This window comes from Sparus aurata, chromosome 9, assembly GCF_900880675.1.
Source record: "Sparus aurata chromosome 9, fSpaAur1.1, whole genome shotgun sequence".
Classification (NCBI taxonomy): Eukaryota; Metazoa; Chordata; class Actinopteri; order Spariformes; family Sparidae; genus Sparus; species Sparus aurata.
This window is the reverse complement of record NC_044195.1, coordinates 25,110,095-25,398,452: the sequence shown is the minus strand read 5'-3', so window position 1 is coordinate 25,398,452 and position 288,358 is coordinate 25,110,095. Positions and strand designations below refer to the sequence as shown.

At 40.7% G+C, this 288,358-nt stretch overlaps 10 protein-coding genes and 1 long non-coding RNA gene across 16 annotated transcripts; 4 read left to right on the top strand and 7 right to left on the bottom strand.

Annotated features, from left to right (window-relative positions):
• The first annotated feature begins 72,320 nt into the window (after positions 1 to 72,320).
• On the top strand, positions 72,321 to 171,979 carry asic4a (acid-sensing (proton-gated) ion channel family member 4a). Its single transcript, XM_030428278.1, has 10 exons — positions 72,321 to 73,325; positions 148,354 to 148,498; positions 148,897 to 149,024; positions 149,170 to 149,323; positions 157,577 to 157,630; positions 161,035 to 161,188; positions 163,487 to 163,578; positions 163,691 to 163,770; positions 164,375 to 164,485; positions 166,904 to 171,979. Exons 1-10 carry the CDS (start codon positions 72,750 to 72,752, stop codon positions 167,063 to 167,065), a joined length of 1,656 nt encoding a protein of 551 aa, XP_030284138.1. The 5' UTR covers positions 72,321 to 72,749; the 3' UTR covers positions 167,066 to 171,979.
• LOC115588035 (uncharacterized) lies at positions 171,169 to 174,029 on the bottom strand. 3 transcript variants are annotated; one of them, XR_003985268.1, is made up of 3 exons: positions 173,940 to 174,029; positions 172,311 to 173,054; positions 171,169 to 171,253 (listed from the first exon to the last, which is right to left on the bottom strand). It is a non-coding gene; the product is annotated as an uncharacterized LOC115588035 (long non-coding RNA). The 3 variants fall into 3 exon arrangements; XR_003985267.1 differs by lacking the exon at positions 171,169 to 171,253 and adding an exon at positions 171,865 to 171,944; XR_003985269.1 differs by lacking the exon at positions 171,169 to 171,253 and adding an exon at positions 171,865 to 171,944 and having other exon boundaries at positions 173,667 to 173,985.
• Positions 174,030 to 174,103: 74 nt separating this feature from the next.
• chpfa (chondroitin polymerizing factor a) lies at positions 174,104 to 184,635 on the bottom strand. The gene is made up of 4 exons (XM_030428277.1): positions 184,084 to 184,635; positions 181,415 to 181,979; positions 178,186 to 178,368; positions 174,104 to 178,015 (listed from the first exon to the last, which is right to left on the bottom strand). The coding sequence occupies exons 1-4, from the start codon at positions 184,554 to 184,556 to the stop codon at positions 176,753 to 176,755; spliced, it is 2,484 nt and encodes an 827-aa protein (XP_030284137.1). The 5' UTR covers positions 184,557 to 184,635; the 3' UTR covers positions 174,104 to 176,752.
• Positions 184,636 to 189,533: 4,898 nt separating this feature from the next.
• On the top strand, positions 189,534 to 199,157 carry LOC115588512 (pyridoxal kinase-like). Its single transcript, XM_030429160.1, has 11 exons — positions 189,534 to 189,827; positions 191,187 to 191,241; positions 193,391 to 193,495; positions 194,375 to 194,458; positions 194,832 to 194,866; positions 195,100 to 195,185; positions 195,445 to 195,490; positions 195,583 to 195,694; positions 196,587 to 196,723; positions 196,815 to 196,881; positions 197,789 to 199,157. The coding sequence occupies exons 1-11, from the start codon at positions 189,747 to 189,749 to the stop codon at positions 197,914 to 197,916; spliced, it is 936 nt and encodes a 311-aa protein (XP_030285020.1). The 5' UTR covers positions 189,534 to 189,746; the 3' UTR covers positions 197,917 to 199,157.
• Positions 199,158 to 202,404: 3,247 nt separating this feature from the next.
• Positions 202,405 to 228,062, top strand: agpat3 (1-acylglycerol-3-phosphate O-acyltransferase 3). 3 transcript variants are annotated; one of them, XM_030428092.1, is made up of 10 exons: positions 202,405 to 202,654; positions 216,443 to 216,499; positions 216,609 to 216,839; positions 216,954 to 217,123; positions 217,253 to 217,414; positions 219,454 to 219,607; positions 219,706 to 219,808; positions 222,090 to 222,165; positions 222,970 to 223,168; positions 223,269 to 228,062. In XM_030428092.1, the coding sequence occupies exons 3-10, from the start codon at positions 216,662 to 216,664 to the stop codon at positions 223,358 to 223,360; spliced, it is 1,134 nt and encodes a 377-aa protein (XP_030283952.1). In that variant the 5' UTR covers positions 202,405 to 202,654; positions 216,443 to 216,499; positions 216,609 to 216,661; the 3' UTR covers positions 223,361 to 228,062. The 3 variants fall into 3 exon arrangements, with proteins under 3 accessions (XP_030283952.1, XP_030283953.1, XP_030283954.1); XM_030428093.1 differs by lacking the exon at positions 202,405 to 202,654 and adding an exon at positions 203,432 to 203,524; XM_030428094.1 differs by lacking the exon at positions 202,405 to 202,654 and adding an exon at positions 208,572 to 208,975.
• A 2,673-nt stretch (positions 228,063 to 230,735) lies between these two features.
• On the top strand, positions 230,736 to 237,515 carry LOC115587583 (GTPase IMAP family member 8-like). 2 transcript variants are annotated; one of them, XM_030427496.1, is made up of 5 exons: positions 230,736 to 230,867; positions 231,990 to 232,703; positions 233,446 to 234,729; positions 234,845 to 234,900; positions 236,398 to 237,515. In XM_030427496.1, the coding sequence occupies exons 1-5, from the start codon at positions 230,789 to 230,791 to the stop codon at positions 236,542 to 236,544; spliced, it is 2,280 nt and encodes a 759-aa protein (XP_030283356.1). In that variant the 5' UTR covers positions 230,736 to 230,788; the 3' UTR covers positions 236,545 to 237,515. The 2 variants fall into 2 exon arrangements, with proteins under 2 accessions (XP_030283356.1, XP_030283355.1); XM_030427495.1 differs by having other exon boundaries at positions 234,839 to 234,900.
• A 1,051-nt stretch (positions 237,516 to 238,566) lies between these two features.
• Positions 238,567 to 239,502, bottom strand: LOC115588568 (olfactory receptor 4Q2-like). Its single transcript, XM_030429239.1, has one exon. The coding sequence runs from the start codon at positions 239,494 to 239,496 to the stop codon at positions 238,567 to 238,569; it is 930 nt and encodes a 309-aa protein (XP_030285099.1). The 5' UTR covers positions 239,497 to 239,502.
• Positions 239,503 to 241,253: 1,751 nt separating this feature from the next.
• On the bottom strand, positions 241,254 to 242,192 carry LOC115588501 (olfactory receptor 4Q2-like). Its single transcript, XM_030429141.1, has one exon. It carries the CDS (start codon positions 242,181 to 242,183, stop codon positions 241,254 to 241,256), a length of 930 nt encoding a protein of 309 aa, XP_030285001.1. The 5' UTR covers positions 242,184 to 242,192.
• A 12,334-nt stretch (positions 242,193 to 254,526) lies between these two features.
• LOC115588694 (olfactory receptor 4Q2-like) lies at positions 254,527 to 255,456 on the bottom strand. The gene has a single exon (XM_030429451.1). The coding sequence runs from the start codon at positions 255,454 to 255,456 to the stop codon at positions 254,527 to 254,529; it is 930 nt and encodes a 309-aa protein (XP_030285311.1).
• Positions 255,457 to 265,935: 10,479 nt separating this feature from the next.
• Positions 265,936 to 266,865, bottom strand: LOC115587531 (olfactory receptor 4Q2-like). The gene has a single exon (XM_030427410.1). The coding sequence runs from the start codon at positions 266,863 to 266,865 to the stop codon at positions 265,936 to 265,938; it is 930 nt and encodes a 309-aa protein (XP_030283270.1).
• Positions 266,866 to 276,879: 10,014 nt separating this feature from the next.
• LOC115588647 (olfactory receptor 4S2-like) lies at positions 276,880 to 277,984 on the bottom strand. Its single transcript, XM_030429368.1, has one exon. It carries the CDS (start codon positions 277,807 to 277,809, stop codon positions 276,880 to 276,882), a length of 930 nt encoding a protein of 309 aa, XP_030285228.1. The 5' UTR covers positions 277,810 to 277,984.
• Positions 277,985 to 288,358: the final 10,374 nt, after the last annotated feature.

Sequence of the window (288,358 nt, the reverse complement as noted above, 5' to 3'; positions counted from 1 at the left end):
TGTCAAGCTCTTTTACAGTTTAGCTCACCAATATACATTTCGCTCCTAATGATTGTAGCAGGTTAGGACAAGAGCAGCAGGGCCGCACCGGGCCCCTGAGCCGACTGGAGTGATGACATCAGATAATCAATAACACGAGTTAATTAAATAGCATAGTGGCTGAGTTGTGTAATAATGCCCGGTCATCGCTTGTACAGGGAGAACGACTGATAACGAAACTGTTCATTTGCGTTGTCTTTCAATATAATGCAAAAAGATATTTGTCCCTCAAGGGCCAATTCAAGGCAAGTGTGCAAACAGAAGCACACACGACCGATTCAGTTCATTAAACGCAACTTAAAAATCCAATGAAAACAGAAATTTGACATACGCTGGAAGACATGCGCACATAGTGTATTTTGTCGCAAATAAAAGGCTCGAAAAATAAGAAGCTCCTTCAAATTTAAGTCTCATTCCGAGCTTTTGTCTCAACACCTGCACTGAAACAATACTTTCATATTTCAATCAGTGCAGCTCTGCAGAACAGGTTGAGAGGACCGGCACTGACAGGAAGATATCTGCCATTGGGTGATGAATGAGCCTGTCAGATTAGGAACAATTTGATCATGTCTATTGACTCTGGGTTTAATTTCACTGATCGCATCATGAGCGGCGGTGCATGTACAGACATATGCTCACTCATTACAACCTGGACCGGCATGTCCCTCCTCGTGATTTCCATTCTGAGTTGTACTTTTTTATTGACGTGATAAAGGAGAGTGCTGAGCTTAAGTACGAATTCCAAAAAAAGTTAGTACGAAATGTATATAAAAAAAAAACAACATTATCAAGGAATTGTTCCTGAGCCCAATGTAGAAAAATCCTTTGTTAAATCATGTGTTTCACAAACACAAGGTGGTGAAACTCGCCACATCCTTGCTTGTGAACGACTGAGATGCCTCTTTCACACCCGATCATGAGACCATCACCTGTTACCAATAAACCTTGATGTTCCCAACATCATCAAACATCATGATGATGTTGCATTTTACATTTAGCAGATGCTTTTGTCCAATACGACTTACAGTAATTCATACATACATTCATTCACTGACGGCGGTGGCTGCCATGCGAGGTGCCGACCAGCACACCAGGAGCAGTTTGGGGTTCAGTATCTTGCCCGAGGACACTTCGACATGCAGACCAGGGGAATCAAACCAGCGACCTTCTGATGACACGACACTGGCTCTACCTCAGAGCCACAACCGCCCACTTATTATAAACCCACTTGTTATAAATGTGTCATCAATTTCAGATTGAGCAGACATTTACAAAAGTAGTTTTAAAACAATTAAATATATTGTCTGTGTACTGTTTTAATTGGATATATATATATGAAATGGATTTGCAAATGAACACATTCTCTGTTGTTTTCATCTTCTTTGCAAACGTGGTTGTACAATATTAAGGTGTTTTTAAAGCTTCCCTGTGGAGTTTTTCTTGTAAAACAGACTTTCTGTTTATATTCAGCGTCTCTCACCACAGCGCCACATGTATCTCCGAGGTCTGAGTAATGTGTTGAATGCGTTCCCCGCCTGGCAAAGCGACATGCTAAAACCTGCATCAGTGCTTACTTCCCACCAGTCTTCTTCTTCTTCCCTGCCTTTGTTGTGAAACTGATGTCTTTGTTGGCGCTTACCGCCACCGGTACATCAGTGGGATTGTGTGAAATCATTGGCAGACATGTGTATCCCACCATCTGCATGCATGAGCGTCCTCATGCGCCAGAACCAAATGAGGACCCGCATCTCAAAACACTTCTCAGAATAGCTCCATTTTAAACTTCTCACTTCTGCTGCACCCCCTGATTTACTTTAGTTACTTAGTTATTTTTTCAGATTCAGAAGTTTGGGAGAATTTCTAAAATAAGTTGAGGGTTAAGTTGATCAAGATTAAGATGTTCCTTTATTGTTCCCCAATGGGAGAAATGTGCAGGTAACACAGCGGTACAGAGGGAAATCAGCGGCAGCACAACAGAAAGTCCCAAAAAAATAATAATGAAGAGATATTGGAAAGAATAAGGTAACTATTTAAATTAAAATATCAGAGTAAAGATAAACATACTATAAGCAGTAACCGTCCTTTGTTGAACCACTGAAAAGTAATGTATATTAATAAAAAAATTAGCTCTACCTTTACCAGCTACAGCATTAATATTACAGTAATTACAATCAGAAAATATAAGATATGATACTGTAGTGACAGGGACCATCTGCCTAATGTGTAATCTGACAGCAGACAGAAGAAGAAGGTGGGCCCAGATGTAAGAGGCGGCAGGCCGGCTCATCAGTCGCGGAACGTTTATGAGAAATTAACTCCAGGAGCAGGATCAGGCAAATGCACCGGAACATCAAGAATGGCAAAACACAACAGCTGACGCGAAAGAGATTAGACTAATGACTGGACAGCAATGCACATACCGAAGACAAACTAACTGATGAGGTGATGAGGTGCAGGTGGAGAAAGGCGGAGAAAAACACAGGTGAAGGGGATCGAGCGGATGAACCAAGAGAGCGGAGGGACGGCGCCGAACACCGGGAGGGCCGGGCTAATGACGGAGATGCGGCGCAGGTGTGGAGGTGTGGAAGGAGAGCATCCCGGTGGGGGAGGCACAGGAGGAGAAACTAATCACCATTTTGATCCTGTCCAAAATAACAAACAACAACTGCTAAATTCGTCCACGTGCGCGTTGTGCTCCAACACCGTGACTCCCGGCTCAGTCTGGAGATATGTGTGAAACCCATTTCGTTAAAAAGTGGAGGGTTTGTTTCCATCAGACTTTAAAAATTAGTGGAACCTCATCAAAATCTGCCTCTCATTTTGTAATGTGTCACGCTAGGCTTGAATGTGCTGCCAACCTGATTCAATGCAATCTTCTTTTTTAAATAACTGAAAAAAGAATTAAATTTCAATCATTTATCCAGGTCCAACTTCCTGTAACTTTGGCAACATAAAAACCTCCAGGGAGAGATCGTAATGCATCCTTAAAAAAACCCCAAAACATTAAAATCACATCACAACACTATAGAAGCTTAAATAAATCACTTGAATGCAATAACAACAAAAAATAGACACGGTAGGGCTTAAATGAAGTCAAATGAAACCGTTTGATACCTAAAATATAAAATTAAAAGAGAGAAGTGGCGCCATTAAACTGTGATCCTCAACAGCAGCGGTTGTTTCAGCTTGGCAGTTAGTCAAGTGGTCACTTAGTGCTGCTAGACTTTATCACAGCTTAAAAAACTCCTCTGAGCGGCTGTAGCTCACTGTATCCGGCACACTTTTGGTGCTCCGGCGTTTTTTTGAATGAGCTCTTTACCCCACAGAAGAGTCGTCTCGTCACACTACACCATTTTTATCCTTTGATTATACGACGTGCAGATAATTGGAAACAGAGAAAACGATAAGATACTTCCAGTAATCTCATAATTGAGGGCTGTGCTGTGAACATTTTATAGAACGGATGCTACAGGAAGCCGTGTGTACTCTGCTTTGTTTCCACTCATTTAAGTCCTTACTCTCCAGCCAACAACAATTTGCCTAATTCTATCTTATTAACTGTAATTAAAGATAAGAGGATCAATAAAAAGCAATACAACTGCACTGGCACTTTGCCGCTCTCGCTCTCACCAAATTCAAAGTTGCGCCGTCAGAGACGCCTGAGGTCAGCCTCCTTGTTTGTGTTTTTTGAAGATCGGCACAGGCTGCTTTTGGATTGCCAACGTAAAAAGCCAATCTGAGAAGTACTCAGCTGAATGTCACATGCTACACTGCAGCACAGAGCCTCCCTGCTTGGAAAGAGGGTGTTATAATGTTGCGCCACGTAAGTTCTTGTTTCCCTGTGTTCACACGGGTAACCTCTGCAAGCTCTCTTCTCTTTCCTGTGCACGTTTAGGTTAAGGATTTTTATCACTGCTGTTGTGACCTTTTTTCTTTTTTTACACTGACACACTTCAGAGGTTTTGTTGCTTCTTCCCTGTTTCACGATGTCAACTGAAAAACATCACCTTGGGCTCCAGGGACTTGTTATCAGCATTTGTCATATGTTTGGAGATTTTGTAGACCAATTATGGTGCCAAATATAGTGCAAAGCAATTCAAACACTTTTTCATTTGGGCCTTTTTTTTCTCAATAACTTGTCGTGTAAAACAAAACACACCATGACAAGAAGCCAACCGCCAGAATAAATGCTGGGAATCTACGGTTCTGCAAAACATAGATTTCTCGAATCATTTCTTTAAATTACAACTTTACATTTCTGCAGATTCAATTTTATGATGTGTCAACGCTTCGCTTCTGTTCTGGTTAAGTTTTAACACTGAAGATACTTGGTTAAATTTAGGAAAAGATCATGTTTTGGCTTAAAATACCTGTTTTGTTCAGCACATACATGGCTGCAGATGTCCTGACTTCCCATTAAAAAGATCCAGTTTTAGTAGCCATGAACACAGCTGGAAATTGTCTTTAGATCTCATTGAAACTATCCAGTGGTTCCACACTTACAAATGTGGAAACACAGCCCTGAACTGAGGTCATGGGCTTGGCAGCCTCCACCACTACTATTGAAAGCGAGGTCAGAAATGTGATGGGACCAATATTGAAGACATTTGACACTAATTTTATCATTTATTATACAACGCGCTGATTTGAATATGATACGTAGCCACTTGCACTTATAAATATAAACAGATCAGCAGATTGCAGAAATGAGAGCTGCATACATTTTTATCCTGGCTGAAAATGGCTGTGAATGCAAGCAGCTTATTACGACCCATATTCATGTTTGTTGTTAGGCAGTGACCTCTATTGGCTCTGCTAATTATGACAAGAGCAAAGGTGTAACTGACAACTATATTTGCTCGAACTGGTCGTATGTGTAGTTTTGGAGAACCTTTTCAGTTGTGTAGGTATGAGGACATGATAAATTGGCAAGGAATGGACTGGGTTAATATTTTGTTGAAGAGAGTCTTTCAAACGCTCAAAGATAGCACGCAAAAAGCCATTGTTTGGATAGTGGTGGCTCCTGCAGGGTCTACTAGCCCAGGCGTTGTCTGTGAAGATGTTGAAAGGGCTGCTAACTGTTTAGATAACCAAATGATCTTCGTTATTGATTGATTACATTAATTCATTATCAGCACTCAAAACAGTGACTGGAGAGTTGCTGCTCATCAACAAAGGGCAAAGTAGGAATAGAAGAAATCAAGCTTTCTTGTCTGAAAAGTTACTTTCATTTCTTTTTTGACTTTGACTTTGAGATTGTTTTTGCTATTCTTTAACAATATTTCCGGTGTGCAGATATAGATTTTCCTGATGTTCTCACAAGTATACTAGCCATATCTCTTTGTACATTGGTAATCACATTGCCTTGCACTTGCATTGATACCCCGGTAAAATGTGTATCACCATGTGTCACTGAACATTAATTCTTACAAAGCTTTCCTCAAAATAAATGAATACAAATGACAGCCTTCCCAGGGTCTGCCTAAAGTGTTTTTCTGCCCCAATTTAAAATAGTGTAATATAATATTGTAGAAATATTTTTTTCTTCAATAGATCAGGATCTGCATTTTGATGGAAATGTTTGTCAGAGGGAAGGCCAAATAAATATGTATATATCGGCACTCAAGTATTTTTGTGTAATTTCCACCTTCTTCAGGATGCATTAGTACAACCTCTAAACTATTAACAGGCGAAGAGCACACAAATAGGCTTTTACCATAAAGAGATGAGCAAACTGTGAGACAGACAGCACTTAAAGGACGGAAACTGAAGGAAAACATGTTGATGGGTAAAAAGCTGGATTAGACTCCTGTTTGCATGAACAGTTTCACCTGCGGTTTCCTGTGCAGGAAAGCGTTTGTCCTGCTCCGTGTTCTCTGATCGGTTGTTGACCCGACAGCTCGTCTGCGTTATTGCTCAAAGGCCGCGTTCCGCAGATCCTCTGGTGCACATCCTCCTCGGTCCACCGCAATTAGTGACTTTCCTAGTGACAACAGTAGGTTGTTGCTGACTGTTTATACACTTCCACGCTGAAACTCGTGTGCATCTGCTCCTCACAAAAATAAGCACATTACAATCCCCAGCTGCCGGAAAGGCGGCAATCACAGCCAAGGCGATGGAAACGTGCCACCGGGAGCAGCCCAGAGGAAAACACATCCTGTGCCCTCGAAATTCAGAATAGCCGTGTATGATTTCAGAAAATACAGCTCAGGGACAGTCATATTCTATTAGCCTCATGCAAAGCAGTTATTTCTGTTTGGAGTGGCAGTCTGGCGCGGTGTAATATGATGAAATACTATGAAGTGGCTTTTATCTGGTTACTCAGCTTTTGTCACACTTGCAAAAACAGTACACACGGGGAAAATTAATACAGACATGGGGTTAATGGAAAACCTGCCCAAGCTCACACACTAAAGTAAATTTTTCGTCCAAGGTTTATGTCCGTCAGCTCAACCTTCACCCTCCTCCAGACCGTCCAGACAACGCAGCAAGCCTCGTCGCTTCAATCTGCGTACACATAACACAACGCCAAAGTACAACTTAAAGAATAAGTTCAACAAAAAAATGTAAATTCTGACATTATCTACTAACCCTCACCCCATGCAGATGAAAAAGACGGTAGTAGTTCACAAAACAGAGTTGCAGCATTGTTCTTAATGGCTGTGGTAGCCAGGAACTCATTTGTCCTGTAGTAAAATCTCCCATTGACTCACAAAAAATAAAAATGAACATTGGATATCTGATCAAATTGTTGCTCTTTTTAATTTACCGGCCTCCAAACCAGTGGGCAATGCTTTTTTCCTCTATATTTATGCAATCCCAGTGAGTCTAAATGATTAAATATTAACAGAGTCTCCCCAAACGCTATCCCGAGCTGCAGTGATGGAAGAGAGTGTAAAAAGCCTTCACTGAAGTAACGGCTGATCAGCAGTCCTGTCAGCAATCAAACAAATAAGGCGAAAAATATATCGCTCTTTCTCAACACGATCAACTTTCTTCCCAAAGTCAGAACTCTTGTTTTTGTCTAAAAGTTCGTGCCACAAGTGTTTCTTAAACCATTCACATGATAATTAAATCATTATACTACAAAAAACTCACCTGAATAGGAAAAACAAAACAAGTAATTAAGTGTATCTTAAGTGTACATGCGCCGCCCACATGGTTCCTTCTTCCGGGGCCCACAATCTCCCACTCAGCTCCCATCACCTTCTCGTTTTCATCTCCCTCCCTGGTCCTTAAAATCCGTACCTTCACCTTATTACTCCTCAACATTATTATTTTGGCTGTCTGGCTTCTTCAGAAAAAAAAAAAAAAAAAAGGTTAAAATTTTCTACACCCACTCATTACAGGCACTCTTAACAGAGGGGAAACATTCTCTTAGGCAATTAGCGCCGAGGGATGGGCTCACACGTGAGGCAGCAGGGTTAACCTGGGTGAAGCCGGTTCATCTTTTTTCGCACTGCGATGCTGTTTGATAATCAGCTGATGATTTCAGAGCTCAACTCGACGAAGGGGCAGATCTCTGTGGAAAATGCTCCAATTTAAACGAAAGAACAAAGTACTGGCATAAGCAGGAGGAAAGAGCTACTCGACTGTGCAGTAAATTGGGACAGAGGAAGACTTTGCCTTTTTTTTTCCTGTGACACTGTATATAAACTGAACATTACAGTCTCTTTAAATCTGAGAATTGATAATCAAAAAAAAAACTGAGCCTTGAATTTAAACGGCACACTTACTTTCAAGTATGTCAAGTTTCCTCCGTTTTTAGTGTGCGAGGTGGGGATTCTCTGTTTACTCTGCAGCCTGCCTCCTGACAAGCACCATCATTTGACGTTCTTAAATAGCAAAGGATAAAACGCTGGAGTGGTAATATGGATTGATGTCGAACTCTTCCATGAAGCACTTAGGTGGAGACTGGTTAAGCGATCACGTTTAGGGGTGTTCAAGGTCCAGAGCGTGGGGATTTGGAAGGATTTAGGCAGAAATTGAATATAACACTCATAATTTTGGATTCCTTGGGGCATTACTACCTGAAACTAAGAATCCTTCATTACCCTTAGAATAAGCCCTTTTTATCTACAATGGGAGGGGTCCTCTATAACGGGGAGTCCGCCATGTTGTGCCGTCTCGTTTTTTCTACAGTAGCCCTGAAAGGACAAACCAAGCAATTGTTCTAGAGAGGACTGTTCAGGGTTTTCATGTCTTCAGCTGCCACCGTAAGGGAAGAAGGTGAGAAGAGGTGTGTCCAGTTGTTTGCGAGCTGAAATCTCTCCCACTAAAATACTACGCAAGGACGCACAGGACATCTTAAGGGCGAGAAAGGCCCCTTGTAGAAATGACATCATCACTGGAAATAAGATGAGGTCAGTATAAAATGCACAGCAAATTTTTAAAAGTTGATATTACTTTAGAAAAAGTCAGGAAACCAATTCAAATAACCAAATAACCAGTAGTTATAACACTCCACTGCAGCATCAACTGATCAGCAAGTCCCTGTAAGATAATATTCCCAATTGAAGTGATCATGTGCCCTCAGTAGTCACATTGGCCTCGTCTATATTGGCAAAATGAGACATAAAGCACTGTAATAAGTGTAAATGTTATGATTGTGACATATTTTGGCCGGGTTCTCGCCATATACAGTGAGTTGAGGTGTAATGACAGGCTTGGGAAGGGACAAAATGAAATGACAACATGCATTGTGGAGCTGAAAACTGCAATCAGCCAGATTGTTGTAATTGAACTGTCACTGGACTGAGTGCTACTCCTTTCTCTCGGCCAAAAATCAGTTTCCCTTTTGTGGTGAATATATTTGTCTAATCAAGTTGAGCCATTTGCTCTTTTTTTTGTTTGTTTTTTTGTTTTTTTGCTGTATTGGGCAGAGATGGTGAAGAGCTCAACAGGAAATAGGGGAGAAAGCAACATGTACAGGCCTGTACCGAATTGAACACAGACATGTGGCCGTGCGTTATGGCCTGTAACCACGTAAGTTCTTCTCTTTGCTACGTCAAGGCTATTACGTAATTATTAGAGAAGAGTGAATACACTATTATCTGCATTTGCATCTGTCTAACCAACCAAATTATCTGTATCATATCTGGCATAACAACCCAATCATCCAGAATAAATGTTTGCAACATTCATGGATGAAGATGGTTTGACTACCAGTGAAAAAAAGGCGGTTGTGGTTGCCACACAAATTGCTGGAAACATCCCCAGATGTCCTTAAGAAAATATCCAGTGGTGTGACTCAAACTGTGATCAGTCATTTGGCAGCGTTGTCGTCTCGTAATAACGCAACCACCATCACACATATAATGTTAACATGATATGCCACGTTCGGTCCAAATGTCAACCTTGCATGCATCTGTGGTTTGCAGAAACGTTAACTGCTAACATTATATCCCGGCAGCTGGGTTACATGTAAACACAGGCATGTCAAAACAATTCAGTGCTTGGAAAAAATAAATACGAATCAAATGAAGACGGAATAAAAAAAAATAAATGAACTAAATAGGATGTTTACATGAGGTGCAAAGTAGCATTGAGGGAAGTTGGGTTGTGCATAAAGAAGCGGCAGAAAATTTGTGCAAATGTGCGAATGTGAAAAATGCAGTAGAAATGGCAGTTAGATGGGAAATGCAATGACCATCAGCAGGTTACTTATTGTCTGTTTGTTGTGGATGAGAGTTTAGGAACTGAACAGCCTTGCGAACAAAGGTTGCTCTGCAGCCCGGGCAGCTGAGCCGGCGTCCTGAAGGGAGCTACTCAAACGCTGGGAACAGGGCGTGGGAGGGGTCCTGAATGATCCCGAGCGCTGTCCTCAGTGCTCTGACCGGCAGTCCAATGATTTTAGAGCAGACTTTGATTTGCTCTGCAGGCGTGTCCTGTTTTGCAGACTTATGGAACCAGCAGGTGATGGAGAATGTGGTGACAGAATGAACTTAAATCATTTAATTCTTGTTTTTTTTTTTTTTTGCAGTAAATGATACAAATGCTGAAATGCGTTGGCGCCATCAAGTTTTTGAATGAAATCTTTCATACGGTGACATTGATCACATTTTGTATCCTCTCAGCATCATACTACATAACACAGCTTGTCCATTTCAATTTTTTTCACTTATAATGACATTTTGAACCCCGCTCCCCCTCCCCCGAAACCGATTAGCACCGTACAATAGCAGCTGCTGTGTTCGAATCAATGATTCCAGAAAACACAGTGAGGAAACAAATCAATTATTGTTTAAACACAAGGCTCTGATGTCCAGGAATCAATAGATGAGATGTATTACATGGCTGATGCTCTTTGGAGCCGCGAGACACATTTTTATTTATTTTTCCACTGGACAGCGAAATCGCATGCGGCTCTTTGTCATTTGTGACCCAGTTAGAATCCCTGACATTATTTTTTACTGCTATTATCCAATGAATGGTGGACTTCAGAAATCAAAAGTTGCATTTAGTGGAAGTGAAAATCTTTCAGTGCCACGTACTGCTAGATCTCCGGGGTATGACCGCCTGCTGAATAGGCAAATTTGATCTCTTTTGTTTGTGTGTTTACGCCTCAGAGTTTGATTTCAGTCCACTCAGAGCTGTAAAACACATATTTCTCATTTCAGACACAAGCTTTGTATTGTCCCAAAATGCACTGCAGCATTGTGCTGTTATCACTGTGACAGTAATCACTGATATCTGTCAGAACGTGTCCAGAACTGTATTTAAGATATCCTCGTGTCTTCGCTGCTACATTCAGCTTCTGAGCTTCCTTCTCCGTCAGCAAACCTAAAGTCATCACTTATGTTGTCTAGTATGACTACATAAGCAGTCACACACTCTTTATGCTGGGGTAAGTGGAGTCGACTCCAGATATTTTAATTCCTTCAGCAGTTTATACACGGACTGTTGTTCCATGATTTAATCGGAAATGCGGTTTCTTAAGTGCAAATTGCATTTAAGCAGTTTTACGGCCAAAATGTCTGATTGCAGTTATTCGCCTGTAAATTGCGTGTTGTTGTGCATTTTCTACATATTAAAGTGTCTCGCAGAAGAAAATGCACTGGAGACGTTCACATTACGGGTCTCATTTGGTTGTAAGACAATCTTCTGAAGCCATCAGCTCAGGTTGATTCAGGGCCGATTTGACGAGGGATTGATTGCATGATTAAGGCATTAACAAGAATAGGATATTGATTTTTTTTTATAGCAGAATAACAAGACTGCTGGTTTAAATATCTGATTTCTAACACAAATGCTCTTTGGTTCCATTGCTGAAATCTCAACGCTTTGCCACATGGACAAATGAGTCTGATGTATATTTGTACATGATGGTATGCTTGGTGTGCAGAGAAAGCAGTATTTTTCTGAAAAATAACTGCTTTTTAAATTACTTTAAATACATGCTGACAGACACACAGCCCTGTCTCCCAGAAATTAAATTTCTTTAGTGTACGATTTGCACCAGCAAATGTATTTGCAGGGAAACAACATTCCCGACCAAATTATTTCTTTTAACATAATGAGCAAGTGATGTGAATTAACTTACCCAGCAAGTCGCAAAAATTTCGACACTGAGCGTATCAGTTAAGTGTTCGCTGACAAAGTATTTCATTTGTTTTCTTGCAGTACACCGTCCATTCACGTGAATATTTTATGGCTATGTTCAGGTACCAGCAGCACTTTGTGGAAGTAAGGGAAAGAGCTCGGTCTGTTGTAATACAGAAAGAGTCAGCAGTTGTCTGAAACGTATGATATTTCGTTAAAATTAATCACCTTACCTTAACCGTTCGCTTCTGTTGCCTGAACTCACCCACGGGCAGGAGCTGAATTCTGGGTTAATAGTCCTGCACGTTGTATGGCCGCCATCCAGCCCAGCTTCCTCCCTGCGACTCCAGCACGGTACATAAATGTTTCATTCATTCAAAGAAAAATAGTCTCTGGACATAATCCAGGCAGTGATTTCATTTCAACATAATTTTGAAAACAATTTAGCAGCACACAAACATAAAGACAGGGTTGCGACATACTAAATCCCGAGATGAAAAGATTTGATTTATACCTTTTTCTGAGGAACTATTTACCCATTTTCCACGTATTGTGCTGTGATGCACTACCGGTTGAATGGAAACCGACATCGATGGGAGGGAGGTACAGCAGAATGTGTTTTGTCAGCTCTTACTGAAGGTCAGCTGCTCGACTGAAGGTGACTCAAAAAGATGTTGTATGCCAGATATGAAATTTGGAGTAACGTACAAATAGTTAGGGATATGAATTGAGAAATCAATTTTGCTGTTTGAGTACTCTGGATTGGATTGACTTGAAAACACACAATCAAACTCTTCAGGTTTGTCCAGATGTGGAAATGTTACCCATTGGTTTTGAAGTTTGGCTTAGGGCCGTCGCCATCTTAGGTTTTTTTGGAATGAACATATTTGGACCAGAGGATGGAGCTGGGGAGAAAATCCTGATGGGATCTGACTGAGAACTCCAGGACATGCCGTGTTGGTGACTCAATCACAAGGTAGCCACGCCCCTAAAGCATACCCTGCTTTATTGTGTAGTTTGTAAAATATGGTTCCATTCAGAGTGAACCAAACTTCAGGCTGTATTGAAGAAGACTCAACACTTGCGATCGAGACCATTAACACATTAGAAAACTGTTTACTAAGGGAATACATCAAGTGAGAAGTAGGGTCATTTCCTCATAAGCTTACATGCAGTTAGACTTCTTTTTGCAACCAGTAGAGTCACCCACTGCTGGTCGTTTGATAAAAAGGCAGAATTAAGACACTTCAGGATTGGTTCCAAGCATTGGATCTTGAAGCTTGTCCACATTTTAAACAGTCAGCGGATTTGAGAGACAGGCAAACTAAAACAATGGTCTGAAAACAACAAATTAAAGGTTGAAGATTTAAATTGTGACTCTTAAATTGGCAATACAAACAACCTCCTTTAAATGTATTGAACTATTCATCCATCAAACTGCTCAGAAAACAAACAAACAAACAAAATATATAACCAAAATTTCCACATTCTGGATTTCTAGACTGCATCACAAATTTGGGAATATGGCGACATGATGAGCTGTTTTTTTTTTTTTTTAACTCCACCATCACGCTGTCACTCAAATAAATTGCGGCAGAATTATCCATGATTGCATTTGAAATGCAAAACAAGGAAAGCATTTCTAAGGCAGGAGGGCTGTTGTTGTGCAAACTCCATCACAAAAGGTCTGGATATTCCCGAATGTACATCTGTATTACCAAATGACAGCACACAACAGGCCCCTCCTATTAGGGCTCCTCCAGTAGCCTCATTAATTACTTCTCCAAATCACAGAGTTTACGCAGGGGGTCCGAGGTTCATACTTGATGAATTACACGGAATGAAGGAAGACACTCTGGGTGATTTTCTTTTTTTTTGCCTTCAGCTCAAGTTATTTTCTTGCTGTGGTTTTTCTTTTACTTCAGCCAGGACGCACATGGCGTTATTTATCAGAAGTCTGCTACCTGTGATGTCTAGTTCCAAGCAGAACAGCAGGTGATGCGGTTGACACCCTGGAAACTGGGTTGAATCATGCAATGGAGCAGCTGCCCTTCAGCAATTACGGTTATGAAGCCATAAATCAGATCTTAATAGAGGGAGAGAGCAGAGTGAAGCTAAAAGACATGTGCTACCTCAGTGGAATTGTCTCCTCATGTATATTGCTGGTTAATTTATTAAAAAGAATTTCCTCAGACTTATATCTTCAAAGCGCATTTTCATTTGACCAGAATTTGTTCCGATTTTCGATGGTAGACGTCGACTCTGAACCTATATAACTGTCAGAACAGCCCATGGTAACATGGTAACATCTACACCGGCAAACACTGTGGGTTTTCATATTTGTAATGCTTGACATATTCCTTCAAATTGATTAAAACTCACCGCATAATTTCACATCAAACCAGAACATTTCTTAATTTCACATGTTTTCATCAGCACACTTGCCCACACAGCATTTTCAGTCGTGGTTCTTCATCCTCGTTGGAACACACTTCGAAATTAAATGAGCGAAAAAATATGCCGGAGAATTACAGTAATGATTTACTGTTTTATAGCCTCAGTACTGTGGCCCTACTAGCGCTTTCCCTTTAGAGAGTATTTATGGTATAGTTTGTTTATTTATTTTTTAACATTATGACCTGTAACATTAGTAAAATACAAATGAAGCAGGGAATGAAGTAAGACTCCCAGGTGGGTGTATTCATGGTCTTTGTAGCTTTTTGCATCTCTTTGTAGAATTTTGCTTGTCTTTTGTGGTTGTTTTGTGTGGCTTTGTTGTAATTTTGCACATCTTTTTGGTTGTTTTGTACGTCATTGTAAGCATTCTACGTGTCTTTGTAGTTGTTTTGTATCTCTTTGTTGTAATATGGGTGTCTTTGTAGTTGTTTTGTATCTCTTTGGTTGTTTTGTATGTCATTGTAGTCATTCTGCGTGTTTCTGTAGCTGTTTTGTATGTCTTTGTTGTAATTTTGTGTGTCTTTGTGGATGTTTTGTATCTCCTTGTAATATTTTTGTTGTAGTTATGCACCTTTGTGTTCGCTATTGTTTTGCATTCTGTATGGCTGTTTTGCATTCCCTTACAATTGTGTTTTTTGGGACTAGTTTTCTGTCAGATCTTTTGTGTCTACTTTCAAGTTTTTCTCATTTTGTGATTGTTTTGTATCCCTTTGCTGTCTTTTCTGTTCTCTTTCTACTTTTCTGGCCTGTCTTTGTACTCATTTGACATCTATTTATTGTTGTTTTTGCATCTTTTTAAAGAAATCCTCTGTCTATTAGTAGTCACTTTACATCTCTGTGGTAGTTGTTTTGAATGTCGTTGTGGTGGTTTGCATGTTCTTGTTGTCATGTACTAGTTTTTGTCTTTCCTTGTGTGAATTGTCTGTATTCGCGAGCAACACTTTGTCTCTTCTCACCATTTATGTGTCTCTTTGTAATCGTTCTGCATGTATTTGTGGTTGCTTTGCTTCTCTTTGTATTAATTTGCATCCTCGTAGTGATTTTATGTTTCCTCACTGTCATTTAGCATGTCTGTGGTCATTTTGTGGCAATTTTGATTGACTTCACAACAATCACGTCTAACAGAGTCTCTAATCACGTGGGCGTGTTCCTGGTTGGTCCGTTCAATTAACCATCATAATTTTTTGTGACATCCTTCAAAGAAATTACAAGATTTTGTTGCACAAATTTAAAGTAACTGTATATTATACATAATGTTCATAACATATACAATCCACATTGAATCCACTTTTAATAATAGTGACAATGAACCAGATCTACAAAACAACGCTTGCAGAGGATGTGCGGTAGGTAGAGGCCTGAGGAGGGGATGCTGGTGCTCCCAGCGCTCTAAGGGACCCGGCTGGCTACGGAAGCCCTCTGAGTGAAGGTAGGGATAAACAAAGGTTAATCCTCTCAGACAGGCAGAGGAGAACAGCTCCGGTGTGACAGGTCTCCTGTTCATTCACCAATGCCTCTGATACCTGGAGGCAAAATCCTCCCTGTCTCTCCGTAAAGGCTATTTGCTTAAACATGGATAGACACTTGCTTTCCCTGAGTGAACGGAAAGCCAGACTGGAATTCTGACCCAGAATTCAGACATCTTTATTATTGTGTCCTCCTTAAGCACTCGTCGCTAAGTCCCTCAAGATCTATAAAGTCACATTTAAAACGAAAAAATACTTAAACCTTTAACATGAAGAAGAACTCTTGAAGAAGAGCAAATCTGTTATGTTTGGAATGTCATTCATTTTTTTTAAAAAACAAAGTACTTTTTAAATTGTTTTTGGTTTGTGGTGATGCATGTATGCTCTGTAGCTACTATGAGGGATTGTTGTCCCCCAGTAATGAAATTTGGAAGGGTCTGTGGTTCATCTCTCTGCGTCTGTATTTGTCCATCTGCCATGTACAATATTTTTGGATGCTACTGATTTTATTCCCACAAATTGATGTGTCCTCTGTGGCATTTCAAAAAATTGCACCATGGGGACCGGGGTGTGCTAGTGTACGTTCACTTATCTGTATTGCCGACACAGTCCTGATCTTTGTTTAATTGCCTGTATAAACCCATTTGAACCTGGTGTGTCCTATATCAGAAATCAGAATAATCACATCTGATCACAGGACTTTGCATTTACACCCGGCATTACTATAGATTCTTGTTATCTCAGCTGAAAGCAATGTGAGCCAACCCTCATCTGCACATACTTAATTTTCTTCTGCTTGCGAAGGGCGAGTCTGTAGCCCCCCAGATGTGATCTAATCGATCTGATAACGCTCCGAATTAAGTGCTTGCTACATGCGTTGATGCCTCGTGTTCATGTGTGTTTCCCTGTTCAGAAAAGATATCCGGTAACAGTACACGTCACATGTTATTACCAGGTGTAATCCAGATCTTCACTGTATGCCTGACTTTGGTGAACTGATTTTGACAAATAAAAGGGAAGAACACATCATTATTCATAACAGGACGTCAAAGCATCAGAGGGCTTTGTTTGTGCTTTGTTCAATTGTTTAAATCAAGACACAAGATTACATTGCAAGCATATTAAGGGGAGTACGTTTGAGTTAAAAACAGTGGTGGCATACAAAAAAAGCTCAGGGTTTTCTTCAGCAGCAAAGGCATATACAAGTAGAATACATGCATGCCATCAAGTAAGTATTAGATTTATGAAAATAACTTCTATTGCTGTAAATATACCAAACAAAAACCTTTCACAAATTGCTTCATTATACACGAACACAAGAACATGAACAACAACAACAATAATAATAGTGATAATAATGATAAACTTTAAAAACAGTGATAGGATCCTAAAAAGAAAAGAATAAAAGAGGATGTTTTTTAAGTAAAAGGTGCACTGTGTAACTTTTTTCCGTAACAGTTTTGGTCATACAGTCCTTTATTCTTTAACACTTTTTGTTCTTACCTCATTCTAACTCAAAATACCCGCCTGTTTGATCATGTTAGCTATTGCAAACTGCTAATCCTTGTATAAAGACCTAAGAAAAGCACCTTTATTTTAATTTAAAAAATTTTTCTTTTTCCTTTCTTGAGAGGACAGCTCTGTAAATGACAAAACACATTTTTCCACTGAAAATGCAGAGGAGTTGCAGGACAGTTTTTTTGTGCCTTGAGTTATGTCTGCCTCCTTACAAGCTACATACATTCCCAGCCACCTCCTCCTGCAGGTGGGGCAGCTTGTGTGCTGCGTGAGCGGCATATTCCAGTGCAAAATCCCTTGCGACTGCTTGTGAAAGCTCAAACGCTGTGGGAGCACAGTAATAACTAAAGGCGACTCTGATGAGCATTTTTAACATTTTGATCGACTCAGAGCATCTCCCATCTGGATTTGTGGTGGTTAGACTGCAAGAGGACACGGTTAAGTGTTCTTTTAGTGAATTAACCAAATCGAAAACTGTCAAAGGGAGACTTAAATAGGATTCTGAAAAGTAGAAATTATGCCCTTGTGGCTCCGTGCTTGCATATTTATTTTTTTCACTACGCGCATAGAGCCATGGCTGGTGTTTTTTGGTGTTATGATGAGTCACACACAGCTGAACACTTACTGTGACTCTTCAGTCCAGTGTGGGCCTGTGCTTTTGCTGCTGTGTCGTGTCTTAATGTTTGTCAATCTTACCAAATGATGATGATTAACATACATCTCTGCAAATGATTGGTTATCAGAGGACACCGGAGAATTTGTTGGTCATTCATCTCATCAGAATGTAAAGAAGCTGTAAGCTAAACCCTTCACAGCAACGTATAGATAGGCTACGTCGGGGGAATAGGGAGGCTCTGCTCCCTCACCCCTCCAGGGTGGCAGGGGCAGGTCAAGGGCTCTGATTGTCAGTGTTTATTAATGGGCCCTGCACTCAGGAGTGACAGCAGGGTGATCTCTGTGATGATGATGTCTTATTGCTTTCCATGAGCGCCTCAGGTACATACATATTTATGATGTGCTGCCACCTTGACGCCGGCTAGAAATATCTGTTTAACACCCGGCCCGGTCGGATGCTTACCAAAGCAGAGCCGGAACATAAACGAGCCTTTAGCACTAATAGCGCCCGTGCGACGTTAACCTCAACAAACCAAGGGGGTGACTTTTTACCGATATCATTTACATTTAAGGTGGTGCAAAAATATATATAAAAAAAAAAACACACACACACACACAACAAAAAAAAAAGGTTTGACATTGCGGTTTGGAGAGAAAAATTAAAATGCCATCACGCTACTCCGGAGAAGCCACGGAGACAACATCAACCAGACTATAAATCTCCTAAGCACCAATGTCAGCACTTCATGTTAATCAGATGACTTTTTGACCACCAATTGAATTAATTCTAACTAATTTGTTCGACAGATTGATTTGCGACACTACACGTGTATGTATTAAATATTAACAGGCAGCACTTCCCGAGGGACAGCTGGGATTTTAAAGGGCAACTCATACGCAGTCATTTAGTTGATTAATATGGGCCACTCATTTTGAGCAGACAGATTTGTTTTACTTACTTATTCATGTCTTCAAAGCGCACAGCTCCCCTCCATCTTATTTCTGCTGTGTGTGTGTTTTCTCTCCCTCTCTCTCTGCAACTTGGCTTTGTAGTCGTCGGGATTCGTTCAGCGAAACAGGATGGTGTCACACTGTAGTTCAGCTCTGTTTAGTGCCCAGACTGTGACATTCATTTTGTCACAAAAGCAGCAGCATATTAATGAAATCAAAGTACTTTACACGAGACAGACACAACAAAGAGGCGAGGAGCAAGACAACGGTGACTTTCAGTGAACTGTTGCTCACAGGCTTCCCCGTTTAGAGAACATGGTGAGCACATCTTGTGGGTTTTGCTGAATGATATTTGAGTTTGTAAGGGTCTTTTTCTTACTTTAGGCTCTTTGCTGTACAGGGAATTTACTTTGATACATGACCTCGGAACAGAAACAGTTTAGTCGAACGGATTAGTCGATTGACAGAAAAAAGTACTTGGAAACATTGTAATAGTTGGGTAATCGCTTCAGTTGTTCGTCAGTCAAAAACTTCAGCCATTCTCCGTTTTGAACTTCTCCACTGTGGAGGCTTTGCTGCTTTTCTGTTGCACATATAACACGACCCAGACTATTGGATATTGGGATGAACATTCTTTTGTTGACCAAATTGTTAAAGCTTCCCTTCACACAGAAGTACATACCATTTGCATGATGTATTGCAAAGAAAAGTATAAAAAGTATAATAAAAACGGCACCTTGCATGAAATATTCCAGAAGATAGAACAGCCCATCTCGTGCCAATGCATGTAATGCACCCAGGCAACCGAGGTCCCAGCCCCGCCTGAAACCAATCAATAGTGACTGTTTTATGGAAAAGCAGTTATTTGAAGCAAAACCGTGATCTTTTCCTTGAGCTAGCCTCGCTGGAGAAAAAAGGTCTGGCTGTGCCAATTCTCATTCTGGCAGAGGAGAAAAAGCTTCAACATCAATCACTGGCTTGTTTGCATTTCTTTTAACTAGTCACACTGGTCTGGGGTTTTTGTTAGAGTCACTTGAGGATTTCAGCATGGAGGTTAGTAGGTTGGAGGTTGCTGTTTGATATAGCGATGGGGATTTGACTGAAAATAGTAACACACATAGTGGAAGGAAGAGGGGGAATGTCACTTTAAATAGGCGACCAATGACAGAGAGTACCTCTGACTAGTTAGACTATTTAAATCTAACCATATAGTTTCCATGCCTTTATTTTGAAAGTGTAACCAGGAATTATCTTTGTTATTGCTAACTATACCATAAAATAAGACTGGGTTGTTTTCAACACTGACATATCTATTTAATGGTTTGGTTTGATACCTGGTATATATACACAAGTTTAACTGCTGATCACAAGATGTCTTCTACTTCACTGTAAAATCCATGATCAGCGTACGTGCATCGGCAACCAAGCCGCCAGAATAAAGTGATGGCAGTCAACGTTCCTGCAATCCACTAACGCCCTCACATTTATACATATCCATACCGTAATGTACAATACGTGTCATATCACATTCACAGTACATGTTTCTGACCTGACCTTAATATTGGGAGGTGGAGGTGATTGAGATGGAGTTAAGCGAGAAGGCTGCCAAGTCAGTGACCACAGTAAAAGACTGCGTTTCAACATTTGTAGGTGTGAAACCACTGGATATTTGCGAGAAAACCTTGCGACATCTCCAGTCATATTTGTTTCCACCGAAACAGGTATGTTAAGTCAAAACATGGTCTCTTCCCAACCGTAACTAAGTGGTATATTGTGCCTAAGCCCTCACGTGACCATAAGCACAGTGATGTCACAACATAATATTGTAAATCTAACCTCAGGGAATGTAAAGTTGTAATGTGAAGAAATGTCAAGTTTCAGTGTATCCCCAGTCAGCACCTGGCAACTGGGTAAGTACCAAAGGCTTCAAGTGTCCACATCACATTTGTGTATGTTGAATATTGGACCTAAATTGGCTTCTGGACTATTTGTGATGTCACAAATCAGCTCAAAACAGCTGATGAATGGAGAAGAAAAGCCTATTCTGGACTGGAAGGGGAACTTTGATCAGTTAATCAAGGAAATAATCAATGATAATGATATATATATTATATTCAGCACTGTATGACTCTAGATACACAAACAGCAGCCAGTTGTCAGTGAGGATGATGCTGCACGCTTGTTGTTTTTCTGGCCGCTGTTTTTGTTTTTGTGCGTAGGATAAATGCACCAGAGCTCATGTGGATAAATCTTTGGTCAAACAGCTCTTGAAGTGAGCTGAGACTCAGAGCGGTGTCTCTGCTCTGATGGCCCACAAATCATTCGCCACTTGATCTCATACTCTGGTTTTTGCCATTGGTGGCACAAAGATTTGAGCTTGGCTTTTGAATCAAATGGCCTTTATCAGGCCTTCCCCCTGCCTTTAAACAAACAGAGAATATCTCGCCCCTGCAAATAAGTTGCAGGATTTATCCAGTGTGCAGTACGCTGTGATTTGTGATGACAGGAGTTGAATATTACGCTGATACTGTATGGCACTGTAAATCCACCGCCTCATCTCTGCTCCCGCTGTCAAATGGAGTTTGAAGTTGTATTTCAGCCATGTCCCCTCAGCACTGAGCTCACTGAATAGAGGAATAATGAGTGCTGTCTAGAGACAATGTCAGTATTATTTTAAATCTCCCAAACCTCTCTTTCGCTCCGTGTCCATTTTCTTGGAGGTTTTTCTCCTCCACCTCGTGCCTTCCCCACGTTCCCTCTCTGCATTCTCCGGCTCTTTCCCCCTCAGGAGCAGAGTCACACCACCCACTCTCGGAGTCGATCCGCGCGTCTGTCCTCCCCTTTCACAACCCGCACCGTTAACGTCCTGTCATTTGTGAAAACATGGGAAACGTGCATCTTGGGAGAAGGGTTGCGGTCAGGCCATGTGATGGGTGAAAACTAGGGGGCTCAACGCAAAGCCAAGAGCATGCTCACAGACTGGATACATCATGCCATCTGTTTCAATGTCATCCACTTGTCTGCAGTGTTGTCACACAGTATGTCACATATGGATGAGTAATCACAGTTACACCATGAAGATAAGAATGTTATATATCTGTCTGTTTGCACATTTCAAGGCCCGATCGATCGCCACGTCAGGTCCTATTTATCTGGAGCACAACGTCCAAATAGCAGCGATCCGTTTATAAGGACAGGATGAGACCTTTGATCCGCTGTTTGGACTCAAACATTACCAAAATTATGTTAACCCTTTTCACCTTATATACTTAGCTGCGCTCTCCACTGCAGGAACTATAACCCGTGACTCAGTCGCCAGGATAAAACGTTGGTAGTTAACTATTCTGCAAACCACTGACAATGCTCATATTTGTACATGTCATAGGCTTCATATCATGTTAACATAATGTGGCACCAATGTATTGTATATTTTTTAAGGAGACCTCGGGACAGCTACTAGCTATGTTAGTGGTGACAAAAACAGATATGTTAAGCCCAAACATCATCTTTTCCTGACCCTAACCAAATGTATTTTTGTGCCTAAACTTAACCACAGTGTCGTCACAATATGAAACAGAAATCTGAGCCCAAACAAACAACATATCTGCAGTTTGCAGAAATGCACATTGCCTGATCTAAATTCTGAAGACATTATTTCAGCCCCAGAAAAGTCCCTGCTACAGTAAATCTGGGGGTCGGGCCTGCAGCCGGGAACTTTTCTGGGCGATCGCAGCATTTTATTTCAGCCATTGTTTTGAAAATATCTACATTCAGAAACCTGTTTGTTCTTCTGTTCACTGTGCTCTGACACATCAACATGTAGTTACAGAAGAAAAGACAGACGGACTGAGGCCCAACAGTACTAGTGCCAAAATGACAAGTCAAAACGGCCGCTTCGGTCTTTGGACCACAGTTCAAACACAAACAACAATGGACTGAAAGAACCTTTTAGTTCCTTGAAAATCAGGTCCTAGACTATTTAGGAAAACACTTGAATGTTGAATTGTGTTTAAAGGGGCAACCCAGTGACTGAGTATCGCACTTCCATGCATTTTTAAAAGATTTGGCATAGGATGGTGAAATTGAATGCAGTACAGGCTAAGATATTCCACATGGGTACAAAAACACAAGATCCTACAGTGTCGATAGTGCAACTCAGAGTTGTCTTTCATTGGCCCCTCCCTTTTTCTAAAGAATTTCATGTCACAAGTCCAATCAGAGACTTTGGACAGCTGTTCTTTATAGATTCTTATGTGATTTTGTCTACAGTTGTTTTTCAGTTACTCAGATGGCATAACATTCAGGGTCATCAAACATTGTTTTCTCCTACTGGGTTGTTTTTGATACACGCTGTAGGAGGTAAGAGACATTTTTAAGACATTTTCAAGGGAGGCATATTTATTTATATAGCACTGTTCAGACACAAGGCAATGCAAAGTGCTTTTCAGGGGCATAGAAAATACTTTAAAGAAAAGACATTAAGAGAAAATTAAGACTGCATTTAACAGACAATCACCCAAAACAAGCAAAACAGTAGTTAAATATCAAAAAGGGCTCATTAATATGTGAATTATCCTACGGATTTCAAAGTGTGTAAGTGAAAAATTCCCATGGCATATACAGTATATCTCTTTCCAACGCTGATGGCTTAAAAGTCAGGGGACTTTGACAAGGTCGCATTAAAAGTAGGGCAAAATGCAAACAGCAAATGCCTTACTGCCACCCTTTCCCCACCACGTATCAGTTTCAGAAAAGAATGCAATTTGTTAAATACATTAACACTTCAGTGGAGGATCCAATGAGGAAATTCATCATTCTGCCAGATGCTGAAGGAGCACCTGATTACTTCTCTGCTACTTGGAAAGGAGATATTATTTAATCATGCATCCGGGAAATACAGCCAAATATTCTGTCACCGAGGACTCATTTCTCTTTCTCTCCCGCATGACCGTTTATTCACCCTCTGTTTTATCAGATACCAGGGTTAGATAAGATGGTGTAGCTTTTTACAATTTTTCCTCTTTAAATCACCATAATATAATACCAAATCATTTACCAGCAGCACCATAGTGAGCTGTACATTCCCACTCACTTTGCAGGGATGCAGCCGCTCCCAAATGTCACCTTTAAATGGCGATGCTGAGAGCCAAAAACAAAAAAAGCCAATAACGGATTCCTCAGAAGTGGCTTCTTGTGGAGACCTAAGAAAATCCATGTCCTCGTTCAGATCTCAATGAATATTCAAAATGTTTGTTCTGCTTGGGGAGCTGTGGCAGTTTGTATGTTACACATTATCGGTTTTAATTGAATATCATTAGGACAGATCGGTGACTGAGAACGCTAAAAAAGCTAAATACACATTTTTCTCGGTTGATCCACAACCCAAACGACGACATCATTCTCCCTCGCTGTCTCGCTCTCATTGTCTCACTAAGCACTCCCTCAAACAATCAGGAGGATTCCCCCCCCCCCCCCCCCCCCCCCTCCACTACACTATATCAAAGTGACTTTGAGTGATATCATTCACAGGCACAAACAAAGGTAATTTAGTTCCTGCCTTATTTTGCTTGTTTTAGTGTAACCCAAGGCTATTTAGAATGGATCTATCCAAGTCCCCTAACTTAATCTGCCATTTATAGGCCGAATGGTGGGGAGGGGAGAGGACGGGCGTCGAGCTCTGCGATTGGACCAAAAAGTAACCAAGGAAACCATACTGCTTTAAGTGTCTTAAATTGGTTAAAACTCATTTATCTGTAATGCGAGTTGCGAGACGGGTGAGGTAAACATGATCAATCAGCAACCGTGTCAAAACTCAATTTGTTTAGACAGCGAGCTCTGTTCCTACGATTGCCGCGTTGGGCGGTGTGTGTGTCTTTCAAGGCGTTTTTCGAAGCGGCCTTGCGTGAGTACTGTATGGAAATTTGGAACATAATTAAGGAAAGCATTTCAAAGGTAGCCTCATAAATAATGCAAATTCCGTGTTAAATGTCCCTGACAGCCGATGCTGGCGCTGCAGAACGTGAACCTCAAGAAAAAGGGCTGAGCTGGTCTATCTGGTCATCAGGTGCCTCCCTTGGAGTGCTATAAATTGACAGAAATGGGAGACAGTGCAGAATAAATGAGACCGCTCAAACGAGTAACACTGCCTATTAATAAGATTCTTAATGTGACGCCGCGAGACTCCTAATTGGGACGTAAATAGTTAGTGAAATGCAGAACATATGAGGCTTAGCCAAAACTCCACACGCGGTGACAGTTTGCATCGTGCTTGTCATATTTCACGTCTTGGCTGTATCGATAAACCAAACACCAATTATTGATATAGAATTAGCTGCAAAGCATTAAAATCACTGATGCCCTCAGTGATTGATGTTGTTTCCACAGTGCCATCGGTGTTCATGTGCTTCAGGACTAAAAAAACGAAGAACAGAAAGTGATTTGTTTGACGGCATCATCGATGATAGAGCAAACCCGATGTACAGACGTTGGTCACACTGCTTTGATCTGTTTGCATTCATTCATTCATACATTATCTGCAACCGCTTATCCTTATTTACAAGTAAGAGTAAATATTTGATGTGCAATAACCCATATTTCAGCTGTAGCATTATTTATTTTACAGTATATATAGAGTTCTTTCTAGTAAAAGGCACATTTCTTATATATTTTATTCTATTTTTATTATTCTTGCTTAAATATAGTTTTTTTTTTCTGCATTTTTCCAAGATTTTTGAATGGGAGCAGCTGTAAGGCAAGCGATTTCCCCCTCGGCGATCAATAAAGTGTTTCTGATTATTATATTTTGGGCAAACATTATGTAGAAACATCAGCTTATCCTTCTTAATCTGTGCTCTGATAAAATTCGTGAATGAAAACCATGTTTATAATTGAATCTCAATGATAATTTTCAATCGAGACTACATTTCATCCATGCAATGAGCGCCTCACGAGATGGAATAAGCAGGGTGCACCTGAAGTTTTTCGAAGGGCACCTGTGTGTGATCGCCATAAAGACCCAGCAGACATAATAGATTTCCCAGCGTTGACAAACATCATATATCTCTGTCAGTTCTGATTTAGCATGAATCATGAACTCCAGGATTACAATTCGGCGTTTTCACACCCATGTAAAAAAAAATAGCCTCGGAAGCTGGTTGACTTTAATTTTCTGTTCTGAATGGCATCTTTTAAATGTTCCTCCGCTCACATAAAGCACACGGTCGAGAGATCCAGCCACTGATTACATAATTGCCTTCTGCCTTTCTTAATCAGACTCTAATTTTATGCAGGCGGTGAGCACAAGTTGAATGAAAAGGTACAGCACAGTTTAGGGTTTTTTTTTTCTCCCTGCGTTCTTGTGTGTGTTCCGGCCGGATGTACTGACGCATGGTCTGCAAATTCTATTATTGTTTTTCACGCCCTTGCTTTTTTAATCGACAATTTTTGTGATGTTTGGAGGTTCGTTGTTCGTGCTCCGTAGTGCTCCTGTATGGTTTTGTCTATTCTCTAGACTACGGCGGCCCAGAAGATCAAAGCGCGAGAACACGAAATTTCATAAAACACAACTGCATTTCAGAAAACCCTTCACGGAAAACACGGAAACATATTTCAGATCAAATAAAATGTCTTAAATGGCTAATATATTTTTACATGCAACTGTGAGAACGTTTAAGCAAACTACACCCTGGTTCTGCCTGCACTAAACAAACTCCATCCTGATTGGCTTCGGCTTGATTAGCTGAATTATAAAAAAAACAAAAAACAAAAACAAGAACCACAGTAATCAGAAACGTTTGATTAATTAGGACTTCCTTAATTAAGGAAATGGTGACGCTGCCTTCAGATTATTTTTATTGCTCGGCTGTAATTACTTCCATCTGACTTTGCTGACACACACCGCTGCAGCCTCCCAGGATTATTTGGCCAAAAAAAAACCTTAAGTTTGGAAGCTGGGTAAAAAAGTCTGATATTTTTTTTTTTACCCAGAGTGTGGTTCAGCCTCTCCAAGTGTGCTGGCTTAGCCCAGAGGTCTGTGACGGATGCGGGTGATGTCTATGCCCCAGATCTCCAGGACTGTGTCCCCTTTGATATTCCTTGACTCCGGGGCTCGCATAAGCACATTGAGAGAGAAGTCAAGGTCACTCCCACTCTGTCGCTGGAGCCTCATGAATATTATGATTAATCAGAGTCTTTTGGCTCGAATTAATAACAAACCCATTGTTGTGCACGGCCCGTAGATTCAAGGCTAGCTTTATTGGAACTGTTTGTGTTGCCCTCCCCCCACCCACACCCATTCAGTTTTTCACCCATACGCCTACCCGACACTCCCTGATGACTGACTCAAAACAAAACAAAACAAAAAAAACATGTGCAGCATCGCCCTTTGGCTATAGGAAGGATGTTAGACGTCACACGGCGAGTAAAGTAGGATGCATCAGTTCTTTAAGCGTCATTAAAAAGTACATAGTGTTTGAAATGCGCTCTTCTAATGAGAGAAACAAACCGATGAACAGAACCATCACCCCACCTCCACCCTGATTCTGATAGGCCAGTCAGTGTTATGTTCAGTGTTAACGTAGAACTCCAATATCAAATATGACACGCAAAAAACCAGACTGATCATGATGGAAACTGTCTTATTGCCTTTGTTTTTTTCTAACTATATAATGTAATGAACCAGTCGGCCCTTTAGACTCAATCACTAAAATAAATGTTTGCAATGTATGTTTCTGTGAACCGTGAATATGTTGCAACTTCACATCTCTTTAAGTTCAATGTTCCACGTTATCTTGAGAAAACACTGTCCTAATGCTCTGGTTTGTTTTATGACCAAAAGTCACTTGGTTAGGATTGATAAAGGATACTTTTTGGCTTAAAATACCTGTTTTGGTCTCCAATAACACAGGACTTGTGAGGTCTCCTTGAAACTATACAGTGGTGAAAAAAAAAAAACAACAAAAAAAAACCTGCTGTGGGTCCTTCATCAAAAATATTCAGAGCTCTTGAACAATCCAGACACGCTGTCTCGAGTTGCAGTCGCCAACTCGGCAGCCATCCCGCCTATAACACCACCACCAACCCCTCCATCTCCCAATAACGTGAACTTGATATACATTTTGTAAAAATGTCAATTTGGCCAAGGACAGGTGAGCAAATGTGAGCGTATCATTGGTCTGCAGAACTGTGAGATGCCCACGTTCTGCCCTGGCTGACCGGACTAGGGCTCTTCAAACTTGACTGACATTGGTAAACATCGGTATTAAGTGTAACCGTACCTTTGTCATAATTACCATTATTACCTGCGTGGGAGTGCATGTTTGCGTCATACTATGTGTTTTCATTCCTTGTTGTTGTTTTTTTTTCTCCCAACAGGGTGATGCGACTATGAATAAACTCGAGTTGAAGTCGTCAATCTTAATGACATGTTTTCTGACAGACGTGATAATGTTGCAGGTTGGCATTGAGTTTTTCCATTAGTGCGCTCGGGATAAACTTACTTGTCTCTTCGTAAACGCCTCAGAGAAATGAATGATAATCAGTGTAGTGGCTCGCCCATGGCACATTCGATGCATTGACGGGTTGGTGCAACAAATGGGGGGGATCGTCTTACAGAGAATCTGGAACTCGGACACAAAAGATAAGACACAAATAGCTTTTAACTCGGGCTTGATTTGATTTATCTCCTGCATAATCAGGTGTCATAGCCATGTAACACGCAGAAAATGTTTTGTTTCAGCAGTTACACCACTGCTGGGATTAATTATACGGGATGAATTTGTATCCGTTTCATGTTTAACATTCTGTAATCTGTCACAATGTCGGCCGGTCGAGAAGGTCCTGCTCTGTGGAGAGGGGCCGCTCTCTTTATCTGTCATCATGTTACCAGAGTGGAAACAGGTGTCTCATTTCATGTTCTCCAGGCCCTTTTTTTCATTTATTTATTTATTTGCTTCAATTCGGTCCTCTCAAATTGAGTTGTTCCTCCCACCGGTGGCCTCTGCTGAGTGGCTGACAGCTCCCGGGGACGCCGAGGGGGGAAAAAAGCTCGGCGGCGCGGCGGACAGACGCACATACATAGTACGATGGCATTCGTCTGCTCAGAAGGTCACCGTTGCAAGTTGTTCAAAAGCAGGTTTTACGCCGTTACGTAAGACGGGGAATTGAGGAGAAATAATGACACCGTGTGAGGTTTGAAATGTCCAAGATATATCGTGAGATTGGTGCATTCTCATTCTTAGCTTTGCCTTCCATTAGCATTAATTTTCTCTGCTCTGTCGCCTGCGTTCGGTATCGCACCTCAAGAATATATAGCTTAATTTGTATAATTAGCGTCGGTTGCAACCCCCACTTACACCTTCTCCCGTCGTGCTCGAATGCAGACCTTTGCCTCTAATCTTGGATTGTTTTTAGTCCCTTCTCCCTCAGTGTGAGAAAACGAAAATGGAAAAGTAGAATAGTTTGAAGAAAAAAACAAAAAACAACAGCTTTATCACAAATGCTGACCTTTAATTACAAAACCTCTGCAGTGGGAGACCTTAGCTTTTACTTAAGTTGACATTTATAAATACCGAAATGTCCCAGTGAATTGCTTTTTGTTGAAGTCAATGTATTGTTGAGCGAGATAGCATCGGTCCATTTGTCAAAAACTGTAACCGGGGGCTCGCGGGTGGCGGTGGGTGTGCGCGGAGGACAATGTATAGCTGCTCCGAACTGTCCACGTATGTAGAGGACAGGACCTGTTAGCGAAAAAAAAAGGGGGGGAGGGGGGGCTCTCCTATCAGTCACGGCAGCGATGGAAAGTCGAGATAGAGATGGTGCTCTAACCTGCTACTGTGTTTGTGTGCCCGGGACAAGAAATCGATACGGCCGGTTTCAGAGACTGTTTTACAGTCAGGGCAGCTCTCAGCTTAAATGTTTGTCTGTTTTATTCAATGACACTTCTCTGCAAACTATCACCCACTGGGAGTGGGGAACAAACGTGAAACAAATAAGCTAGCCGTCGACCCACCGCTGCATTGTTGGCGCTTACAGATGGAAACTGGATAGTGTGGGAAATTTTCTTTACACAGTGTCAAAGCAAAAAGAAAATCTATCACAGCTTAGATCCGAGCCATTATATTACAGCCTCGGAGGAAATATTACTTCTCCGCGCCGGCTTGTTTTATCCCTGATCTTTCCGTCCACCCATCATCGCGGGGATATGGAGGCATCTGTGGGGACATGCGCCTTCCATTGCCTCTCTCCCCCCCCTGATGAAAGAGGATTTCCCGTCTGATATGCGGTAAAGGTTATCTGGATCGCAGTCATGTTTCTGTATAACATGCACTGCCAAGCAAAAACAGGAAAAACATTTTCTACCCCCACCTCCCCAAAACTCATTTCAGCTATGCTTTTCATTATTACCACCGCCAACATACTGCACTTATGTGACCATAATTCTCCTCTCAGTGAGCAACAACACAACTCTGATGCCTTTTGGTCTGAAATGAAAACAAAATCTCTTGGTGATTCCAAGAAACCTTTAGGGCACTGTTGGAGTTCTGTTTGGAAGGAATATTAGCCTGGGAAAAAAGAGGAAATGCTGATAATTGGAAGGCTTGCACGAACCCCTCAGATTACTGCCTTCACACAGCAGAATACTTTCACAGATTTACCGAGGCGGGAGTGGGAGCAGATGAGGAAAAAAAGAAAAAAAAAAAAAGAAAATCAAATAGGATAATGTTGCGCCCTGTAATCTGGTCTTCTACTTTGCAAGACGTCGGTGTGTTTTTTGCAATCTTATGCAGATTATTTTGGGGGAAAAAGCTTTTTTTTTTTTTTTTTGCCTCCAATTCAGTGTAAAAAAAAAAAAAGAAGGAAAGAGACGGAAAGAAAAGGAGAAAATGGTGCCCGAGGCTGAGTAGAGCAGACAAGCAACAGCTTCACATCCCTCACCTGGATTCAAAAAGGACAGAAATAGCACTAAAAGCACCCACTCTCACTTTGTAACTGTTCCTTTGTTTCCCTGTCTCTTGCGTTAGGCTACCTTCATGGCAGCCCCGTGGACTCTGCGCCTCTTTTACCAAAGGGCTACTCGCCATCACATTACAGGCGGAGGGCATTTCACTGTGACGAACACAGACAGAATTAGCATGAATTCACATTAAAAACATTACATTTTAGATACATATTTTTTAAGGTGGTGAGGCAAAGTTTAAGACTATGTACAGTATGTGTTAACTTCCTCTTCGGGTGGGGTTTTTTTTAACAGTCGGTGTGAGTGCACATACGACTGAACGTCTCCACCTCGTCGTGACAGTTCACAAAAAAAAAAGGACTGATGAGCTGACAGGCAGTTTCCTTACTCAATTGGAAGTACAGATTCATGTGTAAAAAGAAAAAAAAGACTCAGCAGAAGTACTGCTTCAACTTCTTTACTCGAGTAAAGGTAATAAAGTACAGGTTCTGAAATGTACTAAACTTAGAAAGTATCCTTCTGAAGGACATATCTACCAGCCCTTTCTGTACAAAGCTCACTGACCCTCACGTCATATTAATATAATTCAAAGACTGTAAAACTTAAAGGTTGAATCGGTACGATTTATCCGAGATATTTGTAAAATACTGACATTTTGGGTCGGTGAAGCTTCCTGAGCAACGCAAAAAAAAATACAGAAAATAAGAAAATCAGGGGGCTGCTGTGTGTCTGACCAGGTTTATTGAAATTTTGGGGGGGAGTCTAGCACTAAGGAGATACTGGCTGGATGTGTTCAACACTTTAAATTTTTTAAGCAGATATTGGTATTCATATGTCATGTTGTATTTTGGGAATAAAATGGATTTATAAGCCATTCAATGTAATAGACCAATGTGGATGGCATTTTCATGGCATCCTCCATTTAGATTGGCTCCAGCCAACTCAGCACGTCCAGATAAAAGACATCTGTCCTCGGAGTGGCTCAGCCATGAAAATGAAAGGTAGGAATAGGCTGTCCATTGTACAGTTACTTGAATAGCCGTCCTTGAACAGACTCCTGCATTATATCTGACCTTAGGATGATATTCAGCAAGGTCATTTTAATTGGGATTTGAATTTGTTTTGTTTTGTTATATCCAGCGTAAATTTACAAGAATTGCCGAAAAAGGTTTCAGGGTGATATAAATAAAGTGTCTGATTTTAACCATTTCCAGCTCTGAAGCTACTGTAAAGCAGTTTGTAGTTGCTTTTGTACATTTTTCTTTTTGCCATTCATTTGTAATATTGTTATGAATATTTGGGCATCTTCTTCTTGACCAGTTTTCAGGCAAAAGCATTTTTAATTTCCTCCAGCAAGTTATAGACCATGGTCTATAACATGAATGTGAAATGACTTTACGCTTAACCGTCAGTTAAATCCTGTATTTAGCAAACCTTCTTGGACTTTCAAGCTTTCAATTTGCGGGCTTTTGAAAGGAAGCTCGTTGGAAAATCAGGGGACTCGCTGCCAACACAGAAATAGATACACTGTCTGTTAGGTAAAACATTCAAGATCGAAAAAAACGGGTTGAATGCAGACCGATACTGATGATAATAGCAAATAGGCGTCACTGTGCAAGGTTAATAGAAGGTCGAAGGACAATAAAACCAAACACGATGCTCACTGCGATACATTTTCCCTCAACAAGTTCCAAGTTTCTCTCAGTTGATGCCGCTTTTAATGTGCTAAAACGCGGAAAATGTGAGAAACCGCCAGCCTTTTCAACGCAGCCGAATTCATACATCGAAAGTGAAAAATCTGGTGATGGTATCTTTTTTCATTCGACACCAGCATCGGCATCTGCTGAGACCGTTTTTGTCAGGTAAGGGCGATTATGAGCTGCATAGAGCTTGACGCTCTGCTAGTATTGCAGCCAAGGCAATCACTTGTTGTGACAGGGACAAGGAAGCTCCCACTCCCTGCAGGAGGCTGATTGATTGGGCAGTCAAGAAGGGGGAAATGTCCTTCACAATGGGCAGGGAAGGACGGCGGGCCCAGTGATACTCTCACTCTCCTCCAAGAACTTTGCGTTTTGCTAAACTAATCCTCCCTATTGACATCAAAGAGCCACAGCTGACGTTGGGAATGAGCTCCACCGGAAATGTTAGATGAGATGGATGCAAGTGGTCCAGATTCATAAAGTACTGCCTCCTACTTTTTGACTGAACCCTTTTTTTTTTTTTCCTTCACACTCATCAAAAAACAGCCAAAATGCACAAGCCTTAGCATCAGAGTGTGTTTTCTGCAAATTCAAACGGAGAGGAAGCCGCAGAGCGAGTGCTGGATGTGCACCGCACCGTGGGGTGGATCAGCAAGATTATGTCAGTCCATATATCTTATCCATCTTATAATTTGTCACCCTCTGATTTAGCAGAAAATGTATTGCTTTGCAGATTCCCAGAGCTGCCCTTCATTTTCATGACAGCAGGAGGACAGTCATTGTGCAGCTTGAAGAAAGAAAAAAGAAAAAAAATCACAAAAGCAAATGGCATCTCAAATTAGCAAGAATAGAGTTCCAAGTTATTTGATTTTGAACATTTTTTCAGTAAGACAGCAGATTGTTGGCCTGTGTGATATGACCAGGGGCACAAGTCCAAGTGTAGATCATTTTATATCAAGATAACGATGACTATATGATGATACAGAACATTTTCTCTAAATTTCAAAACATCCTCATACACGAAAAAACGGAATATAGGTTGATTGCCAGTGACATATATCAGGGTCTTCCTCATACAGTCTCATTTTGTTCAGAAAACTACTTGGTAAGGTATGAGAACACCTTGTGGTTTAAAAATAATGAGCTTTTGAGCAACTTCCGTTATTAAATGTACCTACATTGCGTAAAAAAAACTGTTACGTCATGTACATGATGTAACTTCACTACACTAAAATAGCTCACTGTTGACTTTTAGTTTGACAGCGACCTTCCAGCCCCGGTGTCCTCCAGATGTGTCTCTTTCACTCTTTGTTTGACATTTCCTGACTTCCTCCTTTGCTGCCGCAATAATTACTACAGCAGCTAGAGGTCGCCACCTCAGAAGTAATAAGCTCCTTTCACAGTCGACCTATATGGTTGCTTTTCTGAGGCTGTTGTTGAAAAGGCCTGTTTCTAATTACAAGTTGGACTCTTTACTTAACAATTTAAAGGTACATCCTCATATTTGATTTTTTTTTTCTTTTTGTTTAAAACAACACTGTCACACAAATTTGAATTAAGCATTTAACATTGATTCTGATCGGTCTGCTGAACAATTCTCTCTGGGTACTCTTCGTACCCAGACCAGAAGCCGACATAATCATCCCCTCTTTCTCATTTTGTGTCTCTCTGACTCTCCTCCATGTTTGTTTATGTCCCCTACTTGCTTCATGAAGCATCTGGCCACATTTCATGTGATATACATTTATATCTACCAGCTCTGTGTATATCTGAAGCAGGAACTCCAAGTCCGTCCTCATCGCTGCTGTTATGAGTGAGCAATTCAAAATTCTGTCTAATACTGCAAATCAAAAACAGTGCACATCTTCCACACCAGCAGAGAATCTTAAATACGGTGCTTCTACGACTGCGTTTTTATTCTCTTCACACTGATTGATCATTAGACCCTTTTGAATGTGTCTGCTTCATTTTGTAACATGTTCAGTGTCTTAACAGCAGCGCATTACTGGATCATTGAACGAAGCCCCCAGTTTTCACAATTCATTTCTCCAAACCCAGTCACATGACCGTTCATTAATTTACTTTTCTGAAGGTTAAAGTTAAGTGATAATTTGCACATACGTAGGTGCAAGACTTTTGGAAAATGGAATGAGATTGAACGCTTTGTCTCAAAAAAACAAAGGAGACAAATATTGGTATTGTCAAGATGACTCCCTGTTCTCTACTCCCATGTCACACATGCTAGTGAATAAAGAATTTAATGAAATTGTGTGTGTGTTTTTTTACTGTTCCCAGCTATCTTTAGAGGTGTTTGGGCCCAAATTCTTTACATGATTTTAAGATTTCTTTTCTTTCTCATCTAACCTCAATACAGAATATTTGTGAGTGTATAACACGCATCCTGATTCATAAATATTGTTTTTTCTTTCAAACATTCTTATCTGACAAAGATCTAAGCGGAATTCAAATGTGCAGGCGCTCCCTTTTTTATTCACTTTTTCTTAAGAATTATGCCGTAGCAAACATCTTTATCAAAACTGTAGCACCTCTCCAAACATAAAGCTCGACAGTATTTCTCTCAGCTTTTTTACATCTAAGATTTGAACTACAAGAGCAGGATGCTGAGCCACTTTTCCCTCTCAGACATGAAATCCTATCACCTCCTTTACATTCATCCAGTTCAGCGAGGACCTTGTTAAATATTTGCACTGAGCCAAGTCATACAGCGCCACGCAACCGTGGCCATTACCAATGAGGAAGGCTCGGCTTTTAAATGTTAATTGCCGTTCCTTACACTTTCTCATTACGCTCATTCTAAATGATGTGCCGTGAGCTCCACTGAAAGTGTTCCCATTTATTCTCAGAATGGGTTTAGAGATCCACGGCGTTCACATATGTATGATGGAGTAAAAAAAGAACTGAGAAAAGAAAAGAATTGTTTCTGCATGGTTTTGTGTGTAATGCAGATGGAGATACTGGGAGTGTATTGTGAGGGGGGAAAAAAAAAAAACGTTAAGTCTTTATTATTACTCAGTAGAGTGTGTTAACGGAGTCAAGAATGGCAGCATGCATGAGTGTGAATGTGGCATGATCTTGTTAGGTTTCCCCCCCATTTTGTCCTTTTACCCAGCCTGTGCAAAGAGCAATAGAGCACATCATTAAATATATAGATGTGATTTTACCACAGAATAAAATTAACCATCATTCACTGTTACAGCTGAACATAAAACATTCAGAGACATTCAGAGATTTTTTCTTTTATGTTTGATTTTGTCATCGACTTCTAACTCATTCAGTACCAGGATTTTTTGAAACTTTAAAGTCTTATAAAATGTCTTAACACTCAGTTTTAAAATCTCATGCCAGCTAACCAGCGACAAAAACGTATCATCAGTTTAAATGTCACAAGGGAACAGTGGGCATACGGAACGGTCTTTACTTATCTACAGTGTGACAGCATGAGATTTGTGTTGAAGGCATGCAGCACCATGTTACTGATGATGCTGTATGTTGAGTTTGAAACAGGACATTTGTGCAATTATCCCATTTTGTCTCTGCCACCTGTCTCACCATCAGACTGGCCAGCACAAATTTGCTAAAAGCAAAAAAAAGATAGCTCCACATGAAAGTGCTTAAGTGCAGAACTGATAGAGAATGTACGACCCGAATAAGTGATGGTGGTAAAATGGGCTTTAAACAGAGAGAAAAAAAACAACCTGTTTTTTTCAGATGTTCACTTTATAAGTATGCTTCACCACCAGCCACCTTCTGTCTTTCATTAATGATCAGTATCTTCAACATTTCCAAAACGGCGAGTTACATTTAGATTAATTCAGTTGTGAGGCTCCTTTTTCAACTTCAAGGTCAACTTCGACAAAACATCTAATTATCCGTGCATTTATGTGGAACTAAGCTTCGGGAGCGATCCCCCTTAACTCTCCTCCATGTTAAGTCGCATTTGGAAATCGACACTTCTCGGCTGGCAGGACGGCGGCTAGCGGAGCAAGCTACTACTGATGTGAGTTGTTCAAAAACGTTCTTTTTAGTAAACTCTGTGCACACAAACAATGTTCTCAATGCTCGCGTTCATGTGTAGGGACCCCAGTGATACTACGAGCAAAGTTTCATGTTGTGTCGAGCCTTCTTACTGTTTTAAAAATAGCGATTTTCAATGCCTGTAGCACTCCCATTGAAAATTAGTTTGACCGGAAAACAAAAATACTGTAAATCTTAAAAGTGCCTCTTTCGTCGTAATTGTGCTTTTACACGAAGGTTTGACTCGGGTACATTCACAAAAAAAGCTTAGGTTGCATTTTGGTGAGAGTTTTGCGTTCATGGAGAATGGAGAGATTCTAGGTCTGTAAGTAAAGCCATGCAAAGTACCTTAACCCTTCATTCTTTCTAATGGGTAGAAGGAGGTTAGGGTTAGGTATGTAAGCTTATCAGAAAGTTACCCTACCCTTAGTGTATGGTCTCAATTGCATGTCTTGAGTCTTCTCCAGTACAGAATGATGTTAATTTGTAAGTTATGGTCCCACTTACTGTAAAATAGACAACAAAGGAGGCCATCCTTTAGGCTGTGGCTACCTTGTGGCTAGCTACGACATCCACCAGACATTCCAGCGCTTTGCCCTCGTAGTTGAAAACCATTATCCCTGAGCAACATTTAACTCTTACACTTGTTTCACATGTTGCTGTTTACAGCAAGACAGGCGTTCTCGTGTAGTAGACAGTTGGTCTACAACACCAGGATATATCCCCCCCCCCCGCGCTCCTCCCTCTCATCCACGTATGGTCAAATTTGGCTCCAAAAAAAAAACCAAAACGGCGACACTGTAATGCTAGACTCAAGGCTTCCAGATTGCAAATGCAAAGGCATGCATCGAATCGCTGATGTGATTTACATTAACTGTGCATAATGCAGTACATTTACATGATAGATTAATTAAAGCTATGCAGCTTCATGTATGGTCCGTGTCAGAACATTTAGATATGCAAATTGAATGGAAAATGTCTTTTTACTCTTTGAGAGCAAATAACTACACAATGAGGATGCATTCATGGCTTAATTTGACGCATCCTGTACCCCTGCCAAGCTATGTGCAATGCTAAAGCTTTTAATGATGTCTCCTTATGAATACGTGTTAATGAAGTGGCTTTTATTTCTGCCATCGCGTAACCTAAGTGCACGGATAGTTAGACCAGGAAAGGTATCCATGTGCAATTCCGTCTGGGCAGAATGCCCCGTGTCAAAGTATTTCCAGGGACGAAGATTAGTGTGTCAGTCACCAGGGACCGAGGTTGTGCACCCTCGTCGTTCGGCGTGCTTGTACCTCCAAGTACAGTAACACCAACTGGCAGAAAGGTCATACCAACTTGATCTTCAATTTAAGATGCTGTTCACGCTTTGGCTCTCTCTCTCTCTCTCTCTCTCTCTCTCTCTCTCTGCCTCTCTGTTTTATGTGATGGGTACAGACAGTGTCGCGCTTTGTGTATGTATTTCCTGGAAATTCACATTTGACAAGGACTTTGAAAAAGGAAGTTGAGGCTTTTGAATTATTAGCGGAGAGCAGAAACAGCATTAAAAGGGTCGGACACTGAGGAGGGGTTGTCTGCACGCCTGCCACTTAGTTAAACCGGCTCGCATCATCTCCAGAGCATCGCATATCATCTGTGAATGAGCTAGCCGAAGATCCCTTTGCCTGAGGGAGATCGCCACGGCATCACCCGAGTCAGCAGCACAGAAACTGTCATGCGCTGACACCTCCTGTGATCTCTCAGATATGGCGTGAAGATGGCTTTGATTGGACTTGCTGCCTACCAGGTAGTACAGTCAAACGTTCAGCACATGCATATTTAAAGGGTGAACCCCCAGCTCTGGCTTTGTATCAGGGCGTGGAGTGCAAGGTAAGAATAATGAGGTTCATTACAGGAATCCACCCACCTCTCACTTCATGTCTTGACCGTGGCCTGTGTGCTCTTTTTAAATCTTTAATAATTAATTAACCTGGCTGAAATGCTAGGGTTGAAATGGCCTAAAAATGGCAAAAAAAAAAAACCTGCAGCATCTTCGCTCGATGCCTTGTTGCCTTGGAAACATTTGGATTGGAAACGACCGAGCAGCGGAGAAGATAATGTTGGAAGCAGCATCAGCTCAGTGAGGAGAGAAAAGAAAAGTTAATTGGTTTTTTGCGATCCAACCATAACTGACCAACAGCGGCTTTTGTAAACACAGGACGGGGAACGGGAATATTGAAAAAAAGTTTTATAATCTGAATTCACTGGAAATAAGGATTGGTTCGTGCCGAGGACAGGAATATGCTGCCTTAGCCTGTGAAGGCTATTTGGAGCGGGAGCTTAAGCTTGACACAATGTGCCCGTACAATGGTTGGATCTGAGGTCTCGGGGATCTGCGGAGGGAAGCGCAGTCATAACAGAAATCCCCCACTACAAAGAGAAGAGGTGAAAAGGCAGTTATTTAACCAGATGCCCCACTCAGCAGAGAGAGGATTAAAATGCACTACTGCTTATCTGGCATAAAGACTTTGACTTTAAAACTGCAGGTTCCCTCAAAAACATGGTGTGAAGGTCAGCCTTTTATTAGATGCCTTTTGTGTGCTAATGAGAATGCGGGGGGATTTATGTGTCGTTGCTCTGTTCTTCTACTCACTCAGAGCTTTAATGTGGAAGAGGGAGAATAACAAGGCTGCGAACAAGTGCTTTTTTGTTTTCGAACCATTTTGAGGGGTAAAGTGGGCTCTGATTGCAAAGCAAACACGCTGAAAGCCAAGGTAACTGTACAGGGCTCAAGCGAATGGTTAAGTGTCTTTTAACCAAGGTGCCTTCACTTCAGATATTACATAGTTCTTCTGTAAAGCCACATTTGTATTTTTCTTCCCAGAAAAAAAAGTTTTTTGGGTCATTTTTTCCTGTTGCAGATAAACTGGAACGTGGGGTATCTTTTAAATAACACTGCCATGAAATGGTATTTGACTCTTTGTTATCACAGACCCAGAGCTGCTGGTGTTTTACCCGGGGCGGCGGCTTGGCTCACATCAGTTTCCGACAATAAATCAGCTGATCCGTGCTGTAACATTGATTTTCACGTGTTTAGCTACACCTGGTGCAGGTGTGTCCTGGTTGTGAAAAAAATAAAAAAAAAATACGATGAACTACAAAACACGCTCCACGTTAGACGGCAGCTGAAAGAAGACCTGTTTACTTTATTAACATTTGACTAAAACTGCGGTCTTTTCCCCAACCATAACCAGGTGAAGTCAGTTAGTCAGTCGTTCATATTATCTAAAGATCCTTCTTACATGACTTTATCTCACTGTATTCCTGTCTCACTCGATATAACCTCTCCAAACTTCAGCTAGTTCAGAATGCTGCAGTAAGAGTGCTTACAAAACACCACATAACACCTTTTCCAGCAGCTCTACACTGGTTACATGTTAGAATGGATTTTACTATTTTTAATGACTACTTTAAAAGCACGTTTGGGTTTTGTCGCAGATTACAAACACCACTGACTCACTAACCCCTTACTGGCCTGATTAGATCCCTTGGCAGAGGTCTGTTTTTCTTATGTCCAGCTTAGCAGGTTAGCTCTGGTTCATTTTAAATCTCTCTAAAATACACACCTCTTTAGATTTTCTTTCTCTGGAATTGGTCACCCCTGCTTTTTTACTTCTCATTTTAATTCATTTTTACTTTTTATTATAAATTATTATAAATTATTATTATTGTGATGATGAAGATGATGACAGTTATTATCATTAAAAACCTAAGTCTTTTATATGTATCAAAGGAGGACCCACATGCAAAACAATAAAGTAAGCTGTAATATAAAGAATAAAACTGGGAGGTAAACCCCCCCCCCCCAAAAAAAAAAAAACCCAGTAGAAGCAGGTTTGGGCAAATTCGAGAACTAGCGAAGCACAGATATACAAAAACTTAACAAAGTACAGACCTATGAAGCACACGGAACACAGGCAAGAACACAGAGTGAACAAAAGGCGCAAAACAGGACCAGGTTATGGACAAAGAAACACTTGAAACACATTGAGGGGAAAAACACAGGCTTATAGACACGAGTGATTAAGTAATGGGACACAGGTTAGCAGGAGAAAGGTGGCGGGAAAACAGAAAAAGACAGGAAGTGGAAAGTAAAACAGCACTCAAGGATTAACTTTCAACATAAAACAGGAAACGACAAAACAAATAATCAGGACCGTGAAAAAAAATGCTTTTGTTGTCTGAGCCAACCAAAAACTCAGATGCTGATTTTTGTCTAGTTCTAAGATGGCACTACACCAGTCCTTTGAGAGTGGTACAAAAAAAAAAAGAAGAAAGAATATGACCAAGCATACAGTATTTGTATAAACGCAAATTACCTGACAAATAAAGCTGATAAATGTTCTCCTCATCTCAACAACAACCTTCGAGCAAGGAACTCAACCCGAGGTGCACCAGTGACTCCTCTGTGGTTGTAGGTTGTAGGATATACCGGGAAGCTCTCTGTGGACAAACAGCAACACAGCAGATAAATTTGTAATCAGTTATTTTCCACTGGCTGAATAAATCTTTTATTATTTTTTACACTCCGAGCAACCCGCCACATCTGCTTTTCACCTCTCATACCTCTCGTCACACAACAAGTCACAGCTATTGTTGAACCCGGTGACAGTTGGAACGATGCAGTATAAAACCTGCAGCAGCTCTCCACAGACGTAGCCCCCAGCTCTCATGTCACTGAGGTGTAGCGGGCTCTTGATCCCGTGGATCCGTGTGTCAGCCATCGCACTCATCACCTGCATTAGATATGATCCTATTATTCCGAGTACCACTTTTCGGAATAAAATAAGCAGGTGACTTATCAAAAAGCACCAAAACGTGTCCCTAAAAATGGTAATGACACATTCAAGGATTTTTTTTAATAACAATTCTTAATTAATGTGTTGTAAGTATGGCTGTTTTAAAACACTGTATATGTTCAACAACTGAATTAGTTCTATATACTTTATCTATTACATCATAATTTGATACATCCAATTCAGGGAGGAGTAGGTAATAATAATATATATGATGATAAAGACGGAAATCTGAATAATCTATTCATCTACTGAATAACAGGGAAAACATCAAAAATTATGTCACAATTTTGCAGTTAAATTCAAAATAAATTTAGGTTTGATCCATTTGACAGCAAGCCAGAACGTCAGTGTAAAGGTTGTGTTTAATATGACACGTATCGTAAAAAGATAGTTAATGTATTTAAAAGAGAATCACGACATCGGTTTCAGTCTTCATGAAGCCTCTTTTGCACTTGATCCTCTGCACACTTCAAAGCCATCAGGTCCTTGGAGTGACATTAGTATTCTGCTCACACGCACAATAGCCTGTAAGCATTGGACATTGAATTAGGCGAGAGGGTTTACGCTGAAGGTATGGCCACATAACGCATTAATCTTTTATTTTCCGTCGATAATGTGGCATATCTAATGATGGCGGGGAGATTAAACCTCGGTAAACACAGCGTGTCGTACAGTGTATAACAGTTCAAGGCTGACAGGGCCACAAAACTGTGTCGGTGGAATTATGTTAGTGCAGGTGAGGGCTATTTACACACAATTTGCAACACATACTGTATTCTGTTACGGCGCTTAAGAAATCTGGATGTAATGTGTAAACGATATATTTTTTTGCAGTCTCTACTTAAATACTATATTTGAGCTGCGCAGTATTCACAAATCATCGCACCCCGCTTTAACCAAGCGGTGGATGTTCTGCATGACAATAAAGACACTCAACCAATAAACACCATTAAATTATGTTTTGTCACATATCTGCGGTGTCTCTGGACTCTCTAAGGGGCAGGGGTGAAACTGAAAATAAAAAAGCCCAGGGTTGGGGTCACTTAGCTAGCCAAGTTCTCTTCTGCTGTGACGCTGGGGTAAAAATGAAGTATGGAGGTGTTCCATAAGGGCGCTGGCATATGCTAGCCGGATAAAAGTTTTAAACAAAGCCCTTTGGCATGCACAGCTCAAAGGGCAGGACCAATTGCCTTCATGCCAGTGATGGCATAATTCTTTGAATGAAAATCAGCTTCTTGGCACAGGACACCTTTTTTGTTCAAGCATGAGTGTGAGCCCTTGAAAATAATCAGAGTCCAGTAGAACGTATCTTGCAGAGGGCTGTGTTGAGTGGAAATCTACTTAATGTGCTCTTGTTTGCTACTAAATAGCAGATTAACCCCAGAGGCTTAGACCAGCCTGCAGCTGGTGCAGAGTATTCGAACAAGGCGTCTGAAGGGGCCCTTCTTTCCATCCCCGTCTTGGATTTTTTGATCCGACCTGAGTTACCAGAAAGTGGGATTTTACACGAAAAGGTCAGCAATGCACAAGTCATCAAGGGGAAAAACAGATGAAGGCGCATGAGGCCTCAGAGAAGGCCTAGGTTATCAAGATGATAAAGGTTATCACGCAGACTGTCGAAAAATAAGACTGTACAGGTTGTGCGAGCAGCTTATTACAGCCCACATTTGTGTTTATTGCTTAGCAGCAACCTTGAGTGGTTTTAGAAAATCATGATGGGAGCAAAGGAGGAAAGAGTGACTGAGGGGCTGATCACACAGAGACGAGACGCTACAGGTGCCATTGCTTTTAAAAATGCCTCGGAAAAGCATGTTTTTGACAGCGTGGAGTGCCTGTGGAGCCGGGCTGCATGCTCTACTGGCCATCATATGTAATTAATGGAAAATGCAGTGCGACTCCCGCGCCCGGCGCTGCAAAGTTCAACATATTTCAACCTCCAAAAATCGCTCAAAAAAACATGATGCGCATTGCAGGAGAGGAGCGCCCACCAGACACGGCATACCATAGGAAAACAGTGGTTATGCCGGCGATGCGGTCATATCCATCTGTGATTGGCCTCTGAGTGTGCAAAGGAAGGAGGTTAGGCTTTCTCTCAGGAAACAGGCTCTGCGTTCCATGTGAAACCAAAACTGACAAGTAACTTTAACTCATGTCCATAGATAAAGGAGTCCGTGTTTTTTCTTGTCAAGATGAGAAGATTGATTCCACTGTCATGTCTGCACAGCAAATGTAAAGCTGCAGCCAGAAGCCGGTCAGCCTATCTTAGCATAAGGCTGCACATGCTGACGCAGTAAAACAACACGTTGTGGTGTTACAGGGGATTATGTGCTGCACTATTTCTTGGATTTCTTGGTCACTGCTTCTGGCAGAACTAGAGCTAGAGCTGCACATCACCTCTCATAAAACCACTAAGTGTCGTTTTTACACTTGTTGTTGTGGGTAGTTGTTTCCCCCTGTACGTTCACAGCTTATCTGACTGGGCTTCATATATTCCTTAGCATGTTATCAATCTTCTCATCTGACTCTGCAATTGTCTAAAAGATTGAACTCTTGATACTAAATACGGTTGAATTTACAGTGACACTAAAGCTTCTACCGATGCAAAAGCCACTTCAAGGTGTTCCTCATAACAGACAATATGGTTGCTATGCCATGTCATTGCCGTTAATGATAACAGCAGTGGTCGTTTTTTAATTACACAGCGATGTGTTTGAAAGAGTCAAAACCGGCCTTATGTTGCCCTAAAAACCTAATTGAGATTCATTAGGATCTGCGCGCTGACTGCTGTCAATGTCAGCCTCGGGGCAAGTCATTTATTTATAGACGTGTTTACAGTAGGTGGTATATGCTTTGTTGTACAGTTCGATGCCGAAATGCCCCGAGGTTACTGTAGAGTTCGCCTCAGCACATCGGGAAAGGTCCCTGAAAAACATCGTTGGGGTAATTGTCTGTATTTGACAAGGCTTTGGTGCAAACATCTGAAACGGGGGACGGGGGACGGGGGACGGTGGACTGGGGACGGTGGACGGTTCAACAACAATTTATTCATCTTCTTTTCATTCTTCATGGTGTCTCTTTTCTTTTTTTCCTTCAATCATTTCTCATGTGTTATTCCTCTGATAGATCTTCCTTCATACAGTCCTTTTTTTTTTTACATTTTTTATTTTTTTTACTAGAAATGTGCTGCCTAAAAATGAAAGCGCCAAAGTCCCGCAATGTGTCTTATGAGAGCACAAAGCATATGGGGGAGTATTAGAGGCCCTCTGAGGTTGGGGAGAAAATTGGCCATTTGTCTGTCACATTTGGCCCATTCTCCCATTACCTGTACAGACCCATTACAAGCTGCAACCGTAATAACTCCCCGTGATCTATGACTGTGATGTGGCGAACCGGCGAGACACACGAACCCCCCGAGCAGGAAGCCCCGTTTATGCCTATGTATATATCCCCGGTGTGAATTTTAAAGGCTTTGTTTGTATTCTTTAAAAAAACAAAAAAAGCACAGTTTGTAGAGGGTGTTTTTTTTTTCCCTACTTGATCCCCAAATGACTCAAATTTTAATGTCTGTGTTTTCGACTGTACTGTAGTTATACCCCCTGAGATTACAACACCAATGACATATTCAAAACCCCAGAACTCATTCCCTTCTGCTCAACAGTTTCCATCCCCCTTTCAAGTCCTTGCCACAGAAGGGGAGCTCATGCAGAAAGGATTTGCCCTATCCAAGCATTGTACCTGCTGTAAATGATAGATTTAGAGAGAGGCAGGGGAAAAAAAAAAACGGCAAAAAAGAAAAAATAATAATCTCTTTGACGTGAGACATGACAAGTGAATAGACATAAAAAAGAAACCAAGCACACAGAAAATTGGATTTTCAAGAGTGCCTTGTCTCGCAAAAAATGACCAGTCAGAGGGTGTTAGTGATGCAGACTGGCTTTCATTAGCCTAGTCATTTGGCATCACTGAACCATGAAGATGGTTAAGTGATATTATGTTAACCTCCTGTTTTACATCTTGGGTTGAGATTAAATGTAATTAGATGGCTTTTGTACTTCCCACATAGTCTTCTGGGTAATTGATGACTGACTGAAGTCATTTACTGACCGTCCGCGCTATTGTTCTGATCTCACCACTGCCGGCTGCCATTTGGAACAATGATTGACCAAGACTACAGTCATCAGCTAGTTCGCCACGGCTTTGACTTTCACCGTGGTCACATGAAAAGGGGAAACGGCGTGTCCCGTTTAGCAATTTACGGTATCTCTGCCCTATTTTTAGCCCCGGCGTCGGCTGAAAAGATGTGATGAACGTTGAATTTCTTTTATACTGGTTCAAATCATCAAACGCCGACAGAGGAAAAAGGGGGAACCAGACATTAAAGCACTGTACCATATGTATGGGTATGTTTGACCTTTAAAATATAATTGATGGTTCTGATTCAGGTGGCCTTTTATCAGAAACATTTACTCTGGCAGTAGGGAGTATTTTTATAAGAAAGCGCACGTTATAGTAGGCGTTCGCTGCAGTTTTGTCACAGATCTCAAAAAAGGCTTCACATTATAAGAATCGGATTATAAGTGGGTGGTTTTTGTGTGCACTCACAAAGGAATTTTGCCTATTTTCAACCTGCTTTGTACAATTTTGGTAGTAAACTGTATGTAAAAGAACAATGGTGAATTTTACCAGCATCCAGAGCCACTCCAAAGAGAGCTGGAGTGTTTACTTGGAATAAAAACAGCGCCTTTCCATGTTTTCTCTCGTCATGTACTGTTAAGCACCAGTTGTGTTTGTGTCTTTCGACAAGGGATGTGTCCTGATTTTCAAATAGTCGTACATTTAGAATACTGCCAATTTAAAAACTATGGTTTTGTCTGAAAAAAATTATTTTATATTGTTTTTGACCTTGTGTTTTTCTGGAGTGTGGAAATAATTCGATACTTCCCGACACTGCACGATTGTCGCGGCTGTGGCTCAGAGGTAGAGCCAGTGTCTTGTTATCAGAAGTTTGCCGGTTCGATTCCCCCAAAACTGCTCCTGATGTGGTGGTCAGCACCTTGCATGGCAGCCACTGCCACCAGTGTATGTATGAATTACTGTAAGTCACTTTGGACAAAAGCCTCTGCTAAATGCCCTAAAAAAATTGATTAGAGGCCTTATCATTATCAGGCTCCGGTAGAACGTGCGTTGAACAATCTCTTCCACAACAAGTCGGTATAAGGCTCTGCCGCTATATACGACAATCACAAACAAACAGCAGATATTCAAATGATCCTTCTAAAGTTCCCTGTAATTATCAAAAGCGAAGTTTGCTTGAAATGCCCAGATCGTCATTTCTAATCTTCTAAGATAATCTACCTAATGGATAAACACTCACTAGGCTGGACTGAAAAACTGTGAACGGTTCAGTAACAGTTCAGCTGAATTGCCTGATTAATTTGTTTTTGCACTGTTTCCAACCATTTTGAAGCCTCAGCTTGGCATTACGGTTGTCAGCATTTTGTGTTTTTTTTTATAGCCTGAAGTGATCATAATTTGAAAAGAGAGGGTGGGTTGTATTTGGATCTGACTGAGAACCCAAGGACACACCGTGTTGGCAGCTTTTCAATCAAGGTAGCCCTGTCCTAAAGCATACCCTGCATTATCATCTATTTTACTCGGAATGGGACCATCATTTAGTAAACGAACATCATGCTGTGAAGAGGATTTGAATCGAGCGGTTGAGACCATAAACTCACCGGGAAACCATTTAGTGAGGTGCTAAATTGATGACGTAATGGGTTTATTTTCTTATAAGCTTCAATACCAATGGACTTCTTTTTATAAACCAGTGAAGTCTGATAATTAGACAGAATGCAGGTTTAAGGCACTTTGGCGGCAGCTTCACTTTTGAGACCCAGAAAGCTCTATCCATATTCTGTACAGTCACTGGAGAAGACACGCTGTAGGTCAAGAGTTTTAAAACCTGAAGAGACACACATTTGAGGATGTGGAGACTTCAAGTCATCCAGCCGCGTCCCACCTCATAATACCAAGACGAATGTCTTGGTTTGGCTTTTCTGTATAAAAATCTTACAGATAGGGAATACAGACAGTCCCGTACACTCACCCACAGCCCACACGGACAACACGCAGAGAGCTACTGTAACTGATTGTGTTTCACTATGAGACAAGTCAAATAGATACACTGGTGAATTATATTTGTGCAGCTCCCAAATTAAATCTTAATGCTATAAAACTATACTTTACACAAGAGACTTATAATCACATTCGCACAATATAACCAGAGGTGTGTCTGGCCTATTTAGACCACAGGTGTCAGACTGGGACCAGTTGTTCTTAGATAGGGGCCAGTAGAATTAACCCTGAAATTAGTGTGAGGAGCCAAGGGTTTGATTTCCACTGGGGGTGGGGATTGTCTTCTCACTGTCCAACAGCCACGTCCAGATAAAAGAGAGGACGAGCTGATAAAAATGTGGAAAAGCACATCTGAGTCACCCTCAGTTAGACATCTTACATCATACTCAAAGCAACTGAGTGTAGAATGGGCAGAATTGGCGTTGCGTCGATTTCATACTTAAACCAAATACGGGGCAGAACATCACCAGAATAACCACTAACTGCTGGTTACTGTAGCACCCCATAGTAAGCTAGTAAGCTTGGTTTGTTGTCCTCCCAGACTGGGAGCTCCGAGCACCGGAGAAGTGTTCGATGTCTACCACAGTGGCTTTGGACCGTGGCCGGGCTGGGGCTAGCTGGTTAGCATGCTAACTTCACTATATAACAATCGATAATTATAATCTCTGCAACACAATACATTGACATCAAAACATCAAAACTGTTTTTTTTTTTTTTATTCTGTCACCATACTTGCACAACACCTTTCTTTTTTCCGAGGCAGCTCTCTTTGTCTCTTCCTTTTCTTCAAGCGTTTTCATCTTTTGGCCTGATTTGTAGTGTAAGCAAGTAACATGATCACTGGAATTCGTAGCATTCTCCGTGTGGGTACCAGAGAAGGAGGATCCTACTCTGTGTATTTTCCTCAAGCAGACAGGAGCGCTCTCCGTCCTCTGTCCTGACTGGATAAAGTGGGCAAGGATACCAGATAATGTAATCTCTCTTTTAACGCATGAGCAGTGTGAGGAGAGACATGGGTTACTGACCAAACTCTCTATAACAGTGATTACTGTTGGAATATAGAGCTATTTAACACTTATTTTAATAAGTAAATAACACTTGCAGCAGCTTTAAATATTTGTTGTTATAACTTTTAAGTTTTACTGATAAATGTACTGCAAATACGTTTTTATTATTTTACAACCAATGAAGGGAAACAATAAAAGTAGATGAATAAAAAGCAAAACACCCATGAAGTAAATAGAAATAAGACAGTGATGTGGTGTGTCCTAAAACAGTGATTAGGTCTGCCCATTCCTCACACTTTTAATTGTGAACAATGTGAAAGGAATTCTCAAAGCTCATGCAAAGTTCACCACAGGCTTACACAAATAAGAGACTTACACACATCCCCTATTTGCGAATGCAATAATATGCATCATGTACCGACAGATGTGATTTTAAAGGTTCAGTTCCCAGGAAAATGAATCAATCTGTGCGCGTAACCTCCCGTATTTCCCTATAACCTTCAGTGCGATTACTCGCTAAACAGCACGGCCAATAAACAAAATGAGGATGAAAAAAAATCTCCAAGAAGTGATAATTCACACTGAATACAGAAACTATTGTTCTGATAAAAAATGATAATTGCATTTTGAATAACAGACCTGGTTCTTGAGCAACATCATACAAGGACCCACACTTATATAACAGAAATGCTGCTTTTGGTCAATGGGATGTCATGGTTGTTATTGGCTCATGTTCAAGTGTCTTTCTGGTTTATGTTTCTTTGTATCCTCAAATTAATGTGAGACAAAGTCCTGTGTTACCGTCTACTCTTCAGACGTGTCAGGCAGCCGGCTGCTTTACTCATAGTTGGACCCTTTGGTATCCAGGCTTTGAGATGTAAGAGACAGCAAACAACACGTGAACAAGAAGGCATGAGGAGATCAGTGATGGAATTTTGTTGATCAAAAAAACGTCTTATGCTGGAAGGAGCGTTATCTTTTTTTAATGTTAAGGCAGGATGGAAGAATGTGTGTCGGTGTGGGTTTGGATGTTGCTGTGAGGGAGGTCATTAGCCAATCGGTGAGGGTGATGCTAGCTCACCAGAGAGTGAATTAAAGTTAGTCACGTTTGTTAAAGTGTGAAGAGGCAAAATCTGTAACAGCTCTTGGTGCCTGCTGCCGTATTCAGGTCGGGTCGAATCGTGATTACAAACCTCCAGCTGAGAAAGTCTGTCAGCCTACTATCATAATTACTGCTCAAGTTAGATATGAGGGAATTTTCCAGTATTTGCTTCCAGGCAGTGCAATATGGTTGTTGTGGGTTTTTCTACTTTACGAGCAAACGGGGAATACCACAACCGTAGTGATTAAATACTTCTTTAATGGATAAATACTCACCAGGCTGGACTGAAAGACTGAAAATGGTTCAGTAACATTTTAGTTGAATTGCCTGAGATATCTATCCATCTATCCATCCATCCATCCATCCATCCATCCATCCATCGATATAGGTTTTTGTAACCAAATGTGATCATATTTGAATTAGATGGTAAAGCAGATCCAGTCAGGTGGCCTTGGTGGCGACTTGTCAATCAAAAGGTAAAAGTGGACCATAATTTGCAAAATCAACATCATGCTGTGTTGAAGAGGACACTCATTAGGAGGCGTTTTTTCTGACATAAACCAAGAGAGAAGTACTGCAGGGTCATTTTCTCATAGACTTCTATACAGTTGGAAGATGGAGTCACCCCCTGTTGGCTGTTGGAAAGAATGCAGGTTTAAGGCGCTTCTACAGTTCATTCTTCAGACCAGGAAGCACTTGTACACTATTTACACAGTCTATGATGCAAACGTTAGCTTTTAGCTCCAAAGAAAGCCCAAGTACAGCCCTCAGCGCCACTAACCGTTGAGTCTTGTTGAATCTTTTTAGTGGGTCTTTAGTTGGAACAGGTTCTTGAATGTGACCTCAGAATCAACGCAGCGTGTAGGAGTATGCATGTATGCAGCATTTTTAGTGACTGCTGGCGACTCTTTCCTCCAATGTTTCTGCCCTGCTGGATGATGGTGATGATGATGATGATGACGACGATGATGAGAGTAGCTTTGGGGCGAGAGAGGCAGATGGACCCCTCATCCTCCCTACCGCCTGCCACTGGACTGACCTTCATGTCCCTTGAAAGCATGATACCTGTGAATACTCTGATTATGGCCAGGCCAGGCTGCGAAGGCCCCGCGACCCCTCGCTGTGCCGCTGAGTGTTGAGGCAGTAGAGTGGACATGATTGACTCTTACCGCATACCCTGTCGGAGAGCCGCATTCCAACAGGGAAAGACAAAGAGACTGAGCAAAAAAGGGAGATGAGGGGGAAAAAAGAGAGCGAGCCCGCCCTGCATTCTCTGGCTAATTAAGTCTTATTATCCTGCACAACAGGAGGTACCTGAGAAATAATTGGCCACAGCGACAGCTAAATGTTCCAATCTGGAGGTGAAGCCAAAAGCACTGTAAAAGGTCACATGCCATTGTGCATTTCGCTGATCTTATTAGCGCTAGAGTCTGTCAAAGGACCCATCATTAATTCATAGGCAAAATACTTGCTAGATTAGGAAAATACCCCCCCCCCCCAACACTGTTTTTAAAGCCAATAAATTAATTATAATACATTTGTCTTTGTGTAATTTTTGACCTGTTAGCCAAAGAGACAGTCACCTCCAATATCGGCTTTTGTACCCACTCACTTAGTAAGGATTATGTCTCTTACTGTAGTGCTGATGCAACATTGAATCATAGTAGGGGAAGTGTAGGAAAAATATACCAAATCATGAAATGTATATCGGCACTAACGTGATGTCTGACGACTCTTCGAAGAACTACCTCAGCAGGGAGAGCTTACAATATGTCACGATGGATGCACAGTGCATATATTTTCAATCCGAACAACATTTCTTGGTGATTTCACAGATGAACACCTTTAACCAGAGAGGAGGAACTAATCAGTTTAAACAGCTGCTATCTTTGGCACTTAAGGCAAGACTGACTGACTTTTCTTAAAATATCTATTTTCCCTCCTTTCAGTAGTATTTAGCTCAGAATTTAATACGTTTATCTTAAATTAGTAAAGAGAGCTTTGAAGAAAAAGGTTATCTTGACATTAATAACCCTCCAGATTACAAAGCTCCTCGACTGAACATACAGTGTGGCTCCATTTGTAAGCCCGCAGCTGTTTTTTTATTTAGTTTTCATGCTACAATGACCGCTTACAGTCCAGCTGTGTGGCAACATTTTGTTGGGATAAATGTCAACAAAGCAGAGCGCACAAACCAGCCCAACAACTGCAACCACATCCCTCCACTGGCGCTTAACTCAGTAACAACTTCAGATTAGTGATCAATACGTGCCATTAAGAATGAGTTGTTTTATTGGTTCATGAATAAAAGTTCCAGTTCAATGTCATAACTGGTAACTACAAACTACAGTAAAAGAGAGAGAAAAATCAGACTTTGTCATTTAATGAAACAGCTTATAATGATCAGTGTGTATGTTACACTGTATGCAATCAAGCTGCCTCTTAAATTGGCTCCTCGACACGTTTCTAGTGCATTGAAAAGTGGGACTGAATGAAGACCTCAACAATGGTTAAATTTCTGTTTGAATTATCGAGAACTTAATGCACTGGATCGCACGCGGACATCATGTCCCAGGGAGCCCCGGGGGCCTATGAAGGTAATTTGGGAATGGTTGCTACCAGTAAAAACTACTTCAGAGGAGCAAATTGTAATTGCATTGAATGACTGCACTTCAACTGTACAATAGGCCGCTCAAAATTTCACAAAAAATAATGAGTAGATAAGATCAATAGATCTTGTGGTTGCGCTTTTTTTTTTTCCCCCCTCTGACTGTCAGGAGTGTTTTGAAGATTCTGTCTACTGATGCATTAAGGCAGGGTTTTTTCTTTGCCACCCATATACAATTTGCAAATGCACTTCTCTCTCGCTTTCTCTCTCAGCCGTGCAGACGCATCCTTATAAGAAATAAAAAAAAATAAGAAAAAAACTGTCTAAAGTGGATATTTCAAAGAAATAAATCTGAGTGTGAGAGCTGTGAGGCGAAAGAAAAAAAAAAAAAAACACTTTGATGATGAAGCTCAATAAAATGTAAGATTGGTCAGTGATCTGCCATGTTTGTGTTGACGTTTACATGGTTTTACTGTCGCGGGGGGAGCTTTAAGCAGCACCAAAGCAATATTTCTAGTGTTTCACCCAAACTCCGATCAGTGTCGACGATAATACATCACAACTTCCATAGGGTCTCTTGTACAGTAGAGTCAGAATACTATTTACTAATAAACGCACGCTGCTTGTTATTCATAGCTTGTTTTCCTTCACTGATGAACGGTTGCTGTAATTCGAGATTGCCGTTTCTTCATTGCTCCGAGTTGTAAAAGTTATTATGCTTTCTGGCTCGTTAACTAACATTTATATGGATTGTGGAATAACACTCATACCCGAGTTTAACAATCACAGTGGCTTACTCTTCTTATCATGGGATACGAAGGTGAGGAGGTGTCGGGGTCGTGATCCACCCGAACCAAGACTGGTCGCCTGTGTTCAGAAAATGACGGTAAGCCCATCGGCATGCAAAAACAAAAAAAAAAGGAAAATGTCGTCCTTGCAAGCAGTTTATCATGAACAATATTTGTATCTGTTGTTAGGCAGCAACCTCTAGTGGATGTAGTAATTATGATAAAAGCAAAGGAGGAACTTCGTGTGACATCGAGTGCCCGGGACGAGCAGCAGGCTTTGAAGGCAATTTAATATAATGGCAAAAACAATCTTTTAAGTCACGTGAAGTTAGAGCGCCTGGCTGGGGACAGTCACTAGCGTGCACACTCTGTGGGCCCCGCAGTGTTGAAGACCCGGCTCATTTTATAACCAGCAAGTCTAACTTTTTTTGGGCTACTGCTGCTGGTACCCTCCAGTGGTCACCAGCGGTTGGCTGTGTCATTTTGGGAGCAGTCATGTATGCATTTTTAGGAGTCAATCGACCACAGTCAGGAAATTATTACTTTGGTTGACTTTACACCTAAACTTACTTTCTACATACAAAAGTCTTAGTCATTTTTCATTACAGACATTTAATTTGTCTTGTTAAAGATTCAGTATTTGTTTGTTCCGATATGTCAGGAATGCAAAAAATATGTATATCTTAATTAATTTATTCTTTTTATTTGTAGGCAAAGCACAGTAATGAACAGCAAATGCAAGAGTTAAAAATGCTGGATTTTATAAAAGAATGCAAAGTTACATCCGTCGTGACTGGGCAGCAAACAAAACAGTAAAATAACAAGTAAGACTATAAAAATACAAATAATGTAACGCAACCTTCTATAAATTAGAGAGTGTTGGGTTTGCAAGCTAATAGCAGTAATTCACCAAGGAACAATTGGAGAGATTAACAAACGCCAAGTACGTCAAGTGAGTAAAATACACCGTTTATATACAGCAAAAACTAAACAAGGCTCCGTCGAGTTGAAATGTCCACTGATGAGGAAAACAAGGAAATAAGCCCCCGTGAGATTGTACAGTGAGACTCTTTGTTCCTGCTGTGAGCGAGTGTAACACAAATTAATCAGCAACTAGTAGCATAGTGTGTTGTTATTTCACAAACAGCGCTTTGATGAACTGAAGGAGGCCACGGCAATACTTTTAATACAAAAGGATTATTGCTTTTCTTTATCTTTCCCCCGCAGAACAAAATAAGAATCGACGTGAGTTCATAAACCGACTGAACAATATGAGGTGTTGTCAGATAGCCGAGCGCCACGCTGTGAATAGCCAGATTTCTGTTTATGAACGACTGACCTAGAGAAGAGTGTTATCCAATGGAAAATAATAAGTAGCGCCCATCTCCAGAGTTTGCACGGAGCAGATGGCTGATGAGAAAAGCTTAACAAACGGTGTGAAATTGATCCGTCCCTATTTGCGATTGCAAGAATTCCATTATTGGGGGACCGTTTTGCAATATTTATGCTTTTCACCCTGTGCTGCCTCCGCTATGATTGCCCCCCCCCACCCCCGCTGAGCCTTTTTGTCAGCCAATCATTCACCTAATGCTAATGACCAGGTGCTAGCTCTACTGTCCCTCAGATATCATGCTCGAAGACGGATGTATTGATCGGCCGAGATTGATCAGGGCAGGGATGATACAGCAACATTACATGATTTATTCAGGTTCTAATATCTTGCGTCAGGAATTCCCCTCTGGGACTCGGCTGTCTGGGCCCCGTGTACTTTCATCATCCATCCCCAGCATCAGACTCTCCTTTACAGATTCCAGCCGCAACTGCTGGAGGCAGTGACGGTCTCTATTTAGTAGCGAGGCTGACTACTTAAAACAAATCCAACACAGTTTGGAAACTGCTGCTTTTTATATTTATTAGGTTGTCAATAGAAAGGCTGCATTTCCTTTCCCGTCTCCCACTTTACGGAACAGCTACATGATTTGCATTCCGTGGACGGGAACATTTTTAAAGCAATCGAATAAGCAGTTTTCCATTTCACAAACACAAGACAATCTCGCCTCTCGCCCTAAAAAAAAAACATAACGAATCAGTATTCATCAGTCGGGAAAACTAATTTGCGATGCATTAGACATACTCACGACATGCGCTCGCTGAACTTATGCTGCTTGTTTACAAAATCTCACAAACCTAAAGTACACAAAATCAAACTGTCTCCCAGTGGCAAGCGGAGAATTTGTTCAGGCTTCAGCTGGGCAATGAGGCGGGCTGCTCCGTGCAGCTGACAGTGAATAGTTTCACGTTCCCACTCAAAAAACAAAACAAAGAGAAAGAAGACAACCATACGATGCCAAAGGCTCCTCAGTCGATTTAATGAGCGGCTGACACAAGTAGAAATGTTTTAAGTCTGTGACCTTCATCAGTGTACCGGGATTCACCTTTTTTATTCCGCCTCTAAATCACCACACACATGACCGCATACAAATACACTTCACGTACTTTATGCACGTACAGTTACACCGACACTACTGTATATGAAAGGCTGGAATATGCATGAATATATACTAACAAGATTTTAAAGTTTAAAGTTTAAAGTTTTAAAGGGACAGTTTACTGTGGCAGCAGTTGTATAATCATGGACTGTACAGAACATGAACATGTGACATCTCTGTGATGTCATCCAGGCGTCGCCATCTTAACAGTGCCTGACATCGCTTTACTTCAACTTTCCCAGCTGATCCAAAAACGGGCAGAGGTGGCTCCCTGTCACTCAATGTGGCCACGCCCTCAAATTATGAATAATTTTAAGTCTTAATATCTTTTGAACAAGTGAGTTATATGAAAATTCACCCCTCCGTGAAATTAGCTATCGAGATCATAGCAATTCTTTTGAATACGCTTGTAAACACTTTAATTTATGCTGTAAAGTTGGGGATCGATGGGGGTCTTTGGAGACTGACTCGCTTTTGGAGCCAGCCTCAAGTGGTCATTCAGGGAACTTTCTAATATCGGCTCCACTGTGTATTTGTAAGTATATACTGTGTAATATATTCTGCAATCTGTTCCGAGTTTGTATTCCTGACTTCCAGTCTAAATACGTCCCAGTTGCGTCTGCTCAGGAAAAAACATGGACAGCAAACGGGTGTTTGTATGGCAAATCGGTGAACTTCACAAAGCGGCGACAGCAGCTGATTTAACAAATTGGCTCACTTAAGAAGAGACAGAAGGAGCTGGCTCGTACTGCGCGCTATAGCAAAGTCTTCTATCAAGTTCAAATCAGTTGAATGGAAACGAAAATGTCACAACACAAACGCTAGATACATGAAGAAGTGATGAAACAGTAGTTGTTCACTTTGTGTGCCAACGTCGGTGTCTGGGTGTGGCGGTGGCTGTCTTCCGTAGCTATGGAGGAGCTTTCCAATGTTTATCCATTTATTTTTATCTAATTTAGGTTAGTTTTTGTGTTACAAACAGGCTATCTGGAGTTTGAACTATGTGGTATGTTACCAGGCAGGGAGAGTCTGATGAGCATTGCATTATGGGAAATAATGCAAGGCTCTAGTGTTTTTTTCAGAGTTCGCTCGAGACTGAAAGTCCAGACGGTTGCTTCAATTTTTACTATTTTAGGTTTTAATCTCTCTCTTTTGAGTCTCCCAATTCTATTTGAATGCAATTCACCTCGTAGGCCACCAGGGACCTTAATACATAATTGGCCTTGAACTGTTTGTTTACCTCACCAGACAAGATAGAGGAGTATTAAAAGGGGGATTAAGGTCCTCATTTAAACCTGTTCAAAACAATGTGCCTGATTTATAAATACACTTTGTCTCCAGTTTAAAGCAGTGTCAGTTGTTAACATTATTTTTCAATTTACTAGAATTATTATTGTTATTAGACTGCACTTTTGACTTGTAAATTCTTCTTCTGGGCCTGGGCAGATGTCGAAATGCAACCAAAAAGTAGAATAAAATGATTGTAATATTGTGATGAAGTCTGTTAACAAGGATCATCTCAGTGCTCTCTCAGACTTTTGATAACATGTTCCTCACAGTCTTCTGAACATCTATCTGGAACAATAGTTATTTATGCCGTTGTTTGTAAAATGTCACAGCCCTAATGAAGAGAAGTCTCTCCCATTGGCTGGACGGGAATTTGTTCAGGCCTCAGCGAGCCAGTTGTGCAGGCTGTTTCGACACAGCTGGCAGCGGGATGCGCCCTGTTGTTCTGGGGGGCTTGAGGGCAGGTGAGCTCCTGTCAGAGTAGAGGATGGGTCGGGCCCATGATGCGTGTGGCATGTTGTTGGTGCAGCTGATGGGGAGGGGAAGAGGGTCAGCGGTACCTCCCAGGCTTCCCATTGCATCCCGCCGCCCCCCCCCCCGCCATCCCATCTGTCCTGCACTGACAGGATGTGAGCAGAATAACAAGTCCGCATCTGTCCAGTAATGAGATCCCCGCTCAGCATCAAGATATCAGATGTTAACAGGTAGATGATGATAGTAGTATAACCTCATCAGTACTCATCACCGTAATCACATGTTCGTCTTCCAAGTACACTAAACTGTAATTACTGGACCGGTCTGCAGTACATTACTTTAAGGAAAACAGAGTGACAGGCTGATATGTGCGGAAGCAGAGACCGGCTGTGCTTGCAAATTTCTTTTTAAATGTCACTGTCAAGAGGCACACGTTTAATATATTGTCATCTTGAGATAACACAGCTAATTTTCTCATGTTATCTTTATCTTGTTGCGATTAGACAACAGATTCACTCACACACTTCTTCTGTGGGCTCGGTTTGGGAAGTTTCAAAGCAACACAGATCGAAATGTGTACGACCCTTTGCCATTTGCAGAAAGAATGTTGAGGGTATTTAAATTATGGTTAATTATTGTGAGTGATAGGCCAACATACAGTGGTCAGCTTAAAGCAGAGATGTTTTTGTAAAGTGGGCTGCAAACAAAAGGATTCTTGTTGGTATGGGGGAACTGGAAAAGTAATCACCCGACTGCTAGGTGTCTCAATGGTATGTAATGTATATAATGGAGTATGTTTTTTAAATACATTAGGACCCCTTGATGTAACATTTTCAGCATAATTCCCCAGCTATGCTGTTGCATGGCACTCATTATCCTTCATAAACATTTTAAGTAATTAGTGAAATAACCTTTTTTGTTTTTCTTGTGATAAGGGATTGATTATATCTTTATCTCAGGATAACAACGCTTGTTTTCGTAAAATATTGAAATAATTAAAGTGTAATTAATTTGCAGGCATGGCTGTCCTCAGAAAATGTGAGCAATAGGATGAATTTTGCGCAGGTGTACCGGACAATGAAATCCATTGGCGCGTAGCTGAAGTTTTATTCTTGCAAAGTTTCAGTAAAGCATTTCAGAAATTTAGTATCAAGTTATTTGTCTCCCCCCCCCCCACGAGTGAGACAAGAGAATTGAAACAACTCTTATTTCTGTGTAAGCACAGAAATAATTTTTTTAGCTTAGCTTAGCACAAGACTGGAAGCAGGCAGAATCAACTCACAAATGAATCTCTTTTTGGTGGCAGATTTAGGGGGAGTGGTGCCATTATTTCTCGATGAACAACATCTCTATCTGTATCCGCTAATGTTGGCAGCTACACTGTGGCCCGCCAGATGTGGCCGTTGAGCGCTGGTTTTCATCTTTGAACAGGCACAGTTGGTTCCAAACCTGGAAACCTCACACAGTAGCTGTGTCTGGCTGCTTAGCAGAAAATAGTAACTGTCCACAACTCTTTTGTCAGTGCCCTTCCCCACCTCCTATAAACCTTCACAAAAAAGGTGTTGTCATACCGTGATTGGCTGGGAGGGAAGTGCCCAAAGCTCCTTCCACTCCTCAATCAGGAGTCAGTCTCCAGCACCCTGCCCACAGGTGATCTGAATCCCCTGCAATTAGACCAGAGGGATTTTGAAAATCAGCCCTAAACAAAGAAAGATAGAAAGTCTTAAACAATTGGACTGCTACAGAGTGAACAACCTAGAAATGACATGTTAATTACTAAGCTAAGCAGGTGTTTTTTTTTTCCATTTGGAGTTTACATTTCCCTTCACACTTTATGCTGAGTTACGGAAATAACAATTTGCCACCGGGTCTGTATTTAACGCACAAACATGAGATCATAGCAAGCTTCTCATCAGGCTCTCAAAAAAGGTTATTTTATAAATATTCGTACACAAAAAAAAAAATCTGTGTATTTTGTAGAAGTCTAGTTTATGTGTGGTGTCACTCTTCAGGTCTGTTCACAGATTCTGTTGACACTTTAATAGATATCAGTCGTTTCCCCTCCTCCTCCTCGTCCTCCTCCTCCTCATCCTGCTGCAGCCTGCTCAGAAAACCTGCCAACATGAACCCTGAAAAGAGGAGCAAGAGAGTGTTTTTTTTTTTTTTTATTAAGAGGCTGTTAGAAAAGTAAGCTCATGTATTATTTACAATAAAACAACATATATTGTAGATGTTTTCGCATGAATGGATTCCTGTTCGGAAGAGATTCAACTGGTGACATTTAGCTTTTGTTCCACTCGCTTATGGGGAAGAGGGAATTTCTTTCATTTTTCATGCAGGGGTCAGTTTGGAGGACTAAAAAAATGCACTTTAGAAAACGAGGAAGCGAAAAGGCTCGCCTCAGTTACCTGCTTGGGCTGCTGTGACCTTCAGCTACAAAGGCAGATCCCTGCTATTTTGCAAGTCGATTATTGGGTGCCCTTTGTCAACAGCCAACTTTTTTTCAATTCAGCATTTCTCGATCGATAATTTTACATTTGCTTCCATTTATATTTGTTCTCCTGGGAGTATAGTTCTGGAGAAATCATTGGCATTCATCTGGCGACAGGAGTGAGACAAGTTAATGCCAAACCCCTGCTCTCAAACATATTTCAAGCCTCTGAAGAAGTTATGCATTATGCACAAATGTTTCCCCCCCCCAGCAAATGACACAGTTCATTGTTTAATTTTTTTTTCTCTGTTTTGCATACAAATATTAAGGGTGCGTATGAGTAATATGTTGCAGCGCCGTGTAAAGCGGAGTTCTGTGTGTGGACTTGAAGAGAAGTGATCCTCGGGGCTATGAAAAAATCACTGAACCCTGCTCTTTGCACTCATGTGCAAAGCATGGCAATTCTTCAGTCCACTGCACAAGCTCCCCATATTTCTCTCTCCTTTGAGCAGTGTGTTCTTACATATACAGAAAAATGAAACCCATATGGTCCTTCAGAAGATAGTACAACCTTAATAATGAGAGCTCTCATTGGGCGGCGGAACCTCTGACTTTCATCTACTATTATAACATGGTGGCAGAATTTGTGCCTCGCGAAGGCTGAACTAAGCTACTGAACCACACCATGTCCAATCTCAGCATTAATGCAGGCTGATATGTTACTTAGCAAGCCACACCAGTCATTTCGGCGTTTTCAACACTGTTTTCAGTGATGAAAGCCCCACTAAAACTCAAGTGTTCTGCATTTGCAATGAAGTGGTGAGTGAATGCCCTTCCGAGTTCCCCCTCCGCAGTCTCGAGCTAATCCGAAATCATAAACGAACAGACATTTAGGCCGCGCAGGTTCACATGAGCGCGGCTGTGCTCCACTTTGATCATTCTGTCTCACTGCGTGGAGTCGGGCCACTTCAACGGGCCTTTTCACTTGACAGAAACTGAATTTCAAGCTTTCCTCTCCCACTTTCTATAAGTTTAGAGACTGCAGATTATTGTTACTCTGCTTATTTCTGCAGCACAATTCTAGTGAGAAGTGCACAGATCACGAAGGCCGCCCTAACAGGTCACACTTTATAACAGCCATCCTTAACAAACATTGAAGTTGTAGTTAATTAAACTTCAGTTAATAGTTATTTCATGGATAACAAACAACAAAATGCTTTATAAACCTTTCTTTGGAACATCGGTTGCAACTGCATATCAGACATGCAATTAATGTTTTTAGACCAGCTTCACAGTAATTGCAATCATCAGTTACAACCTAACAATTAACAATTTCTTAATAAATGGTCTTTAAGTAATTTCTTCACTTGTATATAGTATAAATGTAGCAATTATCTATGATTAAGATGATTATGTGTTTCCTGAAGAAGAACGACGTTTGGCCTTTTGCATCTTTTGTTCATGAGTCAATCCGATTGTCCTTTCACTAGTAACTGATTGTAACCTTTCTTGCCGTACACGTTTTCTTTTAAAAGTTATTGTTACAGACTCTCCCCAACCTCCCTGCACTCATATTTTGAGGGCCAACAAAAGAGACAAAACACAGAACAAAGTTCAAGAGCATCTTCTTATTTTTCAAATTTGTCTGGTAACATCTTTTATAATATCGTAAGTGTGAATTCATTTGGCCGTGATAATGTAACGACAATCTAATAGCGTGACAGCCCTAGTTGTAGCGATACTTGCAAGAATTGTGTGACTGTCTCTCTATCTGATTGGCAGATGTATTTAGATTTGTGATGAGCACATTTGTTGGAAATACAGACCAGTCATCAGTAGCAGCTCAGACAGGCCTCTCAGTCGGCTGTCTTTTTATGCCTATTTGTAGGTAGTTAGATCCCGTAACGGTGGATATGCTGTTTGACGTATACATTTTCACTTCCCTGTGTTTTAAAACCTCAAAAATGAGAGCTCTGATTCTGAACTTATGGTGCAAACTGTTGGAACACATGAAAAAAAACAAAAACAAACAACACTGAGGTAAAAAAAAATTCAGTTAAGCAGATAAATTGACGTTATTCCTCTTTCGTTGCGTAAAGTGTGAGGCTGCTTTGCCCTCTGACAGTTTCTTTTTGATATTCCTGAACCAGTCTTAAACCTCTACTCCACTCCGAAGAGTGCAGTTAATTGTATTTTCACTCGAAAAACAGTAAACCGGTAATTATATGCACTTAGGTTTGTATGAAGTGTACTGTGTCATCATCATTACCTGAAAAGAAAGAAAATCATGCCATATCAATAAAAAAATAATTTATCTCAAACATTTGATTTTCTTTTATGATAAGGGTTATGCTTTATCAAACTACTATCAATTATTCCAGTGTGTTTATGTACAGATATGTTGCAGCAGTGCATGGAGTGTGTTTGTACACCAACACCATGCACACAAACAACACCCAGTGCAAGGGACGGAGAGTATAGGTAGTGGTTTCAGTTATTTACAGTGATTGTACAAAGGGGAAAAGATGGAAAGCTTTTGTTGGAGTCAGCGCTCTGTTACCTGACTGTCCCGTATATTCGTCCGAGAGGAAGGAGAGTAAAGCGACAGTGGAGTAGGTTGTCGAAGTCTGTTACAGCTCTACAGGCTCTCTGTGTTAGAGCAATGGGTTGCATACGGGAGTGGGGGAGACCAACGTTGCAGTGTTTCCCACACATAGACTTTACTTGGTTGGGCCACTGAGGTACATTTAGCAACATTTTCGCATTTTTTACTTGTACGTTCTCCCCTTGCCCTATACCTTCTATCCACTGACATTCACACAATGCTCTGCAGAGACTGTAGAGAGATCGTTTATAATTCCTCCTGGTGACGCACTGGTTGGGATATTTGATGTCGCCCTTCTTATGCCGTCATTTTCGTAAAAGCTTGTAAGTGCACTTGGTTGTTGCATTGTCGTTCAGGACCACGTTGGTTTCAATTGTTTGGATAACCAACGAGCCTCCTCCACACTTAGCTCACCTGCTCTCGAGGAAATGAAATCACCAAACGTAACTAAATGGATTACATGGTGTAATGCATGCGTACAAGTCAAACTCCAGACTCGGGCAGACTAGGGCACCTTTTAGGATAACTAGCCTAAAAATGTAATAAGTAATATCACATCATGAATTACTTCATCAATGTGATGTTATTACATTTGATTACTTTGATCAACAGTTTTGAACTGGATAAAACGCTGAAAAGTTCAATTTATCTGTTGATGTTTATTTAGGTTTTACATCTAGCATTTCAGTGCTTGTGCAACATGTTTTACTGATGGTAAACAAGCTTCACTTTGTACAGTAATGCCAGAAAAGATGACTGAATTTCAGGATATGTCTTATTCAGGTTGTCTAGCGCAGTATGCATTGGTTTGACTCGCAGACGAGAGTAATCTAAACAAGAGAACCAATCAAAATCAACACCCAGATGTGCCCAAACTGCCCAGTTGATGGAGCCTGTCTTAAATGTGGAGAGGACTTCTGTTCCTACGCTTCATGATGTTGCACTCAAATTATTAGTCCTGATGGCTTTTCAAACCTGCTTTAGCAAAAAGACACTAAGCAGCAAAATCAAAGTTATATTCTGAATATAAGCTTATTACTGAAAAGAACAAATTCATACGCAACCCCTTTCTAATCACCAACATTATGATGAAAGATTTGAATTTGATGGCTGTAACTACATGATCACAATCAATTCATTTTGTAATTTAACCACGTGATGCTGTTACATGTGACTTACAACACGGGTTATGTAAACCATGACCTGCTTGAAATGGCTGTTACGTGGCCGTGACTTATCAACCTGTCATGGACAGATGAGGAAGTCATCACCATTGAGAGTCTGATCTTTTTGTGATTTTGCATGGGTCAGATATGAATACCAGACGGACTGGTGAGGGCAGCAGGAGGGTGTTGGGGGGGGCACAACATCATTCATGCATATCAGAAAAGCCTGATATCATAAATGTGCTTCAGGGGTGCATGGATGCCGTCCTTTGTGAATTCATTTTACAGCTTACATGGTGACGAAGATGGCTCTTTTTCCCATGTGCGCCGCCTATTATCATGGCTTGTTTACGCACATCTTGGAGCGCACACATTTCTTGCTTTTAGCACAGGAAACTGAGGCTGAGGAACTGCAGAAATTACCATCAAAACACAATTATACTGAGTAGCCCTCAGTGTTCAACGCTCTGTTCATGAAACAGACTGAGCAGGTACAACCCAGAAAAAGCTCTGATGTTGATTCAAGTGAAACTATTATTTTAATTACAGCGATGAAAGAAGGGCTGCTTAAAAATAAATCTTACTCTTAGAACAGGCAAAAGCGGGCACATGACATGCAGCAAAAGGCCATGTGAACGCAGACTTTGACTTAATTCAATCAAGTACCCTTCAGTTCATTTCCTCATTAGATCGTAACAGTTCAATCTAAATTTCCCTCTCATTGAGCCCAGATCTCTGCTGTTTGCTCGGGGAATAAAAGAGCAAATATCAGCCCGCCGTCTGCAGCCGCCACAATCCCAAACCTTCAAATATGAAACATGGAGAAAAACAAGTATTACAATATTTTGTGGCTTTTATGCAAATATGACATTTCCCCTGCCGGTTCCACAGAGCCAGGTCCTCTGTTGACCACAGATACCTGCCCGTGTTACTGCTGAGGCAGCAGCAGCCTCTGTTGCATCGAGTCTTCATTATTTGTTATCAACACATTAATACCTGTCAAATAGAATTTACACACAAGCCAGACGAAAAGTTGAGCCGCTCGTGTGCGGGGTGGGTGTAGTGCGTGTCAAACCTCTCCGTGTGCGGGCCTATCTTACTGCTGCACTCTCACGTTTCAATAGCGGCGCAGTGCTGGCATTTTTATTTACATTCGGGCTTATTTAAGAGAGATTGAAGCAGAGATACAACACAGACCTATACGTGAAATAACAGTTCCAGTGTTTCTTAATGCTGACATTTACATCACTGTAAATGCGTGTCGTGCATTTCCCCGTTTCTCGTTGCCGTGTTATTGATACGGGCCGATCAATGAAATTCATTAATTGACCGATAATCGACTGCTGACAGTTTTAATTTCATTTGTTATTTACATTCAGAGCAGGAACTGCAGCGTTCGGCCAACTGGTGAATTAAAACATCTTTCTCAGCAGCTTTTTCAAGGACGTTTGCAAGAATTTGACAAAACTGCATGTAAACAGTCAATCTTGACCCCATGCAGCTTTAATTCCATCCTGATAATTGTTTTAAATATTGCAGTAACACGTGTCGATCATCACTAAATAATTTGTCTATAAAGCTGTATTTGTGTCATCTCTGTTGTGTTAATGACAGCGTTCTATCTGTGTTTAATTATTGATCCAATAAATGTATAAAGCTGCCCTCAGCAGCAGAACCGTCACGATTATTCACTTTAGAACAGTTCATTAAGTGGGTTGCTACTGACCGGTGTGCAGTACCGGCATTTTTAGATCTTATTCTTTGGCGTACTGTGAGCTTTCATACATACCGGCACTTCTTACAACCTGCAGGTACTCTTTTCCGCCCTCTTCATATCACGTCGGAGAGTTGGAAGCACCACAAATGGATCATAGTGCTGCCTGCTTCTTTTCGGTGGCCATGTAAACCTATTGGGCTGCTCAGACAGGGCTGCATGTGGAGCTCAGTGGGCGGTGATCTCTTCGGCATCCGTTATATTTTTTCCCGCCTGCCGTGGGTGAAGCTGGCCAGAAAAAAACACTGATAATCTATCAGAAATAGTCTCACTGCTGTTTTTCATTGTGTTTTTACATATTTATTCCTTGGAGAGGAGCAGACCTGAGCCGTCCTCCCTGCACACATCACAGCGCTTCTTTGGTGCTTTTAACTTCATTGTCATTAAAGTAAAAGTGTCCTACTTATCCAGGAACACGCAAAAGGCTCTGCAATATAAAATCATGAGATTATTATGAAAATCAGCCGTATGTGTCTTCATTTATATTTGCACTTTCTAATGATTAAATACGTATGTGTTAACGAAGCTACAACAGAGGTTCAATCAATCAAGTTAATCTTTTTCTTTTTTTTAATGGATTTTTTTATATTTTATATATATTTTAATGCACTTATTTTTTATAATATGTGCTAACAATCAATTTACATTATGAGTGACACAGATTGTTCTAATCCCCTCATAGATCATACCTTAAAAAGCCGCTGATCCAATTTCCCTTATGGAATTGGTTTCTTGCAAAGATTTCATGATGCAACTGGTTGGCAACAGCAGGTCGCATTGTAGGAGATGTAGACCATAGGTTAACGGTGTGTTGCTGATGGTGAGTAGAGCATCAATCCCTTTTTTCAAACATGTTCAAATTAAGATACAATTAGTTATACACACTTGATTGCCTTTGAAAAATACAGGCATAGTTCGTGGTGCGATATGTTTGGCTAGTACAAGCTAAAGTAGGCGGCTATCCCTGAATTCAGTAGTTTAGCCTCACCGTTGCCAGATGGGGAATTCATGTATTTTAAAGGTATGTTAAAGGTAATTTCATTATATTTTTTCAATTCACGAGGATTCCTGCTAGATCTAATTTGGGAAATGGAGTGTTGATGATGAGTTAAGGAGTCTCACAGTCTGGGGAAAGAAGCATTTCTGTTGTCCTGTGGTACGGCAGCGGATACTTTCAATGGGTGGTTGTCATCTTTCAGCATCCTTTGGGCTCTGTGCACACGTCTCACTTTAACCAATGTTGTTGATGCTCCGTAGATCAGTACCAGTGGTGTTCTTGGCAGCTTTAATCACCCGTTGTAAAGCCTTCTTGTCCAGGGCTGTGCGCAAACCATGCCAGTTAGTGATGTTTCCAGTCGGGATGCTGGTGGTGATGTGTGATGACCAAGATCCCTATGTGGACTTGCAGCTCTTCATACTACATCACCCGACTTCCTCCATTACTGCCATAGATATTACTACAGCCACTGGATGTCGCCACCTAACAAGAAACGTAAATATGGGTCATAATAAACTGCTTTCAAAGCTGACCTGCTGTATATGGTTGTTTTCTGATGGGGACGGGCTGTGGAGAGAGTTGGGGGAGTCTTGCATTCAAATTGAACGCTATAAATGCCCCTAACTCTGTCTACAATGTGCTTAAGATGGTGGCGATGATGGAATCTTTCAAGGAGGCTGAATAGTTTGCAAAACACTTTAACGTTGCTCAGTGGGGGCTTTTATTTGGCAGTGGAGCAGACACTGCTATGAGATGTAGGGACAGTCTGAACTGACATTAAAATTATTATACACGCTTTACCCTGATGTAAAGTGGGAGATTATAGAGGAAAAAATAAAACTGATTCAGTGACATTTTAAAGTAAATCCCCCCCAAAGTCTTTGATTATACTGTGTGCTGTATGTCAAATTGCAGAAAATTACGTCATTATGTTCTTCTTTTTTTTCCTCGGCAAGGATCCCCATGCCCCCCGCTCTAATTGTGCGCAGGGGGCATGAGGAAGTATCCACGGGGAGCATCGTGAAGTTAATTCAGGTTTAATTAAAATGTGTCGGGTCCGCTTACCATCTTTTTCCAGTGCTTCCTCTCATGAACCAGCTATTTCTTCGTGGGTGGACTATGTTCAGACGCCTTTTTAAGCTGTTTGCTTTTGCCTTTTCTCACAATATCGTATCTTAAAAGATAGCGATAGAATCTGTCTAAGTAATGTGTTTTATTTCTTTGTTTTATACATGCAGTATAACTCAGAATGAGGACAAAACTTAAGGCACAGTATTAAATGTGAAGCCATAACAAGCTCAAGTTTTGAACGTTAATTCAAAGCTCAATGACCGGAACAAAAACGTATTAAGAAAATAAAGGAACAGAGGAATGAAGACACTTGGGGTCAGCTAGTTCGCAGACGTTGAAATAATACCATTTTATATCCCTGCATTTTAGCTGCATTTTCTCTTGTCTCTTCAGATTCAATGTCAATTTTATCCCTCTTAATCTATACTTCTTTAAATGCAACTGTAAGAGGACAGTTGAAGGGAGATCCGCAAATGTGCACATGAAAATAAAGAACTTGAACTCGAACTCGAACTCAGGCCCTCGTCACTCAAATTCTATATTCACAGGCTTTTAATTTGTACTCAAGCATGAAAAAAAATCCAATGTAAAATGAATAAACAAGATAGCAGGCATTCATTCTCTCAAGGGTATAAACCCTTTTGAGCCTTACAAGTGTTTAATGAACATGGTGGCCTCCAGGGGCCGCTTGGGTCTTGAAAAATAACTATTCGATTATTAGTCTGGGGCTCGAAGGCTAAAAAGTTTTGGAGACTGTTCTCAGACCTGCAGTTTTCTCACTCACAAACATATATCAAAAGGTTGCCACAAGCCTCCTTTCTCTCAAAATGTAAAAAAAAAATCAAACCTGCGGGAAACACAGCTTTGACTCTTAATTGACGTGGAGAGTCATCAGACTGCCATTCATCGCCATAGAAACTGAAGAATAAAAAAAAACTTCACTATTCCTCTTTGGACGTGAGGTTTCTCACTTAATTCAATACAAATTAGTTATGCTTAATTGCTTCCAGTCTGCCTCACAGCGTACGAATCTCAAAGTAATAGATTACACAACTAACGATGTTTGATTACTTCCCGGCGTGTGTCATTGGTCAGATGCATCTTGCATTACAGCTTCCTAGAGGTGAAAGCGCTGCAGTTGCATTTTTAGCCGTTAGGAATGATAGTTTGCAAAGATTATATGACCTTGACCCGTCGCTAAGATACTGGTCCAGAACTGAAGCTGGTTATTCAAAGATGTTTCTTTTTAGAAAGTTTTACCTTTTCTGGTTTACTACTGTAAATTACTTTTTTGCTCACCAATGGAGGCAAACAAAAGCTGTATTGATTTTGATTAATGTTTCAGCATGTACTGTATGCTTTCTAAGGTAACCCTGTTAAAAAAATAAACTTGTTGGCAAGAGACCAGAATAAAAGTGGAGCATTTTCAGGAACATTGACTGTGTTCTGTTTGGAGTTCTGGACCCTAGAAAGTTTCTGCTCCCGAAGGTAGAACTCTCTGATACAGCTATCAAGGCAGAGTAACTCTTTATTGCCAAATATCTTATCTTCAGCTCTACACTGTGGTGTTTCTCATCAATCATATTTCTCAGAATCAGGCTTGAATGATAGAAACTCAGTAAAAATCCCATTTAATTTGATGAAACCTAATTCAATATTAATTAATATTATACCATGGTCTGGGGGAATACTCGATTCTGATTGGCTGCAGGGTGTCCATTAACCCCTGATATATGGACACCTACTAAGTAGTTCCAGTCAAATTGACTGTTCACCACTGTAAATTAGTGCGCTAGCTGGCGTATCAAATCTTAATATGTTATTTCCAGCAATGAGTACAGTCCGTCAGTCCTTCAGTGTCTTATCCTCTGAGCACCACAGGGTGGCGACTGTAACACACAAGCTGCAGAAAGTTCACTTCCCCTCTAAACTTACTGCTACGCGAATACGCTGTTCAACTCTCTACTTCAGGCTGCGGCCACAGTAACGTTACACACGGCCGGTCATTTGTTCGTGAAAATCTTGCTATTGATTTGGGGACAATGACATGACTGGTTAGTTAGCTAATCATGTTAGCTAGCATACTGTCAAATTATATTTACTGTTTGTCAACCGTATGCAATGTTATTGACTTTGAATCTTGCTAGCATAGCGTTAGCTTTCTGGCTCATCGCTGAGCGGACTAGAATATTTCCAGTTGCCAAGTCATATCTATGGTCCATCCTATTTACTGGAGGAGTGAACAACGCTTCCGTTGCATAAGAATCTTACGGGAGAGTAATGATTGTTCCAGGTATTAGTCAAACCCTCAGGCGTTACCAGGGAAACTAAGTTATGGCTTGTGAAAAACTTTATATTTTGATTGTAAAACGCATGAAAATGTAAATTAATGGTCCGAATCTTTTCTTTGGCAAGTGACCATGGTATAAGCAGGATAATGCCCTTCGAGGTGTCCATAAACAGAAGTTATAGGCCTCCGCGTCGTCCATTAACTTCTGTTTATGGACACCTCGTCAAGCATTATCCCTTACTTAATTTACTTAGCTAAGTACATTTATGCAAAAATACAGATGGGTCAAAATGTTACTATTGTTGTTACTCTAAGTTTGCTTAAATATTCTTTTTCTCTCCCGTCATAATGCTGTGCTTATGCAGAAAATCTGCCTGGTTAGGGTTAGGAAGACATTATGGTTTGGCTTAAAATGGCCTACCTGTTTTGGTTGCCACAAAAAGGATGAGGATGGTCCGCCTTCTTGTAAATATAGCCGGCTTTGGTCGCCACAGAAACGGAAATTCTCCCGACACAGATGAACTGCAGGCGTCTGCTTCCCAGCCTTGTGGCTTGTAACAACGTTAATCCTAACCCTAACCCTTACCCCATAACCACGTTTGGTGTGGTGAACCTTACTGCTCACATTATATCCGGGCAACTGGGCTGTGAAAAATGTCCGATCTTACAACATTAAAGAAAATTTGAAAAAAATCCTGGATCCGTCCCTTTAACCTGCTGCGCACCAAAGGTTAACGGGGTCTATTCTGGTTTCAGGTTTCATGGAAATCAGTTGTGTAATCTTGTTGAGAAACCAATCAACCAACAAATGGCTAACAGGAAAAAGATAACCTCCTTAAAGGGATTTTAAAACTGTACGAGACAACTTTTCCCGCCTAGCGTTTCCAAGTGGTATACCTAATTGCACAAACAACTGTATTGTTTCTGTTTCTGAGTCACAAATATCAACAACACAGGACTTTTATTTAATCATTTATTCAATAATAGAAATATATGGCCAGTTCTCCTTTTCTTTTCTTGAGGCACCACGTGCTGGGTGGCAGACAAAACCGTATAGTGACAGCGAGGTTTATAGGAAACTACTGCTTATGGTTTCATTATCCTATATCCGTTACATTGTGCAATCAACATTTACTTCACGATAGTACGTTAAAGCACAAAACGTGGCCGTTGCCAGTTTAAATGTCCACGGAGAGGATTACCTCTCTAGTGTCCAATAGATGGAGCCTTTGGATGAGATGATAAAACTGTCAGACTTCTCTCTCAGAGGGGATATCTTCAGTCCACATCTTTCTAGTTCTACAAACTGCTTTTACTTCTCAATAAACAGACCAAACAGACCATTCCAGCCCCCCTCAAACAATTTCATTCACAGCTGAACCTTGTATTTGAAAATGAGAGGAGCACTGCAGTCACTGTGTTTGCAAGCTGGATAAAAATAAGTGATTCAAACTATTTATTGTTGCATTGGAAGTGCCCTCAAAAAGCCCTTTAAAATCCCCCTACTAATGTTTTTTTTTAATGTTTCCTCAGAATGACACATTATTGACAGTGGCAAAAAAAATTAAACCTGAAGGTCAGCGGCATTTAATCCATTGTATCTCATTTTTAGGGCATCAAGCAGAAAGCAGGCCGGGGGTTTTGGAGTGTTATTGGCTCTGACAAACAAACATAATGCCATCCACTCCTTGAACGGTTTTCATGTGCCAGATGTGCCTGCGTGTTTTTTATTCACATTTGGTATTTAGTCATGGCGTGGACTGTGAGCTTTCATTTCCTCTGTGAGACTGTAAATAAGCCCAGCATCCTTTGGGAGTGACTACATAAAACACTCTGTGGTTAGCAGACCTCAGTGCCTGCCAGAGGCATAGCTGAACAGTGGACGCTTCACTTCTATCAAGTAAAGGCAATATCCAAGATATCTCTGTTTATCTAGCGGGGAGAACACGCCATCAAAACAGAATCCTACCATAAAATAGAAGTGTAAAAAAGCAAATGTCTGGGAGACACAAAGGAACTGTTTTGGCCAAAAGGAGGCTGTGTTTTTTCAGACAGCCAAAGCATTTCATCTGATTTAGATTACTCTGAACATTTAGTGTTTAATTATGCCACAAATTTCCCTTTCAAGAACAGGTTAACATCGTCAACGCAGAGGTTTTAGGAGGGTACGATTCACTGTGTTCTCCCATTCCTGCAGTTTTGAGTAATCTCTCCTTTCTGATGCTCCCTCAGACCCGACTTGGCACGTGTGGTTCGGTGCGGTTGAATTCACTTTTAAATATGCCTTTTCTCTGGAGGTCTCAGCCCCTTGTGATGTGACCCGCATGACTAATTCCATTTAAAGGGGAATAACATGCATTAGGGCTCTCACTTTTCTGCCTCGCATTTGCATAATTTTGTTTGGCAACTTGGAAAAGGGCCATTAACAGCACCAAGACACACACTGTAAAGGATAGGGGACGCGAGGCGGATCAATACTTCATTTCAACATCTTTAGCAGCATCGGGGTCCAGATCAGGAGGCATTCACTAATTCAAATTCGTGCAGGAGTCTTGTGATGCTACCATTAGTTGCTGATAAGAAAACACCGTTGTACTGCCTCTCTTAATCTCTGACAGACACGTTCACTCGATCAATAGTCTTTTACTTTTTTTGTTGCGAACACAAGATTGATTGCCAGGAGTTGCCTGTGCTCAATTCCACTTCTCGCACTCCTCATTATTGTTTCAATTAGGCATTCTCCGGAGACCTCGTTGGGGGGGTAGCATTAAGGAGCGGTGACCCCGTGATTCACATCAAACGCCGGATGCTTGCCGGAAAACAACCTTTGACACCAACTTCATTCAGGTCAAGAAGCGACAGAGCGGTCCAAACAAGTGGATTAGAACAGGCGGGCGGGGGGGCTGTCGGCGGGAAGCTCAGGGATGACCGGGGGAAGTTGCGACTCGCGCCAGTGAGGAGGAAATAATCACAATGTTACCTACTCATGAATTATTAAGTACCCTGTGCCTATTTTAGTCCGACTCAAAATGCTGCATTTTCATCAGTGGGTCTGAGGCAGTGTGCAAGGGTGTTTTTTTTTTTTTTTTTGACAGCTGTATTACTGCTGATAAGCGAGACTGTGTGAGCTGATCAAGTAGTGAGACAAGCGTTCGGAGCAGGAGCAGCACAGCAGCAGCAGCGCTCTAGTCACTAGGAGCCGTGGCGGCAGAAGCAGCAGCAGCACTATCAGTCACAGCAGAGGCAGCAGCGGCAGCAGCAGCAACAAACTCTCTCCTGTCTTTTCCTCTTCTTTCTGGAGTTGTTTCCTGCTCAGAGGACGAAAGCCGAGGAAGTGGGAGGGAAGTGATCCAGGGCTGATAGCTGCCATCAAAAACAAAACCAAAACGCAGACCTGGCTGCCCCCATGCCTATCGAATTTGTTTGCAAAATCAAATTTGCAGAGGAGGATGAGAAGCAGAAAAGCAAGCAGGATGGGGACAAGGAGAGCCTGATCGAGGAGAGCTGCACACCTCCGGCTAAGGACTTGGCTGGGTTTGCTAACTCCTGCTCCCTCCATGGGATTAACCACATCTTTGTCTCTGGTCGCCTGGGCATCCGGCAGACTCTCTGGGCTCTTGCCTTTTTGACATCACTGGCTCTGTTTCTGTACCAGGCGGCTAAGTGTGCCATCTCTTACCTGGAGCACCCTCATGTCACGGCTCTGAACGAGGAGGCAACCCCGGAGATGGTTTTCCCCGCTGTGACCATCTGCAACATAAACCGCTTTCGCTTCTCCGCGCTCACCGATGCCGATATCTACCACCTGGCTAACTTGACGGGTCTGCCCCCCAAAAACAAGGATGGGCACAAACCTACAGATTTAATGTATCCTGCGCCTGACATGCAGGACATCTTCAACAGGACGGGACATCAGCTGGAAGAGATGCTCATGAGCTGCAATTTCAGTGGACAGAACTGTTCAGCCGATGACTTCTCTGTGGTGAGTGGAAAACTTTCTCAAAGTTCTGTCCTAGCCAGACTCTGTTGCAATCATATAACATGGCTTCATCCTGCTTTGTTTTCTTTATATAAACTTTTTTTTTGCATAAAAATCCTAAAAAAAAAAAAAGACATCTATTCGTAATAAGTAGAACATGTTGTGCACATTTAACTCTCACTCGTGTTGTCTTGTTCACACTAAACTACCAATAAGCATGAAAGCAGACTGAACACTTTAAGGCAAGAGGAATTGAAATTCTCTTTGTGCTTGTACTCATCTCCAGGGGCCATGTGGTTCCCGCGACACATTCCTTGCATGCAAGATTCATGGCTTTGGCTCAGTCATTGAGCTGTATCTCTTCTCGCTAAGTTCCAAGAGCAGCAACAGTGTTTTTCTCTCCAGCCGTGTGTCTCTGCCGTTACCCGAATCTATTACGTCAAAGAACAAAGGCTGCTCCTGAGGAAGAGAAACAGAGAGCTGTCGTATGTGGTTGTATACTTTTTTTTTTTTTCGTAGGCAAACTGTGCTTTAATGCTGCCTCCGACTCCAGCGAGCCGAGAGTGCATGGCAACAAAATTGTCATCGAAAATAGCCGAGTCTCTTCTTCCTCTCTTTTCCATCACTCCCCGTCGCTCCCCCTCTCCCTCTCTCTTTCTGACATTGCAGAACAGCTGCCCCCCCTCTCTCTATCTCTCTCTCCCTCTCCCTCTCTCTTTCTCCATCTCTCTCTCTCTCTCTCTCTCCCCCTCTCTCTCAGCTCTTGCACCTTTCAGGAGGAGAAGGAGTAATGCTTCTTCAACGTTGTATTTCAATCTTGCTGCTGTTAAGATTAAATATTTAAAGACAGACATACATGATTTTTGCATTAGCCAGATTGACTAAAAGGAATGAAACAATTTCCATGAGGGAAGGAAAGTGTGTGTTTGTGTGCGTCTGTGTGTGTGTGTGTGTGTGTGTGTGTGTGTGTTTGAGAGAGAGAGAGAGAGAGAGAGAGAGAGAGAGAGAGGGGGGAAGGAAGGTAGGATCAGGTGAAAGGGGGAGTTTGTGCCTGTGTTCTGTGCACTATTTATTAAAGGCACTGTCCTTGCAGGAGATGGATTTCCCCATCTCTCCTGCAGGAATAGGAATATGCAATTGCTTTAGTGATGATAAAGTGCGGGTGTCAAGTCTTAATAGGGTATGTTGAACATTGATATGCTCACCTTCCTGAGACCTAAAGATTCTGTCTTATCACGGCAATGGCACTACATTACCTCTGATGTGCCAAATTACACCAAAGAAATAATGACATCTCCCCCTCTCCTCATTTGGTTTCTCAGACAGCGTGTGCAGGTATTTATCCCTCTCTGTTGTTGTCAAATCACCTGTGACATTAGAAATGGATCCCCCTCAAAGACATTTTTTCCAAGTTGTTTCACCAACTTGGAGCGAGAAAGTGTCACGCTCCTCCGAGGGCGCCGAAAAAGTTTGACGAAATTCAGTCTGAAGCGGCAACATGACTGTAAAAGTTTGTAACGTGCTCCGAGCGCGCTTGACGTCGATGCCCTGTGACACTTTGACACGCAGTCCTCCCTGAGTACATTAATTAGCAGACAACTCTGACATCCAGGAAATGTCTGTCCCGTGTCAGTCGATGAGTCGTCCTGTAGCTCTTGTTGGACACCCGGCGACTTCATCACAGATTAAGATCCTGTTGAAAGTTCCCTAAGCTGCTGTTTCCTCTCTGTCGGCTATGTGATCTGCATTTTCTGGGGGCTGTCAGTTAGATTTGTCACAGGCTACTTGCTTCTTCCACGCATGACAAATCACTTACTCCCAAGTCCGGGCGGAGTGCACGGGGAGGAAGCACTGGGAGCTGTGGGACCAGGCAGGAGAGCAGAATGTGAAAGAGTAACACGCAGTCGCTCCTCTGCTCCCGTTTGCGTGAGTGTGTGTTTTGTAGCTACAAATCGCACATCATTTGTTACAGCAGAGGAGTCATTATTACAGGTGATGTGCTATTAATCACATGCAAGCATGTACAAACCCACATACACACACATACAAAAGCCTGCACTCACAGCGGTCATTACTCTCGCTCTCGCGGGGCCCTCCTTCAGGATCGAATCCCTGTAATGTGTTTTCTTTCGATTGATCATCGTGAGGAGCTCCAGATGTTTTACTTTGACAATGGCTGCATGGATGTGGGGCTCTCCGGGGAAAATTACATGATGAAATATAATTGCAATGTTTTCTGACATCTCTAGCTCCTCTGCAAACACGCCATGCTCCGTGCAGCAGACCTCTCTTTAGCATTTTTTGTTGTCTTACGCAAAGAGCTCCTAATTTGAGTTCATTATTATACTGAAAGGTCAAAACTCACCGTACCAAACGTGTCCTTTAAAAATACTTGAATCACAGAAACAATCCTGTGTGGAAATTCATTTTTTTTTTCTTGTAATTTGGAGTCAGCTACAACCAAAAAACATGAAGTGGCTTCCATGCTTCCACTGTTCAAAACAGTTAAATAAGTAAAAATATAATTGTCTGGCTGTGGTAATTTATGGTAGGAAAACACATAATCACATGGCAGAGAAATGTGTTTTCCCCTCTCTGGCGTCTTGGACCGGCGTGATTATTTGACGTAGGTAATAAGGCCATTCTTTATAATTAAAGATTACATTATTGACTTGGATTAATCACAGAAGATAAAGCTGATTCAACAAGCCATGAATAAATAGATTATTTTTTTTTTCTTCCAGTCTAACTCTGAATAATTGTTCATCTATTGTGTGGCGCTGTCGCAGAGATGAGCAGCGAGCCCTTTGGCTTTTTTTTAAACAGAGCTCTGAATTGGTTTGCTCTGACTCTCAGCTGTGTTTGCCACTGCATTATCAGATTTTGCTCTCAGCAAGGACAGATCCCTTCTGCATATATTCATGGAGAAAACTAAACAGCTATAGGGTGGCATGCGAGGTGATCTATAAAAACCTGGGTTAACGGGGACAGCGCCGAAGAGCTCTCTACCTACAATCTGTCATTACACCGACTGAAGCCCCTATTGTGTGTTTTATGGATAATTGAATGTTTAATGGTATAAGCCACAGAAGATGCTCATCCCCCCTCCTCTGTCCTATCATTCATACAGAGATCGAATCTTAAACCGTATTCATGTAAGAAATTGCACAAAAGACGTATTGTGGTGCTTTTATGTCAATAAATGTACAGCCTCAGATAGTGTGAGAACAGAAAAAAAAACAACATATTTAATTAAAAGGACGTCTTTATAACGAGTCGGGGGTAAAGCGTGCGCATAAACCCACAAGACTGCGCACATAAATTAGTCCAGCATTTGAGTGTGTGGCGTTTGAATTGTGCCTACAGCATTAGAGTGCAATGTACATATAACTCGACGTCATTTTCAAGTCACAACATAATCATCAATTTATTTAAACTAAAATTTCTCTAAGAACATACTGGAATCACTTTAACGTTCCATTTTGTGTTGAAACAAATGTGTTTATTGCTTCGCAGGGAGGACACACAGGCAATCATGAATAATGAATGCGCAAATAAAGAATACATAAATGGTGGTTAACCTTGTCTTCTTGTTGTTTCTTTTAGTTTGGAGCCTGTAGTATTCACACACGTCTGGTTAAACGTGTTTTTGTTGGGGGACACAATGTGCGAGTCATGGCTTCAGACATGGGTACAGGCTTGGGCAACTCAAAATAAACCAGGAAATCAATTTATGACTGCACGTCAGTGAGCAAGACATCTTTTTACATTGACTGATGTGAGGATATTCCTGATTATCTTGATAATGAAAATTCACCACGATCACCTGATCGACCATCCCTAAGAATAAGACTCTTATGATAGAGATGAGATGTCCACAAATCTGGTACAGCAGCTTCACTTCCACTGTGTGCAAAAGTTGTACATTTTCCTGCCATGCACGGATTTCATTTTCATCTCCCATGTGCAAGGTCACACAGCTAGTCAGTCCCCCTGGCCTGATGTGGGGTGTAAGATGTGTTCGTCGAGCCGATGCATCTAAAGGAAAGACCCACAATGTGTGTGACGGTCTCTGTTACTGCGAAAGAGAAAAACCTTTGGTGTTGTCTGTGAGTCCTGCGAAGAAAATCTCCCATGCACAGGCTTTCAATCTTACTTTGATATGTATGTTTGTGTGCATGTGTGAAACTGTGCTGTCTCCATGTACACATGACTCCGAGAGTGACATCCACTTCCCTGGGTCCAATGTCTGCACACCCCCTTAACAGCATACCCAACCACCCATCCACCCACACACACACACACACACACACTAACGTCTCGCCGAGCCACCCACCTTCCCCCTGGTGGAGAGCGAGGAGTGTGGGAGCGTGAAAGTGACTGGCTATCTGGACTGGCTTTCGTCTCCAACAGCCTGTCAATTAGCCGTCTACAGTTCCACTGCTGTGGGCGTCCCTGCAGCTTAGCATGCTGTCTGATATCTGATCCACACACCCCACCCGGGAGGCCGGCACGTAGCGTTACTACATCCACATCTCCACGACACATAAACAAGCAAATTCATGCATTTCCTTGTCTTTTTTTCTTCGTAGCAAAATGCAAGAAAATAGAAGAGGAAAAAATGACACTGATCCCATATCTCCCTTCTGATGCTAAAGGAGGGACTGCTGCTTTTGCATCCCACTTTAGTCCCACTGCACTCCTTCCCCACCTTCTCCTCCTCCAGCATATGAGGGGAAGATGAATTACAGTGCAATTGGTCTGCTGCTCCTCCCGATATGCATCACCACTGTCTAATCAGATGAAGCCCACCTGTGACCAGCCAGCAGATAACACCAATATGCAAACTGTTTATACTTTGGAAGATTTACCTTTTCCATCACTCCCTGAGCCAGTTTTAAAACCTCTCACTGTGCCACGGTTTGGAGCGCTCGGTTTGATGAGGAGAATCTGCGGCTCAGGGACGGCTTTTAACTCACCGATAAAGGCTTCCGATGTTGTGGTACCGCTAAACCCCCACCCCCTTCCCTCCAACCCCTGGGACTCTTTTACTCACAGAGACATTTGTCTCTTTCTGACAAGTCATACAGCAAGCTGTTGGTAGTGTTAATGTGGCTGCACAGGCACACACACACACACACACACAAACACGTGTATGGAGCAGATAGAATGCTTCCCCGTACAAACGCACATGGGTTTCGTCACAGATTGAGAGAGTTGGCTCGCAAGATTGATCATGACTCCTGACTGGGTGCCCCTCCCTCTCTGGAGGATCAATACATCCTTCAGTCAGATTGCTTCCCTGCCCTTCCTACTCCGAGCCTGGTGTGACTAATTATCTTGTGCCTGTGTTTTGGGCCCAGTCTCAGCTGCATTTGTTAATGCCGCCAGAGTTGGTGAAGAATTTGATCTTTAGAACAAGATATCTGTTTGTTTTAGCGTATATCCAGCCCAAATCAATCAATATACACTGTCTACCTTTTCCCTAAAGGGCGCTGAAATGATCGAGCAGTACGAGATGACTCACAGCTCGGACTGTGTGGAGATGGGAAGGAATGAGCTTTTTAAATAAAGTGAAATGAAATTCAAAGTCGAATCCAAAAGTCCAAACAGAAGTTCTTTATATGTAGCTGATAAAAAGAAAAATAAATGTATGTTCTACAATCACAGTGCTTTTAAAACATAGCCCAGCTGCCAGGATAAAGTGACGGCAGTTAATGTTTCTGCAAAACACTGTTCCCTTTACATTTTCTCCATACGGTATCCCATGTCCCATATTGACATTTCTACAAAACATGGCATAACACGTTCACATAACATCTTCATGACCTCACTGTCAAATTGGAAGGTAGAGGGGATGGTGATGGAGTTACAGATGAGAAGGCTGCCAAAACAGTGACCACAGTTCAAGACTGTGTTTCAACATTCGTAAACGTGACACTGCTGGATATTTTTTAAGGAGACCTTGGGAACATTTTCAGCCATGTTTGGGGTAACCAAAACAACTATTTTAACTCAAAACGTGATCTTTTCCTAACCCTTCCAAACAGTTTTTATGGGGCTAAACCTAACCACAATGTAACTAAAGTGCTGTCAGAACATAAAGTATGAAACTGAACCTACTGATTCTGATGTATAAAGTTTCAGATGTCCTTGGTTTGCAGAAATGTACAACGCCAACATTTGAAAGCTTCAAGAGATTTCAAATGTGGCTACCTCCAGCACTGCCCACAATACCGCGATCATTCCCCATATCACAAAGAATTAAACCAGTGTATTTAGCTAAACACTTAAATCGCTGAAATTCTTTATTTCTTAATAATGTACACCAAGCTTATGGGACAATACGCTATGATAGAAAATGCTGAATAATTCAAGCTAATGCCTTCCTAAGGCGTAGTTCCTAATGACCTTCACTGGGCCATTTGCCGTAGAGGAACGCTGTTTATGTTACAATAATGTTTCTTAAGCTAACAGGAATCAATGGCAGATTCAACATAAAGACAAGTTTCAGATGTCCTTGGTTTGCAGAAATGTACATTGCCAACATTTAAATGCTTCAAAGGAATTCAAATGCAGGTACGTCCAGCACTCCCCACAATACCGCTATCATTCCTCATAGAAAAAGATTTAAACCAGTGTATTTAGCAAAAGACTTAAATCTCACAGCTTGAATAAAGCTACTAAATGAATTTAGCAGTGAGTGTGCATTTTTCTTAAAAAATATAGTTGGCTTCAACACCATTTTGGCTAATGAAGTATTCTAGCACATCCGTCATAATAAGGCTTCTTCTTCTTTTCTTTCTTTTTTTTTTGCAGTTTACAGTGATGATGAATGGCATTCACAGCGCAGATAACTATGATTATGAAAGCCTTTGGCCAGGCACACTTTAAATGCACACTTTTCCTCTTAGCTGCCAATGTGAGCTTTTTATTTTGTCATGTCTCAGAGTCTCTGAATACATTAGGGGAAATTCCTCTGAAAAATTAACCAAGCTTGCTTTTAGGCCACCGCCACATAATGGGTTTGTGCTTCTTCATTTCCCTCGCTCGTGCTGTTTAATTACTTTGCGAGAGATAGCACATGCTGGAGGTGGACGAAAAAATAGAGACACCTTATGATGTGATTGAGGTCGATGTGATAGGGGTATTTTCATCAAGGAAAGCTAAACTAGCACTTCAGAATCCAAGAATTAATCAAAATATGAAGCATTTGCAACATCTGAAAACATCATGAAAACTGCATTGCTACAGTGGTAAAATAGACTGATACAGGACAAAATCTTTGTTTAATTCTCGTTATTTCCATGTCCAACTGCGCTGAAGATATAAGTATCACATATGGAATAGTTTACTTTACTCACAGAAGGACTGCACATTGAGATCATGGACATGTGCCACCAAATTAGAGGTTTCAAATGAGAGAGAGCAGTGTGTGGGATCATTTTGAATACACACCAGAAAGTATCAAACGGAAGTGCTTAACGTCTTCTGGCAGCCGTCGAGAATTTGAACCAAAAGTGGAAACCAAAAGAAATCCCAAAACACACCTCAACTGTCGCAATAAAAAAATTTTAAGGGGGAGAAATGCCCAAAAACAATACCAGAGCTAGCATGAAAGATTAAAAAGCGGTTAGCGAACACGGATATGTCATGCTTTAATAAAGCTGCTGTGGTTTGAGCAGTCTGCAGGATGCAAGTGAGAGAAGTGGCTGTGGTGACTTTCTATTTTGAATGAGAGATAACTACAAGATTCTGTGAAGCACTTGCATTCAAAAGGCTGACTGAGCAGAGCTGGAACCAAAGCTTTTGATGCCCATGGTGTTCCAGTTTAGTGTTATTTATTCATTAGTAAATTGCACTAAAACTACGGTGGCTCAGAGGGTCAAAACACAACCCCTTTTTTTTCACAAACCAAAACAACATCATACAAAACACAACGTTTTACAAAAGACATGGCATAAAACACATTTCACTAAAACCAACAACATTTCACAAAGCTCAACATTTCACAAAACCCAGAATTTTCACACTTTCTAACAACATTTTAAAAAACACTTGGAAATAAACATTTAACAAAGGCCACAATTAACACAACACAGCTTTTCATGAAACACTTCACAAAACACATTTCACAAAAGCCAACAACATTTCACCAAACACAACATTTGACAAAACACGAAATTTCACAAAAGACAACAATGTTCCACAAAACACAACAGCATTTCATAGAAGAAAACTGTATTTCACAAAACTAAACTATTTTTTTAATTTAAAGGGCATTCAGCTAAAAACTAGAACAGATTTGGTCAAAGGCTCAAACAACAAAACCGACTGTGAGACTGTCAGAGAGGTGTTACATCACCTCTGTGGGTGTTTTCTGCTCATCATGACCACCTCACAATCTATTGTTCTGTGTTTCGACTCACATCATGTAGTCGGGATATTTTAAATAGATTTGAAATGTAGAAATCATGGCCAGTGCGACTTGGATGAAAATGTCAGTCGGCTACAATTCAGCCGATGGAAATAGCATACAGCACAAATGTCACAGTGAATATTTACCCCTGGCATAGTCTGAACATGAGGGCCTCGTCTGTCCGCTTGGCTGGACACTTGGCCCTTATTCTGAATTATGTCTAATGTCACACACTTGCCTGTGCCCCTTGCTGCTTTTTCGACTTTGTTACCACAACATTGGCTCGGCGAACATGCCTCGCAACATCCCTTTTCTGTCTCATTCTCCCTCTCTGGATACATTACTGTTCGCTTCAGATATGCAAACATGTTTTGAACTACAGTACATAAACGCTAAGTTGTCATGACAGGTGTGATAATTTGTCTGAATCTATACGACTTGGTGGTGTAAACCTCCTGAGCAGACCTTCCTGTATGATGGTACTTGGCATACCTTGTAGCATGCTCTTGGGAATGATTTGTCAGATGGCTTTGAGTTTGGGTCAGCAGTGAATGCACCAAATGCGTTTTTTTTCCCTTTCTCTGGTGTAATGTTCACACTGACTGAAATTCCCTGACATTCTCTATTACTTAATAATGTACACCAAGCTTATGGAACAATACGCTATGATAGAAAATGCTGAATAATTCAAGCTAATGCCTTCCTAATGTGTGGCTCCGACTGGCCTTCGCTTGGGCCATTTGCCGTAGAGGGACCCTGTTTATGTTTCAATATTTTTTTTCTAAAGCTAAGAGGAATCCATTGCAGATTAAACAGTTTCATCAAATTCATATTTAAGTTGTGTTCTTTACTATTGCAGCTCAAGAACAATTGCAGATGAAGCACAATAACCAACAAAAGTAGAAGATTTTTTCCAGCCGGCGAATTGCGGTTAGGGCGGAACAATTTAGAGAAAATATTTAATTGTGATTTATAAGACCAATATTGTGATTAATATTGCAATTATGTTGATAAACTAAACTGTAGTATCTGTAAAATGCAGTCTGCTCACACTATCAATGCAGTTTGTGAAAGAGATATTACGACCCATATTTATGTTTCTTGCTAGGCAGCAAACTCCAGTGGCCTGAATAGTAATTACGGAAGCAAAAGAGGGAATCAGTTGAGGTAGTGTAAAGGCTGGCAAAGTCTGCGGAGGGAGGAGATAGGTGACGGATGGTTGGGTCAAACAAATACAGTCCTTTCACCAGGAAGACCATTGTTCGTGTTCTGTGTAAAAACAAAAAGTCAGTCACTTATTTTAACGTAAGTGGTAAAATCACTGTACTAAAATGACGTCACATACATATCCTAACTAAAGTTATTTATGTAACGTAGCTATATTTTAACTGTTTTTTTAACCAAAACCAAATTTTTTAACAATACAAGTTTTCTGTTTTCTTGTCTAAACATAACCAAACTTTGATGGAACTGGCAGTCGACCTATTCAGTTCTTTAGGTTTAAGGATGTGTTTGACTTGTGTACATGGACACACATTTTAAATCCTTCTTGGGTGGTGGTAGCGTAGATGGCAAGTTTACTCAGCCCAGGTCTGTCACATCAGGAATCAGGGTTCACATCTTGTCCTTGATTAGGTTTAGCAATACAAGCATCTTGGTTAGGGAGATATATTTTCAGATTTAGCGAGAGTCATGAAATTCAATCTACAGGATTCACATAATATGGTGACATTTGTTTATATGTTAAAAAATCAGATTATGAAATACTGACAAAATGTAATCTTTAGTGTCGTGTACATGGACACAAAATATCCATTTTAAACTTGTTCTGAGTGTCATGAAAACATGGAGAATCCATGCCCATGTACATGATTCCTGTAAAGGCCATCAGTATTTAACAAACTGCCATGAGAGTGTGTTGGTGGTTTAGATTGTACTCTAAAAAATATGTTTTTCACCAAAGTTGTTCAGACAAAACCACTGAGCTCACATTTATGAGGACATTGCACTATTTAACATTAATAAATAAAAAACTTAAGATATTCAGCTATACAAGCTGTCAAACTGTTGGTTAGTTACGTCTGACAGTGTTTTGATGTGGCTGGCAATATAACATTTACAACTCTGCTGTGCTGTAGCTTCCTAAGCTAACATTGATGTTAGCATCATAGGCTGACAGAAGAAGGTACTTCACAGATCTAAATCCAGAAGGTCCTAAATCAAAGCTTCTCTGTTGATACGTTTACAATGATGATACAAAGGGCTCATAAGATTCCCTCTGAGTTTCTGACAGCTCTGTTTGTTTACCAGCTACCTGCTTTACCCGACAACTGAAGTTAGCAACTAGCTACTCGCCTACATTAAACAATGTAAGTGTTTCAGTATATTTTTTTGGACTGCAGGAAGAGCCCACTAACGTTTAATAAAAGATGCTGTTTGACTAAGCTGGCAAGTGTTAATAAAACAGACCCTTGAGTACAGAGAGTTTGAATTAACCATGGGCAAAATTTATTTTTAAATGTTCTGCTAACTCACAGAATTAATGTTAATTAGTTACAGCTCAGTGGGATTTTTCCAGGGAAATCAGTGGTCGCCGGTTTAACTTCCAGCTTGCTACAACTTGTTTCAACACCTAATTATATCAGTTGTAATTAAAAGTGCAATTTGAAAAATGTCACTTTAGAATTTCAATGTAAAAATGATTGATTGTTATTGTGTCATATCCCCTCATGTGCATCTACCTTTTCTCTCCACCTTATTATTCCGTCTTTACAATAATGAATTTGTTGAAGCTTCTCTGCTTTATAAACTTAAATTCATCTCATAATTTCCAGACATCTGTATGATTTTACATGCGCACCTTCAGTACAACAATGTTAATGTCGGGCCCTCGACGTGCAAAATCCTCCCACTCGTCTTTTTGGTTCCACTCAGAGGCGTCATCTCTAAGTCTTTTGGTAACACATTGACTGTAAATCCGTCACCTGATGTTGGCAGCTTTGTCGTCAGCCTCCGTCCATGTTGACAAAACACTTGACCTTCAGGTGCACAAAATGTCATCTGATTTAGCACATCGACTTTGAATTGCCACCACTCATTATGTCATCCAAGCGCTGCGTTTTGTTTAGGAATTGAGCATAATGAGCTCTCTTAAAGCTGGGGAATCAGTCCTAATAGCATTTGCATAGCTGTTTTGCATGCATGCATGTGTGTGTGTGTGTGTGTGTGGGTTTGCTTCAATGTAATTGTAAAGAATATGAGGATAGATAAACAGGTTTAACATCCATAACATGTTATTCTTTAGCCTATCCTGACCTCTTTTGCCCTACACAGAGATTTATGGACTACAAATCTTTGAAGTGGCATTCATGCTGAAAAACATGATTTTATCCTAAATGACAGCGAGCGAAGCCATGACGCACCGAGGCCCTGATACATTAGAGGGGATATCGTGGACTGCTGTATCATTCTACATGTATAAAGAAATGTTTCTTTTATATTTAGAAAAACATACTGTAGCCACTTATTTCCTCTTCTCAGTTTCTCACGTCCGTCAATTTGCATTACCTACGTCCCTCATGTCCACTTCTCACGTGACGCTGAGCCACCGTAAGGCATGTTTGTTTAAACAAGCGTGTAACTGTAGTCGTGTTCCCCAGTGGTGTTGTCAGGATTAATTCTGTGTTTTCCTAATGCATGCTAATGAGAAAGTTGTGTGCATTTGATTGTCAATAACGTGAAATACGGCTCTGCTCCCTAAATGCTGTCTCCGTTCAATAACCTATTAAAGTTGAATCACAGATAACTTGGCGCGCATCAGGAAAGCAATCTGAAATTTGTGCTGACATTGATCCAAGAGGAAGGAGACCTATTGCTCCGATTAACACTGTTGCCCCAGGAGAGGAGTCCCTTGGCCATTAATAGCCCACTGTCCCAGATTTTACTTAGACCATATAAAATGCTTTTATTTATGAGACGCACAGGGGCAAAGCATCATGGACAAAGAACAGTAGCAACCTCTCTGACTATCTCTGGGAGCTGTAGCTGCACTATGAGATGAGCGTTTATGCTGATAAATCTGTTCTCTTATTGAGAATATTCAAGTAAAGCAAAAACAAAACGATTGGAGAGTTCCATGGTGTGCTAAGAACAACAAAAGTAAGTATGCACTCTGTGGCACAGACAGCATCGTCTCGAACCAGTAAGATTTAGACGTCTCTCAACCGCCTCACAACTAATACAACCCCCGTCTCCTAGGAAGTTTGTTCATATACTGATGATGTGCAAACAGGTATTGAGAGAAACATAATCCCTCCCCGAATTACATTTTTAATCAACGTATCTGCCAAGATTAAAGGCTTCACCGACATTTTTCACTTCATATTCTCCCTTCTACTGTTGTACAATATCAACTCGCTGCAGCGTAAGTGTGATTTAAGCGTTTGTGCTTGAGGTTATGCAACAAAAACCCAGAGACTGTAGTGTTTCTGAGATTTTAATTCAACAAACACACTGTGCCCTGTGCTTCGAGTCACTTTTGACTTAGTAATGATATTTACCAAAACTTACCAAACAATGTTTTCCCACTTCATTACATTTGATCTTAACAGATCACATCAGGAGAGCAGCATGTACGTGTAGTCACATTAAATACCTTTCTTATACTGATGCGACAGCATGAACACGTACACAAAACAGAAACAGATAAACAATCAAAACGAAAGACAAGTTTTGACACATGAATTAAATGAAGCGAAACCTGGTCTCCACTGTCAAAGGTCCTGCATTTGCCATTCACCCCACCTGAAACTAGCATGCTGCACGAAACAATAGCCACTGGACATAACATAGGCAGGCTTTAAAGATCCAGAGTGTAGAATTTAGTGGGATCTATTGGCAGTATTGGAATATAACATTCATGATTACATCTCTATTAGTGTATAATGATTAAATATTTACATTTAAAACGTAATCAGAAATGATAAAGCGTGGGAGTTAAATTACATGTTATTCTTCATTTATATGATGTGTTTTGTGATGTGTTGAAGTCTAAGATTCTAAGAGGAGGGCGGTACTAACAGGAGAATTACAGACTTCAACGAAGCATCAACACGTATTTTATATATATGTCAATGTCGTGATCAGACTTGTGATTAAAAATCTGGTTGGGCCCCAGGAGATTTTCCAGTTTCAAAACTGGGCCACGTTAGTCCTGGTAGCTTGGTAGCTTGGTTTTGCTGTCAGACTGTACAACCAGCACTTCTCCCAATAGACCTAGCATGTGCACTATGTCATAAAAGAAGCCATTTCTCTGTTTTTTGCTCCAACTGGACAATTTCATATTTATCATTTTTCAACAACACACTGCCATACTGCTTTCAATTACACTGTTAACAGTGTAAAACATTATATATATATATATATATATATATATATATATATATATATTCTTTTACTATTATCATTGTTTATTACATTACCACTGTCCTTTGGCTGCTGTGATGACAAAATGTCCCCATTTGCAGGACAAATTAAGGAAATTCTGTTTCAGATTCTGATTCCACCACCATCACCTCCACAGAAACATGTAATGTGAAGTGGTTTACAGAAAGTACCAACATTTTATTCTGGCGAGTGGGCTGTGAGACAACCACTAGGTTCATTGACACCGCACCTTCTACATATTCTATAAATTCTACATATTTGTATAATACAAATGTAAATGTGAGTTCTCGCTCAGAGACAGGGTTAAATGATGTGGGAGTAACTTTTTGTCTTTATTCGTCTCTTTTTGAAGATATTGTAAAAAAGTATCCTCTGATTTTATTCTTCAGCCGATTACATTATATATATGATATTATATCATGGCTTCCAGATTAATTGTGTTCTCCGACACGTTCAACAATGAGTAAGCTCTTTTTCTTACGTTATTTTTTTGTAGCTCTGGTTTTTAAGCTCTTGACGATTTGGCATTTGAGGTGCCCTTAACACCAGACTGAGCACTTGAAGTTAGGAGCAGGTTTGAATTCCTAGTTACAGTTCTTTTGCACTTTGGGTGTCATCTCAGAACCAGCTAATGGGTGTTTTGACACATTTTAAACAGTGCACAAGAACATCTGTAAAATGCCATGGACCCTTTCTAAGTGTGCCAATTATTTCAATACCAGATGTCTGCGCGCCACTGTAGTTTAATGCCAACTCATGGGAGGCTGCTATAATTAGACCCACTCACAATGTGATTGTCTGATCTTACAACGGGATGAAAAAGCATATAACATGCATCATGGCTGAGAAAAGACAAATAGCTCATCCATTAAACAGCCCCCCCAGGAGCCTCGGGAAGAAAATGACAGATCTTTTCAAAATTGCGGTCTCATCCATTTAATTATAAAACACTGTGATAAGGGCATCTCCTTAGAATAAATATGACCAGTAATGAGGTATGGCATCGCTGTTTACGCGTGTCCTTGACATTCACTTTGAGAATAAGGGAAAGGGGGTTACGGCATCCTTCTAAACAGATCTTGAAAGTCCACGGGAAAGGGGATAAATGTCAGTGGGCTTCACTCACAAATCATTGTGCTTTTTTCCTCTTCCCTGACCTTCACTGTGTCTACTCTGACAAGAATTAGCGGGATATTAATAAATAATCTGTATGTATCCTACGATGAAAGTGATCCCCTGAGACAGATTTAATGTCTTCCATAAAAGTATGCCCTTAAACTGACAATTAATTAGTGCATTTAGGTAATGATAAATAATTAATTAGCATGACATTGAGGGACTTCTGGGACAGTGCGACAACAGGATAAATTACCAAGCCAAATAAGACCAAGACCGTAGACAAAGGCGCATTAAAAACCTTTGTGTATTTTGAATATCAGTATAATCTAATTGGTATCATCATATCTGTCTTGGCAAGAGCTTCGCCTAAGGACGACATTTGGCCGCTCCAGTGGAAGTGTACTGTGAAGAGATCAATAGATGTAGTGGGTATGATTATGTTATGATTATACACCGGAGAGAGCCTTGTAAAGCCCAGGGAAAGGTGATTTGAAGAGAGGCGCCACACCTCTTGGCACAGTTCCTCGGGCTGAAAAAAGCTCAGTGGGAAACAGAGCGGTCAGTGAGATTGGCTGCAGCCCCGCTTCAGGACCAGCTGGCTCGAGAGCCGAATTAGAGCCTCCCCCCTTGTTTCCACCTGCCGTATGCTGCTCAAGTGTTCCAAATCAAGCCATTATCTGCTTCATTTCCTTGCTGAGTGACTCAGCTTGCAAGTAAGTCAGCTGCTCTGCCTTATAGCCTGACATGTCCTTCTTCTGGAAAAAAAGAACTGAGAGAGAAATCTGAGAGCTCAAGGAACACTGATATTACTTCAAGCAGTACACTCCAGATGATCACTATAAGAATGAATTTTTTGGCCAGAGCAACATGAATTTTACTCCATTCGAACACAACCACTAAAAAGCCAGTGTTCATTCGCAAGCCTTTGAATAATTGAACTTACCGCACTTAGAATTCTGTTCTGATGTGGAAAAACAAATCAGAACTGACCCTCACAGAGCTGATGATGATACTCAGATGAGGTCACCTTTAACCACGCTTCCATAAGGCAGGTTATGCGGGGCCTTTGGCCCGATCTCACCAGACATCTCCTGTATACAGAGTAGATGCCACTGAATAAATAAAACCCCTCACCCCTCCAAACACCAGTGTAAGATTCCCGGATTAGCATCTCATTAGTTAGTACTTGTGCTGGTGGTTTGAGGACAAAGGAGTGAGAAAACGAGCAAAAGAGGCTCTGTTTGAGGTCCTTCGCCTGTGTGTGGAGGAGACTTGGGTTTTTTTGCTTTCCCTGGGGAGTTAATTTTATAAATGTTGAGAGTGCAGCCTCACTTATAATGAGAAAGATCCTCCTTTTTTTGTGTGGATACTGTGAGCTTGTTATGAGACATGATCACCTGCTCCGTTACCAGCTGCATCATTACAGAGTACTGAGGGACAGACTAGCTTAGAGAGGCAAAATTCACTCATTTTATCTTTTTTTTTTTTTTTAAAAGCACAAGATTATCCCTGAGAAAACGCTCACCCAGGAAGAGGAAGTGTAATCTAGAGAGCACTCGCACTGAAAAAACTTGGTGACAGTTTGCATCCGAGATAAATTGGCCTCAGCAAAAGTGTCTCCTGCTGGTGGCCGGTCTGTGTTATCTGTGCCATGAACATGCAATTTCCCCTTGATTGTGCTCCCCACGGATAAGTAAACACATTCGGCCGAGCAGTAAACTACGAAAGACAAGAGCCCAAAAGACAGTAGCAATAGTCTGCCCGAAGAGACAAATTCAAACCCTAATTCACAGCTATTCTGAAGATTTTTAGATATTCAGATTGTCAGCCAGCAGTAAACATCGAGGTCTCTTTTTCGGAGTATCCATTTATTAAGATAAAACTTGGGTGTCAGCTTGTTCTTCCCGCATCGCTCTGAAACGCCGAGCAAAACAAACCTTTATATACCACTGTGATTTCCTAGATGTCTCCGGGAGATGCACTATAACTGACAGGTATGAATGAAATATGAAATGTCTTGGATTGCCTCCACACCAGCACCACCTCAGTTTAGCCGTGCAAACAGCATTTTGCTAGCTAGGTTAATGGACTTGTATGGAATAAAGACGCTTGACATTGGCATGTCAGTTGCATTCCCAAGCGTGCTGTATGGCCGGTCAAACTGGAGTTTTTCATTCCCATATGGATTGTGAAACACACATTTCCATATCTGAGGGGAGAGCATACAGTATGTGCTCTAAACGGAGGCCGACTGTTGATTGAAATGGCAGCAGCGTGTTTACTTCTGGCTGTCGATAGCGACGTAATCTCTTTCCAACTCTTGAGGACTGCTCCTCGTTAGTGTGCAACGCTATCTTAACAATCTGCATGTCGCTACAAGCGGAGCAAGAAATCTCACTGTGAATTTTTACTTAAGTCAAACTGCCTGGCTTTGCCTTGTCATCGTGACATTTACAAAAGCGCCTGAAATGAATGTTTTAGCGCATTGCCAAGATCGGTAAACTAAAAAATTACCTGCCGAGAGTACCAGCCCTTATCAGCCAAAATAATTAATATGTTTTTCACAGAGATATGTCACACTGAAGAGAGTCAGGCACTGCATGCCAATGAGTCTTCATACTCTGACTTACTCACTTGCTTATTTTTCAGACCTTGTGCGTACGGTACAATCACAGTCAAGTGGAGTTAAGATATAGATTATATTAATTTAATGAACCGTCCAGAGAGAAGTGCTCAAAAGGTTAACTGAACAGTTGGCTTTCAGATGATCTGCTGAAATGTTTCACAGGTTGATTTCACTGCAAGAAGTATTGAGCTTCTCTTCCCGCTGATAGGTTAAAAAGGCTTTTGTTCGGGCACATTGTGAGCAGTCCATTAGAGGTTTTCAATGCAGATACCAAAGGGCAAACTGTAACAGCAGTGAACTCCAACATGTACACATGGTGTGTTATTTAAAAATGAAGTGGGATGTATTGTATATTTACTGTTTACTGTGAAAACTTTAGTAGACTTTGAGACATTTAAGTCAAAAAACATATTTTCGACAATGATCATTTTCATTTTGCCTTTCTGGTTTATCATAAACAGAGCTCCACAAACTGAGCAAATCCGTGATAAAAGTGTTCAAGATTGCGTTTTCTCTACAACTTTTGACATTGTAGTGATGTCATTACTAGCCTTTACTGTGTGTTGTTAGGTGGCGCTCTCTACAGGCTGTAATAGTATTACAGCTAACATAGTTAAGATACATCAGGCACATAATGTAAGTTGTGAAGGTAACATAGGTTTGTTTGTAATGGAAGTTCCAAAGTAAAGTATTTCTAAACCCAACCAAATATTGGTCTTGCTCACCCTCACCAGGTACTTTCCTTGGCAAAACCTAAATTGTGAGCCTATGAGGTCCAGTAGGTGTTTGGCTTTTATGCTGCAGTGGCCATGAAGCCATGTTGTTATGGGAACAGTGATATACGTCATTCTGGGAAATGCTGACAATCAGTCATTCAGTCATTTAGATATGAGGATAGGTTGGCCCAAAACCATGTATCCAGGTCCATTTGCTAAATTTTTTCAGCATTTGTTCATCTTTATACTATACTACATTTGTGAGCAATACACACATTGTAGAAAGACATGGTGCCCTTAGCACGGGCTTAGACAGTCATGGTACGCCCTGAAGTGTGCACCGCTACGTCCATCCAGGTTAAATACTACGTTTTTAGTGTAACCTAGGGACACATCTCCCACGACGAATACGATGAAAATACAGTTATCAGTCAGCAGCGAAAGTACAGATATGGAACTATGACAAGCAAAACCTTAACAATTGGTTCTATTAGGGAAATGGACCTAAACACTCACCAGATTCTAAAACTTTATCTACTCTGTCTACCACACAGGAAGTGTGTCTCACACTTGTCGAGTTCATTTAGGCTAGAACGATTCCCCCCCCCACCCCCGAAGAAAAGGGTTATTGTTTTCCTTGGGTCTTGTCCATTTTGCGGCCACTGTGACTTATTTGAAACCAAGTTAGGTGAAGTGGCACGGACCGGCAGGTGACTCATTCGTTGGACGGTTTTGTTGCCCTGCACCATCAGCAGCACATAGACCTGCAGGGGCGAATCAAAACAAGGTTTATTTTGGTGACTGATAGAAGGTTATGCTGCACTTCACCGAGCTCTGTGGCTTTGTTCATCTTCTAGGGTGTCACAGCAGAGCTCACAAAGAAAATAGTTGTTCATAGGCGCTATTAAAGGAGACTGCGGCTGGGCCTCGGCTGCCCTGTGTTCTGACAAATACGCATCCTACGACTAATGTGATTTATGCTTTCAGTGACCAGCTCTAATTAACAATTGTGTCATCCTGCTACACTGTCTCGGAGCCCACCGTTACATCATCCTAAAAAGGTTGCACTCTTGTTTTGTTTTTTTTTTTTCTTTTTCTTTTACAGTTGACAGTGATGCATTTAAAGTGATGCTCTTGGGAGAGGTTTTATCACTGTCAACACGGTCTGGTTTCGGCACAAAGTGGCAGAGAATCTTAACATTGTCTAATCCTTGAAAAACCCTGAGGAGGACCAAGGTTTTATTGTTTGCTTTTGTGGTGGGGATACTCATGAAGGAGAAGAACCGTCACTTTGCAGAAATGGATAGAGTAATTGCCGTCTCAGATAAAAAGATCTAGGAAGTCGCCAGCCTCGTAAATCTAACTATGCCACTTTCTCAGCTTAAATGTTCCATAATCAGAGATGTGGAGGCGATGATGGGGCTTGTTTACGCTGTCAGCATTAGTAAAGGCCATGTTAAGCAGGGAAATCGAATATTGTTATAATTTAAACGGAAAGAGAAAGGGCATGGACGTATGATGGAAAAATGGTGGGAGGCACTATCCTCCTCTCCCGAGGCCAGTCTTGTAATTTCTTCTTTAGATTCACAGACACAGAGGGAAATGATCAAACAGAGCAGGACTGAAACCAAAGAGCTGCAGTAGCTCAGCGTCACCAGGCAGTGCAGAAAAACAGAAGTTTAAATGTGACGGCTTTGTGTAGACTGAATAATGGAAAAGCTACTCAGAGCTCTTCTTTTGTTTGATGTAACTGATGGACAGTGTGCGCAGACAGCGGGGATAAAGTGTGAGAGCCAAGGTGTTAAAATGTTACTGCCGTGTTCTTATTCAGTAATCCATAGACCGATTATGGTTTTAAAGGCCGTAACGGTCATAATTACCCATTTCTGTTAAAAAAAGACAGTAGGCATTTTTATTTTAAATCGACTTCTGAGATATTTCAAGATATTTGAAAGTGTCATGTCAAAAGATTTAACTGTTCATATCTTCTGTATTTGAAAAAGTGTTTTGTGTTGCCAGATTGATCCATCAGAGATATATCGTTTTTTATCAGTATCGGTGTATATGTTCTTTGATATGCCCTGATATAATTACATGATGCAAAGAAAGATGCTTTCTGTAATTTATAATTATTTTCAGAAAAAACTTTGGCAAACCACAGATATGTTTGTATCTATAACTTTTCAATTTCCTTGTGTGAAATGCTCTATTTTTATGTTGTGACCATGCGGTGCTAAAGATCTTGTAAGTTTTAAGGAGGGAAAAAATGTTCGGTTACGGTCAGGAAAATACGTTCTTAGTTGCCACAAACACAGCTGAAGATGTCCTTAACTATCTGCTTTTGTTGGCGCGAACACGGCTTGAAGTTTGTTCCAGTGATTTCACGTTTGCAAATGTTGAAACACAAATGTCTTGAACGTCGTCACTGGCTTTGCAGCCTCCTCACCTGTAACTCCACCACCTCCTACCTACCTGTATGAAAGTCAGGTCGTAAACGCGTGACGCGAACGTGATATGACACATTGATGAGCATGTTAATATCTGGATCCACCTGAACAACCGTGCATTCTAACAAGTTTTGCTATTATTTCTTGTAAGGTGGGAACTTTAAATGTTTTTTTTTTTTTTTCCCGCGTTATTATCATTATTATTGTTTATTGCAGAATTTGGCTGAAACAGTGATTTTACGTATTTTAATTACAGCTACATTTTCCATAAAATGTGATTAAATAAGTTAAATGTAAAGCGACACATTTAATGAAAAGTTTTTCTATCACGTTGAATCAGTGGGAATAAATTAAATAACTTGGTTGGTTTAAATGACATTGAGCATTGTGTTCATTGAATTATTATATATAGAGTTAATGGCTTCTACATAAACACGTATTCATTATTCAACTGTTATACATTGGTTTCAAGTTTCTCCTTTAATAGATCACACTTAACTTGTTTATATATGTAACATGATAGTAACACACACTGCATTAAATCTGACACTTGTAATCTAATAGATTAAGATGAAATGTGTAAAATACTTCACTGTTTTATGCAAATTGTTCTTGTGTAGTTCACCTGTTTCATCATGATGCATATGTGATAATGTTCGTACGTGTGCGTCACTGTAGATGGAGGGATTCTGGTTGCTGCAGCTGATGTGAGATCTGACTCAAAACGCTCTTAACCGAGAACTAACTCCTCCTGTGAAATATTGAGAAGCGTGTCTGGGAACTACCCCTCCGACAGTCTCCCCGTGCTGGAAAGTTAAGATCATTTGATCACCCACCTCAGAGACATCCGCAGCGGTGATTTACTCCCTGTATTTTATTTTATATTTTATCCAGCCGATCATCTATCTTGGCCCCGGCGCACGGGAGCCCGGATTTGCCCTCCGTATTCTGTCTTCCAGATTACAACCCAGTTCAGCAGCCTGTCCGCCGCCCACCACTCAGCTGAAGCCTTTTGTGGGGCCTGTGGGACGTGGCTCGCTGCCGATGATCCTGAGATGTTGCTGGAAGTTTAATCCCCATACTGTGAGAAATGAGGTTCTCCTGCTCTCCCTCTTGCTCTTGCAACTTTGATCAAGCCCTAATGTGATTAGGCAGTGACCCTGACATGACTGGCACAGGAACTGGTAAAAGAAGCCCGTGGAGGGGTGGAGGGGTGGAGGGATGGAGGGGGGAGGGGGAGCGTCTTGATCTGACCAGTAAACCAGGAGAAGAAAGGAATTATTCTGAAGGTGTCTTTCCTCTGTTGCTGCTCTGCCTTGTGGGTAATAAAGGTTTCATGTATTCGTTTTACCCCGGCAAAAATTGCGATCTATAATGACCTGACATTTCTTTTTTAAAACTAGCCAAGAGGCTCATGATTTGAATGTTAACCAGGGCTCCACTTGATGTAAGGTGCAGTCCACCGGGAGGAAGCTTTTTCTTGAATTTCTACAGGATCTCGGCTCCTCTCAGTTGAGAGTTCATGGTAAATTAATGTAAATCTTCCGCTGCCTGTATTACGGAGCAAAATGACTGTGTACACATCCTGCCGGCGCGGTTCAGCTGCGTAAATAACAAATACGACATATTTTCCGTCGTTCACACGAGACTGTGGCGGCACTGCACCGTCTCTTGTTCCCGATCGTGCACTGAGCCTGTTTGCTGTGTCGTGTGCTGGACTGCTCCCATATGTGCCTCGCATTATTCTTGCCGTCAGCTCGCTGATGATGTGTGGGGGGAAAAAACGCAGCGCTTTAACTTCAGAGGCCAAATGTGTCAAGTTGCGATATATTAACTTCACTCTAATGGACTTTATCAGCCATAGTGCAGAGAGTCATGGAGATTAGAGCATGAGGGAGTGGATGTTTGATTATTTTTGCATTCTGTTTGGTTCCCCGCACCATGCCAGCAGCTGCAAGAGGATACTTAAAATGCCCTTTGGAATCTGGTGAATGTGGCATTTGACTTTATTTTTCAGCTACCTGCATTTCCTCTGCTCGTATAAGCCGGCTACAGCGTCATAATCCTCACTTGTAATGAGTTTACACCAATTCGAGGCTGTGTTTTTCTCCATCTGGTTTCCCCGAGATTTCATGTATGTCATCCAGCATTGCATGCGCACACAAGGAACACAAATGTTCGCCATGACAATAAGAGGAAACACATGTGATGCCATGTTTGTGAAGTATTTCAGTCTGATTCTTGCTTGAAGATCCACCTACGTATTGTGTATTCCTCGCTGGCTTTGGCAACCCAAAAGGGACAATGTCAAAGAAGAGACAGAATGTGAAAGATGTCCTGTACAATTGGCAGTGAGATGGAAAAAGATGCAGCACCACCGGGGATCCTTTGCCATTAGTCTAGAATGAGGGAGCTGGTGTAGAATGGAAATAGGCTGATTTACAGACATGATGGCGCTTGGGATGAGAAAAAAATAAATAAAATAAAACGTGTCGAATCGCTCACATTGTTGATTGCAGAGAACATTTTTTTTTTTTTTGTACACATATCGAGAAAAGTAAGCAGACACGTATGTTTTGTTACAGACATTTTCCAAAAGTGGAGATGGATCAAACAAAGCTGTGGAATTTGCATAATTTGCTTACAAAACACAACCATTATGATGTTTGATTGAGTTCGAGTTAAAACAGCCGGCAACAGTCTCATTCGCTCCAACATCAGAGTTTTGAATTTTAAATCTTACAATGGCATATCTATGATTTCTATTGACACAGAACATCATCCATTTTACCGAGACTAGCTACGGTGACAATTTTCCACTAATAATCAGAATTTAAAAAAAAAGACTCATATGACCTTCTCAACTGGAAAAGACTGATCCAAGAGGAGAGGGCCTAATAACCATGTGAACACTTACTCTCATCATTTGTCATCTGGTTAAAATAAATGTATTCTTTCTGCACATGTTCACCTCACTGGGGCTAACATCGGGCGACGCTGCATCAGGGAGAGACAGAAACATGGCGGTAATGAAACACAACTATCTTTTTGTTGGAGCCCTTAAAAGATTTCGGAAAGGTGTTTGTAAAGAAGAGCAAAGTCAGAATCCATCGAAACCCGAAACACATATTGATATTGTGTTAGTGACACACGTACAATAACAACCTGTAAACAATCCAGTGCCTCTTCAGTCATTTCCGTTTCTTTCTGTTGTTGCGTTGCCATGTTAGATGCCAACAATGCACCTCGAGGCTGGTTGACACCTGCCGTGAGACCGAAAAATGAAGGCGACGCAGTTACTAGCGAGCTAGTTATTACCTCAGCTGGTTGTTAACACGGTGTGCGGCGGCTGCTGCTGCACGAGATCAATGGACGAGATGACAGCCGAGAGCAAGACGCTCTACCCACAGTGCAGGTAGATGTTGTGATAATATTGTTATTGTGAATTATTTTGGTATTGATCATCGCGGAGTGAAAATCTGATATACACAGCCCCGTGTTATTTCCCAGGACACGATGTGTAGGTCTATCTTGAAAACTGGATTAACAGGCAGACAGAATAAATTACTAAAATATCTCTTTCTTCTTCTTCTTCTTCTTCTTCTGTTAAACATCCTGCAGATTTGACGCTTCACAGCAAGCAGAACCACTCGGCTCATGTCAAAATGTTACATATTTAAATTATTTAAAGGAACGTAAAGGCACATCTTATTGAATCACCTTATTTAACATCCACGTTAACAGTTGAACCTCTAGTCAGAGTGACTGCCCATGTTACTGCAGAAGCTGATAGGTATCTGGCACAACAACTGCATCCTTCACATCCATTGAGGTAAAGTCGCCTCAAATCGCCACTAGCTTCAAAACAGGGATAAGCAAGCTACCTAATAAAAGAGACAGATAAATCGCTCATTTTAATTGATCACCTTCTTTGTAACCTCTGCAGAAATGGAATGTTATAGCGGTGGAAAATAGCTGTGAAATCGATATATATTTAATGAGAGATATCCTCAAAAAGAAGTTTACAAACCTCAATTAGCAAGTGGAGGCTAAGATGTAGTGCGGCTTTCTGTTTTCTGTGAATGAGAAAAGATGAAAACGTCCACACACTTATCTTGATAGCCATTAATTTATATTTTACTGCACAGCAGATATGTTTGTGGATGTTTTGAACTTTATATATTTCCTTTTTTTTTTTTTTCTTGTATGGTGGTAGTTTTTGTAAATATGACACACGTTCTTTGCAAAACAATTTTAGCAGGTAAGAAACGACTTTTTCAGACATTGATTTACCTTCAAAATCAGCTCCCCTTTTGACGAACACTAAGAAAATTCCCCATTTGCTCGATTAGGTCTTACCGTGCAACAACAAAACACCAGTTCTCTGGAGGCGCTACCGCCTGACTATATTTTCACATTCAGCAGCATCATTCAAGGCTGTGTGCGGCTGGACAGGAGCATAAACTAACACAGGTTCGTGCGCGGTGGCCTTGATGTATTGGGTAATAAATATAACATTTGAGCAAGGCTCATTTATTCGCTTCGCCTATCTTACAATTGTTTTTTGGCTGGCCGGCAAATGTTAGGATCACAGGTTGAAACAATGATAATGAATAACACGGTTCATTCCAAGTATCCATATCACTATGAGCTCATTGTGCCGAGTGGTTTATGCAATGCACTTCTCAGCTTTCACTCGTCAACTGTTTGGGCCAGCGTTGTGTGCAGGGGCTATTTATGTAGCATTTTTCTATAGTGCCCGCTTCTAGATCAAAACAGCTGTCCCAACAGCCCATAAACAGCAGGTTGTGGGGCGTAATGGCCAGTTTTCAAACTTGCTTCGAAGTACTAAAACACACTACCAGAGGGTCACATGCCAGACATTAAGATATGGTGACGATAACTTGAACATTTCATACAATACAAATGTGTTCGATGTGCAGACGCTGGAGGGAGAAGAGGGTCTCTGTAGACTGACTGTAGATGTTCATTAGTCTGAATCATGTCGAGGATGTTGATCAAGATGTGAGTATGGAAGATGCCCAAAAAATATTGGTGGCCTGTTGTAAGGTGGATGTGTTATGCATGCGTGGATACATTGCTGGTGAGTGATTCAGACTCTTTATCGAACCAAATGGTAAAGAGCAGAAGCGAGCAGTTATTTTTAAGATACAGTAGCAGATAGTTATACTGAAAGAACCTTTCCCTCCATATGTTAATTGGGCTGAGTGCTGATGCGGTGCTTACTTTAAGAGGCCCTGATTTCACATGTGAAAGATCAAGGCCACACCTTACATTAGCAGGGGGTTTTCAAAGTCAGACACTGTGGCCCCCCCTCAGGCAAACCCCCTCGAACACAAATCCAAGCCAAATTAGATATTAGTGCTTCATGTTTGCAATGAATCCACAGATGAACAGACAACTTTCCCTTAATTAATTGGATACTGAAGAAAGCTTAAAAAACAGGATGCTTCTCAGGCAGTTTCTAAGGTTGCGAGGAGCATCTTTTTTCCATGATTTCTACACCGGATTTCTGAAAATGTATACATAATGGACATATGGAATAATGATATCCTTGGATAAATCACACAGAAGATCAAAAACCCAGACAAAAACCTTAAGTCAAGGTAACAGTGCATTTTATTTGGTTACCTGGTGCTACTTCCAGGATCAGGAAGTCGGTGAACGAGGCTAAGCGTTACGTGAACAACTGCCTCACCTTTGAACATTTGTGCCCGAGTCAAATCATACAATTTTTTTTATCAGCAATGGTGGCTGTTTAATAGTGTTAACCAGCTAGCAAAGCGAGTTTGACCACGGAGCTCATTTGTGTTAACTTGTTATGTTTATTGTTAGCTTTTATTTGCCTCAGACAGCTGGGTTAATTTACCCAACATTAGCCGTAAGCTAATGGAGCAACGACGCACAATGACTCAGCGCTCACCAGAGACTCCAGTTCTCTCTCTTCTTATTCCCTTCGTCTCTTTGTAACTTTATGTTCATGAGACAAAGTGCATTTCCCCTCCAGCTCCAGTCAGCGGTCGACATTACAGAATGTAAACACTCCACAATGGAGGTCACCTCTGTGGATCGCTGCTGCAGTCAGGTTAATAAATAGGAGTGAAGATAAACCGACTCCTTTTTCCAAATAGTTAAACAGTAATCTCTGAGCGTTCCTCCCGGCGATAAACAGCTCCAGATCAGAGCAGAATCTTATGTGACTTCTTATGTTAGAGAGTGATAAGATATTGTTAGTTTAAGGCGTCCTAGTTAGTGAGTAGAAATAATACCGTGGCTCAGACAAATACTGTGTCTCACACTTGAGTTGCACGACCTGGATCACCAGAAATCTCAAGCTTGGTTATACGGTGTCAGTTATCTCTTAACCCTGTGCCCACTTCTACATCTACACATTTCCTTTACTGCAACGTTTGTACTTTTCACGTTGGAGCCCTGGCCTCAAAAATGAAACACAAAGCTTCTTTCCACTCCACCCAAAATAGAAAACACACAAGTAGTTTTGCATCCCACATGGAGTGGGCCAGACATCCCACCTTCTCCTGTTGGCCCTTTGTTACTCCTGTTCTCCAACATTGCACAAACACATAGCTGCTGTCCTTTCTGCTGCATTGAGTATATCAACAGAGACCTCGAAGTAGATCTTCCCCCAAGGGAAGTCAATCAAAGCCTCCCAGCGGTGAGCCATTTTCTTCAGGCCTAGCTGATCATTTTCCCTCTAATATCCCCAGTCCTGGCAGCTCAGAGGCTGATCAATGTTGTTGAAAACAGAAAACTGTCCATTCGGTCTGCGAGCGGCAGTGGAAGTGAAAAACACACTGAATTGATGACTTTGTAAATGGAAGCCGGGGTAGACTTTGTGACACCCATGGCTTCCCCCCCTCAAAATACGCTCCCCGTCGTCCTCATCACAAACGAATTAGCAATTCAGAGCGTGGCCCTGGGGTTGCCGAGTGTTTATGTCGATGCCCAGTGTGATGAAGGCTCACATTTGTTTCCTGTCACTGACCTGTCACTCATTCGGCCATTAGAGCCAAAGGCAGCGTTGATTTTAACCTCAGCAGCAGCAAAGACGTTAGCTGTGACCGGGGAGGGGAGGGACGGAAAGAAAGAAACGAGGCGAGAGGAGAAATATTTCCTGACCAAGGCGCCCTTCTCTCAGTCACTCACACACACACACACGTCAAACAAAGCAGACGTTATACCATCAAAGCTTTCGGGAAGAAATGCCCTTCACAAAAGTGGTGAGCTGGCAGTCTCACAGTAGATTACATGTTGAGAGACAGGCTGTCTGTTTTAAAACAATATAATATGGGATCAATGCTCCTAATTAGCACTTCTAATGCAGCCTTAAGTATTTGTCAGATTTCCAGATTATATTTTCCAATAGGTGGATCAATTAGCTTGTTTGAAGTGTCATCTTGCTTGTGCTACAGTATTCTCAGTCTGGAGTCAATAAATTAAGCCCCCTCGGCCTCCTTGGGACACGGGCGGTGCACCACAGTCTCTTAAAAGGCAATTTACAGTAACTTTACACCGAGTTCGACCTTAAATACGTGTCTTAGCCCCAAAGCACACACGCCTCACATTGTGTAATGTAAATTAGCGGCAAAGCGCGTTTCCTTTCAATGGCATTTAATGCTGTACAGCACGCTGATCCAAAATACCAACAGCAGGTGTTAAATTAGATTCAGTGCGAGCAACGCAAGTGCTCAGGGGTTATTTTATATTCAGTACTCAGATACTGTATGTCTTCAGTCTTACAGTGCTGGTTGGCCAGCAGCCAGTTGTGTAGATTCAAAAGAGAGGCTTTAGATTATATGGCAGCCAAATGTTTGGGCTTATTTTCCTTTGGTTTTGTGATACCAAATAGGTCCTCTGGGAAAGGCTCTTCTTCAGTTTTACGTTCTTCAGGTTTTTTTTTTTTCTCTAACAGATATTTTGCGCATCCTTGAGGCTTAAAAATGATGTTAGAAAGTTTATCCTCCTAATTCAATGCGGTGAGGAGTTTTGAAATCTGCACTGGTGATGCCCATGTTGGCTTGCTGGCAAACTGCTGTAATGCTGCATTTCTCAGCCTGTTTACCGCCACCAGCTGTCAATCAGCAAAACAGCATGGAACCATCAACCGGAGTGTGCGTAACCTACTTCTCACTTGTTTTATTACCTCAGAGCTTATCTCAAATGCTAGTTTCAAGTCTTATTCAGCACAGCATGGTGTTCATTTTGTAAATTACCTTCCCATCTAGAGTAAAATAGATGATAAAGCGGGTTATGCTTTCCCAGCTCCACCTATTTCTCCAAATGTGGTCACTTCTGGCTCCAAACAACCAAGATGGTCGCAGATAGACATAATACCAATCTTGAAGCTTCAACATTAGATACAAACAAAACACAGCTCCAGAGGTACTGGTAGTCTGGTATCATTGAAATTTGCAGAACATCAAACACAACACTGACATATTTTTACTTTACAAATGTCATTTGTTAGCTAACGGTTGCTCAGCGTAGAACATTAGCAGTCATTTTGAATGCTAATGTTCAACCTCTTTCCCTCTCTACCTACCCTCTGAGGGAAACAATCTGGTTCCTCAGCTGCTTAATGCTCCTCTGTTTTCACCAACTAGTTGCTAAATGTGTCTGCCTCCCGTGTTGTACCAGACAGACTGTTTTGAGAGCTTTCTTCACTGACAACAGCTGCCTGCTGTGTGTGTATCTGTAATTGCACAAGACCAGCCTCGGTATTTCTGAAAGATGGTCAATAGATCAACAAACTGTTGTCTACAAAACTATGTACCCAGCCCACATTTTGATGTTGAAAGGTTTCGAGCTATGGATATCAATGCTTTTATTTGTGCTTCATCTCTTGTCTAATAAAGGAAAACCACTACACGTAGAATTATGATGCACACCAAATGCTGACTTTAAAACTGTCCTTTTGACATGCATTTGTATCTGACTTTCATTAAGTACATGCAGATTGTAATAAACAGAACAGCTTGCTGCACAAAATAGACTAATCAACCGCATTTTTATCCACCGCTTCCATATAGGATGACAGCTCATTGTAGCTGCACAATCTTATTAAATTCAATAGCGGTCATGTCAGCTCAGGTTTTATATATGTGGTGTTTGTCCACCGCTGACCCTAATTATTTAAATGTAGCATTAATCCTCAGAATCCAGGGGATTGTGAAGCTGAATTAGGGTCAACCAGAGGTTAATGATGGTCTGAATTATCTGGGTGGTTCTCAACAGTCTTTTCAAAAACCTGCATTTAATGTGGCCGCTGTGCAATTATAGCTTGTGGACTCCATTTTGCCCCCACCTTGCCGATGTCGTGTTTTGTTCGCTTTTCTGTCCGCCACCAAGTGTTTTTTCTTTTTTATGTTTTTTTGACAAATGTTATCAGCTATAAAAGTAGCCCATCACGCAGAGCTGCTTAATAGTCCAGATCCCAGTGGGTTATGTGTCAAGGTTTCAAAAGATTGCGAGGGTCTGTTCTTTCAGTGTGCTGCAGCCTGATCAATAAGAACTTGGGTGGCCACTTACATGTTCTGCATGAAAACATTCACTCGAGTACTGTTTCCTCACAAACAAAGCACCAGGGAAACTGAGTCAAATGAAAATGGAAAATCAGTTGAGCTACTGTAGGTGAAGTCTGATCACAAATAAACGATCTTGTTGCTTCTTCTTCATCATCACTTAACCCTCTATGGAGGAGGGCATACACGTTGGACCAATTGTGACAAGATATAGTGATCAAAATGGAGACTTTATATATTTTATGCGTATAAATACAAACTTGATCTGATAAATCACTCATTGATAAAAAAAACAAACAGTTTAGACTGACTTCCGCATACTACAGAAAACAGTTTAAATTGAATTTAATTATGCTATTGCGCATATTTATACTTTATATACAACCTTCAGGTACAGTGAACACTAATCTATGTAAAGTCAACTATCTACACTTGTGAGACAAAAACTTTGCCATGAACTTTTGAATTTGGGTGAATTTACAAGCAGTTTTATCATCAAAGGTTCGGTTCATCTTTTAAATACTGAAATCCAAAGTCGTGCCAGAAGTTGGATGATTTCTAGTGCTGCAGGAAGTTGAATTTCCATTCATTATCTTTCAAGGCAATATATTTGTGTAATTCATTTATTCTAATTGTTTTGTGACCTGCTTGGAATGCAATAAAACAGTAAATATATGGAGCACGTCTGCAGGCAAAAGCATAGATTGTGGAATACGTGAAAATATCCACAACTGAATAAATGTGTTTTGAAAACCCTGAACTTGTTAGCTCATTGCATACTCATCACGCCCAGAATGGCTGAAGGAGCCTGAAGCGTCACCTGTTTGTGATCCTAATAAGGAGATCAGGCTGCCTGACAAGAAAGGCTTTAACTTAATTAATAACATGTCATGGCTTAGCTGGCATACATGTAGTATTACATCCCCGGCAGCTCTCATCAGGTCTAACATGCAGCACTGGTAGCCCGTGACTTGGCATAAGCAGTATCTAAGGAGGGGTGCACGGGGCCCAGGGGTGCACTTGATTTGGTCATCAACATAATGAGGTAATTTTAAACAGATTGCCACTGAGACAGATAATAGGCACATCATCAATGTGCCGGCCTGACCTTTACTAACAAAGCATAAAACTGCCATGCGCTGGCTTCAGTTTCATGTTCTCAGGGCACTATTGTATTAAGCCTTCGAATCAAGTGATGAAGTTTTTCAGACTTTCAGCTTGTTATTTCTCTGATCTGTTTGACTGTTTATGTAAATGCCTACTGATATATTGATAAATGCATCCTCGTGGAGATTATGAGGGCATTGTTCTATGTCCAAATCACTATTTAAAAGCATCATGAGTTAAAAATGCTTGCACAAAGAATAGGTGACTAACAAATGAGATGATGTGAGTTTTGATTTATTCTGTTGGGAGGTAATTAGCTTGAATTACACCAGACGGTGATATATTTTAACATTTTTATAATCTAGTTGTCAGACCCTTCAGTTATATTAGGAAATATTATACCTGACATTTTTATTCTGACATATCTTTCCATGAATGTTTTCCAATCACATGACAGCCAAAAAAACAAGGTTTAGGTGAGGGATGATGCTCATCGAGGTGTCCATTATTAGGGATTATTAGATGACATGGCGGCCAGTAGCTTACTGTCCACCAAAAAACATGAATTCATATTTCAATGCCCTTTGAGATCAAGACATTTTGAACAAGAAGTAACACCGTTTTCCCCACAACACCTGAGGGTTTGACTAATACCTGAGACAATCATTACAATCCCATAAGGTTCTTATGCAATGGAAATAATGTTCGCTACTTAGACAAACCTCAGATACGACTTAGCAACAGGAGATAAACAAGTCCGCTCAACTCACGGAACCCTTTGGCTGACCTATTACATAAAAAGCTAACATGCTATGCTAGTAAGACTCAAGGTCAATAACACTGTGTACAGCTCACAGATAGTAAATTTAATTTGACAGTGTGTCTACCAACAAGACTAGCTAGCCGGCCTTGTCACAGCATAATGATAGGCCAAGTGTAGTGCCAGCCGCAGTCTGAAGTGGTGAGTTGTGTCTCTGATGGGATGTGAGGTGATCGCTGGAGTTCAGGGACAGAGAGCAAGCGACCTCCTGCAGCTGTTGTGTTCAGAGGACGACGCACCGACCAATGACATTTAAATTAGATACAGAGAACACACAGTCTCGCTGGAACCGTATGAGTAGTTTCATAGGTGTCAGTGTATCAGGAGTTAATTGACACCCTGCAGCCAATCAGAATCAAGTATCCACCCAGACCATGCTATAAAGAGATAATTGTATAGCAGCAAGGTTATAAATTATCTTTAGTGCAGTTAAAGTGAAAACCATAACAATATGCAGGAAATGCTCAGAATACCAGCCTATAGACAGAACCAGCACCTCTTAACTCAAACTCAGAATTTCATTCATCCATTCAATACTTTTCAAGATATTAAATTACTTTTTCTTCCATGAATATATGTCTTCATTTCGTCCATGTTCGATACGTGGAAGGATTCGCGTTGCATTGAAACGGCGGCACATTAAATGGAGGAACTGGCAGCGCGAGCCTGTTATTTACTTCGTACAAATTGACAACCTCGAATAGCGACTGTGTTCTGACTGATGTTCTCATCTGACTTCGCTGCTCAATGAGAGAGGCACACTCCATCTCTGGTCAGTGAAATATTGTGTGAGTGCTTTTGGGTAGATATGCCAACTCGTATGCACTGTCAAGTCTCAACAGGGCTTAGAGACTGATCTGGTGGAGCTGGGGCTTTCATTTTGAGGCGCGTGTGTGTATGTGTGTGTGATTTCATCTATTTTATAATGTTTTTGTTTTTTTTGTTACCTCATCTGCACTGTGTTTCCTCTGCTGGTGACAGCACAAGGCTTTCTACAACCTCTACATCTGTTTAAATAAGAGAAATGTCAGCCAGATGCAACAAGGCAACATTGACGAAGTTCGGTTGGAAATTAATCTGCCTGCGGTTAATCACAGCGTTAGACCTCTGAGAAATAACAATCAGCGTTACATCATCTCGCTAAATAATTTCTCGAACGCTTGGCATAACAAGTACAACTGCAGAAAGGACAAATGTTATAATACTGCATAATAGTCCACATGCATCACAGGTTGTTATTATGCCTGTTATCAACGGCGCTCTCATTAGTCATCACAGACAAATGCTCCGTCGCTGGCAACAGACATTAGTGAGATGGAGGACGGCAGTGTGTTGAAGAATTTATTATCCATATTTTTTTCTCCCGACCACATCAGAGTGTTTTGTTGTGTCTTTCTTTGCCTAATTAAACCTTTTGATATGTAAATTCTGTGGAGATGTGAACAGATGACTTCCATTATAGACATTTCTGCATATGAATATGATTTGACGTGCGTTTGGCATATCAAATCTAAAATGTTTTTTAAACATTGCATTACCTTTGACATGTAATTTACCTGCCGTCTTTCCCCCGTAGTCGCTGTAGTAGATTATCTCGTATTTGTGATCGGTTTTCATAAACTGTGTGTTTTTTTCCAAAAAGTAAATGTGTTTCTTAGATAAATGCTTCCCCCCCTCCTCCTCTAGGTCTGTGTCGACAGCGCAGCAGATAACATCATGAGGGGAAGTCACACCTTGCTCCTCGATATATACAGCCTGGGGGGGATGGGAACGCACACGGGAATCTGGAGGAGGACTCGCCACTCGATTGTCACAGAGAAAACACCTGCTAGAGCCACATTAATGTGCGCACACACACACACATGCACACACACAAGAGGACATGACGGTCTTGACTCGTCCTGACACGGCGATACACTCTAATCTCCGTTAGGGTTCACCCGGCGTCCTACGTGCTTCAGTCTGATGTTCCTCCAATCCTTCTGCCTCCTAAGCCACGCTGGCCTTTGACTTGTTTACACAGATTAAAGATGCGATGGTGGAACATGTGCTGAAACAAACGGCGCCTCCGCCGAGACGAATGTCAGCATGATGAAGGTGAGGACTCTAATGCTGCATTATCTCCGCCACACTGTTTAGCGGATACAAAAGGGGGGGGGAAGCAGGTGTGATGAATGTCCAACAGAGACAGACACACATTCCTACCTGTCTCCACCTGTGTGTGTTGGAGCGAGGGGGGTGGGGGAGGCAATCTATTTAGCCGCGAGGGCGGGGGCCGAGTCAGGCAATCCAATCTGAAGATGTTTGCTGGTTGACGGGGTGGAAGCAGTGAATGGACATGGCACAGTTTGGCCCTGGGAGATTTCTGTCTGACACTGTCAGGAAGGACACACTGGAGCGGGTCGAGGACGAAATGGGAAGGTCATCACAGGACAGACAGGTGTCACCTGATGTATCGTGGGTTAACAGCCTCCGAATGATGTTGCCGTCGGCTCAGCCCGCAACAGAGGCATCTGTGAAACAAGGCTGGATTCCTCTCTGCTTTACTCTGGTGTTACGCAACCGATTCTGTCAAGTCTCGTCTTAAATCCCTCTATTCCGTTCGCTGTATGTTAAATCTAAGATGCAATGCCGTGATAGCAAGTCAGTCATGTAAAACTATGTAAAAATTCATCTGGAAATCACGAACACAATGTGGTTAACAGAAAGCCCCCAGTTATGTAAATCAAATTCTCCAAGCAAAGCCAGAAAAACATGTCTGCCAGCCTTCAAAAATGACCTTAATTTAACATTAATTAAATTTTAACTTTATCCTCAGTGTCTTCCAAAAGTGTCAAATAAATTATTTATAAGATCACTCTCAGATCTGTGACATATGCATGTTGACATTATGTTGCACGTAATTTATATGGATGCCAAAAATAACATCAGTAATGTGTGTTCCTGTACTCACTGTTTGTTTCACATTTTCCCTCCATCAACCAGTTGCGGTCTCTTTGAACAATCTTATCACACATAACTTTATAACTTTTCTTTATTTTATTTTAAGGCTTCCGTTTTTGTTCAGATTAAACAAACAACATATGAACTGTCAGTTTGTGAGAGTTACAGGTGCAGGTAGGTCGATTTTGTTACCTTAGGACAGAGCCAGGCTTGCTGTTTCCCCCGTGCTTTAGGTATTCGTGCTAAGCCAAGCTAACTGTTAGCTGTAGCCTCATAATGAACATCAAGACACAAAAAGTGGTGCTGATTGTATTTTTTGCAATGGAACCACAAAATTATCATAGTTGGTTTGGCCATAACCACAATTTTCCCCTCATTTTAACTACGATGCAGTAGAATCAAGTAGAAACTTGATAATTGGATGTCAGCGTTGCGTATGGTGACAGATTTGGTCTCCGCTTGAACATACAAGGTTTTGCAGCTCTATAAGTGAGTCACACTGCCACCAATTTGGCTCCAAACAGCAGCCAGCCCTCACCAGGAAAACAGCACCACTGGTCATTTTGTAAAAGGGGGTTAAAACGGTCTACAATGGCAATGACCTCTAGTGGCAGTGGCTGTCATGACATGAGGGAGGGGAACAAGTATCAAGAGCCACGTAGGGGAGGAGGAGAGGGTCAGTGGATTTGTGCAACACGCAGGATTTTCGCCCAACAGACGGGGGTTGGTGTCAGAACTTACATTACTAAACTAACATACTGTACGTAACATGACATACTTATTTAACTCAAACAATGATCATTTCCTAATCTAAACAAAGTAAAAGGAAGTTCCGGTCCTTTTAAACCTGGGCCCTGGAACCACATGGTTTGTTGTGTGTAAATAATTCACACCTGTAAAAGGTTTTAGAACTGAACCATTAGATTACCTCAAGCGGTTCCCGGTAACAAAATGGACATTATTATTTAACAAAAAGGAATTGTTTCCATAGTGTTGTCAGGCACTTAAAACAACAACATCAGCCTGTCTGTGGCAAAAACAAGCGCATTAAGTGGATGCAACTCTGACAGTTGGAGTTGCCCCAAAGGAATAAGTAGCAGCCATTGCAGCCGTTACTCAGTATGAAAGATAAATCATTTACGCCACAACACATGTAAAATATAGGTGTAAAAACACTCAAATTTCCAGTTACGGCACTACATAACTTACGTCATGTAATTTTGGGAACGGTCGTATATGTCATACTGGGAGTCACTGAATAAAGACTTATTTTGTTGTTTAAGAGTGAGGATGTGTTCAGATGGCAGCCAGAGGTCGTATCAGGACGTCGAGAAAATGACAAATGCTGTAATTCTTCTTGCGCGGACAGTCAGACAGTATAACAAATAAAGAATTCCCATCTCTGAAATAAAAAGAAAGATAAATCCCATCACTATCAGAACAAAACTAACATTTAACTTTTTTTTTTAAAAGGTCCCCCATCACAAAGGCTGTGTGAGTCAGCCAGCCAGTCCACTGTTTTTTAGACTTCTCAGCTTTAGATAATGGTTCAAACAGCTTCATCTACAGTGGATGTGGGTGAAGCTCCTTTTCTGTTATATAGACAGACAAATACCACTCCGGAAAAAAAAAAAGAAGATCATTAGATCATGTTGGTGTCAGAGAGAAACAGGCTCTGGTTTAAACATGTAAAATAATTAGAATATAGCACACTGACCTTTTCTCTGACCCTTTTTTAAAGGCTGCTCTGCTGACAGGCTCTAATTAACATTAGCCTCCAGCAGCCGACTGGTGTCTTCTGGGAAGGAGAGAACAATCCTGGCCAGGCTGTAGTCCTGTAAAACACAGCAAAAGGCCATCAGTTCATCTGTTCGCCCTCCCCCCTACTCATCTCCCACTCGTCCTCACCCCCCGCCTTTCACCACCCACCTCCTTCTCATCTTCCACCAGAAAAAAAAAAAAAAGCTGGAAAATGTTCATAGATGCTGCCATAGCGATGCTAGCTCTCTGTTTTTACGTTTTAATCTCTTGGCTCCATACTCGCAGTTGTGTAGAGTGGACCGAGGGCGTGCAGCAAGCACTTAGACATGTAGGAGGTGGGTAAGTTCAAACAGGTTTCGATGGAAGGAACATGGTGCCGACGATTTTGAGATGATCTTGGCACCTGTTGTTTCCTGCGGATATATACACCCCTGCAGCGGTGTGTGTTATTGTGGGATGCCACGCATCATCACGTCAGGACGGGCCATTTTCACAGCGTCAGCGCTCGAGGAACAATTTGATCACATTCACTTCCCACGTTGACGAATTCTGGATGTTTAGACAGGCACTCCGCCGATCTTTTCAAATGAAGTGCGGTTTTCGCGTCACAACCAATCTACTACTTAGCCTGTGAGAGCGGTGGTTTAATGTCCTCTTTGGCTCTGGAGGGAGCTTTCCAAAGTTTAAGGGCTGTGCGGGAAAAAGAATAGGTTTGAGCGACATATTTTTTTACTGAGTCAAAAGTGTTCAGACTTTATCTGGAAAGTCGGGTAGAATGCAGGCCCGCATAGTAAAGTGCTGGACGTCATAGAGAAGCGATTCTGTTTAAATATCCCCTCCTGTACAGAGGAATAAAGACCAAGAAAGGTCCCTGTCTGGCGGAGGTTGGGGTTGTTGGATGTTCGCACTCAAAGCGAGTGCAAGAGTCGAGAGTAATTTGCCTACAAATTGATACCTAAGTATGTTAATGTATGTAAATAACATGAATGCTCAACGCTAACCAAACTGCAAACGCGTCAGAGCGTTGTACAAGTCCAGCAGTCATTATATATTATAATATGTAAACAGCATTTATTCGTATAGCATCGCATTTTGAAGCTGACAGCTTCTGACCAAGCTGCCTTATTTGACAAGTTGGGAGTGAGAACAAGTTGTTTGAATATGGTGCAATCGGTGCACATTTTCAGATGGCCTATTCAGCACGACATTAGTGTTGTACTCCTGAGCTCATAAGAAAGGTGCTACAAATAGATGTGTAACAAGTAAAAGCAGAGAGCCGGAGAGAGCAGTTCGAACCCCCAGCTCATTCTGACCTGTGCACAGCTGGCTGATCGCGGTATGAAGGGAGTGTGATGGTACGATCGTTGGTTTCGGAAAGATACTAACAACTTCCTGTATTTCTTATATGGTGTGGTTAGTGTGCAGATGTGAAATGCAACAACACGCCACGTGTCCAGTCCACATGTCAGTGTCCTCTGGGCCCCGCTTCTTGGCAGAGATTTAATCTCAAACACAATTTTTTTTTTTTTCACTAAAATCTTTTTTTTCTGCCTTTGTGCATTTGAGTGGGTTGAAGACACTTGAGTAAAGTCAAAAATCTGGTCTTAAAGGCTGCAAATCAATAACAGTGCTCCAGTCCTTTTTTTCTCTCTGAAGCTGGCTGTCCTTGATCTGAAAAGCACCTGATTCAGCTCCTTATTTCTGGAAGATGCAAAGGTTTATTCGGTCCACGATATGACAGCATCATTCAGGTGACAGTTTTGGATGACTAATCCTTCATCTCGCGGCTGTTTTCGGTTGCCGTATTTACTCAGGCTTCTGTTAGCCCCTCACACAGGTTGTAGCATCAATATCGATTCGGTGTCTAAATATTTGCGGGGCTCCGAGGCTGCCGGCTGAAGCACTCTGAGCTCCCCCGGATCGTTTTGCCCTTAAATACACCTTCTCATACATCTTTTTCTTTTTCTTTTTTTTTTTCCAGGAAAAAAATCTACAAAAATAAACCCAGAGTGAGTCTGCTGATTTAAGTACAGGTCAAAACACTTCAAAATCAAGGCATGCGATACAGAATCCGCTCGCCCTCGGAAGATAAATTCGGGTAGTGTGAGAGCACCTTGTGAAAACGATCCCCGTACCCTTTTTTTTTTTTTTACCTGCGATTTGTGTAGTGCCGACAAGTACTCCCTACGCACCTGCTATTTTTCACTGAGAAAAAAAAATCAATCAGCTGCATCGGGGAGGCTCATTTTCATCATCACTTCATTGACTTTCTCCCGGGCTAAATTTCCCTTACAACTACCCAGTGATACAGCTTGAGGCCAGGGAGATCATAGTACGTCTTAATGAGCTACAGAGTGCATGCACTCCCTTTTCCTTCAGCCTTGCTACCTGACATTTGGTGAAGGTGCTCGCGTGTTGCTGACTAAAGCACTCCCGGTATGCTCCCGCTGGGCTGGGCGAGGCTCGGCGAGACCACGTGCAGCTGTGCGCGCGATCCGAGGCGCGACGATCACACGGGAGGCCGGCGAGACAAACCAGGTGACACAGAGCAAGATTTTTAATGTAACACTTTTATGGGTGACTTTAATCGTCCTGCTCATGGGAGGATGGATGAAGCTGCAAAAAAGAGTCTCGCTTGCTTTATATTCAGTGTGTATGACAGTGTTACGGTCACTGCCTTTACCGGGGTACGTGCTGTTATGAGGTGATTCGTGTGGTCCGGAACTTTTCGCGTGTTGATTGCATCCGTTCCTCTTGGGATTGTTCTGCTTCACCGGGGATTCCTCTGGAGCCATTGGGCTGTCATCCCAGTTTGCCTCGAATCAGGTCTCATCATCTTCCTTCTTCTCTCGTCAATTTAAGTTTAGTTGGAAAGTTAATTCAATTTGCTTTATCCAGCTACATTATTGATCAGTGATAGTCTGCGGCACTTCATCGCGACACCAGGTTATCTTGTGATTATACTTTTCCAATTTTAACCTCCGTACTGAATTGATAATACAGTCCTGTTTGGCTGTTGCCATGGTGAGAACTGGTAGAGGGGGGAAAAAAATGTCCATTATCTGCATGTGATGAGGCATTTAACTGTTGGTCTGTCCACTTTTAAGTAATCATAACATATCCAGGGTCTTCGCAAGAGAAAATATTTCGTTTTTAGGTTTGATTATCTGTCCTTGAGAGGCAGCTGTGGTTGTGACCCCCTCCCCCCCCCCCCACACACACACACACACACACACACACACACATACTTCGATTCAGCTTCGTCCTTGTAGCCGCCGAGGTCTCCCCGCTTCTCTGTGCTGACCTTATTCCCAGTATGTGTGATGTGATCCAACATGACATTCAAGTATCTCCCCTGGACCAGCGGATGGCTCTTAGTGCCGTGCGCCAGCAGAAGAGGCCCGGCTCTCCGGTTCCCTCCTCTATCCTACAGGGAATGAGCCGATCAGCTCTTGTTTTCCAAATGGACCTTTGTTTCGGCACTGAGGCAGCAAGAGCGCCAGCTATAGCGCTGCTGCTTCTCAGGTGGTCCGGATGGTGGAAAAGTGTGAGTGAATGTCACCGAAGGGAAAGAAAACGCATGTCGTGGATTGCTGCTTTTTTTTCCTTTTTTAATCAGATGTACATAGAGTGTACCGCTGCTCAGCCGGGGAAAGGAACACTGAAGTGATCTCCAAAGGCACTGGAGTGTGTTAAACAATATGAATGTTCAAATATCCTGACCGGCGTCGCCGCGGCCTCTCCTAAGGGACGTGAACTGCACTAATGGAAATCAATGAAACCCACTGGCATTTCAAATGTGACTTGATGAGATGTGTGAAGTTACCGAGTAGAAAAAAGGGATAAATTGATCCGAGGAGTGAATTGATGCAGGCTGAACTGACAGATGTCGCTCAATGACGTTGCATAATGCTTCTCACAGGAAGCGGATGCGAGTTAAACACGGGCAGGGTGACCTTTAGTTTACCGTCGTCCGACCGCTGCTATGTCAAAAAATACCTGATAGTAAATATTACTATTGGGGATTAGAGCCGAGAGCTCACAGAGGACTGATGCCTCGGGGGTAATCACTGGTACCGAACACCGGCAGGAACACCAGACAAAGCATCGGGGCAGGATACTGTGAAATGTTAGTGTGTGATATTACGAGCTGAGGTACAGATCTTAAATCGAAGTTATGTGGGTGTTGGATGTGTTTTAGAAGGTCCCCCATGAGAATCGCGGTGAGAAATGTTCTTTGCCGAAGGAAAAGGGAGAGAGAGAAAATGCAATCGTACCTTTTTTCTCTCTGAGATCCAGAGTTCAGAGGTGAGCCGCCAGCCTCCCCATCTCACCATCTCATTATTTTAAAACAAATAGTATTCTTTCCATGTCAAAACACAAAATAGAAACCCTCACTTAACGTGAATTAATTTGACTTCGTTTTTGTTCTCTCTGTGCCTGAAATGCTGCCGTTGTGAGGCATTTAAAAACTTTCTAAATATCGTTATCACTTTCTCGTGTGCAACCTATCATCTACATACATACTGAAGAGCGTCTGTAACCAAGTGCAGGCTGCCTCACAAAGAGGATTTTGGGTCAGTCAGTTTTTACATCCAAAAAGGGCGGCTGTAACTACGGGCTAGAGCCAGCATCTTGTTTTTGGACGGTCGCTGGTTCCCCTAGTCTGCATGTCAAAGTGTCCTTGGGCAAGATACTGAACCCCAGAACTGCTCCTGGTGTGCTGGTCGGCACCTTGCATGGCAGTCACCGCCATCAGTGTATAAATGCATATATGAATTACTGTAAGTCTCTATAGACAAAAGCATCTGCTAGATGTAAATAAAATGCATGTTGTAAATATTAAAAACTTATTAGGGCGCGGCCAGATTAGCAGTGCCAATGTTCAGCATTTTCTGAATGTCGTTATCAGTGATTTTTCTGTCAGATTGTCGCAAAAAAAACTAATTCAAAAATGTGCTACTTTGGCTCTGACGCAGCATCCTTTCACTCAAGCCCCGCCCACATCATCATCTGATTGGTGACACGTCACAATTTTTTGCCTCTAAACACTGAATAATCTGAACTGACAAAGTAACTCGTAATTACATTTATTAGATAAATGTAACGGAGAGGAAGTTTAAAGTAGCAGAAAATAGAAATGCTCAAGTAAAGTACCTCAAAATTGTACTTTAAAAAATAGTTTAATCACTGGTTGTCTGAAAAAGCTGAAAATCGATCGACCCCTGACACTTACGCCTCTATATGACCTAAACAAGACCATCAGAGAGAGGATTGGCTATTTATATAAAGATTTTATTCTTAATGCCGCTTAGTCCTGACTATTCCCGGTTGGCTAGATCATAAATGAAAAATGTTTGTAGCAGTGGCAAGTTTCTTCCTTCGTGGTTGGTAAAAACAAAATGCTAAAAAAGTTTTCCTTGACGACTCGGCCTCCCTTCATTTAAGCTTAATGTGTTCATAGATGACGGCTGCCGAAGATTATACGTTCAACACATTTAATGTGATTTCAGTGTGGTGAACATTTTTTTTTTTTTTTTTTTTTTTTTTAACTCTCCTGAGAGCACTTAACTGAGCACAATAATGACCGGACAAATTGGCAAAATGTGGGGAGATTTTTTTTTTCTTTTTTTTAATTGAGGCAATACTGTATTTTCTTCTTCTGTGGTAAGCCCCGGCTCGCAGTGTTAATGCACAGTTGATGGCTAATGACAAGTGTATTAAGTGATCATGGGATTTTAATGGCCACTTATCCCTGGCTGTCAAAGTCTACAGAAAGCTGCTGGGAGCTGCTGCAGCAGCTGTCTGTCTGCCAAATGGGCAGCTCTCTGCTCACAGCCTCTCGGTTTCTCCCAAGTTTCTTTTTTGACTTTGTTCTCTTCATCCAGTCGAACAACACACTCATTTAACTCGACATAACATCTGCGTCATCGCTCGCGTGGGCCTGTTTTATTTTTTCTGTCTCTTTTTGTTTTTTTATCAAAGCCTTTTCTGCAAACCTGTCGTTCCTTGTTTCGGAGGACGAGGACGTGCGGTGAAGCACAATGCCTATTAATAATCATTAAGCTAATAAAACCCATTAATCCCTCTTTTTGTTCCTGTCAGGGGTTATCTGATTCAGACTCTGCAACCTGTCAATAACAGTGGCATTTAAAAAAATAGGAGTGACTGATAATGTAATCAGCCATCAGCATATTTGCAGAAGTTCTGTCAGAGCAAAGCGAAGCATTGCATTTATAAACATACACAATAAACTGAGACTGTTTCATAACCAGTTAAAAGCTCCTAAAACTAGACAGTCAGTGATAGAAACACGGGTGGCTGTGGCTCAGGGGGTAGAGGCAGCGCCTTGTTATCGCTGGTTCGATTCCCCTGGTCTGCATGTCGAAGTGTCCTTGGGAAAGATACTGAACCCCACATTGCTCCTGATGAATGAAGTCGCTTTGGACAAAAAGCATCTGCTAAATCTGCCCTAAAATGTAAATGTAAACACACTGCAGTCGTTGTGAAGGTTCAGTTCATGGCTAACAGGGAGCACAAATTAGCGGAAGATCAGACGCCGCCGTCTCTGGCGTTGATGCCACGTGCTTTGAACAACCCGATCCACCTTGACCCTCCTCCTAAGATGTTCCGCTGCCGTATCGATACATCACACGACTTCTGCCTTTTTGCTGCTTTGAAGCGACCGGCGCTGTCATTTCTCTGATAAGGACAGTCCCCTTTGGAGACAGCTGTTTTTGGGTTTCTGATGTCTTTAATCTCCCTTTTTTTCCGGTTTTGCAGATATCCCATCCAGGGACTGTCTCGATGACTCTCTGTCATTGTCTCACTACGTGTCAAAAAAAAAAGTATCCTGATCACTTTTAATCTGACACTCATTTAAGTCTCATTTGCTCTTTATCCGATATGGCGGAAACAAAAGCTAAATGCACAGGTCCTCAAATGTGTCGCTGGGGCTCACGTTCGTGGGGAGCAACGTATTTTTAAAATCTGCAAATCTCATTTTTATGAAAAGGGCTCAGACGCCATTCCCTAACCAGCGCTGTCAGACTGGAAACTGTTTTCTCCTGATTCTGGCATTTGGATGAAGTTGTCTGCGTAAACAAATGCAGTATCGACTGGCCTGTCTGAAAATCTCCCACATTCTGCTGCTTAACTGCTGCTTTTATTACAGATTTGCTCTGTAAAGACAACAGGCAGTTTCTGTCAAAACAACATTTTCTCTCATTTTGCCCTAAAAAAAAAAAAAAATCAAAAATAAACAGAATGGACAATGGAGTCGGCAACTCGGCCAGTCAATGCAATGTTATCATTAATAGAGTCATTAAAGGAATAGGAAGCTGTATATGTATAAATGGATTTTCTGGTAATTGTTTTTGTAGCCTGAGGCTTGGGACACGGATTTGTTTTGTTGGTCTGTTTATTTCCTTGGTATCATGGCAAAGGGCTGCTCATTTTCTGCATGAATATACTGCTTGCAAAAAGTGTGGATGCCAGGTCGTTTTAATTAGGTTCGAAAGTCCTAAATGGGGCATCTTTCCTGCCAACACTTATTAACTCTTACCAACTCTTGTTGTGTCAGGATTAGATAAGTCAGACTGTGTTAGAAACTGCCCGGGAAAACAAAAAAAAAAAAACCTTTACATTTAGCTGTGGCACAATTGTAAAATACAAAACAAGCTGTGAGATATAGCGCACCAGTGACTTCTGGTAGCGTTATTATTAAATGTCCTATATTGTAGAAAGGGAGATTTTAGAGTCTTTGGGATAATAAAGCAGGTTTAGTTGCTATGTAATTACTGTAACAAAACATTTCAGAATGGTAAATCCTTTGAGAAATGCAAACAGCCTGAATTCTGAAACTACCTGCGAACGAGCCGTGAGGACTTCTGTAGCGTTGTGATGTCAGAGACGGCTATGCTGACCCTCACGTGCCCCCCCCACCCCAAAAAAAAACAGCCCATGTTGCAAAAACAGTAGACAGTAATGAAAATCTGGATACAGCGTCGGAGGCTGTCCAATGAAAGCTGCTCGGTGGCGCGTGAAGCCAGAGAAGCTCGACTTCCTGGCTGTAAAATTACTCAGATATTCCGCATTGTGGGTCCCACACAGCGATCGCACCGGAGACTTGAGTGGGAATACAATGATTTAATCTTCTAGACTTTCCAAATGTAGTGGACCGAATGGAACACGTTACGACAGCGAAAGGAGTCGTGTCGTGGGGGTTGTGATGCTTAGAAAAAAAAAAATGTATCCAAGGTTTTACAGCTGTAAAATCACAATGGAAGCTTATGGGAAAAAGTCTTTTTGGACCCGAGTGCATCAAGTGACAATGTAATTACACAGGTTGGCCACTACAAAAACTGGCTTCAAAGCCTGCCAGTCTTCCTTGAGGGGGGGCTTGCAGCAGAGTTGATGTGAAAACACAGTGGGCGGTGCCTGCTCAGACCTGTGAAATCTGACCAATCAGAGCAGACTGGGCTTTTTGAGAGGGGGGTTTTAAAGAGGTAGTCAATAAAATAAAAAAAAAGAGTTGCTGCAATGGACATTTTGTGAAAAATCTGTATTTTGAGCATTATATCAGATAATATATCATCTTGAAATAAAAGTATGAATCTAAAAATGTACATATATGGACGCCTGCATGTAACTTGTCATATTATAATTCACTTTTCAAACCTCCATCACAATTTTAAATATATCCTATCACTAGTCTTGTAGTTTTAAGGAAATGATTTAGAGATCATTTAAAGTGAAGTAAAGAACATAGACTTTTTTATATAAACGTATGCGGTTTATTATCTTAAAAAGATGGGTCTACAGGAGCAGCCAGTACGAGCCGGTTCAAATAAATGAGGCTCACTTGATGTTTTCTCCCTTTTTATGCAGATTTTTATAATTACTGCCGCTCTGAATCAGTGAATACGGTCATACCGCTCTGTTTGGAGTGTTCAAGGCTCCTCTTGTTACATGGAGTCCTCCAGGGAAAAAAAAAAAAAAAGCTTGTTGATTCTAAGGCTGAAACCTAAATGCTGGTTGTAAGGTCAAGTGGAAGTCATCATCAAAAAGATCTGGATTTCTTTTCCGCTCTTCCTGGAGGCGAGTCTTGTGTTTCGTGCTGTTAATAGCAGTCGAGTTGAGCATGCTGCGGGGCCTACAGTACTAGCTGCCCTTGTGCATATCACACTGTCATCTTCTAATCAGAGCCATGAGCTAAGTTGCAGTGAGGTTCTGCTTTTGAATACATATGAATATCCATGTTTCAGTTTTTTTCCAAATAGGCGTGCTAGCTGAAATTTATGCCCGAGTGGGATTTTTCTTGTTTCTCTGCTGCCTGAGGGTGGTTGACAGCTGTTCGGTTTGCCAACAGTCTTGTCTGATAGCAGGCCAATGAGTTCCAGCATCTCATAGCTTGGATTCTTCCTTCATCGTCAGCTTCACCAAAACAAAATATGGAAATGGAGGTTGTCAGCGCTCTGTCCCACAGGAGCAGGATCTGACTCTCTGCAGTTGTCACACGGCATCACGACAGGGTATGTGCACTGTGTGTGCCTGGGGTAGCACTGGCACTTAATGTGGCTTCAGCTAGCTTGTCTCCTTCCTCTCCCCCATCACCCACCACCACCACCTCCACCATCACCCTGCGCTGAGTGATGTCAGGCAGTCGGGAATGCTGGATGCAGAAGGAGAGCGCAACGGCAGCAGGGCGGCAGAGATAAGGCCCCCCCATACCTCCGCAGATTAAACAGCAGGATTAACCTCTCTACTCCACCACTGCCACCATGGTGTCTTTCACCCCCTTATCTACCCCCACCTCCCCCTTTTCTCCTCCAACGTTTGCCACCATACATTTGTACAGTTGTCATGATGTGGGAAATTGCTTTTTAACCCTATGAGGCTTAGCTCCGTCCTTGGCAATTGAAACATAAGAAAGTGGAACAGGCCCTGCCTGGAAAAGAAACAGCAGAACTGTTTTCCCCCCAAAAACGCTTTCTGCCATCGTCCCGAGCCAGACTTTACTTGAAATAGCACGTCTGCAAACCCTGCTGAATATGTCACCGATTACAGCAATCTTTGGTAATTTCTGTCAGCTTTTTTCGACATCTTGTTCTTTGTGCTTGCCAGATTTGATAAGTTGAAGATTCGGTCGCAACATCTGAGTTATTCATGTTCAAAGGAATAAGGCGAGCCAGAGGCGCCGATAAATAGTCCGACAGATAATGTCCTCAGCTGTGCCACCCTGAAGCCGCACTACGGAAATGATTTGCACATATTTATTTATTTCACGCTCCAGCGTTCAGGGGCTGCAACCACACTTACAACAATACATGTCCAGTTCTGTGGTTTATCGGAGAGCAATAAAAAAATATATATATACATTTAACCAGTTTGCTCAGATGCAATGCAGAGAGCATGTGCAATGCAAATGGTATATATTTGCATAAACTGTAAAGCACAAGAGTCAGTATCCATTCAGAAGGTAATGCATTTCGACTGCCTCTGCCCAAGGCTTTCTGTATGTTGCAAATTATATAAAAACTACATTAAAACACCGCAGGTTTGTTATTCTTACACTCAATTCATTTTTATACTTTTGCCTTTTCTTGTCAATCCATAGTTTTTAGGTTTTCACCAAACCCGCATTTTCCCTGCAGCACCTCAAAATCACAGTGCCCAGCTGTTCCCTGAAAACACAACAACAAAAAGAGTCATGTTGACTTTTTTGTCTTTGTGTATAAAGGCTGTCGCCCGGCAGGTAACAACTATAATCAATCATATCGAAATGTCTGGTTCCGGCCGTCACACGTCAGGCTGAGATGCAGGAAATGAAGATCCCCAACTCTCCATACCAAGCAATTAGCATAGCATCCCCCTGTGTTAGGTACTTGCGATAAGAGGGCCAGTGACCAAGTGAGCTATGACATTCCATTGATCCAGAAAATTGCTGCAGAGCCAGCCTTGAAATTAGTTTAAATTGCTGAATCAAAAAATGTTATCCTGGATTCTGGCAAGGCCAGCGTAAACCTTATGCCTCTAATCCCCAGACTGATGTGAAAAGTTGTCAGGGATCGTGTCGCCCACCGCCACGATTGATGGGGGAGTTTGGATTCTGTGTGACAGAGAGAGACACATGCAAGCAACTGGGATTTGACTTGGATGGCACTTATGGCTACCGGGGTCGTGACTTGGTTTCAAATCTGCAGGCTTTGGGAATTTCCTGTGCGATCTACCACTGGCTTTTGTGCTTTTCAATTCAATTACACGCCGAGTCTTTACTCTGTGACAATGTCGGATATCATGCTCTCTTAGATGCGAGTTGAGTCATAAATCTAAGCTTTGACGCACAGTTCAGGGATTGGGGGGGGGATAATTTACCATCAGTCAGGTGCCTCGTTTTATCCTCTTTGGATACTCTCAAAATAGCAACAAACAGCAGCGTTGCAGTCATAGGTTGATGGAAAGAGGGAGCAGCGAGAAACATGTTGATTCTAAACACCCTTAATTTGGAATAAGTTCGGTTAAGAGGATCACTGGCGCGAACATAGGAGTGGATTAAAGTCAAATATAGTCTGTTTCAAACATAATCGCTAGTCTGTCAGTGACCGAGAATACCAGCGCCGCTAATGTTGGAATGGTTTAGATCACAACCTGCTGTTTGGACAAGAAAATGAACACTGGTCGCTCATGATGACGCAAATGGTAGCGTGTCACGCTCGGAGGGGAGTCGTGTAATTTCAACTTTAAGAACTCACCCCCACATTGGTTGGCACATGACACTTTTTTGCTCAGCCTCCTAACCCTGTTTGAGCTCGGCGATTGGCCGCAGCGTTCTACTGCCCGGGTGTGCGGACGCCGCTCACTAATGAGCGGCTGAAGTGTGGTCTTACCAGCAGTGCGCAGCGGTGTGTATCTGTAAGAGCTGCAGATGATGTTTCAACCCGTCCACACAACAGAGAGCATGGCTGTGTGGTTGCAACACAACCCCTATCACCCTGCCTCCTCCACCCACCCCCACCCTGCTTTTTTTTTTTTTTTTCTTTCTTTGGTTCAGTTTCGCATTGAAAGACTTTCTTCCATCTTCTCTTCACCACTGAGCTGAGAAAAAAATGTCAACAAGCAGAGAAAACAGAAGGCATTTTATCTGCCAGTTTGATGGGGCAATCTTTGCACAAAACCTTGTTGTGAAGGTTTGTTTATCACGTCCCACGATGTCAGCAAATGTAAAAAAACTGTCCTTTTTTTTCTAGTTTCTCTTTTATTTTTTTTGCCTCGTGTGGCAAAAAGTTAAACTCTAAGTGGGTGAAGCTTTAAGTATCGTACATAATCCCTCCTGCTTCTGACAGGAATAAGAAACTTGCCCTAAAGACCACTCAACGGATTTTTAAGTTAGTGTGTGAAAATCCAGCAGGATAAGAGAATGCCCCACTGGATACACCGGGATTAGTATATCTATTGATTTGTGTCATCGTGAGGAACGGGCACTATATTACAAGCACGTTAGAAGACAGTATCTCTCCACATTAAAATGTGAAGCGAAGAGAAACGGGCAAGGGCACTTCAAACAGCTGCTTAGCAGCTTACTGATTTGCTGAGTGTGTTTCTTCCCAACAGGTATGTAGTAATGTGTTCTCATTAGAGCTCCAACATCAAAGCCACGAGCAGAAAAGAAACTCCTTATCTACCAGCTCCGGCTGGGAACTTTGCTAATGCTCGAGATTACAGAATTTGATGTTACTTCAAAAACAGCATGTGGGGTGAAGGGAACTGGCGTTGCAGTGACCAGTCCTCGGTGCTTTGTCTGCTTAAAGTCGCCCACTGGGGAGTAAAAACCACAGGGCTTGACAGTGTGTTGACTCTGCAGTGTGTTGACACTGTCCCCGTACGTCACACCTGCACAGATGCTGTACTGGAGCAAAAATAGCCAACCACAGCGCGGTCAACGTCCAGCAAAGCTAAATAATTTCTTACCTTATCCCAGCATTTTCTATGGCTTATAAGCTTATTTTTTTTTCCACAGGGCACACCAGTTGATTCTACCGTAAAACTTTGACAGGAAACAAAAGTGAACACATGTGTTACATTCATTGACGAACACTGCACGCTCATATTCATAATTGTGAGTGGAATGACAATCAAATCACACACACATAAATAAACGGTGAGAGGTTGATCTTTCAGCCATTAAAAAAGACTCACACCCCCAGCAGCATTGACACACAGCTCACATACTGCAGGTAGTTTCCCAGAGGCTTGTGTGATTTGTAACACCACCGCAGCTCGCCGTAAACACACACGGCGCGCAAGCGGACAAGCCCAAATGTTAAAGATGATTAATACAGAAAGTTATGATTGACGTGCCGCCGCTACGCAGAGTGGTGGAGATAACTTAAATATAGAGAGTCCACGCATCCGAGCATGTTTGGTATTTTGATTTGCTTAAAGGAGGCTGCATGTATGAGAAAAAACACTGACCGCAGTCCTTGGGCTGAAAATCATGCAGGTGTATAAATACTCAATGAGCAGGAGCATTAATGAGAAAGACTGCACAGCCTTCTGGGGGATTTTCTCAGAGGATGGTTGGAGAGACTGCATCATTCACCTCCATCATTATGTCCATGCTGCGAACAATCAGATGATGGACATCATCCAGATCAGGCCTGTGAATCACAGACTGTCTTTTGTCGAGACGGCGGATGACAGCTGCTTCGTCAGGTGGCGACGGAGTTGAAGAGGCTGTTTCAACATCACGCCGACACACGTGCTTTTTTTTCTAAATATGCACCTGAACCACTCAAAGTAAAAGCAGTGGACCTTATGAAAGGCGAAGAAACAGACGTCCTGCAAGGTTAATAGTTTTCATAAGCAAGGTCGGACTGTGGGAGCGGAGACGTGAGGATGGAAATGTGAGCTGCGCCTTATTGCTCGATGCCCGTGGACTCAGACAGACAGATCTCCTGCTGTGAAAATGGTGAAAACGCGCGTCCGCGAGCTCCACAGTGAGCTGAACTCATATTTGAGTGATATTGACAGGACATCTGTTAAACTGGACCGGGTGAGGAACCTTTTCAGTCAGACTGAGACCCGGCAGCAGTAGGCTTTCCTAAGCTGCAGGAGCGTTTGATGGATGTGTCCTCAGTCTGTGGGATAAAGATGAAACAGGCAGATGCGACGCTGTCACAGTGTCCAGACCGGGGGAAATACAGCCTTAATGAACACTTCTCCTCTGGAACTGACTTCTTGTTTGAATGACTTCCTTCAGCCTTGACCCGAATCAAAAACGTGGCAGAGGAGCGGGTTTAATGGCGGAGAGCGGCCTGATTACAGCTGTGGTCTCGCCACTGTCGAAGATTGTGAAGACAAATAATTTAATGGTGCCTCATTAAAGGAAGAGGAAGCTAGCTGGTGGATCTGTTTGGTTGTTTTTCTTACTTTTTTCCAGTGGTGTTAATTGTTTTGATCTGGAAATACATTTCTGCTATAACTGCCTGCCTTAACAATTTAGTCCCAGTCCATTTTTTTAAATTGTTAGTTGAGACCCCTTCACACTTTCACCATGCTGAAAATGGATCGGTCCAGCCACTCTGCACTCTTTTCAGAGCTCTGCGTCAGGGCTTCGTTATAAAATTCAGTCCGTTCGCTAATTGAGAGAATGCCCTCATCGATATAATTCCATACCACGGCAGGTAGCAGGTTACGCACACACAAGCGTGCTGCTAACGTTAGCGAGTGATGGATGCCTGCATGCCGAAGAGGGATTCACACACCGTCACCACAAAAAGGCCTTGAGCAAAGAAAGAACACTATGTAGGGAGAAGAGAAAGAAAGAAGAAAGTTAGATGGAAAAGGATATGTAAGGTCTCTGCACAAAAACTAGCGGAAACTTTTTTCCTGCATTTTTCCTGAGTCAATTGAGTTCCTGCATTTTCTGCAGTGGTTCCATTGTCGCCAGCAGTGTTTTCAGACTGACATCCTCATGTGAGAGCAAGTGCATTCACCATCATGGACAGCTAGGTACGGCAACCCAGATTAGACAAACCACATTCAGAACTGCAGTGAAACCTGAAATTTGTTGATTTAGTTTATGATTATGATTACATTTTCTAATGATTATTTGGGACAGCAGTGCACGGCTGCCTGTCGTCACAAAGCATATTTACCAATGTTCATATTGTTGTTAATGTGTGCTGTCCCAGTATTTGGACAAATTGTATCAAATTGTATTGTATATTGTATTGATGTGGTTGAATTGTAGAAAATAATCATTAGCAAGTGAAATCTTGAACTAAACCAATTCCTGTTTTACTGCATTTATCTGTGTGGTTTGTCCAGGTGGTGTTGCCATACCTAATTGTCCAAGATGGCGGATACACTTGTGCATCCACTACTACTACTACTACTACTACTTGTGCAGCTACTCATATCAGGTCTTTACTAGAGATTCCTTTAGTAGTGTCTCTAAAAATAGCTAGTGGTTACAAAACATTAATAAAGACAGTACATTCTGAATAACACTAAATAATAAATTGAACTGGTGAAATCCAGTCTGGGACTCCTGTGTCCTGTGACAATTAAAAATGTCATGGATATTATTGGGCACTATTGTGACTATTGGATATTATGATGCCTGGTTTCTTTTTTTTTTCTTTTTTTTTTTTTTGCAGTTTTGTGGGATTTAACGTTCTTCCATCTCACCATGTCAAATGTCAACTGAAATAATTTACTTTTAAGGTTGCGTTTTAAATTAGAAAACCTAATCATGGCCTAATTAAAGGGGCAGAGATTTAAGGAATAGGCGCTATCAGCGTTTCAGAGATTAAAGCAGATTAAAACGTGACAGGTTTAATGTGATTTCCGTTCAGCTGAAGTTGAGGTATTGTAGTTAGATGTCGCAGCGCTGGAGTGCATCTCCCGGTGGAGCCCGCGTAAGTAGTACACAGCTTTGAATAAAAGAGGGCAATGCAAATAGGGGGAATATTTCATGTAAGAGCCAGTCATAATGATAAAAGAAAAAAACAAGCATACCTTTTAGTTTCATTCAGCAAAGCTGCTCCGTCGTTAAATAGTTGCTGTGCAAGGACCTCCTGGGAAATTAAAAACATATTGTGCCACAATTTCCCTGTGACTCAGAGCGTCCTTGGGGAGAGCACTTTTAAAATTTCTAATAAAGGAGACTTCAAATTACAGAGAGGGGACCTGGCATTAATTAAACTGGGGATTTCAGTAGGGTCAACGTCTCATATTTATCTGTTTATACCAATGGTTTTGCCCGCTGGAAAGACCGTTTGGTGTATTGAGGTCACAGCTCATGGGTAAAACAAACACGTGGATGTTCTCAAGTATGATACAGAGATGATTTATCTGTTACAATAAACTAAAATCATAAGGTGATAAAAAAAAAAGAATGTGATGCAGTGCAGAGGGGACAGGCAGATCTGACAAAGTTTGCTTTTATCTTATTTGTCTTCTTTGTGATGTCAACGAGGGACCTTTTTTTTTTTTACAGCGGTGGATGTTGCCATTTGCTTCGTCATTATCAGATTTTAATGTCATCACCTCATTTGTCAGATTAACCTTTTAAGGTGTGCGGTAAAAACCCTTTTTTTTGACAGGCTTTTTTCTTGCCCCAAAAATGACCCGCGCCAGTACAAGTCTGCCATTATTTCTGCCATGCCGACCAACAAATTATCGCCCACCGAATACCTGCAGTTTCACAAGACTAAAAAGCACTGGGAAATTACAGTTCTACCCCAAAACACTGCTGTGAATCTATTTTTATTCAGAGTGCTAAATCTACGCTAATGTTGTTTGCAGCCTCGCCTTGGGCTAAATTGCAGACCGGTTGGCAGGCTGCATACAAAGAACATGGGATGCTGTTTTCTGGGTATTCTTTCTGTGTTTGTCCGTGTGTGTGTGTGTGTGTGTGTGTGTGTGTTTGTGTGTGTGTGTGCGCAGCAGGCCGGCGGTGGGGCACGACTAACAGTATGCTTCCTGTTTAAAGAAGACAATTGCATGTTTGTAAGTTTTTAATCCCCTGGATGTTTTGAGACTAAACACAGCATTCTCATCCAGATTGCTGCAGCTAAACAGAAGTTTACGTGCATATATTTTATGGTGCCAGAGGATAATTTCATATAATCTGTTAAGAGTTCTGTCTGGTCAGAGTTCTCTTTAACAACCAAAAACCTGATACAAAGAAAATGTTTGAGTATCCGGAAGTTGAATCATAAAAGCTGTAGCGTTTTTGACATTTCCCATAGCACCACTACCAAGCCAAAATGTTTAGTTGTACATAATATAGTTACAAAACATCTTCATACCTCAAGAGGTTGATTGACCTCAATTGATTCCCTTAGTGACATATATCGGCATACCAGACCTTTATCGTACAGTCACAGTTTGGATGGGTTTAGGCATGACAATTTATGTGGTTAGGTTTAGGACAACATTGTGTTACATAACTTTCGTTGCAGTTTTTTTTTTCTTGCCACTGTCGCCAAGTGCTTGCTCGTGGGCCTCAAAATTAATTCAGCAGTGTGGTCGAGACCTGCTCAATTTGGAAAGTGTCATGAGAGGACTTCTGTCTCGAATTGGCGACAAATAAATATCAAATGATTGATTGATTTCTTCGTGGACAAACCTATGTTGACGTAACTTGACTACATGACCAACTTCAAACCACTCACCACTGACTTCACACTGAATACAAACAGCAGTCTTCTTGGTCAAATGTTGCATATCTAATGGATTACTGTAACATCTCTGTGCTCATTTTTTTTCCTCTCTCACTGCCATCTTTTTAGCTCAACTACAAAAAAAACTTGAAATAATAAATTCATCAGAAGGCTACATTACATGTATTTGTTCAGACCTCATCCACTTCAAAGGTCTGCCTGTGTGCATTAGGCCCAAAGTCTCCTGACACTTCGAGAAGCTTCTTCTCGTAAGAGCTACACTTGAACACAAGTCTCCATTTGCCTGCTAGCATAAACACATGTTCTGCAGTCAACCATTATCATGCCGTGCTGAATTTGTACGTTCGCTGTTATTTCTGATGGCACAAAACATAACAGTTTTGATTTATATTAACTGCTTTCGGCAAAAGAGCTTAGATAAATCGACTTTATGCTAACTGACGAGCGCCAAACAGCGGAGGAAGTTAGCGTGTTGCTGGTGAGCATTTAAATGAGATTGAATATTGGACTTGAATCCACCAGTTGGCCAGAAAACGATTCATTTGCCAAAACAAAATGCTAATGCTCTGTATCTGCTGTATTTTCAAATAAGCATCTGTTTGCTAACAAGTTGGCTGAGTCAACTTTACAAGGTCGTGATAGGCTTTCTGAATGTTTAATGTTGTTTTGACGTTGCCGTGCTGCCCTTAATAGGCCAAAACCTAATTGTGCAGGATTAAAGGGTAATGTCAAGGATTTATAAATTATTTATTTCTACACTTTCTATTGTGGCAACCCCAGTCAGCTTGCGGTAAATGCTCAGGAAAGATAGCACTCCCGTCGTCTTTGTGTGCGTTCTTTGTCATTTCCTCTGGATGAAAAATATTTGCAGGTGATGTTTGAAACACAGGGATTTAATCTGAGCTTTGTTTTACATGATAATTACAACTCGTGATCCCAATCAGTAATTTCCTGGGTTACAGTGTTCTCAAATAGTAACACAGTGTCACCCCACTGCTGGCTTTTCGACAGAGTTTTGCAGATATTCTGTATTGTGCAGTATTATGTGCCGATAATGTGAAATCCAAAACTTCCTCAAATTAGCCGACCGCCTAGATAGAAAAATGCCTCAAAACAGGAGCACTAAACATGGCTTCACGAGCACTTTCGGGTTATAAAGGTTACGTGCGGTTCAGCTCAAACAGATATCTAGTCCTAGATATGAGAGGCTGTGGATCTAAAAACATTAAATGTCTTCTTTTAGAGACAAAACAATATAGAATCCATGTCAGTGTATTGAACGGTACAACCTGAGCAGAGGGACTTGGTTACATGTGCCTCAGTTATGGCACAGACCATGGTTGCATGACTTTAATTACATTCTCTGTTTGGCAGAGCAGTGGCACATCAATCTTATCTGCCTAGCTGCATGCAACAGCACTCAAACCTCAACAAAAATCCTCTTGACTGACGCGAGACCCTCAAAGAGCATCCTTGAGTCTCGCCCTCTGTGTGGGTCTAATCTGAATGAACCGGAGATCTGTAAATATTAGACGTGCGGGAATTCAAAACAATCACAGCAGACAGACGGCCAGAGCAAATGTAGAAAAATAAACTTTATGCGGTGTGTTGACATTATGTGACTGGGTTTGAATGATTTTGATCAGTAAACTAGATACATACAGAATCTTAAAGACCGACCTTTTGCCGGAATAAATGTTTTTATGTTCAGTGTCACACTTACAAATGTTGAAACACGTGGAAGCCTTCGCGCCGAACTGCACCAACCTCCCCTCCACCTCTGGACGTGACAGTCAGGTCAGAAACGTGACGTGAACTTGATGGCACCAGGTCCAATTTTGAACGTGTCAGTGATTTAAGGCACGTTAACTGCCAACATTTTACCTTGGCGATCGGGCTGATAAACAAAGATAGAGATGAAACAACATTAATCCACATGGGGAGCTTGGCTTGTTGCAGCAGTAACATTACGGCAACTGCTACTGATACGGATGCGACTGTAGTTTCACAGCCGTAATAAATTTAAGTGCACATTTTATCAGTAAAATTGATACGGTGCTGCAGACTACTGCACCCCCAGTACACCCATCATTTCCCGTCTGTCAATTTGACAATAATAAATGCCCCGACATCCAGACGAGCCTCTTTGTTTGTTTTGTTTAACGTTACAGATCTGGCCTTAACGATTTTTGATCGAGCTTAATTGAACATAAGGCCAACTTTATCTCCGGCTCAACAAACAGCAGGGTAGAGCCAAGTAGGAGTGATGGATGGTCCCTCCCAGCGTCTCCTGTTGTTTGTTTCATCCCTGGCTGTGTTTAAAAATGACCCTTCAAAACGGTACCAAGGGTGGAAACTAGTGTTCTCGGCTGCGCTGAAGGAGGACATGCTTGCTTGGGTAATCCTTTACCATGGCTTTTACAAGGGCCTTTCTTGGCACCAAGGCAACCCTTCAAATATCAATATCTGGGTGTGTGCTATTCCCTTTGGGTAGGTTCAGTTGATGGCTTTCCATCCCTGTATGAGGGCTCGCTGGCAGAGATGGAGGAGGCATGGGAATGCACTGACATTGATTTCTTCATCCCGATGCACACGCTGATGTATTGACTGCCGCGCCGATCAGTTAGAGACATTCTGTTTTTGCCGCTGTTCGGCAGAGCTGAGAGACAGTGAGCAGAATTTCATCACACTAAGCCACCGGAGTCAAAGGCCAGACTCATTTCATCTCCCCGCCACAGTCGCAGTCTCCTTTTTTCTGTTTCTCTCAGGAAAATGTTTTCGCTTTGACTCCTTGCGTCAGTGAGATGTTGCCAGAGTCGGTTTAGAAAAAAAAAAAGGAGTCTTCACTTACTGTTCACGCTTTGATGACAACCGATGTGATTATGCTGTGGGGTGCTGTGAGTGTGAATAGCAAGGCCTGCTCTTCTCCGTTGCACTTACTGTCAGTCACGTGCAGTCAGCTGTTCTAGTTTGGGATGTCGATAGAAGGGTAAAGACGCGAGGAGAAAGCTCTGCAAAAGACTCTCCGGTCGTCCGTCACAGTGAGGAGTCTCTGATGCATGGGGGGGGCTTTGTAATCATAATTTAGTCATCTCAATGGTGTCATCGCTCGCTAATGATGAAGTCATGCGCGGCGCAGGAAATCGGAGACGGCGGTAGGCTGAGGCGTCTGGTGTCCTCGGAGGTGTGTTGTGCAGCTTGTTGTCACGGCGCGGCTAAAATAAACATTCTCTGTTTATGACATCTGTCAGAGTGAATTATAGATCTGGAGAAGAGTTGCAGAAGTCACAATTCTTCTTCTTGGTTTACAGCTTTGTTGTTTGTTATAATAAGTCATGCGTTTTGAGTGCCTGACTGGAATCTGACTGACTACACGTGCTCCAGAGGCAGAATACATGGAGAAAGACACTGCAGCTGCTTCCATCCCTTCAGGTAGTGGTGTTGCATGTGTGTGTGGTTGAAGGGCGCAAATGACCTTGCAGCATGGAAATAATCCTGCACGCTCGATGATCGAGGTAAAAGATAGATCAAGTGTATGTTCACTCACAACCCTGAAATCTATTAAAAGTGTCAGGATTCAAATAGATGCTTGATAATTATTGTAAAGGCCGCTCATTTCCTAGGTATGATAGATTGCATCCCATCACCTCGCTGGCCGCCAAAGTGCCCGTCACCAGAAGCATCCAGGTTTGGCTTTGTGTCCGTTAAATGCAACGAAATTGCTCCGAGTTGTATTAATGGAAGTCAGCCACAATCTGAGCAGCTCGAGAGGAGGTCAAAGTCGAGGGTACCACCCCTGAAATTGATTTGACACAGATTCATCCGCATGGAGCAAATGTGTGTTAAAAAATGCATGCCGCTTGATATTTTCATATTATAAATGTTGAAGCTCTATTCACCTGTGACACATAGATGGAAAAAAAAAGTAAAATAAAATTTCGCCTCGTAGATATGTAGTATAAATTCCTCCTCCTGCATTACAAATTATAAATTATATATCTGTTTACGCTGACTAAAAATCAGAACATATAATATATAACTGTTAGGTCACAGTTTTCACTGCAGAAAACAGTTTTGATTTCCTGCTTCTGCAACAACAAAAAAAAATGTAAAAAGGCAAGGATTCATGGCTGGTGACTGAATTACTTTCTAATCCTAATATTATTATTACTAATCCTTAATTCATTATATATTTAACAGTCTAACTCTCATATACACTTTATAAGCAATGGCTCATAACACCACGCTGATACAAACATACAATATTGACGTTGAACATTTTGATTTTATTGTTAAAAGTTGCAGTGTTGCTCTCAGTTTAATTTTAGGCCTGTTTTTCATTGGGTGTCTTTACGACTCCGAAACTGCGGGGGCCGCCAAATCGCACAAAATGCCAATTTCTACATAATGTTGCTTTATAAATACATCAGCAGGTTGCTCTTCTTGTGAGCATGACGGTGTAACGACGAGCACGGCAGTATTACATACGTAGCCTTTTTGTGTGAGGAGGCTGTAAACCAGGAGATTATAATATAAAGTCACTTGAATTTTTTTTATGATGATAGCAGTTGTTGGATGAGCAAAGATTAAAAAATGGCTGGTCAAAGATTCATAGACTGTATACACTGAGGTTTGAAACCTCAAGGTTGGCATTACAGTGGTCGCCATCTTCTTTTTGGGGGGGGTGGAGCCAGAAGTGACCATATTTGGCCGGGACAGTGGAGCTCGAGAGGATACGCATTGTACCATCCCTATCCTGATCAAAAGGTAGCCACGTTATTGTCAATTTTACTCTAAACGGGACCAAAGTTTACAAAATTAACATCATGCTGTATTGAAGATGACTCGAAACTAGTGAATTAGACCATACACTCACGAGGAAACTAATTACTCCCTTAATAAATCAACTGAGAAGTAGGATCAGTTTATCATAGACCTCTATACAATTGGACTTGGACTTCCAACCAGTGGGACGCCCCCTGCTGGCCTTTAGAGACACAAGTTCTAAAAGGCACTTCCAATACAAAGATTCCATACAAAGATGTAAGAGATACAGTCTTTATTTTCTCTCAACATTTAAGCATTAGAATGGCGAACGGCCTGACTTACTTACCTGAAGCATCTGTATTTGATGTCCTAGCAATGAGACTAAACAATCTGACGTAATGCACCTTCAAACCTGAGGCATTAACAGTGTTTATGGTCATGGTTGTCATTTTTGTACAGTTAAAATGGCATCGTTGTTTCTGTCTGCTGAGATATTTTTGGAAAACCTTTGACCCACCGTCGCCCCTGAAAAAAGAAAACGTCAGAGGTTTATATAAGTTATCGGGATTCATTATCTGGGGAACATAAAATTTCATAACAGTCCGTCCAGGAGTCGGTGAGATTTTCCAGTCCGTGTCTACGTAATGACTGAAGGACATCCGCGGGTTTAATAATTTCCCTTTCTAATGTAGAATTTATGCTGCCCTTTTGTCTCTGTCTTCTAATTGTGACAGTGAGTAATGTGTTTCAGTAATGGGACACATAACGAAGGGGGATCATCTCGACCTCTACCGTAGCCTGGCTGGGTGTACGAGCCGCACCGGGCTCACTCTTAGGCTGTGGCTGCAAATAACAACAAACAACTTCAGTGTGAGTAAACTCAGAGCAGATCAAATGCACATTGACAGTCAGGGCTGTAACCACAGGAAGCCTTCCAATATTTTTGAGGCCCTATCACAAGCGAGTTCTTTAACTGACAGTCAGAGTCCAGGCAACAGGCCCGGGATTGTCACGACTGTGGGATACACGGAGCCCAACCTCAACTCCTTTTCTAATCCACACTGAGCTCCGCGGCCTCTGATGCAGCATATCAAACGTGCCTGTTATGTTTATAGGAAATTAGAATTTAAAAGTGAGGCAGCTGTGTCATCAACTTCTAAAGGTTTCGGGAGCAAAAAAGGCAATAACCTTTTTGCAAGGTGTGAAATTGATCTTTAGAAAAATGCCTTATGAAAAACCTCCGAACGGACGTCGCAGCAAGCGTATACGCTATTTGTGTATGGATTTGGACGGAATATTACCGAAAATGTGTATGTTATTTTTTGTCCTTGAAGTTTGGGGCAGCCTCAGATGCTTCCTGGAAGGCGTCCTGCAATCTCATGATCCCCGTTTGGCAGAACTGGTGTCCACATGCCAAACATCTGGGCAGGTGGCATGCAGCCACTCGGCTAATAGCAGGCCAGATATGTGGCCTGTCTTTGATGTGCAAGCAGGGACCACATCGGTCCTCTGCTCTCGCTCTTAATAACCCGGGTATTAAAGGAGCATCAAGTCATCTATAATCTATATCGACCTCCATTGGCGAACAGTAGGTGCTGCAACAAAAAAATGCTGGACGAGCCTCAGGTGCACAGAGAGACACGTGAACAAACTCACGAGTGATCCAACAGGATGAAGAAGAAGAAGAAGAAGAAGAAGAAGTGAAGATGCTAAATAATGGAATAATCATAGGGTAGCGGTAATGTAAAGTGCTTTGCTCGCTGAAACTGAAAAGGCGGCGCCGCTCGCTCATTTGTACTCCGGTGTGCGCCTGTATGTTTGGGGAGGCTTGAGGAGTTTTTTGGGTCTGGAATAGAAAAAGGCAACAGAAAGAGGAGGCTTTATAATGCCAGAAATGTCACCACCTGGAGTGAAATCAGTAAAATTAATCATAAACTCTATCAGTCCCCTGCAGATACGCTGTGCAGAAATATTCTCATTTTGTCCTGAGATTTTTTTCCTTTTTTCTTTTTTTTTCTTTTTCTGACTGTGACTTTGATCAGAGTCAGTCAAGGACAGGATCAGTGGTCTCAGGTTTTTCAGTCCCTTTTCAATCTGCCGGCCCTTTGTTCCACTCCTGCATTATCTCCTTCTTTAACTCGGGCCGTTTGAGAGGACCGTGATTAAAAGGCCAAATTAAACTTGGGTGTGTTGAGGTGTGCAGCCCTGAACCTCTGTGTCTGCCAAAACTTCCTTGGGCTCTGGCTTTAGATCCAGCTTAGTCTAATGGACTGTGAGATCTGCTTTTCATCTCAAAACAAGCTATAAAAAAAAACAAAAAAAAAAAACAAAACACTAATCAGACTTGTTTACGTGGATGATTTATGTAGCATGAAAAACATGAACCCCCCCTACGCTCATGAATGTCACACGGATGAGAGGCAAATATTGTTTCACTGTCGCGGCTCGCAAGGAAGCGGGGAAGGTTTTGGAGGTCAGTGAGTGGGGGAAGTTACTGCACTTATTGCACCATCTTGTGAATAAAGCAAGTGTTGCATGTGATTAGGAGTCCCAGGACATTAGATAATGTGACACTGAGGTACACGATGAGGAGGAAAAAAGTTCACATTTATTCTTATTATCCCGTGCACCAGCCACCAGCGTTTTTATGAAATACTCTGCAATCACGAGCATTTGTATACTTTGATACATGTACTCCGTTATGAATAACTTGTCACAAAATGACAAGCGCCGGCAGCCGATATTTATTTGCATCCGTATCTCTCTCGTATCCCTGAAGGGACCCCGTATTTTATATTGATGATTCACGTCAAGAGATAGTAGATCCTGCTTTTCCTCTCCGGTAGTTTCATCAACCCCAACGTGTGGCTCCAATCCAACAGATATCATTTCCCCAGAGTTGCCCGGGAAAAGGAAAAACAACCAAGCAGGTGTCTTGGTTATGATGAATACTAAATAAAAGTTTGGCAGGGGAAGTGTGACGCCGTTTCTTCGGCGGCAGTTGGGTGGGAGTGTTTGTTTGGTATTTTTTTTTAAGGGAGAGAGGGTGCCAGACTCCCAGAGAAGCAAGCGAGCGGCGCGAGATTGAGAGCTTAGGAAATGAAATCCTGTGTTAATGACGGAGGTACCTTAATTAAACCTGAAATATCTAAATGACTGCAGAAAAACCAAGCCGACAGTCAGACAAATGCCTAAGGCGGGACTGTTTTTCCGGTGCAGTGCCCAGGGCGAATTTCTCCTCGGCTGTATCGGTGTCCGGCGCGCGGAATACCTGATCAGAGCTGTGGGCAACACGAGGTGAAGCGGAAAAGTAAAGCACACTTGGCTCATGTATAGCCGGCAATATGCTCCTGTGCTATCTTGAGAGCCCCATTAGCTCATACATTCAGCATGACTGTACCATGCCGCTCTCTTCTGAGCCATGACCTCAAGCTCGGGAGTGGAATAAATAGCCTGAAATTGTTCCTAAACCACCATAGGGCAAAACATAGCTAAACCAGAGGCGCTGTTTGGGTTGGACGTGCAGTATCCCGAATGAGTCAGAGTTTGACAGGACCCCTGGAACATGCCAGGAATCATACATTCCCAATGTTTTTCCCAGCTGTTTTTGTGCTATTATCGAGGGTCTCCATCCAGGTTGATTCATTCTAACATAGTTAAACAGATAATGACAAGCATTGTTCCATATGGAGCATAATTAATAGGCGCTGCTCCATTTGACTTTTAAGGTCAAGAACCATTTTGGTTGGATCCAGCCCGCGAGCTCTTGCTGCAGGAAATGATTCATCTCAATAACACCTAAAGACTGATTAGGGACATGTCTCACCGTGGTGATCCAAATGAATTATCCCCACCATGAGTGTATTTCTAATCACATTTATAAAACAGCAGCTTTATGGGCCCGCGGCTGTGATGATGGTTACGGGCCGTCCTCGCAGGAAGCTTTCACGTCCCTGAGAGCGCCGAATGTAGTGGACCATTCTATTTGTGAGTTGCTGTATTGTGCTGGAGAGCCTGTCCATTTTCAGCCTCTTTTTCAAGAGCATCTCTCACTGCTCCATTAGCTGAGTGTGCTCGGATGTGCAGGGGGAATAGCGGCATGGGTGGGTGGGTGGGGGGAAACGGATGGGAAAAAAATGGGAATACTAACATTTGAAGAGAGAGGTTCGCTGAGTGCACTGTTCTGACTTTGGTGCTCCACTTACTTGCGGTGCTCCGTCGGAGGAAACCGGAGAGAGGGCAGCAAAGGCAGCGAAGAGATGAGTCAGAACTCCTACACTAATGACTGAAACAGGACCCAAAGGTTTATGTCACAGCTTATTATTTTAACACATGGGATTCAGTCAAACGAGAGAGCTAAATGTACGGACACACTACTTAAAATGATCAAGTACATTCAACACTTTGTTCAAAGGTGTTTGATCACAACCGAACCGCCAAAATAAATAGCTCACGATCTGATTAGGTTTAGGCACAAAGAACATTGTATTTTCCTGTAATAAAATGTACGTTGCTTTATAATAAAACCTTTTTTTAAGTTTTTCAGGTTCTGTTTTAAATTTTATCTTGAGAGAACGCTGTGCGAATGCTCTGGTTAGGTTTAGGTTCAACAAAAACACTGAGAAAAGGTCATGTTTTGGCATAGAAAACCTGTTTCCATCGCCACAGACATGTCTGGAAATGTCCTGTGGCCTCCCGTGGTTAGAAACACCTGTTTTTCTGCTGATTTCTTGTCAAAAGTATCCACTAGTATCACGCTTACAGATACAAAAAAAGCAGTCTCAAACTGTGGTCACTGGCTCTCCAGCCTCAACTGTTACAACCCCTTCCACCTCCAGATAAGACGTGACATGTTGACAACAGGTTTCACGCTCCCAACCTTTTTAAATCCTTTAGCATGGTAAGTGGCCTCTAGCTTCAAACTAGCTCCACCTATTCCTACAGCATCGGTTTGCGTGTTAATGGCTCTGTGGTAAAGTTAGCAATAATATATTATATACAACGTCTGGCTGACCCTCAAAAAAAGACTTGACATATTCTGACTTCCAGAGTGTTATGGACGGTGTGAAATGGTTAGGTTTAGTAAAAGATTTTACTTGGTTTACTGGGTTAATGTAACCAAAACTGGCCACACACAACTTTCACTCCCAGCGTTTCTAAGTGGTATTATTTTTGGCGCTTCAAGTTGATCATCTCCGTTTTCCTCAGAGTCACAAATAACATTAACTCTGGACAAAACCTGAGTTTAATCAGTAATTTCTTCTCTAATAGAAATGGGTCACCAGTGGGTCACCTTCCTTTTCGCAGGTAGAGCAGAAAGAATTTGTATGGTGGTACTAATACAACTTCACCAACCAGTATAGCCAAACCATCTGCCCCTTCAGTGCCCTTTCTGCGCACTGGTGCCCGACAACATGCAGCTGGTGCCCTTTATATTATTTCGCACCTGCCCCTCAAACATCCTGAGTCAATATGGCAGGCCACCTATGACACGTACAAATGCGAACATATCAGTGGTTTGCAGAGACGTTAATTGCCATCGTTTCATCCTGGTGACGCAGCTGTTGATCACAAACACAGTGAGTCAGAGTGACATTGAGTTTTCCTCTTATGAATCAGAAAAGAACACTGATTATAAACCAGCATTCATCTACATTTCTGATAAGATTTTCAGAAAATTACTTCCTTTATCTGACATGTTATTCTGCCAAGACCAACCAGGATGACAGCCCGCTGATTACACAGTATTTACCTCTGCTGAATGGCCGTATTAAACTACCATTGAGATCTCGGTGCTCAGTTGTGTAATGAAGGTTGGAATTGATACACAATAACTGTAATGTCTGGAATGGCAATCCAAAGCTGCGTCCCTGGTGCCGTGTTTAGAGGCTGGCATTGAGATGGAGGTTAATGGTGCAAAACCTGTGTGCCTCACATTCCGGTCTGCACTGTTTAGGCTTCACGGCTGAGCCGCTCATCTGCTTAGACGAACTGTTTCTCCCCCGAATATATCTGAGAGGGAGGTTATGATGTTATCCCGACTTGTATTTACTCCCCACTGTATTTATGTGTGTTGATATCAAAGCGCTGACCCGCGATGAAAGTAATCTGGCTGACATTTGATTGAGGATTAATTTATGAATTATGCAGCTTGACCGTGGTGCATGAGAGGAAGAAGACAAGATTCAGCAATGAGTTCTTATCGCTTCTTGTCAGTTTGTCAGACATGTGTGCTGAGCTGACACATCGCTATCGTTTTTTCTAATCTTGAGCTCCGGAAAAATCTGTGGAATCTCTGCAGCCGTCGCTGTTCGCCTTGTTCATGATGTCGGAGGACTCCTGAAGTGTTCGTCACAGCTGAGGGATGTTAAGTCCTGTGATGGAGTCACAAAAAAAGGCAGATCGTTAGAGAAAGTCTTGTTGAGAAATTCTCGATAAGTTAAGAATATGCACTGTGTAAACAGTTTATTATACCTTATCTTATCTTATCTTATCTTATAGTATCTTATCTTTTTAAGTGCAGTGTATTAAATGCAGGGAAAACACACACAAACACACGACTACACAATGACACACAGTATAATCCTCCTCACCAAAGGACAGTTGGACAAAAGAAAAATCAAATCAAATTTAGTCAGCGCAATGGGATTTAGAAATGACCTCCACGTGTCTGTGTTTCGTGTGGCGCACTCACACCAGATACATCTCTATTTTACTCATATTTACTGACATTATCTCCTGGATGTGATCTCAAGGATCCCTGTAAACATCAGCTTTCTGAGGCGAAGCATCTGCTCTTCAGCAGCCACATTATTAACATAGTTTAGAGTTGTAAATGTCAATATAGCCGATCTTGCAGCACAGCTGTGCAACATATGCTGTGATTAAATTTCTTGCTTGTTCAGTTGTTGTCTGACAACAGAAAAACAGATGTTTGCGAAGAAATGCGACCTCGAATCACTGACATGCCGATTCTGATATTCTAATCCCATGACAGTGTGGCATGGCCTCTGCATTATGAGTGATGTGGTGGGTAATATGCAACAGCAACTTTCACTTTACAATTTACAAACATGGCAGATTCAGGGATTAAGATCGCAGACATCCTCTGCAATCATTAAGCATGACTAGAGGTCGCCAGGTAACACTAGTCCCACGCAACGTTTGAGCAGTTTATGTTTGTTTGGGTTGTCACACTGAACTTTGGTACAGAGCATCTTCCTTGACAAATGCAACAGGGCGTTGCAGTTGGACTGTAAGTCAGCATCAGTGCAGACTCACTGTTGGAGGGTTTTATAAGCCAACTGGTTCCGGCTTACTGTAGTGGTACCTTCACACAGACGGGCCAAGAGAGAGTAGAAATGGGCAGGGACAGGGTGTAGTGGATTGTTTGAGAGGGTTCATAGTGTTGTTTTTGACTGGTTTGTATTTCAAGGTTTTGTCCGACCCATGAGAGAGTTGACAGGCTTTTTTTTAATCTCAGGGCAATCATGCTGCATTGTGAAAGTATCCGTATGAAGAAGAAAGGGGCAGTCTTTATCGCCAGATGACCGAAAAGGTTTTGTGGACTTCAACATGATCAAGTAAACTCTCAAATAGGTACATTTCTAAGTGTGAGTCTCTCTTTCGTGATATGGACACATGCAGGATAATGCACCAGAGCGAAGTGGAAAGCCTTACAAATGACGTGTGTAAGTGAAAAGCCAGTGATTTCTTTTTCTGGTGAGGAAACCCAAGGATTTAAATGATGAATTATTCATGTGTTACCTCTTTTTAACCCTTCGTTTTCATTTGTGTCAAGAGAAATTAACAGCAGAACTGACTTGTGCAAATAAGTACCGGCGACAGAGACGATGAGGAGACGCCTTTTTTTTCCTCTCCCTCGTTGTTTTTTTAACAGTAGATCTCGCTCTGCTGAGTGTTGCCTTATAGGGTTAGGGTCAGTTGTTCTTTTTTGAGCTATCAGCAAGCACGAGTGAGGTGGTGGTGACTAATCTTGGTCTGTTTTTAGAGTGTGAGAGGAAAGGTTTTGTATCAGTTGGGGTGCAAGGGGTAAGATAAAGAAGTGTGGTTCCTGACTTCATGCACTGCATTTAAAGGTTATTTTCACTCTGTAAACACAGTTTTTCTCACATTTTTTTTCTTTATTTTGCTCTTTTTGGAAGGACCCCTGACATTAATACATTACATCTTTGTTTTATCTTGGTTCTAAGAGCCGTTTTGACTGAGCTGAGGTGCCTCCCTAAGTACTTTCCGAGGCAGCTATTTGGTCTTTCATTGTTTCAGTGTGTCCTCTTTGTCCTCCGGTGCAGGCTGGGTAGAGATGATGACACTGTCTCGGATGCATTATGTAAGATTTATGCTTTGTCATGGCGATGCTGATTTATTTATTTGTTTGGCTGTTTAACGGGGACGTTCCAGCAGCACAGTCCAAACTGCATGTGGTCCAGACGGGAGTGTACTCAAACATTAAGGTTTTCGATTCCTCCTTTTTCTGTCAGGAAAGCAGGAAATGTTTTCTGTTATATTTCGTGAATGCAGTTGGCTTATGTAGGACTTACATTTTCCTTTCTTATGTATCATAACTATTCATTTTGTCTCATATCACGTTTTTTGGTACAAGAACACAACATATTTACCAAAAGATTACAGAAAATCTTATTTGATGACATTGAAGCGTTTTTTGTTTTGTTTTTGCAACTCACATTTGTCCTAGACTTTGTATCATATTGTTCAGCAAAACGTGTCATATCACGTTCACATTACATGTTTATGATCTGACTTTCATAATGGAAGATGGAGGAGAGATACTTGAGACCCAGAAAATAGGGAGGATTTTTAAAACCAGCAGGATTCTGGGGGTCCTACCATCCAAACATTTGAGATTCAAGGACCTTTGTGTTTTAATTTACCAATTCAAATGTTGCTTTTAATTCTCAGAAAACAACACAGAATAATTAAATTAAGGCATGTGGCATAAAGTAATATTTATCACTATTCATTCATTCATCTTTTGCCACTGCCACTGTTTGTCAGCCTCTTGCTGGGGATTGACACTGAAAAAAAGTGTGAAACATCGTCAAAAATCGGGGGGAAACATGGGAGAATTGTGACCCGAGGAGGAAACCGGGAGAGGGCAAAGAAAAACAGGAGTCTCCTGGAGATATCAGGAAAAGTTTGGGATTGGATGGTGGTGTAATTAAGTGAGAAGGATGCCAAGCCGGTGAGCAGAGTTCAAGACTGCGTTTCAGCATTTGTAAGTGGGACTCATGCTGTTTAGTGTTTTGTTTTTTTTAACCTAATCCTAACCAGACCACAAGCGCAGCCCTGTCAAAAGATGAAAAAAAAACTGAACCGTAAGAAACGTTTACTTGCAACATGAAGAAATGTAAAGTGTCAACATTCGCAGAAATGTACATTACCTACATTTTCTCTGGCAAGTGGGTCGATATTCAGAGAGGAAGGCCTTGAAATAGGACAGATAATTATTTCACCAAAATTTGAAAAATTATTGAAACAAACTAAATAGTTGATGGTCTGATCAACTGTCATTCCATCATCACTTTTCAAGCTTTACGAAGTTGATTAGAGTAAATAACTGGGTGTTAGAGGAATTTTTGCCGTAACTGGCGGCCATGTTGCCCCATCACTGGTCCTGAGAAAACATTTGGCGATACCATGTAAATATTCAGTTCTCGTCACGTCGTGATTCACGTCTTCCTGCCAGGAGGATGTAATGAACACATTAAATCAAGGAACACTCTGTCTCAACCTTGAACCTGCATGAGTCGGCCTTAATGGTTTTCAACTGCCAATCAGTGCCTCGGCACATCCGACCACCCTCTGTAAATGAATTTAAATCCTCCTGCCCGATGCCACACAGCCTTGTCTGGGAAATGGATGTCCTCTGGAGAAGCACTGAAGTGAGTCCTTCAGGTTATTTTAAAATGTGCCACAAGACAGTCAGATCACGGTCGTAAAGAGGGTGTTTAAGGGTTTACCCCATCAGGGCACATGAATTACATGGTAAGGGGTTGGTCTCTTAATGCATCTAGCATGGCGAGACAGAGATGTAACAAGGCACTTTAGAAGAACAACCAACAGCAGAAGACACATAATGAACTGACCTTTAAGACTGTTGCATTATAATCGATGAATACATGAAGTCAGTCAACTTTCCAAAGTAGTAATTGTAGTTGCTGCTACAGACAAGGACTTCCCCTTTTATACTTTCATGTCAAGCCACGTGTATTAAATCACAGGTTTGTCTCGGAAAGCTTTAACAGGAAAACGTTGAGACGCCTTGTTGAACGGAACACAGAAGGGATCTGTCTTCCAGTCCGGACAGTCATACAATACACGTTGTGTATACTGAGCAGACTTAAGTGGCAGTAGAAGTGCCTGATTAACAAGGAAAAGGGCCCCCAGGGTAAAATAGGGCCCCCCCGTTTGTCCCACTGTCATTGCATTATGTATGTGTTCTATTAAGTGCCCATAATGTACAGTGTACACCGCAGAATGCAAATGGCAGCTCCATTAAATTTTACCCACAGAGTCAGAAACCAACCACTTAACATCTTACTCTGAAACACAACCTTTCTCCTGGCTGGCTACGGGAGTTAGTTTGAAGTAATTTGATTAAACACACATTTATTTAGGAATATGTAGTGTGTAATTTCAGCTGGAATATAAAGATGTTTGATTGCATTTTGACATGGGAACCCTTCGTGAGACTACGTATGTCACAGTTAAACAAAGGAGACCCAAACGCAGACACATAGGCAACTTAACAAAAGCTGAGTTTTATTGACATAAAGCCGAAGTCCAAATGTAATAAGTCCAAAATCCAAAAATGTGGCAACAAAAGCTGAAAAACGAAACAGGAGAAAACTAAAAAAGCAACAGTACCAAACAATAAACCAGAAATAAAACGAGGAATTAGGAACAAAAAGCCAGAAACACACAACAGGAAGACGGGACAGAGAGACACAGGGACACAAGGGCAAAATAAAACAGGGTCAGAAGACGCTTGACAAACAGAACAGACAAACTGACAAAGAGGAGAAGACAAGGACTTAAAAATACAAGGGGTGATTAACTAATAGAAGGAGGGAAAAGGGCGGGAAAAAGGACAAAAGGGAGGACATGAAAAGCAAAACATAACACATGGGGACAGAACTTCAAAATAAAACAGGAAATGACAAAACCACAACCTCAAACACGACACAACATGAAGATAGAAATGCAGTTTCTCATTTAAAGGATAAGTCCACCCAAAAATGATAAGAGACTTGGATTACAGCGATATGAGATATATGGAGATGTTTTTTTTAGGTTTTGGTTGGTTTTCAAGCTGTAAACAACAGAGGCATACTGTATCACTATAACTTTTTTTTGGCGTAATGTTGCTGCCCACCTGTTCTGTCTTGGTCTCCACCAACTCAATATCTGGCTTCTATTACACACATTATGATCACCAGGCAGTTTTTCACCTCTCACTACTCTTGTCAAGTGCTTGCTCATGTGAGAATTTTGGGATATTGAATGAGATAACTTTTGTTGTGAATTGGCCCTTTATAAAAAAAAAAAAAAAAAAAAAAATGAATCGACTTGACCAGCTAGCCACTGTCAAAAACAAATGTGTGAGAGTGTGTAAATCTGAACCAAAGCTGCAGGCTGTTAATCTACAACAAGAAAATACTTTGATGTGTCACGACAGAGAAATCGCGAGTATTAAAAAATACAATTATCTACAGTTGAACTTGTTTTAGCTGTGGTGGTTTCAGGGTCCTGTGACCGAGCAACTCCAAGCACATTCAAGTCTGATTCATTATTTATAAAAAAAAAAATCTTTATTACAGCCCTCTAACAGCCTTTCTTCATTTCAGTTCATGGTGATGCATACGCAAATTAGTAATTATTCCAGCTAATTGCTACACAAGCCCTTCAGGCCTTCAGGACCTCCATGGTTTTGGGATCCCAGGGCCAGTGATTGAAATATAAAAAATAATATTATACAGAACATATATAAAGGCACTCATGGTATTCAGCAATAGCTGTGACAGTTTCAAATTTGTGAAAAGAGCCCGTGTGTTCAGACCTAACCCGCAGAATGATACAGAGCTGCATGTTTTGATCCGTCCCCATCTAAAAGTCTGCTCAATGGAATGATATTGTTTCAGACCTCCGAATGAGAACAGAGTGAACAATGCTACGTTAAGTGCCGCGATGATTAGCTCTTGTAAACAACTCGAGTCACTGAGAGAAGAACAAAACCCTCTTTTCATTTGGATTGTAACTGCCGTGCCGCTGCTCTGTTTCAGCTCGTCAACAGCGGTGCCAAGTTCCCTCTTGGGAATTGCCCAAGTCAGCCCTGTTACCTTTGCTAAATTTGGTGCAGGATGTAACGGAAGGAAAAATGCTCCATCAATCAAGTTGCAGATGCAGAAAGAGAGGGGTTGGGGTGGTGGGGGTGGAGGTGGAGGTGTGGGGGCTTCAGAGGCAGAGAAAAGAAAAAAAAAACAGTAGAAGCTCTGCCAAAAACCATTTCCTGGGTGAGATGATGGGAAAACTTCGCCGCACTCTCCGGGGACATCATTTGTGAACACACGGGCATCCTCCAGAGCCCAAAGTTTTCGAGCGGAACCCAGGCACTTGGTCGGGGCTGTTTTGAGCATTTCTGAAGTGAAATCCTCCTTTGCCTCTGTTGCCTGCTCCATCAGATAAATTCCGCCTGCCGAGGCTTAAGTGTGTCAATGAACGGTGGGGGGAGGATCAATGATAAGTGCAGCTTACCTCCTCAACTGCTCCGCACCAGCCGAAAAGAGATTAAACCATTTCAACCTAATAGCACATGTCAGTCAAAAGTCACACTCGAACACTTGAGCCCCCCTCTTGCCGGGGGGCCCCCCCAACCCCCACTTTTTCAGCGCCGCCCAATCTCCTAATCACGCTGGCTGGGAAAAGACGCTGCAAATTGCAAGAAAGTGTTAAGTGGCCACCGAGCACATTTTCACCATGGAGACCCCTTTCGTACCACACCGTGGCCCTGACCTGAGATCTGTAATTGTGTCAGCCATTCTTTTCTCTGAATCCCAAACTAAGACTCACTTTGAAGTTTGCCAATTGCAAAGCATTCAAGAACACGCCTGCACTCAATACAAACATGCAATGCAATACACGCGCAGATCAAAAGCCTCACGGTCTATTATTGCATAAAACACAGCTGCCTCTCTAAACGCCGAGTTTTTTTGTAAATGCTACTCATTTCTTGCTCTAATCACTGTTGTGGATTTTGTGAAATTGCCCACTGTTCCAAGGGAGAATTACTTGACTGAACCCCACACACCGCGGCTTTGATTTGCTGTTCAGCCATCTCAGATGTGAATACACCCTGTGGTCTGTAAATGAGAGCTTGTGTTGTTCCACCGGCGTCCCTTATTTAGACATCATAGCCCTCATTAGGTTGGATCAAGCCGATATCAAAGTCAGAACACAGAAGTCGATGTTTTGGAGAATGCTCCGACTGTCACAGCGTCTCTTTAATGATATGTCTGCCGTCTACTCAGCTCGATTGTTATTTCACTGTCATTTCTCCAGCGACTTGTCGGTTGACCTCTGCCGCCATGTGATTTCCTCGGCTTAATGCTTTCATCACTGTCCTCTTTCATTTGATGTTTGGGCGAATCCAATAGATTACTCCTTTTTTGCACAGTGTAAAAAGATGTACCATGAATGCATGTCATTTAGAGGAGAAAGCTGCACTCTTGGGATAGTTGTCCACGGGATTGGCATGTGTAGCAGGGCTCATAACTCTGCTGCTGTTACAAGTCACGAAAACATTTTTCTTTTCTTAAAAGCCCATTTTCCTTAATCCAGATTTAGGGACTTTGTTTTTGTTTTGCAGTCTCTTTTTTTTTTTTTTTTGCATATCCGGGAGCAGTGCAGCGTTTCATTTCTACCCATCAGCTCTCACATCTCTCGGCTGAAATGAGAACTGTCACGTGGACATTTCCTCAGCTTTGACGGTAGTTAGCTTGATAAACGATTAGGCCAACGTAAGCCAGTCGGCTGAAAATTAAGTCTCTGGCTTTTTGATGGTCCAAGTTAAGGTGAGGACTGTTTTAAAATGTTCTTCAAATATAGACTTTATGGGTAAAAAGATTTTATCCTTCCAAAAGACTATAGCGAACATGTCCGTGGTCGCACACCAGTTGATCCATGTAGCAGACATGTAAAGAAAGAATCATTTGGCATCATTTGCTGGTGTGTTAGGTAGAGCCAGCGTCTTGTCATCAGAAGTTCGCTGGTTCAATTCCCCTGGTGCCGAAATGTCCTTGGGCAAGATACTGAACCCCGAACTGCTACTGATGTGCTGGTTGGCACCTTGAATGGCAGCCACCGCCATCAGTGTATGAATGTATGAATGAGTTACTGTAAGTCATTTTGGACAAAGGTGTTTGCTAGATATATAGTCATATAACAATAAACTATTTAGTCCATTCCTTACTTTTCACCTTTTGAAAGCCTGTTTAGTCCTTAAAACCAAAAGCAGTGTACTGTCACTTTTTCTTTTCTTCCTCTTGCATTTTTAAAAGCACTGGAGTTTGTCATTTCCTAATATCCACGCTAGCCTACAAAGATACATGGGCCCTGTGGCACTCTATTACCAGAGGAAACAGAAAAATGAATCGTCTGTGTCTTGAACCAATCACTTTAACTCGACCTCAACCATAGCTCCAACATACACTATCCCCATACTGTTCAAATGCTGCCACTACAGCCCCATGCACACCCCTCCTGCATGTGGAGAGGTCTAAAGCCTGAGAGGTCGGCCATTACGGCATGCAAGGGCTGCCACTGCTTGAGGGGAAGAGGTTAGCGAGCGGCCATTTGAATAATTGGAAATCATTTTGTCCGTCGAGTTTTTCCGCAACATATCCGCGTTGTGATCAATCACCCGGGATCAAAACGTGTTGTTGTCTTTACTCATGTGATGGCATGTTCTCATCCTGCGTTGAAGACCGTGGTGGTGGAATGCTTTTTATTACATGCAGATCACGGCTTGCCCCTTTAAAAAACTCACTCGAGATAACGGACTTGTAGGATGGATATTTTCTGCAGTGCAGCAGTTTAGATGCGCAGCATAAATAAAGAGATGATGTGTCCCCCACAGAGACAGCTCCTCTGATAGGTGGTGACGTGATAGCTCATTCAAAGCGGCCTCGCTCTTATTGTCTTTTGTTTTCTTTTGAGGGGAGATTAAAGAATCTTTTATGCCATTTGATATTTCAGTGGGACGGTAGTACTATTGAGCTGCATTGTGCGAGGGTTTGTGCGGCGTGTGTGTTGGGAATTCATTCAAATACAGCTTATCAAAGTCCACGAGGGACTGAGCCGGCAGACTGCGTGCAGAGGTTTGTGGGTAATATTCAGCAACTTCCTTCGAGCAGATACTCAGCTTGTTTGTTTGTTTATTTACTTATTTATTCCCTCATATCTTTGCCTTCATTTCAATGCAACACGAGTATGTTCTTGTCACAGCCTGCATGCGGACTGTCATGTTCATGGTGATGTTCGTGATAGGGAAATCTATTCTCTTCCAGGTTTACACCAGATATGGGAAATGCTACACTTTTAATGGCAACAAGACCACATCCAGGAAAACCAAGCAGGGCGGAATGGGGAATGGGCTGGAGATCATGTTGGATATCCAGCAGGATGAGTATCTGCCCATCTGGAGAGAGACAAGTAAGCCTCAAAACCATTTGTCCAATATAATCCCATCCTATGCCACAGCACGAGATACCCCTGCTGGGCTTTATATAAATAAATACAAAAATAACCTGCATCCATTTCTCAGGGTCATGTACTGTAAATAATGCATTTTTTTGATTGTATTCCGGCAACCTGGAAAATGTGATTTGGCGAAAAGGAAACTCCTGGACAGAAACGCACTACCTCAGATCATAGCTGTCACATGATATTAACCCCCTACTTGCTTGTTTTTTTTTTCGAACACGACTGAAATATGGTTTGTCGTTAGCCTGAAACTGAGACCAAGCTGTCAGATGAGGCAGCCGTCTGAAATCCCCGTGTACTCTGCCTTTACACAACGCCCTGTGCCCGTGCTCTGTTTCATCCTGAAGATGAGACGTCCCTCGAGGCCGGCATCCGAGTTCAGATCCACAGTCAGGACGAGCCTCCCTACATCCACCAGCTGGGCTTCGGCGTCTCTCCGGGCTTCCAGACCTTTGTTTCATGTCAGGAGCAGAGGGTAGGTCTTCTTCATCACAGCTACACCGTTCCCCCGCTCCCCCGCTCCCCCACCACAACACCACCACCACCAGATTACCGTTCTCCCTGAAGCCGCTCGCCCCTGGTGGTTCGGACTGGGGTCTAATAAATCTCTGTGTGCTTAGCTGACCTACCTGCCCCAGCCCTGGGGGAACTGCCGCTCCACCAGCAAAGAGAAGTTTCCGGGATACGACACGTACAGCATCAGTGCCTGCCGCCTGCTCTGCGAGACCAACGAGGTCCTGCGGGTGTGCAACTGCAGGATGGTGCACATGCCCGGTAAGATCAGCACCCTAATCTCACTTTTACAAAGAAATGTAACTAGTAAATCACACTGATGTCACATTACTGCCACAGCAGGAACTTCAAAAAAACTGATAACTGAGAACAAAAACTGTATATGTGTGGTTGGAACTGAGAAACCAGTGTTGTAAAAAGTACTCAAAATCAGTATATAACTATAGTTACTCAAGTACTGTACTTAAGTACGCTTTTAACTGCAACTTTACACTTGAACTCCACTACATTTTGTAAATATTGTACTTTTTACTCCACTAGATTTATTTAATTCATGTAGTTATATGTTCCTTTGCAGATTGCACACTGCATCAGAGCCAATTTTTTAAATACATTTTAACATCAATAGAATAAAAAAACATAACTTCCAATGATCACACAAAGATAATTTTTTTACGAAGTAAAATTAAAAAGTCGCATATACAAATAGTACCTGAGAAAAGTCATAAAGAAACTAAAATTTTGGTTAATTGTACTTAATAATCAAAATTACCAATTAGAAGTAAATATATATGTATGTATCGCATGGCCTGGCTGATCAAGCAGTCTTTCATCTGACTGTTGATAAAAACTAATTATTTTAAAAATGCTGTCTCCAATGCAGCATGAAATCTGCAAAGTAACTTGTAACTAAAGTTATCAAATAAATGTAGTTGAGTAAAAAGTACCTTTGCCTCCAAAATGTCAAATGTCGTACAGTATAAAGTAGCAGTAATGAGAAAAAACATCATGTCAACTATGACAAACACAAAATTCTACTTGTTGTAGAACAGAAATGTAGAACAGTACTTAGTAAATGTACTTAGTCACATCCAATCACTGTAAGAAACACACAAACACAAGTTCTTGTCATGTTTTGTGTGAACTTCAGGGCCATGACATCACATCTATAAAGTAACACAGCTCACACTGGTACACAGGAGAACAAAATACTCCAACAGAGAGTACTCTCTAGTTTTAAAAATTGTTTTGGCCAAGTCTGATTGAAAAACCAGGCCAGTATTTGCATGATATCACTGTAGATGACCCATTGTGCAAAACAAGTCATTATTTTTGGCCCACTTGAATAATTCCGGCCCAGATATAATTTGGGCTGCCCGATGCCTGACCTTGATGCTTGATATTTGGAGTGGGAAGCTCTTCAGCAGTGCTGGCAGCTCTCTGGACAGCGACTCTTCAAACTACATGATAGTGTCAATGAATTTTGGATCCACTTGTTCATTCATCTCAGGTGTTTGGGAGAGTGTCTGTGGCCATCATTAATTATTTTGATCATTATTATTATTACTGGTAGTATTATTATTATTTTTGGCTCTGGTGGTTCTCATGTTTAGTTTCCACTGGTAGGTGGTGTATAGGCAGCTTGTGTCTTTCAGGTTGGATCAATTTAGCATCGACCTACACAAGGACAGAATGCTTCCAATGAGCACAAGATTCTCATGTGATGTGTCAAGAATCACTCTTATTTGCAGTCATTTTTAGGACAAATTTAGGATATAAGAGGAAAACATTTTCTGGTAACACTTCCTCCAAATTACCCCCAAATTACTAACAAATAGCTAGTAATTCCTTGAATACAATTCCAAGAAATTTCAAACTGGTTTATGCTTAGCATCTTCTTATCGGAACGTTTTGACGTCTTTCTCTCTCACCAAATCTCATCAACTTTGAAAAGAAAAAAGTAGCTAAATGTTATTATAATGTTATACACCTCACTTAAATTTTAGTGACCTGCTGAGGGGAAGTTAGACAGAAGCTAGCTCGAAATTCCGGAAGGTTATGCAAGAAATTACCAGCTATTTATTTATAAACTGCATGTGTAAAATACCAGAGTATTATCAAAATAATAATTTTGGGGTAATTATCTTTAAAAAATTCATGTTACTTGGGAATAACCGCCTACTTACCATGACATCTGCAGCAGTGTAAAACTGTTAACCGCATCTTACTGTAGTGTAAAGCCACTATGACATTGTTTGATACCTTAAGATATTTTGTATTAATAACCAGAAAATATTAGACGAGGCAAGGCAAATTTAATTCTCCGGCACATTTCATACCCAAAGGCGACATACGTGTAAAGTGCTTTACAGATTACAACAGATTACAGCAGATTACAGCGGTGGCTGTGGCTCAGGGGTGGAGCCACCATCTTGTTATCAGAAGGTTGCTGGTTCGATTCCCCTTGTCTGCACGTCAAAGTGTTCTTGGGCAAGATACTAAACCCCAAACTGCTCCTGATGTGCCTGTCGGTATATCGCTTTGGACAAAAGTGTCTGCTAAATTGCGTAACAAAGTTGCACAGTTCGTAGAGAAACAGTAAAAGCACACAGAGAAAATGACTCACTGCAACATTTTAAAGTTTATTTGGTAACTTAAGAAACACTACACTGATAAAGCAATGACAAAAAGATACGCAGTTTCCCTGTTCAGCTCGGGGAGACGCTTCAGAGGCCGGTCCGACCAACACAAAGTGAGATGTTTGGACATACTCAGTCTCTGCATCATCGTGGCGGGGGTGAAGTCAAAGAAGATGAGTCACCGAATGCAAACTGTGTCTGATAAGTGGGCATGTTTGAGGTGGTCGCATCTAAAGTCAAACGCAGGAAACCTCGGAATGTATGCAGGGAGCATTTTTCATTTACATATCTACACAGAGCAGCTGACATTTGCAGCGTTATTTAGCCTGACGGAAAAATATGAGGAAGCCAATCGATGTGGATAAACAACTCGGCGGGAGACATTTGATTCGAGGCGGAGACGAGTCTTAATACTGATTTAACCTCGTTTAACGGATCTGATACATTATGTGACTGACAAAGGAAATTTCTTCAAATTAAAAAAAAAAAAAAAAAAAAAAAAAACTCACATTCTCAGGTTACACATTTCAAGAATTCCATTTGCGAGCTGTGATTGCCAGACCGAAGTGGCGGTCTGATCGGGAGGGAGAAATCCAGCTAATAATTTGATCTGGACAGGCTGTGAGGCGGACACGTTTCTAATCAGTTGTGTGCTCTGCAGGGTGAAAGTGCCTACCTCACTACAAGATCGTGATTGTGTTACAACATGAGTCATGATTTAGGGAAAAAACTAGCAAAATCCTATATCATACTGCATCATAATCTCTTAGTCTCGATGCTTTCACTTTACTTATCCCTGCACTGGAGATATATTTTGTCTAATATATATATTATATATGATCAATACTAACTATCATTAATAAATGGAAGATTTAATGATGAATAGTTAAAGTTATAGTTAAACATGTATCAAGAAGGTTTATACACAACAGTTGCAACCTTGTAATGGCCATCCAATTAATATCTTTAGATGAACTACATTGTATTATAAAGTATTATAAATATCAGTTACAGCTTTACGATAAATAATATTAGCAAATGGTTTGTGAAGAATTTTGAAATGTTTTTAAGGACCCAAATATTAGGACCCAAACACAGACAGACACGGCAAGCAGGCAGGTTCAGGAACTGAAAATGAGCTTTATTAACAAAATTCTCAGAAAACCGGGAATCCAACAAAAACAAAGAAGAAACACCAGAAAAACAAAGCAGCAACACGAAAGGCTCAACAAAGGGCAAATCAAAAGCAGAATGTTCAAAGCAGAAATCATGAGAGATAAGCAGAAACATGAAGCCAGGAACAACAACCACAAAACATACCACAGGGAGACACTAGAAAACACTGGGAGTCACAAGGGTGAGAAACACAAAGACATCAGGAAGCGCACGGACTAAGTACACACTGTGCTGATTGAACAGGTGAACACAGAAAAAGGGCGGGAAATTACACAGTGGGAGGATCTGAGACGCAACACAGGACACACTAGGGCACAATTTCAAAATAAAACAGGAAATAACAGACTCACAAAACCAGAATCACGACAACATTATCAAATGGTTCTAATCAACATTGTATCAAAGTTATCATCACAATCTGTTTACTGCAACACCCTTAACTGACAAATACATCAGTTATTGCCTTTGATATATTTCCGTTTACCATTTATTTTACCAAAATACATTATCTAGTTGTATTTGCAAATATCTATTGTACATAATAGCTTTTTGAATACATATCAGTGTACAGTATATTGCCAATTTAGTTATTTAAATGCACATTTATTATATTTTATGATATATTCTTGAAGCAAAATGACAATATATTGGAATCTAATGTCAAATATGTGGGAAAAAATGTTTTTACTAGATAACAATATATTTTTCAGGGTATGTCAATACAAGCATGTTTTGTAATAGTGTTTTTTAATTTTTTTGTTTTTTTTGCCTCACACACCTGCAAACCCACCTTATGCTTCCAAACCTGGAAAAACAGCCCTCTGTCTCATCAGTCAGCTGTCTAAGGAAACTGCACCTCTTTCAGAAAATATTCTTCATTGCCACGATCATTCAAATAAATGAGACACGTTTGAGAAAAGACCACAGAGTGGGAAACTTTAGAGTCAATAGCTAGTAAAGGGCTGTTCACAGAGAGCAGAGGTGTTAAGGGTGCAGCCAAACCACTTTGCTTCCTGTGATGATGTATCACATCAGGTATGATATTTATTATATCAGATAAAATAAATGTGGGAGCTTTTCCAGGCCATTTGCCCAGTTCAGCTTCAGATGAGGGCTTCGAGGCGGGCAGGAAGCTCGCATTAGTTCATTGCACATATCAATAGTGAATAAAATTTATTGTTGCATATTAAGTTTGCTGAAAATTACTTCGTAAGGCTCCAGAGAGTAATTGGCTCAAAAGCTCGCCAAGGGAGCGTGAGGCCAGCTCGTGACCTGGAAATCTTTTCACAGCTTCGATTTGACAACAAAGCGCTGTATCAATTAAATGTACGAGCGCCGCACCGTACAACAATTTACAAAATCCATTTTTCTCTCCTCCCCCATAAACAACAGCAGTAACAGTTTGGTGTTGCCTCAGATCCTCATTCATTACAACGGTTGGCTTTTGAGAGGAACGGCACGAAATGTTTGTAATCAATTTCTCCCTCATGCTCGCTCACATAATCCAGCAACTGCTAACGGTCTACTTAACATGCCACAAATGGTCACCAGCACGAGTTTACATAATGGTACATTTTGTTTACAAGTCTGTCGCTTCTGGCCTTTCATACAAGTTTTTATTGTTTACATTTTCATACTTTGTGTGTTTATGTTTCCTGTCCTTTTAAAGGCACTGGACTATATTGTCGTCTTTGTATTCATGTCGTCCTCAGCTGTGTTTATTTGGAGGATGTCACACAACTCGACTGCACGGAATCCTAAAGTTTGGTGATCCTTGTGTGAGGTTGATATATATAAAGCTTTTTTTTCACTCCTGAACTGTGAGGCGTAGAAGCAAAATTGTGTTTTTCCTGGATTATTTGGTTCGAGATGAATATTTCAGCGTTCCGGCCTATTTCTATCTTTGGGTGACCGGCCCAAATATAGCTTTTAAGTTGTTTCTGTTCTTAATATGTGGACAGCAGACAGACAGAGACGCTGCACGGCTTTCTGCCTCCACGCTCAACATTTTTCTAAAATAAAACACAAAAAAGGAAGGAAAGTTGTCCTTCTCCACGGTTTAATGAAGATTTATTTGGGTGTCAAATCATAAAAAAAAAAAAAAAAAGTATGAACCCAATACCTCACAGACGGAAAAAGTCTGACTCTATTCGGCTGAATATGATTAGGCTCGCTCCTCAGATCATCAAGAAATGATTTCGCTGTGTATCGATCAACATTTGGTAGTGATTGTGAAGGCTGTGAGAGCTCAACTGAAACTGAGGAAAACACACTGAAACAGATCAAACAAGCAAATTAAGAAAACGTCCTCACTAGTTCCACAGTGTTCAGAGCTGAAGCTGCAAAATAGAGAAGCTAGTTGCAAGCAGCACAGATAAAAAAATTGTTTCCAGGAGACACTGAAAAAGTGATAACAAGGCCCTGACATGGCTGCGGCATGCTTGTTGTCCCGCCAAAGGAAATAACATTTAAGCTAACTTACCCACCAGCTAACAGCTTTTAAAGTCAGCTAACAGATAGCTGACTTTAAAAGCCTCATTAGACACAAAGCACAGGCCCCATTCTCTAATCGGGCTATTGGTAAATGGTCTGCATTTTTATAGCGCTTTTCCAATCTAACGACAGCTCAAAACGCTGTATAACACATGCCACATTCACCCATACATTCATACAGTGATGACAGAGGCTGCCATGCAAGGTGCCAACTGCTCATCAGGAGCAATTTCGGGTTCAGTATCTTGCTCAAGGACACTTTGACATGCAACTAGGGGGAGCCAAGATTCGAACTGATGACCTTCCGATCACTAGACTACCCACTCTACCCACTGAGCCACAGCCGCCCTATTATTTTGGCCTATTCTTTTCTATTGCCTGCGTCCGCGTCACGTGACCTTCAACTTTCTGGCTGCAAGAACAAAAAACATGGCTGCCACTCCTTTTATTCCCAGTGAAAATGCATAATTTTAAGATAGGTATTACATTCAAATGTGTTTTGATGACATTTTTATCAAGAAATATGCACTGCCATTTTCAGAATCAGGGAATGTATGTGGTGTTTAGTTTGTTAGTCTTTAAGAAAATTATTGTCAGTTTCGCCACGTTGGATATCGTTGCTCTGGTGGTCGCTGTAGGCGTTGCTACGTTGCTGTGGTTGTTGCTATAGGCAATGCTACGGCGGAGCCCACGGCTTGCGCGTTGTTTGTATTGTTTTTCGCTTTGTGAAGTTATCTGGGCTGTTCTGTTATTTGTGTCACTGAAAATATAAGGAGTGGCAGCCATGGTTTTTGTTCTCGCAGCCCGAAAGTTGGCTGCCATGTGACGTAAGCGCAGGCAATAGAACAAAAAAATAATAATTGTAGACATCTCACAGTTTAAGAGGTTTTACTGTGAAAATACAAAATTTTGCCTTGTGGACCAATGTTGCTATTATAAATTTTCATGTGTGACTGGGTTGCTACGAGTGCGGCCAAGAAACATTTTTCATCTGTGCTTTTGTTGTGTTTTCTCCTTTAGAAAAAAATGCTACTCGTGTACATTACACACCCCCCCTTCTGTGTTTTCTCCTCCTCTGTTTTCCTTCCTTTCTCTCAGGTGCTGCTCGCCAGGCAATTAGTCCTGACACATATTTAAGGGAGGGTGGAGGAGAAGGAGCTCTCTTCTTCCACAGTCCAAGCAATCCTAGCCATTTTTTAGAGTTTCTCTTTGTCTCTATGCTGTCTTCTCTTATTTTTAGGGACTTCCTCCATCTTTTTTGTTCTTTTTGACTCCCACAGTTTTGGTATTATTTGTAACGTATGGCGTCCTTTCTTAATATGTTGCTGTTTGTTTTTTTTAAAATATGTATACAATTTTGTTATGTTTTGTTTGTGTGAGCGCTGAGCTCTCGCGGCCAAAGTAGCAGCGTAGCTCAGTCGCCACAATGAAATGTTGGCAGTTAATGTTTCTGCAAACCGAACGTTCACATTTGCAGTCTCACATTCACGTCAAATATTTACATCTCACTTTCATATCAGGAGTCGGAGGCGATGGCAGTGGGCTATTTTTGACAAGGGGACAACAGCATTTCAACATTTGTAAGCCTGACACTGAATGTTTTTTTTTTCAAGGAAACTTTCAGTCAATTCCCACCTGTGTTTGCAGCGACCAAAGCAGGTAGTTGGTAACTAAAACCTGATCCTTCCCTGACAATAAGTGTTACAACGTAACCAGATTATAAGCATCCTAGTTCGCATGACATGCAAATTTGAATTTTAAGTTTCAACATACCCTTGGTTTGCAGAAACATGCATTCTGGTGATTGTGTTGCAGCGTAGAAAAAGGGATGTGTCCAAAAACATTAAACCCACGAACATTTCACAGTCAGACAGACACACCTCTGCCAATTAATTGTGCTGCTGATGAATACCTGCCATTAATGGTTGAGGCAATAATAGTTTGTCTGCGAGGAAGTAACTCATTGATTGTTTTTTAAAGACTCTCTAAATATGCCTCACGGGTGAAACCAGCATGCTCCATTTCTCAGTGCAATCAAGGACGGCCGTCCAAGATGGCCCAGGCGCCGCGGATGGAAGTCATCCTCTGTGTGCCTGCCTTCATTTGGAGATGAATAATAAGCTGCGGAGTGTTGTTTGCCGCAGACACGGGTCACCGATCATTTTGTGTCTGATTGATCAGACTCATTTTCTGTTCTCCTCTCCAGGAACTGCAGATATCTGCCCTCCCAGTAAAATCAACTGTGTTGACAAAGCGCTCGGTAAGAAACAATCCTCCTTCATTTCTTTTCTCATTACAATAGGTTCCCCCAAAGGGAAATGGAAACACAATCAGTAAATATGATAAGGATTCTTTTTTTCTGTTTGTTTTTTTTGTGACTGTAATACAAATACCTGGAGGTAGACTTGATATTTTGAAATGACTTTTCCTCATTGTGATTTAGTCACTTTAGAGTTTGATGGCTGTGCTGCCTCCATTGTTGAACTGTTAATATTAAAACTGACGCTCTGGTCCTGCATATCTGCACCCCCACCCTCGGCTCCGGCCTCACTCTCCTCCTGCAGACGTCATAGCTGAACAAAGGTCCCTTGGCTTCAAAGGCTTTTACGTTTGCGGTAAAAAAAAAAAAAAAAAGAGAGAGAAATGGTCATCATAGCGAACACAAAAGTATAATTATCATTTCTCATCCAAATAAGCCAGAAATTTAATTATGTCTCTCTCTTTGCTGAATTCAAACCCTATTCACGAGATGTCTGAATGAAATCTTAGATATATCTTTGGAGAATGGGGCCGTATTCATGGGGGTCATCGTCCTGAATCGTAAAGTGTGAATATATTCGCCCTCCGTGAAAGGTAATAAATGAGAATGTAATTTATATATTTATATTGCAAAGGTGTTTCCCCCGTATCAGACAAAGAATATATGCCGCCATGCTCCTGCATGCACATAACCTTATTGTTGGTTATAAAATAAATCATAAATCATCAAATTATAATTAGTACTTTGAGTGGTCCCTCTCTCTGGACTGAATGCATTTGGAATTTGAAAAGAGAGATTAGGAAAAGCTATTTACTCTCCAGTGTATGTTGTGTTGTTTTGTGAATATGTATTAGTCGACGTGTGAACAGTTCATGTCTGCATGTTAACTGGGGGTTTGAGTCTGCATGTTTTTTTTGTAGAGCCTTTTATTCTCCGAACAAAAACACCTTGACAGCTGTTACGTCATAAATAAAAGGGTCAGACTGAAAACATTACTTTGCCAATATACCAGTCGATCCAGTTCTAACACGGCAGAGTTTAAAAGAAAAAAATCTGTCTGTCAAATCTGATGTGACCTGACATTTTCACTGCACTTTTCATCCCATACTTACTAACACATGTACTATCACATTTAGTAAAATTCTTGATTTAAAGGCTGTAACGAATGTCTTCGAGCCTCAAAATTGCCAATGCAACTGGGAGGAACACTCAATACAGCTAATTCTTTCTGGGCATGAATGTGGTATAATTTAATGATGCTGAGTGCATAAAATCTGCTCCTTCACACATGTTAGCTTTAAAAAAAAAAGAAAAAATCCTCCTTACAAAACTGAGCTGAAAAAGCCTCACAGTTCTGCTCATTTCTACTTAGCAACGTAGCCACTCACCAAGGGGAACAGGGTGTTTGTTCGCTGTCATTAGAATTACGGGTTCACTTAATGTGGTCCATAAGTGCTGTTGCTATGGCTACCTATAGTCTAAAATAGGCAACAATATGCATATAATTGAAATGTTCTGGTGTGTTATAAAGTTTTAATGGACACCTGCCAACTAATCAGAAAATGGGTAATTTCTGTGGTTAGAAGTTTAAAGTCGTTTAAAAGCCAATTAAAGACGTCATTTGTAGCAATGCTGCAGTGAAATGTTTATAAAATGAGTGGACCTGTGTTTTATTGAGTTGTTTACCGGTAAATCTGCAATTTTAGTCAAAGTGTGTTACATTTGTTCGCCTGTCAGTGGCGTCATAGTCCCTTTCCCCCCTCTAGTTTCTATGACTATGTTCTTGTATGCGGATTTTCATCTTTATCCTCTGTGATTCATGTTTGAAATGGTCTGTAGATTTTATTTAGAATATTTAAAAATTGTTTAAATTGTAAAAATGTAAAGACTTAATTTTTACACCACTGAGCTCGTGACATATTTTTCTTTATTCATTAATGTGTCGACATGTCACTATGGGGTTTTTTCTAGTGTGCACAAGCTGTTCAAAGATATTACCTCTGGTGAGATTAATTAAGTAATAACGTTTAATAAGGAGCAGATGATGCATCACAGAGTCATGAAGAATGTAGGCAAACTAACTAGCCAGCCACTGTGTGAGCACTTCAAGGATTGACTTGGTAGGTTTTGTAGAAAATTACTAAATTTGACATTGAGATGAAGTCCAGCAGCAACAGCTCCTCCTGCCATAGGCCCTGATCACACAGAAACTTGTTGCTTCAGGCACAGCCGCATCAAAAAACGCCTCGGCGTAGTGTGTTTTCATCAGAGCAGCGCAGTTTGCCTTCGAAACAGGGCTGTGTGTGTGCAAACAGGCAATTTCATGTCATTGACTGAAAAAACGTTACGACTTAACACTTTGAGGCCAAGGTGCTAATACGTCCCTAGTGGGCCTAAAGAGAGGAGCACCGAACTTAGGAAAACAATCTTTTTGTTGACAGTGCTTTTCTAGCGACAGATCTCGGTGTGATCAGCTGCTAAATAGTCTTTAATGGCAACTCATTGTTGTAATCACAGGATGTTACAGCATCTAGTCACTCATCTTTTTTGTTTTTTTACTTTTTCTTTCTAACCGGACTGATGAAATAAGTTAATCTCATTCATCATATAGAAGTGCTACATTTTAAAAAATAAGGCAGTGTGCAAATGAACGGGCTACATCACAACATGTTAGTGTTTGGATTGAGTGACAACTAGCGGCTGAAGTTACCTTTCTGTTCACCAATCAATATCTTTACTGTAACAGTGGATCAAATGATGATGTGCGATGTGAAAGGGGTGACAAACCCACAGATAACTATCGCCCAAGTCTTCATTTCCTGCTCAGCTCTACAGAGCATTTTAGCAACTTTTAGCAAAGTGGTTTTATTGTTTTGGTTCACCGTCACCACTTTCATCAATTTCGTTTCCAGCTGTAGCGGGCCGCTGCTTTTTGTTTACCACTACACCTCTTGTCCAGCGTCAAACAACACAGACAAAGTTAGCAGCTAAAGGGCCAGATATTTTTCTCAGGATGTGGTGGAGACCAAAACAGAGCTAAAACTGAAGTGAATATTGACTTCATGTTTGCCTGGCGTTCAGAAACTCAATTTCAAATAAATGCTAATGCTGATGCGTATCTGAAGGGTGGGCAAATTGGCAGCCATTTGCTAAGTTACCCATAAATATCTTTATAAATTGATGATGTGTTTTGCAGTCAGTTTTCTTTCCCCCAAGAGGTAAAAAAAAAATCACTATTCTTCTAGGACACTCTCCCATTCTCTACACTTTTCCCTTTCTTGTCCCTAGACTCTATGTAGTATTTTTTTTATACAAGGCTTTTATATGCTTCTCTGGTAGAGTGATTGCCAACAAATCAGCACTGAAACTGACTCTGTTGAATCGCTGTTTCCTTTGTGTTGCAGCGCAGCAGCAGAAGAACACTGGGGATACCTGTCCATGCGAGACACCGTGTAATCTCACCCGCTACGGTAAAGAGCTCTCCATGGTCAAAATCCCAAGCAAGGGCTCCGCTCGCTATCTCTCCAGAAAATACGACAAGTCAGAGGACTACATCAGGTACGACAGGAACCTTCAAGACTAAACTCACATATGAGCAGTGATGTAGCGCTCAATAAAAAGGGCCATAAACTCTGACCTCCAGGCTGTGATCACTATCTGACAACCATAAATACAAACAGAAGTCAATTATATGTTCACACAGGCAGCAATTTGAATTTTGTCCTGAGGTGAATTGCGTATTTCCGTCGAAAGTGATAGCAAGTTGACTGTGAGGCACCGTGATGTCATTACAAGTATCTGCTGTATGCATAATGTTAATCTGAAAATTAGATTAATTTACTATATGAATCTGGGATATTATTCTCTTCTGATCTGACGGTCTGCAGAGCACTCTCCATTAAATCGATGCAGGATTATAATTTCATATACCTTTCACTATCTGATAAAAGTCCCTTTGGCAAACACTCCATGACAATCCTCAGGTTGAATTAAATTTGTTTTTGATTGTCAAGGTCCCCACAGAAAAAATAATACAATTTTTCTTCCAGCACCTCATTTGGGGAAATTTGTACTCTCCACGTAGAAATATTAAAAGAGCAGACTGTCGTGGAATTAAATCAACAATAACGATCCGGAGAGGATAAAACCTTCAATTTTGTACCTTTCTGTCACACCAACACATTGTCAACTTTGTTATACAAAAAATCTAACAGGCAGATTGCCTGAAGAAAAAAAAGGCCCCTGTGGTCTTTCCTGTTGTGCCAGTTGAAAATGGAAAAAAGAAAACTAAAAATGAAAGCTAGAGAGAAAAATAAAAACCACCAAACACTGTGTGAAATTTCAATGTATTAGTCTGACAAAATCTCTGTCTGTTTTTATGATTAACCCTTAAACAAATAACATGTTTACACCATGCAAGTCTTTCATTTTTTTCCATCCCTTCAGTGTTCTGTATACTTTATTGTGCATGTAAAAGATCTTGAAAGTTCAAAAGGTCAAAGTCTTTAACCAACAGAAGCTCCTCTGTCCCACAGGAAAAAAATGTACCTGAAACACCTCGCCAGTAGTCCCGTCTTTAATAATGCAACTTTGTGACATCGCACTGCATCACCATGTCACACATTTGCATAATCTATGCCTAGCAACTAGTTTAGCACACAAGAGTTAATTTAACACAGCTGCTCTGTTGACATTAGCACTGCTGGGTCAGGCGTGTGTGAGCTGACCAATCAGAGCAGATTGGGTATTCAGGAGGGGGAGGAACTAAAACAGAGCTTTTCAGATAGAGGGGGAATAAGGGTGCTGAGAGAACTGATGGGTTCTTTTAGCATTAAAGCATGTAAACCTTTGCTAGTGGTAACCCAAAATAAAATTATAAACCTGATAATGAGCATAATATGTCTCTATTAGGTTCTGCAAATCAACAAACTACAGGTTGTTCAGTTTATTACAAAACCACGCAGCCTTTTGTCTCTTATGATTACTTTAGCATATTTAGCACTGCACACTGGGCTGGATCCAGGCTCATGGCCACATTAACATATAACAATATGTAACAATACCGCAACACTACTGTAGAGTCAAATTTGTTGTCTTGAGCTGTTTTGCTCTTGAATTTTGATGTTTTGCCTTTTGGCTTTTTGCCTCTGCCTGCACATCTGTTATTACCATATGATTTTTCTCTTGTGTTTTAACCTTTCTACTTTTCTATTTTTGTATTATGCAAATAAACATGCAACAAACACAACTGTGAGATGTGCTCTAGACCTCCAGAAAAAGGCCATAAATCGACCTTGTGTTGAGACTGATTTGACAAACAACATCATACCATTTGTTCCATCCAGAACAATAATACTGCGGGATGTATTTGACATCGTAACTCGCAGCGACTGTAACTTTTAATCCTGTTTCACGACATGTTTCATGTACCAGCAGATTATGATAAACTTAAAGCACTTATCCTGAAGCCCCTCTCATTGCCTCGTATAACGGGGGACGTGGTAGTAGGTAAGCACACCTAAACCAAAGAGCTCATGATGCTTCACAACGCTTAATATTACCAGACTTTCCAAATCCAGAGAGATCAGAGACGTGGCAGTGACTGAGCACGCTGTCACTGCTCGTTCTGCTCATCTCGGTTAAACCCTGAAACACCTCATTATCTCACAATCGCTGGTTGGATCTGTGTAGAGCGCTGCAGGCCTGACAATCCCATCATGACAATTTACAGTGAGCGTACAGATGACTCGGAACGGTGTGTTTTTTTGTTTTGTTTTTTTCAAATTAAGCTTCTTTTTTTTTGCGAGCAAGTGTGTTTCACTTTGTTTGACATTCACACTCTGCTTGTTTATCCAGAGACAACTTCTTGGTCTTGGACATCTTCTTTGAAGCCCTGAACTATGAAACAATCGAGCAGAAGAAAGCCTACGATGTTGCAGGTTTATTAGGTACAATTTTTCTCTTTTACTGCATATTTAAACAGAGTTAAAGGTACATAAAGGAGTTGTAATCGCTGTGCTTAGGCATTGTGTCCATTGTGTTTACCCTCTTTCTTCTCAGGTGACATCGGCGGACAGATGGGCCTATTCATCGGAGCCAGCATCCTGACAGTCCTAGAAATACTGGATTACATCTATGAGGTGCAGTATCAGCGCAACAGCCGATCACAATATGAGATGAGATCGAGCTGACATACAATTAGCGCTAATTAACAGCTGGATTTCAGCGAGAAATCTGCTGCAACAGGCTGTATCTGTTTACACAACACATTAGCAATGCCAGTGTCTGTTTTAATTTTAGTGTTGACAAAGTGTATATGTTAGTACATAAAATGTTCTTCCAAGACATAATTGTTAGAAAAACCTCAGGACTGGTGGGTGCATGTTATCTCCTATTGTGCATGCGAGGAGTTTCATTTGATTCCCAGCCCGGAGAAACTAATATCCGCTCAGGTCTGTGCTGAGGACATGCTACTAACACTGATCGTGAAATGAACTCCCGTACTCAGCTGTATGAGATTTCTAGCCTGCTGCCTGCTGACTACCAAACATGTATGAATATAAAGCAAAAAAAAAAAAAAAAAAAAAAAAATCAGAGGCAGGGACTGTAATGCAGACATCACAGCGAATGAACTCTTCACTCTGCTGCGTCTCTTGACTCCCCCCCTTGCTCATCTTCTGCTCTTTCTAAACCCCCCCCCCCCCCCCCCCCCCCCCCCGCCGACGTGCCACGGGTGAAAACCAGGTGATCAAGCGTCGGCTACAGCGCCTGCTGAGGCCGCAGAAAGAGGAGAAGAAGAGCAAGCAGCAGACGAGCACCGTTGCAACAGTGGGTCTGGAGGAGATGAAGACAAAGGTACGGGCACACGTTGTACCACAAGCTGCACTGTTTTCATCAGTACACAACCTTCCCCTGCAGCACTGTAACTGCATTAAGAAACTACAAGGGAATAATTTACAGAGGAGCAAATTAATTTTTTCCAATGCTAAAATAATGAAGAATGTATTTCTCCTAATTAGTCTTAACCACTTGTGAAAATTACACATCCTCCCCGGGAGCTCACGTTTTGTTCTTGCACAACTTCATTCTGAAGTTTCTCGTATTTGAACAGCAGATTTATTGTCTCACATCTAAGCATAGCAGTGTCTCCATACTACATACTGAACCTATAACATCATCTTGAAACAAGTCAGCCCGAGAAGAGAAAAGATTAATTTTGGTCGGTATTCAATATTTGCAGCTTTGATTGGGTTTGGAGGGTGTGACTGGCTTACATCAAATGTTATTTTCCCGTACAGATGTAGACGGGAGATTAGTTTAGAGTATGTGCAGAAAAACCTCAGTGTCTATTGAAAAAAATCCAATAACAATTCACAGAAAATCCACTCAAGCTGACGAGAACTCAGCTGTCAACTGACTTAAAATATATACTCAGCTACCTGGCATGCTAGTGGTATCTTTCACTCTCTACAACCATGGCCAAAGATGCAGTGTAAGTGTTATACACACCGGTTTTACACAGTGTTTTTTAGCAGACAGGAGCCAAGAATTTCAGTTAGCCATCTCACTGAATTAACAATCACCAGCGACAGCGGAGAAATGACAGGTGTCATTTAAACCTGCAGCATTAATATCACAGTATCATTTCACTGGACTTCTTTTGTCATAATCTGTTAAATTAAATGAGATTTAAAATGAGTGCTTCAACATTTTGGGGAAATACACTTATACATTTTCTTTTGAGAGTTATATGAGAACATCAATATTAATCTCATGAAGTAAAGAGCAGGGTTTACAAGTCTGAAGATCTCAAATGAACACATCACATCTGTGTTTTTTCAATCCATACAATTTGAGGTTTTAGGGAAAGTTTGGTGCTGTTACTATAAGCAAACAGCAGCCAGGTGCAGTCATCACTGTGAGGTTGTTAGGTATCTCCAGGCCTGTAGAGAGCAAATTATACCATATCTGGTAAGCTGCAGTGTAGATAGCAACACAAAGCTCCACTAAAACCACCAATCTTTATTTAACATGAGGATATTTTAGGTGTTGGGAGGCATGCTTTTCAACTTTGGACAGAGACAGGCTGACTTTTACATGAAGGTAGCTGGATACAATGACGCTGCTCAGCCTGGCTTACGAGTGGCCTCTCGCGGGATATTGCTGCTAAAAAGGTATTTGCAGCTAAAAAAGCATTTTCCCAGTACACCAGACTGAATGGGCACTATCTTTGCATTCACTATTATATATCAATGCCCTCACAACATCTGTTGATCACTATGATGTCTCTTTTCTACCAGCGTGGAAATGGTTATCTTCCATTTCGCACACCAAGTCTGAACCATTCGGAGCATTTCCATGAAAAATAAATTGTTTCCAAATAGCTGGAGCTAAATGAAACAAAGTGAGCGTGTCATATTTTTGAGGTTGTTGTAGATTGCTCAACGCCCTCCGTTGACAAAGCATCTTTGATTAAAATGGTCCTGCTCAAACTGGCTGAAACACAAGACGGTTTGCTAGACAGCACCAAGGTTCCAAGAACTTTGAACAGAGCCAGTTCAAGGACCAGGGATCATTTGGAGCTTGAGACAAATGTCCATCTAAATCATGATCTAGGCAATAACAGCGGTGTCATGGTCGCCAGGGTTGATGCTGTCGAGAGGTTAATCTGAGTCATTTCACCGAACATCATCACCCACTTATTGTCACAAATGATTGAACATTATCTTGACAACACATCTTCAAACCTTACTGAGTTATTGGGTTGGCTGCCAGCGACTCCTGAAATAACATATATCACACATCGTATCAATATATATCAAAACAGCCTCGTAACCTGGCAGTGTATCAGCGACAGGCATACTCAACCTTCTCCTTGCAGTTTTATTAGGTTTGTGGTTCGGGTTAAAATTATAAATTACTTATGTAACTTCACTTACAAACTTACATACGTCATGTCACCTAAGTCAAGCTATGTATTTGTCATTACATCATGGTTCGTTACTTGGAAGAACTCACCATCAACTTTTGATTTCACACTGGACACGAGCAGAGGCTGCCTGGATAAAAGTCCTGTGATTGTTTAACTGATGGTACGCCCTGACCACCTTAAATTACTTCCTCCTTTGCTGCAGTAATAATAACTATATCCACTAGAGGGTGCCACCTAAGAACAAACCTCGATGTTGGTCGTAATAAGCTGCTTTCATAGTCGACCTATGAAGTTGTTTTTTTTCTGTCTTGAGGTTGTCTTGTTTGTTGTTCCTTCAACAGGAGCCCAACGACATGACAAGGAGTCACCCAGAGGGGGCGTACGCCAACACCATCCTCCCCAACCACCACCTCCCTCATCCTCACCCTCACCCTCACCCTGTCCCTCACCCTCAACACCATCACGCCGGGCACCACGGTGTGTTTGAGGACTTCGCCTGCTAGAGCCCACCATCGTTTCCAGTCCTGGTGACACCAAAAGATAAGCTGTCTGTGTTGAGATCAATAACAGACCCCTTGGCATTTTCCGTCGGTCCTTTTGCTGTCACCAGTGAAAAGCTACAGCCAAAGTCGAACACTAAACTCGTGCTGCTAACAGAGCACTTGTACGTACAGTATGTAGGCACAAATCGGACACCGCTTTTTCTTTTGGTTTTCCTCTCCGGATGGGACCCCTCTCAGCTTCGTCCAGCTTCACGTGAGAAGAAGAAGTCAGGCACTTTGTGATTCCAGGACCAACGTTTGGTACATGATCACTGTAAGGGAACAAGAGGAGGACTGCATGCCACCTTGATTCAGTTTATACTCCGAAAAAGGGAAAAAGCATAATTTATTTATTCAGCTAGCATCTCTGATTTTTTGTATCTGTCCATTTACCTCCCTTCAAACTATTCCTCCTTCTTCATGGGAAAACACACTGTACCATATCAAGCCATCACACATTATAAATTATGTAATTATTTAAGGAGATACTATTATCTATATGTTCTATATTGTATACAAGATGAGAATACTTCAGTAAGCAAACCCTACCCGTGCTACATCCATCGGAAATATGAGGGGAATTATTTAGGCTGAACTGTATGACCTTGGCTTCGAAGACCTAGCAGCATCTTTCCACATGATACACTCTGTCTGGTTTGTGGTTAAAGGTGTTAGAGAGTAGCATTGTACCTGTACATAAAGTCCAACTTTAAAAATGAGAAGGATCTAAAAGTTCTGTTTCAATGGTTGTTGTTTATATTCGGTTAATATATAACTTATGTAATATTAATTTTAGTTATTTATACATTTGAGAAAAATACTTTTATATGACAATATCACGATTGTAGCATTTACCGTACACTTACAATCTGCAGACAGGTTAGACTGCCAAACATCAACACATCTGTCCAGGTAACAAAAAATGGACCGACTATCATCTCCATCGTTTCCTTTTTATACGTCTGCTGCTTTTTGTTTTCCCAAGACGGCACATTAATCCTCTGCATACGGATGATGTTTTCAGTTATGACACGTTGTACTTAAATTATTCTTCTTGTTCATTTCTGCCGACCATCCACTCTTCACTCCGGGTTAGCATCCTAACTTTAAGCTGACATAAGCAATAAGAAACAGATTTTTTTTTTTTTTTTGCAAAGTCATCTCCTTCTGCATGTGGGCCAGTATCACTGTAAAAGCGTAGCGGCTATTTACAGTGTGTGTGTGTGTGTGTGTGTGTGTGTGTGTGTGTGTGTGAGAGAGAGAGAGAGAGAGAGAGAGAGAGAGAGAGAGAGAGAGAGAGAGAGAGAGAGAGAGAGAGAGAGAGAGAGAGAGAGTGTGTTTGTTTGTTTGTTTGCATGTGCACTTTAACATTTTGCACACATCACTGAGCACATTGGACTGATGCGACTCGGGGGAGCTGATCCATGAACAAAAAAATGTCAGAGTAGTTAGCAAGAAGGAGGAGTTTTGTTGCCATAGCAGGATTTTTATCTGGCTAAAGCAGAATTAGAGCATCTTTTACATTCAAAACCAAAATTGTATACAGGAGTCAAGCTTAGCTCTGGAGGCTGAAATTTTCTGTAACTGAGCAGACACAACAATTTTAAAGAGCACAAGCTAAGAAAAGGTGGAAATGTTCAGTAAACATTTAAACTTTTACATCAGTAAATTTATAATCATGTCATTGTTGCCCTTATGCACTGCAGGAACTTAACAACCCAGTAACCTACAAAATGAGACATTCTCATCAACAACACTATGTCATATCACGATAATCTTTATGGTAGGACAGTTGAGTAAGTAGCAAGTAATGAATAAAGCAGCTACAGATTTTCTTTCTCATTTATGGGTGCTGCGGGGTATATATACATATATATATATATATACATATATATGTGCTTGTTTTGGTCACCTTCGTTGTAATGTGACGACCCTGAGACATTGTAAGTACCTGGAATTTGTATTTAGTGTCTTCTTCTGCTTGGAGTGGAAACACAAGTAGAACCTTTGACTATGGCGGCACCCTTGGGTTGCATCACGTTAAGTTCCTGCTGTGTTATACGGCTTTAGGTTATTGTGTAGGTTAAGGTTTAAACTACAGGGTAGTGCTGAACTTTTAAGACTAGCTGGACGAGCTAATCTAGGCAATTTGGCACATCCGGAGGTGTGGATCCAAGTCACTATTTGATGACTTCAGACTCAACAAAATCATTGAAAGATTGGACTCCAATTTGAATTTAACCAATGACTTGGGACTTCACGTGAACTTCCTCCAAGCCAAAATATTAAAAGGTAGGCTACATTATTTATAATGTGCACCACAAATCACTTCATTTCCTGAATCAACTGGCATTGATGCTATTAATTTCCAATAAAACCTATGGTTAGAAAATCCCAGACTGAGATTCAACAAGCTTCCAACTTCATTCAAGTTGCAAATAGAGCCGTAAGTAAAGGCTGATATTAACATGGTTCAGTTTTAGCTAATGTTAGCATAACAATAAAGTAACTTTGCCCATAAGCCGGCTAAACCAAGTCAGGCAGAAGAAGTCACCGATATATTGTATACACAGCATCCATTGTCTACCAAAGAGCCCCCTTACTTTGTCAGTACCACAGGCTCAGTTTCAGCAGGCAGTCGTACAGCAACGACCTGTTTAAACAGGCAAGTGTTAAATTAACCAAAAGTAATTTCCTGGAGAAAGATAGATGATCATTGAGTCTCATCCTCAGGTCGTCAGATACTGACGCTTTGGCCGGCCATCTGATCCGAGGTGCCAACACAAAGCTTTAGTATTTGACAAACTGGGGATGAAACTCTACAATCAGCTGTCTTTCTCCAGGAGGTTATATTTTGTTGCTCTGAAAGGTTTGCTCCCCGTCCTCGTACTTTGATGGCAATGCTTTGCAAAATGCCACCGCTACAGCAGTGAACTTGCAATGTAATATTACGTTAATGTCACTCCATTAATTTAAAACCATACATGATTAGTGTAAACTTGGTGAAGAGCGCATCATCACTTGTTTAGGACTCTTAGCACAGAGTTTAGGACTTGTGACTTGACGTGTGACTTGCAAAACACTGAACTTGGTCCTCCCTGCTGCTTGACACTGTTCTTTGTGTCAGAAGACAGAATCAAATGGGTTACTTAATATCGCCTCCTCCCTTCTAATCCCTTTGTCTTACTGGGCTTCAATCTAATGTCAGTGACATCATCTTTTGCAAATGCTTTCTCATCTCCGTATTCATCACCACTGAACCATGTTGGGGATGCAGTCATGAATGTGCTTTCAGAAATGATGTAATGCCTGAGATGTGGTCTTTCTTTTAATTAACTCTGACCTGAAAAATGTGAGACATGTTGCTTTATTGCTGTCTATTATTTATCCATTTATATATTTGACAAAGCTGGCGTCCAACAAAGGACACAACCATTTACAACACATGACTGCGTGCGCTACATCACTAGACGAATATTTTGATTTCTGTGGGGATGTTGATCATGTTTTTCTCCCTCTTAGCGAGCTAGCAGCTCATTCGCTCTCCAAACTTTAGAGATCCTGATTTTGTTTGGCTAACTTTTACAGTTTAACCTGCACAATATAGCGTTGACAGGCCTTTGACAATCCACTCTGTAACTCACAAAATCTGTCTGGAAAAAATGTATTAAATACTTCACACTGCAGGATATCGTGTTTAGGGAACGACAGCATAATTGTTCCGTTAACTTGATCGGTGCGTTCTGTTGCCGCAACATCGCTGTACATCACTTTCAGCTCACAATGAGATTCCGCAGTCCTTCATCTGTCAAATCCCCTCCCCCTGTCAAGTAATCATGGGCTATACATGGCTGTTTAATATTCATAATCATGTGTCACTTTGACATTTTCAAAAGGTTCCCAATCACAGTCTCTGATGGCATCCTGTACAGGCTATGCATAACAATCTTCTCCTCTGTCATCAATAATTGTAGCTATCCTCAGACAAGTCACACAGGCGCTGATGTGTCGAGATGAATACGAGGCTGCATTATCACTGTCGAGTTCTGTTTGAATGGTAGGGCCTGGAGTCGATGTGGAAAGGGTTGGTTTTTTGTTTTTTAATCCTCCAGATGTTGTGTTTTTCAGCTACAACCTGATTAAATCTGTCTGTTAGAACACAGATATAAGTTGATTACAAAGAGTTGATTTTACAGTTCGCGTGAGGTGCCGCGGGGGCCGAGAGGTGGGCGGCAGGTCTGCGCTGTAGCAGATGGGAAAACCTCCCCGCTTGACAGCATGTAGCTCACATTCCTCGGATTCCTCAAGCATCTACTTCTTGCACAGCTCTTTGGGGCCTACCTTTTTATAGCTCCGTGACGTTCAGCCTTGTATGTGATTATGACATTATCCATAAAGATCAATTCAATCCGTCCTGGCCACTGATGTTAAGTTTTGAATGTGTGCTGTTATGTCCTTCTTTTTTTCAGTTTATTTTAAGCCGAGAGGTCATTGAGGGGGATATTTTAAAGAAAAAAAAGCAGCTGTCAGGAATTCATAAGTACAAATATCATCAGTCATCTGACAGAGATGGAAATGGACCATCACCGCAGCAACAAGAGACGCTTACATTTTGTACAGAAAGTGTGATCTTGTGATTATTTCCTCTGTTAGAACACATTTTATAAATGTTAAATATGGTAAATACGATAACTATTAAAGTTTAGATTGGTAAAACCAGTGCCTCCTAAGTCCAGAGCCCAGTTCACTTTGTCACTCTATGTTGTCCATTTGCTTTTATTAACATTTGAAATGTATTTGAATCTTTCCCATCCATTTTAAAAGCCTCTCCAGCACTGACCTGTTATTAAAAAGAAAATATATATGGTAACACTTCATTTTACAAGTCTGCATATTTGTTGGTATGAGTTTGTTTGTTTTACTGAGTTGGTGTTTGTTATTTATTCATTCAATTGCATAAAAAGTATAAAAAGATGTGCATGGGACTCGTGAGCAAATAATCATATGAAAGATAATGAAGGAAATATGGCAATAAAGCATTTAAAAAAGGAAATTACCACAATGATTACCTCAAAATTAATTTAAAATTAACCAGAAATAATAATAATAATAATAATGATAATAATAATAATAATAATAATAAACTTTCTTCAAATGAGCAGTTAATAAATAGCTGTTAATTTCCAGGAAACTTCCAAATGCTCACCTTTATCTCGTGCCCTGCTGAGGGGAAGTTAGAGAGAAACTAGTCAGAAGTTAAACTAGCACGATCAGAAGATGTTGGCAGTAAACTAGTTGGAAGTTTTGCTGTAACTCTCTTCAAGTTAGTTGCCTGCCGAGAGGAAATTAGACGGAAACCTTAAAACGTTAAAATGGAACGATCAGCAGAAGTTGAACAACAAAAAACAGTTTAGAGTTTCCTGGAAATGTACAGAGGTGGCAAAAACACGTTCTGATTCAACCATCTGAAGGAAAATTCTACTGGACATTTCTGTGAAAAGCTAACTGAACCTCACCTCACATTAATATAGAATCAGTAGGATTTGTCCCAGCTGTTAGCTTTTTTTTGGAGTCTCATTCCCAGGACATCAAATAAAGACATTTTGGGTTGGTAAATCTTTGTAAATAATGAATAATTGACCATTAAAAAGAAAGTAACAAGCCTATTTTGTAAAATGTAAGGAGTAGAGAGTACAGACATTTGTGCTAAAGTACAGGGAGTCATTCAGTGGCGTAGATTTGTTGGTCCAGGTGTGTTTGATTTGGGATTTTGAGGGATGTCTGTCTGCGGTGTGGCCTGATTGGGCCACGTGAGTCCACATCCCTGCTTAAGACAGCCTCCCCCATTGTCTTGTAGGATTACCTGATGACGGTCAAAGTACAGAAACGTTGTCGTCACTCAACTTAATCCTACGCACCTGTCGATCTTAAGGTGTGCAAAAGATGTAATCTGTGAAAGTGTAGGAAGCAGATAAAAAAGTTATCAGAAAAATTAAAGTACCAAGTAAAGTACCTGAAAAATCTACTTAAGTAAAAAAGTATCTGTACTTGTTTCTTCCCGCCTTTGGAAATATACTAAAGAAATTACCAGCTATCTATTAACTGATTGTAAAATCGCCGAATATTATATTAAATTATATAAGGTGCATTTTCAATACTTTTTGAGGTAGTTATTGTTGTAATATTAAGGTGACTTCAAACATATTACTTGGTAATTATCACCTACATGTAAAATGAAGTGTTACCAACACGTCTCACAAGGTTAAAAGAAGACGCAAGGCATCTTAAAAGGTCTGTTTTGGGGATACGTGACAAGTCAGACATTCTTTGAAGAGGTATAATTATCTAGTTAGGATAAGTGAAGTGATTTTGTGTTCATCTCCTAAATGTTTTTTTTTTTTTTTTTTTTTTTTTTTAAATTCTACCTCATGGACCCAAGTAATCCTGAAACACTAAAAACATGCAACACCAGTTTCTAGACGACTTGAAAGGACTGCGTCCCTGTGTGGGAGGAGAAAGTCCTGGGATCGAACGTAAAACAAAGTACAAAATAATGACTTACAATTAACTCCCAGCTGCTCTGTAGTTATGTGGTTTTACAGCATGCCTCAGGGTAGCGCATACGGACCCTTGAAATAACTAAAGCTATAATTAAGGTCGCAACGTTTTCCCTGTTTTTACCCAGCCCAGACACAGGGAATACCTCGGCTCTGACATGAGCAGGAATGTTAACTGCAGTCCTTTCTGAGCAACATGCCGGGAAGAACGTGGATGGAGATAAACACACCAGTTTGTATCAGAAATGTGATTGAAACTGTTCAGGAACGCCGCTCACCTCGGCAAAACCAACGGCAGATACTGATCCAGGACCTGTGCTGCAGCCGATAAACATGCTCTTCTGCTGACACCTAAAGGACGAACTGGATTCTGTAGCTGGAATACAAGAATTTTTTTTTTTCTTTATCTTTAAAGAAAATAAAAGACAAGAACAAGGAGATGTTTATATTCAAATATTCTTTATTAAAAATTACAATAATTCACAGTTCATTGGGAATTACAGCACATATTTAAATGTGGTGAACATTTATTAAAACGTATTGCTTTGGTTATACTAGTACCCACATAGATAAAAAATAATGTAAACCAACAGGTCCACACATCAATGGAAATTTTAAAAAGAAGCCTATGTATTTGACTGCTTTTTTTAAAAAAAAAAAAAAACTCAATTGAAAGTGAAATATACACATTTAAATTGTCAAACGACGTGATTTTCAAGGAACAAAATATAAAGTCAGATACAGTATAGGTTTCATTTGGTCACCAAAAAACAATGAAATGTCAATTGCAGTGTAAATAAAGCTAGAAAAGGCTTAAAAATAGAGTCTATAAAACATTTATACATGTACAGAGAATGTCATGAAAGCCTCTGTTAGTGCAGAAGTATTCAGAATCTGCATAATTCATCGAGAAATGACAGATAAATAAGTTATGGACAAAATACTCAGAGACTCCGCTCAGCGATGGCGGCCGTGTTAACAACATGGGGTGATTAATCTGCCACGCTCGCTTAAATTTTAAGATCCTGGCGTCGACAGAAAGCAATGACGACGCAGATCACCACAGTAACTTCATATTGTAATTCTCAGCCCTCCGTCTTTCACAGTGGTTTCTTGGAAGATTCAGTTTCCAATTTTGCACATTATTTAGTGTATTTTAAAGAATCAAGGTGAACATTCATATTAATGTCAGCTGGAGCACTGTCGCGGTGAAAAAAACTGCTCTCGTGAAGAAAGAGATGCGTTTGAAAATGAATGTACAAAAAAAAAAAATTCAACAAGAACTGACCTCTATAGTCTTTGTTCACTTGGCAGGAAACACTGCTGAGGACCACCACTGTGGATGTAGCGTTTCCACCGTATACTTTGATCCAATTAAAGTTAAATAAAAGGACTTGCCTTGATTTTATGTATTTCAAAGTGATGATGAAAAGTGTCTAGTGTCAGCAGAATACATAAAAAGGTCTCTTGTCAAAACAAATTACAGTGTATTTACCTAACATTGAACAAAAAGCATGAGTCGTACTTGATGTAATGTCATACAGTATTGTGATAAACACACTGCTGGACTTGCAGCAAAATGAATATTAAAAGTCCCGTCCTCCATCGGACATCCATATAGTTACGTTATCTTTAATATTGCACATTATAATATACTAATAACTTTCTGGTGTCCAGTACTGCTACCTCCACCCTCACTCAATAATGTAGAAAAAGGCCTCCCACTGGAACTGCACTGCAACTGGGAGAAAAAGCAACCATTTTCTGGAGGCAGCGTTCAATAACTTACAATATCTTTAACAATGCAGTCCAAAATACTTTGGAACATCTTTAAAAAGTAGAAAACTGTCTGCTATGCTTGGTGACGTGGAAAAATACAGAATACATTCGTCTCAATTTTCTAAACTAATTAAATTCTGCTTTAAAAAGTACCACTTGACTTCAATGAGGACAAAATGACACACCACTGCAATCACCTCAGACATTCACTGAGGTGAGTTTTTTCGCCCCATGATTTATATTTGTTCTTTGCCTCCTGCATGTAAATTTTCTTGCAGCATTATACTGGAAAACACTCGTCTTTAACTTAACTATTACCTTTGAAGACTAACAGATGATACTTTCAAGAAATTGCTTCGAGGCACTAACACAACCTGTGGATGGTTGATCATAATATCTCCATGAAAAAATACGATTAACTGACAATCCATTTAATCTCCCATCTATGCAAAAGCCATCGAAACAGCCGTGCATGTTGTAACAATACCTAAGATTGATCATGAAAAAACATCCACTGTGCATCACCTGAAAGGGTGAACAGCGAAACTGTGTAACATCACAAAACAGTCACCATATATAGTCAGTGTCAAGGCACAAATAGAAAGATGCGCTTTTGTATATACTTGTAAAATCAGTAAATATCAAAAGCTTGACATTTCAGTTCCCCACACAACCTGTGGAGCAATATATTAATACATATCTATTAGAGCTTTACATTGGCGCTCCATTCAACGATATCTTTGATATTATTATCAAATCAAAGGACATTCTATAAAATGTGCTGCTCGTACTACCGATCCCGATGCGAGGCAACCAACACCCCTCTCAACTCAAACAAAACTATAAGCAGCTATACCAGCACAGCATCTGAAAATCATTTTGTACATTACCTCCTCAACACAAACTGGTTGAACAGAAGAAATTTCTTCCAGGAGTTAAAGACCCAAACCGGATTAAATCCCAGTGTATTCTGGAATAAGAGAGTGACTCGAGCCCTGTGTCTGCTGGATGTTGTAGAGAAGCCTGCCCTACGTCAAGGCTCTGTTTGATCGAGTAGCAAAAATCATTTGGTTCTAGAAACTCATCTGCACGGACAAGCATTGTAAACATTTGAGTACGGGTTTCATTCGGAATGTACTGCATTCATTTTTCAAAACTAGCTAAACCGAATGACCCTCGATGCACAGAGAAAAGATGGGGAATGTCAGGCAGGGTCACATATGTAACCACAGCCCAAATCATGGACTGTCTTCAAGGGTCAACTTATAAGTCGAAACACGAGCTCCTTGTAAACACAAGTTCACCGGTGTTTTCAAGTGCTGTTTCCTTGTTCTTGCTCAAACAGCAACATGGCGAGCTGGGAGCGTGAGCCGAGACCCTCCAAGTTGCTCTGAACACATCTATGATATATGTCCTCACTAAGCCGAGGGTTGCAGGCTTGGTAGCTGTACTTCTGGTGCAACGCTGGCTCCACTGCCCTGAACACGTGCAGACCCGAATACTTTACAAACATGTCGTAGATGTCGAGGGTCTCTAGGATCTCCTCATTCTCTTGGACGTCTGTCACCATTCGTGTGCGTGTAGCCATGTAGTCAGAGTTGTAAAAACACGCTTCTTCAAATGCCCGACGGTCGAAATGTCCCGCGTCCCTGACCAGATCAACTGTGACTGGGTGCTCTTGGTTGTGATATGCCACATCAGGCTTGAAGTCCTGGAAATGGACGGGAAAGAACACCTGCCAGTTATTTATGGAGTTCATGCGGCATCGGTTCAGGAATTCCGAATTCATGTTTGTGTTGGCGTTGGCCAGGAAAAACAGCGTGTCGACCGGGTGCTTCTTCGAGATGATGTCCATGAATTTGATCTGTGAAGGTGTTTCCGTCTTGACACTTATCCATGGGATTTTCACTGTGGGGTATTTGCGTTCATAAGCATTTATCTGAGTCTTTACGCTGGCGAATATATCATTCTGGTTAACTTGCTGAGCCTCCACTGGGTCATAAATAAACAAGAACGTTAGGATAGCATTTTCACTGGTCTCAAAAGCGTTTGAGGCAAAGACTTCCAGGAAATGGTTGACGTAGCTCCGGTCCTGCAGAGTAAGCGGTATAATGATGTGAACCCTTGTGGCCTCAGTGACATAGGGCATGGGAATAATCTCAATCCGACTCAAAGGTCGCACCAGGTGAACCCGTTTGGTAATGGAACGGCTGTGACCTTTCTGGTTAACAACCTCCAGCTGAAGGTCTAAAGTGTACTCCATGCCCCTGGTGGGGTCGAAGCGCCTGTAGCCATTAATCAGCTGCTGCTTCTTCAGGTGTAGGACAGGCTTGTACTTCTTGTTCAGCTCTCCCATGGCTACGTCAATTACATCAGCCACATCCATGCGATCAATGCCGCGTAGTTCACACTTCGGAGAACCATCGATGCATGAATAAATCTCCTCCTCTGTAAAGTATTCCCACTTCAGAACTTCAAAACGAGATTTGGGTTCAAAAGGTGGATTGATCCCCACAGGCCACTGGGCGCTTCGGTTGCCCTCAAAGGCAACCACGCTCACGTTCTTTATTTCTGCCTGTGGAAACACAAGAAGCATTCTGATCCAGACAGCTGCCATGACTTACACAACAAATACTGCGCTGAAACTGTGGTACAATAGAGGTAAGCGACTAGAGACTTGTCATTCAGGTTTCTAAGGTTTTTATTTTTGACTCAACTGTGGGAGACACTTGAAAATCAGCTTACCTGCAGCTTAGCGATCTCATCGTAAGTCTTCTGGAGTTCAATCTCAGAGAAGAATCTGTGCAAACGGTACATCTGCTCAGGGTCAGACACTGGATGGACCGTCAGAGCATTCTTGAACTGCTCGTTCTGCTCTTTGCTGGGGTCCGAGTTTTTCCCCAGCTCATAATGATGGTACCGAAGCCCCTGAGAAGAAACACAGCACTCTTTTCATGAGGCATCTTAAATCCAGCATGACAGAAACATGCCTTATGTTACTCCAAGTTGTCATGCTGCACTACTTCCATTTAAACAAACATTACACTTTCCACGCTATGCAGGCAGCGTCTTGGGTTCATCTCCATGTTTCAACCATAATTATACAGTAAAAACTCAGATTCCTTTTGTAAGAAGGAACTAAATTTGTTCTGGGAATAAGATGTTTTATCTTAATTAATTCTGCTACTTTTTTCTATTACTAAATTATGATCAGGTTAAGAAGTCTGGGAATTAAGGGTGAGTCCTGTACAAACGGCTGACAGTGTCACCTGAATCCCACTTAAAGACACAGTCATTTAAGATGAAAACAGAGTAACTACCTAAGGAGCTTGAGTGATTAAAAAAAGTGAATCCAATCTGATAAAGCTATTAAAAGAACAAAGAATGGAGACACTGCTTAAACTGAGCAGCGAGGACACTCAGCCAACAGCTTCCAGCTTGTAAGTGGAACACTTAGTGAAGCATTGTCCATGCCTAATTGTCATCAATGTTCTCTCTTTGCACATAAATTGATGTCTGGCTCAGTGTTCAAGCTGTTTTCTTCAGCCACACCAGGCCTTTTAACTTCTTCCCCCCTTGCTCCACTCCCTTATCTAGGCGGGCTCTGTTGGAGCTCTTCTGGCTCAGGGCACTTTAGTTAGCCATGTAACTCTCTCTCAACTGTGTCACAAGATGGTTTCCTGCACTGGGTCACAGCCAAGGAGGAGAAAATGGAAGCACAGGACAGTGGAAATAAGTTGACAGAAAAATATTGGCCCGCGCGTATATTTTATAAAGAAGCTTAAGGACACATTAACATGAATAAACATTCTAAAAATGTATTTTAGTCCACAAACTTTAGCAGGGGGACGAAACAAACCGTGCCAAATGCAGCAACAATTACCTGAAAGGGCACTAGGGCAGATCAGGGCTCCGCAGAGCTTGTTTGACCTTAAATGCTAATGACATTACAAGAGCAGAGCATGTTGACCCACAGGGGATTTTCACACCATTGAACCTAAGCAAGGTTGAACCCAGGCTGTGCTCTGCCTGCCTGTTTACCTATTCCACGTTGCTGCTGGAGCTGTGGGGAGGAAAAAATGAAAGGCTAAAGGGTATTAGCAATCTACTCTGTAATATAAATACCACCTCTGTGCTAGCATGGTAATTACAGTTTTATATAGCTGCCTGTCAGTTTTAAGTGCCGTCCCGGAGGCAAAGCATGATTTCTGCAGTGACACTTTTGTTTTTCATGTCGAGGGGGAGAGCCCCCCGCTGTAACCTGTCTCACAACTGTTCTGACTGACAGCGTCCTCATTCGTTTTAACTGCCGACGACCTCATTCTGTTCCCTTTAAACGTCAGACATCAAGAGGCCAAAGGATTGATTTGAAGATTAAAAATGTGTGCATTGTTTAAAAGAGATGTACGGTGTTGAATAAATACAACAGGGATAGACTGATATGAGTTTTATCAGGGCCAATACAACTGTTGGTGATTAAGGAGACCAGTAGCCGATATTTGGAACCGATATACATTATCAGTAAAAATGAAAATCATGCCACAATATAGAATAACTATTAATGCAATGTAACTAAGAACAATTTACTGAAATACATACCAAGCTCTATTAAGCACAATTTTCAGGTACTTGTCCTTTACTTCCATTTTTTCGGCTACTTTCAACCCAATCACCAGAATAAATGTTGGTGATGAACATTTCTGTAGAAGTTTCTTTAGGTTAAATTTCATGTTGCAACAACACTATGCCTATGTTCTGGTGAGGTTTGGGATCAAAAACCAATTGCTTAAGGTTCGGAAAAGATCACGTTTTAGCTTAAAACACTTGCTTTAGTTGCCACAAACACGGCTGGAGATGTTATTTGTGGCGCCAAACCTGACTGGACATTGTCTCCTTAAAAATACTCTGTAGCTTCAAACAAATACAGAAATGCAATATTGAACTGCGGTCACTGGCTTGCATCCTAAAAGCCTAAATTTATTGGTCTAACAGCAAAGTTTTCCCATGACCATCTGTTGCTGGAGTTTTGACCTCTTTTGACACGGCCCAGTCACCAGAATAAAAAATGGTTAAGTTCTTGAAAATCACTCCTCTGTTCATATAACGTGTACGACCCTGACGTTCATATTGGGAGGGGGAGGGGATTGTGGTGGAGTTACAGGCGAGAAGGCTGCCAAGCCACTGGCTGTGGTTTGAGACTTCGTTTCAACATTTCAAAGTCTGAAACCACTGGATATTTAAAGAGACCTAGGGACAGTTTCCTGCCATGTTTGTGGCAACAAAAAGAGATATTTTTTGACACGCAGCGGGTCAACTGGAGCAACTATTTTAAGCCAAAAAGTGATCTTTTTCTGACCCTCATCAAGTAGTTTTTGTGCCTAATTCTAAACATTGTCTAGTCACCACATAAAATATAAAACTTGAACCCAAAGAAACACAAAGTTCCAACAAATTCATTTTGTTAGAGACACATATTGACAAAATGTCTTCTGGTGATTGGGCTGATCTTTGTACCTCCTGTATGTAAATCAAATTTCCTAAAAATTACTGACTATCTACATTCACTGTCATGTGGTTTGTTAGATTAGTCCAAGACAAGGTGCACCTCCAAAATGCTTCTGAGGGTCTGGAATCAGCTGAGAGATTTCTGTTGCGGTATGAGTGTTGTCGTGTGCAGCTAAGTAGCCATGTTTGTGGTGTTTTAAGCCAAAACATGATCTTTTCCTAACAATGTCTTTTTGTGCCTAAACCTCACCAGAACATAAGCACAGCACAAGATAAAATGGGACACTAAACCAAAAGAAATGTCAAGTTTCAACATATCCGTGGTTTGCAACAGCTTACATTACAACTGGGTTAACTGACATCGGAGTCAAAGAAGTGCATTCATAAATCAGTTTATCTTTTTGGCAATCAGACAAAAAAACCACTGTGATTCAGATTCTCGGAATTGCTAAATATCAGATACTCCTACCTCATATTCACTGACACAGTTTGTGTTTGTGTAATCGATGATGCATCTTCCGAGCCACTCATCGGGCCTCGCGCTCAGGATGTCATTCCGACAGTTTTCCAGGAAGGGCTGAAGTCGCAGAAGCAAGGTACGTGACAGGAGGTACCCAAAGCCTCCGTAGCAGTACTTCCCCTCCATCTCTCCGCCGATGAACTCTTCAGGACTGCCCATGTAGACCTCTCGGTCCATGCTCAGGTGATCCACCAGGGATTTGATCCTGTCAGCTTCTGTGTAGGCGTCATCTTGGACAAAGTAAAACCAGTCGTATTCATTGATGTAATGGTCTAAAATGTATTTGATATTCTGGAACATGTTCCATATCAGTCTCTCGTCGCCGTGAGACACGACGAACATGCCGTGAGGGACTTTGCGGTTGCGCATGCCGGTGAAGAAGACAACGGTGTCCAGGTGGTGACTAATGGTGCGATTGACAGCTACGCCCAGGGTGTTTATGGTGTTTTTGGATGTCAGGACCCCGACGAACAGACGCTCTCGCATCCCCAACTCTGTGCTTATGTATTTAGCCCTGAAAAAGACATCAAACAGCTACTGAATAAATGTTGCTTTTTAATCAATAAATACTAGAAGATAAACTTTCACCAACAATTCTCATACTTATCACACTAAAAGACAACATTTGGACCATTTTGTTGCTGAGATTTGAATGTTTAGCTTATTAAATGACCCTTGACACAAGACTGTGGTTCTGTCCACCAAACTTCATGGGAATTCGGGATGATTTTAACTGTCTGGACATGCAGACAAACAAGAAAAACCGTTAACTACTTGGAAAAAGTAAACATGCAAGGACTTGACTTGTGATTCATCACTGCAACCACAACCCAACCCAACTTATACACTATATCAACATGACATCATTAAATGCCTTTCATCAGGGCTGTAATGATTTATGGATTAATAGTTTTGCGGAGTGGTTCTTAAGGTTGGGATCCTTGATGGGGCTCAAGCAAAAAGGGGAATGATTAATTTCCAGTACAATGTAAACACAATAATGTCAATAATGCTAGTGAGTACATTAGTTCATACACTAAAAAACTCTGAAATCAAAATACTTTGTGTCAGTTTAGTAAAGATTTAATACTTGTCTTTGTTAAAGGTGCACCATGTAGTTTTGGAGGAGACACTTTAATAAGAAGAGAAAGATCTCATAATGTCTAACTTTGTTTATATGTGGCGGACCCTGCCACCTTTCTAGCTTCAAACAGTGTTCTGGGGACCTTATATTCCGAAGAGAACAACTTGTTTATTCAGTAATGGAAAAAAAATTATATTTCTGAGTTTGTGTTATTACCTTGTTAATAATGTAAACATAAACATTCTGAGTTCGAATTTATTCTCCAAAACTACATAGTCCTAAATCCAAGTAAGTTCAACTTACTTTAAAGGGGCACTAACAAGACATTTGAACACATCACTTCTAGGGAGCTTTTTAAGTTTTTAATCAATGATGAAAATAACATTTCTTCCTGCTGAAACCTGGATGCTTGCATGCTCACAGCTCTGGCCTCAGCAGGACTCGTCCACAGGGAAAAGTCACTTTCTCAGAATTCAACCGCTTCTGGGCGTGAAGGCTAAACACTAAAACAAGGTCTCTATCCAGGAAATCTTGGAAAAGTCTGCCTGTTTACAAAGAAAATGTGGGCCAGAGATCCCTCAGCATTCAGAGACATGGAGGAAAATATCTTAGCCTGGTTAATAATAGCTCAGTGGCTTCCAGGAAGGGGAAGAATTGATCCGACCGATAACATCAGGAAGAGGAGAGAATACTTGAAGGGGGCACTGCATAGTTTTGGAGAATAAATTCAAACTCTGAATTTTTATATTTAGAAACAAACTTCTGCAGAAAGAAATGTCACTTTCATTATCAATTAAAACGTCTGGTTTCTTGATTAACTGACTAAGCTAATTGAACTGAAGGTCAAGAAGTAGTGAGAAAAGATCCCCACAACTATCCAGAGAGCAAAGTGATGTGTTCAAATGTCTTGTTTGTCCTAAATCCAAGTTAAGTTCAACTTACTTTAAAAGGGGCGCTGTGTAGCTGTGTAGAAATTCAAAATCAGTTTTTTGATGTTTACAAATATTAATGAATTATTAGGACAAAGTCAGACATATTTTTCTTTTCCATAACTGAATAAACAAGCTGTTCTGAGAGGAAAGTAAGTTCCCAAGTACACTGCTTGGGGCTAGAAAGGTGGCAGGGTCCGCCACATGTCAGCAAAGTAAAACAGTATGAAGTTGCGTTGTCTTTAAGGTCAGTTTGCATTAAAATAAAATGCAGTCAAAGAAGATCTTTCTATTCCTATTAAAGTTTCTTCCTCAATACTAAACAGTGCACCTTTAAAAAATGAGTCGTGCACATTACTTTGTTGTGTTGTAGGAGTCTTTTTTGTTATGTTGTCAGTGGAACAGGTGACACCTGTACACCTGGCACACAGTGGACCATCACAGTGGTGTTATGCAGTGAGGATGAGCCACACTGCGGCCTGCTGTACACTGGTGAGCTCTGTGTATAAGCCCTGTGTGTTTGTGTGTGTGTGTGTGTGTGTGTGTGTGTGTGTCGTCAGCCTGTGTGTGCAGTAAAGTGTGTGACAGTCACACGAAAAGCTCACCTGAAAACTTTCTTCGGGGCGCTCTGTTGCACTTGTTTGTACGGGACTATCCTGGGTTCAAAATCCTCCTCGGACTCGGCGTCGTTGACGGTGGAGATGGAGTTAGGCTTGCGGGCTCCTTTGAGCTGCCCGTCCTGCCCCAGGGTCACATCCCCCGCGTTCTTACCGTCCAGGTAACACGCTTCCTCCGTCCAGTTCACGCTCAGCAAACTCAACGTGAACCCTAAAGAAATACCTATCACCACCGGGCCGACCGAGCGAAGCACAGAAACAAACGCCGAGAATCTCATCTTGTGCGTCGGCTGGCTCCCTCCCGTCCTCACGGTCTCTCCACCCCGCGCCGCGTCGCTCCCACAAGGCGTCCGAACAGGCTTTCTGGTGCGGGGCGGTTCAACTGAGCATCGAGTCTGACGCCGAGCAGCTGTATCGACATCAACTTTGAGGGGGGAAGATGAGGCGTCTTCCTTGAACATTCACGCAGGATTCTTACGTGTCAGTCTAGCTGCGACCTGGCTCCTCCTCCGCGTCGTCCTCCCCCCGGCCAGCCGTTAGCATGAGAGGCGGGACTAGTTCCAGACCGTGTAGAGGAATCCAGGCTGCGCAGCGCGGAGGGATATCCACACGGACTGACGGCAGGGAAATGCGAACTGGAACGCAGCCGCAGTGTGTTTACAGCAGGTGATGGGTCGAGCCACACAGCTGTCACACACACTGCACTGACCTGTACCTTCTTTTTGATAGCGACACTCACAAAAATACAGCTGTTAGCATTTTAAAACTAAAAAACATAAATATTACTAAAAGCATGAAAATTCAGAATCAGAATTGCTTTTATTGCCAAGTAACTTTACACATATGAGGAATTTGCTGTGGTCTAAAGGTGCAAAACAACAAACAATGCTAAAGATACTTAAAAGACATAATAGAAGTATAAAATTATAAATAGAGTGTGAATATAAATAAGAATATAAATAGAGTGTGACCAGATTTATCCAGTAATGCAAAAAAGTCTGACCTGTACTGTGCAAGGTCGCACTTTGGTGCACTGTGTAGTTTGGGGGAAGGGATTTTGATAAGAAAAGAAAGATCTTCATTTACTGATTTTTCTTTCTTTCTTTCTTTATTTTTGTCATCCGGAAACTAAAAAGACAAACACAATTTCAGACTGTTTTACTTTGTTTATATTTGGCGGACCCTGCCACCTTTCTAGCTTCAAACCGTACTGGGGCCATTATTTTCTTCTGAGAACAGCTTGTTTATTCACTTACGGAAAAAAAAATATATAATTCTGATATTGTGTTGTTAAACTAACAGATATTATATATAAAAGTTGTTTATTTCTTGGCAAATTCCACATTAAATTAAATGAACTATAGAATTATTTAATTTCTAAACCCTTTATTATAATCCCATAGCATCTGAAAAATATAAAATCATCATCTAATATTACTTTATTATTTATCTGTGCCCCTGAATATATTCATTTTTCCCCTCCTCCTATTAATTATTTTTCTTATATTGAATGTTTAAAGCTTCATGTTTAACTTGATTGCTGTCGATAAAGTTTGAGAGAAAAAATATCACATAGGCTGACACTTAAAAATAATCTCCATCAGTTTTTTCTTACTCAAATCGATGCTCTAAGGACTGGTGGTATTGTACACTGTACAGAGCTTTAAAGTCCCCTGAGGTGTTATGAATTGTGATGTAAAGCTATACGAATAAGTACGTTCATAAGTACAGTTATTTTCACATGGATGTGACTCTAGTCGTCCTTCTGGGTCCTGACTAGAAAAATAACAGATTAATAATACAGATGATCTCTCAGTAAGAGAGTCAGGATGTGAATACCTTCATTAATGCACTCTTTCTCTCTTGGAACTGTTGCCCTGCCCTTTTATTCATTCAACTTGTCTTATTATGAATGACTGTATGTATACACACCATAAAGACTATAGGTACACTGAACATCTTTAGCAAACACTTCTATCTAAAGTTCTTTCCTGTGGTACTTATTACAAACACATATTACAAGCTTTCGTATCTTGTCAGCCTAATTGTCTTTTGTTGCACTCATACGCTGCACACCCAGTCTACATTTTGTATAATTCAATTTCAAATGCATAATTCAAGACATTCAAGTGAATTCTGTGCTTTCAGGTCCCTTGTGTGGCTTCTTTTCTGGCAGTGAAGTCTTGCTTCGAGAGAAATCAATGTGGGGCCTTGAGCTTGAGAAGAGAAAAGGGTAGAGTTTTTGTGCGTCTTGTGAATGATTAAAAGCAACATGGGTATATAATCACAAATATTACAACCCTGTGAACTCTCTCTCTCATTGACTTGACCTCACACTGCCCTCTCCATACCACATTATTTCTTGAAGGATTTTATCCAGATTTCAAAGTCAGAACCGGAGCGCGCTGACAGAACATCATTATTAACGATCCACAAAACAAGTCCTCAGTATGTACCTGAAGTCTCTGTGCAGCTGCCTCATGCGTATTTCAAGCGATGATTGGTTCGCCTTTCAACTCGTCCACCTGGCTCTCGCCCCGCTCTCTATCTGGCCTCTGTGCTCCTCAGCCAGATGTCAGGGCCAGTGTGCTTTGTGGTCGATCTTTCAACCAAGCCCTCTCCTGAAACCCGCTGCCCCTGATCTCAGCCCGCGATCTCGACGAGACTTCCTGAGCCCCTGACCTGCACAGTCTGAGCAGCATCTGAACAGGAGGACTCCTCACAGTCCTGTTACAGTCCTTCAGGCTGGTGCGATGTCAGGGTTGGCATTTTTTTTATATTCCCACTCGAGCTGGGCTAATGGATTTCTTGTGATTCTCAGTTTAAACAAGATTAAAAGCATTAAAATAAAATTCAGAGTGGTTATTAGGCTTGTGGCTGATCACGTACATAAACAACACAAGAACATGGATGGATAAACAAAGACCGTCCACACATGTCAGTATTGAATTCTTCAGTTTACAGCTTAATTTATGTCCCTCTCTGTGATCTTTCATTTAAATATGAATACAAAAAGCCTTCTCTCTCTGAGTGTTATGGTTGCAGCTTTTTTTTTTTTTTCTTCTTTTCAGTCAGTCAGGGTTAAAATCAATCCTCTCTCCTCTTGTGCCCTCTAGTGGTGCTCAAAATACTTACCTCAGTCCATCAGAATTCAGAGCATAACAGGCTTATTCAAATTGCTCAACTAAGATCAAAGGTCAAAGGAATAAACAATGACTTGCCATATTTTACATTTGGCTCCAGACACAACTGAATAATATTTAGATGAACGTGTAGTTTTGTGAAAATAATTTGGCTGGAAATTAAAGTATGGTGTGGGGGAGGGGGGTAAAACTCATATTCTGTCTGAAACTAAAAAGGAAGCAATGAGGTGTTCTCATAACTGCCAAATTGTCTCAGCTGTGGACTATTTTACATCTAATAATCACTCACGGGCACACTGTTTACACGTGCAAAGGATCACCTACAGATGGCGCTCCTTTATGAATTACATGGCAATAATTTACAGTTAACATTTTCAGTTTGTTGTCCAACCTTATAGAAAACCTCCATTAAAAATGTATGACAATCACTTAATCGCCATAACCCTCTAATGCTGTGTGTATTTTAATAAAGAGCCGGATGCAAATGATCACTAAATGCATAATGCAATATATAGTAATATATATATATATATATATGTAATATTTCACGAGTACGGAAAATCTGATATTGTCGGAATGTCAGCCTTTTCATTGGTTCATGTGATCAGATCAGTCTTATTGCAGATGACAGGTTTGGATGTTAATTCAAACTGTACCCAGTACTCACTTACAGTTTTAAAAGTAACTAAGGTAGATTAGTTACTGCCACCCAATTTAGCACTGTGCACGCATCTCTAGATCATTTCATACCCCTGAAAACAAAAGCAATATTCAACTTCACACAACAATTATTTTCTCCACTAACGAAACTGCAGAATAAAAAACTGCCCAGCTAGTACTAAAGAATAGGTTCACAGTTTTTTAAGTCTGTCTTTAGACAATAGCCAGCCGTCCACATGTGTTGCCAAATCAACTGAAAAATCCATCACAATGTTTATATGAAGCTGATATGAGTAATAAAACAAATTGACTGGATTTCTTCCAAAGTTTCAGCACATAATCTGTCCAGGGGAGCACAAAAGGAGAATTTGTATTAAAAAAACAGAGGCGAACTCGGGCTGTCTGGAGGGCAGAGCACCAAAAATTCAAAAGAGCACCAGCTGCACGCACTGCATCACAGTTCCTCCACTGACAGGGCACTTTATCACATCTCCTCGCAGCACATTGGGCCACCATAGAGGGCACTTTAACATGGTTTGTTGACAACAGGGGCATGCAGGAGGGTATGTTCTTTCAACCATTGGGACATGTTTGAATCCAAAATTGTTGTAATTTTTTTCTATTTTTCTCAGTCTGCTGAAGCCTCATATTCATATAAACAGCCCAGTCACCAGGAGAGAATGTTGTTTGGGCAAAGCACTGCTGTGTGATTTATACATGTCACAGGCCTATGTGCTGACTGCCATATTGGGAGGTGGAGGAGATGGTTGTTCCCGATGACTTACACTGCAAATACTGACACATGATTTGGGTCATTCTATGGAAACATCTAGTTTTCTGTCCCTAGCCGTCACGGAAAAAAGTACAACTGTTCAGTTTAAAACCATGTTTAAAATGCAGTAATGTATTCATAACTATCAAATAAATCACACAAAGAAATACATATTATAAAATGCATAATGAATATAATCGCCCTCCACGGATGACATCACTTTTCATCCTTTGACCTATTTCCGGAAGATCTATGAAGTAAGGAAATGGTTCGGTCCATTGTCTTTTCAGTTTTAAGAAATGTTCACAATAATGTTGAGATTTCATATGAAGCTTTTGGTTGATGTCATTTGTGTGACCTACTTTATTAGCAGGAAAATGTAAGATAAAATAAAGCAGAATACAAATGGAGTTTTAAATTGTTGACTTTAGAATGCTAAATGTTAGAAAAGGTAGTCAATTTCCGAACATTTTGCCCATCAAAAAGTGGACGTTTCTGTAGAATGACCAATTTGATAAAAAAAAAAAAAAGTAATTAGTTTTAATCAACAGTATTAAAACTCATTTATTTGTACACAATCTCAATGTAACTGAACTTCATTAACTGAGATAAAAGTTATTTGAATTTGTCTTTTTTTTCTGTGTAGGCTGCATTCAAAGTGCAAGAAGTGATCCATTACTGGCCAGCATGAAAAGGAGGATGATCACAGCAAGTCAATTCTGTGACAGTGATCACATGGGGAACCTGGCAATTGTTTTAAGACAGTAGTCAGAAATGGTGAACATATCTTTTAACTAACTGAAAACCAAGGCGAACTTCCTTTCTGGCATGAAACCGTTTTCTCCCACATTCTCCCCGAGCCCATGAAAGCACCAGTTTAGGTGTCCTTCCAGCTGCCTGAGGAAAAAGCGTAAATGTCACTAGCAGCAGCGCCGCTTCTGCCCTTCAATGCCGGAGTTATTCCTCACATGCTAAGTTTCAGCGTGTCAGAGCCTGAAGGGATCTTTAATGCGGCTTTAGGACTCGTCACGTCTGCTATTTCTGCTTGGTGTTTTTAAAGGGCGCTAACTGCGGTCATGGAGTGTCGTGTGTTGTCCATTCAGAGTCATGTTGTCAGGGGATACGTGGGGAACAAGTCGGCGACATTCCCGCTGCAGGTAAGAGGTGAACCTGACGTGCAGGTAAATGTCTCAGTTTAGGCTACAGGACAGAGGAAGAACAGGCACAGGACATATGTTTCAAAATAACGTTTAATACAGAGCGTGTCTTCCTGTTGTATGAGAGGAGCCATGCTTTGGATGTAACAGTATTTCCTGTCCTAACGGAACATTTCCGTTTTTCTTTTTTTCTTTTTTTCTTTCATCTTTTTTTGCCCACCTAGCTTAATTGACAGTGGCTGTAAAATATATAACACTAAAAATATCGCCAAACTCAATGAGAAAATGTGCTGTAATATGACTATTTATATGACGGAATTTGAGAATGATCTAGAGTCTAGTTGCCAGATATTTCCACTGCTTACTAAAAAAAAAACCTGCAGCAGCTACAGGTAGCCATGGGTAAGTTACAGCAAACCAGATGTAGAAGTTGGAGCTTTTAATGTTTCCCCACATAGAGAAGATGATATTAAAGAAATATACCAAATATTTAACTTTATAAAGGAATATAAGAATCTTTTACATTGGCTGCACTGATGCACCTAACTTCATTCAAGGGTGCATCCAATAATGTATTTTTATTGTAATTTCTCAGGCACAGATATTTGTATTGCGTGATCATTGTACACTCAGACAGAAATTGCGATAACCTCAAAAATATCAGTATATACGCAAGTTACTTTTGAAAAAATATCAAATATATCAAATGTAAAATTTCTGAGACTTATAATGAATGTCATGTATGTATTGATTCATTTGTATTGTGTTTCCATGCAGAAGCAGCAAAAAATGCAACAATTGTCTGTTTTATGTGTCATTACAGCCAGACATATGTATCGGATGGCCGATATTATCAGCCGAAAGTCACCTATCACAGATACTGTATATCGGTACAGGCGTTAAATTCATCTGATATGCAGCGATCTCATATGAGAACTTTTTTAAGAGACATAATGCTAAAAAAGGAGCTTGTGGTAACTCACAATTCCCAGTAAAGTTCACTTTTGTCCCTAATATTGTCATTAGCCCCACAAATGGAGCATCATTCAGGCTCTAGTTCTTATCTCCAACAAGTTTCCACTAAGAGCTCAGCTGGTTAACTTTCAGACAGTTGGCAGAAAGGGTTGTTTTAAGGTGTGGGAGAGAGCATTCAGGAACTAAGTGCACTGAAATATGAGGTATGGTCCTTTCAAAGAAAAAAGACAATGGGACATATAACTGTAAAAAGCAAACAGACTGAAGTGCTCTCCCAGTAATTCACCACACTGCTCAGTGGGATGTTAAAGCTCATTGAGACCTGGTTGTGTGCAGACGTCATTGTTCACTGTTTCAACAGGTGCTTTGTTACTCTTTTCTCAGGTGCTGGGCTTTGAAGTGGACTCCATCAACTCTGTGCAGTTCTCCAATCACACAGGTTGGCTAAGTGCTTTTAAAATGTGCAGCGGGAGACAACTGATTTTTTTTTAATTCAGTTTCTCAAAGTGAATGGAGTCAATTTCCACTCAAACCTCTAAACCTTTTTGTAAAAGCTGGTGAGGTATGTGAAGTGGGAGTGCTTTAAGTCTAGGAGGCTGTGAAGTGGTGATCCATGTGGTGTCGTACAGTATCTGAAAGTTTGTGTAGACTTTGACCACTAGCAGTTGTTTTGTTTGCATCTTTATCTCTGCTAGCACACACACAAGGACCCTCAAAAACACCTGAAGCCATAAAGAAAAAGCACATCTCAGAATTTGGTTTTGGAGATGATTTACTCTGAATTGTTTGTTCAGGATAAAGCATGTTTGAGTAAGTCTGAAAGAAACAAGACCGTGTTAACTCTACTGTGTATCTTTTAATGAGTGAGTTAATGACTGTTCAAAGTTCTTGTACTTTGCCTTGCCTGTACAGAAACCTTTAGATGAGCCCTGTCTTCTTTATCTGACTTCTGACTGGATCTTGTTGGCCACCAGTCAGTTTAAGAGGACGGGACTTTGATTCACTCAAAAAGTTAATGTTCCTTTATAACCATTTCTCTGTGGTCAGCTTATTTTCACTCCAAATTTACACTGGGTGCATCTGTATTGTGTATTGTTTGATCTTTTAAAGGAGAATATTGCAAATTCAACTTCTATAATTAAGTCAGCAAACACAGTCCTTAAAAGGGTAACAATAAAACTGATAAAACTTGACACAAATACAAAAAGATAGCAATAGTACAATATCTATTTTAAAATGTTAACTCCACATGTATAGTCCATCACTAATAAATACTCAGTGAGTTAGCAATATCAACATATTTCAAAATTGGGTAAGGTCACAAGATCAAAACATATGCATATAACTACAGTTTCTTCAGTCAGTATAAAGAAGATATGTGCCCAGATTCATGTTAAGCGTCTTCTCAGAGTTGGAAGATATTTTGTGTCGCATCTTATGAAGAATTAACTTGAGATGTAAATCGCATGAACGCTTACGAACTTTGAAACAGGACCATTTCCGTCCCTCTTTGTCTGTTTCTCATGTTGTATTTCACACTAACCTTCACACAAACCTTTCTGTCTGCTCTAAAATTGAGAATTAAATCAAGTTTGGAAAACAACGTCTGATTTCAGAGATAATTGAGAAAATGAATCTGGTGTCTTATTTGAAAATATCCAAACAAAAGGACAGGAAGGAAGGAAGGGAGGGAGGGAGGGAGGGCTGGATATGGGTTTTTGATATGTTTGTCATCATTATCACAAGATTAGCTTCATGCTGTCAATTTGTGTAGTAAAAATATTGCTTCATCATTGCTACAGTAAAGAAAACAACAGTTTCTCATGTTGAAACTTGAACTTGTTGGAACACCTGCAGAGAGTTCAGGATTATGATCTGGACTTCATGTTGCCAAAGTATGTGAAGAATGTGCTTCCACCGCAGGGGCTGGAAACATTTACACAGAAACCACTTCAATCAATAAAAATATCTGCTCTTCTGTTGATCGGTGTTGAGCAAATTGACGTAGACAGTAATCCTACCTGTGGTTCATACTGTAAACAATATTAATATTTGCACATTTTCACTTTCATTGGAGGGCATTATATACACTTTCCCCTCCAACCAGCACATGCCTCTGCTTTGCCTCGTGCTTTCTGTTAAGTCCTCTCTGCAGGGGACGCTCACGCTGGCTCAGGGTCAGCTTTGGGCTCTGTGTGAACTCTGTTTGAGGAACACATCGAAGTGTGTTTGTGCTCAGTCATTTGCAGTCAGAGCAGCTTTTTGAGGGTTTATTCTAGGTTAATGGTGAAAGGGGGACAAAGAAAGGGGGGAAGTTCTGCAGCCAGGATACAGGCATCCCATTCAGTCAGTGAGGAGGCCCAGTCTGGGCCCACGACACTCTGAAGAGCGAGTGGGGGGATGGAAAGGCTGATGAAGGTGGAGAAAACACTTCCTTTAGATTGATACACCGCGAAGCTACAATAATGAACAGTTTTTCATAGTTTAGATGGTGATAAAGTGTGTGTCAGGATTCTCTGAACATCCAAAATCAATGTCTGTAAAATGTCATGTCATTTTGAATCTCCACTCTGCCTATTGAATCCTAGGCTACGCCCACTGGAAAGGCCAAGTGCTGACAGCAGATGAGCTAAATGTGCTATATGAGGGCATTAAGCTCAACAAGGTGAACCACTATGACTACATCCTCACAGGTGAGCCTACACTAGTGCTGTCAAAATCAATATTGACTGCTTGAACCTGTTTTAGTCCAAATTTTCTGCAGCATTGAAAACATTGCCCCTAAAACGCCTCGTCAGTAGTCCCGCCTTTATTTCTGTGAGTTTGTCACCATGTCTCACATTTGTATAATTTTTGGCTTAGCACCTAGTTTGGCACATAATAATTGATTTAGCAAAGCTGCTCTGTTGTTTTTAGCGATGCCTGCCCTCAATGTTGTGTCAATTTCACCTCCACGGTATCAAGAATGGTATAGAATATTGATATTTTCCAGTAGTGTCTCCTTGTGGAAGAGGAGTGGTAAAGAAACGTAAAGATAAGAAAGCCCCAATATAAACCGCTTTGTTTATTAGAAGAGATACTATTCTATTCTCCTGAAAATCCTCAAATATTCGATTGAATAAAGTGATTCACTGAATTAAATAGACTGTTGAAGGAATGCAGACATACATGTAGGCATTTTTGTGACACCTTAAGCTGTGGACACTGTTGGAGCTGAGATAGAATTTTAGTTGTTGTGTTTATATAAATGTAATTAACAGTGCTGGTAGATTGCTGCTGGCCCGTCTGGTTAGAGGTGAGTGATTCTGTAAAGAGAGAATTGATTGTTGAGTTTGATTTCCAGGTCTTCAAGTACCCACACTTTGGGTTGATGACTCTGTCTGTATCAACTATCTCTTCCCAGAATTGCTGATATTGATTTAGAATTCAGAGTTAAGCTTCTAAGTGTTTGGTTTGGGAGTACAGCTTGGTTTTATGAGTTCTCATGGAGGGTTTGATTGGTTTATTGATTGAGGGAATGGCAAAGTAAAAAGGACCTTTCTCTTCATCGTCTTTACTCTTTCATCCCACAGGCTACAGCAGGGACACGTCCTTCCTGGAGACGGTGGTTGACATCATTCAGGAGCTGAAGAAGGCCAATCCCAGCTTGGTTTATGGTGAGTGAACAGTGTTGAAAGCGTACCGTCTAACTTGCAAAGATGCATTTATTTGTGACCAGACCTTCATCGGGCAAACTTTGCTTTCAACTCCTGATCTATTTGTCGCTTTCCTACACACCTGTCTTATGAAACAGATGTGAGAAGTGCTTTTTTCTATTTTGAGTGTACAGTGTTCACATTCCAAATTGGAAAAAATGGTAACATGATAACATAACAATACTCATCAGTAATAAATGGTACATTTGTAGTTAATTAGAGACACCATTCGCCCTATCACAAGACACTGAACCATCAACATGATTTTGCAGCTGTTATTTTAAGATATGAAAGTTACATAATGTTGCACTAAATTTTGCTTTTGCTTTTCCAGTTTGTGATCCTGTTATGGGAGACCACGGTGCTATGGTAAGCTCTACACTGCTGATGAGCATTTAGAGAGAGATCCTTTGTAACATTTCCTGCACACACAAGTTAAAATTAACTAAAGAAGAACCATATTTCATATAATATTAAGTCTATCAACGAATTGTGGTAAACAAATCTGACCATCATTATGGGAAAAAAAAGGTATCACTGGAAAGTATGGTTTAGAAACTGCAGGGAAACCATGTTGATCTTGTTTCTGGTGTTTGTTTAAGTATGTTCCAGAGAACCTGCTGCCAGTCTACAGGGACAAAGTAGTGCCTTTGGCCGACATTCTCACCCCCAACCAGTTTGAAGCAGAGTGAGTGCAATCATCAAAATTAATAGTGCACTATACAGCAGAGCTTGAAATTGCATAAAAGTAGACGTGAGTCAGGGCATTTTTAGCTAATAGGAAGAAATATATAAAAGGTCACGGATCATTATCTTATGCAGCAAAATGTTGTGACTGTAGCTGCTGCGCCTCATAATGATCCTGTTGAATGACTACATTATGCAGGTGAGGGAAAGTGTGTTTAACCGTTCTGTCATTGAAACAAATGTGACTTGATTTCACACAGACTATTAACTGGGAGGAAAGTCAACACGCAGGAAGATGCTTTTGAGGTGAGTATCTCATGTATTGTGCCATATCTTACATGATTTATCAAAACAGAAAGAAAAAAGCTGGATGAAACTTGACTCTGCTTACCCCCCAGGTGATGGACTTGCTCCACAAAATGGGTCCAGAAACCGTCGTCCTCACCAGTTCAGACCTGCCCTCAAAAAAAGGGGACCAGTTCCTGGTGGCACTTGGGAGCCAAAAGATAGGTACCAGATCAACTTTCCCTAGTTATTGCATCTGCTTACACTATATTTTTCTTTTCTAGTTGAAGAACACTTGTATTAGTACGTGCCATCATGGGGGTAAATTGAGAAAACTAAAGTGAATAGCAGGAGTTTAATGTTCTTGTCTAGTGCAGTTTTAATATTGTCTCTGGCAGTTTTGATATCATTACCAGGGTGTTCCTTAGCAACATGAGTTTTAGGGGCAACACTTAGGCTGCTTTAGTCATCACCAACATCAGGGACTTAAACTAAAAGATCAGTGAAGTAGATAAGAAATGTCTCAATAAATAAATGTGTTGTGCCGTTTCATGCACCAGATATGATACTGAAAGGAAATGTAGGTGCAAATAATTTCATAAAATGTGACATAAATGAATGTTTCTGCTTTAATTTCTGCCTTTAAATTATATATGAATAAATACATAGATATATAAATACATTTTAAAAAAAAACCCATTGATAAATAAAATGATAAAACAATAAATTCCATTAAATGTACCAAAATGTTAACTTGTATTTGTTAATTTATTTATTTATTAAGTTTATGAATTACAGATTTAGTTCTGTGTTCTTATCCCTTTGAATTTTGCAAGGCAATATATAAATAAATACATAAAAAGATGCGTAAGTAAATACATTTAAAATTAATAAATTTATAGATTAAATTATTAACTGTTGAAAACAATAGGGGAAAAAAGGTCAATAAATGCAGAATTGAAATAAATCAGAAATATCGATTTATGTCACATTTTATTAATTAAACACTGACATTTATTTTATTGGAAGGACCCCTAAACCACCCACCAAATATGTGAACCTAAACCTTTCACAAGCTTTCGGGAAACACTGACTAGCCTGTGTGTCCCCACTGTAGTGAAACCAGATGGGTCCAAAACCAGTCAGAAAATCTGCATGGACATCCCCAAAGTGGACGCTGTGTTTGTGGGGACAGGAGACCTGTTTGCTGCCATGTTGCTCGCCTGGACTCACCATCACCCCAAAGACCTGAAGGTCAGTAACACACTTGACTTTACTGTGAAAAAGCTAATTATATCACTCCATAATGAACTAATCCCAACCTTCTCTTCTTCTGTTTTCACAGGCTGCCTGTGAAAAGACTGTTTCAGTCATGCACCATGTCATTAAGAGGACCATTACTTACGCCAATGGTAGGTTTGTGTGTTACTGACTTCTGTTTGTCATGTGGTCTCTCCAGTTCCCTTGAAGTAATTTAATGATTATGCAGGCACACTGTTTGCTCCATTTTGCTGTTAAGACTCACTCACGCAGTAGTGCGTCGTGTAAAGAGACCACAACCATTATCCAGACACACATTTTGTGCTAATTTTGATTTGGGATTATTTAATTTAAGGCGAAGGCGAAATCTCGAACATTCAAATCACCAACATTGGAGATAGATTATTTTTTCTGCATGGAAAGCGTATGAAAAATTGTAATCTGGGAAATTTACATTTACTGCATTTATCAGACACTTTTGTCCAAAGCGACTTACAGTAATTCATACATATATTCATACACTGATGGCGGTGGCTACCATGCAAGGCACCGACCAGCACATCAGGAGAAGTTGTGGGTCCGGTATCTTGCCCAAGGACACTTCCACATGCAGACCAGGGGAAGCAAATCAGCGACCTTCGGATTGCAAGACACTGGCTCTACTCCTGAGCACCTCACAGCCGCCCGATATAACTTAAGCTGTCAGACAAATAAAGTGAAGTAATATTTACAATATTTGTTTCTCAGATGGAGTAGAAATATTAAGTTATACAAAAAATAGAAATACTCATGTAAAGTACCTTGAATTTGTACTGAAGAACAGTACTTGCTTCCACTGATTTTAAGGTACTGAGCAAAAGTCTGTGACATAACTGTCTTTTAACTGCTTCTGAAAGGCCATGAGATGATTAACAGCCTCAGCATTCACTGAGACAAGAATGAACCTTTGACTGCTCTCAGTTTACTTGCAGAGGCGTATGTTTTTGTGTGTACACATCGTTTATACATTCAGCCCTCAATGTTTTCTTTCAACCGCTTTTCTTCTCATCTCCCTTTCAGAGATGGCCGGCCCTGGGAAAAGGCCCAGTCCTGCACAACTGGAGCTGAGGATGGTTCAGAGCAAAGCCGACATCGAGAATCCTGCCATCGTTGTGGAAGCCAAGGTTTTACACAAGTCTTCACAATGAAGACGGTGACGCTGTCGTGAAACAATTCACATCGTGCTGGTACAAATCTGGGCCATCCGCCAGACACATGTAGGATTTTCACATCAAAGACTGTTGCGCGTCTCTGCCTTACAGAATCTTCAAGGTTTTTCATGCGAGGGGTCTGCGGGATGTGTTGTACATTCATTCTGCTCACACTGGGATCACTGCCATATGTGTCTGTACTATGGCCTGTGTAGACATCATCAAAAAGGACATTAGCCAACTATGTTTAGGTTTAAAGATAGTGTAAGTGTACTTGAATCCTCTTTAACATGGTAAAGTTATTTCTTGCTATTATTTGAATTAAGCTTAATAGAAAAAAAACACAAAACCAGTGATGAATGCATGATCAGGCATCTACTCGTTTAGGTTATGATTGTAGGTAAGGACTAGCCACGTGTACTTGAAGTGGGTTGCTCACAAGGCATTATAAGCACATGATGAAGAACATAATGCAGAAGCAAAGGAGCTAACAAAACGTGAAAATATGTTATCATTTCTTTACAATGATGTCAGATTCACAACATTTTCTTACATTGTGAGTTTTCTGAAATTACTATAATGCAGCGGTATGAATGCATGCAGTGCTTATAATGTACTTGTGTGTTTTATCATGCACTTTAAGTAAAGTTACCACCTTCTACATACAGATCAGAAGCATTACAAGTGCTGAGATGTGTTTCGTATCTACATGGAGTCTATACATAGTCATTAACGCAGTTAGATTCACTTAGATTTGCTCTGAACTAATTGTAACTTAAAAGATCATCATGATTATAGCTGATTTCTTAAATTGTTCTTTTAATCGATTTTCTGGAAATGTTTTTCACCTCCTTTCTTTTTTTTAAATGGCATTGATTTGTCGAGCTAGCAGACGTTTAACATGTTAGATCCATGTCTTAAACATCTCAAATTGAGGTATTTGCACAGATAATCTTTAATAGTATATTTACTAATGTTCTTTTTTTTTGTCTTTATTCATTTTTAACTGTTGTCATATCGCAACAAAAAGAGTCTGTAATGAGAGACCACTCTGTGTAATAGCCTTAACAGGGTTAGGGAAGAAAAAACATTGGTTGTGAATGTTTTTTTTGTGTACCAATGTAATAGTCGATCCTCACACATGATGTTAGAAAAGTCAAGTGCCAAGCATTGAGCTGCTGCTCTGATGTAGAGCAATATGAGAACAGTAATAATAAATTGTGATTATTTTACTGACACTGTTTTTAATTGTGTTCTTATTATTTTGTTAGTTATTGTTGTTTTTGAGATGTCTCCAGTGTATTAAGTATTTCTTTTTACTGATACTTTCATTTGGTTTAAGGTCTATTAAGTCAAGGTAAAGCAGCATAGTAGAGCACCTGTTCTACCAGGTGCGTATATGAGGGAACTAATTACAGATTGCATACAAATGACAACTGTTCATTTTTTCATATACCAGATTTAAATTTACAGTATTTAGAAGACTCTTGTCCAGAGTGAATTAGGTGTTGACCAGCACATCAGGAGCAGTTTGGGGTTCAGTATCTTGCCCAAGGACACTACAGAATGCAGACCAGGGGAATTAAACCAGCGACCTTCCAACAAGAGGCTGGCTCTACCCCTGAGCCACAGCCGCCAAAACAAAGATACAGACGTATAAACCCAAGATCAAGTTCAGGTATAATGGGATGATGATGAGAGGGGATGAAAGTATGGAAGAGTGGAACTGCCCAAATCAAAAATGAATAAAGGAAAAGGCTCAACAAATGAATATGCCATTAATTGCACCACAATTGATATTGAAATTAAATGTAGGCATATATTAATTTATCATATGTGACATAAATTGATTTTTTGCTTTATTAGTTGTATTAATATTTCTGATATTTCTCATTTGATTTTTAATGTTTTTGATTCAATTATTCATTTTTAATTTTGTTTATTAAATTGGTTTTGTTTTTGTTACAGTTAATGACATATTTAATTATTTATTAACTCACATATCCATATATATGATGATGGAAAAGTATCTGGAATAAAAAACAAACTAAACCTGTGTTATTTCTCAAGATTTGATAAGTGAAAGCCAGTTTACTTAAAAACCTATAAATTTAACCTATAAACTTAACAGAAGTGGCTCAGTTTAAAACAGATTTCAAAATAAATGAAACTAAACTGCTTGGAAAATATATGACTGCATTTTATCTTATTCATGTAGCAGCAAAGAGGACGGAAGGAGGAACCAGATAAGGTGATTTAAATGTGAAATGTGAAAAGCTTAATGAAATAAAGAAGAAAGGCAAACAAGTCAGATGCCAAGTACTTACTTTAATGTGTGATTAGGACCAGGTGACGGCATTGTTTTGTCAGCACTAATCCACAGCATGTATAGCCAGCATTAACCCAATTAACCAGACAGGCCAACATGTCTGCCCAACGTCATCTTGAGTGGGTGCATGTCTCGTCCTTATAGTTCAGAAAGAAGTTATCAACTGTAGAGGATGTAACCTCTAAAATTAAAAAATAAAGAAATAGATAAATGGGTTAAAGGTCATATTGATAACATTTTCATGCAGACAAAAAACATTGTTACTATGACTGTGAATTAATCATTTACATTAATATAAATGTAATTTTATATGACTTAACTTTTTTTCTTTCGGGTCTATAAAATGGCAGTTTGTTCTAGCTGCTACCAAAGTTTGTGAGTCGTGACGCTGTGTATCACGTGGTATCTGTGTCGGGTCAGGACAACCTACGTATTGGTAGTTGCTAGTTAGCTTGAGTTAGCAACATTTATGTTTACTAGCATGTGTTAGCAACATTAGCTAGTGCAACAAACTGACAACCACTGGAAGGGTCCATGTTTAGTGGCTGATTGTTGTCAATAAGACCTTAGACAAATAGGCCAATATTATTTAGACACAAAATGATACTAAAAATAAATGTAAGCATTAATAAATGTATAAAATGTTGCCTTAGATTGAGATTTCTGTTATAATTTTTTTCTGGATTAATTTTTTATTAGTCCCCCGAGGGATTTCATTTGTTTTACCATTTTATTTATTTATTAAAAGATATATATTTGTTTATACATCATCTTGCATTTGCAAAAGGGAAATAATACAGAAATACATACAGCTACGAATCAACTTAAAAACGAATACATGAATAAACAGAGTTCAATTAGAAGTAAATAAATAGGGGGATACACACAGATGTTAATTAGAACAGAAATATCAATTGACGTCACACTTTATGAGTAAATCCATGCTTACATTTACTTTTGGTACATTTAGTATGGTATGGTATATATATTTCTTAATTTATTTAGCCATTTCTTTATTTGTGTTTGATTTTAGGCAGTTTCAGGCCTAGACGATCAACAAACATACCAGACCTGTCTCATAAGAACCCTTGGGGCTCATGGGCACAATCACTTTATTCAGACTCATGCTGCAGCTTGGCAGGAACACCAGCAGAGGGCTAAAGAGCTCTAAAGTTGGGAACACATGCACACCTACTGAGGAACTGCCTGCAGTGACATGACACTAGATGTGTAGGGTTAGGGAGATGTAGTAGAAGATTTTCTGGTCATTAAGTTTATGTTTAATGCACTATTACACTTCTAAGGTCAGGAAAGAAAAACTCAAAATATAGGGTGCTAAATAAAGATTTTCAGAATGATTTGATTTTCAGGTAAACAACAAAATAAAGCTGTTAATAGTACTGGGCAGCTGTTGTATTGCATATCCAACAACTCATCGTCCTTTATTCTTTTTAAAAAAAAAATCCATTTTGGCATTTATATTTTAAAATTGATCTATTTCTATCTTATTTCTTATTTAGCTTTATTATTTTATTTCTCTTCCTTTTCTTTGATTTTGCCCATGTTGTCACTTTTTATTACTTTTAACTTGTAATAACTCAGTTTGCACATTTTATGTTCTGCCTTCTCGTTTTAACTCACCTTAGACTGGACTTCCTTGTGTTTGGCTTGACCGTTGACTGTCGACTCTAATTATTATCTTCCTGAGTTTTCTGCTTTTTGCTTGATCCTTGTTAACTAAATGTTTTTTTGTTTTTTTTTTAAAGGTGCTACATAAAAAAAAAGATCACACATTATATCATATGCGCTGTTTATAATGCAAAACATGTTACTTGTGGATAACATGCAGTTTGTGTTTCACATGTGATGAATAATTGATGTCACATTTATATTTTGAGACAATAAAGAAATACATTTAAACATAGAAATGCTCATGTATTCAAGGGAGAGCCTGTATGAGTGAACTTATGTATTAAATTAGGCTACAGGGCATCAGTAGATTGAAATAAACACAGTTTTGGGGAACACCATTTCAGTAAATATACTTTTAATCTGTACTTGTAGTACTTTGATCGGCTGGTGTGGGGCTGCAGAGGCCCGCTGCTTGTAACTATAGTGTATATTAATTATTTGTGTGAGAATGACTGAGGGGCCGGACCGGATGTAGGGCACGATGCTACCTTCAGATGGGCTTTGAGGAAATGTGGGGCTTTAACCGACAAACAATAGCGCTCCTGCAAGTCGCATTAGCTTAAGTCATTTTTGTTGCGTTTCAGGAATCGGACTCAAAACAAGAGGGACTCTCTGAGGAGGGTTATTTTACGCCCCCTTGGATGCCAGAAAGCAGCGAGCAAGTCTAAAAGAAAATCTGCCGACCCGCCCGCCTCCCAAGTGAATCATTTTCAGGTAAGCCCAGAGTACTGACACTTGCTCTGACTGCTAGCGTTAGCTCGCTGACTAGCATAGCATGCCGTTAGCGAGCGGCGCGGGTCAGTTGGGTATTTAGTGCATGAATGCGGGTAAATGTGGCACTCTTTAGTGGTTGGACAACTCAAAAACAGCCAACTCCATCCCTCTCACCCCCATGAATACAATTATTACCCTAGCTACACTGGTTTCGCTAACTTAGCATGCTAGCTTGCACTGCTAGCAGCTCACTCTGCCCTTGTGCTGCTCGGCTGAGTTGCACACTTACGTCAGGTTTAGCCTCCTGTCAGTTGGTGTCATTAACTTATTCGCTGTTGCTCGCAGCAGTAGCAGGACACATTTGTTGATTTCTTTATAAAACGCAGAGGTGTGTGAGGATGTGTGTTTGCAACTTTGAGCTTAATCTACGGCCGCAGTTTAAGACATGTGTCAAAAGATAAGCCCAGTCACTGGTTGGACGCAAGGTGCATGCTGGCTACTTGATATTTAGCTTTTTTTTTTTTTAAGCTAGCCTCGCCGCACTTGTACATACAGTCCACTTGCATGGTTTTATTCAGGTGGGGAATAGAGCTGAAAAGTGTGCAGAAGTAGCACACAGTGTGCCAGAGTAGATAAAGTGTCTCTGGGTTCATTAAAAAACAAAACTGCAAGTCGTTCGTGCCTCGCTGTACGTCAAGTGGACCGGGTGACTCCACATTGACCTGCGTGAAAATATCGTACCACCACACATCCAGACGTGAGGTTATTGGAGTTCAGTCAAGTCTGCGGCTCTCCCTCTCTCTCTCAGTCAGTCCTAACTTTAGGCTTCAACCTTAATTTTACCCAACGAGGCGAGCAGAGCGTTACAAGGCAAGTGGTGTTACTGTGATCGTTCATGACAAGGGTTTTGCCAGCAGTGACTTTTTGACAAGGATTGTGTTGATGTTTAGCAGTGATCATTTTTAATGCTGAGGACTGTTCATGCCTCATGTTGTAACAGGATGGTGTTTGGTCTTGATAGTCAGCAGTTATGAATATTAAATGAGGGACTGATACTCAATTTTTGGGGCCGATACTGATGTTAGCAAAGTAGGAAATTCTAATATCGATATACAGAGTTCGTACTGGTGCTTTTGGTGTTTTCAAGGCAGAGCTTGGCAGTATTATCAATATCATATCAATATATGTGATACGAGACAAGCTATTGTCTTTCTTGTCTTTAGATTGTGGATGGAGTTATGGCGCGTGTGGCATTTGTCTTTTTCTATTTTTTAAAAGGCTGCATTAGTCAAGTGATTTCAAAAATATTGCAGTATTTCATGACCATAACCAGGTTATATAGACTGCAGAGTCTACTTTTGACACATGAAACTTTTTTGTGTCGCTATCATGGAAATAATTTTGATTGTCATAGCACAATAACATCTCATTTTAAGTGATGCTGTTGTTCTTAGTATATTTGTATGTTGATAAATGTCATTTATCACAGGTGTAAGTTGCATGAAAAGCTTGAAAACTGCTCAAATTTGATTATGGAGAAGGTGTAGGAACCTTGAATATGTCTTCCGTTATTCAATTTTTTTTTTTTTTGCCATGATCCTTCAAAAGTATGTGACAAAGATATGTAATAGAGCATTATGATTTGTAAAATGTGGACTTTCATATCGCGCAGCATACAAGCTGATATCGATATATCTGTGATAGGCCAGTATCAGCTGATACAATGGCCAACAGGTATATCGATCAAGCTCTAATATGTATATTTATATCCAGACTGATATTGTACGTGCGTCTGCATGAAATAGACCTTGACAAGGAGATGTGTAGACTGCTTTACTGCTCACAATATGAGTGAATAATGATTATTGTAAGAAATTGTTAGATGTTATCGGATAAATGACTAAGACAAATAGCTTATCTAAATTACAATCTGTTAATATCTGTTGAGACAGTTAGCTCTTTAGTGTCTAATCATTTCTTTCAGCATTCTAGGAAATAGTGGCTACGGGGACTTAAATCCCCAATTAATCAGATAAAACATGTAGCAACTGATTTTATGACTGTGTGACTACCATTTATTGGCCACTTACAGAAATATCGTATCAGCATACATGTTGTCCGATATGCACTGATATGAAAAGTTTTTTTGGGGAGACATGATGCAGAAAAGATGCTTTACTGATACTATAATGTACAAAAAACTGAAAACCTCAAAACCTTTTAGCATCAACCTGGTGAGAAAATATAATCCAGAACGGTACCAAAGTGTCAAAGTAATTACAATGTCCTACAAGAGTTGTGCAAATAATTTGCTGTATAATATGAGTCATATAAATGCATGTGGCAATTGAAAATATGTTTGAAGTCCAGTGACATGACTGTTTGCACTTAAGTTATTGAACTCTTTATCAGCTAATTATGTCAAAGTATTGCCCTATAGGACTTTGAGACATACATGCAAAGATAAGCTGTTATCGGAGGAGCTCCATCTTGACCTGTAAACACACGCTAGCGCTGTCAAAAAATTAACCTCCTGATCATTTTTGTGACAATCTGGTGAACTGCAAAGCTACTTTGAGCTTTTAACACACAGTGCGTTAAATGACACTCGAGAAAACCGAATCACTGAGTTAGTCCGACTATGTTCGGATTTTTAAGATGCATGTTAACACCGTAGTCTGACTAAAATCGGACCGGATCGGATTTCTCATAGTCTGATTAAAACACCTAGATTATTCGATTGATAGTCGCATTACTTGTGCATGTATACGTTCCATCAGATCGGATCGGAATTTGTGTTCTGCGCAGGCACGAGATTTTTTTCCCGGGGACGTGAGCCGGAAGTAGAAGGATGGCGGCCGTGGTAGCGTCTTTCCTCCGAAATAACCACAAGCAAGAGCGCCATTGTGCATCTAGTTTGTGTAATTATCATGTACACCATATACGTAATGTACAAAGATGTAGCTTTGTCTCGCTCTTGGTACGCCATCTTTCTCGAATGCCGGGGCAGAGTTTGTTGTTGCCGATGACGTTAAGAGGTCAGCCGGAGGTGGCTCTATTACCATTAGTTGAAATGAGTACAGCGCCACCTATCATACTGGTGTATGACATACTTGGGCCAATAATTCGATTTTCTCACCGGCATGTACTGACTGGAGCGGTCCGACAGTTTCACCCATTAACCCCTGCTCCTACTTTTGACATTAGTCCCAACTTTATTGCTTACAACAAGAAACACCCTGTGTATCCTAGAGCCTTATCACTCGTCATGTCTTACTATGGCTGCATCCACAGCAGGGTTGTGACCATGTTTAAGTAATGCAAGGCCATCCTAGGCCTCTTGCCTTATTTGTTAAATACTTTCTGTCCTCCCTGAGATAACAAACCCTTCTGTAAAGTCTTTTATATTGAGTATTTGAGTGTTTCTGAAAACAGAAAGCAGGTAACCGTAGAAGGCAGCAGACAATATACCTTGTCTCTTAAACAATAACATTCAGAATTAGAGGCATTATATTTTCCAGAGCTAATAATGGAAGATGTGAACAAGTGAGACGTCATTATGCCTTAAAATATCTGTTGACAATTGAACATGCAAGGTTTTGGTATGGTGATAATGTTATGGCAGCTACTTTTTAAGTTATTTTACCCGAGTCTCTTTCTAACTCAGTGACAATTTAATGATGCTTAAGGGTTGCTTGAATGGAGACAATCGGGGAAGGTATTCGTGCACCAATATCCTTTACGTTAATGCAAGCATTGCATTGGAACTAGGTGGGAAATTTGCATCTCCATCACTGCTGATGGGAGCTGGAGCAGATAAACACTCATGACTACTGCAGAATCAGTTGACCAGAATGAAGGCAGATTGTAGCCTTTCCTAATGAAAAGATAAGCTAGATGTTAGTGGGTGTTTTTGTAGTAATTTTGTCAGCGTGAAAGGGGTAACATGGCTGCAGTTGTAGTTTCGTTGTGTGGCTTTTAAAATATCACACGTGCCCTGCCTGAGTGTTCAGCAGCACAGTGGTGCAGGATGGAAAGCATTGCATGCTTTGAAACATGAATGCCCTTCATTGTCCAGCTATCACAATGTATTTTTATCTCTTTTTATATTTGGCTTTGATGCCCCATGGCAGAGCCCCTGGACTGTACTCTAACCTTTGACCTATTTGCTTCAGTAAACCCTTGAGTTTATTTATGCATCTCTCTGCCAGCTTGTCTGAACCACCCATTTGATTTTAGCTCTGTGTAGGAACCCAAAGGCTTTTGCTGGCTTTCCCACCAGCTCTGTTTTTCATCTCTGTGTGGGTGAACTAAACAGACATGTTGTAAATACTGTTTCAAGGTACTGTCAAGAAGCGGAGAGAGTAGGGTGCCGGACAATATCCATATGTATCAGACTGTTCTACTTGTTCTAATACTTGTCTTCACCTACTTAGTCATTACATCCACATTTTGTGATGAATATATCAGAAATCTCATTTTGTGTAAGTACCTCAAGTAGGGTCTATTTGGTCAAAAATATTGTAGGATTTGTTTTTTGTCGCCCAGTTGTAACATTTATGAAGTGCTTTTGAAAAGATTTCAAATATCAAGGTATCATATATCACCATATGCCCAAAAACTAACAGGATTATTTTAAGGTCATACTGCCCAGAACTACGAGAGAGGAGGATTAAGGTTGGGTACCAAATTCTGTAATTTTAAGGGTACCCACCAAATTATGTTGGTCCTACAGAGTACTGATTCTCAACTGAGCTGACAGGGCAACACGTCTAGCCTCAGGAAACAACTGGTCAAACATAAAATACATCTGTAATCTCAAGATCGAACTGTGTTTGAAAGCCTGAAGGTTTGGTTCCCCCTTAACCCTCCTATATGGTTGACAAGGCATCAACAACTTTATTGACATCTGTGTGTAATTGAATAGTTAGATGGAGAAGTTATTGGAGATAACTGATCTTTTTTCACTGTCTTTGTTGGCATTTTCTTATTTATGACCAAAGTCAGCCAATGGCTATGTCCAAAATTCCTTACCACCATGTGGTGTAGTAAGCTATAACAGGACAAGTTTTTTTTCAGTAAGTCTGAAACCAGTAGTATGTGACCTGCATACTATTTGCAAGAAAATATTGCAGTATGCAAGCACTGCTGTTGTGACAACATGATAAAATTCCTGTGCTTCTTCTTCTTCGTATCGGACAGACAAGATGTGGCAACACCGTATTGCTGCCCTTTACTGCTTATTATTAATGCTCCATTTGGCAGTTGTTTAAATAGATGGGTTTGCCCTTCCTTGTCACTCAATTACTGGATACAGCTGTCGTGTTGTTTGAACGCTCTGAGAGATAAAAATCAAAACGTAGTTTTTGGCCTCCATGTTACTTCCACATTCCGACTTGATGCACATGAACACGCTGAAGTCGGAAGAAAGACTTCCCAAATCGGGAAATGGGGACCACCTAGGAGCACGTCTGTAAAGTACAGAAAAAAGTGATTTCTTGTCTTTGGGTTAATACATCATAATTACACTTGTGAAAAACAAAGCACAGCTTGGCAACACACCTAAAGAGGGTGTTTAAGGAAACTTTTGGCCCTCTGTTCGAGGTTGTCACGTCTGCCTAATACGAGGTGTTAACATTTGGCCAATGGCAAGGTGAGGGAAGAAACTCTATGTTGTGATTGGTTCCTTTGGCGTAACAGATGCCATTCTGCGAACTCCACGCTGGTATTGGAGAGCCCGGCCTTCGTCTTTGTTAATGTTAATGAAATGTGACATATCCAGGGTGCCCATAGCCTGCTAATCAGCACTAATCTGACCGAGTGGATTACAGGATGGGAATGCATGTAAGACACTGCTTACAGTACATGTGTGCCTCCCTCCTTCCAGAAGTGAGCCATCTTTCAGACTTCCTAGCATTCATTTGTGGACTGTAGTAAGGATCCACAGGGGCCTTCGGGAGATTTTTGAACCTCTTTTTGCACTCGCACCCTCAAGAGATCTGTACTTTTATGTCATTTGGTTCTCAGTAAATTATTTTGCTGACTAGGCGGTTCTTCCAACAGGATCTGGGATCTGTCTGTGTTCTTGCTGTCATCATCATAATCTCCCTCTTTCGTTCTGTGGGATTATTATGGCTGTGAAGCAGGAGAGCCTGTGACTGTCCACTGCTCTTTGCAGGCCTTTTCTGTATGTTCTTATTATTCTTGCTTTGATTCGGTGAGAGAACCAGCAGCCAAGATGCTGAACCAGAGCGCTGTGATGATCTTCACTGGGATTTGTGGGGCATTGGTGGTCATGGCAATGGCCTACTATGTCTACTGGTAAGTTACATGCAATACAAGTGGTTTGGCTAGGCTAGGATGGGCCCCAGCAGATTTATTACAACTTGTGAAAGAGAGAAAGGTCAGCATAGCACTCCAGGGCATCAGCCTTTCAGATTTTGCAAATCAAATTAAGTTGTCAGAATTAAAATGACTTTGCAAAGTTGCGGTACCTGCCAAGATGTTATTTTCTTTTTTACTGAGGTTTTCCAGTATTTAGCTAATGTATGTTGGAGACTCTGAGCAAGCAGTGGTCATTTCTTGGGCGTAGAAGCTGTATTCAGGTGATGCAGAGCAGAAGCAGCTGTCCGGCTTTAAGCAGCTTTAACCCAGTCATCGTCTCTAATCTTTCCACTAGGCTGAGTGGGGCTTCAAGTGGGCCCTGCACCCACAGGGAGGTGGACCTCCCCGGGTTGTTTTCATGGTCAAACACATTGTTTTTTTCTCTGAGCTCATTTTATTCCGTCTTTGACAAAAAGAAAAAGAGAACAACTCAAGTTTGGTTAAACCACAACATTTCATCCCACAAGGAAGAGGCTGATTTGACTCATTAGTGCGTTGTGGTGATGAAATGTATGAATAGCTGAAATGAAGAACTGATACACTTGGGCTGAGAAACACAGAATTGTTTATCTATTGACCTCACATATAGAGAAACATTTATGTTGGCATTATTTGGTTGTGCCTGTATACATTATAACAGGTGATATGTATTATGTTTTCTGTAGGACAGATAGCGCTCCTGTCTTGCGCAAATGGAGTAGAACAGACTGGTATTACAGTGAAGCTAGCCGAACAGTACTACACATTTAAAGTTTGTTTACCTGGGAGCGCTGACAATTTATATACATATCCTTAATGAACCGTTTGATAACCAGTATATGGGATCTTTATTTATTGCAGTGTTTAAAAAACACATATTGTGTCTGGCCCTAACCCTTAACTGTGGTTAAGATCGTTGTTGGGTGAAACAGTGGTGTAAAGGGAAGTCAAACTTCAACACAAGCTATGTACACACATCCATGACCCCAAATACCTTCTGCTCAGGGGAAGTTTAATTTACAATACAGGGCAAAAAGTCTGCTACACTCTCCGTACTTAAAACATGGTTTAACTGAAAGTAAACAATGATTATTTAAAAAAAAAAATTGTATTTTCCATTCAAATGTACAAATCTTTTAGTTTCACAAGTACACTACTCAAAATGAGTTGGGCATATTAAGATATGGGTCCGTATGTGCATGGATATACAATAACAGTCAAATGTAATGTGTTGCTTTATTTTTGGGGACCAAAAATATTCACAAAACACAAAATGACAATTCAGATATGTCGCAGAATCAGTCAAGTCAAACATTACTATTTACCAGTATCCCTAAATAATTTTGATTAATGCATTTTAGACTTTAGAATTTTTACAATGAATTTGGTGCAAAAAGCATATGATATACTCCCTGACATCAATACAGTGAGACTGTCCCTGAATCAGGATTTTCAGAGTCGGAACTTTAAAGTCAGGGGGTCGTCTTCGGTATTTTAATTTGTCATGTGCTTCACTGATTCGTGCCTATGTTGTTAATAGATATTTTTCTAAGTTTTTATGAACACTAAACGTTGGGCTTAGGTTAGAGTAATCTTGAAGCTGATATCATTGCAATAGGTGATTTTATAGCTGCTCATTCGCTAGGTTAGACTTGTCAACTGTGCACAATAATGAGGTGAGACCTCACATTTGTTTTATTGCCCTGTTTAGTTAACATCTGCTTACGGCAAAATCGTTCGAATCCCTTGGTTCGCCGTTTTGTTGTGCTTCAAACTTGAAATATTGCGAAATTGGCGAGCTGGAGTTCCCAGAGACTACGTCGTCTATGTCCGTATATTAAAGCGCGTGCTACTACATCAGGCCAGTTAACAACAAATAAATAACAAATATGAGAAATATACTATTCACTCCCTTGCCCAGTCAGTGACCCTAAACTCCTATACTAACCCTTTATTAGTCCCATGTTTTGCTCATCATGTGGCAAAACACATAGTCAGGGAAAGTAAAAATGTGCATTGAGTTCTAAAATGTTAGGAAACCACAGAGCATCATTCTGATCGATTTCTTGATGCCAATGTTAGTCGAACACTCAGTCACACTTGGATAGTAGTAAAGGAGGTTCAACCAGCATCTGGTTCAAAAGTAGTTTTGTGGACTGCATTGTCAGTCGGCAGCGAACGGAGAGCCTTAAACTTGAGCTACGCTTTTCCTGTCTTTATTGCCCTTCTCTACTTCCTTTGAAGTTAGTTTTGATTTGGTTAATGAAGTTTATAGCCTGCAATGCTGTGCAGCTCAACAAAATAACAAAACATTAATAAAAGAACGTTCTCATGAGATTTATTTTGGATAAAGAAAACATTTCTTAAATTGATTTTGGCAAAGTTCTCTGGAGACCTTGGTCCCCGACTAAACACCAACTCTGGGAGCAAATATGTTGAGTGCTGATGGTTAATTGTATTTTTCACAGTATTTAGAGCTGACACAAAAGCACACAAGTTGGTAGTAAGACAAAGTTCTCTCTAGGCTCTGTGAATCTTGGCCTTAATTTCAGCTTGAGTGAAAATTTGTGGTTCAAAGTTGACTGACTCCATGAATGTCCTGAGGCAGGAGCTGAAAGAGTAGAAAGAAGAGAGTGTGGAAGAAAATGAGAACAAAGTTCATGGCCTGTCTGCAAATCTGTCTTTCTGAGCAGTCACACACACAGTTGCTGCTTGTTGCCACAACAGAGATTAGATGGGGAACTTCTCCATTGGCTGCTTGTGGCCAAACAACACAAAGTTGATGGTTTAATGGTTAAGTATCGTTTTAGTGTTTTTATTCCTGAAAAACATAATGAGGGACAAGGACTGCAAATGAGTGATTGCTAGAATTCCTACGTTGCATCAGTTGCATTTTATTTAGATGTAACAATGCCTACATGTATCATTCCGGTCAAATAAACCAATAGATAAATAAATAGACCTTAAAGTACCAACCAAAGTGCTAATAACTTGGCTTGGGGCAATTTTTTTCTTCCTAGTCTGTGTCTTTTTAGAGTAAATCAACAATTGCAAATATCTACAAATTGATTATTTGCATGAACAATGTGATGAGCTCAGACAGCCAATACAAACCAAAATCAATCAAAAACTATGTTTGAGCAGTAGGATAGCTGCAGCAATTAATCAGTAAATCAGTTGAATGTCAACTATTAACTTTAGCGGCAAATGTTTTCATCATGGATTAATCAGTTTAAGTATTTTTTTAAAAGGAAAAAGTCAATCTTTGGAGAATTTGATATGAATATTTGTTTCATTTTTAGATCAAACTCAAATGCATCTGTGGCATACAGTTATAATTTTTTTTTAAAGTTGCTGTCACTTAAAATAGTAGAGCTACAAATGAATTGATTAGTTGTCCAATCTCCCACTGTTTTGATTGATGCATTGGTTTGAGTACATTTTAAAGAAAAAAATAAAAAATTCTCCAATATTTTATTTATTAATTTATTTGTTTTTAATTGTATGTATTTCTCTATTCTTTTGTCTTTGCATTTTGCAAGACAATAAAAAAAATGAATACATAAATATATGTAAATAGATAAGTACATAAAACAAATAATACATTGATAAATAAAATGATAAAACTAATGAAATCGATAGGGGAATTAACTCAAAGGTAAATAAATACAGAAGCAAATTAAAACAGTAATATCCATTTATGTCAAATTTTATGATTTAACTTATACCTATGTTTATTTGTATTATTTGGTATTATTTTTATGAATTACATATTTACTTATTTATGAAGACATTTTTTAAATTTCCTTAATATATTTTTGATTTTGGCAGTTTAAGTCCACCATACTTGTGATCTACTAATTCATCTGATGTTCTAGGCCAAAGGTCAAATTCAGTAGATTACACTGACAAACAAATACAGAAAAAAAAACTGTCAGGCTGATTAACTTTCTGGGAACTGATCAAAGTCATCTGTAGCGGTTGTTGTACTGTGTAATTTACAGAACACTGCTCTCTTTGATTCTTTAGTGTTAGAGTTCACCATCCTTCCAAAATATGTCACAGTTTGCCACAAGTGAAATGTGTTGTACTGTCATTTTAACCCCCCCAGTCACTCACTCCCACCAGGAACAAAGGTCACATCTGTAACATGATGCAGAGACAACTGTGGATGTTTGGACTGATAATCAGATCACTCGGGCGATAGATGACACACATACACACGTAGCAGTATTTCAACACTTCACTGTGTCCTAACTACACATTTTTTGACACATTTTGCTCAATAGACTGGGCTGAAGTCCTGTGGATGTGCATGTAAGATTTCATTTCTGTTAGTTCTGTTTCAGTTAGTCTGTATATTGTGTTACGGTGTTTTATCACACTGGAGAAGACTTATTGCTTTTCACAATGAGCTGGCCTTGTGTCAGCTACATTGCTTAATTTAAGGTTGATGGTTTATCCTCTAGCTGAGATAGTATTTTAAGGAAATGTGATGCAGACTTTGGGTAAAGGATGGCTATAAATGTGGTTAGATTGCTTGGAAATAAGTAGAAGTAGGGATTTCTGGTCATCCATATTTATTTATATTTAATTTGGGATGGAAGGTTGTTTATGTTTTTGGCATCCATTGCTGTTTGTTTTATGTAGTTGCATTTGTGAAAGACATGCAAGACACGAGAAAGCAGTCATTACATACACTTTGTGAACAAGAGAGAGTCTTTGTTTGTCAGCGTGACACGCAGGCACACAATGTTTCTGTCTCTCCCTTGTTGTCTAGCATGCAGGCTGTTGTTCTAAAGAACAAACACCAGACGGTCTCTTTTCTGCCAGTTTGCTGACACAGTTGTAGCAGTGAATGCAGGTGACTGTACATATGTTGATGTTGCTAAGCTAGCACTGCACTGTTAATCGTAGCATAACTGGGGGCACTACACAATTTTAAATACCACAATCAATTGACCTGAGGCTGTAACGGGCAATTATTTTAGTTATGGATAAATCTTCTCATCATTTTTTCTCTTGTTCATATCTTGCTGTTTTTACTTATTTTATTTAGCATTTAGTTGATTCTTATTTCTTTTTTTGCAATCCTCTTTGCTGCTATAACAATGAAATGTCCCTTTTGTGGTACTAATGAAGGATTATCTTATCTTTTAATAATTAAAAAAAAATGCTAATCACAGTTTCCAAGAGCCTGAAGTGACGTCCGTTGGTTGGACAAAAGAAACAATTTACAGTCATAACCCCGACATTTTTCAGTTACAATCATGAAAGACGAAGAAAAGCAAAAAAAGCTTTCATTTCTAAACCAGCAAACGTTTCACACTTTTGCTTGAAAAAGGCCTGAAAACGATTATCAGATAGTTGACGATTGAATTTATTTCTTACCACATATCATTCAATCAAGTGCATTGTTGATGCTTTATTTTTAAAATGCTTTTTCAGGTGAATTAAATTAAATTCTCCCCAGGCAAAGGTAAATTGTGTCTTAAAATCAAAGGTGTTCATTTTCATATGTTTGACTTGGTTCAAAGATTTGTTTCACTTAAAATATTTATTGATCAAACTGGAATGCGTCAGTGTGTTATATTTACATGAATTTTATTTTAAGCCTATACAAAAGAGAGAAAGTTGCAGTGTAAGACACGGTCAGGTGGAGGCCCAGTTGACAGTCCTGAAGTGGATCGGGTGTCGTTACACAGATCTGCAAAAGACTAACTCAGATTAGACATTTTTCTGAGAACAGCTTTAGGTTGGCTTGACCTACACTTTAATGGGCTTGGGTGCAGATGTTGGATCAGTCCATTCAAGACTGGACGGTCTGTGCTGCTCGTGCTGCTCATTCGTAGTAATTTTCACCTCTAATAAAAAAAGAATTTTGTGAACAGTCGTCAAACAAGCAGAGGGTTTCTGACCACTACATTGTGTAATATGAGATGTTGTCTCTGAAAACATCTCATGTGCACCTGTCCTAAACAAACTTGTCTGTGGCAGTTACCTGAATAATACAGACCAGTATTTCCCCCCTCTATGTATTCTGTAGGCCTATATGTGCTTACTCTTATTCAGAAGCATGGACAGGTGGAGTCTATCCCAGCATGCTTTGCTCAAACATCTAAAGGCCCTGGACAGGTTCCCAGCCTGTCACTAAGAGTCAGACAAACACAGTCACATCCTCACCTGGGGGAAATTAAATGTTTCCAGTTCACCCGACTTGAATGTGTTTGACCCGTTGGAGAAAAGTCGTCACAAGCTCAGACAAAACCTAAAACTCTCCACTGGCAACAGATCTGTCATTGGCGGAGTATGCTGTCACTAATGAGCATTTGTGTGATTTGGTTTAGTTATTAATCAGTTATTTATTTATATTTATATATATATATGTGTGTGTGTGTGTATATATATGACTTTAAAATGTTACAACCAGGGATGCACATTTCTTTTTGATTAACTGTTTCTCAAGGCTGATAGCAAATAGGTAACCGATAATTTCGCTTTTGCATTTTCAAAAGGTTCCTAACCTCCAGTTTATGCAGCTGTAATAAGACAACTAACTTGTACACTTTTTCGGTCCTCTTCAAACACTTGTGGAACCTGTTTTGCGTTGCATGCTGTGCTTCTTCTTTTTCTTCTTCTTCTTCCTCTTCTCTATTTGCATAGTGTAAACCAACTGAAAAGGTGCAACCAACTGTATCAGAGTGTGTAGACGCTGAAATATGCCAATATTGGCCCGAAAATTCATCAGTCATATACAGATATCACACATCTCTGTGTTTTGTCCAATCAGAATTCTAGAACCACTAAAATGGATCAGCAGGATTTATAATGCAGCTGGTACTGATCTAAATATGTGTATTGGGACCTTCATGTTAATAACACATGAAATAAAGACTTATAAACACAAGTATCAGTAGTTTACAGCTGCAACATCTTACTCAGTGTTCTAGTTTTGTTGCACTGCTTAAGCCTAATTCCTTGTGTAGGAAAGTGAAATTAAATGTTTTTATTGAGTCATCTGGACTTATCTAGGTGTTCATAGTATAGTAGTACTGCTGCACAATGAATTGAAATATCAAAGAAATCTAATATCGTAATACCCCAATTGCAAAAGCTGCAAAACACGCAAAAGCTCTATTGTTTGATGTAAAAATGAAAATTGCGATGCAAAGATGATCATGCTTTCTATTCATCAATCATTTAATAATCATAATATCTGTCAAAATAACGATAATCACATCATGTTTTTTTTAACCATGTTGTGCAGCATGTTAACTTGCCAACCACACTAAGAACAACAGCTAACATGATTCAGCCTGTCCTTTTTGATGAAACAGGCACAGTGCACTATATTAAATAATGACACTGTACTGCAAGCTTTTATGTTGTATGTCTCCTCATCCTCTGTTCTCCTGTTTTCATCAGGTCTGTAGTATTGGCTGAAGGACCGTGTAAACGCGGCTTGTAAAAGGATCCACCGTGGTAAGAAACACTGCTGTCTTGTTGAGTTTCTCTGACTTTTGAGCTTGTTTATTTCCATATCTCTCAGTTAAGTTGTTCATCGCTGAGCATTGCTTCCTCTGCTCCTCAGGTTGGTCGTAGTGTATAGAGAGGAGCCTACTCACCTCTCCAGGCTCCTCAGCCATGGCTCTTCTGGCCTACCTGAAGAGCCTGTTCATCCTGCAGCTGCTGATGGGCTTTGTGTTCGTGGTGAGCGGCCTCATCATAAACTTCATTCAGCTCTGCACCTGCATCCTCTGGCCCATCAACAAGCAGCTCTATCGCAGAATCAACTGCAGACTCTCTTACTCCCTTTGGAGTCGTAAGTAGATGAAATTCCTTTGTTGTTGTGGCAGCTGAGGCTCAGACAGACATTACATTTACGGCTCATTTCAGGATGTATCACTTACATTGATGTGTTATCGTATTCATGCAGAGCTGGTGATGTTGCTGGAGTGGTGGTCAGGCACAGACTGCACCCTATACACCGACCAGGCTACGGTGGACAAGTTTGGAAAAGAACATGTCATTGTCATCCTCAACCACAACTTCGAGATCGACTTCCTTTGTGGCTGGACCATGTGTGAAAGATATGGCATCCTGGGGGTCAGTAATGCACCAAAATATGACTTCAATTATTGTTCTTCTCAAAAAAAGATACCTAAACCTCTAATTTTCCTATGTGACTGAATTAATGCTTGTCAACAAAAACACACACCTGTCCTCCTTCTCTAGAGTTCAAAAGTGCTAGCCAAACATGAGCTACTGAAGGTGCCTCTGATTGGCTGGACCTGGTACTTCCTAGAAATAGTCTTCTGCAAAAGAAAGTGGGAGGAGGACCGAAAGACTGTGTTCAAAGGGCTGACCAGGCTCAAAGACTATCCTGAATGTATGTGGGTAGGTACACGTCAGACATGCTATGTTCTTCTCTCTTCTGGCATGAGTGTAAGAGCGTAGTGGAAACTGTGTTTGTTCAAGGTTTAGCAGCTGTCTTAGATTCATTTTCATGCTGCTACACATCCATTTGCTCAAATACCATATTTGGGTGTTTGCTGTCAATCAACTTTAGCCCAGTTGTGCAATCAGGATTGTGAAACATACTCTGAGAACTAACACCTTGGTAACAAACAGATATTTAGTGGCGTGAGTAGATCATTTCAGGGACTTGTAGGCATGACTGTATCCATTAAGGGCTATAAATCAATGGCTCATGAATACAACTGGGTTGACTATGCAGTAAAATGACACAAATATTACGTCAATGCCAGAAAACTCAGTATATAAGACCTTTTAAATTGAGCTGTATTACTGTTTGCCTTTTGTGTTTTCTACTTTTTTTATTCAGTCATGAAAACAAAGAGAGTTTGATTATTTAATTTCTTCAGGCATAAAACAATCAGTCAATGAAGATCTTTCTTTTCTGGTTAAAGATTCTCCCCCAAAACTACACAGTGCACCTTTAGAAACCTGTATGATTGTGTCACAGCTTGTGTTCCCAGAGCTCAGCTGTTGACTTAAATATGGGGTCACTACTATCAATAGAAACAACCACTAAACCTACAAAACTAAGGTCTAAATTGTGATAAACTGGAATTATTCTTTAATCAGTTGATGTCAGGTATTTGGGTTTCCCGGAGAAAAAAAAAGAGGAACTCCAGATTCTGCCCTTTGACACAGTTCCTCTTAGGTAGGCTGGACTCTGTTCTGATACACACACATAAGTTCACACAGTGCACCAGCTGTATTTAAAATCCCTCAACAGGAGGGCATGTGTTTATTCTTTTCTGTGAAACCTCATGAGCTGGACTCACCACTGTGCATAAACAGTCTTTGAGAGGCAAAACAGCTTTTCTGTTTAAGTAAGCAAGCGTCATACTTTGATGGCATCTTACCTGGTGGCAGAAGGTCCTGCTGTGTGTTGTACACCTTTACTGATGGTGTGAAGCACCGCGCATCACAGATTTTCACCCTGACTCAACTAGTTCACCAGCTGAGATTAGGCAGATCAGCAGTTGATCTAATTACCCTTTAAGTCAGGCATCAGGCCACCACTAATGACATAGTTTTTCTGTGTTCAGACAAACAATCCCAACACTCTTGAGTAGACTTGTCATATGCCTCCTTGTTGAGATAAGATGTTGACTTTATATTTGCATAGTGTTCACCTCATTGAGGTGAACTTGATCTGTAATTCAACCAAGCAGAAGTAGGGTAGTGGATGGGACAAAAGAAAGGAGGTCACTAAGTCTGTGTGAGACTTCTTTTATAGTTGTGTGTGGGTGTAGGCAGGGGATAGACTGATTATTGTCTTGGGGGATTATCAGGGTCGTTATTCAGCATTTGTCCAAGGTGTACGTGTTGTTGTTTTTCTGGTTTGACGATTCTATAAATATTGACTTAAAATGCAATAATTTGTCTCTGATGCAGCATTTGTTTTCTGTCTGTTGTCACCACACTGGTTTTACTAAGTGTCCCGCCCACAACACTATCTGAGTTGTAACATGGAGAGGTGGCAAGAGACCACACATTCTGTCTGTTATCACCACACTGTGGTTTCACGCAATGTCCTACCCACAGCACTATCCAAGTGGTATCAAGCAGAGGTTACAAGAGTCCACACATTCTTTACTTAAAGTAAAAGTACAGATACTTGTGTACAAAAGGCAACTCTGAGGGGACATGCTATTTTTTAGCACTCTCTGGTGGGGACACCTTTTTAAAATCACCAAGCTACATCAACCAGCCCAACCATTCCATCTCTGGTTATTCAAAAAATTGAGACTAAAGAATTTAATTTTTGCTGCAAATGTATGTCAGTGTCAAATATTGGTGGTCGGTCTTCTTCATCACTAATAATCGCTACTCAGGTCGGCCCTGAAAAAACATATCAGTTGATCTGCAGTGCGGGTATTAACATGGCTCTTTTCCCTCCACAGTTCCTGCTGTATTGCGAGGGCACCCGCTTCACAGAGACGAAACACCAAATCAGTATGCAGGTAGCAGAGAGTAAAGGCCTGCCCAAGCTCAAATACCACCTGCTGCCCCGAACCAAAGGATTCACCACCACAATGCAGTGTCTTAAGGGCACAGGTAGGGACTACAAAAGCACACACACACACACACACACCTCATCATCCTCTCAATACATGAGTCTTTTGTTCTTAATCTTTCTTTTTCTCTCTCGACAGTAAGTGCTGTGTACGACGTGACTCTCAACTTCAAAGACAACCAGACTCCCACTCTGCTGGGCATTGTCAACGGCAAGAAATACAAAGCTGACATGAGCGTAAGGTGAGTGTCACTGATACACTTCCGTTTATGTTTGCATCATCAGTTATTGTGATAATGATGCATTACACTGCCAGCTGCACTGAGTTTCTTCAAGTGGAAAATGTATTTTTGAACCTTCTGGCCTCCGACCAACTGCATTTTTGTCCCGTAACAATGAGAGAGACTGTGAGAGCGCTCAAAATGTTGGCCTGTTTCCCAGCACGTTTATGGTTTCAGAACAATAACACTAATGGCCAGGACACTCAACTGAGTAGAGAGCTGGACATGAGATGGAAACACAATGGGATGTTTCACACTGGAATGGCTTCAGAAACATGTCTCCAGTCAGATAGTCTCTTTTGCTCAGGAAGGCTTCTAACTTAGTGAAACAGGGGATGACAAATTTTGGATGTTTGAAATTACCCAATATGCAGATACTTGGTCAGTTTTTACATCATATAGGCTGAGTGCTGATGCAATCCTGATATATATGCACATATTTTTTCCACCCAACAGCAGAGAACATCGAAACTTTTCAGTGCCTACTCCCGTATCTTCTTTAGGAAAGGATACCAAAACACAGTATTAAACAGTCTTTGGAGCTAAATTATGAAAGGCCCTTGTATTGATAAGCTCCGACATTAGCTTTTGGTTTTCAGAGCATCTCAGATTTTGGTGTATTGGTTATCACGTATTTGCAGCTTCTCCACATAGAGTGAAGTGAAAATAATTCCAAGTTTACTCAAGTTGACAACAATTACGCTCGTTACTTTGGGTGAGTTAAAATAACCAAAAGCGTAAACTTGTAAACTGTAGAATGCAATTCAGTTTCATCTACTCTGTCCACAGTCTGTCATCCAACTAGCCCAGCTAATGGGGAAATGTTACAAAGAAGCTGTCGCAATGCTAAAATGGAAGCTGTCTGTATGGATTCTAATTAGAGCAACTTCTTTATCAGCTGGTCAAATCAGCAGAAATGTTCATTTCAGATGCCGACATTTAATTTTAGAGCCTTTATTGGCTTATAAAGTTGACCTTCTGATATTATTATACATCCATAGAGTGAAATGACTTGGAAGTATGGAAGAGGCAGCCATGACCAGAGCAGGTCTAATTCTCTATATTGCAAAGGAAAGGTGCTTCAATCTCCTCTAGCACAGGCTGGACAGGACCATCCGTTATGAAAGGAAAGGATATAATGGCATCCCACAATTCCTTGCAGCACTAATATAATGCTGCGCTCCAGACAACCTACTCCTACTCCAAGCTACTCCTTGGGGCGGGGGGGGCGGGGGGGGGGGGGGGGGGGAACTACAATGGAATCCCAACTTTGAAACTTGTGGCACATCCATGAATGGGCAGAGGGTTTAACTTTTACAAGTTTAAAAATGCCCTAAAATAAAATTTGTATAATGGCATCTGGTGACATCAGTTTGTTGTAGTTTCCAAGTTTTTTGTTTACTTTTGGCATCATACGCCTGGAACACTTTGGTTGGACATCGGACATCCGAAAAAATGCTGACCTCCAACGCTAAAGAAAGGTGCAGAAGTGCTTCCTCTCCTGTTTTCAGCATAGAGTACACTGGACCATCATTTACAAAAGGAAAGAAGTTCATGTCGTTGTCCAACAATTCCTTGTGACCTTAGTGTAATTGCAGTCGGACTGTTTTAACACCACCGTTGTCCTTATGAACTATACATTCTTTCTTTCCTTCACCTCCTGAAGCTTTCCATTGAGTTTTAGGAATTCAGTCATTTTTGACTGTTTGATCGCAGCCATTGTCTTTTGTCTGAACAGCACAATGAACCATAAACATAAAGTGGAAACATTATAAATAAAAATAATGGTGAGGATACTTTTCTAGTAGAGCAGAGTGGAGACGGTTATAGGTATATAAGCAAGTTTAGAGCCTGAAATCACTCAACAGATGATGCATTCTGTTGAGTTGAGGTGAGTTTTAGGTGAGAGAGCCCCCTGGTGGTCAGAAACTGACATAACAGACCACAAGAGAAGATGCTACATTTCCTCTGCTGTTCTGTGAAAGGACCAGAGGAAAACTGAAAGTCTGTGTGTCATCTTGAAGAAATTATCATGAAACGTGTATTACATCTTCTGCATCTAATGAATGTGGTGATTCTTTCTTTGTCTAGTGAGTAAGCTTTTGATTAGGCTGTTTTTTGTTTGGTCATCTATTTCATGTTTATTTTCTTGCTGTTCACCTTTCTGTGTTTGACACAAAAATATATATTGATTCATTCCTATACATTATTTTTTTTTTTTTGTCTACTCTTTACCCACCAGGCGGTTTCCTGTGGAGGATATACCAGATGATGAGCAGGAGTGTGCCAACTGGCTGCATAAGCTCTATCAGGAGAAGGTAAGCTGAGGGGAAAGCACCATTAAAGGCTTAATCTGTGATTAGAATGTAAATGAGAGCGCAACATTTGAGAGTGACTGACAGGTCTTTTTGCATACGAGTGCTACATGTTAACATGTGCTGTAACTTGGTTGTACGATTTTTGTTTCTTAAATATACAAAATATTGCAGGAAAGACAAAAGGTGTTTTAAATGTTTTTTAATGTGATTTTATGATGTATGTTTTTAGAAAAAAATAATTTTCAAAAAACCTTATCTGTGATTCATCCATCCAACAGAGAGAGCTAATTTACCTCACGTTGAGAATAGTGGCTTTATACTATGAAATTCTCTTAGTGGCACTTAAAGGGGCACTACATAGTTTTGGAGAAGAAATCCAAACTCAGAATTGTAATATTTACAATATTAATGTGGTAATGAGAGTCAGAAATATTTACCTTTCCATAACTGAATAAACAAGTTTTTCTCTGAGGAAAATAAGGTCTCCAGAACACTGTTTGAAGCTAGAAAGGTGGCAGGGTCCGCCACATAAAACAAAGTAAAACGGTATGAAATTGTGTTCACTTTGTTTATTTTGTTTATTCAGTCATGAAAATGAAAAAAGAGTTTTTTTGAGTTTGTCACTGAAGATCTTTTTCTTCTGATTAACGTTTCTTCCCCTAAACTACATAGTGCACCTTTAATGCACCTCTGGCCCTTTAGACTTTGAGTGGTTGGTTCTTTATTTGTTTGTTTATTTTCTGTTTTGATACATCACTTGATCATCATACATTACAAACCAATTCTTCTTCCTCTCCTGCTCAGGATGCGTTGCAGGAAAACTACAACAAGGAAGGAAAGTTCCCTGGACCCACAATAATCCCCCCTCGCAGGTTATGGACACTGCTGAACTTCTTGTTCTGGGCCACCCTGCTGCTTTCACCCCTCATCAACTTTGCTTGTGGAGTGGCCGTCAGCGGCTCCCCCCTCCTCATCATCGGCTTTATCATCTTCCTCATCATCGGTAGGTTAACGGTGCAGCGGCCTCCTCCTCCTAAGAAGGCATTCGTTCTTTCCCTGAATCGTCCTCGCTCACTTCAATATTTCTTTTGTTCTCCCCACAGCCTCCGTAGCTATCCGCCGCCTCATAGGAGTCACAGAGGTGAAGAAAACGGGTTCAAGTTACGGCAACCCGGAGGCCAAGAAACAAAACTAAAGTGTGTGTGTGTGTGTGTGTGTGTCCGATGGCCCTGCGGTGTCTCACCCCTATCAAACTCCATCCTCCTCCTACTGTTGAGTCAGTTGGCAGGCCGGGGAGGAGACCCAGCTGTGAAAACAATAATAGAGACCAGAGTTAGAAATACTAATGGCACTAGAGTGAGAGAGAGAGAGCAATAGAAAGAGAGCATGAAGGTCTGGGGTTCACGCTCTCTGGTGTTACACAGAACATAAGAAGGGGGAGATGCAGTCCTGCTGTACTCACTTGCATCTTTTCTTAATCCAGCTAGCGACCCACTGTCCCCATCCATTCCCGTTAAATCCCGCTGACACCCAAGGTTAAGCTCCTAACATGTCTGAGGTCACATGGAGCCATTTCCTGTCCTGAGCTACCTACCTCCACTTCCTGTCACCTGTCATCAGCCAATCAGGGAGTAGTGACGTGCTTGTTCCTTTTACCCACAGAACACAAGGCGATCTGTATCTTTTTAACCTCCGTCAGGGGGCAGCAGCAATCTCTAAAACGCAGGACATCTCCCTCCCTTTTCTTTCACTAAGTGGGACTTGTAATGGGAACCGGTGCCTTGAGGCCCAGCCTGGTTTCCTTAAATCTTAAAGGGTCATTTCACCCAAATCACATTTATCATTTAACTTCTAGGTATCTAGTTAAGCAGATAGTTTGGGGTTTTCATCCTCCCACTGGCACATCTACTGCCAACTTAGTACAGTGCAGCTGGATAAGATGTTGCCCATGGTGCTCAAATGATTTGATAAACTTAACAGCAGTATGTCTTTGTAGTAACAGATATTATTTGGAATGTAAAAAAAGTAAACAAAAGCTGACCATACTGTCATCACTGACAGAGTAGTTTGTTTTGAGACATTGCTCTTGAGTTTTTATAAATATTGTTTAAAATCATTCAAGCACCACCTCAGTGTTTCCTCTACATTCATCCATACTAAGACCATTACCAACACAGTGTGGCAAAATGGGAGATTGAATATTGTAAGCTAGAAAACAAAAACAAGCAGATGCAGCCTTTTAATCCTATATAAATAACTAAGTGTACACAGTTGTGTTGGATTCATTTATAGCACTGGTAACAGACGCCATTAAATATTTTGTTTTATGGTACTTTAATACTTTGAAACACATCTAAACATTTCACTCACTTGCCCATGGCTTCCCAGAGTAGGCCGGCCAGAAGTTTCGAGAGGGGAAAAAAAAAAGATTATATTTAAATGTTCAATATTTAAGAATTTTAGTTGTAACAAAAAACAAGCTAGTGGCACGTTTCCTTCTAGTTTTTCAAGTTCTTAGTTGTCTGGTAGACAGGATTAGACTAATTCAGGATTAGACACTCAACAAATGCCAAAAGTAAAAAAAAACAGTTACAGAGGAAACACTGGACCTCCATTGTTCAGGGTTAGCAGCAGAAGTGTCTCAAAATATAAATCCTACATCATCTGTAGGACTAGATACCATGAGTGTTAAGTGGGGAAATCTCGTCTTTTTATTTCAAATGTAAAAATCTTGGTGAACTGACCCTTTTAACGTCTCATCTCAGAGAGGCTGGTGTCCGTTAAACTACAGCAAGGGCTCCAAATTTGAAACTGTCCTCATCAAGGATACCCACCATCTCTCACAGGTCTCATTTGTAGCCCGCCGCACCGACACCTTCATTCTGCCACATTTCTCCAGTTCCTACTCCTATTTTCACTTGTCATACATGTTATCCTTCATGTTTAGATCATAATTGGACCCCTCAATGTGATGTTGATTCAACCAGCAGTCCCAGTCTAAACACTGAAGTAGTTCAACCTGCCGCCTCTTCTCCCCAACTTCTGCGCCAGTCTCAACAGCTGAAATGCACAGTGCGACTGTTCTGTTTCCAGATTCCAAATAAAAGGTCACCAACTGTCTTCATTTAGCCTCACAGCTGTTAGCTTATTATTTTTGCGGTCCAAATATAGACTGTGTAGTAGTGATGTTTTAACCTTTGCCTTAAATCAAGCTTGCTCAGGCAAGGGATTGCTTATTCGCCACCCCCTTTAAAAAATGAAAAAAATATATATATAAAAAGAACGGCACCCACCTCTTACCTCTACGTCCTCCTCCCACCGTGGAGTAGTGAGCATTCATTTGGTTTGATTTACCAAAGTGAATGAGTGACTATAACATTTCAGTTTTAAAGTGGAATATTAGAAAGTTGTTCCGTTAACTGTACGTTATTAGTTATAGGAAGCTGTTTACATGTCATGCGCGCAGGCAGCTTGGTTCTATACATTTCATCATCTTAAATTCGTTCAGGCCGGAGTTTTTGCACATCGGTTGCTGCAGCTCACGAGTGGATCTCGTCCAGTGTTAAAAGCCACCGGACCAAAAAAGGTCCAAAGGGCAAACAAATGGTAGCAAGAAAATGCCCCCCGCGCTCTCATGCCACGTGTAGTATTAATCAAATATTTGGATTTTTTTTTTAACATTTTGGTTTAACTTTCATTGGGGGGTCATCACTCCTCAGCAGCAGTATGTTGTAAACTGCCTCTTTCTGTAGAGTTCTCTCCACCCAGACAGATTTCATGCAAGCCTTAATAGACAGTGCTGCTTAATTTTTGTGTGATAATGTAGACGCTAACTGAGCCCCCTCCTCCCCCGTGGTAGTGAAGGGTTAAAAATTTGAAAGATGGCAAGCAGGTTTCTGGGATTAGTTGCCAAGTAGCTTGATCTTAAGTTTTAACGTGAAGAATCAAAGAGAAATTAGAATTTGATAAAGTCTGCTCTTATGTACGAAGAGCTCTGTTTGTGATCAGTTCACATTTTTTTACAAGAATGTATGGAAGAGTGAAACTGCCAAAATCAAAAATAAACAAAGAAATAAATGGCTCAATAAATAAGTAAATATGTCATTAATTGCATCAAATAATACTTAAATTAAATGTTTGCATTCTTTTACATATTTACAATGTGACATAAATTAATATTTGTTTAAATGCAGTCACTTTATTTATTAAATCATTTTATTTTATTTATTTATGTATCTGTTTATGTATTATATATTGTCCTGTAAAATGCGAAGGGAAAATAAAACCATACAAAAATAAATACGTAATAAATACTTTCAAAATGAAATGGGAAAGTAAATTAAATAGGGGATCTGATACAAAGACAATTAAATACAAATAAATAAAATCAAATATCAATTTATGTCACATTTGAAAAATTATTTAAACATACATTCATGTTTGATATTATTTGGTGCATTTAATGACATTAATATATCTATTGAGCCATTTCTTTGGTTGGTTTTGGTTTTGTCAGTCGCAGTCCTCCATACAGAGCACACTTTGAGTTGCTTTACCTCAAATACTTTAGCATCTTAGCTTGTTTGCTTTTTAAGAGATCTGATTTTTATTTTATTTTTTTCCCTCACATACACATCAGAAACTCATTCTGTCATTCAGTAAAGAATCATATTCCAGAAGCAGGAAGGATGCTGAGAAGTTTAAACAAAAAAAAAAAACCTTTTTACACTGGATGTTTTTTATTCAGTAAAGAAATATAAATGTAACTTGTGGTTGTTTTTTTCTTTCTTTCTGAGGTCTCGAATGGAATCAAATATGAAAAGCTAACACCACTTTATGACTTATTTTTAATTTTTGGAGATAATTCAGTTAGTGGCACCTCTTGCGTCGTCAGCTTTGTTTTGTTTTCTAAGGCTATTTTTATGTTTTTCTTCAATTTAAACACTTGAGAATATTAAAGGATTTAATCACAAATCAACTCTTACTTCTTTGACTTATTTGGATTTGTGTGAGTTTCTGTTTGCTCAGCAGTTCAGATATAGAAGGAACACAGCTCAGCGGGGCACCAGCCGAATCCACACTCAACATTGTTTCCTCCCTCCATCTTTTCTTGCTCATCAACAGAAGCATTTTCACAGAGGCGCACACATCCATCCCTCATTCCTCATGACACATTCACTACTCTCCATTGAAATACAGTACAAAGTCACTCGTAAGTGACTATATGTAGAGACTGTGTGTAAACTGAAAATATGTACATAAGGTAAATGATGAATGTCAAAATGACTTTTAGAAATTGTAGAAATGTACGTAGCTGTTCTTTTGCAGTAGACCTTTTGAATGACACGTTAACAAGTCGTCCATCAGATGTCCCGAGGACATTTTGGAAATGCAGTCACTAGACGTGTGACGGGATGTTGAGACTGTAAAAATATGTACATAATGTAAATGATGAGTATGATGTTCACTTTTAGAAAATGGCAGAGATGCTCTTCTGTTCTTTTGCAATAGCTCTTTTGAATGACGGGCCGAGAGTTCAGGCTACAACCAAATGTACCACCGATCGGGAAAAGGCTACAGCAGAAAGCTGGTTAAACTCGACAGTCTCACCTTCAGGTTTGGAGCTGTAAATACTTTCAGCGATGCCTCTCTTCTAATTAAAGCCACAGACGGAAGGCTGTAGTCACAGATGATGCTTACAAAGCATTTTTCCAACTTTGTAATTAATCATGGTTTCTTACTGTAGTCGGTTACTTTTTTGCATGATGTGCACTCCTGCACAGTCACTGAATCGAGTTACTTCTGACTCAGGGACTCTTTTACAGACTGGCAATGCAACAGCTGTGGCATTAACTCTGAATTTGAACCTGAATAAAAAGGCTTTCTGAGGAAGCTGACAAAGTGTGATTCTTCCTTTTGTTAACGCTATACCCATTGTTTGAAAATGCTGACTGGTTTTTCTTTAAAGTCCCTGGAAAAACTTGGTGTCAGATCAGAAGTTTTTCTATAAAATATAAATATACTTATAAAGGAACATATAGAAAAAAAACAGCTTACCTTCATCAGGATGGTGTAACTGATGTTTAGTGACATCAACATACAAACCACAACTTTTTTTCCAATCAGCATGCTGTAACAAAAAAAAGACACAAAAAAGAAGACTATAATACACAATTACTTAAAAGGGGTATAAGAAATGTATAACTCCAGTAATTCAGAGAAACTTAAAGGGTAAGTTGACGCAATTGTAAAAATTCAGTCAGTATCTATTTTTGTAGTGCATAAAACATTTCTGGAGCTTCACAGAAAAACAAAGACATCACCTTGTCCTAAACATCTGAAGCAGATGGGGATGTGTTTTAAAACAACTGGAAAAAAAAACATAAAATGGCTCCACACAGCTCGTCTCGGGAAATCCAAACCTCCAGAAGTCCCTGAGATCCCAAATTGAATTGCAGAGATGTTATTCACATCCTTTTTGAGCTATAATCTTCACTGTAGCTGCCATGCTAAAAGCGTTAGTGCACACCCCTTCTATGTGGTTGCACCTTTGGACCTAAAGAGAAAGACAAACTAAGAAAGACACGATCACGACAGTGGTAGAATCAGCCAACATGGCTTACTCGAAACAAAGCCAAAGGCACAGCTGAGAAGTGTCTCCGCTGCAGTGAACAGCATGGGGCAGAAAGAGAGATAATACTACTGCATCATTAATAATAACCAAAATGCCAATATCTCATACTTTTGGTTGATTATTCCTATCGCTTTATTCATTAAACTACGGAAGCCCTGAGGGGCCGGTGAAGAAATGTATTCTATTTTTTTATTTTTTGTTGGTCCATTTTCTAAGTCTGATCAAAGTGTTTTGTCGCCTGTGTTTGTGACTTGACAACTGGTGGGAAAAAATTGTTTTGCCAGGATAATTTGTTAGTGTTGTAGTGGAAATTCTCCTTTGTGAGGTAGAGAGTTGCTAAGTCTCCGAAGAACTTCAGACTTCAGCGTATGAATCAGATGTCATTTAATAACACGCAGCGTGGAGTAGGAGTGAAAGCGTTCTCTCCCGAACTCTGAATTGTTACCCATTTAAGTACGGATCAGAGAGGAGGTTACATTCATTTACAACAGTCATAAAACATCTTTTTTACAGATAAATGACTCTTTGATATCCTGTCTTCCCAGGACAGTGACCCTTTGATGTAACAGATGGGACAGTAAATGTCATCTTATCTAAACTTTGTGTACATTCCAATGTGGGGATGTGCCCCCTCCTGTGGCTCATTGACACCTCAGGCAGTGTGACAATCTCTCTCCCCCTCCTGTCCTTAAAGCGCATTTGATAATAAATGGGAAGACTATGTAATTTTCTCACAGTGTCCTTAATTATTTTTCTATCTGTGAAAAAATAGAGGGGAAAAATACATTGTTTTGGGAGATCTGGTGATTTTTATTTATTTTTTAATTTTTTGGTATCAGAGTGAAATCTTTGTTTTCATGTGTGAAACAAGTGAACACAAATATCTTCAAGAGGAAAATAAGGCTTGTTTTAAATTTAAATAATAACATCATAAAAAAAATCACTCTTTCACATAAACTCAGTTCCAGACTTTAATTGTGGGTCACCGGAAAAAACAATTTCCATATAAAGCTCATGCAAATTCCACTACAGGCTTAGATGCAATTGTGTCTCGACCTGCATGACCCGTACCCAACCAGCAGGAAACTCACTACAGTCAAGTCTAGACTTTTCATAGAGATTAGATAAATTCCAAGTCAAAGTAAGGTTTTAAAATAACTACTTAAAATTTACCAAAATTGAATCTTAAGTTTATAAATGAGGCCCCTGGGTAGGTTTAGTCACAACAACCACTTGGTTAGGATAAGGAAAAGATAATGTTTTGTTCTAAAATGCCAATTCTTGTCGCCACAAACACGCCCGGGGATTGTCTCAACGCTTCTTATAAAACATCCAGTGGTTCCAAACTTGTTGAAACTACGTCTCTCACCGTGGTCACTGTCGTAGCAGTGCTCTCACCTGTAACTCCACCACCACCCATTCCACCTCAAGATATGAAAGAACACGTAATGTGACGTGACACGACATGACATTGTGTGACATTTTATCGTGGCGACTGGGCTGATCTTTAATGAACAAATCTTGAATCCTCTGTGTGTGTTTAGCGACAAAGACGTCAGGGAATTAAAGCTTCAGGTGCAGGTGTGTGTCTTTGTATACACTGGTGTCCACAGGGTGCATCGTCCACTGTGCTTGAATTTCCTTCAAAGTTGAACATGACGTACCAAGTGGGGCTGCTTTATTTCCTCAGCAGACGTAAGGAGCAGTAAAACCCTCTCGTGGTACCGAGCCGTGTGTCCTCCTGTCAGCTGTCAAACTATCTGCACCTGTGATTTTCTGCTGACTGGATAAGTTGCACCATAAAAGGCCTCGCTGAACTCCCTGGCATTAAAGATAATGATAAAGCTGAATCACATTACTCTGTATATGATTAACACATCTGTTATTGCTCCTCGCAGGAAAGATGTATCGGACTGGGTTGGGTTGACGCTTAAATTAAGTCGTGAAGCCGTGTCTAACACTAATGTGCAGGAAAACATTTTGCTTGACATGCTGAGTTGGTTATCAGCTTTGATCAAATATTCGAAGAAACAGGTCTCAATGGACTGCACAGCTCCGACACTGACAGGTATGTTCCCCGAATTACATTTGCTCTTATCTTACAGGTGGCAACTTCTTATTGACTATGGATACTAACACTGTGCCTTAATGACAGTTACATCACAATGAGATGACATCGTATTTATGGTTGTCAAAGAAGACCTACCTGATTAAACAGGTCCGGGCACTTTTTCAATCAAATGAACTTTATCAGCCGATGGGAGTTCAGCATTTATCATTGAATAATAGATTGTTCGCATTTTTAGTCCTTAATATCCTCTTAAGCCTTCTTAATCTTGTTGGTTTATATGATGCACCAAGCACCAGTAATACATTGCAATAAACTTGATCTGCAGTACGTTGATCACTTGATAAATTACCAGTTTTTTAAATTACCCATCCTGACATCTACTTGTGAAGTTCATTGACAGCTAGGTGCAGTTCACTGTTCACCAGCTGTGTGTGTGTGTGTGTGTGTGTGTGTGACCTTGACAGAGAAAGAGAGAGACCTTGATCGTTGATCTGGTGAGAATAAATGGTAGAAAAAAAAATGTCCTTACTGAGGTGTGGAAGTTAGACAGGCACTATTTGGAATTGAAATTGCCATGATCAGCAGGCATTAAGCAGAAACCACTTGGGATTTTCCTGGAAATGTATTAACTGCTTGGTGGAAAATGTCAGAATACTATTTTTAAATTATGTTCAGAGTAATTTCAAAGAAATTACCACCTAGTTATTATGACATGTGAAAGTGTTACCTTAATGTTAATGAGCTTTATTTTTGCCTCTGGGATTTGATTTTAAGCAGGACGATTAATATAATGACGTATGATCATTGGTTGTATAATACCTACACAACATGTGTGCATTACAGTTATTTTTTATTTCACTGTACAAGCACATTTTAACCTTGTTGGGAACGGTGATATATAAATAAAGATTATTTTTACATTATCAATATTACTATATGTGAAAGGTGTATATAGTGCATATAGTCTTTGTTTGTTATCTTACTTTTTCTATTTTAATGTCTTGCTTCATCTTGCTTCATCTTTCCCCCTGTGCTACTAACCCTTGAACTGCTGTAACAATTATTTTTTCCTGTGTGGGATCAATAAAGTCTTATCTTCTTTGCACCGTCCGCTGCCAGGGGACCAACAGTGCCCTCAAGAGATGAGGATCGTCATCCTGGGACATGACTGGCTGGAGAAGAGTTTGACAGGGAACACCATCCTCGGCCGAGAGAGTTTTGATACCAGCAGAGACGTGAAGATGTGCGTTTGGCAACGGGGCGTTCTCGGTGACGGCCGTCGAGTCCTCGTCGTCAACAGCCCAGAAAGGTGGATCCACTACTCAGTCCAACAACCTGACCTGATGAAGGCCAACATGTCGACCTGCATGGACATGTGCCCCCCAGGACCTCACGCCTTCCTCTTGGTCATACCTGTCATCTCTCACAGAGGCAGGGAGTGGACAGTAGAGGGACCTCTTGAGCAGCTTAGTGACAGAGTGTGCAGAAGCACAATAGTGATATTCACCAGGTGTGAGCGGTTGAGGGAGTCGTCTATAGAGGCTAACACTGAAGGATGCAGGTTTCTCAAGTCTGTTGTGGAACGGTGTGGGCACAGATACCACCTGTTAGACACAGGCATGTGGAGAAAAGATGATAGTAATCAGGTTGCAGATCTTCTGGAGAAGATTGATGAAATGGTTGCGGGAAACATACGGGCAGGGGGGCTTGGTTATGTGACGACTGAGGAAGTTTGTAGAATAACTGAGAGAGAAAGGGAGGAGATAAAAGAGAGGGTGATGCAGAGGCAAATGGATGCAGAGGTGGAGAGAGATACACTCAGATCTGTAATCGGTAAGCATTACTTAAAGTGATTACAGTCAGTATTTTAATGCCAACATTGAATCAAATGAGCGTGTAAAGCAGAAAGAGCTAGATTGTACTGATGAACCCACAGAGAATAATTTAAAATGCTCTCACTCCTAACTTGTAAACAGCAGCTTCGTCAAAGGATTTAAACTTCAAACTATGATGCTCTACCTTCACCTGAAGCGCCACTTTTACATTTGAAGGGCTTTGCTGTCACAAAAAAACAAACAGCTTTGTGTTAAACATCAATTAAATCAACTAGGCAATGGTGGACAACAAAAGCTAATAAACAACCCAATCACCAGAATAAATGTCAGTTAAGTAAGTTTCTGTGAAAACACTTAACCACTGCAAAACTTACAAACTTAATGTTTCTTTATGTTGCTACTCGACACTTGTTTTGTTTCAATTTTATATTCATATTTATTTATTTATACAAATGGGTAGACACACAGTAAATCCACAGAGAGATCAGGCAAACAAATCACTAGGGCCAGGCAGCAGGGTTGAGTATCCAAAACAGGGTCAAAAACACCAGATGTCAAAAACACAAGAGGGACAAAGACAAACTGGCAACAAGACATGGGAAGAACAGACTAAATAGGGAGGAGGGGATAATTGGACACATGTGAAACACACCAGGGAGGGGCAGACAGTCCTAGCCTGACAAGACATGAGAAATTCCTGACAAAATATTTTTTTTAAAGTGATTTATTTTTTTATCCAGGAAAGTTTCCATCGATTCCATTGCTTCAGATTCTTATTGTGGGACCGAAGCAGGTCGGGAAGAGCTCAGCCGGAAACACCATACTTGGTGATGAAGTCTTTCCTACTGGACAACCAACATCACAGTCCACTAAGAGCCAGGCTGACGTTAAGCACAATAAGCTAGTCGTGGTTGACACTCCTGGCTGGCATGGGAGATACTGCCCAGAGGACACTCCACTGGAGGTACTAGAGAAGATTACCCATGGCGCATCTCTGTGTGACCCCCTTCCTAATGCTGTCCTGGTGGCCGTACGGAGCGATGAGACTTTCACTGAAACCGACCGGTTGGAAGTGGAGGAACACTTGAGCTTCCTTGGAGTCTGGGGTTGGACTCGAACCATCGTGCTGTTCACCTGGGGGGACAAACTGGGAGACACTCCCATCGAGGAGCACATTGAGAGATGGCCTGCCCTTCAGTGGTTAGTTGACAAATGCGGAAACAGGTATCACTTATTCAACAACTCAAACAAGGTCAGAGGCGTTCAGGAACTGCTGGCGAAGATTGAAGAAATGGAGGTGAAGAATGTCTCTCGACACCTGCTGGACAGTTTCAGGGAACTCCAGGAAAGTAACAGGAGGTTTGATGAAAGCTCCAAAAAGACCGCAAGACAGCTCAAGAAGGCAAGGACGAAAAATGATCTGCTGAGGAAGACAGTCGAGGAGAAGGAGAGGACAGTAGATGACTTGGCGAGGACAGCTGAGGAGAAAGATGAGCAGATTAAATCTATGGAGGCAACAATTGAGAGGGAGAGGGAGACCAGAGAGAGGGAATTTAAAGAGTACGAAGAAGAGACTGGCAGAAGAATAGAGGAGGTTGAGATGGAGAACAACCAGCTCAACGAAGATGTTATGGGGAAAGACAGAATGATATCAGTCCTGAATGAAAGATGTGTTCTGATAGATAATGTGATTAACGCTGCGAGGCAAATGATTGAGGTGGAAGAAGAGGTGCGAAGAGAGCAAGAGGCAAGAATGAAGGGACAAGAGTCAGAGAAGACGAAGACTGAGAAGAAAGATGAAGAGATGGGCCAAATGATGATGAATCGCATAAGAGAAGCAGAGGAGCTGAAAGAGACAATTGAACAGCTGATGAGAGAAAGTGAAGATAGAAAGAAGGAGTTTGAAGCCACAATTGAAGGGATGGAGAGGCACAGTCAGAGAAAGTCTTTGGAGAGGATCGCCACACAACAAGAACATTCATACACAGAGGCACTGAGCCACACTGCAGACACTGTTAAACCCAGTGAGTACAACCTGATCAGCATTGCAGACTTCAAGTCTTCATCTCAAAATGATGAGCATCCTCTGATTGATTGTTACCTTTATCAGTAAATGCCACAAACTGCTTTAAGTTGCAGAGACAGAACAGGAAGGGCAGTCGATGTCGGACAATGGCGCCATGCTTCCTGAGAAGGTGAGTGATAAAAGTGACCTCTCTTATAATTATGTCGCAAAACGTTAGTTGTGGTAAACCAGTCCGATCTGGAGTTACCACACTAACTATTTTTCCGAGACGAGAAATTAGTTTCCTTCTTCCGATATTCACAAACGTGTACGTCTCCTTGGGAGAGCGCGAACGTATCCAGCAAAATGTCCTCCCAGACTGCTTTACATATCTTTAAGTACTGAATTTTCCAGACTATAACTATAACTTTAAGTCGCATCAGTCAAAAAATGTGTCATGAAGAGGAAGAAAACATACGTAAGTCGCACCTGACAATAAGTCGCATTTACTTAGACATTTATTTCACAAAATCCAAGACCAAGAACAGACTAAAGTCACCCATTTGGTGCAGATTCTCCTTAATTTTTTACCTATTGCAACTTTTTATCCCACATATTCTTGATTTGACGTGGCTAATATTAGCGAGAGTGGAGGAAAATAACAGTTAAACACTGCTTAATCGTAACATCGGTTTCCCTTTTTTGAATGATGAACACAAACCACCACCACCCGGTGGTAGGAAGGCGCCAGTTGGCTGTCAGCTGTGATATTTGCAATGTGTTCAAGTGCAGCTTTTTGGCTCGAGACACAGGCAACGGAAGGCGACACCATTGTCAGCTTTCCTTGCTGCTGATTCTCTGATGTCTGTTTGGTGTGTCTGGATCCGAACGCTCTCTTCACCAGTCTATCTGTCTATTGATCTATTGAACCAAACTTAAATTAATTCAGAATGCTGCTGCCAGGCCAAGAGAGAGAGCACATATCACCCCAGTTAAGCTGTCCTGCACCAGCAGCCAATATCTTTTAGGACTGAATTTAAAGTCCTATTAATTATTAACAAGGCATTTAAAGGTGCACAATGTAGCTTTGTGGGGGGAAAATGTAATCACTGATGACAAACCATTTTACCTTGTTAAATTTCGGTGGGCCCTGCCATCTTTCTATCTTCAAACGGTGTTCTGGCGACCTAATTTTCCTCTAAGAACAGTTTTTGAAAAAGATTTGAATTTGTATCATTACCTCATTAATTTTGTAGATATCATTCTGAGTTTTAATTTCTTCTCCAAAACTACGTAGTGCCCCTTTAATGGCTCGGGACCGCCTATGTTACCAATTCTTTGTCTTTTTATGTTTCTTCTGGTTCTGCTGCCAGTTTTTGTAATACAAACTATCACCCAAAAAGAAAATAAGCTTCTCAGCCTTTTTTTAAGCTATATACAACTATGGAACTCCTTATCTAAGGCTCGATGAGATGCAAGGTCTGTGAACATCTTTAAAGACATCTGAAATGTGATTTAATCAACATTACTTTTAACTAACTGGCGAGATAATAAGCTGATAGCTTATTATCTCGCCAGTTAGGTATATATATATATATATATATATATATATATATATATTTATATATATATATATACATACATAAGCTGGTATATTGATATATTGATTCTGATTCTGTGTCCATAGAGAGAGGCTGCAAGTCAAGTGAGCCTTCTGGAGGCTGACTCGTCTCCGTCACGTCTGAGGGCTGTGGGCACTGTGCTGGGAGCTGCAGCTGGGGCTCTCGCTGGAGCTCTGCTGGGCAGTTTACTGGTCCAAGGAGACACGTCCTAGTAGAGTTTAATGAAGTCAAACACTAACGGCGAGTAAGACTTGAGATGTTTTCAGACAGATCATGGACATTTCTTTGATTACAAGAGGACGCCTTGATAAAGCTTAGGGAAGACTGTCTATGACCACCATGCACAGTTTTCTGAGGAGCATTTGCACTTTGTGGACTGTATCAGAGCTTCAGGTGGCTGAGCTGTCTGTCCAGCTGTCTAACCTTTACAAATAAAGTTATGAATCTAATTACTCAAAAGCCATAATAATCAGAAACATTTTAGGGCCGTGATCTTTATTTTCTAATAATGTTTTTTAGCAGACCGAAGGTGTTCAGGAAGCTTTTGTCACAGGAGAGGAGCACAAGACTAAAAGCTTCTTCCCTTTGCTTGGTTTTGATCTTGGTAACACTGAGTAAACTAGTCCTTGATCACCTAGAGATAAAGTAAGGCTTGAGATCATTCAGAGCTTTACAGACAAGCATTATGATTTTAAATTCTATTCTTTAACACTCCAGAAGCCAGTGCAGCCATTTAAGGATTGGTGTATGTACTCCACTTTCTTGGAGTCAGTGGGGACGAGCTGCGGCTGTCTAATGTTTTTTTTTTTTTAATTTGAGAAACGTAGACGCCATCACAACAGTCTAACTTGCTGAAAATAAATGCATGACTGAGATGGTGCTGGAGTAAATTTCAGTATGAGGAGTTTTATGCTATCCATGCTTCTGGTCAGACTGAAAGAATCAACTGCATTTCCTTAAACCGCCAGAAGATGGTGCCAGTTGATCTTCCTGAGTGATCAGTACAGGGGTGATGATGACGGAGCCTCACACTTTGAACAACCGCAGTGGATTCAGATTGATAGTTGGTCCCTGCCATTGCCAATTTAACTGATACTACAGTGATTTCTAGCTAATACTTACTTTTCAATCAAGCAAGGGTCTGTGAAGAGGTTTGGTCCGATAAATAAACAATTAAAACATCCGTGTGGGTGTCCTGTGTTTATTCTAAAAACCTTTAAAATGTCGCTTTAGTTGCTTGTAAAATGTGCACAAATTAATATTAACACGTCTCCACTCATTTTACACAGCAACATCAGTTCACCACTCATGTATTTACTATTGACAGTGAAAACAATTTATGGCTCTGGAGAATATTTGTCAGGTCTCAGTAAACAGCTTGTGTCAGGACAGTTCTATGTCATGCGGTCAAAACTCAAATATTCCATGATTTTATATTTACACTGAGGCCCAAAAAATAGCTCTCATTGAAGAGTTAAATTTTGAAGACGGGTTTCTATTTTGGATCTTTAACGGGGTAAATACATGTATGACGTAACGCTTAAGTAAGAGCAGAAAAAAACAATATGCTTATATTTGTCTATGTTTCATTTACTAACAAAAACACTGAAAAGTTCAACACTTTGTCAAAAGGCAAATTGAAGCCTGCAGTCCTCATACATGTTGAAGAGAATAAAAGCATACTGGAAATCAAATACATTGTTTCACTCTTCGTCACGATGAATTTAATGGTCTAACGAGGAACAAGCAGCACAATTCACATCTGTTGCGTTACTTTTTTTTTTTTTTTTACTATGAAACGATGTTCATCTGCACAGTTCTTTATGAATAAACAAACAAATAAGAGTATGAATAAATAATATGCATTTATCAAATGGTGACTGTCACATTGCACTGGCCAAACCTCATTTGACAATCAGCTTTCTCTGTTCATGAGCAAACCTTTAATGTTTTTAACAGAGGTGTGAGAAACATCACTGCTCTCGCACCTAAGACAAAAGCAGACATTTATTTTTATACCTCTATTGTATTTTTCCTTGTCACTGTATTTGTAACTGTATTTCATTCTCCTTTCTAGATTTAACGTTTACAAAACCTCTTGTGGACATGTGTTGTAAATTAACATTTTATTAAACAAGCAATAAGTGCAGTTCATTTGGGGCTTCATGTCAAATAAATGAAGAAAATTAAACCAAACTTAAGAGCTGAAATTTGAATATGGAATATGAAAGAGGTCATTTTCTGTCAACAGAAACTAAACCTAAAATCCTGTGTCGTATTTTTGTCAGTTTAAATCCATAAATCAGAGGATTCATGACAGGAGGGATGAGCAGAAATTCTATAGCGATTAAGTTTTGCAGACTCTGAGGCAAATCTGTGGAGCCGAATCGCATGTACATCAAATCAAAAACTATCACAATAAGGAAAGTGACTAAAGAGGTCAGGTGAGGCACACACGTCTGCATAAACTTCACTCTGTCGTCTTTGGACCTCACAGACTTCATGACGAGATGCATGTAAGTCCAAACTATGAAAAACCCGTGAGACACGTAAATAAACGTTGTTGCGTGTGAGATAATACTACTCGCGAGAGTGTCATTGTCAGGGCAGGCAAGTTGAAAAATGATCCAGTTCACACAAAAGAGTTTCTGAATTTTTGCGCCACATAACTTCAGCGTGGACGTTAGTATAATACTGATAGAAAACATGCAGAAGGGTGTTATCCAGGAGAAACACACCATCTGACAGACCCTCCTCCTAGTCATGAAAGAGTGGTAGTGCAGCGGTCGACATATAGCCAGATATCTGTCGTACGCCATGACGGCTAGAGTGGACATCTCACAGCAAGCGAAAGAGTACATGACAAAAGCCTGTAGGAGACATGCTTCATATGAGATTACATGAGAAGACGACAGCAGATCGAAGAGGAACTTGGGGTAGAAACCTGCAGTCCCATAAAGTCCATTAAAGCAAAAACTGCACAATAAAACGTACATAGGTTCATGCAGGTTTTCATCTAAAATAATGATCAAGATGAGAGCAATATTGACAAACAAAATCACAAAGTAATACAGCAAAGTGAGTGAAAAGATAGCAATTCTGTAATTCATCGTCTCGTTTATCCCAGAGAGAGAGAACACTCTGATGACAGACACATTATCCATGATTAACAGAACAAATTAAACCTTTTTTCAAATTCTACCTGTCAAGTTTCAGAAACACAGAGGATGTGGGGTCACAGAGCTACAGAGAGTGTCTCTGGTTTTCCCTCCACACCATCTATTATTACCAGCTTCGACTATGACAACGCTCCACTTGGGAATTCAAACTCAAATGATTGCTCCAGCATCATGAGTGAAGAAGTAATTACGACAGGCAGCAGAATAATCTTGTCCAACATTCGTCCACAAAAATGAAAAATAAAATCATATGCATTATATTAAAGCTATGGTCATAACAATAATTATATGTACGTACATATAATTATTGGGAGTTATGAAATAAATACTTTGACTTAAATAAACTACAGTATCCATACTTCAGACACGTAAGGATACTATAGTTTCATTAGGTCAAAGTATTTATTTCATGTTGTGACAGTGCTGTGTTTATATGCTCAGTGGTGGTAAGTAATGGAGTACTGTACAAATACATTGTTACTGTTGGTAAGTAGATTTTTTTTCATGTATCTGTACTTTTACTGAAGTTTTTATTTTTCTGACAACTTTTAACTTTTTCTCACTATATTTGAACACAAATATCTGTTCTTTATACTCCTTACATTTTCAAAACAGGATCATTACTTGAGTTTAATTGCATTTGAGGGTAACCCCCCTTTAATTTTTTTTTATTTCGCGTCATGACACGCCAGCTTTCCAACATCACAAAAGTTAATCCAACCTATGGTACGTGTGTATAATGCACGGCACACACAGCGAACGCTGTTTGGGATGCTTTACCAACCCAAGATGTTGGCATTCTACCTTTAAGTTTTGTAGTCTTTGAATTATATCAAAATGACATGAAGGTCAGTTAGCTTGAAAAAGGGAACTTATATAATCCAAATGATGTCTCACAGGTATACCACACCATCCACCAGACTACAGAGCATCTTCTATCCTCAGGCCATGAGACTCCTCAACTCTTCATTAAGACTTTGAACCTTAGTTTAAAAATCATGACATCAAATTAACCTTGAACCTTGTACCTTGTACCTTGTGTTTCAGTATGACACTTGCTATATAAAACTGTTATTTGTCAGGAACTAAAAGAACTTCTCTGCAAAGTAGTTTATAAACCAGCATCCAGACTGTAAGTGGGTCATTATGAGTGAAATAAGAAACCAATTTTTACTCGCATCTTTTTCTTGGTATATTTCTAAAACTTCAAAACACTAAAATTCAGTTTAATATAGATTGAATTCTGCTAGATTTTTTAAATGTATATATAGATTTTTAATAACAATAACTGTACAATGCCATGCTGTGTGGGGATATATGAAATATTCAGCCCTTTCAGGACAAGGCACAACAGCAAAGAGAGCTCTGATTCAGAGAATGAATAAGTGAACATGTTAATCAACACATCCTCTGGTCAGGTTAAATCATGTGCACAGTTAAAGTGCAACTGGTATACATGTGTTATACTGTTTTATATGATGCAGAAAACATCAGGATGATTTACAATATTCTTAATACATAGCACAAAGAAGCACAAAGAAAGACAAAAAATGGGCATTTGTCACATGTAGCATATCACAGATACATTAACAATAACATGTTGAATGAAAAGTTAAACGTTTTGTTGGTGAACATATACTGAAGCGTGTTCATCAGTCCCGTAAAAACGCAAACTTTACCCCAGAGATAATAATATATCCTCAAGAAAACATTTAATATTTGTCAAAACTTTGAGGAAGAAGTCATTTTCTTTGAACATGAACAAAACCCAGAATTCTGTGTCGTATTTTGCTCAGTTTAAATCCATAAATTAGAGGATTCAAAACAGGAGGAATGAGCAGAAATTCTATAGAGATGAAGTTTTGAAGGCTTTGAGGTAAATCTGTGGAGCCAAATCGCATGTACATCAAATCAAAAACTATTGTTGCCACAAATGTAGTTAAAGAGGCCAAATGGGGCACACATGTCTGCATAAACTTTACTCTGTCATCTTTAGACCTTACAGAAGTTATGATGAGATGCATATAAGTCCAAATGACAAAAAGCCCATGAGACACATACAAGAAAATTGTAAAATATGCAATTATATTGTTTGGAATAGTGTTAGCGTCAGGGCATGCAAGTCTAACAATTATCCAATTCACACATAGTAGTTTTTGAATGCTTGTACTGCACAATCTGAGTCTTGACGTCAGCGCAACATTGATGGAGAAGATGCACAAAGGTGTTATCCAGGAGAAACACACCATCTTAGAGAGCCTGCTCTTACTCATAAAAGAGTGGTAGTGCAGTGGTCGACATATAGCCAGATATCTGTCGTACGCCATGACGGCTAAAATGGACAAATCACTGCAAGCAAAAGAGTACATGACAAAAGCCTGTACGAGACATGCTTCATATGAGATTACATGAGAAGAAGACAGTAGATCGAAAATGAATTTAGGGTAGAAACCTGCAGTCCCATAAAGGCCATTAATGCAAAAACTGCACAATAAAATATACATAGGTTCATGCAGGTTTTTATCCAAAATGATGATCATGATGATAGTCAAATTGAAAAACAAAATCATACAGTAATACAGTAAAGTGAGTGTGAAGAGAGCTACTCTGTAATTATTTGTCTCATTTAACCCTGTTAGAATAAACATTCTTACAATAGAAACATTATCCATTATCCCAGATCACCTGTCTTGTCAAATGCTTCTTCCACCATCTCACAGCATAAATGATCATATGAGTACAGGGCGTTTACCTTTACAACTTCTATAAGTAAGAGCTTGGCCACAACAACAACACACTGGGGGATTCAAACTCTGTTTTCTCTTTTAGTGTAGCAGTTATCACAATAACAAGCTCATTATTTTGACCAGCATAAATATTGACTCTTGACACAAGGGGAAAATATAAAGTCTTAAAATATTATAAGCAAATTGTGTATACTAAAGACATGCATTTAATTTTCTTAAAAAGTATGTTGACAGTGTTGCTTGAAATGCTTGAAAAAATAATTTAATGTTATCACTCATCTCTTTAGGCCCTAAGAAAAATATTTTCACATTCAAAATATATATATATATATATATACAATATTTTGGATTTTATGAGTTGTATGTCCCAGGATTACATTGCCCTATTAAGGTATAAAGAGAGCCCAAATGATAAACATATTAATGTTCAATTTGATGAAGATAAATTATACATTGTTGTAATCCTTGGTCATTGACATTACACATAGCACTTTTAAAGTTGATTTTATTAATTTTTACAAATGTAGTTTAGTAATCTCATAACAAAGCAATCTCATAAAAAAGTGACACAAAAACGGAACATTTCATGATGAACATGTTGAACTTTTTGTGCACTGAAGATTAAATAAAAGCAAAACAACACAGCAATTTCATTTTCTCAAATGATGCATACACAACTGAACACTGAAGAATGTTTTATGGGTCCAGGTTTTCCATAATGGTGGGAACTCTTTTCCCTTTCGGCCGTGTGTTGTATTATTTGAACAATGATGAAATGTGATGCTTATGAATTGACATGTCCGAAACAAACAACATAAATAAATAAATAAACTCTAAGAACAATTCCCCTCATTTCCTGTCCATATTTAATTTTTTATGTAACGCTTGGAGGCAGTTGCGTGGGTTTTTCCGGGTGATGATGCACAGACGAACACCACATTTTGTGCAGTAGATTGTTGTCTGTCCCTCTGGGAAAAGCCTGCACCTTCCCTTGTCTGTGAAAGCTGGGTAGTGATTCACTTGATCATGGCGGACATCAGCCATGGGTCTTGGGGTTATTGGCCTTTGTATGCATCTGGTGGGGCTGTGCAAATTCTCCTGCCCTCCTTTGGAAGGACTTCCCTTCTTCTTTCCACTGTGGATGAGGGCATCTGCAACCTCCAGCCTAAATTCCTTGAGCTTTTTGTGCTTTTGCACACCAATGCTTTTGGCATCTCGGCGATACAGCAGCCATCCATGGCATAGGTACCACCGATGGGAATTTGCAGGGGTGCGGTACAAGGCCACCATCATATCAGCAAGGTCAACTCCTCCCATGTGGACATTATACTGTGACACAACATTTGGACAGAAAACAGCAACTTTTCCTCTCTCCTCTATAGAAAAACGCCTGTCTTCCTTGAGAGGGCTGATTGCAGCACAGGAGCTAGCTAAGGTGACAACGTTGTTGTCAGACCATTTTACAACAGCCACTTCTGCCACATTATCCACCCTGTAGTCATAGCTGCCCCTTCCTTGCCTCAGCAGAGCATGGTCATTCTCAAGTGTGCATCCTTTAAGCCTGTTCTTGCAGATGGTTCCCAGATTTTGCAAACCAAGGGACTCCTTCAGATGCACAATGAGTGGGAGGGAGGTGAAAAAATTGTTTAAGTAGACAACACACTCTAATAGTTTCTTGATGGTCTTGCAGAGTTGAATGGCAACATTGGCTCAAACTCTAAGTTCTTTGGCTGGACCCTGGCCTGTGCCAAATGTGATCTTTCCGGTGTTTGTCAGTAAGTAATAAACTATCCCAGAAATGCCTGCTCGAATGAAGATCTTGAAGCCCCAATGGTGAGGCTTGCTCGAGAGATACTGTCCGAGAGACCCAGCCTTTGTTCCCTTGTAAGGGACCATCATTTCATCTATTGAGAATGTGTTCTCACTCTGAATTTCCAGACACTTATGTGCTCCAGCACTGGTGTCACTTTGCAGAGCCGATCTTGGGTTGGGTCTGATGTCTGATTGTCTTATAAATCTTAATAGATTTTTTTTTAAGTAAAATACATTTATACTGTTGTAATGGGCACAGCTGTGCATGATAATACCTGGTACTGCAGTAATTATTAACATGCCTTCCAGTTTGAAACAAAATTTTGAATAAGGCACATTGACCAAATTTCTACCCCTAAGCTGGCAATGTATCTCTGGGGATACATACATTTCAAAAGCTGCTATGTAACGCCACAAACACAGTTGGAGCATTGTTTCTACATCAGAATTTTTAGACAAATGTCCTAATTAATTTTAGGAATTCATATTGTTGTTTTATTGAAAATAAGTATGACTAATATATGATTGCTTACCCCCAAGGAAGCAGGTTCTCCACCACTGGCGGACATGATATTTTCTGATCAGGCTGACAAAACAATGAAAGATAGCCTGAACCAAATCATGTGATCTAGATGCTAATACCAGACCAGACTTTTGATAAATGCAAACTTGATTAGAGAAAACCTCCGAGCACACCCCCTACAAGTAGAGGTGCACCGATCGATCGGCAACCGATCGCAATCGGCCGATAATGCCCCTATCGGTTTTGATCGGAGTTCTCAAAATAGATCACATCAGGCCGATCAGATGACGTTTAAGTATGAAGACAGTGCATTAACTGCATGCAGGGAGGGAATTTCATGGCCACCGTTGCCCCGCACTTTGGCCTTGATGCCCCGTGAAAAAAAAAACTCATCGAACGGCCACAGTGGCCTCTGTGCCCCTGGCCAGCGTAGCGAGCTTGCCCTGAATTACAGCCACCTGAGTGCACAGTAGTCACTCACAGTAACTTCAGTGAGTCCGCGGTTCGCGCAGGTGGAGTCTCATCATCTCGATGATCTCACGTGAAAGCCTCTCAAACAGCAGCAGCGTCTCAAAACAGAAGTACGAAACTTACAGCACAGGTGCGAAAGCGAGTTCAGCCGGTTTTGACATGATACGTAACTGACTTATGTGGTAGGATTTAGTCCGGTAAAGTTGGAAATATATTCACAGATTCGGACTTCCCGGATCAATAACTCATAAGTGACACCTTGTTAAAACACAAACGACGGCTCTTTTCTACCGTAGTAAGGTAGACAACGAGCTACAACCGTATGTTAATCAAAACGAGCGTCTGGACATTAACTCTGGTCTGTATGATCAGCCAGCTGTAAGACGAGGGCGCAGGGACAGTCTACAAAGTGCAACACCGAAAAGAGAAACTACAAAAAATTCAATAACTTCACTATTATTCTAAGTGTAGTGTCACCAAAATCACTCCACACATCAGTGGTCTCCTGCTGGTTATTCTACAATTTTTTGTTTGGAAAAAATGTGCTTTGCCATAATTTTGGGGAATTTCTATTGGGAGAAATATTCAGTAACACTGATATTCAGTGAGGTGTCGCAAAAATCACCTCACCCTAACCCTACTTAACAAAAACTACTTTCTAATGTAACTTTAACTTGATTTTGGTATAAAAAAAATGTTTTAATACACAATCCATGTCTTATTATAAATTAGGATGTTATGGTATCAGTCTGAAAGGTAAATCAACACATTTTACCCAGTGGCCTTTGTGCCCTGTCATGTGGCCTTGGTGCCCCTGAAAAAAAAAGTGAAGGCCAAATGGATTTGCCCCTAAAATGACAAAATTCCCACCCTGACTGCATGCATTCCCACTAGTAAGCTACAGTTACTCTATGTAAGCTGAGTCCAAGTTGTCTCTAAGAGAGTCTCTAGAGTGTGAAATATTGCACATTGCCTCAGCCTGCAATAAAACGGTGGTCAATTCATGATACTTTGTCATCTCCTAATTGTTATACTTAATAATACATGTCCATGTAGTCTAAGAAGAATCATTAATTAAATATATTAAAGTTACACAAGACAACACTATAGAAGAATTTATGGATTTGACGCTGTGATCGGTGATCGGCAATATCGGGATCGGCAGATACTGCTTTCGGGAATCGGTGATCGGTGATCAGCCCCAAAAATCCTGATCGGTGCATCTCTACCTACAAGATGTTAAAGAATGTGTATCTCCTGGTGCACATTGCCTGTTTTAAACTGCAATAAATACATAGATTTGCCTTCTGTCCGTCTGTCTCTTATGCCTCCACGCTGGTAATAGCCGTGTCTGGGGGTATTATTTCGGGGCTGTCAATCGGTCTCATTCTTATGCACACAATGTCTCAATGACTCCATGTCACAAGGATGAGCTGATTCTATTTTTTTTAGTTGTTAGTCTAGTTGTTGTTGATTAAACTCAAGATCCAATACAGTCTCATCCATGAAACTGATTGGAAAAGTTAACACTCGTTTGAGTTGTTTGAGAACTTTACTGATAGATATTTGACTTCCTCACAAGGAGACCCCAGAAAGTTCTGATTGGCAATTTCACTTCCTCTATGTAGTATAGGTGCTCAACACTGAAGCACCCTAGGGCTGTGTGCCCATCCCCCTTTTGTTCGCACTGTTAGGATTGATGGTAGGAAAGGAAAGGTTAGTTGGCTTCTCTTCATCCCAAGGTGATTAGAGCTAGCCAGTGATATGGTTGTGGACTGCTGTGCAAAAGGTTGTATTGTGAGGTACACATTTGCTGCCTTAAAAGAAACAAATTAAGACAAATCAAAAGCCAGAGCAACACCTAACATACTTGTTAGTCTGTGTACCTTCCACCTGTCTATGATAGATGGGTTAATGTTTACAAATTTCTGAATTTGTAAATGTGCTGCCAAAAGACCAGATGTCAAATGTATCTGAAGATTTTAAAATAGTGGTAGTAGCAGATCTAAGGGTTGCTTCATGGGACAAAGTGGACCAAATTGAAACCTATTGTTCTGGTTGTTAACTTACAAGCTAGCATTCCTTAAGGGGTCCTACGGACGATTTCTAAGTTACTTACACTTAAGCTGGATCTTCTTCTTCTTTAAGCTGCATGCAAAAGGGATCTATCATTCTGGGGAGAGGAAATGGTGTTAGGACATGGTGTGGTGAGTTGGCATGCAGATATTCTCATGTTGTTACTTGCAGTTGCCAATAAAGAGGCCATCTTATGCTGACAAGCCGTGACTGTTGTGGTCCAGAAGGCTGTAGATTACATCCACGGTTAGGTAGGCTGAACAATGGTTCAGCTCAAGAAAAGAGCTGGCAGCCAGCTCTGACCTTGAGGGAGGGAAGGTGTCCCCTTTTTGGATAAGAGCAGTACTTTTTGGCTCTTATTAGGACTCAGCAGCGTACTGAATCAGCTACAGCTGTCTGATGGACATTTTAGAGAGTCCTGTAAAGACACCGTTACAGTAGTCGAGTCTGCTGAAGATCATTGCATGGACAAGTTTCTCCAAATCCTGCCGAGACACAAGTCCTCTTATCCTGGATCTATTCTTAGTTGACAGTAGACTGACTTTGTAATTGTCTTAATGTGGCTGCTGAAATTCAGGTCTGAGTCCATGATTACACAGAGGTTTCTGGTTTGGCCTGTAGATTTCAACATAACAGATTGAATCTGAGCAGAGACTTTTAGTCTTTCTTCCCTGGATCCAAAAACAATTATTTCAGTATTATCTTTGTTAAACTGAAGAAAACTCTGACACATCCCATCATTGATTTGTTCAATGCATCTACTCAGCGTTTGTATGGGATTATAGTCCCCTGGTGATATGGTTATACAAATTTGTTTGTCATCTGCATAACTAGAGCTAGAGGGGGCATGTAAATGTTGAATAGTAGAGGCCCCAGAATGGAGCCCTGGGGTACTCTGCTTGTCATTTTCATCCGCCCAGGTGTGTAATTACAAATAGACACAAAGTAGTCTCTATCATTTAGTTAAGATTTAAACCAATTTAGTGCTTTACCAGAGAGTCCAAGCCAGATTTCCAGTCGGTCCAGTAGTACATAATGGTCGACCGTGTCAAACGCAGCATTGAGATCCAGTAATACAAGACTGAATTTTTTCCACTGTCTGTGTTTAAATAAATGGTATTGAGGACCTTGACAAAAGGGGTCTCAGTGCTGTGATGTGGTTGAAATCCTGATTGGAAGACATCAAAACAGCCATTTATTATTAAGTATTTGTTCAGCTGTTGAAAAACAGCTTTTTTCAATGATTATACTCAAAATTGGAAGGGTTTGATATTGGCCTATAATTATTCCTTACTGATGTGTCTAGATTTCTCTTCTTCAGGAGTGGTTTAATAACTGCTGTTTTCATGGCTTGGGGAAAGACACCTGAGAGAGAGACATGTTGACAATCTGTAGCAGATCTAGAGTCATGCAGTCTGAAACTTTTTTGAAGAACCCTGCTGGTAAAATATCAAGGCAGCAGGAAGAAGATTTCAAATGCTGTATAATGTCTTGCATGTTTTTGTCATTGCTTGGATCAAATTGTGCCATGGTATTAAAGTTGGTTTTAGATGGACAAAACGACAACCCCCCTAATGTACCTGGTACGGTGGCACTGACCGCTTGTCTAATTTTCTGAATTTTGGCAGTGAAGAATGATGTAAATTGATTAAAGAGTCCTGGTAGACAAATGTTCAGCAACTACTGGTATAGGGGGGTTTGTTAGCCTGCTGACAGTAGCAAACAGGGCACGAGCAAGGTTACTGTCTTGGTGACAATGTCTGAGAGGAAGGATTGCCTTGATTTTTTCAATTCTAAATTAAAAATGTAAAGTCTCTCCTTCTAAATGTCAAAATGAAACCGGACATTTATTTTTTGCCACCTGCGCTCAGCTTTTCGACATTTCTTGTTTTCTATTTTGACCAGCATGGCAGTCCTACAAGGAGATTTTTTCTTACCAGAGACCACCTTCACTTTAGTGGGTTCAATGGCATCAATAACATTTGTTTTTGCTATTGTCCACGCCCAGTGTTGTGCCTGAACGCGTTCAGTGAACGATCGTTCATGAAATTTTTGAGCAAACGTGAACTTAATGTACTCTATTTCTGCCTTCCAGGCGAAAACCCGGCTAAAACACACTATAAACAGGCCTTAATATGTAGCGGAAAAACACCCAATCTGGCAACACCAGCCACCACAGAGTCGCAACGCCGCATGCATCATCAAAATGCGAAGCATGGAGACAAAAACAAATGAAGGCAGCAGCACTACCTCAGACTCTGCCTTCACCATTAATACGGCATCTTCGTGTGACAGCAATTTTTTGAAAAGGTCAGTGATGATCCAGGTGGGAAAAATCTGACACTTTTGTATAAATGTTGCCTGCCGGATTTCAAGAAGCAACTCCAAACATCAGCAACGTCAACAGCAAACCTGAAACGGCACATTGAACTAAAGCACCCAGCTAGCCTGTCAAGGTATGTGCAAGTGGATAAAAAATCTAAAGACACGGCAACAGCGAGCCAAAACAGATCCTCTACCACCCAAATCACATTAATGGCGTACAGTACCGGCTCCGCTGTCTTCACCTCCCAGCCGCACTTGACAACCTGGTTTTGCAGTATATTGTCGGAGACCTGCAGTTTCAGTGTTAAAACTGATAAAATAATTGCTGTCTGTGGTTCTATATGGGCTGTGGCAATAATCTTGAAAAATAATAGCTCGCAGCAACATATTTTGGAACTCTGAATTTAGTTCAAAAATGTTAATTATGAACTATGAACTGAACTAGTTCATTTTAAAATTTGTGAACTGAACTTTGAACTAGTTCATGTAGAAAGTGATCTTTCCCAACACTGTCAACGGCTCTGTCCTCCTTGGTACGGGGGTTGAGGAGGCACTCTTTTCAGAAGGCAGTGCAGGCCAACCAGTTGCATCACAGATCTCAGAGCACTGGGCTCTGCTTGTAATCTGTAGGCTTTGCACCAAGAGTATTCCAGCAAGGAAAAATATTCCTGGGTTAATTATTCAGTCCATAGAACTCCTGTTTCGTCGAGCCATTGTTGGGGCTCATTAGCTGAGTGTTAGTAGGCCCGTGTCTGCTGTTTGAATCCATGGGAGAGTAGTTTCGTTCCCACATAATCCATTCACCTACCCATTTACTTTGATCTGGTGGACCTTGGTTTCCAGCACAGCAACTTTCTGAAGGATCTTCTGAAAGTCATCCACGATAATGGAGGCATTTTGATACTAGTTAGCTTTAGCTGCTAATAGGCTTGTGCTACTTCGTAGGTCTCGCTCTGAAACTACTGAAAAGTTCTGAAAAAATTGTGAAATAAGGCAGCAGCCTACTCTCAGTCCCAGTGGTTTCTAAATATCCAGGAGTCACTGTCTGTTATCTCTCAGTGAAGAAAAATAATAACAGTGGAAAAGAAAGCAAGCAGAAGCGAGAGCAAGCACAAAAGCATCTGCACCCGAGCAGATACAGGGGCACAAGAAGATCGAAGATCGAAGCTCAAGGTCCTGAAAATAATCAACAATGTTTGACTCAGGGCTGTCTGGGTTAAAGCTTTCTATGTCTTCTTTGAGGGACTCAACCTATCAAATGCGCAAGCCATGTTTCCAGGTTGGACCTTTGCCAGGTGAGTCATCTCAACTGCTAGAGTCCCTCACATTGCTAAAGCAATCAGAAGGTGGTCCTCCCTTCGCGATGGGAATTAAGTCTCTTCAGAAGCAGGCATGAGCCACAATGTGCATACAGCTTACCCATCAATGGGGATCCAGAACCGGTTATGCTTTTCTAGACAGGATGGCAACCTTTGGGATGGGGTTACAGTGTCACAGCATACGGCCCTTGGTGGTGCTGGATAGCTGTCAAGTGTCATCAGGTCATCAGGTGAGTGACAACACCACAGGGAGCAGTTGTGATCCCTGAGTTGACTCGGTTAGCCTGCATGTGTGTGCAGTTCATCAATCTGTCGAACTCCAAACAGAACTTTCCGTGTGTGGAAAGTCCCATGTTTCCTGGCCTGGATTTTTTTGTAGCAGACGGGAGGCTGTGTGGTAGCTGTTCTGCAGCTAAGTAAGTTCTTCTTGATCTGCTGAGACAAGTGACTGCATCCCGCAAGGCTGCACCCTCTGGCTTATAAGGAGCTCAGGCTCCTGTCACACTGGGATTTTGTCTACTAATTTTACTGAAGTAGTGGCGACAGCCAGTGGGTTCAATAACTTATGTGAGTGGCTGCTATGTTGCTGATGCTAATGCACAGATGAGAAGCTTCACCTGTGACTTCCATTCTACCCATTAGTAGGTGCTAGGCTAATTACTCTCCTGCAACCTATCCTGTCAGGATGTTAATTCGCTGGCTTCCGCACTTCTGGGGAAGTAATAGCCAAGTTAACAGTGTTAGTGATCTCAGAATCTAAATAGCATGCAAACTATTTGGGACTAAAAGAAAAACTAGGTCATTACAGCAATCTGCAAACCAAATATGAATATATTTGGCGAATTAGGAGTGCTTAATTTCCAAATTAAGATTTTAAAAATGTATATATATATATATATGTATATATATATATATATATATATATATATATATATATATATATATATATATATATATATTTAATCGCATTTTGTTCATAGTTAACTTGCGTTTAATCGCAAATTAATCGCAATTTTTTTGGCACATTTTTTTCTGTTCTAAATGTACCTTAATGTGTTTTTTTCATGTTCTTAATACTTTAAACAACATAAGAAAGGGTTAGGGTTAGGCAAATATGCTTGCTTTATTAAATGTTTATTCAACACTTCAAATCATGCAGGAAAATAAAAGGCTCAAAAATATCCCCTCACCCTAAATGGGATCAAAACATGGTGATGTCTGCTTTTGGCGAGGGGGGGGGGAGACGCGGTGGGCTCTCTGCATCTGCCATGTGTTTGGCTTACAAATTATATCGTACTTCAATGGTAACTCATTTCATGTTGACAGTACGTGCAGATAACTTTTGTCCTATTGACCGAACCATCTGGCAGTGTTTTAAAAGTGAATTTGCCGCTCATAAGTCCTTTTCCATTTCCTTTCGCTTCTCAGTCCACCGTGTTTTTCCTGAACGCCAACTCTGCTTCTTCTTCTTCCCTTTCTTATTCTTCTGCTACCCTCTGGATCAAGACTACAGGTGCCACCGACGGCGGTGAATCATACAATGCGTGTTTCTTCTTTTTTAACTTTGACAGCCCTATAATATTCACATATACACACACCAGTGGCGGCTGGTGACTGAAAAAATTGGGGAGGACAGGAGGAAAACCAGTCCACGGTGTCATGTTATTTTATACAAGTCAACTACTTATCCCTACTTTCCTTTATGAAAATCATATTTTTCTTATGAAATAATAAAAAATAATGCAATAAAATAATGACTTACAAGACTTCTTTAAAAAACATTTTATTAAATGGCTAATATACACGACAAAAAAATACCAAAATATACCCCTTCTGGGATTCGACGTACATACTACACGACAGCACATGACATCACACTCATCACTCATCACAATCGCCCAAAACAACTGTGTTGTGTGTCCCGGTCGTGCCGCTAACGTTATGTCTTTCAGCAGGACGAACGAAACGAAAACTATGAATTATCTTTCTGACTGCTTCTCTCTCATTTCTCCGAACAGTTTTTTTTCTTTCAGAAATGTGCTTGTACTTCCTTTGAAACCGATTCCAATATCGCTGAAAACTCCATATTTCTTGTCCGAGCATGGCTGGCAGTGAAAGCTGTAAAATACATAGAAGTATTTTTCGTTTACGGTTGTATAAATGTGAGAATGAAATTTGGGAACTGTTATTGGACCAACCTGCTGTCAATCTTGTATTCTGGTTGCTGATTGGTAAGGGAGGACGTCCTCCCTTAGCGCGTCATTTTACGTGTCTTAGCAAATCATAGATCAGCCCTCCATCCTCCTCTAGCCCCGACCTTCCTGCTCCCTGCTCCTCTCTGTTTTTTTTTCTCTTAATTCATTATTCTGGATTGTTGTGCATATATATTGCAATAGAGCTGGTTTAAGATGGCCTCACATGGGGCACCATTGTTGGGATTGATGGCAGGGCAGGTGTTGTTAGAAGTTAATAATTATTGATAGTAACTATCTATATCATATTATATTTTATATTTGATTAAATTCCTTAAAATTAGTTATCAAATCATGAAAACGGATCACCACGCTGGAATCTTGGACCAATAACCAGACCAAAAACAGCTCAGAGAAGGGTTCACTTTAAATGTAAAAATTTGTAAAATATTTAGAATTAAAGGAACAGTGATGGAAATGAGCATATGTTCAGATATGAAGAGAGAAATTCTTCATGGGCACAACCCACATATTCAGCTCTGTTACTTATCCCACAAATGTATGTTTCTTACAAATGTTGTACCATTTAAAAGGGAAATAAACAGGCTTTCCAACCGTAGAAAATTTATTGCCAAGAAGAGTTGTTACAAAGAAATAATCTACCAAACACGAATTTCCTTACTTTTTGTGCTATGTATATAAAGCATTCAGATATCACAAACATTACATAACAAACTGGCATGGTTCGTGCATGGTCCAGGAGGAGAGGGCTCTATAGCAGGTGATTAAAACTGGCCAATACATCACTGATACCCATCTACCGAGCATCTGTGATATTAGTGAAGTGAGATGTCTGCACAGAGCCCAAAGGACAATAAAACACAACACTCCCCGGGCCATAGTCTATTCACTCTGCTGCCATAGAGCAAGAGTTACAGAGGTAGTAACAACTTATTTCAGAACCTAGATCTGACTGAGTCGTTGTGGAACCTAAACGTACATGTTCTCATTTACAACGGGTCAAATACAGCAACTTTGTCTGTGGCATTTAGCTTCAAACTGTGATGCTCTGCCTACGCCTCTAGTATCAGTTTTGCATATGAAGGGCTCCCTAGTTAAGTTAGCAACAATACCTAATATACAATGTCTGGTTAGCCTTTCAAAATAAAGCTTGGTAACATTCTATGTCATATGATGACTTTCAGACTCACAGCAAAAACATGTCTCACAAGAAAAGTGCTAATACCATTAAAATTAATAAAATGTTCTCGTTTAATATGATTATGGTCTATGCACAAGTGTAACATTATAACAAATGTGTTTATAATTTTATAACTTATATGATGTTATGTCAGAACCTAGTAACCATCAAACAAGTTGTCCCTAAACAAGAAACTTACATTTCAATTTGATAAAAATTGAGATAAACACAAGCTACACTACATAAAATGAGGTCCTATCCAGTCACGTAAAAACACAAACTTTAACACAGATATCATAATATATCGTAAAGAAAAGGTTTAATCTTTGTCATAACGTTGAGGTAGTGGTCATTTTCTTTGAACATGAACAAAACCCAGAATTCTGTGTCTGATTTTGCTCAGTTTAAATCCATATATTAGAGGATTCAAAACAGGAGGAATGAGCAGAAATTCTATAGAGATGAAGTTTTGAAGGCTTTGAGGTAAATCTGTGGAACCAAATCGCATGGACATAAAATCTATAATTATTATAGAAACAAATGTACTTAAAGATGCTAAATGGGGCACACATGTCTGCATAAACTTCACTCTGTCATCTTTGGACCGCACAGAAGTTTGGATGAGATGCATATAAGTCCAAATGACGAAAAACCCATGAGACACATACAAGAAAATTGTAAAATATGCAAATATATTGTTCAAAAAAGTGTTAGTGTTAGGGCATGCAAGTTTAACAATTATCCAATTCACACATAAAATTTTTTTCATGTTTGTACTGCACAATCTGAGTCTTGACGTCAGCACAACATTGATGGAGAAGATACACAAAGGTGTTATCCAGGAGAAACACACCATCTGACAGACCCTCCTCTTAGTCATGAAAGAGCGGTAGTGCAGTGGTCGACATATGGCCAGATATCTGTCGTACGCCATGACGGCTAGAATAGACAAATCACTGCAAGCAGAAGAGTACATGACAAAAGCCTGTAGGAGACATGCTTCATATGAGATTACATGAGAAGAAGACAGTAGATCAAAAATGAATTTAGGGTAGAAACCTGCAGTCCCATAAAGGCCATTAATGCAAAAACTGCACAATAAAATATACATAGGTTCATGCAGGTTTTTATCCAAAATGATTATCATGATGATAGTCAAATTGAAAAACAAAATCATACAGTAATACAGTAAAGTGAATGTGAAGAGAGCTACTCTGTAATTATTTGTCTCATTTAACCCTGTTAGAATAAAAATTCTTACAATAGAAACATTATCCATTATCTGAGATCACCTGTCTTGTCAAATGCTTCTTCCACTGTCTCACAGCATAAATGATCATATGAGTACAGGGCATTTACCTTTACAACTTCTATAAGTAAGAGCTTGGCCACAACAACACAACACAGGGGGATTCAAACTCTGTTTGCTCTTTTAGTGTAGCAGTTATCACAATAACAAGCTCATAATTTTGACCAGCATAAATATTGACTCTTGACACAAGGGGAAAATATAAAGTCTTAAAATATCATAAGAAAATTGTGTATACTAAAGACATGCATTTAATTTTCTTAAAAAGTATGTTGACAGTGTTGCTTGAAATGCTTGAAAAAATAATTTAATGTTATCACTCATCTCTTTAGGCCCTAAGAAAAATATTTTCACATTCAAAATATATATATATATATATATATTCAATATTTTGGATTTTATGAGTTGTATGTCCCAGGATTACGTTGCCCTAATAAGGTATAAAGAGAGCCCAAATGATAAACATATTAATGTTCAATTTGATGAAGATAAATTATACATTGTTGTAATCCTTGGTCATTGACATTACACATAGCACTTTTAAAGTTGATTTTATTAATTTTTACAAATGTAGTTTAGTAATCTCATAACAAAGCAATCTCATAAAAAAGTGACACAAAAACGGAACATTTCATGATGAACATATTGAACTTTTTGTGCACTGAAGATTAAATAAAAGCAAAACAACACAGCAATTTCATTTTCTCAAATGATGCATACACAACTGAACACTGAAGAATGTTTTATGGGTCTAGGTTTTCCATAATGGTGGGAACTCTAAGAACAGTTCCCCTCATTTCCTGTCCATATTTCATTTTTCATGGAACGCTTGGAGGCAGTTACGTGTGTTTTTCCGGGCGATGATGCACAGACGAACACCACATTTTGTGCAGTAGATTGTTGTCTGTCCCTCTAGGAAAAGCCTGCACCTTCCCTTGTCTGTGAAAGCTGGGTAGTGATTCACTTGATCATGGCGGACAACAGCCATGGGTCTTGGGGTTGTTGGCCTTTGTTTGCATCTGGTGGGGCTGTGCACATTCTCCTGCCCTCCTTTGGAAGGACTTCCCTTCTTCTTTCCACTGTGGATGAGGGCATCTGCAACCTCCAGCCTAAATTCCTTGAGCTTTTTGTGCTTTTGCACACCAATGCTTTTGGCATCTCGGCGATACAGCAGCCATCCATGGCATAGGTACCACCGATGGGAATTCGCAGGGGTGCGGTACAAGGCCACCATCATATCAGCAAGGTCAACTCCTCCCATGTGGACATTGTACTGTGACACAACATTTGGACAGAAAACAGCAACGTTTCCTCTCTCCTCTATAGAAAAACGCCTGTCTTCCTTGAGAGGGCTGATTGCAGCACAGGAGCTAGCTAAGGTGACAACGTTGTTGTCAGACCATTTTACAACAGCCACTTCTGCCACATTATCCACCCTGTAGTCATAGCTGCCCCTTCCTTGCCTCAGCAGAGCATGGTCATTCTCAAGTGTGCATCCTTTAAGCCTGTTCTTGCAGATGGTTCCCAGATTTTGCAAACCAAGGGACTCCTTCAGATGCACAATGAGTGGGAGGGAGGTGAAAAAATTGTTTAAGTAGACAACACACTCTAATGGGTTCTTGATGGTCTTGCAGAGTTGAATGGCAACATTGGCTCAAACTCTAAGTTCTTTGGCTGGACCCTGGCCTGTGCCAAATGTGATCTTTCCGGTGTTTGTCAGTAAGTCATAAACTATCCCAGAAATGCCTGCTCGAATGAAGATCTTGAAGCCCCAATGGTGAGGCTTGCTCGAGAGATACTGTCCGAGAGACCCAGCTTTTGTTCCCTTGTAAGGGACCATCATTTCATCTATTGAGAATGTGTTCTCACTCTGAATTTCCAGACACTTATGTGCTCCAGCACTGGTGTCACTTTGCAGAGCCGATCTTGGGTTGGGTCTGATGTCTGATTGTCTTATAAATCTTAATAGATTTTTTTATAGTAAAATACATTTATACTGTAGTAATGGGCACAGCTGTGCATGATAATACCTGGTACTGCAGTAATTATTAACATGCCTTCCAGTTTGAAACAAAATTTTGAATAAGGCACATTGACCAAATTTCTACCCCTAATCTGGCAATGTATCTCAGGGGATACATACATTTCAAAAGCTGCTAAGTAACACCACAAACACAGTTGGAGCATTTTTTCTACATCAGAATTTTTAGACAAACGTCCTCATTAATTTTAGGAATTCATATTGTTGTTTTATTGAAAATAAGTATGACTAATATATGATTGCTTACCCCCAAGGAAGCAGGTTCTCCACCACTGGCGGACATGATATTTTCTGATCAGGCTGACAAAACAATGAAAGATAGCCTGAACCAAATCATGTGATCTAGATGCTCATATCAGACCAGACTTTTGATAAATGCAAACTTGATTAGAGAAAACCTCCCAGCACACCCCCTACAGGATGTTAAAGAATGTGTATCTCCTGGTGCACATTGCCTGTTTTAAACTGCAATAAATACATAGATTTGCCTTCTGTCTGTCTGTCTCTTATGCCTCCACGCTGGTAATAGCCGTGTCTGGGGGTATTATTTCGGGGCTGTCAATCGGTCTCATTCTTATGCACACAATGTCTCAATGTCTCCATGTCACAAGGATGAGCTGATTCTATTTTTTTTTTGTTGTTAGTCTAGTTGTTGTTGATTGAACTCAAGATTCAATACAGTCTCATCCATGAAACTGATTGGAAAAGTTAACACTCGTTTGAGTTTTTTGAGAACTTTACTGATAGATATTTGACTTCCTCACAAGGAGACCCCAGAAAGTTCTGATTGGCAATTTCACTTCCTCTATGTAGTATAGGTGCTCAACACTGAAGCACCCCAGGGCTGTGTGCCCATACCCCTTCTGTTCGCACTGTTAGGATTGATGGTAGGAAAGGAAAGGTTAGTCTGCTTCTCTTCATCCCAAGGTGATTAGAGCTAGCCAGTGATATGGTTGTGGACTGCTGTGCAAAACGTGTAAAAGGCTGTATGGTGAGGTACACATTTGCTGCCTTAAAAGAAACAAATTAAGACAAATCAAAAGCCAGAGCAACACCTAACATACTTGTTAGTCTGTGTACCTTCCACCTGTCTATGATAGATGGGTTAATGTTTACAAATTTCTGAATTTGTAAATGTGCTGCCAAAAGACCAGATGTCAAATGTATCTGAAGATTTTAAAATAGTGGTAGTAGCGGATCTAAGGGTTGCTTCATGGGACAAAGTGGACCAAATTGAAACCTATTGTTCTGGTTGTTAACTTACAAGCTAGTATTCCTTAAGGGGTCCTACAGAAGATTTCTAAGTTACTTACATTAAAGCTGGATCTTCTTCTTCTTTAAGCTGCATGCAAAAGTGATCTATCATTCTGGGGAGAGGAAATGGTGTTAGGACATGCTGGTGTGGTGAGTTGGCATGCAGATATTCTCATGTTGTTACTTGCAGTTGCCAATAAAGAGGCCATCTTATGCTGACAAGCCGTGACCGTTGTGGTCCAGAAGGCTGTAGATTACATCCACGGTTAGGTAGGCTGAACAATGGTTCAGCTCAAAAAAAGAGCTGGCAGCCAGCTCTGTTCTTGAGCAGCACAGAAAGGTCAGAGCTGGAATCAGACTCTGGAAGACACAACGACTTTGGTGGGAGCCCTCTGGACTTCTGGGCAAGGTGACTGGTCCATCTGGGACAAGCAGACTGACATCAAGAATAAGGGTGCTAATGCAGCCCCCTACCACTGCTGAGGTGTGTGTGGCAGGTGCTGAATTCAAGAAAGAAGGTGGTCAAGAGGGTAAGAAGACTGTGTGGAACTAGTAGGGAAGGTGTCCCCTTCTTGGATGAGAGCAGTACTTTTTGGTTCTTGTTAGGACTCAGCAGCGTACTGAATCAGCTACAGCTGTCTGATGGACATTTTAGAGAGTCCTGTAAAGACACCGTTACAGTAGTCGAGTCTGCTGAAGATAATTGCATGGACAAGTTTCTCCAAATCCTGCCGAGACACAAGTCCTCTTATCCTGGATCTATTCTTAGTTGACAGTAGGCTGACTTTGTAATTGTCTTAATGTGGCTGCTGAAATTCAGGTCTGAGTCCATTATTACACAGAGGTTTCTGGTTTGGCATGTAGATTTCAACATAACAGATTGAATCTGAGCAGAGACTTTTAGTCTTTCTTCCCTGGATCCAAAAACAATTATTTCAGTATTATCTTTGTTTAACTGAAGAAAACTCTGACACATCCCATCATTGATTTGTTCAATGCATCTACTCAGCGTTTGTATGGGATTATAGTCCCCTGGTGATATGGTTATACAAATTTGTGTATCATCTGCATAACTAGAGCTAAAGGTGGCATGTAAATGTTGAATAGTAGAGGCCCCAGAATGGAGCCCTGGGGTACTCTGCTTGTCATTTTCATCCGCCCAGGTGTGTAATTACAAATAGACACAAAGTAGTCTCTATCATTTAGTTAAGATTTAAACCAATTTAGTGCTTTACCAGAGAGTCCAAGCCAGATTTCCAGTCGGTCCAGTAGTACATAATGGTCGACCGTGTCAAACGCAGCATTGAGATCCAGTAATACAAGACTGAATTTTTTCCACTGTCTGTGTTTAAATAAATGGTATTGAGGACCTTGACAAAAGGGGTCTCAGTGCTGTGATGTGGTTGAAATCCTGATTGGAAGACATCAAAACAGCCATTTATTATTAAGTATTTGTTCAGCTGTTGAAAAACAGCTTTTTTCAATGATTATACTCAAAATTGGAAGGGTTTGATATTGGCCTATAATTATTCCTTACTGATGTGTCTAGATTTCTCTTCTTCAGGAGTGGTTTAATAACTGCTGTTTTCATGGCTTGGGGAGAGACACCTGAGAGAAGAGACATGTTGACAATCTGTAGCAGATCTAGAGTCATGCAGTCTGAAACTTTTTTGAAGAACCCTGCTGGTAAAATATCAAGGCAGCAGGAAGAAGATTTCAAATGCTGTATAATGTCTTGCATGTTTTTGCCATTGCTTGGATCAAATTGTGCCATGGTATTAAAGTTGGTTTTAGATGGACAAAACGACAACCCACCTCCTGTACCTGGTACGGTGGCACTGACCGCTTGTCTAATTTTCGGAATTTTGGCAGTGAAGAATGATGTAAATTCTACCACCCAAATCACATTAATGGTGTACAGTACCGGCTCCGCTATCTTCACCTCCCAGCCGCAGCTTGACAACCTGGTTTTGCAGTATATTGTCGGAGACCTGCAGTTTCAGTGTTAAAACTGATAAAATAATTGCTGTCCTTGGTTCTATATGGGCTGTGGCAATAATCTTGAAAAATAATAGCTCGCAGCAACATATTGAGAAAAAAAAAAAACTATTAACTCATTCATTTTTGGAACTCTGAACTTACTTCAAAATAGTTAATTATGAACTATGAACTGAACTAGTTCATTTTAAAATTTGTGAACTGAACTTTGAACTAGTTCAGGTAGAAAGTGAACTTTCCCAACACTGTCCACGGCTCTGTCCTCCTTGGTAAGGGGGTTGAGGAGGCACTCTGGCAGTGCAGGCCAACCAGTTGCATCACAGATCTCAGAGCACTGGGCTCTGCTTGTAATCTGTAGGCTTTGCACCAAGTGTATTCCAGCAAGGAAAAATATTCCTGGGTTAATTATTCAGTCCATAGAACTCCTGTTTCGTCGAGCCATTGTTGGGGCTCATTAGCTGAGTGTTAGTAGGCCCGTGTCTGCTGTTTGAATCCATGGGAGAGTAGGTTCATTCCCACAAAATCCATTCACCTACCCATTTACTTCTGAAAGTCATCCACGATAATGGAGGCATTTTGATACTAGTTAGCTTTAGCTGCTAATAGGCTTGTGCTACTTCGTAGGTCTCGCTCTGAAACTACTGAAAAGTTCTGAAAAAATTGTGAAATAAGGCAGCAGCCTACTCTCAGTCCCAGTGGTTTCTAAATATCCAGGAGTCGCTGTCTGTTATCTCTCAGTGAAGAAAAATAATAACAGTGGAAAAGAAAGCAAGCAGAAGCGAGAGCAAGCAGAAAAGCATCTGAACCCGAGCAGATACAGGGGCACAAGAAGATCGAAGATCGAAGCTCAAGGTCCTGAACATAATCAACAATGTTTGACTCAGGGCTGTCTGGGTTAAAGCTCTCTATGTCTTCTTTGAGGGACTCAACCTATCGAATGCGCAAGCCATGTTTCCAGGTTGGACCTTTGCCACGTGAGTCATCTCAACTGCTAGAGTCCCTTACTTTGCTAAAGCAATCAGAAGGTGGTCCTCCCTTCGCGATGGGAATTAAGTCTCTTCAGAAGCAGGCATGAGCCACAATGTGCATACAGCTTACCCATCAATGGGGATCCAGAACCGGTTATGCTTTTCTAGACAGGATGGCAACGTTTGAGATGGGGTTACAGTGTCACAGCATACGGCCCCTGGTGGTGCTGGATAGCTGTCAAGTGTCATCAGGTCATCGGGTGAATGGCAACACCACAGGGAGCAGTTGTGATCCCTGAGTTGACTCGGTTAGCCTGCATGTGTGTGCAGTGGAGTTCATCAATCTGTCGAACTCCAAACAGAACTTTCCGTGTGTGGAAAGTCCCATGTTTCCTGGCCTGGATTTTCTGTAGCAGACGGGAGGCTGATTAGTGTGGTAGCTGTTCTGCAGCTAAGTAAGTTCTTCTTGATCTGCTGAGACAAGTGACTGCATCCCGCAAGCCTGCACCCTCTGGCTTATAAGGAGCTCAGGCTCCTGTCACACTGGGATTTTGTCTACTAATTTTACTGAAGTAGTGGCGACAGCCAGTGAGTTCAATAACTTATGTGAGTGGCTGCTATGTTGCTGATGCTAATGCACAGATGAGAAGCTTTACCTGTGACTTCCATCCTACCCATTAGTAGGTGCTTTGCTAATTACTCTCCTGCAACCTATCCTGTCAGGATGTTAATTCGCTGGCTTCCGCACTTCTGGGGAAGTAATAGCCAAGTTAACAGTGTTAGTGATCTCAGAATCTAAATAGCATGCAAACTATTTGGGACTAAAAGAAAAACTAACCACTAGGTCACTACAGCAATCTGCAAACCAAATTTGAATATATTTGGCGAATTAGGAGTTCTTGATTTCCAAATTAAGATTTTAAATATATATCTATATATATATATATATCTATATATATATAGATATATATATACATATTTAATCGCATTTTGTGCATAGTTAACTCGCGTTAAATCACAAATTAATTGCAATTTTTTTGGCACATTTTTTTCTGTTCTAAATGTACCTTAATGTGTTTTTTTCATGTTCTTAATACTTTTAACAACATAAGAAAGGGTTAGGGTTAGGCAAATATGCTTGCTTTATGAAAATGTTTATTCAACACTTCAAATCATGCAGGAAAATAAAAGGCTCCAAAATATCCCCCCACCATAAATGGGATCAAAACATGGTGATGTCTGCTTTTGGCGAGGGGGGGGGGGCGGTGGGCTCTCCTCATCTGCCATGTGTTTGGCTTGCAAATGATATCGTACTTCAATGGTAACTCATTTCATGTTGACAGTACATGCAGATAACTTTTGTCCTATTGACCGAACCATCTGGCAGTGTTTTGAAAGTGAATTTGCTGCTCATAAGTCCTTTTCCATTTCCTTTCGCTTCTCACCGTGTTTTTCCTGAACGCCAACCCTGCTTCTTCTTCTTCTGATTCCCTTTCTTATTCTTCTGCTACTCTCTGGATCAAGACTACAGGTGCCACCGACGGCGGTAAATCATACAATGCACGTTTCTTTTTTTTTAATACCAAGGGTTAATCGCGTGTTAAAAAGACGTTAAAAAAACGCGTTATTAACGCATTAACTTTGACAGCCCTAATATATTCACATATACACACACACCAGTGGTGGCTGGTGACTGAAAAACATGGGGAGGACAGGAGGAAAACCAGTCCACGGTGTCATGTTATTTTATACAAGTCAAATACTTCTCCCTACTTTCTTATATTCAATGAAAATTAAGCAATAAAACAATGACTTACAAGACTTCTTTAAAAAACATTTTATTAAATGGCTAATATACAAGACAAAAAAAATACCAAAATATACCTCTTCTGGGATTCGATGTAGGCTACATACTACACGACAGCACATGACATCACACTCATCACTCATCACAATCGCCCAAAACAACTGTGTTGTGTGTCCCGGTCGTGCCGCTAACGTTATGTCCTCCAGCAGGACGAACGAAACGAAAACTATGAATTATCTTTCTGACTGCTTCTCTCTGATTTCTCCGAACAGTTTTTTTTCTTTCAGAAATTTGCTTATATTTCCTTTGAAACCGATTCCAATATCGCTGAAAACTCCATATTTCTTGTCCGAGCATGGCTGGCAGTGAAAGCTGTAAAATACATAGAAGTATTTTTTTGTTTAGGGTTGGATAAATGTGAGAATGCAATTTGGGAACTGTTATTGGACCAACCTGCTGTCAATCTTGTATTCTGGTTGCTGATTGGTAAGGGAGGACGTCCTCTCTTAGTGCGTCGTTTTACGTGTCTTAGCCAATTATAGATCAGCCCTCCGTCCTCCTCTAGCCCCCACCTTCCTGCTCCCTGCTCCTCTCACAGACTACTCTGTCTCCTCCGTCTGCAGCTGTCGCGGTTGAACCGTTTTAAGTGGATTTTCTTCCAAAGAAGAAACTTTTTTTTTATGATATAATATATTTATAATATTTTATAAATGATACTGAGATTTGGTAATGATTTCAACCAGTTACTCTTTCTTAAAAAAAAAATTTATCTTCCTCTTGCCTCTCAAAAATAGAGGAGGACCAACCTCCTCTGCCTCTATGGACAAGCCTCCACTGACACACAAACACACACACACACACACACACACACACATATATATATACATACATATATACACACACACACACACACACACACACATATATATAGATACATATACACACACACACACACACACACACACACATACATACATACATGTTTTTTTCTCTTAATTCATTATTCTGGATTGTTGTGCATATATATTGCAGTAGAGCTGGTTTAAGATGGCCTCACATGGGGCACCATTATTGGGATTGATGGCAGGGCAGGTGTTGTTAGAAGTTAATAATTATTGATAGTAACTATCTATATCATATTATATTTTATATTTGATTAAATTCCTTAAATTTAGTTATCAAATCATGAAAACGGGTCACCACACTCGAATCTTGGACCAATAACCAGACCAAAAACAGCTCAGAGAAGGGTTCACTTTAAATGTAAATATTTGTAAAATATTTAGAATTAAAGGAACAGTGATGGAAATGAGCATATGTTCAGATATGAAAAGGGAAATTCTTCATGGACACAACCCTCACATTGAGCTCTGTTACTCATTCCACAAATGTATGTTTCTTACAAATGTTGTCCCATTGAAAAGGGAAATAAACAGGCTTTCCAACCGTAGAAGATTTATTGCCAAGAAGAGTTGTTACAAAGAAATAATCTACCAAACACGAATTTCCTTACTTTTTGTGCTATGTATATAAAGCATTCAGATATCACAAACATTACATAAAAAACTGGCATGGTTCGTGCATGGTCCAGGAGGAGAGGGCTCTATAGCAGATGATTAAAACTAGCCAATACATCACTGATACCCATCTACCGAGCATCTGTGATATTAGTGAAGTGAGATGTCTGCACAGAGCCCAAAGGACACTAAAACACAACACTCCCCGGGCCATAGTCTATTCACTCTGCTGCCATAGAGCAAGAGTTACAGAGGTAGTAACAACTTATTTCAGAACCTAGATCTAACTGAATCGTTGTGGAACCTAAACGTACATGTTCTCATTTACAACGTGTCAAATACAGCAACTTTGTCTGTGGCATTTAGCTTCAAACTGTGATGCTCTGCCTACGCCTCTAGTATCAGATTTGCATAGGAAGGGCTCCCTAGTTAAGTTAGCAACAATACCTAATATACAATGTCTGGTTAGCCTTTCAAAATAAAGCTTGGTAACATTCTATGTCATATGATGACTTTCAGACTCACAGCAAAAACATGTCTCACAAGAAAAGTACTAATACCATTAAAATGAATGACATTTTATTGTTTAATATGATTATGGTCTTTGCACAAGTGTAACATTATAACAAACGTGTTTATAATTTTATAACTTATATGATGTTATGTCAGAACCTAGTAACCACCAAACAAGTTGTCCCTAAACAAGAAACTTACATTTCAATTTGATAAAAATTGAGATAAACACAAGCTACACTACATAAAATGAGGTCCTATCCAGTCACGTAAAAACACAAATTTTAACACAGATATCATAATATATCGTAAAGAAAAGGTTTAATCTTTGTCAAAACGTTGAGGTAGTGGTCATTTTCTTTGAACATGAACAAAACCCAGAATTCTGTGTCTGATTTTGCTCAGTTTAAATCCATATAATAGAGGATTCAAAACAGGAGGAATGAGCAGAAATTCTATAGAGATTAAGTTTTGAAGGCTTTGAGGTAAATCTGTGGAACCAAATTGCATGGACATAAAATCTATAATTATTATAGAAACAAATGTAGTTAAAGATGCTAAATGGGGCACACATGTCTGCATAAACTTCACTCTGTCATCTTTGGACCGCACAGAAGTTTGGATGAGATGCATATAAGTCCAAATGACGAAAAACCCATCAGACACATACAAGAAAATTGTAAAATATGCAAATATATTGTTCAAAAAAGTGTTACTGTTAGGGCATGCAAGTTTAACAATTATCCAATTCACACATAACATTTTTTTCATGATTGTACTGCACAATCTGAGTCTTGACGTCAGCACAACATTGATGGAGAAGATACACAAAGGTGTTATCCAGGAGAAACACACCATCTGACAGACCCTCCTCTTAGTCATGAAAGAGTGGTAGTGCAGTGGTCGACATATGGCCAGATATCTGTCGTACGCCATGACGGCTAGAATAGACAAATCACTGCAAGCAGAAGAGTACATGACAAAAGCCTGTAGGAGACATGCTTCATATGAGATTACATGAGAAGAAGACAGTAGATCAAAAATGAATTTAGGGTAGAAACCTGCAGTCCCATAAAGGCCATTAATGCAAAAACTGCACAATAAAATATACATAGGTTCATGCAGGGCTTTATCCAAAATGATGATCATGATGATAGTCAAATTGAAAAACAAAATCATACAGTAATACAGTAAAGTGAATGTGAAGAGAGCTACTCTGTAATTATTTGTCTCATTTAACCCTGTTAGAATAAAAATTCTTACAATAGAAACATTATCCATTATCTGAGATCACCTGTCTTGTCAAATGCTTCTTCCACTGTCTCACAGCATAAATGATCATATGAGTACAGGGCGTTTACCTTTACAACTTCTTTAAGTAAGAGCTTGGCCACAACAACACAACACAGGGGGATTCAAACTCTGTTTTCTCTTTTAGTGTAGCAGTTATCACAATAACAAGCTCATTATTTTGACCAGCATCAATACTGACTCTTGACACAAGGGGAAAAAATAAAGCCTGACATAGAAAAGTTGTATTCATGCTAACACCAGATAAACTCATAATTATTAAAGTACTTAAAATATTACACAAAAATTAACAGTGTATACTGAAGACATTTCATTTTCAAACAAAATATGTTGACAGCATTCGTTGAAATGTAGGATATGTACCCGGATAGACATCCTGTAGTGCTTTACTTTATTTAGCCTTTCCTCTGCAGGCGGTCATAATGTTAAACTGCTACAAATGCATAGAATAGGTTCCTATCTGTCTGTTTCCTATGCCTCCACGCTGGTTGTAGCTGTGGCTGGGGGCATTATGTTTTAGGGCTGACCCTCCATCCCATTATTGTACACACAATACGCTACTTAATACACTACGTTTACGGCACAAGCTACGTTCTCCGTTCTCCGTTCAGCAGACACTGCTCCTGACAGAACAGCGACCACGAACTGTCTGTTTAAAGATACCCAACATCGGATCTCCATACACAGCTACAGGAAATACGAGTTTAAGTCATCGGACAGTCTTCGGACATCTAGATCCTTAAATCAGTAGCGAAAACCAGAGTAATTGGTTTGTTTTTAGCCCGTAGCTAACTAGCCAACCGCTAACAGAACCGGAACCTCACACTGACTCCACCTGCACTACGAGCACTACAATCCGAGAAGTAACCTACCCCGCTTACCGAAGGCTGACCCACCTCAGCAGGCCCAGTATTTGGGCCTGTGTCGGTAAGTCCCGTGTCCCTGTGGGACCCCTATATGCATCATAACAACTCTCCTTCTCTGCTGTGGGCTCCCGTTGTGGAGCCCTCGCGAGTTAGTCTCGCCCTGTGCTCTCTGCCTGCTGCCTGCTAACTTCAATAAGACAACTATTTTTACTCCTGTTGCGATTCCCTTTTACTGGCCACAATTGTTTCTCTCTTATCAGCAAACCCCACTGGTCCAGATAAAGAAATGCCTCCACTCACCTCACCATCCGGATGCGACAGCTGTCTCCACCTGACCCAGAAGATCTCAGAGTTGGAAGGAAGAATATCCGTCCTGTACCAAATCCAGGATGATGAACAACTCCTCGACTCACTGGTCACCATGGGCCCCGCTGCTGCCTCCTCAACTGCCGGTGAAATGGACTCGACTGTCCCCTGCCTGGATCTCTCCACCGCACAGCCCCCTAATCACTGGATCAAACTGGGAGCTAAGCCCAAGGCCCTGGCTAGCTCCACACCTAGCCAGAAGGAGCCGTGGACTGCGGCTCGCAGAGGTAAACACAGTGGGAAGCTACTATCTTGCCTCCATCCTCCCCAGGCCCTCCAGCTGACCAATGCATTCTCCATCCTGGAGGAACAGGATTTCCCTCCTCTCACCAGCGAGCGCTCCTCACAGTCCTCCCCGGAGCATGTTGCCTCCTTGTCTCCACTCTCCATGGAGCTGCCAAAACCATGCGTCTCCTCTGCTGAGCACCGTCCCGCACATCGTTTCCCTCCTCTGCGACCGGGCTTCGTCCACCTCACCCCGCACCCTAAAACCGGGTCTCCGGTGCCGGTCTCAGAAGCAAAGAAGGCACGCTCTCAACAGCACGTCCCCTCTCCTCCTCCTGCCTGCACTCAGTCTTCGCCCCCGCGTCCGCTCTTTTCGCCGAGTACACTGATAGTAGGGGACTCCATAATAAGAAATGTCCGCTTCTTTAACGCAGCAACTCACTGTTTCCCTGGTGCCACAGCCCCGGTCATCCTGGGAAAACTCAAAGAGCTAATACCATCTCTCCCCTCCTCCATCGTCAGAATTATTGTTCACGTGGGAACAAATGACACTGCCCGTCAACAGTCTGAACTGACCAAAGCTGACTTCAACAACCTTCTTAACTTTCTGAAACAAGGCGACAGATCGATCTTCATTTCCGGTCCTATCCCCACTCTTGGACGCGGTACCGGACGCTTTAGCAGAGTTCTCAGCCTTCACAGCTGGCTCCAGTCCGTCTGCAGGGCCAACGACGTAGGCTTCGTTGACAATTTTAATCTGTTCTGGGAGCGCCCCACTTTCTTCAAAAAAGACGGTCTCCATCCAAATATCCTCGGCTCAAATATGCTAGCTGCTAACATTCAGCACGCTGTGCAATCCTCGCCATGTGACTGACTGTTTACACTCCATACACACCCCCTCAATCCTTCCTCTCCTCTTACCCCATCTCAGGTCACCCGCAGCTCTGGCTCCCCCTACTGTCAGGGAGGACCCTTGGCACCAACCCCACTGCCAGCATCTCCACCCACTCTCTACAATATTCCTGTCCATATTACATGCAGACACCACCTTAGTAGAAACACCACCCGGACTGTTAATCACACTGTATTAGCCAGCCTATCTAGGCTGGCTTCCACCCCCACCAAACATGATAACATCTCTGGCAACTTCGAACTTCTTAACATCCGCTCACTCACAAACAAGGGCCAATTCATCCATGATCTTCTGACTGACCACAAGCTTGACCTCCTCTGTTTGACTGAAACCTGGCAACAGCCTAATGACTTCTCCTCACTAAATGATTCCACCCCACCGGACTTTGCTTACCTCTGCCACCCCCGTGGCCACAGTCGTGGTGGAGGTATCGCAGTAATCCACCACAAAAAGTGGAAAGTCCTTCCAATGTCTCTGCCTGCTCTCTCCTCATTTGAACATCTTGTATTAAAGCTCCCTGGTCCCATTCCCACCATCATTGCCACTCTATATCGTCCCCCCAAGCCCCACAGTGACTTTTTAAATGATTTGGCCCTCTTACTCACCCACCTATCCACTTTATCACCAAATATAATACTGCTGGGGGACTTCAATATTCACATGGACAACAGTAATCTATCCCTCACCAGAAATCTCTCATCATGCCTGGACAGTTTTGGACTCCATCAATTCATCGACTTCCCTACACACACAAAAGGTCACACTCTGGACTTAATCTGCTGTTCTGGTCTCACCCCCTCCAACTGCACAGCTGAGGAACTCCATGTAAGTGACCATTTTCTCATCTCTTTTAACACAGCACTCCATCTCTCTACAATTAAGTCCTCACGCTCCATTTCGTTCCGGAACTTAAAGAACATTAATATAGATACTCTCTGCTCCAACATCAACAATATCCTGCCCCCGGACCATCTTTCCACCCCTGATGAACTTGTTACCCACTACAATAACAGTCTCAACAATATCCTCAACTCTCTTGCTCCAGTCAAAACACGGTCTGTTTCCTTCTCCACAACTGCCCCTTGGTACACCCCTCATCTCCGCGCCATGAAAGCTAAAGGACGCCAACTTGAACGACTCTACAAAAAAACAGGACTCACTATTCACAAAGACATGTACATAACCCACATACTCCATTACAAGGACTCAATTACTCTAGCAAAAACAAACCACTACTCCAGTCTAATCATTTCCAAAGATGGTAACACCAAATCACTGTTCGCATTACTTCACAAAATTCTCCAACCCCCCGACTCCCTACCTCCCCACCTATACTCAGCTGACATCTGTAACTCCCTAATGCAGTTGTTTAATGATAAAATTTCCAACATCCACCAACACTCACACTCAGGTTCACACCCTCTCCCCTCATCTGCACCCCCACAGCACTGTCGGCACTTTTCCAGTTTCCAACTCCCGAGTGGCTCTTTAATATCTGACCTCATCCACAAATCTAAACCCTCCACCTCTCAGCTTGATCCAATTCCCACCACCCTGGTCAAATCTTGCCTCCCATCTGTGCTTCCCCTCATCTCTGCCATCATTCACTCTTCACTCACCACTGGAATTGTTCCTCCATCCCTCAAAACTGCAGCCATCACCCCTATCCTGAAAAACCCTGGCTTAGATCCTAATAATTACAATAATCTCCGCCCCATCTCCAACTTACCTTTCATATCCAAAATCCTCGAAAAAGTAGTTGCCACTCAATTGCACACACATCTTACACAAAATTCCCTTTATGACCCTTTCCAGTCTGGTTTCCGCCCCAACCACAGTACCGAAACTGCCCTCATAAAAATCACTAATGACCTCCTTACTGCAGCTGACTCCGGTTCTCTCTCCATCCTCATCCTCCTTGACCTTAGTGCAGCATTTGACACCATCTCCCACCCTATCCTTCTCAGCAGACTCTCCTCCATCGGCATCACTCACACCCCCCTTCAATGGTTCCACTCCTATCTCTCAGGTCGTACTCAGTTCATCGAGCTCAAATCCTTTAAATCCGACCCCTCCCCAGTCACTACAGGTGTGCCCCAGGGCTCTGTCCTAGGCCCCCTCCTCTTCATCACTTATCTCCTCCCCCTTGGCACCATTTTCCGTAAATTCAACATTCAATACCACTGCTATGCTGATGACACCCAGCTCTACCTCTCCAGTAAACCAAACTCCACACTCCCACCCTCTTCCCTTACCGCCTGTTTATCAGAAATCAAATCCTGGTTCACCTCAAACGTCCTGAAATTAAACAGCGATAAAACTGAAATTCTTTTAATTGGCACCCAATCTACACTATCCAAAGTTGACTGTTTCCCCATTCTCATCGACAGCTCCTCAGTTTTCCCCTCCCCTCAGGTTAAGAGTCTGGGTGTCATCCTCGACAGCACTCTATCCTTCAAATCCCACATCAATAACACCACCCGTTCTGCCTACTACCACCTACGAAATATCAACCGACTCCGTCCCTCCCTCACCCCCAGCACTGCCTCCATCCTTGTCCACAGTCTTGTCACCTCCCGTTTAGATTACTGCAACTCTCTTCTTCTCGGTCTCCCTAACAAGTCCCTCCATAAGCTCCAACTGGTTCAAAACTCTGCTGCACGAATCATCACCAAAACCCCTTCTTCCCACCACATTACCCCTATCCTACAGCAGCTTCACTGGCTCCCGATTAAACAAAGAATTCAATTCAAAATCCTTCTGTACACTTTCAAAGCTATTCACAACCTCGCCCCTCCTTATTTGTCTGATCTCCTTCGCATCTCCAATCCAGCACGCTCCCTCAGATCCTCCTCTTCCCTCCGCCTCACTATCCCCCCAGTACACCTCTGCACCATGGGGAGCCGAGCTTTCAGTCACTCTGCTCCCCAGCTTTGGAACTCCTTACCACCCGACATCTGTAACACCAACTCCCTCCCTGCTTTCAAAACCAGACTCAAAACCCACCTGTTTAAAATTGCCTATTCACTCCACCCCTAACTGTTACACCGCCCTACCTCTATTGTTGTTCAATTTTGTTGCACACTGTATTTTCACTGATGTTTTTGAAATGTTGTTAATTGTATGTTTCTCTTTCTTTGTATTTGGATGTTTGAATGTTGTCTTATTGAATGTTTTAAATGTTATTTTTATTTTTTATCCAATGTTTTTTCGGATGTCCCTCTGTAAAGTGTCCTTGAGTGTCCTGAAAGGCGCTTTGTAAATAAAATGTATTATTATTATTAATATCTAAAGAATGCTCTGAGCGAATTGTCTTTTCAGATTTGGTAACAACGTCCAAATGGACTCAAGGATGAGCTGATTACAATTTTGTGGCCAAAGGTCAACGTCTGTGTGACCTCAGAAATAGGATGAAATGATAAATTGTGTCATTTGATATCCGAAAGGTCAGAGGTTAAATACAATGTTACATCATAATATTTGTAAAAAAAAAAAAAAAATTCTGGTCATTGTTTAATGCCACAGCTCTGGAACAGCAACTTGATTGGTGTGCAGAGGCATACAACCGTGATGCGGCCACTGATGGTAGCCTTTCAAGTCGTCTCTAGCCCGGCATGCTCCAAAAGATAAACAGGTTAAGTTATGATAGGTGGGAACTGAGGAGTTGGTTGGAATCGCACGGCTGGACAGTTAATTTTCTGTGGCGTCGGACATCAGTGTTACCGCGCTCGCTGCTGGTAGATGTGGTGATTGAATTTTTTTATATCGACCAGCTGTAATTTGTTTGGCCCGAGTATATATATATAAACTAGCTGTGTGGTTATTTATCTACTGTTTGGCCGAGTATGGCGACTTTTGTGTTGAGCGAGTTCATGGCTAATTCTAGGGTGGAGCAGCTCAAACTGTGTAGAAAGCACCCTGGTCACCAGCCTCCAGCCGCTCTGGTCTTCAAGTGGGGGAGGCGGCACAATCAAAGCCGGTTGACCTGGTGTGGGGGGAGTTGGGCCAGAGATGAAGCCATTTACATTCCCCCGTTTCGTGAGAGCAAGGTTAAGTCCTAGTGCGTTTGAACATCTTGTGGTTGATTTACACTGGCAAAGGGATGTGTGGGCCATTTTACTACAGTGTAAGCTAACCGGCAAGGCTCAGGAGGCTTGTTCTTCTCTGTCGGTGAAGGACAGCCTGAGTTATGACACAGTAAAGAGTGCTATTCTCCGTGTGTATGAGCTTGTGCCTAAGGCGTACCAGCAGTGGTTTCACAACCTCAGGAAAACATCCGGCCAACACATGCTGACTTCGCGAGGGACAAAGGAATGCTGTTTGACTGCTGGTGTTCTGCCTGTAGGGCTGGCGATCTAATATCGGTGAGGAATTTAAGAACTGTTTGCCTGACTGTGTTGTCATTTATCTAAAAGAACAAAGCTAGCCACTCTGCAGCAGGCCGCGTATATGGCTGATGAGTTTGTCCTCATTCATCAGTGTTCGTCAAAGGTGATTCGTTTACTCATAATCACCTGGAACCCCCAACTGATGTACCAGTTACCCAGGCTTCTGTACCACAGTTGGATGGTAGTGCAGAGAAGTTGTGTTTATGCTGTCACCAGCCTGGTCATCTAATGGCTGACTGTGAGGCTCTAAAGCACAAGCAGCAAGCATCTGCTTTGAGGCGGCCCAAAGGTGTTGGGCTCATTGAGACTCTGACACTGGTGGGTTGGCCTAAGAAGAGCCTGATGCATGTTTTAAGCCTTTCATCTCCAAAGGTTATGTTTCCCTCACATTAAAAGCCGAAGAACAACATCCCGTCACAGAGCTGTGAGACATGGCTTGCTCACAGTCCCTCATCCTAGCGGGTGTTCTCCCTTTGGGTGCGGAGTCAGCCTGTGACGTGAGTGCGGTAGTGAGAGGCACTGAAATGAGGTTAATGATCTCACCCCTATATGATTTTCAAATTAAGAGTGGATTAATAACTGGTTTCTTCCCAGTACCGGTATGTGCTTGTTACCAACAAACTAATGCCCTCCGTGAAGCCATCTTCACCACTTGGAGCAACATTCCCACTAGCCTCCTGGAAACACTCGCATCAAGCGTGCCGAAACGAATTTTTGAAGTGATCAACAAGAACGGTGGATCTACTCATTACTGAGTCCTTTTTTGAAACTTTTGTTTCTATTTAAGGGGGGTTTCGTTTTTTTTTTTTAACTATGGTCTTAAACTTTTGATCAGCTGATGAACAGCCTATTTCAGTTTAATTGTTGTTTTCAATAAACTGCTTACTCAAATTTTTTTTTGTCACTCCCATTTCTTCTTTTTGCATTTTGAAACTCTACTTAGAACCTTTTTAAGATCCAACAGTGCAAAATGTAAATTCTTGCAATTTTTCAATTGGTCTTAAAATTTTGATCAGGAGTGTATTAGTGTTGGTGTGTGTCAAGGTGAGAATAACCTGTGGCAGAGGTCTACATTATGTAGGGCGTGTGTGTGGTGATGTTTTTTTTTCTTATGGGAGGGGATGTTACAGCCCCAGTGCTGTGGGTGTGTTTTGTTTCTCCTATTCAGGTGCCACCCTCGTACTCCCCCTCCTCCTTGCCCCTGTGTGAAGTGCCACACCTGAGGCCACTTGCCACTTAGGCCGTGTGGTACAGAGTAGTGCAGCAGATGCCAGTGGGGCGCATGGCTGTGATTATCAGGAGCAATAGAGCCTGAGCTACAGCCTGCAGTTTTCTTTATCTTGGTTATTAAGTGTTTTTCGTTGGCGCAAATAAAACAGTTTTTGAGTTACTATTATCTACTGTTTCTTTCCCCTCCTTTACACAAGGTTTTATTTTAACTGTGTTACTCCTTTCATCCCCTGGCCATACAGGGACGTATCAAAACTCAAGATTTAATACAGTCTCACCCATGAAACTGATGGGAAAATGAACTCTCTGGGATTGAGTACTTCACAAATAGATATAAGACTTCCTCGCAAGCAGAACCCAGGAAGTCTGGATTGGCAGTGTCACTTCCTGTGTGTACTGGAGGGGCTCTACACTGAAGCCCCCCAGGGCTGTGTGCTCAGCCCCCTCTTGTTCACACTGTTAACCCATGCCTGCACTCCCAAACATCATGAGAACTCAATTGTATGCAGACGACACCATAATCATTGGTCACATTACAAACAACGATGAGATTAACATTAGGAAACCAACAGTACAGCAGTGCGGTGCACTGAGAACAAACAACTGCTCAGCGTTTGTAAAACCAGGGAAGTGATTGTGGACTTCAGAAATAATTACAGTTTTTGGTTCCTGGGAGTCATTATCACCAAGAACCTGTCAAGACCTTCAAACATCACCACCTTGGTTAAAAAAAACAACTAGGATAAAGTTCTAAGGAAACTAATAAAACCCTTACCCCAGCTATTTTTAAAGAGTAACCAGATGTTGTATATAACGTGTTATTGCTTACGTAACTGCAGAGCCCTTCATATGCGAAAGTGACACTAGGGGTAAAGAGGGGTATATGTGGAAGCTAAATGCCACAGACCAAGCTGCTGTATTTGACTACTTGGGAGTGAATGAGTCAGCGAGACTTTAAAAAGTTAAATTCCAGAGTCAAATTCTTTTTTGTATGTAACCCAAGTGCACAAACCATGCCTGTTTGTTATGTCAGAATGCTTTCTATTACTCCTTGTAAAGGTTTACAGAGGAGTAATAGAAAGCATTCTGACATAACAAACGGGCATGGTTTGTGCACAGCCCAGGAAGAGAAGGCTTAACAACAGGTAATTCAAACTTGCCAGAACATCATTGATACCCATCTAACGAGCATCCGTGATAATAGTGAAGTGAGATATATTAGTGAAGTGAGATGTGTGTACAGAGCCAAAAGGATACTAAAACACAACGCCCACCGCAGCCATAGTCTGTTCACATTGCTGCCCTCGGGCTAGAGATACAGAAGTAGTAATAACTTTTTTGAGAACCTAAACCTTACCGAGTCGTTTGAAACCTAAACGTACATGTTCTCATTTAAAACGTGTTAAATACAGCAACTTGGTCCGTGGCATTTAGCTTTAAACTGTGATGCTGTGATGATGAAAATATTTTCCAACAGTCAATTCAGGGCAATAAAGTGTTTTTAGGCATTCACACGGCTTGCTTTTGTCTTTGGGAGCTTATATTATCCAAATACTTTCACAGAGGTATACCACACATACCACCAGACTACAGAGCAGCTTCTATCACCAGGCCATGAGACTCCTCAATTCCTCATCAACACTGTGAACCCTAGTTTAAAATCATAACATCAAATTTACCTTGAACCGTGTACCTTGTGTTTCAGTATGACACAAACTTCTTTATAAAGTTGTTTATAAACCAGCAGCCAGACTGTGAGTGGGTCATTATAAGTGAAATAAGAAACCAATTTTTTTAACTTATATCTTTTTCTTGATATATTTCTAAAACTTGAAAACACCAATATTCAGTTTAATATTGATAGAATTCTGCAATATATTTTATGATATATTAAAATATTCAACCCTTTCAGGACAAGGCACCACAGCAAAGAGAGCTCTGATTCAGAGACTGTAAAAGAAAACATTTAATATTTGTCAAAACTTTGAGGAAGAAGTCATTTTTTTTCAACATGAACAAAACCCAGAATTCTGTGTCGTATTTTGGTCAGTTTAAATCCATATATTAGAGGATTCAAAACAGGAGGAATGAGCAGAAATTCTATAGAGATGAAGTTTTGAAGGCTTTGAGGTAAATCTGTGGAGCCAAATCGCATGTTCATCATATCAAAAAGTATTGTAGCTGCAAATGTAGTTAAAGATGCTAAATGGGGCACACATGTCTGCATAAACTTCACTCTGTCATCTTTGGATCGCACAGACGTTTTGATGAGATGCATATAGGTCCAAATGACAAAAATCCCATGAGACAAATACAAGAAAATTGTAAAATATGCAATTATATTGTTTGGAATAGTGTTAGCGTTAGGGCATGCAAGTTTAACAATTATCCAATTCACACATAGAATTTTTTGAATATTTGTGCTGCACAATCTGAGTCTCGACGTCAGCGCAACATTGATGGAGAAGATGCACAAAGGTGTTATCCAGGAGAAACACACCATCTTAGAGAGCCTGCTCTTACTCATGAAAGAGAGGTAGTGCAGTGGTCGACAGATAGCCAGATATCTGTCGTATGCCATGACCGCTAAAATGGACAAATCACTGCAAGCAAAAGAGTACATGACAAAAGCCTGTAGGAGACATGTTTCATATGAGATTACATGAGAAGAAGACAGTAGATCAAAAATAAATTTAGGGTAGAAACCTGCAGTCCCATAAAGGCCATTAATGCAAAAACTGCACAATAAAATATACATAGGTTCATGCAGATTTTTATCCAAAATGATGATCATGATGATAGTCAAATTGAAAAACAAAATCATACAGTAATACAGAAAAGTGAGTGTGAGGAGAGCTACTCTGTAATTATTTGTCTCATTTAACCCTGTTAGAATAAAAATTCTTACAATAGAAACATTATCCATAATTCGTGATCACCTGTCTTGTCAAATGCTTCTCCCACCGTCTCACAGCACAAATAAACATATGAGTAAAGGGCGTTTACCTTTACAACGTCTATAAGTAAGAGCTTGGCTACAACAACAAAACACAGTGGGATTCAAACTCTGTTTTCTCTTTTAGTGCAGCAGTTATCACAAGAAGAAGCTCATTATTTTGACCAGCATCAACACTGACTCTTGACACAAGGGGACAAAATAAAGTCTGACACAGAAAAGTTGTATTCATGTTAAAACCAGATAAACTCATAATTATTAAAGTACCTAAAATATTACATTTAAGTAATTGTGTATTCTAAAAATATGAATTAATTTTCTAAAAAAGCATGTTGACAGCATTCCTTAAAATGTAGGGTGTATACCCATATATACACTGTAAAAAAAATCCTAATTTTACAGTATATGACTCTATTTTTTTACAGTAGTTTTCCTGTTCTTTAAAAATAGTGTACAAATTGTAAAATTACAGACATTATCTGTAAATCAACAATCCAACTGTTAATTTAAGCATTATGACGGTAATGACAAACTACATTTATTTCTCATTTTTCAACAGAAAAAATACAATATCCTAACACCGAATACAGGACAACTGTTTGTTTTAGGTCACGCCAGGGCACCAAATCACCACCCACAGTTCATGAGTGGTACAGCAGGAAACAGTTCTTGGTCTTTGAGACACACAAGAACATGTTACATTTGATGCACTTCACAAAGGTTTTGCCTTTGCATCCCTCTCTTCTGCACCTTGAAGAATGTGCGGCCTCCCCCATCATTGGCAAGTGAAGTGCCCCGTATTTTTTCACACTGTCGTCGGGCTGATGTTCAACAGGTCTTCTCTTTTTTGGTGGAGGGTAGTCTGTGTCATCAGAGCTCACCTCATCATCATCATCACTTGACACATTGGCAGCCTGTTGGCCTCCCTGTGCCTGAGCGATCAGCTCCTCAGCCAGCATCAGCTTAAAGTCGAAGTATTGCAGCCTCTCTTTCTCTGGTTTTCCAGACACTTGGTGGTCTGATTTGTACTCGATCCAGCTGTTTGTGGCGGCCAGGTCAACGAGATGCAGGACGGTACGGATGGTCCACTTTCTTGTGCGGTTCGACATTGGGTAGAAGCTCAACATGCGGTCGCACAAATCGACGCCACCCATGTTTTTGTTGTATTCTGCTACAACAGCTGGTCTTGGCACAGTAACATGACACTTCTCTTTTGCTGACCATCTCCTTATCTGCCGCACTAAGGCAAAAGGTCGTAACTTCGATTTTGGGCGAAAATGAGTTATTGTAATTTTTGGGACAATAAACATAAGTTTTATCATGTAGACAAACATCAAGTTTCAATTCAGTAGTTTTGGGGGGAAAATAAGATCATGTTTTTGCCGTAACTTCAAAAAGCCAAGGAGAAACTGTGGCAGAAGATCGTAACTTCAGATACTGTTTTCTGCCTTAGTTTCACGCTGCTCTTGAACACATGAATGAAGTTACGGTCCAGTAATAGCTAGCGGTAGCCTTAAGCTAGCGATGCAAACTAGTAGGCTAACCTGCTTCACAAACTAGACACAAACACTTCGCAAGCCATAATCAACAACTTATCCAGTAACAAGCGGTGCTTTAGAGCATTGCTTGTAGGATATCTTCATTCACAACCCGTAATACAAGGCTACACGTACAACTGAAATAAAATGTGCTTCTCATAGGCTAGCTCTCGCCTGCCAATGACGGCCCACTGACTGAAAACTGCGCGAGTTGGTTGGAGCTGAAACGACACACCTTCCACACACGCACGCACACACAGACACACACACCAGCAGCAGGAATGTAGTAATTTACAGCCTACCTTTTGCTGAACCCTGGTTAAAATCCATGCCAAACATAACGAACACAACGAAAAAGCAAATCCATTAAATCCACCACAAGTTTTTTAAACTTGCTGCTGGCTGCTAGTCAAAACTCCCAGGTTGTCAGCAACAGGCTGTCAATTCTATCTATGCAATCCTACAGTTTGGTGTAGCCGTGGGTTGATGGAGAAATTAAAGCTAGTCGCAAAGCAGGCAGTAACCTCAGCTCGATGTCACATCTTGATTTGCCAAGAAAGAAAATAAAATTGATCATTGGACCAATCCACCATGTGACTCGTCGATGTCACAGGTGACACATTGGAAAGACAGGAAAATATATCAATACAGTGTTTATTCATAATTTACACATCATAAAAGTTTATTCCTGTATTTATGATAATAATGCAAATACTCCAAGTAAAATCCCAAGAAATATTAATTCCTGCTATGTTTTCAGCAGACTGGCTTTCAACATTAAGATGCTACAATGGGCTGATTATGAAATATCTTTGCTGTTTTAGGCTGCTGGTTATCCACATAAACAATGAGTCTATATTAGTGCCTCATATCCAAACAGAAGTACATGTTTTATATGCATTAAAACATCAAAACACTCTCATTGTTAATACTGACGTCTGTCAGAGAGAGTGTGCAGAAAATCATGCGACTGCCTGTGTGGTACTATGAGTATGAAATATAGAAAAAAACTTATTAATCTATCATTTTCATATGATGTTGATACATATAAAGCCATTTTATCATAGTGAGTTCAATAGGGTCAATATTGCTTACATTTTAAGTGAAAGTTGTCACTGTTATCATAACATTGTGCTATAAAATAGAAGTTAAGGTCTTTTGCCTTGGTATAACCAATTGTCATTTTATGGGCAATGCAAAGGCAGAATACAGTAACTTCCGAAAAAGGGTCAAAGGTCAAATTTGAGTAAAAAAAAAATGTGTAGATAGATTAATACAGGTATACACTACAAACTGTGAAAATTACAATATTATACCTATAACCCAACTGTCAGGACATTAAGATAACTTTAAAGATATTTTTCTCAGTTTCACACTCTGGAGAGTTAAGGTCTTTTGCCTTAGTAGGGCTGTCTTCAGGCTCTATCCCATGGATAGTGGAGGCCATAAGGACTGCTTTATTATCCTGCCACTTTGTCACAGCAACCTCGGATGGTTTTCTTACAACCATTTCAGATTTACCTCTTCCCTGATTTTGTGGTTTTCTGTCATTTGTGATCTTCGACTTGCATGGTGCAGGGATTCTATTCTTCATAATGGTCCCTGTTCCCAGGAGACCATTTACTTTCAAGCCATCCAGTAGCTTGATGGAGGTGAAATACCTGTCAAAGTACAGGTGTGTTCCTCTTGGAAGAGATTGTGTCATCCGAGCGACTGCATTGCCTCCAATTCCAAGTTGCTGGTCAGTGAATGTATTCTTGCCCTTGTAAACCTCAAAATCCAGTACCAGACCATTGGGACTGGCAAGGACAAATACTTTGAGTCCTGTGGGGTTTGGTTTCCCTGGTACAAACTGCCGTACAGGACACCGGCCTGTGAATGGAATCATTTGTTCATCTACACAGGCCTTCCCTGGCCTGGGCAGACTGAGACAGCCATGTTGCACTCTGTTTAAGAGTGGTCTCACCTTCCAGAGGGGGTCACTCTTCTTCTCCTCATCAGAGACATCAAGGTCATGTGTGACTTTGAGTGAATGTCTGATCTTGAAGAATCTGTCGCGACTCATTGCATCAGCTATAACTGGGACCCTTGTCTTTGTTGCCCAGTACATCCGGACCCGAGGGTATCCCAGGCATCTGATGGTTGGGTCCGGCATTTTCATTACAATTACTCTCTTCGACAATGGGGTTGAAACTGAAGTAATAAAGAAAGGAGAGGTAAGTTGAATGCACTTTTAGCAGATGTATTGTATGTGTATCAACAGGGTCATTAATTTTCCAGGTCAAGTTTTTAACTGATTGTGTGTGTGTGCGTGTGTGTGTGTGTGTGTGTGTGCATGCGTGCATGCGCGCGCATGTGTGTGTGTGTGTGTGTGATCAACAGTGTGAACTAGAATTGCTTTCATTTCCCTTTCTACACACTGTAATAGCAATAAACTTCAAAACTCTAGCTTACACATTGGTCTTGATCCATAACACACGATGTGTATCATCACTTTTCCCTGGCTCAGGCTCAGCTTCCTCAACAGTTGCAGTATCCTCCTCTAAACTTTCATCTTCCTCCTCTCTTTGGCCCTCCTCCACCTCATCTTCAGACAGCTCTAGATCAGAATCTCCTTCCACAATTCTTAACAAAATCCTCTCTGCCTCACTTAGCCCTCTGCTCCCTGCTGTATCACAAATGGGCGTAAGTAAGTCCTGATGTCCACTACAGAGGACATTGAATAAAATGTGTGTTTTGAAAGGGTAAAAATTAATGTGACTTTTTAAAAATCTTAATAAATGGAAGCCAATATCTTTATTTTAAAGAAACAACTTGACTTTTGGCAACAGAAACATGATATCTAGCAAAAATTCAAGACTTACCTCTCTTGTTGCCATAAAATGTGGAAGATGAAATTCCCGCCATTTTGAAAAGACAGTGCCTTTGTTGTGTTGGCCCCTCCCCCACAACTGGGCCATTAAATGACAGCCCATTTTCTCCTCTTAAAGGGACAGTTGCATTCAGATAGATTATATAAATGATGCTTGACATAGAGGTCTCAGACTCATGTCCCCCACACAGGACAAAAATGAATTGCCAGGTCTCAGGAGGATATTAATTTTACATGATCTTTTCTGTTTTCTTAAATTACATTCAAATTAACGTCGAATGACAGTAATTATCTGTAATTAAATATGTAGCCTGGTATATCAAAGTTTATGTCCATAGTTAAAATCTTAACACTTTTCTCTGGTATTTTAAGGTAAATCTTATTATTTTTATATTTGCATGTAATTATACATTCAACTGTAATTAAATATTTTGCTTTTTATATAAAGGTTTATGTCCATACTAACAATCTAATGTTTCTCTCTGTAATTATAAGGTAAAGATTAGTTTTATATCTGTAGCTCATTATATAAAGGTTTATGTCCATACTAACAGTTTTTCTCTGTAATGTTAAGGTAAATCTTGTTCACACTCTTGTTCATACGGTATGTATAAAAGTACTAATGTAGACTTGTATAGATAGTACTTTAATATTCAAACTGTAATTCTAAATCAGACAAAAATACAAAGAGTAAAGGAAAAGTCAGGAAAAAGGATTGCAATAGTCCAGACAGTTGTAGGCAGGTCAAAAACAGGGCTGTGGCACGTTCAGGTGCAATCGGTAAACTTGTTGATTGGTAAAGCTTGTGCTTTACACATAATGCAGTAAGTCGTGTGTGACAGAGAGAGAAAGAGATGCTTATGTAATTGAATATATCAGCTTGCAAATAAAAATATAAACACTTATTTTATTTTCTTTATAATCTTTTCTTCATAAAGAAAACGATACCACGCTGATACAATTACTATTGGCTGTCTAGCCATGTTGCTTTGAACGTGATTGGTTGATGTGGCTGTCATCAAGAAAACTGGCCAATGACAAATGTGCGCGCCTTCTTTTTGAAAATACGTCACTTTCAACTGAGTACGGTGCTACCGTCAATCGGGCCGCCTATCTGCTCACTAATGGATTACCTGGATTATTACCTGGATTATTTTACATCTGTTTGCCATGTTTTTTTTTGTTTTTTTTTTGAGAGATTCCGAGTTGTCTGATTTCAACAGAGAATACGGAGAGTATGGACGCAGTTGAAGGGTCAGACGGATCTATTTGGTCAGCTAACATTAAGTGTACTTCACAGTTTCAACTGTTCTCCTGCTATATCAGGTTAGAAAACGTTTCCCTGTCATTTTCTGTAAATTCATAACCTAACGCAATGTTTGTGTTCAGTCCCTAACTTTCAGTGATGGTTTTTTCAAACAGATTAGCTAACCTTAAGTAACGTTACCTTAAGTTAAAAGTGACAGGAGACAACGTTAATTAGCTTGTTGGCCTGATTTTAATATTGAATGTGGTTTAAATGAGAGGTTTTGTTTGTTCTGTTTGCAGGCAACGAGTAAGTAACCTACTAACAGTTGGTTCTGTGTGTGTGTGTGTGAGAGTGTGTGTGTGTGTGTGTGCGCGCACGTTTACACGGTAAAATAAGTAAAGCAGCACAACTCAGCCTGTAACTGCCTGTTTATTTCTGAATATTTTTTACACTGATAACTGCTAATGATGAGAAATTTGCTTATATTTTTTGCAGTCAATGTTATCCACTATCCCTTACATTATTATGGAGAACTGTAAGTGTAGATAAATCTTTGAAAGCGTTGGCAGAAAAGTCTAAGTATTTTGCTCCAACAGCTGGAAATACAGACAAGTCATCAGTTACAACTCACATGGGTCTCTCAACTGGCTGTCTTTTTACACGTGATTTTTGCCACACTTCTGCCGCGGTAGATTTGCAAATGTGTGTGGTGATTTGTGTGATTCTTTTTCACATTTTCAATCTGATAACACAAACACGGATTGAGATACAGACACACCTCTCCGCTATTGTAAATAGTTTTACTGCAATAATAGAGAGCCAAAGTCACGCTCATTCCGGTGTGTACCATGGGACCTTATTTCAGAAAGGGTTTGTATGGCAGTCAATGGTGAGAGACAAATTATTTCTTGAGCCTGTTTGAACTGAGCCACACCCCAAAATAGCAAACAGCAAACTCCTCATGGTTGTTTAAATAAATGGTAAAAAAAAAAAAAACTCCTACTTTTTATAGTAAGGACTTTTCAGTGGTACTTACTTTGTCCTTTTTCCCTTCCCCCACCCCCAGATGCACTCAAGTTCCAGCTGATTACTGGCAACTTGGAGAAGGATTCTTCCTTATCTGCTGCATCTGTTGCATTGTCACTTCTGGTACAGATTCATTGAACTTCTGTGGTATGATTTGATTTTACTTAATAGTACACTGTATATTCAGCATTCTAAATCAAGAATATAATGCTTGTCCACAAATACTACAAATATTATCAGAACTACAGAGCCCCCAATGGTCAGGAGAATATCGGGAGAATATAACTTAATTGGAAAATACAAGCTAAAACACAACAGACCACAACCCCCTCAGCCCCAAAGCTCTCCACCTGTTTCAAAGGTGAAATCATGACTTCATTATGATAGTACTGTTAACAGAAAAGATACACATATGGAGAAATATAATTTTTAGTTTTCAATTCCTCCTGGGGGGCTCTGAAGGACTGTTTGTGAATAATTGGTTGATATTGTAAATTTACAACTCAATACATTAAATAAAGGGGTTTTAGAATCAACAGTGGTGTGTATTTCATTTGTAATCAAGTTCCCCACCCTTTACTTTAATTGAAACAGTGAAAACATTTAGGGTTTTTGTTTGGCAGTCGTAGCTGCAAGTCATTTGACTGTTTTTCCAAGGTGGTTTTTAAGGCTTATTAAAGGTGTTTGATCATGATTTAAGAAAAATCTGTAGAGTAACAGTATTTTTCTGCAGAACTCTTAGCACTGTCACTTAATTCAAAGTGTTTGATTGTAATAATTTAGGAAAAATCTATAAAATAAGGGCATTATTCTGCGGAACTCTTAGCATTGTCACTTTATTGAAAGTGTTTGATCATAATAATTTAGGGAAAATCTATAACATAACGGTATTTTTCTGCAGAACTCTTAGCATTGTCACTTTATTAAAAGTGTTTGATTGTAATAATTTAGGGAAAATCTATAAAATAACAGTATTTTTCTGTGGAACTTTTAGCATTGTCACTTTATTGAAAGTGTTTGATCGTTATAATTTAGGGAAAATCTATAAAATAATGGTATTTTTCTGCACAACTCTTAGTATTGTCAATTTATTAAAAGTGTTTGATTGTAATCATTTAGCAAAAATCTGTAAAATAACGGTATTTTTCCACAGAGCATTTAATGAAAATTTCTGTAAAAGTAATGTTTCTGGACTTTATTTGAATTAGGATATTTTACTTTCATATTATGGTTTTTATTTGACAGCCGTAGCTGCCAGTCATTGACCTTTTTTTTACGGGTTTACAGTTTTAACAACCTTTCCTCTGCAGACGGTCACAATGTTAAACTGTTTAAAACTGCGACAAATGCATAGAATTGCTTCCTGTCCGTCTGTCTCTTATGTCTTCACGACGGTAATAGCCGTGGCTGGGGGTAGGGAGGGCCTGGACTGACGCCTGTGTGGACTGCCAACGGGCTCCGGTGCACCGCCACATCAAGGCCCCCCTGGCACAGTTCTCCGTGCCTGAGAGGAGGTTCAACCACGTCAACATAGATTTGGTGGGACCCCTACCCGCCTCCCACGGTTTCACATACCTCCTCACAGTGCTGGACCAGACCACATGGTGGCCAGAAGCCGTCCCGCTGTCCTCAACGATGTCCTCTGAGGTATCATGGGCGTTCATTGCCACCTGGGTCACCTGGTTTGGCACCGCTTCTGACCTCTCCTCTAGTGATAGACCGATACATCGGCCAGCTGATATTATCGGCCGTTTTTTGCGGTTTTACGTGTATCGGCATCGGCCGATGTGGGCTGCTGCGTTTGTAGATCCGGCATTATTTACAGACAGGCGTTCAAAGGCAGCTCCGTGTTGCTGGAGACGCTGCAAGAAATGGCAGAGCAGAAAACCAATCCAGTGTGGCAGCATTTCACAGAGCACTGTTCTACCTCTCCTGTTTTTAATATTTGTTAAATATTGTTTACTTAATCTTGTTCTACCACACCTGTTTTTAATATTTGTTAAATATTTTTTAGTTGTTCTTGTTCTACCTCATCTTTTTTAATTTCAATAAATGTTCCTTTTTTTTAAATTGAGACTCGTAACATTTGTTATCATCATTGTGTAATTTTTAGGATGTAAATTGAGGGAGCAATAGTAGTATCGGCTCCAAATATCGGCTCAAGAAAATCGGCAGTCCATATCAGTCATCGGCTAAGGCTGATGAAAAAAAATCGGTATCGGCATCGGCCCTAAAAAATCCATATCGGTCGATCCCTACTCTCCTCTGATAGAGACCGATTCCGAGCTCTGGAACACAGTAGTAGGGAGCCTAGGAGTCAAACTCCATTGCACCACTGTCTACCACCCACAGGCTTATTGTCTGTGCAAGCGTTTTCATCGTTCCATGAAGGCTGGGTTGCGGGTCAGCCTCACAGACAACAGCTGGGTCGACAGGCTCCCGTTGGTCATGATGGGCCTGTAAACTGCACCCAAAGAGGACCTTCAGACCTCATCTGCTGAACTAGTCTATGGACAACCTCTTCGGGTCCCAGGTGATTTCCTCCCCAACACCACAGCCCCTTGATTGGCAATGCATCAACGGACCTCGCTGGCCCCTGCAACCTCCCTACGATGTAGTACCGCGTACTGGAGACCGGGGACAAGTACTTCGTGGTAGACATTGGCAGCAAGCTGGAGTTTGTCTCAATAGACCGCCTTTATATATATATATATATATATATATATATATATATATATATACACACATATACATATACATACACACAATTGTGTGTGTATATGTGTATATCTACATATACATATCTATATACATATACATATCTATATATATATACACATTTGTGTGTATCTACATATATATATCTCTATATATGTATATATCAATATACATATATAGATAGATAGATAGATAGATAGATAGATAGATGGATACATATATATGTTTCTTTTTCTTTTAATTCAATATTCTGGATTGTTGTGCATAAATATTATATTCAATTTCACATTTGATTAAATTCATCAAAATTAATCATCAAATCATTAAAATGAGAAGGGTTCACTTTAAATGTAAAAACAGTATTTGTAAAATATTTTGAATTAAAGGAACAGTGAAGGAAAGGAGCATATGTACAGATATGAAGGGAGAAAATCTTCATGGGCACAACCCACAAATTCAGCTCTGCTGCTCATCCCACAAATGCATGTTCCTTACAAATGTGATACCATTTCAAAGTGAAATAAACAGGCTTTCCAAACGTAGAAGATTTATTGCCAAGAAGAGTTGTTACAAGGAAATAATCTAACAAACACACATTTCCTTACTTTTTGTGCTATGTTTATAAAGCATTCGGACATCACAAACATTACATAACAAAATGGCATGGTTCGAGCATGGTCCAGGAGGAGAGGGCTCTATAGCAGGTGATTAAAAATGGCCAATACATCATTGATACCAATCTACCGAGCATCTGTGATATTAGTTAAGTGAGATGTCTGCAAAGAGCCCAAAGGACACTAGAACACAACACCCCCCGGACCTTAGTCTATTCACCCTGCTGCCATCGTGCAAGAGATACATTAGTAGTAACAACTTATTTCAGAACATAAATCTAACCGAGTCGTTGTAGAACCTAAAAAGTGTTCTCATTTACAACGTGTCAAATACAGCAACTTGGTCTGGGGCATTTAGCTTCAAACTGTGATGCTCTGCCTACGCCTCTAGTATCAGATTTATATATGAAGGGCTCCCTAGTTAAGTTAGCAAAAATACCTAGTATACAATGTCTAGTTTCCCTTTCAAAATAAAGCTTGGTAACATTCTATGTCATATAAT

Bases quoted from the DNA above. Each gene is read 5' to 3' on its own strand.
- asic4a (XM_030428278.1), top strand. From the start codon at position 72,750: ATGCCTATCGAATTTGTTTGCAAAATCAAATTTGCAGAGGAGGATGAG. The intron at 148,499-148,896 runs GTAAGCCTCAAA...TTCATCCTGAAG, and splicing joins GCCCATCTGGAGAGAGACAA to ATGAGACGTCCCTCGAGGCC. The intron at 163,771-164,374 runs GTGCAGTATCAG...GGTGAAAACCAG, and splicing joins TACTGGATTACATCTATGAG to GTGATCAAGCGTCGGCTACA.
- LOC115588647 (XM_030429368.1), bottom strand. From the start codon at position 277,809: ATGGATAATGTTTCTATTGTAAGAATTTTTATTCTAACAGGGTTAAAT.
- LOC115588694 (XM_030429451.1), bottom strand. From the start codon at position 255,456: ATGGATAATGTTTCTATTGTAAGAATTTTTATTCTAACAGGGTTAAAT.
- LOC115587583 (XM_030427495.1), top strand. From the start codon at position 230,789: ATGCTGAGTTGGTTATCAGCTTTGATCAAATATTCGAAGAAACAGGTC. The intron at 230,868-231,989 runs GTATGTTCCCCG...GTCCGCTGCCAG, and splicing joins CACAGCTCCGACACTGACAG to GGGACCAACAGTGCCCTCAA. The intron at 234,901-236,397 runs GTGAGTGATAAA...CTGTGTCCATAG, and splicing joins GCGCCATGCTTCCTGAGAAG to AGAGAGGCTGCAAGTCAAGT.
- LOC115587531 (XM_030427410.1), bottom strand. From the start codon at position 266,865: ATGGATAATGTTTCTATTGTAAGAATTTTTATTCTAACAGGGTTAAAT.
- LOC115588501 (XM_030429141.1), bottom strand. From the start codon at position 242,183: ATGGATAATGTTTCTATTGTAAGAATGTTTATTCTAACAGGGTTAAAT.
- LOC115588568 (XM_030429239.1), bottom strand. From the start codon at position 239,496: ATGGATAATGTGTCTGTCATCAGAGTGTTCTCTCTCTCTGGGATAAAC.
- agpat3 (XM_030428092.1), top strand. From the start codon at position 216,662: ATGGCTCTTCTGGCCTACCTGAAGAGCCTGTTCATCCTGCAGCTGCTG. The intron at 217,124-217,252 runs GTCAGTAATGCA...CTCCTTCTCTAG, and splicing joins AAAGATATGGCATCCTGGGG to AGTTCAAAAGTGCTAGCCAA. The intron at 217,415-219,453 runs GTAGGTACACGT...TTCCCTCCACAG, and splicing joins ACTATCCTGAATGTATGTGG to TTCCTGCTGTATTGCGAGGG.
- LOC115588512 (XM_030429160.1), top strand. From the start codon at position 189,747: ATGGAGTGTCGTGTGTTGTCCATTCAGAGTCATGTTGTCAGGGGATAC. The intron at 193,496-194,374 runs GTGAGCCTACAC...TTCATCCCACAG, and splicing joins CTATGACTACATCCTCACAG to GCTACAGCAGGGACACGTCC. The intron at 195,695-196,586 runs GTACCAGATCAA...TCCCCACTGTAG, and splicing joins ACTTGGGAGCCAAAAGATAG to TGAAACCAGATGGGTCCAAA.
- chpfa (XM_030428277.1), bottom strand. From the start codon at position 184,556: ATGTTCAAGGAAGACGCCTCATCTTCCCCCCTCAAAGTTGATGTCGAT. The intron at 181,980-184,083 runs GTGAGCTTTTCG...TGTCTTTTTCAG, and splicing joins GCCCCGAAGAAAGTTTTCAG to GGCTAAATACATAAGCACAG. The intron at 178,369-181,414 runs GTAGGAGTATCT...GTTTCTTCTCAG, and splicing joins ACTGTGTCAGTGAATATGAG to GGGCTTCGGTACCATCATTA.